Source organism: Mustela erminea, chromosome 6, assembly GCF_009829155.1.
Source record: "Mustela erminea isolate mMusErm1 chromosome 6, mMusErm1.Pri, whole genome shotgun sequence".
NCBI lineage: Eukaryota > Metazoa > Chordata > Mammalia > Carnivora > Mustelidae > Mustela > Mustela erminea.
In genome coordinates this window covers 20,404,063-20,647,855 of record NC_045619.1, presented here as the reverse complement: position 1 = coordinate 20,647,855, position 243,793 = coordinate 20,404,063, and the positions used below count along the sequence as shown (strand labels likewise).

General features: G+C 38.8%; 4 protein-coding genes across 9 annotated transcripts in view; 3 read left to right on the top strand and 1 right to left on the bottom strand.

The window, feature by feature from the left end:
• The first annotated feature begins 17,191 nt into the window (after positions 1–17,191).
• On the top strand, positions 17,192–82,062 carry NR1H4 (nuclear receptor subfamily 1 group H member 4). 3 transcript variants are annotated; one of them, XM_032346638.1, is made up of 11 exons: positions 17,192–17,415; positions 28,714–28,844; positions 29,500–29,644; positions 45,911–46,276; positions 60,953–61,105; positions 63,012–63,145; positions 64,784–64,882; positions 65,211–65,310; positions 69,025–69,171; positions 79,275–79,388; positions 81,449–82,062. In XM_032346638.1, exons 3-11 carry the CDS (start codon positions 29,578–29,580, stop codon positions 81,685–81,687), a joined length of 1,419 nt encoding a protein of 472 aa, XP_032202529.1. In that variant the 5' UTR covers positions 17,192–17,415; positions 28,714–28,844; positions 29,500–29,577; the 3' UTR covers positions 81,688–82,062. The 3 variants fall into 3 exon arrangements, with proteins under 3 accessions (XP_032202529.1, XP_032202528.1, XP_032202527.1); XM_032346637.1 differs by lacking the exons at positions 17,192–17,415; positions 28,714–28,844; positions 29,500–29,644 and adding an exon at positions 39,148–39,290 and having other exon boundaries at positions 60,953–61,093; XM_032346636.1 differs by lacking the exons at positions 17,192–17,415; positions 28,714–28,844; positions 29,500–29,644 and adding an exon at positions 39,148–39,290.
• Positions 82,063–89,240: 7,178 nt separating this feature from the next.
• GAS2L3 (growth arrest specific 2 like 3) lies at positions 89,241–127,980 on the top strand. Of its 4 annotated transcripts, none has more exons than XM_032346631.1 (10): positions 89,241–89,333; positions 89,664–89,793; positions 103,236–103,283; positions 109,700–109,868; positions 111,331–111,446; positions 113,684–113,825; positions 118,847–118,910; positions 119,579–119,717; positions 124,104–124,211; positions 125,758–127,980. In XM_032346631.1, exons 3-10 carry the CDS (start codon positions 103,260–103,262, stop codon positions 127,063–127,065), a joined length of 2,070 nt encoding a protein of 689 aa, XP_032202522.1. In that variant the 5' UTR covers positions 89,241–89,333; positions 89,664–89,793; positions 103,236–103,259; the 3' UTR covers positions 127,066–127,980. The 4 variants fall into 4 exon arrangements, with proteins under 4 accessions (XP_032202522.1, XP_032202523.1, XP_032202525.1 ...); XM_032346632.1 differs by having other exon boundaries at positions 89,307–89,394; XM_032346634.1 differs by lacking the exons at positions 89,241–89,333; positions 89,664–89,793 and adding an exon at positions 89,909–89,981.
• A 21,317-nt stretch (positions 127,981–149,297) lies between these two features.
• LOC116592957 (guanine nucleotide-binding protein G(I)/G(S)/G(O) subunit gamma-12-like) lies at positions 149,298–149,861 on the bottom strand. Its single transcript, XM_032346635.1, has one exon. The coding sequence runs from the start codon at positions 149,839–149,841 to the stop codon at positions 149,617–149,619; it is 225 nt and encodes a 74-aa protein (XP_032202526.1). The 5' UTR covers positions 149,842–149,861; the 3' UTR covers positions 149,298–149,616.
• A 62,653-nt stretch (positions 149,862–212,514) lies between these two features.
• Positions 212,515–243,793, top strand: part of ANO4 (anoctamin 4) — a 445,901-nt gene continuing 414,622 nt past the window's right edge. The window contains exons 1-3 of the mRNA XM_032346621.1: positions 212,515–212,602; positions 225,904–225,987; positions 234,375–234,626. Of these exons, the coding sequence (XP_032202512.1) occupies positions 212,581–212,602; positions 225,904–225,987; positions 234,375–234,626 (358 nt within the window). The 5' untranslated portion in view covers positions 212,515–212,580. The remainder of the gene's footprint in view (positions 212,603–225,903; positions 225,988–234,374; positions 234,627–243,793) is intronic.

The window sequence follows — 243,793 nt, the reverse complement described above, 5'->3', positions numbered from 1 at the left end:
TCCCAAGTAGGAATTATTAAACATTTACTATGTGCCAGGCAGTGCCAGATGGTTTGTATATATTATCTTATTTAATCTTTATAGGCATCTTGTGTGGGATTCTTAGTCCCATTTTATGAAACAGAGGTTCAGAAAGTGTAGTTTGTTTCAGTTTACACAGTAAGTGGGGCAGAACTGAGATTTGAACCCAGAGTCTACAAGATTATAAGCCCTGTGCTCTGAGCCACAGGATCTGTATTCCAGATCCTATAATTTATTTTTAAAAGATTTTGTTTATTTGACAGACAGAGATCACAAGTAGACAGAGAGAGGTAGCAGAGAGAAAGGGGGAAGCAGGCTCCCTGCTGAGCAGAGCCTGATGTGGGGCTTGATCCCAGCACCTTGAGATCATGACCTCAGCGGAAAGCAGAGGCTTAGCCCACTGAGCCACCCAGGTGCCCCCCATTTAGTTATCATTTACCTTTTATATTCCCCTGACTACTTCCAAAAACCCATGTAATAAAATATACTATAATAAACATAATAGCAAAGCAATTACAGTAAAGATAAAAAGGAAATCAAAAGCCCTTTGAGGCAAGGACAAATAATCACACTAAAATAATCATTTATCAGAAATGTTTGTTGAATGAACAAATGAGTGAATTAAAGTAAAATCAGAAATTTTAAGCTTATCTAACATAAGAAAACATGTAATCTTGGCAAAACTAGTTATTGTGTGGACTTTAGTAACAGGGTAAATACAAATGGTGATATCTTCAACTATAGTATTTTAGAAGAAACAGAAGTGGTCTATATATAAAAGTTATTTTTCTAATGGTATTTTTAAAAAAGATGATAAATCCTTATGAAGAATTTATGGAAGGAGCTAAGCTAATATGCTCTAGGTAGGTCTCTTTCTGGTATTCTAATGTAATGATTTGGGTTCTCAGAGGGAAAGTCCTCTTCCCAGAGAAGACGTTGCCATACAGGGGAAAGAGTGGTATTGGAAGGCTGTTGGGTTTTGGTTCAAACGCCAACACTTGGACTTTTCTGGCCATTTAGCTTTAAGCAAGCTTCTTAGCCATCTTCAGCTTCCTTAGCTATAAAGAAGGTAACAGGATCTACTTTGGAAAGTTTTTTTTAGTATCAAGGTAATTATACACAGAATGGCAGGTCAAGACATAACGAGAATGATGATTATTGTCTAGGTTTTTTTATTACTACTTGCAGCCGTGGATGCCTGAATTTGTTTCAGTTGCTTTTGTGCTTATACTTTTTTTCATGTTGTTTGTTTATATAAAGTAGATTTGGAGTTTGCTAGATAATCTATTTCGTAAAATAGGAAATGCTTCATTCTTGTGCACTGTTGTATACCTAGTGACTGGTGTAGAGCAGGGGCTCAATAAATATGTATTGAATGAATGATTGAATAAGTGAATGAATGAATGAATGAATGAATTAGGGTGAAGTGGGGAGTGCTTGTGCCCCTAACTACTACTTATCCTCATTATACCATGCATCAAGGCTTCTGATTTGGAAAACATCTTTCTAAATCACATTGTGCCTAAGGATGAGCGGTCTGAACCCTCCCTGAGATCTCAAGGGTCTGAGTGATATTCATTTGCTCCCTTTTCTACTGTTGTTGAAGATCTCTTTGATTTTCATAATCACCTTCTCTGTCCTACTTCCTTTTACATTTAGGAGGGAGAAGAAGAACTCCAGCTCTGGTTATAATTTAGATTTCATGTAATATGTCTATATGTTATAGACATATTTTGCTTATTTCATCAAGTAGATAGTAGCTTTGCTTTTTCAATATAGTGCATTCATCAATTAAGCCCAGGGAAGGAAGCCTACATTTGTGGATATTAATATTATGTTATTGCTATTAATATTCTGCTATTAATATTATGCTTTAACAAACTATCCATTATCTTCACAGAGAAGATATTACCAAAGTGATTCATAGAGACTGATGCTTAGAACTGAATTTTAAAAGTCAATTAAGAAAAAATGTTAATAAACCAGGAATTTAATACTCACAGATAGGAAATCATAAAATGAGAAAGGATGGGAGAACATCCAAGGATGGGTTTTAGAGGAAAAAAATGAAAGGAGGTGACATTGACAAAATTAAACCTAGTAATTAAAATCCAATGAGCAATTATCTATTTTTCTTTATAAAATTATGCTGGGCCTCGTTCTGATGATAATCTGATTCTCTTTGGTAAGTACAGTAGCAGAGAGGGACAAAGCTTTGAAAATGGGCTTTGTTAAAGTAACAAAGCATTCACTCTTTTCAGCTTCATCCATGATATCTGATCCCCAAATCTGATACAGACACACTCCCTTCCTCTGCCTGCAAATAGAAAAGAGGGGGATGGGCTGACAACATCTTGTGTCTGAACAATTTACCATTTTGCAATGAGATGTGTTACCTTGTCTTATATCCTCTTCATATAATAGATGATGATGTATTATTGTAGTAGGAGTAGGAGTTTATTTCTGAAATGTAAAATCCCAGAGATGGGTATAGATTTTCAGCCCAAATTTGCCTATTGCCCCAGTCCTGCTTTTAAGACACCAAACCAATAGCTTATACCTAAGGTATTAGGTCTGACTTGCTGTGCTGGACAAGGGGAGAAAATAGCCTGATCTGGTAGAAGAAGTGTTCTCAAAGGCTGTAGACTCCATAGTCTAGGAAGGAAGATTTCAGCCCCATCTGCTGAGGTGCCACCAGAGTGTCAGGTCCAGGACCTAGAAGTTTAAATTGCTGGCCAGAAACTCAAGTGTATGAAAATAACCTATTTTCCATTCTGCCATGCTGGAAAGATGTTCGATCCTGGTCATTATTGGGACTCTACTCTGGTGTGGTGTCAAGCTCTCATACACAGTAAAATTTCATCAATCATGGGACACCATCCATGATATTCACCCCTGGTGTGCCCATTGTCCTAGCCTGCAGGGGCCTTTTCTGCAGCTCCCTGGTTCCTGCACCACTCTTATGGTGCTTGAATCTTTGGAAGGTCTTGGAGCCCCTGGGCCTAGAGCCCAAATTTTCTAGAAATACACTGGAGCCATTTCCTTGGAAGTCCCCTTATTGCTCAAAGCAGAGTGGGGGTTCTTACTAACCTTCTACTTTGCAGTCTTGGGAATATCTTTCCTTTCAAGTATTAAGGGCTAGATAAACCCAAAAGTAGAATAGTCAGTTAGGGTACTTGCAATGCAGGACTTGAACACACACACACACTTTTAAAATAATTGATACTACAAAAGATCATTTTATTGATCAAAAGAAATCTAAAATCAAGTATATTTCTTCTTTAGGGAGGTTATGGGTTAGTATTGTTTCTATTTTGATATATGTTTGGAGGATGGTAATGTTGGCATTCCTTTCAGTCAGGATTTCTAAAATTTTTAATCTTGCCCCCAAACCACTTTTCTGTCTCTCTCCTCTCAGGTTACCATTAAAATCTCTTTGAAGAAGTCCTTCAGGCATATTTTTCTTTCTTGTCAGTTGGATGTGTGGGGTGCTTGGGAGAGTATAGGCAAAGAAAAGGAAATACATGGGATCTATTTCCCTTAGTAGAATGGTGGCTTTTCTGGAGGGACTGGAGAATAGAGCGACAACACATGCAAATGATCATTCCATTAATATCCTGCTTCACTGGTCATGGTAAGAAGTTATAATCATGATAGAAGCAAAATTTGACAACTGTTTATATTTAGTTCTTTTGGGGTCGAGGCAAAGAATTATAACTGCCAGGTTAAAGGGGGTTATGTTTAGAGGTGAAGTGTGCATCTCTTCTTCCTGCAAATTAATTTCAAATGACATTGATATTTCTTCCATTTGTCTTAGCTGAAGGAGGAGATATTTTCATTAATTTTTCAGCACCCAAGATGTACTCTTTAAGAAACAATATGTTTAGTTATTTTTTGTATTTTTGCCACTTGGAACAGAATTTTTTTTTTCCTAAAGTGTATTCTGCTCTACCCTGCCTTTTAAATGAAAGAAGAGGACATAACATACCTCTCTTTGCAGCTCTTGCACACTCGTTCTCAGAGTCCATTCATGTTTTGGGGAATGCTTCAGTTTCTTGCATTGTGGCCACCTCTCACCTCTCACCTCTCACCTTGCTCTTCTGTTCTCTTCAGGTTTGCTGATGAACATTTGTTATTGGAAGGGAAACCAAGCACCTCGACTGGATACCTACCAAGTAAGAGCATATGGGCTCTGGGCCAGACCCTTTGCCCAACTTTAACACAGGAACTTCAGGATGACCATTTTAATGGCATAGTCAACTTTAATTGAGGAGGGCTATTAAATAAATGTTAGGCCCAGTGTTACTTAGTGTTCTAAATTAAACTTTATAAATTAAACTAAATTAAAACTTTATAAGACACCAAGATACTGATAATTTAATCCCCTTTTTCTAGTAGACCCTAGAACAGGTCAGAAACTTGCCCAATGGTCTTAGACTTAACATAAGTTTTTCAAACTACCTGTCACAATCCATGGATGGGTCATGAAAACAATCTAGTTGGTCAAGGTCAGTGTTTTAAAAATCAGAATAAAATTAAATAGAAAATATCAGAACAGATACACATAGAAAGCCTAAGCATTTTTTTTTTTTTTTGCAAACTTCCATTTCAGTTACACATGCGTGAATGTGTGTGTGTACATTTGTGTACTGTATTGTGGTATGAAATTTATTTGTTATCATGGGTCACAATCCAAAATATTTCAAAAGCTCTTGTCCATACTCCCCCATAGAATAAGGTTGTTAGAAATGTGCCTTCTGGGAATGGCTGACATCGGAACTCCTGACAACCAAAGCAGATGAGAAGAATAGTCTACTCGTTATTCCAGAAAGGGTAGAGTTTCCTTATAAAGCTGTGGACATGAAACTATTGATGAAGCACTTGGGATATTTGGTTGAATTAAAAAGGCCATCCAGGGGGTGCCTGCATGGCTCAGTGGGTTAAGCCGCTGCCTTTGGCTCAGGTCATGATCTCAGGGTCCTGGGATCGAGTCCCGCATCGGGCTCTCTGCTCAGCAGGGAGACTGCTTCCCTTCCTCTCTCTCTGCCTGCCTCTCCATCTACTTGTGATTTCTCTCTGTCAAATAAATAAATAAAATCTTAAAAAAAAAATTTGTTAAAAAGGCCATCCGGGACCATCCCAAGGAATCATCGAAATCACTGAACACCTTCACTATTAGTAGACACTGTCTATCTTACCATAAAGGACAACAGCTGTTATTGTCCAGAATTTACTGTAGAGTAGACCCTGTTTTAAATGCTTTACATACAGGCTCTCTTTTCACCTTTATAGCAACTTTTATGAGGTTGGTGTTACTGCCTACCGCTTAAGGTGAAGACCCTGGGATACACAAAGGGTGACTAAGTTGGATGCAGCTTGGTGTCTACACCACCACGTCTAATTTAGAGGGAGGGAAATTGATACCCTATCTTCCCTCAGAGTCTGTTCCCTCAGTGTTTAACAACTTCGTATTTTTCCTGATGAAAAGATTTTCTCTGAATGTAATTCAGATTGCTCATGCGGCAGTTGAAGCCCTTTTCCTCTTTGTCTCCTTTGTGGCGGCAGAGAACAGCTGGTCACCATCCCACTGACAATGATATGCCGTCAAGTAGGGGACAGTCATTGTCCTCCTTCCGAACCAACAATATCAGCTCCTTGAACCATTTTTCCTCAGCCCCATTTTCCACCAAACCTTCAATTACTTCTTTGTTTCTTTCAGTTCTTTGAGAATGGCTCCACAGTTTAACTCCTTACCAGACCTGGATGTGAGCCAGGATAAGGTTCAGGCACTTCTAGTTCATGTTCCTCTGAATTTCCCTAAGATGGACACCACAAGCCTGATTTCTAATCTGCATTCAACCTCAGGAGCCCCTCCCAGAATGTCCACACCCAGATCTTGGCTTCCTATGCAGGCACTCACAACCGTAGAGGACACAGAGATCTTCATTGACCTTCACTTCATTGTGTGCTAAAGCTTATCATGGTGTCCTTAGTTGTGCCCCCTTCCCTGGGGGTGCCCTCTCCTGCTTTCCAAATAGCCTCACAACTCTCCCTTTCTTTAAAGGCTCTGCTCTGCCTGATGACCAGGAGAGTGGACTCTCACTCACCTCTGACAAGATGCACACATTTTCTGTTTCCCTGTAAGCTCTTTTGACTTTCTGCCTCAGAATCTTTGTGTATATGTCATTCATTTAAAACACTAATTTGCAGTTTAATTTTTAAAACAGACAGTATGTGCACATAGTATCCAATTCAAAAGGTACAAAGAAGTACACACTGCAAACATTTTTCCCTAATATCTTGTACCCCAGAGGTAGGCAACCAGAGTTACCAATTTCTTATATATCATTCCAGATACATCCTATGTATCCCATTTGTAATTTTATGTGTGTGTGTATGCATACATATACATATATATACATATACAAACATGTATGTGTATGTATATAATTACATGTGCAAATGTGTGTGGATCCACAAATTGGATAACTACTACAAACATTTTTCTGTACCTTCTTTTCAATGAGTAGTTTAGCTTGGATTCTGTTCCATTATGAGTTCATAAAGAGCGTCCCCATCTTCTTTATAGCTGTATAAGTTTCTATTCCATGGATAGATCCTAATTAATGTCAGTCTCTACTGAGGCACATTTTGTTCTAAGAGCGTAGGCTTCAGATCAGACTACCTTGACAGAGTTCTGGCTCATCACTAATTAGCTATATGGTGTTGGGTAACTTCTTTGTGCCTCAGTTTTCTTCTCTGTAAAATGGGAATTGCAATAGTACTTCCTCCCTAGGGCTGTTGTGGGGATTAAATATGATAATCAGTGTAAAGTGCTTAGAACAGTGTGTGTCAAATAGTCAGCTCTCCAGTAAATATTAGCTTTTGATTAGGTTGTTTCCCAAGTTTTGCTATTGGATTCTATGCTGCAGTGAACAGCCTTGAATATAAGAGTGAGATCAAGTATCTAATAGCCCTCCCAGCACAAGCAGAGGTCAATCAGAATGAGGCTGGGCACGGGGCTGACGCATGGTCCTGAGGTATCAGGCATGACCTCTTGAGTTGCCCTGTTGCAGCAAGGTCTGGAGGTTTGAGAGGAGGAGCTGAATGACAGGGCAGAAGTGGGGTGCTGGGTGGGCTCAGGGCAGCTGTGTTTACCAATATATCAGGAAGAATTTCAGTATTTTAACAATCAGTGCAGCACATCTGGAGCATACCAGGTGAATTTAGCTCTATGTTTAAGTATCATTTCACACATGATCATATGAGTATTTTTAGGATAGATTCCTGGAAATGGGATTACTGGGTAAAGGGTTATGCACCCTTGCAATCTGTCCTTAGAGATTGTACCAATTGACATTCCTACCAGCTATAGATGGGAGTGCTTGTTTCTTTATCCTCACTGGTACAGTATGTTAGCAGACTTCTTTTTATCTGTGCCCATCTGATGGGTGAGAAATGATATCTCGGGGTAACTTGCATTTCTCTTATTACAACTGAGTGTAGATGTCTTTTTATGTGTTACTGGCCATTTATTTGTCATTTTTTGTCTTTTATTAGGATTCTTATTATGATTGAGTCTTGATGTCATTTTATATGTGTAATGTTCATGTGTATATCTTTTCTATGTATCCTATTTGCATGTGGTTTTACCCATTTTTCTTTCGTGTTGTTGAACTTTTTTTTTATGGATTTGTAGGAGCTCTTCATATATCATATGTCATTCATTTGCTTACTTACCATGGACATTTTTTTTTTAAAGATTTTATTTATTTATTTGACAGGCAGAGATTACAAGTAGGCAGAGAGAGAAGGAAGCAGGCTCCCTGCTGAGCAGAGAACCCGATGCGGAGCTCGATCCCAGGACCCTGGGATCATGACCTGAGCCGAAGGCAGAGGCTTAAACCCACTGAGCCACCCAGGCGCCCCACCATGGACATTTTTTGAGCACCTATAGTAGGCTTGGTTCTGTGCTAGGACTGGAGAGAGATTAAAAAAAACCCAAACACCTCAGGACTTGCCTTCAAGGAGCTTACAAACTAGTGAGGGACATACATAAGGAAGTAAACAGTTGCAATAATGAATAAAAAATATGTTGAGAGGGGTGAACATGGGGTGCTTTGAGGGTACAGAGAAGAGATAACATTCATATGAACTATGCTGATTAGGGAACTCTGCAAAGGGTAAACAAAACCTTTGAATAGCAGATGTTTAATAAAAGATTGTTCTATGTGTAAAGACTGATGTTTTAAGTACCTGGTTGGCTCCTGTGTTTCAGAATCATTTCTAAGGAGACCAGCATCATGATTTTCATCATATCCAATTCTGCTCCATAGTTATGGCCTATATTCAGCCTCTGAAACACAATAGGAATAGTGTAAATACAGTATCACCACCACTGTAGAGCTCTGAAAATATGCCTTCTTGATGATAAGTAGCCTTGTCCGCACTGAAGAAAGATAGCTTACCATTGAGCCATCAGCTGAATTACTCCAACAGATGGGGGCCTTTTCAAAATAAAATGGGCCATGTCCCCAAATGTGTTCTTTGTTCCACCTATTAATAATCTTTAGCAACCTTTGGGTTTAAAATGCAGGTTGGGCATAATACAACACTCAGGCCCAACACTGACTTTCATCTTTCTATTATATCTTTTATTGAGAACCTGCTGCGAATATTTCACATCCAATTAACCCATATAGCAGCACATGGCATTAAATGGGTCATCCTATTCTAAGACTTTTTTTTGGTAAGAGTTGAATGCAGTTTGGACAATCCACTCCAGCTGGGGCTAGAACAATTGAATGCGAGCCTCGGGCAGAACAAAAGTTCTAAACAGCTTCCCTTATGTGTTGTTCCTAGTGCACAGCAGACTTTTGAAACAGTGTAGGTCATAAACCTTCTAAGCAGCTTGTAATTTATCCACCAAGGGTGAAAGAATGCCATGTTCCTATTAGGAAGACTTCATGTCTGCATTAATAGACTGGACCAGTTACATAATTTGTGGGGCTCCATGGAAAATGAAAATATGAGACCTTTTGCTAAACAATTATTAGGAATTTTTAAAACAATAACAATACAGCATTCAAACACACAGGGCCTTCTAAGTGAGGGACCCCTTGTAACTGCAAAAGTTACATTTTCATAAACAGCCCTGTTAATGAACTTCAAGAATCTGCAATGGGTTAGCACAGACCCCTGGAGCCACAGATGTGGAAGGGACCTTGGCTGTCATCTGGTTGAACATCCTCATTTGGTAGGTGGGGAAATTGGGGTTTAGAGAGATTAGATGAGTTGCCCCCAAAATACCAGTAGGGAAAAGCAGTGGCAGATCTGTAACTATAGACCTATAGACATGATATGCCTAAAATATGTGAAGAAGAGAGGTACAGATTACTTGTCACACCCTGAAATTTATAATTTCACCTACTATAAAACCATGACTTATGTTATACTTTTTAAAAGTAGCTAATTTTGTGTACCTTTGAAAGTTCTATCACGTTTCTGTCCATTGCATTTTCCTACCAGGGAATACAAACGGGATATGTGTCCCTTCTCTGTTCCCCGGGCTTCCTTCCCCACCAAACTATGCCCTGAATCTAAGCCTCATTAGCCCAGATTCTATGATCTTTTGACTAAGTAGTGCTCAGTCTAGATCTAACCAGTGTTGAGTTAGATTTACTCTGTGATCTTACAACCGTGTGTGTGTGTGTGTGTGTGTGTGTGTGTATGTGAGTGTGTGTGTATAGTATATATTACATATATAGGCCTCATCAACACACACATATGTAAGTAAAATAAAAGCTCCGTTAATTGGTACATACCTTTCTACTTACAATGGAAATATTTGCTATGCTATTTTTTTTTAAAGATTTTATTTATTTATTTGAGAGAGAAACAGTGAGAGAGAGCATGAGCGAGGAGAAGGTCAGAGAGCAAAGCAGACTCCCCATGGAGCTGGGAGCCCGATGCGGGACTCGATCCCGGGACTCCGGGATCATGACCCGAGCCGAAGGCAGTCGTCCAACCAACTGAGCCACCCAGGCGTCCCTGCTATGCTATTTTAAAACATATGCTATTTCATTGAAAACAAGCAAATGCTGGTCATCATCCACTAATTTGATTTTATGAACCACTAATGGGTCATGTCACACAGTTCAAAAGGCACTGCTTGAATGTCCATGTTGCTTCTGTACTGGGAGGGGTAAGTGAGGACTGAAGACATCTCAAAGGACATTTCCTCTGAAAAAAGAAGCACCCACAAGGCCCCCAAGTGTTGAAGAAGGACAAGAACTAGACATATTGAGATCCTATTGGGAGAATATAAATTAGCATGATGTTTCTGAAAGCAGTTTGCTAAGTTTATTGTAGAATCTTAAAAATGTGTTCACTCTGAACAATTAACTCTAGAAAAACAGGCTAAGGAAATAATCTTAGATGTAGCCAAGGATTTAGCTACAAAGGATGATCATTGCAATATTATTTATAATGGAGGAAAATTGGGAAAAAAGTCAAAGTTTCAATAGTAGGCAATTGATCAATGAGGGCTTTATATCTATGAAATGAATGTTATATTGCCATTAAATTATGTTATATATGTAATGAAAGATTCAGTGATATTAAAGTATTTCTGATACAATAAGAGGAAAGCATATTCAGAACAGTATATAGCATGTGGTATTTTTTTTATGAAAAGAGAAGATGTGATATATGATATATCTATTTGCATTAAAAATTAAGAAGAATATAATATCAGTGTTAATAGATTATTCTATGATCCTATGGATTGTAAGAATATAAGTAAATTTTATTTCTTTCTTTATGATTATCTGTATTTTCTGTTTTTACACTGACAGTTTCTACTTATCAGTTAAAAACAACAATAATAAAGGACCTCTCCAAAAAAATGGGGCAGGGAAGATATAGAATGCAAAGTGCATTTGATCTAGGATGAGTGGAGAAACTAGCTTCTAAAGTACAATATAGTAATGTTCTATCTTATGGGTTAAAACGGGTTGTGAATATATATTTTTTTATTTGAAGAACCAATATTGTTTCTTTTTAAAAGTTTTTAATTTAGGGGTGCTGGGTGGCTCAGTTGGTTAAGCGACTGCCTTCAGCTCAGGTCATGATCCTGGAGTCCGCGGATCGAATCCCACATCTGGCTCCCTGCTTGGTAGGGAGTCTGCTTCTCCCTCTGACCCTCCCCCTTCTCATGCTCAATCTCTGTCTATCATTCTCTCTCTCTCTCAAATAAATAAATAAAAATCTTAAAAAAAATTTTTTTAATTTAAATTTATTTTAGTTAATACATAGTATATTATTAGTTTCAGAGGTAGAATTTAGTGATTCATAAGTTTTAAATAACACCCAGTGCTCATTCCATCAAGTGCTCTCCTTCATGCCCGTCACCTAATTACCCCATACCCTCACCCACCTCCCCCTCAGTAACCGTCAGTTTGTTTCCTATAGTTAAGAGTCTCTTATGGTTTGCCTCCCTCTCTGTCTTTAATCTTATTTTTCCTTCCCTTCCCTGATGTTCATCTGTTTTGCTTTTTAAATTCCACATATGAGTGAAATCATATGGTATATGTCTTTTTCTGACTGACTAATGTCATTTAGCATAACATCCTCTGGTTCTAGCCACCCTGTTGCAAATGGCAAGATTTCATTCTTTTTGATGGCTGAGTAATATTATGAATATTTTATTTTTAAAATGCTCTGATCATTAAGACTGGCTGTCCAGGTTTGGATGAGTGTCCTGCTGTGTATTTCACCATCTATAGGATGGCTATCCCTGCAATGTGAACCTAGTGAATTAGTGAGTCATTTATTTTATTTTATTTTTTTAAAGATTTTATTTATTTATTTGACAGAGAGAGACCACAAGCAGGCAGAGAGGCAGGCAGAGAGAGAGAGGAGGAAGCAGGCTCCCCGCTGAGCAGAGAGCCCGATGCGGGACTCGATCCCAGGACCCTGAGATCATGACCTGAGCCGAAGGCAGCGGTTCAACCCACTGAGCCACCCAGGCGCCCTAGTGAGTCATTTAAAAGTTGATTGCAGAGAGATGGGTCAGACTCCCATGGTTTCTAGTTTCCAGAAGATTTCACATTTTATAGTGGGGGGCTTGCTAGTGCTTCTCTTTGCTGTTTTCATGCCATGCATTTTCATGTGATATTTCATGTTGATTTTTACAGTAACCCTAAGAGTCGGGCATTGTTTTCCATTATATTATTTTGGGGGAGGAAACTAAGACCCCAAAATTGACTTGCTTAAGGTCATGTGACAAGACCAGAGTCAGGACTCATACTCAGGTCCCTGACTCCAATACCCACACTTCTGGCACTGTGGCCCCTACCATGTTGTCTTCGGTCTTACAAATTTTCTCTGGTTTTGAGAGCACAGCCTCTTTGGGGCTATAGTGCCTAACCAGAGAAAAGAAGTTACTTAAGGCAGTAGTAAAAGGACTGCTGCAGACTAACTTCTTAAAGACTCGGTTTTGGGACAAAGATTCACTAATAGCCAGGCCTGAGCCAATGGAGAAAGAGCCCAACTCAACTCTCCAGGCTTTCTTTCCTTCCCTCCCTTTCTATTTTACTGTTCTCTTTGTGGTCATTCCCTGTGAAGCTGCGTGCCCTGTCTCTGTTCTCTGACTGTGGTGGTCACCCATGTCTCCTGCTCCTAGGTTAGGTCAGACCTTTGCTATTTTAACATTCAAAGTTTACCTGTTCTGCTTCACATTTGCTTCAGGATCTTTGGTGCTTTTGATCTATGAGGAACTCATTCATTAGGGTGGGTTGGGGAATTTTCAATTAAAAAAGGAATCTTTGAGAAGATAAAGAAGCCAAAGCATTAATTAAAAAAATGGGAATTTCTAGGAATAGAGATTTTTTTTTTCAGAGTGGCTTTTATGTTATACATCTAATATTATACCAGAGTTGATCACTAACAATATGTTAATGACTTCCCTCATCTCTCTCTTATTCAGCAATTAATTAAAATATCCCAATACTGATAAGCATTTCATAAATATTTTGATCTTACTTTGCCAGCCGTAATAATGTAATAAAGTAAAGGAGGACTATATTAGCTTTGGAGAAAACAAGTCCAAGTTTTGCATTGGTGGTTCAGTGGTAGAATTCTCGCCTGCCAAGTTTAAGGTCCCAGCTTTGTTGCTTTTGACAAGTCACTGATCACTAGGTCTTGCTTTCCTCATCTGTAAAATGGAGATAACACTTTCTATTTTCTAACTTACAAGGACTAGATGGAAGAGGCTCTCGTGCCCTTGGTGGACTGCTGAGTTGGCTTTCTCTGGCTCACAAGAGCCATTTGTTAAATTTTCAGGAACTTCTGAGTGGGTTGGTAAACATAGCCACATTAAAAAATTAAAGTATATAGGGGCGCCTGGGTGGCTCAGTGGATTAAAGTCTCTGCCTTGGGCTCAGGTCATGATCCTAGGGTCCTGGGATCGAGCCCCGCATTGGGCTCTCTGCTCAGCAGGGAGCCTGCTTCCTCCTCTCTCTCTCTGCCTGCCTCTCTGCCTACTTGTGATCTCTGTCAAATAAATAAATAAAATATTTTTAAAAATTTAGAGTATATAAACTTACAATTAAATACATTGTTTTAATATTTTATTTATTTATTTATTTGACACAGAGAGAGAGAGAGAACAGAAGCAGGCAGAATGGCAGGCAGAAAGTGAAAGAGAAGCAGACTCCCTGCTGAGCAGAGAGCCCAGGACCCTGGGATCAGGACCTGAGCCAAAGGCAGACACTTAACTGCTGAGCCACCCACCCGCCCCTAAATATATTTTTTAAAAAGATATGATAAATGTTTAAAACTCCTCACTTGCTGGTTATTGTGCTGTATTTTGCAATTATATATGCTCCTCTGGTTATTCACATCTACTGTACCCATAAGGTGGAAATACTAAGTAATGGTGTACCAATGAACCTGTTTCCCAACCTTGTGTTACCATCTGGTTGACAGTTTGACCATGATGAGAACATTTACATGACAGAAATGAGCAAAAAATCCATGAATTTGATTTGATTTGATTTGATTCATTGTTTTGTCTGAGGCAAGCAGGGCTGGCAGACAGAATTTGGTCCATTGATATTTTGGAACAACCTGCAAACTAAGAAGAGGTTTTCTATTTTTAAAAGATTGTAAACTATGACAGAGACCAGATGTGGCTGCAAAACCTAAAATATTTATTTTCTGGCCCTTGCAAGAAAAGTTTGCCATCTCTGGGCTAGGTGGAATAAAGATTAGAAATGTGTCCTTAGAACTTAGGAGTGTGTCCTGATTATAGCTTTACATTGTGAGGAGCACATACACAAAAATGAAGGCATGTCTTTCAAGGTCTGAAAACTATTATCTGATTCAGCCAAGAAGCTGCTCATGTTACTGATTAATGAAAGAGTTTCCAACATATATATTGGAACTGAAAGAGGGTGTGATTTAATGGATGTAATTTGTGTGAGGGTAACAGTTCAACAATATATCACACATGTGATTTCATGACAGCAAATGCATTGGGAAAAACATTCGTGGAACAGAATGCAGTTCCGTTGATCAAATCATGGTTGAAAATCGGTGAGCAATACAAGAGTTCGGCGAAGCTAAGTGAAAGCATTCTGTGAGGGTCGGTGGACTTCATGGAATTTACAATATACAAAAACTTTGTGTTATGTTATTATTTGTGAAATATGTTACACATGTCTAATATCTAAAAAGTAACATGAGCGTGTGTGTGTGTGTGTGTGTGTGTGTGTGTGTGTGTTGTCTGTCTTTGAGAGAGCGTTCCTGGCACACCTACCTCCCCATCCATATTTCTTCACAACTCCTCTGTGTTCTTAGTTGAAAAACACGGGCCTTCCCTCCTTCATGGGATTCTGCAAGCTACTCCAGGCTCAGAGCTTTTGCTGTTGCCTTTTTCTTACCCTGAAATTTTCTCCTTCTCAATACCTTTCATTCCCAATGCCAGAGATCCTTCAGATCTAGTTCTGGTTAGGCAGATATGATAGCATCAAATGCCCAAGGGAAAAGAGTAGTAACTAATGCTTAGTTGGCAAGTCTATGTATCAGACACTCTTTATGAACAGCACTTTGCACATATTAATTGATTTAATCTTTACAATAACCCTGTGAAATAGGTAGTAATTATATGTCCATTTTACAGATGAGGAGACATAGAGATGTTAAGTAAAATCCTAAGGTCTAGCAAGTAATAACAGTAATAACAGATCCTAGCAAGTAATAACAGATCCAACTTCAAATCTCAGCTCACAGGCAGCAGAGCTGAGATTTGAACCCTAGTGATAAGTTCCTGAGTCTGTGTCCTCAACCATCAGCCTCCATGGCTGCTAGGGGGAATGAAATCACAATACAGGCTCTTGCCATCCAAGAAGAATTGGTCTGGGAATCATGCAGGAGTCCTTCGGTTATCCCAGAGCTGCAGAGCAAGGTGTGTGTCGACACAGACTCTTCAAATGGGACAGGAGGATTTATGGGGCTGGGTTCCCCCTCTTCCTGTGATGGTGTGTCCGGGGGCATGCTTCAGTACATAGGGGGTCCATGGGTTTAGGGAGTGTGAGCCTGTAGGACCCACAGAGGCTACTTAATAAGAGAAGTAAACTGTAGCACTCCTAAGGGGTTTGAATGTAGACCTTCCACTAACTTTACAACGGGGAACATTGGTGGATGCGCATATACGGACACTCACACACACACACACACACACCACACACACCCATGTGTGCACATGCTGCCTTGGAAAGTTCTTCTTTTCCCAGTCACTCATTGATTTTTGCTAACAAATAATTATGCAGTAGTTTTCCATGAGAGCACTATGAGAAGACCAGGGATGGATACAAAGGCAAGTTGACTACCATGCTTTTCCTCCAGAAATTTTGTTCTTTTAAAGGGATATGTGGGTAACTATTATATACAAGATCAGAGGAATTAAGGGACAATGAGAGAACTACAAATAAAGGATGAGAAGGGTTTGGTGGGCAGAGTAGGGGAAGATGAGGCATGGGGATGGCTTCAGGTAGAACACAGCACTTGTGGTGAACCTGCCAGACCTGAGGATATGAAAGGAAGGTGATTTAGGTAAAAGGAGGAACTTGAGCAAAGGCAAAGAGCCAGGAGAGGTTGGCATAGGTGGGTAAGAGGTTAAGGTCTCTTGAAGAGACAGGATGTAAGAAAATGCTAGAAAGATGGATTAGAGCTAGACTGTCAGATGATGAAAGGAGTTCTAAATGTCAGACCAAAGCATTTAAAATTGATTTTTATGGCAGTGGGAACCCACTGGGGGATTTTGATTAGCAGAACACCTAGGAAGTTGCTTGCTGGGTACATAGTATGCAGATGACCATTTAATATCAGTTCAATTGATAAAACAATTAGTTCAATTGATAAAACAAAATTGAAACTTATTGGGTGCTTGCTGTAGGTCAGGCACCTTTCAAACATTTTGCACGTTTTTAACAATGCATGTAATTCTCACCACAGCCCATGAGATACTGTATCTCTACCTTATAGAGGAAGAAACTAAGACTCAGAGAGGCTATATGTCTTTCCCAGGGTTGTGACAAACAAGTAGGCATCTGACTGGAGCCCATGCTTTATATCGCCATGCAACTTGAGAAACGGAGGGGAAAAAAAATAAAGAGAAAAGAGGTATGAGGCCGATGCTGTTCTTCAGAAAGGAGGCCGTGGTAGGCCCAAATTAGCAGAGGAACAGGGTGGGTTGGAAATAAGAGACAGTCCAAAGATAGAATCCACATGGATCTGTTATTACTTGCTATAGGAGGCCCAGGAGAGGGAAGGGTCAAGAAGGCTCAGTTGCTAACCTCAGTCCCTGGGAGGTGGTGGAGCTATTAAAAGAAATTAGGGGGGAGGGGAAAGGACAGTTCAGTTTCAGACCAGCCTGCAGAAACCTGGGGACTCAGAACCCTACCAAGGAGCCTGAGGAGATTCGCTTTAAAAGCTGAGCTTCAGGGTTTCTTGGACAGGTCCCATTCTTTTCTTTGGGGCTGTGGGAGTTTGTCCTGGGAATCTCGAGGCCCTCCCAAGGTTCCTTTCTATGTTTATATCATTTATCGGGGAAAGGATTGTTAATGACTAATCTGTGTTCATGAGGCACAGAGCCAAGGAAGAGATGTTGCTGCTGAGCCGGAAGGCCGTCTGTGATCATCCACAGCTTTTACTAGAACTCCCTCCTCTTTCTCCTCCTCCTCCTCCTCACCCTGCTGTCTCCTGGAATCACCCCAATGCAAACCCAGGTTCTGAGCATTTGCAGCAAAAGTGCTGTGATTTGAAGAAGAAGATTGGCCTCAGAATCCTCCGAGGGCCTTGAAAGTTCATCTCCAACCTGAGACAATCCAAGTGAGTACCTAATTCCTCTGGGGCCAGGTATCCATCTGAAGGCAGCAGAGGGGAAGTGATAACTTTCATTTAAAATTTCTCTTTAATATCAGGAAGTTTGATCGATGGATGAATTCTAAGTTACTAGAGTCTAATGCAAAATCCTGAAAACGAGAAGGGAAAGAAAAGGAAAGAAACTCTAAAAACAAACAAGAGGAAGCAGGAGTTCATGGGTCTCACAGTTGCTTACCTTATTGACAAATTATTTAGGAATATCTTTTAAACATTGTGGTTATCCAAGAGAATCACAGAGACAGTGAATTTTGGATATTTCTCTGTTCTGATTCCATAGACAATTTGACCTGAATAGTATGCTTTATTTTGGTGATTTATCAAATCTTGCTGTGAGTTTGGGAATACTGCTAATCTCAAATGACTTGAGATCTAGGGACAGGACGATGTTTAAGCCATGCATAACTGAAATAAAATTTTTCCTAGAAGAAGAGTAGGTTTAAAAAGCTTTCTCTTTTGATTTTGGTTGTAAACTTGGTTTCCACTTACAGTATTAATATTGGATGGAAACACTAAAAAAGATGGAAAATGTTAGGAAGAACTTTGAGATTAAAATTGTCCAAGGTCTGAATCTACAGATAAAACATTGGCTTGTCCACTTACTGCCATAGTGAATTGGGCAACTAATTATAAGGTGATTCTGGATTGTTTCTCTTTATTGAGTTTTTATTTCGAGGGGGGGAGGGGATACTCACGACTCACTTTGGATTCTGTCCTTGGGAAACTCACCTGAGTTTTAAAGAAATCTGATATTGCCTCTGGGGCTGCCTTAGATAAAGGGACCTCAGAGTATCGACAAGAGAAGTAGAGCGAGCCATCACTGGGTTTCTAGCTGTGATTTTATGAAATGATAAACACTTCATCTTTGAGTCACCCCCTCCTCCAAATGATGGACCTATGCCATTTGCACCGTGGACTCTTCTGTTTTGCTGAGAATGTTGCAATGTGGCTGATGCAACTTGGAGGTAGCTGATAATTACCACTTAGGGACAGCACACACTTGTTCTGAGACCCTCCCTCAGTATCTGCAACTGTGTTTTCCTCCAGACTCCTCTGCCCTCTTTCCAGAGTCCGAGAGGGAAAGGAATGTACTCTGGTCTTCCCACACCTTCCATGCCTCCCAAATCTGGTCAGATTGTGATGCAACACCTGGTAGTACTTTGTAAGGAATGGAAAAGAAATATGTGTGTCCATGAGTGTGTAGTGGAGTTTGCTGATTTTGAGTGTCTACTAATATGTCACAGGCTTTCCCTCAACTGCTTGTTTCTTTCTCACAATGAGCCTGCTTGGGAGTTTTTCTTATATTCATTTTACAGATGAGCAAACAGAGGCTCAAAGTGGACAGCTCATTTTTTTGTTTGTTTATTTTTTGAGTAAATTCTACCTACAACGTGGAGCTAGGACTCACGACCCTGAGATCAAAAGTCACATGTTCTACCACTGAGCCAGGCAGGCGCCCCCTCAGAGGACAAATAACCTATTCACGATCACACAGTTAGGAAGTCGCAGGTACTGAACATGAGGGCAGGTCTTTCTGACTCCAAAGTCCTTTCCTTGCTACCCTGACTTTGTCAGAAACCGGGAAACGTTGACATCAGGACTAATGGGAGAGCAGGCAAAGCAGCCTATAAACATTTTAGTGGGAAGGAGTGACGTGTTAAGCCCTAGCACAGCTGTGAGAAGTCCTAAAGCCTTGTAGAGTGTTTTCTAGTAGCTGCGCCATTAGCAGGGGTAACTGGAAACTTCCAACTGTATTTGCTTTAACCCAGAGATTAGTCTAGGAGCACTGGTTGGAGACTTCAGTCATCAGCATTTTAATTAAAGACTCCATGAGCCCACCATGGTGCTATGATTAGGGATGTCCGAGAAGAGCTTAGCACTGCTGTGGTTCGCAGAGTCTGAAGGTTATGAAAGCCAGGAGAATACACATCACCATGTGACAGATTCGAACAGACTCATGCTGTCCATAGGTGGGTGGATGAAGGAAACCATGAAGGAATATGTTCTTTTCTTTTCTTTCTTTCTTTCTTTTTTTTTTTTTTTTAAATATATTTATTTATTTATTTATTTGACAGATCACAAGTCTCTGAGTTAAAGCAAATACGGTTGGAAGTTTGCCCCTTTCCAATTTTGGTAATAAAGCAGTGTCTGCTCTTCTTCCTCTCTCCCCTTTCTTTAAGTTTCTGTCAATACAATGCTAATTGAACACAACTTGATTGTGAAGTAAAACACTGCATAGAAAAAGCAATACTTTTTGTTGTTGTTAGGTCTAAGTATCACAACAGAGTTCTGACTGAAATGAATATATAGGAATATAATTTTTGATTAATTTTTATTTTTCAAGATAAAATCCTAATAAAACTTTGAGATTTTTACTTCCTGCTCTAAATAGAATCAATGCTGTGTGAACATACTGTGCACTTGTGCCAAGGTTTATCCAGGAATGATATTTAAGAGTTAGAATTGCATTTTACTTTAATACATACTGCTCAAGGGCCCTCCAAAAAGATGAAAATCTATGCCCCCACTAGTAGTCTCTGAGAATACGTATTATCATGCAAAAAACTTTCAATAATCTGATAGGTGGAAATGGTATCTAGTTATATTAATTTGCATTTTTCTGATTATTAATCAGTTTCAGATGTTTTATATGTTTATTGGCCACTTTTATTTTCCTTTTGGTGAATTTTCCCTTTTATATCCTTTGCCAATTTCTTTCCTGGATTGTTTATCTTTTCTGTTTTTATTTATAGGAGTTATTTATGTATTGTTTGTACCCGTTTTTGGTTACTATTTATGTTGTAAATATTTTCTCCAAGTTTGTTTCATATATTTAGCTCTGTTTATGGTGTCTTGATTTCTTTTTGAGTTTAAAAAGTCAACTTTATTCTTTTCCTATTTATTTCTTGTCTTAAAAGTTCTTCTTAACCCTTTTATTCACAAAGATCATGAATGTGTGTTCCTATATTTTTCCCAATAATTTTATAATTTTTAAAATCTTTAATCCACCTCAGACTTATTTTGAAGAATGATACAAGATAAACATCTTTAATTTTTTTCCCCCTAAAGGAATAGTCAGTTTTCCGGACACTAATTCTTGAATAGGTCATCCTTCCCCCTCTGGTTCCTGCTGAATCCACCAATTACGGCAGAGAAAACAGATGGCTGCTTGGAACATAGCATGTGATTTCCTTTCCTATAGCCATCCCCACTGCATGCCCTCTGCCTAGTCTAATGCCTGCTTAAGATTAAATTCAAGAGGCAGCCCTCCACCCTCAGAAAGGTTTCCTAGTCACGTGAACACTTGACACTCACCAATGATTCCCATTTAGAATAGAATCAAAACTCTTTAGCACAGTCAACAGGACCATATGAAAGCTGTCTTGTCTCAGGCCTCATGTCTTATACTGTCCCTTTGTCACCCATCTCCAGCCTCATTGGGCTTTTGCTGTTCCTGCCATGTTCCAAGCTCAGGCTCTTAGCACTTGCCGACTCTCTGCCTTTGGTTTTAATTGCCTCTTGCACGGCTTACTCCTTAACCTCCACTTCTTATCTCAAATGTCCACTCTTCACAGAGTTCTTCTCGGTTAACTCTGTCCAAAATAGTGTCCAATGGCATCACACTATCCCTTGTCCCCTTTATTTTCTTATTATCACCAGTGGAAATCTCACTTTTTGTTTATTTGCAAATTAACCATCTCTTCCCCTATGTTGAATGAATTGATGAATATCCTTGCTTATGCTCCTGAAGGGACTTGTGCTTACCTCCGTCATAACAACTCCCAGACTATTTTAATGGGGTTTTCCTTGCTGGACATTTCCACTGAACTTCTTGAAGGATCATGATTTTTTTTTGTCTTTATATACCTGGTGCATATATGCCTGGTGACTCTGTGACTGACACAGAGTCAATAAATGTATATTGACTGAATAAATAAGTGCATAAATGAATTCACTTAGCATTGACATTGGAAATTGACATTGAGATGCCATTTTAAAAAGAGTTAAACAAGCTACTTTAAAGAAAATACTTTTTTTAGATGCCAGTGAAACAATAGCCAACATATCATATTATTCATTTGGGAGATTATAATCAACTAATATTATGTAACAAGCTACCCCAGAACTTAATGGCCGAAAAAGATAATGATTTATCACTTCTTTTTTTAAAAAAAAAGATTTTATATATTTATTTGTCAGATTGAAAGAGAGAGAGCATAAGCCAGTGGAGTGGTAGGCAGAGGTAGGGGAAGAAGCAGGTTCCCTGCTGAGCAAGAAGCCCAATGTGAGATTCGATCCCGGGGCCCTGGGATCATAAAAGCGAAAGGCAGACTCTTAACTGACTGAACCACTCTGATTTATCATTTCTTATAATTCAATGGGTTGGCTAGTTGGTGCTGCTTTTTCCTGGGCTCAATCATGCAACTGATTTCAACTAGAGTATCAACTAGGTCTTACTTCCACGACTGGGTCCTTGATGTTGCTGTTGGTTGGGATGCTTGCAATGGCTAAGTCTCTTTTGCCTGGAGTATTTCATTACCGGTCTCTTTATGGTTTGATGGTCTCAGGACATCATTCCAAGAGGGTGAAAACAGAAGCCACAGGTCTCTTGAGCCTTAGCCTTGGAATAGAACAATTCTGTTGGTCAAAGCAAATCACAATAATAACAACTCATTAAAGGGGTGGAGAAATAGACTTCACTGCATAGTGGGAAAAACTGCAAAGTCAGTTTTTGGTTCAAGATTACACTGGTATCACTACAGCAATTTGCGTAACATTTTCTGGATCTTTTATGAGCCTTTTAAGGACTTACTCTGTGCCTGAAAACAACTTCTTGACCATTCTGAATATAGCAGATTGTAGGGAAAAGGAGACAGCTTTCCTGACTATGAAGAGTAAACATTAAGAAGACAAAACACTATTTCTGGTAATTCTCAGGAAAGAGAAATTAACAAAAGGAGATTTGGGAGGGTTATTAAAACTATTTCCCAGGGTGTTCAATTCCATGTATAAAATGGATAAGAGGTTTTCAACAGGAATGGATACAGTTCACTAATTAGGGATCCATTGTGGGAAAACAGCCTCAGTTATCAGGTTTTGTATGTGATTTAAAAAATCCTTCTTCAGGGGCACCTGGGTGGCTTAGAGGTTTAAGCCTCTGTCTTCAGCTCAGGTCATGATCCCAGGGTCCTGGGATCAAGCCCCATGTCGGGCTATCTGCTCAGCAGGGAGCCTGCTTCCCCCTCTCTCTCTCTGCCTGCCTCTCTGCCTTCTTGTGATCTCTGTCAAATAAATAAATAAAATCTTTTTTAAAAAATCCTTCTTTAGTTTTTATGTGTGTTCTTGGACATTTCAATTCACTAATGATCCAGTGGCCCAAACAAGACTGATTCTAAAGGTGGTTGGTTATCTGTGAAGGTATACTATTCAGTTTCCATTTGTGCATTCAGTTAGTTTATTCATCCATCTTCTGATGCATTCAATCAACAATATTTCTTGCATTTCTACTATGTGTCTGGCAGTCTGCTAGGCACTGGAGATCCTGGGTGAGCTTTCCTAGAACTGATGGTACAGTGGGGAAAACAGACAATCAATCACCACAAATGAAAAGATAGAATTAAAACTATGACAAGAAGAAGTACTCAGTGGTATGAAAACCTCCTGAAGGGTAATGCTAGTCAAGAGAAGCTGGACTGGGGCTTGAGCAAGACAAGCAAGAGACAAGTACAGAATAGAAGGAATACTTACTGTCAGGTTCATGGCCCTAGGGGACTCAACTTTTTTATCCAGTTGGAGATAAAGCTCAGCCACTCTTTAAGCCCCATTGTATAACTCCCATGCACAGAAACTCAAAGGGCTGTAGAGGCTGTAGGTATTTTTGGTTCACAATACCTGAAGGTAATATACTTTTAAATGGAGACTTGAGAAACACAAAAGAAGAATTAATATACTATAATATAAATATAAATATAAATATAACAGGCAAATCCTTTACAGGCTTAATTAATTTGTACATATGAACACGTTGACTGTCTTAGGCAGAAGTGACTTTGCAGAACTGCCGATTCACCTCACTAGGGATTAGTAAGTGGTTAGTTACAGTCTCGGTGGGAGAGCTGCATGAGTGAGCATGAATTTAGAGTTAGATGTGGGTTTACATCCCTGTTCTGCTTACGACTAGGTGAGAAGGTCAATGTGTCAGAGTGACCTTGAGAAGCATGACCTTGTGAAGTTTGCTGAATCTCTTTGAATCTCAGTTTTCTCATCTATAAAGTTTGTATGTTAATACTTACTTGACTAATTATAGATTAAATGAGATAACATAGTATGGATGCTGACACATAGTAAGTACTCATAAAATGGTAGATATTAGTTGTCTATCTCCCCCCAGATATGTACAGTAATAAATACCGTTTTGTTCCTAGAGGGCACCACTTTCAGGGTAATGTGATCACAATGACCACACTGGCTCAAGGTCATCCTTCCTGACCTCTGGTTGGTACTGGCCAAACATTGTCTTATACATCTCTCTGGACTTTGGGAAGGATCAATGTACCTTAAATTGTATTTTTGCCCTGAAAAGAATTACTTCAGTTTGAGTGCTTCTGGGAAGACCAGATTTTCTTTTTTTTTAAGAGTTCCTTTCTCTTTTCTCTTAAGAACATTCTTCCAAATTTTAGCTGAATCCAGAGCTTCCCCTGGGCATGAAATAATGACAGCTAGAAAAAGCCTACTTGGGACGCCTGGGTGGCTCAGTTGGTTGGACGACAGCCTTCGGCTCAGGTCATGATCCTGGAGTCCCGGGATCGAGTCCCGCATCGGGCTCCCAGCTCCATGGGGAGTCTGCTTCTCTCTCTGACCTTCTCCTCGTTCATGCTCTCTCTCACTGTCTCTCTCTCAAGTAAATAAATAAAATCTTAAAAAAAAAAAAAAAGAAAAAAGAAAAAGCCTACTTTTTTTTTACTGTTCTTTAAGAATGCTTTACATATTTAACTTTGCCCTCAACAACTGAGAAAAGCGTCACCAAGGATGGTGTCCTTGGGTGTGAACAATTTATAGAGGACCAGCACATGTAACTGGTTTTTATCTTTATCTTCTGAGAACTAAGATTCTTCTAAATCAGAGTCAAAGCTGTTTAATTGGAACAGGGTTTCTCCAAGGTCTCTGTTTGCAAATGGTTTATGCTGCATCAGAGGAGATCGACACCATGAACTTCCAGTGACACAAAGTATCTAAACAAGTAAAAATTGATAACCAGAAATTTGGAGTCTAAGTTACCAGTCACTATGTGTCTTATCACATTAAAAACAAACAGTGTGAATGATTTCTGAAACTGTTCTTGGGTCCTTAAGTTAAGACTTCACGTACAGCATCATACAAATAAACATGAAGTAAAATAAACATTTTGTTCCTGTTTCTACTGATACCCAGGGCTTAAGCTTTGAATCATCAGGCTTTCTTCTCCCTGCCCCCTCTTTATGTTTGCTGTATTCAAGGCCCCTATTTTCCATTTCCCAAGACCCCATAAAGTGAAGCACGTGATCCTCTCACTTCAGCCACAGATGTCTGCCTTTTCACTGCTTACCCTCCTCATCCTACCATCTCGCTAGAGTACTCTTAAATATAGATCTCATTGTGCCATTCAGTGCTTCCAGTAGTGCCTCACTGGCCACAGTTAGAGTCCCCAAACATTCAGTGGAAAGGAATACTTTTGGGGCACTTGGGTGGCTCAGTCAGTTAAGCGTCTGCCTTCAGCTCTGGTCGTGATCCCAGAGTCCTGGGTTTGAGCCCCACACGAAGCTCCCTGCTCAGTGAGGAGCTTAGTTTCTCCCTCTCCCTCTACACCCCTCCCCAACTCATCCTCTCTCTGTCTCTTTATCAAATAAATAAATAAATAAATAATTTTTTTAAAAGAAAGGAATACTCTCTCCTCAGAGCCTTGAGAATGTGTAAGGAGGACAGAATCATGTATGAACTTGCATAACTTCACAGATGAGGAAGATTTTTACATATATAATTTCATTCAATCTTTTTCATCATGAAATATTTCCCACATGCAAAAACATTGAGTAATATCATCAACCCCCTTGTATTTACCCTCCAGCTTAAGAAGGAGAGTATTACAGACGCTATGGAAATTTCCTATGTACCCACCCAAGCCTTCTACAACACTAATCTGACTATGGATTCAACACTTCCATACATGTCTCTGTAGATTAGAGTGGGGATCACAAGAGTTTTCTATAAAGACCAGATAGTGACTATTTTAGGCTTTGCGGACCATGTGGACTATGTTGAAACTTTCTAACTCACCTATTGTGTGAACGCAACCATAGGTATATAAGCAAAGGGGCAAGCTTTAAGTGTACTGTTTGATTTTCCTACCATGTGCTTGTGTTACCACTTTGAAAATTAGAGTTTCCTTTTCTTTAAGCCCCTTCAGGAATCATAACTCCATCCAACCTGGTTTGAGCAGACTCTGCCATGGATTCTGGATCTGGAGGGCTTTCTTGTTAGCTAATCAGGGGGAACCTACATAATGGATCTCCAGCCAGGGGTAATAACCGAATTGCTATAGAATTAGAGTAACTGGGCTTTCATTTGGGTAAGAGATTGATAAATTACGTCCTTTGTGCTAATAAGGATAATCATATCCTTATCTTTTGCCGCTTCCAGGAAGAACATGACAAATGACAGGGAACTGGGCAGAACAAAGTAGGAGAAACAGTTAATACAGGTTATTTAATTGAGCTAACATTTCTTGAGGGCCTATTATGTGCCAGGCACTTGAAGGTACCAAGTTATATGAACATATACAGGAAAATATAGGAATCCAACATGAAGATGAGTATACCTGGAAAACACTACAGAGTTATCATATGGTACAGAGGGAGCTTGATGAACATGACTAAAGATTAAAAAAGACAAGTGTGAGAAAAAGCAAAGAAGGAAACCCAAAGGAAGAGACAAAGAACCAAAATCTCCTATTTTTTTTTTTTTTTTTAAGATTAGAGTATATGGGTCTTAAATTACAGGGCATACGTTTGGATTGAATATTAGGAAAATAAGAGTCTCTGTATATTGTGGGTTCCTGGAAATTATTATTTTGGGAAACTGTGGGATTTTCTATTCCAGAAGAGGAGCTCTATCTAGAATAATAGTTGTCTGAATTTTGGGGAGGTTTTCAATCCATTTATTATACCATATGCAGACATGCACACACAATTATTACACATAATTAGTTGATATATTAATATATACACAGTGAATACACACCTATATAATTTATATACACATATTAAACGTTGATTCTCCCTAATCTGCAACTAGCTTGTGAGTCTGAATGAGGTCTCATTAACAGTAACACCTCAACTTTCACTGGTTTATTCCTTAGGACCTTTAGCTTTCTGTCAAAGTCCAAGTATTTCAGAAATGCCTTAGGGTCTCCTGTTTGTTCATGATCAGGTTTGTTCTGGCTGCTGCTTCCATTATTTCTTGTATCCATGAGTGAAAACAGTGGCCAACCAGTAGTCACGATTTCTCTGCTTTTCTATGGATTATGGTGAGGCCTAGCATGCTGCTCCTATTACACAATTTCCCCAGAAAGGCCCTGGTCCTCTTGGGGTCAAAGTTCCACTGTGATATGTGGCAGAGTGGTGTGAGAGCAAGGGTGGCTCTGAAACAACTACTCTCTCCTACTTGTTGGAAGAATTCTGTTGGAAGGGTCTACCTCTACTTTACACATCAATGTTTCTAGGTTTCATTTTTATTTATAGCTTTTCTTTTCAGCTTATAGTGGTAGGAAGGAGTTTTGAATCCAGTATGAATTGGCCAAACACTGTGCTACAGTGAGAATTACACATTTCTCAAATGACTAAGGTTTGCTTTAGGGTGAAGGTCATGGTTCTTGGCTCCGCCTGCCTTTAGAATGGGTTTTCTCCCAGCAGGCTCCTTGGCTTCCTGGAGAATAGATTCTGGTAGGGTATGCCATTGGTTCACTAGATGGGCCCAGATCTGTCTGCATTCCCATAGTGGGTATGGTTTGTGTCCTGTAGCAAGAGGTTTTCTTTCTTTCTTGTGTCTTCAACCACCCCCTCTCTAGTGTCTTCTCATCAACTCAGATGTACCCTAGTCTTGACCGTCTTTAGAAACTGCCCTTAAGGGGCGCCTGGGTGGCTCAGTGGGTTAAGCCGCTGCCTTCGGCTCAGGTCATGATCTCAGGGTCCTGGGATCGAGTCCCACATCGGGCTCTCTGCTCAGCAGGGAGCCTGCTTCCCTCTCTCTCTCTCTCTGCCTGCCTCTCCATCTACTTGTGATTTCTCTCTGTCAAATAAATAAATAAAATCTTTAAAAAAAAAAAAAAAAAAAAGAAACTGCCCTTAAAACCATATCCTTCATCAGCATTTTCCATATCTTGACTCCTTTTCACACTAAAACCTCTCTATTAGGGCCTTAATCTTGGGGTTATTGTAATGACAATCTGTAATCATCTGTGTATACATGTGATTTTTAAAAAAATTTTTTAAAAGATTTAATTTATTTATTTGACAGACAGATCATAAGTAGGCAGAGAGGCAGGCAGAGAGAGAGAGGGGGAAGCAGGCTCCCTGCTGAGCAGATAGCTTGACATGGGGCTCCATCCCAGCACCCTGGGATCATGATCCAAGCCAAAGGCAGAGGCCTTCACCCACTGAGACACCCAGCCATCCCCGTGTGATAATTTTTAATGTCTCTTTTCTTTATTAAGTTGATGTCATCAGTCATAGACATTTCTTTTTCCTTTCACTGTTTTATCTCCAAAGATCCAGCCCAGAATTTAGTACTGAATAAGTTCTCACTTGATCTTAGCCAAAAGGCCGAGAAGCAATGTGAATAAGTTCTCAATAAATGTTTTTTGAAAGCATGAATAATGGAATGAAGGCAGCAGCATAGTCTCGTAGACTGCCTTACCAGTAGCCCAGTGTATCTGAATCTCACTTCTGCTTGAACTGGAACATTCTGATGAATGAAAGAAAAATAAATAAAGACATAAATAGCAGGGACAGTCTAAAGAAATAAATATTTGCTCTACAGAAACCCTATATTATCTTCCTGAATAGCAAATATAGTTACTTATTTGTAAACAAAATGATTTCTTGGTGGAGACAAGATCAAGAGGTTTGAATATCATCCTTGGAAAACAGCCTTGGAAAAGAGATTCTGATAACGCAAGTTTTCATTATTTGACCTTTTAAATTACTTCTGCAGGAAAGTGGGAGAAATATTGGAAGGCAGGAGGAAAAGAAGACCTAAAAATATAACTAAAAGTAAACATTGCTTCTCTTGGGCTCTTGGATTCATTCTGGACATTTCCTCATGATGAAACTTCAGACACTTTGGTGAGATCTAACATTATTTTTCTTTTTACCATAACTTTTTTTTAGCTCACATAAATATAAACCATGGGAGACCCCGGGAGTGAAAATGCAAGCCTCTGAAATTTTCTGACAAAAGCAAAAGTTAAGATTCTGAGACAACACTTTCTGAATTTTTGATTTGCCAACATAGTGCCTACTCAAGAAGATTCCAGCAGGAAGTGGTCTTAAATCACTTTTGTGTCTTTGTAAATACCTGCTTAACTTTGGAATAAGGTTTACGATAATAAGTCATTGATTTATCACATTTTTGTCCATGACTTTCTATTTCTTTCTATTTTTTCTATTTGTAAAAGAAATAAAGAGATAACCAAAATGTCATCAAATCTTGCCCAAATTTCTCAAGTGCTGAAACTTAAATGAAAACATATGGTGTTTTCCCAGACATTAGAGTCTCTCTTTTGAAGGCACATATCCTGGGCATTTGTGAGTCCAAATGAGGTGTAAAAATGATAAATATTGAAAGCAGATATGTACTGAAAGGCTATGGCAAAATGTCTACAAAGGTATCTATTTGCTATTTTGTGTGTAAGTTTTTGTTCCCTCCTTCTCTCTCACTCTCAACTATCTACACTGCCAATCCTTCCTCAAACTCTCTACTTATTGCTTTGTCTTTCAGAGTTTTTTGGGGTTTTTTTGAAGACCACCATAACGAAGGGGCGTTCTCTCCAATAGAACAATTTGGTTGGGATCAAAAATGAATCTCATCGAACACTCCCACTTACCTGTCACAGAAGAATTTTCTCTTTCTGACAATTTATTTGGTAAGTTGTCAAGTTCCCTTGAATTTAAATAAAAAACAAAGGCAACCTGGAAATATAGGGGGGAAAATGTCTAGATGATGAATCCAGCAGAGACTGGCAAATGTTTTTGTTCCTCCCAAGTACTCAGTAAACATTAGGTACTATGCCAGATTAGAGTTGGATCAGACCTTGGATTTATTGAACCTAATGGTCTTCTTTTTTATAGATGAGGACTGCAAGACTGAGAGCTTTGTGACTAGCCCAAGGCCATGAGGCTAGATAATTAACAGACGTGAGAGTAGAAATGAATTCCTGTTACAGGTTAATTCTGATATTATTATAGCATGTACTAAAGTATGAAATCATGCTTCTTATGGTTTAATATTATACCTATGAAAAGCTGAGATTACTTAGATTACAGTTTCCACTATTCATCTCATGCTGGGGGATATATGGCATAGTGTCATGATTAGTCATTTAAATTGGATTGAGGACAAACTGTTCTAGGTTGTTTTCAGTAGATCTGTAACTAGATGACACCATAAAATGATATATTGCTTCACTTTATGCATTTATGAAAAAACTGTCATTATAAAGAGTTTTAATTGGGAACACCAGCAAACTCAACAGCAGCAATATTTGGGATGGGGTAGGGAAGCCGCCTGCCACTTATAAAATACTTCCCTTTTGTACAATAGCCCTGCTGGGAGACTTAGATGCTCCCAGTTTTCTACTCTCCTACTCTCCATCAATGCATGGAACATGGTAGACTATGATAGTGAAAATGCAAACATTTGAAATTCCACAAAATTCAGTGTTTGAAGGGATGATCCCCTATTTGGTTGCAGACATCCTTGAAAGAGATTAATTAATAGCTTATGCTATTATTTACTACTCATTAGTATCTTAGTGTACAGTGATTTAGAGGGTCAGTTCCAAGGAGAGTTCTTTTATTTGTATTACCTATTTACATATCTACCTGCCTCATGCAGTATAAGAGCATTTAAAGGCAATGACCATATTTTATTAACCTTAGTTTACATTTGTTAATAAGAACCAAGTAATAAATAATAAAAGGGAAGGAGAAAAGAAGTTTAGAGAAAAAAAAGAGATATTTATGAATAACGCTCAGAGAGACCTAAGGCAGTAGTATCTTTTATGAAATGCCAGTTGTCAGACATACTTGTCTTATTTCTTCCATGTACATGGATTCAAGGCCAATGAGCCCTACCTCTATGGCCGGCTACCTGATTATTTGTTTCTGGTCTACCCTTCTATTAGTTCTTAAAATAAATAGTGCATGGACATCTTCATAATTCTTGTCTACTAATCAGAACTCAGGATAATTAGAACTATAAGTGCATATCATAAACTAAGGAAAATTTCACATAAGATTATTTTTTTACCTCACTGAAATTTTATGACTACGTGGTAAGACCCCCAAGCAAGCATGTTAGATTGAAGGCTAACCTCATCAGCCATGAAGTGAAAAAGATGTGAGCAGAGAGAGCAAAATTGTGGGGGTGCTGTCAAGTTAGAAGCATCTGGGAATGATTGCTTAAGGAAGCACTGTGACTCATGCCTCCAGTGTTGCTTTTCCTTTAGCTCTCCTTTGCTAGACCATATTCTCATCTTGTTTCCTAACACTGTCATTGAAGATTCCCGAGAGCACAGGCTGTGCATGCTATAAGCACAGCTGTTATTCCTGGCTGGAGCAGTTTTCTCAAATATTCATCTGGTCTCCTCTCCTGGTACGCTAGTATCTGGTGTGGCCATGGGGGCACTTTTTCCTTTTCTGCATTAAGTTCTAGAGCTAGCGCTAAGCATTATTATTACATCTATTTCCTCCCAGGCCCTTGATCTCACTCTGCTTAACTAACCTGAGCTAAACGTATGCCAAAGGGGTGGATAAAGACTTGCGTTTTAATTTCTTTATTCCTCCTCCTCATCTTTTGTGTCCTGATGACACTGATGGATTCTTTGGACTTCCCACCCTGAGCTTAGGATGCAGAGCTCTAGGGAAAACATTGTGGCCCATGGGTGAGTAACTGGCAATGCCGATCTCACCACTCCTGGATCTTGAGATACACCAGAGATTCGCAAGTGTTAACCCATGGGCCCAACTAGCTGGAGAGTGGAATTCTTTTCTAATGGTCTGTGTAATGAATAACAGCTATCATGTCGTTACAACAAAGGAAAGTGAGGCTGATGGTAGAGAATATGTATAGCCATCCTTTCTTCCGCCCAAAAGTTGAGTACCAGCTATATACTAGGCATTGGAAGAAAGCAGGGAGTAAGACAGGCAAAATCCTAGTGGAGGGTAGACTCACAATAAACATGCAAATAAATAAATAAATAAATAAATAAATAAATAAATAAATAAGCAAACTAACATCAGGTAGTGGTGAGTGCTATAAAAACAACAAGACAGGGTGATATCAGAGTAACTGGAAGGATGGGGTTGCTCTAACTTCTGTGGTTGGGAAATGCCTCTGAGGAGTTGACAACTGAGCTCAGACTGACAGGCAAGAAGCCAAGGAGAACATTCTAGGTGGAGGAACTAGTAAATGAAAAAGCTCAAAGTCTGGAATGGACTTCCTTGTCTTTTCATTTTTATTTAGGGCAGTTGAAATGGTCTAGAGAATGGGCTCTGGACCTTGTATTCTCATTGGACCCTTGTATTCCCAACTAGTATGGGTAATGGGAGATTATTAGACTACATATTCTGGAACCTCTGTATAGTTTTAACATTTGAGTCCACAAATTGCTACAGTTGTGTCAGAAAGTGGCAACTTGGATTCATTGGTACTCCTCTGACCCACGATGTGACTCTTAAGGTGGCCTTGGGTATGGCTGTCCTCCCTGCAGGTGATTAAAAGAGCCATAATGAAATCCCCGTGTTGGGACATTAGGAAGGTGATATGAAGATTATTCTGCAAATACTGATGAGCACTCACTAATGGGCACCGGAGACAGTGATGACCTCTGGAGTGAGGACTTTCAGTGTCTTCCACAGATGGCTATGAACCCCTCACTCACTGAAGGCTTTGCTTAAGGTGAAGGGGAAGCAGCTCCACATGTATAAATGGTAACCCTGAAGAGAAGAGCCCAACGCAGGGACTTGTATGCAGGTAATCCATGTGAGAGGTGATCGTGGATAGTGGAAGCAAAAGAGTGGGGTCATGAGACAGGGAGAGAGGAAAACCAAGACAAGATGAATTATGAGGGTCACTGCTGTGGATGAGGGAACCTGACACCCCTGGGGGTAGCACAGAGAATTGTCTTCGAGGGACCAAGGGCTGGGGCAGTTAGTAACAGGTTGAAGATCACCCCTGAAGACATAAGGTCTCCAGCACTTCTGGGTTGTGCTTCTATTACTCCTAGTGGAATCAGGCCAAGTGGTCTCTTGTGATGTTGGAGAAGTTCTGGGCAGAAAGCAAAAAGATGTGTGGCATGCTCCTGAAATGACAGACCGAATATGAGGTGAGTCTGAACTCAGGTGTGATCATTTGCTGTGGCTACAGCTGACATGAGGAGTGGGCTGCCACTGCCACCAGAGGGGTTTGCCACACACTATAAATGGGATTTTGCCCCAAATCAGTTTAAGTATTCAAAGGAAGGCTAAGATTTTGAGGGGGGATGGTACAGATTTGCTCTATAGTTCTGTTTCTTAGGCTGCTGTTTGCAGGAAAAAAAGGAAAGAAGCCTAGACAGAATAGAGTTGTAGAGAAGAGGCTGGAATGACCTTGTGAGGTCCTTTAATTTATTCTGCTGTCACACGTCCCTGACAAAGTCAGATGGGAATCTAGCTCATTGGTAACTCAATCCACACACAGAACTCGGCATGGAAGGACATGGTGACCCAAAAGAGATAAGTCTCTTTTCCTTTGGGACATCCTGCAAGCCAGGAAGCTTGGTCAAAGATTAATTTAGTGAATTGAGAACGAGTTCCCTGATGATTGAAGAAGGCAGGGCCTTGATGCAATTAGTGCATAATAAAAGGTAATGATGGCAAAGTCCATAGCTTCCTGTGGTTTGGTATGGCGAATAGGGTAGGAGATGGTATGTTAAATACAACCCATGTATTCTTTTAGCGAATTGTGCTTTAAGAACTCAAAAAAATCACAGAATTTCAGACTAATGGGAAAGCATTCTAACAATAGCACAGAATAAGCAATAGAAGGTACTGTCTTATGCTCCCGTATCTATCGTTCCCAGTACAATGAGTCCTGGTTCTTTTAGCTCAGTGATATTGGGAAAAGTTCCCTGAATGTGAGTGGAAATAAGCAATGAAATTGAAAGAAATAGTCTTGGAGGCCATGGAGACACTCTGAAGTTTAGTTTTGTCCTTTGTAAACAAGGATAATGACGACATGTCACAGCTTGTTGGGAGAACTGAATGACTGTCTGGGAAGGTGTTCTGAAGGCATCACATAACACAATTAATCTAGAGGTAATTAATCTAGCAACAGCGTAGTTGTTGCTACTTAAATCGTTGAAATGACAAACACCACTCTACCCATTAAGGGAAGGAAGTTCTATTTATTTTAACATTGTTGAATGCAAAGAATCTTCATGGAGCCAACAAACCCCGACAGCATGGAAATAAATGTGTGGATGCCCTAAGAAAGGAAACACATACTCTATCTCATCTTGGTGTTATGGCATTGCTAACAATAGCTGTGGAATCCATAGTTTTATATTATTTTTTATTAGAGTATCTAATACTCTTTCCAAAGACCCATTCTGAATGAAGCCCAGCAAGTGGTAGGAGGCCTATCTCCCATAATCCCTTTCCTTTAGCTATTTTTGCATTACTTTGTGCTTCTCTCAGCTACTGATGCCTGTTTTCTCTGGGTAAAGCTTTATTTTTATTAGAAGATACTCACTTTGGAATCTGATTCTTGTTTATGTATTTTGCTTAAATTGAAAGAATCTTTCAGATGTTACAAAACAGCTAGATGTTTTAAAATACAACTAAAGAGGGGCGCCTGGGTGGCTCAGTGGGTTAAGCTTCTGCCTTCAGCTCAGGTCATGATCTCAAGGTCCTGGGATGGAGTCTCGCATCAGGCTCTCGGCTCGGCAGAGAGCCTGCTTCCACTTCTCTCTCTCTGCTTACCTCTCTGCCTACTTGTGATCTCATTCTGTCAAATAAATAAATAAATAAATCTTTAAAAAAATAAAATAAAATACAACTAAAGGTCTTTAGATGCAGTTTTGTGGAATATTTCTGAATTTGACTTCAGGTATCTGAAGTCACTGGGTTTATCTCACTGGGTTCAACTCAAGTGAATGTAGTTCTGTTCTAATGGGTAAATCATAAACAGAAGTTTCCAGAAGATGGAAGGATACCGTTGGCTCACATAGCTCCCACAAAATGGGAGCTATGTTTTAGCATAATTTAAATATTGTTTCTTACCCACATCTTTTCCGCAGATTTATGCAATATATAAGATTCTTATTAATTCACTCTGGGTTGGTTTTTGTTCTTCCAGGAATCTCAGATCTGATAACTCTTGTTAGTGGAGTTAAGAAATGGAAGAAGTTGGGACGCCTGGGTGGCTCAGTTGGTTGGGCAGCTGCCTTCGGCTCAGGTCATGATCCCAGTGTCCTGGGATCGAGTCCCACATCGGGCTCCTTGCTCCGCAGGGAGCCTGCTTCTCCCTCTGACTCTGCCTTCCACTCTGTCTGCCTATGCTCGCTCTCGCTCGCTCTCTCTCTGACAAATAAATAAATAAAATCTTAAAAAAAAAAAAAAAAGAAATGGAAGAAGGGGCGGGGCGGGGGGATGGGTGGGGGGGTGTAAAAAAAAAAAAAAGAAATGGAAGAAGGTAAAGAACTATGGACAGAGACTTGACTTATGACAAAATGGACTACTGCTTCTTTTGATAAGGCATGAATAGTTTGGAAAAGGCTGGAGAGAGATAAAGAATTTTAGACAAGTGGCCAGCTGGTGGATAATACCATCCAGGTCCTTGCTCTCAACCTTGCAGACTAAGAAACAGATCTCAATGGAGAGTTCTAAATTCCAAAAGCTTTAAAAACTAAACATTTTAACCAAGCTGAGAAAGGTTGACTATGAAATCAGATTGCAAATGTATACATCTACAGGGATTAAAAAAAAAATTGTGACAATGGTAACAACTACTGTTTCTTGAGTGCTTTTAAGAAATAGTCAGATACCATGCTTAAGCACATTTTAGACCTGTTAGCAGATTTCCTGCATTCAAGTCCATCTCTGTCATTTACTGGTACATGGTCTTGGGCAAATTCCTCAACTTTACACGAGTGACTTGCTTTATTTAATCAAGTTCTCAGAAGAATGCCTGGCACATCATAAGTGTGCTATAACTATCTGCCATTGACATTAATTCTCGCAACACTCCTATGAGCTACATACCATTATTATTCCCCTTCTACTGGTGAGAAAGTGGAAAGTTAACAATGTTTAATAATTTGCTTAAGGTTCTATAGGTATAAGTGGCATCCAAAATATAATTAAGACAAGCAATTAGAATTAGATGGTTAAGGATCTAGGCAAACAGAACACTCTTCTTAGCCTTCTCTGTGGAAAAAGGCTTTCCAATGAGATTACATTACTCAAAGTCTTTGGCCAACTTCTCAAGGATAGTTTTCAGAAAAGCATTGCCAATATTTGCTCTGGGACTTCCCTTTTTTCATGACTTCATAGCTGATGCTCCCACTTACCACGAATGATGCATCATTCATATTGCTCCCAAGTACCGTAGGCATAGGACCAACAGAACTTTCCATGATGATGGAATATTCTAGATCTACTTTGTCCAAAATGCCATAGCCACTATCCACATGTGGCTATCAAACAGCATGAGGCTGTTGGGCATCACTGAGAGAGAAGCAAAGGTGTCCAGTCCATCTTATGAGAATATCCTGTGTGAATTTTACTAAGGAACAACAGTTTCCTTGATCAGCTAAATTGTCCTACTCGTTTCCTTGTTAGTATAGCAATTTCTGAGGACAAGAGGTCCATTTGTTTGACCATTGAGGAAGTCAGTAGAGAATTCCTTTAAAACAAACAAAAAAAAGGATTTATAAGGATGATTGGGTAGCTCAGTTGGTTAAGTGTCTGCCTTCAGCTCAGGTCATGATCCCAGGGTCCTGGGATTGAGCCACACACTGGGCCCATTGCTCAGTGGGGAACCTGCTTCTCTCTCTTCCTCTCCCTGCTGCTCACCCTGCTTGTGGTCTCTCTCTCTCCATCAAATAGATAAATAAAATCTTTAAAAAATAAAATGAAAAACTCATAGATAGTTTATCCTGGTTTACATTCTCTGGGTAGCTCTCTCACTCATAATCCTCTCAAGGCAAGGATAGTTCTGGGGTTGTGAGGAGAAGATCATGAGGTCAGAAGTAGAGTGAGGATTGAGAATAGCTTTGCAAATGGTAAGCCTTGATTTGACAATCCAAACTAAAAAGTAACCATAGACCATCACTCTTTTACTCTTTCTTGGCAATGAGGGCAAGTGTGCCTTAGTGTTTCAACCACGGGGTTTGAGTCAGAAGACCTGGGTTAAAGTCCTAACTTAATGCCTCACTAACTGCGTGACTTTAGACAAATAACTTAGTATCACTGAGTTGCCTTGTGGAGTCTGTAAAATATGGTAGAAGATAGAGGGCATCATAAATAATACCTTCCTCAGAGGGTACAAGTAAGATCAAATGATGTAATGCATATGGAACCACTTGTAAAAGTGTGAAGGCTATAGAAATGTCTTGGCAAGGATGATTGCATTTATACAGATCACTTTTGCCTTTCAAATTGCTCTCATATTTATTGTATTTTTATCTTCACAACACATCTATGAGGGGAAATAGGGCAGGAACTATTATCTATGTTTTACCATCTGTTGATGTAGACAAATGAGGCCCACAGAACCTGAGACTGGCCTAAGGTTATACAGGGTGTCTGGCTGCATTAAGTGTGAGCTTAACCCTGGGCCTACTGAATCCTATTTTAAAACCCTTTCTTCCAAAAAATAACCAACAGTCACAAGCTTGATAGCCACAGATTATGCTGCAGAATTATTCCTACTCAGTAAGTAAGCCACCCTACAACCTGAGTCCAAAGCCAAATAATCATAACATTAATGTGGTGATGGTGTGTAGCCATTTACTGTGCTAAGCATTTTATAAATATTATCTTATTTAATGCTCATTGTAACTCTGTGAGGTTGTATGGTTATCAGCCCCATTTTACGGTGAGAAAATGGAGAAATAAAATGGTTCAGGAATTTGTCCATGTCCACAGCTAATGAGTACCAAGGGAGTCTGGAAGTATTAGTTTGTTAAAGAGGCTGTAATGAGGGGCACCTGGGTGGCTCAGTGGGTTAAGCCGCTGCCTTCGGCTCAGGTCATGATCTCGGGGTCCCGGGATCGAGTCCTGCATCGGGCTCTCTACTCAGCAGGGAGTCTGATTCCTCTTCTCTCTCTCTCTGCCTGCCTCTCTGCCTACTTGTGATCTCTGTCAAATAAATAAAATCTTAAAAAAAAAAAAAATCTTAAAAAAAAAAAAAAAAGAGGCTGTAATGAAGGACCAGACTGTGTGGCTTAAAGAACAGGAAAGGATTGGGTGCCTGGGTGGCTCAGTGGTTTAAAGCATTTGCCTTCAGCTTGGGCCAGAGTCCTGGGATCCAGCCCCACATCAGGCTCTCTGCTCAGCAGGGAGCCTGCTTCCCTTCTTCTCTCTCTGCCTGCCTCTCTCCTACTTGTGATCTCAGTCTGTCAAATTAATAATAAATAAAATCCAAAAAAAAAAAAAAAAAAGGATTGTTTCACTGTTCTTGAGGCTAGAAAGAAGTCCAAAACCAAAGGGTTAGCATGTTGATTCCTTCTGAAGGCTGTGGGGTAAGGGTCTATTCCTGGTCTTGAGGTCTATTCTTGGCTTATAGATGACTGCCTTTTTCCTTTATCTCTTCATAGTGTCTTCTCTTGATGTCTGCCTGTCTCAGTGTCTACATTCCCATTTGTATAAGGAGACCAATTATATGGGATTAGGGATCATCTTCATGAATATTTTAACTTGATTACCTCTATAAAAACCCTCTCTCCAAATAATGTCACATGCTGAGGTCTGGGGGTTAGAACTTCAACATACCAGTTTGGGGGGGTGGGGATCACAATTCCACTAACATTGAATATAAACCCAGATCATTTGGTCTTGTACTGTTAAGCATTATGCTTCGGTGCTTTCTGACATAACAAAATTATATTATTCTGTACACTTTTGATAGGAACAAATGTCAAGACACAGAGTATGGCACTTGACCCCAAATCCACTTTTAGAGCCACTGAACAGAAATCTACTCTACCTATTAAGTTCTAAAACTCGAAAGTGCTCCCCCAAAATATTTAGCTAAAAGACTGGTTTCCAGCTACTAGGCAACTTGGCATCGAGGTCTTTTCTCATAAACATTTACAAATATTCTGCTCTGTAATGAAGTTAATCAGTAAGCCACACAACCTCTGGCCTCTATCGCTGCTTACCTGGTCTCATTTTCAGTTGCTGTGAGTAAGCTAAGAATGGTAATGCAGTTTCAGGGGTTAGAAAATCCAATTCAAAGTAGTCCTCGCCATAGACACGCATCGTCAGGATTTATTATGGAAATGATGAACATGAAGTCTGATAAAGGTAAGACACTGTTCACAGGTGCTCTTGACCAAACTTCTGCAACTGGACTGAGGAAGTGGAGGGCTTTTGTTTGAGATTTTAGCAAGGGGTGTCTCACCCCAGAAGGCTGGGGTGAGAAGTTGGGGCGGGGTGATTTTTGAGGATTTAGGGAGGTGAGTATCTCATTGAGATAAAATCTAAGTATGTTTCCTCTAAAATTGTTCATTAAATATTATGTAAAATTAGCAGGCTTTTCTCAAGTTAAACACTAGGCAGTTCTAATTAATGCCTGTAGACACATGAAAAAGTACTTTGAAGTACGTACTTAATGCAGTGTTTTAAAAATGGCACGTCTCAGATCCCAGTGGGTTACAGTCTATTTGTCGCTATGACCACCATTAAAAAGTTAGAATAGTTTAGAATAGAATAGAATAAGAGTAGAGTAGCATAGAATGTCAGAGTGCACTTCAAGAAGTAAGGATAAGTGTTATTTTGTGAAAATCTTGTTTCAGTTACTTCTACATATGTTTAAGTGTATACAGGAGTTATGATATAAGATGTATTTCTTCTCTTTTTTTTTAAGATTTTATTTATTTATTTGACAGACAGAGATCACAAGTAGGCAGAGAGAGAGGAGGAAGCAGGCTCCCTGCCGAGCAGAGAGCCTGATGTGGGGCTTGATCCCAGGACCCTGGGATCATGACCTGAGCTGAAGGCAGAGGCTTTAACACACTGAGCCACTCAGGTGCCCCAATATAAGATGTATTTCAAACTATGGGTTGTGATGAGAAAAATAAAGAGAGATTGAGAAACACTGATTTACTGAATTAGCAGTAAATCAGTGCAGATTTATTTATTTATTTATTTATTTCATAGCAGATTTATTTATTTCATAGCAGATTTCTCCCAAATTGATGGAAAATCAGATAAGTAAAGAGTTCAGTTTTAGGCTTACACTATTTGTTTTCTCTGAAGTAAAACATAGATTATAATGAAAACATAGACCATAATATGTAATATTGTCTATTTTAATATTTTTTCAAAACAGAATCTTACCTCTTAAATTTTCAGTTAAAAGAGGAACTCTAATCATTTTTACAATAATTATAATTTTAAATATATGATTGTAGAGTTAGCAGCATACTATTTTATTTAAATATGTTTAAAAGTGATTGACACTGTATTTACAAAATCAGTTAGAAGGCAGGAAGAGCAAATCTTTGTATCATTTCCATTTAATAGGCATTTATTAAGAACACCGTATCAGGCTTTGTGTAAGGCACCAGGAATGAAATAAAAAAGGGGGGGGGATATAACCTAATATATTCCCCAAAGAGTTCACAGACTAACCACAACAATAAAAACACATCACAAACTCCTTGGAGATGTACTATCTAATATAATAGTCACTAGCCACAAGTGGCTAAGTAATTTTTAATTTTAATTATTTAAAATTAAATAAAACTGGGTACCTGGCTGGCTCAGTTGATAAGCGTCTGCCCTTGGCTCGGGTCATGATCCCAGTGTCCTGGGATTGAGCCCTACATCAGGCTTCCTGCAGAGCAGGGAGCCTGCTTCTCCCTCTCCCATTCCCTCTGCTTGTATTCCCTCTCTCGCTGTGTCTCTCTCTGTCAAATAAATAAATAAAATCTTTAAAAAATTAAATAAAACTTAAAACTCAGTTTCTCAATATCACTAACAACATTTCAAGTATTTCATATTCTCATACAGTTAGTGGCTACCATATTGATGGTATAGAATATTTCCATCACCTCAGGAAGTTCCCTTAGATAGTACCCCTTTAGAGAAACTACTGACTGCTAGAGACTCTACCCAGAAGAATTTTGCTTTCCTTTGCATGGGGTCTCAGACTTCCCATGTGTCTATGCATTCATGTGTTCCCATTTAAAAGCTCTTCCTTGGAGCGCATGAGTGGATCATTGGTTAAGTGTCTAACTCTTGATTTTGGCTCAGGTTATGATATCAAGGTCGTGAGATTGAGCTCTGCATTGGGCTCTGTGCTCAGTGGGAGTCTGCTTGAGATTCTCTTCCTCTCCCTCTACCTGTGCCCCTTCCCTGCTCACATACTCTCTCTCTAAATATAAATACATAAATACATAAATCTTAAAAAAAAAAAAAAACACTCTTCCTAAACGCTCAGGGAGCATTCCCCATCATAAGGGAATCTAAATCCCCCCTCCCCCACTTTGGGATAGACTGATTCTGGAAAAGCACTGATAAATCCAAATTTATAGATATATATTAATATATTATTATTTACTTTAAATTGTAGTAAAGTAAAAATAAATTTACTTTTATAGAAATCATGTTTTAAAGTTGACCCATCTCTGCTCTTTCACATCTGTGCTTTATCAGAAAGTTCTGGTATTTGTTTGCTTGTTTTTATCCCAGCCCTTGATATCTCTATACATACACACACACACACACACGCGCGTGCGCACACACACACACACGCACACACACACGCGCACACACACACACACACACATACACACGCACATGCCTGCATGTGTAGGGAATGACTGGGGCCCTTTTTATCTGTATTCCCTTTGTCTTGTTCAGTGTTTGTATCCTCAGAGCCTAACACATTTTCTAGAAAATAGCAAGTATCAATACAATATTTATAAATGAAAGGAGTATCCTATAACTTACGTTATCAAAACAGACTAAGATAATTACTAATTAACTATCAGTTAACTATTAAAATCGGGATTTTGCTAGGTTTGCTAGGAACAAACATGTCTTTTCATGACATTCAACTTATCAAAATGTTTCCTCAACTACTTTATTTTATACTCAGAACTACCTTATAAGATAGCAGGGCTGGCTGTTAATAGTTCCATTTTATAGAAGGAATGAAAACAAAAAATGTTAGGCAGTTGTTCAAAGTCTTACAGTCAATTCACGATGGAAGTTGTTCAATTCCCACTATTTTGGGTGCTGTTGACCATGCTGGGCTTCTTATTATAAGTTGCATGCATACTGTGGAAATTTGGTGGGGACACTGAAATACTACATGTGGATGTGCTTTGAGGATAGAAGCATTATTTAATAATATTATGTGCTATTCTCATATTCTTACCATGTTTTCTTGCTTTCATATAATATTGTCAATGTCTTTGTGAAAGCTTTCCATTTTGCTTGAAATGATTCCAAAGGACCAATAAGATTTTGATGTCACGATCTGACTTTAGTCAGGACTACATGCTATCTATTGATTATAAGAATACTAGCTTACTTGAAACAATGATTTGAGATCTTGGAATTGTCACGTGAGGAGGAAAAATTACACATTTCCCTGGATTTTGTAAAATCCAGTGTCTGTCATTAATTGTTTGACCCCAGGCAAGTTGCTTTAACTTGCTGGATCTGCAGGGGTCGGGGGTGAAGACCAGTAATTGACAGTATAAGATCGGTTGGGGGATAAAATCCAGCAATAAGTATAAGTGAAAGTAATGCTTTTAATGCTTTTCAGTTCTTTTCAAACCCATTCACTCCACAAATATTAGTCATATTTGGTTATAAAATAGATCAGAATTTTGTTTATATTTTATCTCTTCTTTTTGTTGTAATCATATTCTATTTCATATTCTTCTATTTTGTGGTAATAAGACAAAGCACCATTGCCAAAACTTGGTCTTTCAGATATAATCACTTAATGTTGGTTTTATATGGAGAAGTCAGGCATAGAAGACAGGAAGTTAATTTTTTCCCAGATAGTATATACTTTGTGCTTCGACAATCTTTTTCTGGATCAATGAAGAAAGCATTCTCTTTTCAACAAACTTTTGGTACGCATATATTCTACTTTGCCATTGTAGAAAAGCCTTGAGTTCTCACGACCATAGTCTTTTAGTTATTCACTTATGGAGATTTTAGATATAAAGAAGAACTGTAAAGTTATCCAGCATGAAGTCTTTTCTTTAGAGATAAGCAAAGGGCAGCCCACAGAGGATAGGTAAGTACCATGTAACTAAACTCAGAACACCCTGGGACCTAGAGTCAGGGAAGACTTCCCCAAAGAAGCTATCCTTACAAAGAAATTTAGAGATAGATTAAGTGTAGAATAGTGAGATGAAGCTCTGTGAGCAAATGGCTGTATTGTAGAAAGTTCCAGGCTCGGGAAGCAGTGGAGCTAGGGGCAGGGAAGGGAGGTTCTGAGTCTGGAACTTGCACTGCAGATTTAAGGATTAGGTAACTCAAAACATGAGAAACGGCTGGAAGAGAAAAGGTAGGATCATGTGGCACCTTGCACACCTGATTGCAGCTTACCTGCAAGCAGAGGTATTGAAGGGACTCACCAGCTGAGGTATAGAGGGACGAAGAGAAAACCGTGTACTCTCATGCTTTAAAGCATCACACATCTGAAATTATCCCAGAGAGGAGTGATTCAGCACATGGTTCGGAAGTCAGACTATCAAAGCTCAAATCTCAGCTATTTAGGAATGTAGGAGTAAAGTTGCCTTCCTTTTCTGTGCCGCAAGCTACTCATTTGTAAATGAGGATACTCATGTCACCCACCTCGTCGGATTTTTGTGAGAAGAATTGCAAATATACAAGCGCCTGGCACTAGGATGGAGTTTCTCAGAGTTTTCTGACAGTAGTAGTAGCAATAATAACAACCACAGCAATTTTGGGGGGCACTGCAAATGTATAGATGCGTAGATCTACAGTCCCTAATGGACAGTTCTAAATTCCAAAAGCTTTAAAAAGGAAACATTTTAACCAAAGTTTTGACACAAATTTCTCTGGTAGCAAAAACCTGACCCGAATGGATGGGAGGATATTAATGGCCTTTATTTATTTACTTATTCTGCATCATATGAATATTTACACATTTCACCGTGGAAGATTGCTGTGTTTGATTCCGAGTTCTGTCCCAGACCACACAGGGAGAAAGAACACTGTGTTCTGTTCTAAAACACAGTCAATCAGTTCTGAATTCCAAAACACATGTGACCCCAAGACTTTCATAAAGAACTTATGGAATAAGTGGAATAATCTGTATTACCTCATTCAATCCTCAACATAACTCTGGATAGATATTTTCATCCCGAGCTTGCTGACATTAAAACTCGGCTCGTCAGTAGTTCAGCAACTTGCCCAAAGTTCCACTGTTTAACGGAAGTGGAGTTGGAATTTTGGTCTAGGGTTGCCTGACCATGCTTTGAAGAATCAGACACATTTGTACACTCTCCTATATTTTATTTATGTTCGTTAAAATTTTTAACGTTTTGCATAGCTTAAATATTTTTTTTTCTAAAGAGTCATTGTTTGTGTTTCTAGGAAATAGAAGCACTTTCACAACCTGATAGTTTTCTAACATCTGGAGGTTTTATAGATAAAAAGCTCATTTTGTAATAACGGCAGTAGGAATAATGATTATTACTACTACTTTAATGGCAACTCTAATTTATCTGGCACTCTTTGTGTGCCAGACATTTAGCAAAGTGTTTGGCATACATGATCTTGTTTAATTCTTACGTCAACCTAATGAGGTAGCTATTATTCTCTGTTTTATGAAGAGAAATTTGATCCCTAAAGACATTAAATAAATTCCTAAGATGCACACAGAAAATAAGTAACAGGACTAGAATTTGAACCATACTCACAATTCCAGGCACTGCATTCTTTTTTTTTTTTTTTAAAGCTCCTTCTTTGTTTTATCATGATTAAAATACTAATCTACATGGCAAAGTTACAAACAACATAAACACCATGCAACCTCCTACCCCAGAAAACAATGGAACAATCTGACTTTCCAGTCACCATCATCCAGTTTCTTTTGTATCGTGCAGAAACTTGCCTTGTACACATGCGTGTGCACACACACATTGTTCTTTTAATACCCACATAAATATATATATTATTCTATAAGTTAATATTTTCAAATGTCATCATATCATAGAAACCTTTCTTTATCAACACCTATAGATCTAAATTCACATCTACATAATATTTCAGTGCATGGACATAATGCAATTTTATAAGACTCCTATTGGTGGATATTTAAATTGGTTCCTGATTTATAGTTTTTACAGATTTTCCTACACATGGATATCTTTATAGAAGCCTTTCACACAAATATGGGCCTGTTTCTATAATAAATTTCCTTGCAGTCTAATGACTGCGTTAAAAGAGTATTTGAGTTTCAAATGCTGAAAGATACTGAATAATTGTCCTCTAAGAATGTTTGCTTTTCTAAGAGTGTTCTATTGAGCATTTTTAACCTTTACTTATTTGAGGATGAACATGGTCATATTTTATATTGCAATTTAAATTTAAATTTAATTGTTGATGAAGGTGAGTGCATTTTTTTATGTTTATAAAATACTTTGTGTTTGTATTTCTAAAAACTGTCCTTTCATATCCTTTATCTCCCATGAGGTTGTTGAATTTTTCTTATTGGTTTGCAAGTGCTCTTTCCCTGTTAGTGATATGAGTCTTTGGTCTATCTTTTATGTTGTAGATATTTTTCTGAGTTTGTAATTTGTCATTAAATCCTTTTTATAGTTTTTTTGTTTTTGTTTTTGTTTAATGTAAAGAAGTTGTCAATTTTTATATAGTTAAATTTTGGTCTTTTCTTAGACATTAATTCCAATTTTGTTACTCTTGTCCAGGTGTACTAACAGAGCAAGCAGCAGGACCTTTGGGACAGAATCTAGAAGTAGAGCCATACTCACAATACAACAATGTTCCGTTTCCGCAAGTTCAGCCACAGATTTCCTCGTCATCCTATTATTCCAACCTGGGTTTCTATCCCCAGCAGCCCGAGGAGTGGTATTCTCCTGGAATATATGAACTCAGGCGAATGCCAGCTGAGACTCTCTACCAAGGAGAGATTGAGGTAGCAGAGATTCCTGTAACAAAAAAGGCCCGAATGAGTGCATCAGCAGGGAGAATAAAAGGGGATGAATTATGTGTTGTTTGCGGAGACAGAGCATCTGGTTACCATTATAATGCACTGACCTGTGAGGGCTGCAAAGGTAAGCACCTCTGGTTGGCCATGCTCTCCTTGAGGTTTTACTCCCTCAGAGGTTTGAAATCCCTCAGACTGAATACTTCCCATTTTCTCTTCCTACATGCCTACCTGTTATAAATCTCTAGGAAAAGCCTTTTAGTGTATTTAGCTTATATATAAGTAAAATATTTTCTAGTTACAACCTCACATATGGTTAAAGAAATTAAATAGATTATGGGGTTTTTGTTTGTTTTTGAGAGAGAGAGAAAGCAAGCAGAGGAAACAATAGAGAGAGAGAGGTAGAGAGAGAATCCCAAGCAGGCTCCATGCCCAGCAGAGAGTCTGACGTGGGGCTCAGTCCCACAACCCTGGGATCACGACCTGAGTTGAAATCAAGAGTCGGACACCACCCACGCTCACCTGTTGTTTTTTTAAAAGAAAGAGAAACGAATGCATCTCTTTTAAAACTGAGATCAAAGAGAATAAGACTCTATTAGTTGATGTGTTTATTAAACCTCAATAGTAAACTTACTAGTTCTAATACTTCATTCCCATTTTATAGATGAGAAAAGTGGGTTACTTCCTCAAGGCTTCACAGCTAATTAGGGGTGGAGCTTCCAATCCATAACTGATAGGCCTAACTCCAGAGCCTTTGCTCTGGAGTTAACCACTAGCCTATCCTGTCTTTTGATCCTTGCCTACTGAGTGGTCATTCTAGTCTTTGAGCTAGTTGCTCAGGACAAATATTGACTAAATCAATGGATAAACTATTGGTATTATCTGGGCCAGATAATAAACCTCTGAAGTCAGTAATCTGAGTCAGGTCACCTCCTTACTGGTGAACACTTTGTGAAACTTGGTCCTCCTGAGAAGACTCTGGGGCATTCAGTGTGAATGGAGTGAAATCAGTGTGCCTAAGACAACTCCCCCAAAACACTGACTTTAAAAGTGGGCAGGGGAGGGGTGCCTGGGTGGCTCAGTCATTAAGCGGCTGCCTTCAGCTCAGCACATGATCCCAGGGTCCTGGGAATGAGTCCCTCTCTCTCTGCCTGACTCTTCCCCTGCTTGTGCTGTCTCTCTCTTTCTCTGGGTCAAATAAATAAATAAAATCTCTTAAAAAAATAAAATAAAAGCAGGCAAGGGAAGAGTTGCCCCTAAAAGATATCCAAGGAAGCTAGAAATGGGAGGGGACCAGGAAAGTACAGGATCACAGAGCACAAGGGGACAGAGAAGGAAGGACTCAGGAGAGAACCCATCCTTGGGGAGATTCAGGAAGGAAAAGCTGGATCTGGATGCGGATATGATTTTTAAGAGCAGAGAAAGGTTGAGCTTTTTCATTGATTCTGACTTAAGACTTTGCCCCCATCATGGGAGCAAAGGGACCAGAGTGTGGGGAGAAGATGAGATGGAGTGAGGAAGAGCCTGTGTTCTACATCAGAGCTTGGCAATGTTTTTTTCCCTGTACAGAGCGAGTAAATATTTCAGGCTTTGCACCATCGCGGTTTCAGTTGTGATTACTCAACTTTGCAAACACACCCACATAAAGAAGGGGCATAACTGTGGCTTTATTTAACCTACAAAAATAGGCAAGGAAATTAAAAAAAAAAAAGCAAACGGACAGTAGGTTGAATTTGGCCCATAGGCCTGGCTGTATTTTGCTGACCCTGTTCTAGACCAATGGCTATGGAGGTTGAGTGCGAGAAGTAACTAGAAGCTGAGTAGCGAGAGAGTACAACTCTCAGGGCATGGATACAGGACACGTAAACTCATTTTGTATGGCTGGATTGAATGGTATAGCTGGATTGAAATCATGGAAACTATATTTCATTGAATTCAGGATTATTCTACTCATCCCCCCTCCCCCCCGCAAAAAAACCCTACCTCTCTCTGGGGTTTTGTCTAAATTCTATGATTACGCAGTGTCCTGCAAGGATTGAGCACTGCAGGGGAGGCTCTGGTTTTCACCGTTGTTCATGCGGTGCAGCATCTGCTGGGTGTTATTCTAGCTGGTCTTCAGTCACCAGTCGGAAGGGTTTCTGAGGCTCCATTCTGGGGTCTTGAGCACACTTCTCCTTCCTGTCTGCTCTGCCTGCTGTTCCGCAGCTCAGCTGGGTGGGTTCCTGATGCTCCTCCCGTGTGGTGCTGACATGCCTGGCTGCCCAGAGAGACCATTTCACCTGTTCCTATGCCGCTCTGAGTACCAGCAGACCCGGATGCCTCTCTAGGCTGTCTCCAGGAAAGGGCATAAGAATTCTTTTGTTCTAGGACTCCTGAATGACATGGAGTTGCTATATTCTTTCAATACACACATCCCAGGGTACAGTCTGGGCTTGAAGGTGGGAGGGACAGAAGTCAGGGCCTTCTCATGAACTTAACATGACTTGGCTTTTTTTGATTTCTCTTTATTTGTCTATCTGTCCCAACTTGGGGAAATTTAGTGTCTGGGATCTTGATGCTTAGGCTTTTGTGACTGAAAAGCCAATAATGAGCTCCTTTGTGCTTTGTATATGTTCTCTTGAGGAAACAAATGAAAATTATCCTAGCTTAGAGAATAGGAAGGAGGCTCACAACATAGGGTAGACTACAAGGGAGGTAGTCTACTTGGCCAACTTGGCCCCCCACTCCACACTCCTTGGATATCTGTGCTTACCAAATACAGAATGAGTCTTACTCCACAGCTTTCCATCAAAGGAAGGGTGTGGATTTTGGGATTTCCTAGACTGTCATTCTTGGCTGAGTAAGCATGTTACTTAATATATTGGTCAGAGTTCAGTGAAATAAAACAAAAACTTCAAGCAGTAAGGAATTAACACAGGAGAAGTTGGAAGGGTAGAGGAGCAGGTTCTGTGCTGAGTCTCCAAGAGGATGCTCAGGGTCACCCTACAGAACTGCCCTGCCAAGGACTTGCTATGGTCAAGAAGATGGGAAAACGGGAAGCTAACACAGAGCTGCTGGCTCCAGAAAGACACCACCATAGCTGCCATCCAAGGATCAGAAAGATGCCTCCCCCATAATTACTGACTCCAGAGCAATGGCTTGCCAGCTAAACTTAATATACCCATGACGAATACCCTGTGCCTTGCCTTTCAGTGCCCTCGAAGTTAGCAATGGGAAACCAAGATGCTGCTATAGCACAATTCCACAGCCCTGCTTGCCCGCAGAAACAAGTCTTACAAGGGCGTCTGTCCTGCAGAGCTTAAATCATATCCACAATGTTAGCTGCAAGGGATTTTGGGAAAGATGGTGTCCAGTTTTCCTGCCTTTACAATAGAGAATGTACCCTAGAGTAGAAGTGGGTGCCACGGATATCCGGCCAGCCAATTCTTACTTTGTGGAATACTTGGCTTCTCTGAGCCTTCACTCTGCACAGGGTCTATTTCACAGGGTCTGTTTCACAGGGTCTGTGTAGAATTAACTTAATTTTATATGTAAAGATCCTGGCAGCTCTCTTTCTTTAGGACTTCACTGCACGTCTGTGAGATCTGTGATACTTACACATACATACACACAGGAGAAAGTTTTTAAAAACTTAAAACAAAGATCATGGTTAAACATCCTGATTTCATTAGTCTCATATCTATTTCTTTTTTTTTTTTTAAGATTTTATTTATTTGACAGAGATCACAAGTAGGCAGAGAGGCAGGTAGAGAGAGAGAGGGAAGCAGGCTCCCTGCTGAGCAGAGAGCCCGATTTGGGGCTTGATCCCAGGACCCTGGGACTATGACATGAGCTGAAGGCAGAGGCTCTAACCCAGTGAGCCACACAGGAGCCCCTCATATCTGTTTCTAATTATTTTATTGTCAACACTTATGGCATCAATGAGAGAAATCCTAATACATTTTTAAAGAGCAATGATTCTAAGAGCACAAGCATAACGCACTGACAATGTCTGCCATTTGCTCAGCATCAGATTACATCAAGAGCTTTCTTTTCTCCCTCTTATCAGTGGGGCATATGAAAATGTGCTCACATGTGGGTGAATTTTGATTCAAACTTCAAACCTCAGCTAACAAAACTGATCTGCATCTGACTGGAAGTTTCAAATGGCTGCATTTCCAAATAGGTCAATGTCAGTCACATCCATCTCCAGGCTGGGAGAGTCTACACTTGTCAGTGAGAGAATGGTAGAATTCTTAAAGGGCATTTTAATGAGTAAATGGGTGACCTATGGTCCTTTTGAACATATTCTTAGTTCTGAAGTTCTAGAAAAGACTCCATAGTTGTTGAGTCTATTCTGGTGTGTGGAATAGATGCAGAGTGTTTCAAATGGGCCCTTTGTTTATGTGTCAGGGCTGAGACGCCCTGACTCACACATGAACTTCCTGAAATCCTACTTGATTTTGAGGTCTGAGTTTATAAAATTTGGTCATGATCCTACTGAACTCGATAGGTCCAACTGTCTTGGAGAGGGATGCAAGGGGGTGGGGCTTAAACTATTTCACCACATTGGAAGCCTTTTGTAGTTAAGTGTTATAAAAGTGGCAAGAGGAGTCATATTCTGATGGCAGACAACCCAGATTTCAACACCCTCTTCCCGTGCTGCTGATTCTCTTCTCAGATGTTCCAAGTTACTGAATGTGTCTGGACTTCAGACTTCTCTCCTGTCAAGTGAGGATAATAATAAAGATGAGGAGGGGGAGGTGGAGGTTGAGATGAGGATGATGGTGATGCTGGTGAGAAACAGATAAGGTATATCAAATGATTATCATGCACAGGTTTTATCTGGGGCTTTACCTGTACTAGCTCATTTAGTCCTCAGGACCATGCTTTGAGGTAGGCACCTAGGGGTTGGTGAGAGGATTAAAGAAGATAATATGTTTAAAGCAATTAACATAGTACTTGCTTCTGGTACTCAATAAATGTCCTCCAATAAATGTCCATTATTGGTTTCACTTATTTGTGGAGCATAAGAAATAACATGGAGGACATGGGGAGATGGAGAGGAGAAGGGAGTTGAGGGAAATTGGAAGGGGAGATGAACCATGAGAGACTGTGGGCTCTAAGAAACAATCTGAGGTTTTGAAGGGGCGTGGGGGGGGTGGAGGTTGGGGGAGCCTGGTGGTGGGTATTATGGAGGGCACGGATTGCATGGAGCACTGCATGTGGTGCATAAACAATGAATTCTGTTACACTAAAATTAAATTAAATTAAAATAATAATTAAGAAAATAAATGTCCATTATTATTACTATTATCATTAAGTTACTGTGAAGAAAAAAAATGAGACATCGTTTTTGAAACATCTAGCTCTATGCCTGGCATACTTGAATGCTCAGTAAGCATTAGTTTTTGCTCCTTTGTTGGTGAATTCTTATTATTTTATTGTTGTTATTCTTCTGTTCATCCAGACTCTCAAACTTTGATCATACACAGTCTTCGAAACTCTCTCTCTTCCTATTAGTTAATTAAGTAAGCCTCCAGCTCCTGAGAGTTTGAATTCATTAATTCAGTTCTTTATTCAGCAACTATTATTAGGTACCAACCATATGCCAGGTTCTATTCTAAGCATAGGAGATGCAGTGAACAAAACAGACAAAATTCCAGCTCTCTTAGTCACCATTTTAAAGCAAAGCAGGGAAACAGTTTATATAACTGAGCTAAAATAGACAAAAAGAGAAAACAGCAAGACAAAAAAATAAAAGATTAAAAAATATAAAAACAATGAAATAGTGTCAAAAAGAACAGACAGAAAAATTAAATGGTAAAAGAATGATTTCCAGTGGATAAAAATTGAAATTTCGAATAAATATATAGTTAATGTGCAAGAGAAATAGAGACTATAAAAATTACATTTAAACAAGAAGGCATGTTTAAACTAAATACATAAGCAATATGTAAATATGAAAGTAGTGACTAAAAAAACCTCTAGTTTGCTTAAGCCTCCAGCTCCTGGGAGTTTGCCCACCTGGGAGTCTGAATGGCTCTTAAAGAGATGCAAAATCAAGCTCACACAGAGCGTTATTACCCCTCCCCTCATTTTCACAATCTAAAAGCATTGACCTCCACCTCCATCATCTTTGAGATGATCCAGTGTAACCCTTTCAATGAGGGGTTGAAAACAAAAGCCCAATGCTAGAGTTATCTTTTTTTAGAGGTAGATGACTTTAGCTTTTGTTTTATCAAGTGAACATGGAAAAATGGCTACCCTCTTGGGATGGGAAGGAAAAGTAAAAAAAGGCAGCGGTGGGGAGAAAAGGTTAACCCCCCAAATAGGAAAAAGAACAAACAACAAAACATCCACGAATCACTCAATAAATTATTCTTTCATATTAGCATTGCTAAAATTATTGAAAAACACGTAAATGGATGCAAATTATTGGGGAAGGTAGTGAGTCTCTGTTATGGGCTGGTCAATTCCCAGCACAGACTGTTTATTTCATTTACCTTATAATGGTTCCAGTAGATGGTATTATCATCTCCTTTTTTGCAAATAAAGATACCAATACTCAAAAACTTGTCCAGGCCTCATGGCTATGAAAGAATGGAGTAGAATTGATCATCAGATCATTAGGACTCCTGAGCTATATTTTATCTCTGTGCTGTCTTTTTTTGGATCCTTCTGTCAATGACTTTCCAAAGACAGCACGAAAGCATATGCAAGGAAAATGAGTGTTTTAAAAGTTGGTTCTGTGTTTAGAGAAAGAACACACCAACAAAGAGAAAAACAAACAAAGTCTAGGTGATGGTGAATCCAAACCCATTGGTTATTTGACAGAATGATCTCCTGGCACAGGAGCAGGCACAACCATAAATTATTGGACAATATTCATTTGTGTACAAAATAGACCATCTTCTTAATAACTAAGTAGGGTCGTCAGCCACTTTCACACATAGAAATGACAACCACTGGTCATATCACTTTTAAAAATAAAGAATGAGGCATCTAAGTATCTTCATTTCTAATTGTGATATATATGAGCATTAGAATATATAAGTTAAGAATTGCCTTTGTGGGAGTTTACCTTGCACTGTCTTATACTTTGACCCTGCACCTTGTATTAATAGGTTATGGTGAAAGTAGGAATAGACCAAGAGCTGCCTCCCAGGCAAACCCCCACAAAGGTGATCCTCAAATGATTTTAGGAAAGAGAGTGGTTTCTTTAAGTAGCCTCTGAGATTCCCTGTTCACTCCTCTGAGATGCTGTTTGTGTTTGTGCAGCCTGCTTTTAGCAGTCTGGAGGGAGGTCAAGACGTCTGGCTGGATAGAATGTTTTGGTCCTTATCTTCTAGGCACAAAGACTCCCCATTCCTTCTGGGCATTGCCCTGCACTGTGGTTTATATTCATTGCTTGAGACTACAGGCAAATACACTGTTCTCGGGGCGCCTGGGTGGCTCGGTGGGTTAAGCCGCTGCCTTCGGCTCGGGTCATGATCTCAGGGTCCGGGATCAAGTCCCGCAACTGGCTCTCTGCTCAGCAGGGAGCCTGCTTCCCTCTCTCTCTCTCTCTCTCTCTGCCTGCCTCTTTGCCTACTTGTGATCGATCTCTGTCAAATAAATAAATAAAATCTTTAAAAAAAAAATACACTGTTCTCCATGGCTTAGATGGATGGTGAACTTTCGTAAAGGGCCAGATAGTTAATATTTTAGGCTTTGTAGGTATTAAGGTCTCTGGCACAACTACTTGGCTGCCATTGTAGTGTGAAAGCGGACATGCATGTAAATGAATAAGCTTTATAGTCGAATAAAGCTTTATTTACGGACACTAAAATTTGAATGTCATACAACTTTTACATACCACAAAATAACTTCGAGGTTTTTTTTTTCCACTCACTAAACATGTAAAAACCATTCTTAAGTTGCAGATCATGCAGAAATAAGCAGAAATGGAACTTGCCCTGCATTTCGTAGTTAGCCAACTCCTGGCTTAGCACAGTGTTCCCGCTGAATGCTTACAGGCCATCAGCATCTTGTATCTGAACTCAGTTTCCTCCATTGCTCCTAATCCTGCATTCTCTGCACCTATTTTGGGCATGTTTTTCACAAATTTACTCTGTTCCCTGGCTTTCAGAGATTAATCAGCTTTTTTGATACACTGAGGTATTTGTATTCTAACTCTTAGAGATTATGCTGTTTCCATGAACTTTTCTCTTATTTTGTGGTATTTTTTTTTTTGACAGAAGGGAGTATAGAAGTTTGGTGAATGCCCTTTGACTACTAAGTTGTTTGTAGATTTATCTGCTCTGAAAGGAGGTTAGCCAACTTCTCAAAATAATTCAAAGTCAGTCTTTTTAAAATGTATTTAAGAAAAAAAATCAATACGGATTATAGTTGATAGAAGTTAAGTGTTAGAGAAGTCAGGTGAATTTTTTTTTTTTGTCTGTCTGTGGCTCTCCAATAGGTTAAAGGGTGAAAACCTCAAAGTTATCAGCAGGTACTAAATAGCCGATAATGATTTTCATCACAAGTAACAGCTGGTACTGGTGAGAGTGTGGAGAAAACAGGACCCTCTTGCCGTGTTGGTGGAAATGCAAACTGGGGCCGCCACTGTGGAAAACACTATGAATGTCCCTAAAAAAGTTGAAAATAGGGGCACCTGCGTGGCTCAGTGGGTTAAGTTGCTGCCTTCAGCTCAGGTCATGATCTCAGGGTCCTGGGATCAAGCCCTGCATCAGGCCCTCTGCTCAGTGGGGAGCCTGCTTACCCCTCTCTGCCTCTGCCTGCTTGTGATCTCTGTCTCTCTCTCTGTCAAAAAAAAAAAAAAAAAAAAAAAAAGTTGAAAATAGAACTATCGGGTGATTCAGTAATTGCACTACTGGGTATTTACCTAACGAATACTAAACACTAATTCAAAGGGATACATACACCCCTGTTTATAGCAGTATTATTTACAATAGCCAAGATATGCAAGCAGCCCAAGTGTCCATCGGTAGATGAATGGATAAAGAAGATGTGGAATATTATTCAGCTATAAAAAGAATGAAATCTTGCCATTTGCATGGCATGGGGGGAACTAGAGAGTATTATGCTAAGCGAAATAGGTCAGTCAGAGAATAACAAATACCGTAGCATTTCACTCGTTTGAAATTTAAGAAATAAAACAAATGATCAAAGGGAAAAGAGAGAGAGGGAGAGATAGATGGATCAAGAAACCAAGAAACAGATGTAAAATTATAGAGAACAAACCAATGGTTACCAGAGGGGAAGGGTTGAGGGGAAGAGTGAAATAGGTGATGGGGAGTAAGGATTGCCCGTATTATGATGAATGCCTGCTGATGTTTGGAAGTGTTGGAATCACTCACCATATTGTACACCTGAAACAAATAGAACAGTGTGTTGACTAACTTGCATTAAAATGAAAGCTTAAAAAATAGTAAATTTCAGGGCGCCTGGGTGGCTCAGTGGGTTAAGCCGCTGCCTTCGGCTCAGGTCATGATCTCAAGGTCCTGGGATCGAGTCCCGCATCGGGTTCTCTGCTCAGCAGGGAGCCTGCTTCCCTCTCTCTCTGCCTGCCTTTCCGTCTACTTGTGATTTCTCTCTGTCAAATAAATAAATAAAATCTTTAAAAAAAAATAGTAAATTTCATCAACTTCATCTCAGAAGTTTGAGGGATGCTTTTTCAAAAATAATAGTCTGAAACCCCTTTTGTGCGGTGATCAGGAGTCTATAAACAAATTCTAAAACGATTAATGTCTAAAGACAGTTTTTAGCAATGTAAGCTCCTTACTAAAAGGGTAGCCTAAAGCACTAATTAAAGGCATAGAGTTTGCCAGTGAGCATATCAGAGTTCAAATCTAAGCTCTACTGTTTACTATCTATAGGATTTGGGACAAAGTGCTTCATCTCTGTGATAGTCTCCTTAGATGCAAGAAGGAAATAATAATAGAATCTACTTCATAGGGGCGCCTGGGTGGCTCAGTGGGTTAAAGCCTCTGCCTTCGACTCAGGTCGTGATCCCAGGATCCTGGAATCGAGCCCCACATTGGGCTCTCTGTTTGGCGGGGAACCTGCTTCCTCCTCTCTCTCTCTCTCCCTCCGCCTGTCTCTCTGCCTACTTGTGATCTGTCTGTCCAAAAAAAAAAAAGAATCTACTTCATAGGATTGATATGAATATTAAATGAATCACCATATGCATATGTTTAGAACAGTGCCTGATACAAAGTAAGTTCTAAGTAAGTGAGTGATGGAGTCCTTTTTATTTGACAATGTGCTTAGATAGACCTGAAGACTGATTCTATTTAGGCTATATTGGATGTAAAAATCACTAGTTATTCAGCTATGTGCATTTGTTGCTGTTTAAAAAGTGTGGAGACCCTGAAATGTTTTTTTAGGATTTATTTATTTATTTATTTATTTGAAAGAGAGAGAGAAAGCAAGTAGGAGAGGGGCAGAAGGAGAGAATCTCAAGCAGACTTTATGCAGAGCAAGGGGCCTGACATGGAGCCTGATCTTACAACCCTGCGATCATTACCTGAGCGGAAACCAAGAGTCAGATGCTTAACCCACAGAGCCACCCAGGCACCTTGAGACCCTGAAAATGTTAAACAACCAATATTTTACTGATTTCAAACAGTCGTTACTGTCAGTCACTGGAGTCTGATGTGTGCATGTGCATGTGTGCTTGTGTGTGCACATATATGTATATATGCATAGGAAATAGGGTATAGTCTATGAGTTATGTCTATATAAAGAAGCAGAGAAACAGGATATGCAATATTTTGCACACTTGAGGGATCCATTTTCCTATCCTATAGACATTCTCCTGCCATCACAGGAATTCCCCTAGTGCTACACCTTCCTCAGATGACAGTGCCAACCCTGTCTACTCATCTTTCATTATCAGGGAGTCTCTGTTCCTCAGTGAATTTCCTTTCCATTCATCTTCAAATTACTTTTCTGGGCATTGTTGAATATGCTCACGATAGAGTCAGAGGTACGTGTATGGATAAATTTGCATAAGTATAAATATAGTATATGCACCCATATTTAAGTGATATAATGATAATATTGTGTTGCCATCTCAGAATGAAAGCTAATTAATTCAGCTAGCTATTGAGATGATAATGATTTCTTTCTCAGTTAATACCAAAGTTCAAGAAAAAAAACAAACCTGCAGAATTGTCCTAGCACTGTTCCTTTGATCCATCTTGGAATAAGGAGGTTTATTTCTGTTAACTATTGTGCTATCGGTATCTACAATTTTTTTTAACATTTTATTTATTTATTTGACATATCACAAGTAGGCAGAGATTCAGACAGAAAGAGAGGGGGAAGCAGGCTCCCCACCTAGCAGGGAGCCTGACGTGGAGCTTGATCCCAGGATCCTGGGATCATGACCTAAGCCAAAGGCAGAGGCTCTAACCCCCTGAACCACCCAAGTACCCCTGGTTTTTTTTGTGGGTTTTTTTTTGTTTTGTGTTGTGCTGTGTTTTTTGTTTTTTAAGATTTTACTTGTTTATTTGACGGAGAGAGACACAGCGAGAGAGGGAACACAAGCTGGGGGAGTGGGAGAGGGAGAAGCAGGCTTCCCTCTGAGCAGGGAGCCTGATGTGGGGCTCAAATCAAGGACCCTGAGATCATGATCGGAGCCAAAGGCAGATGCTCAAGGAATGAGCCACTCAGGCCCCACACCCCATGATAGTTTTTTAAATGGAATCTTTCCTGGGAGAGGCTAAATATTCATGTAAAGATTGACTCAGGTTGACTAAGGAACATCATTGAGCTCACTGATTTGGTACAAGGAAGAAAACTAACTTCCTAACTTCTTAACTTCCTTCCTTCCTTCCTTCCTTCCTTCCTTCCTTTCTTTTTCTTTCTTCCCCCCTTCCTATTCCTTCCTTCCTTCTTTCCTTTTTTTGCTTAGAGGCTCTTTTAAAATGCATGCTTTGGTATTTGCACTTCCTGTATCAATGTTGATCTGAAGCACAAAGTCTTTTTTTAGACTTGGTGTGGTTGGATTTGACATTTAGGAAAATGGTAAGATCTTTCCTACTGAAAGTTATACCAGCTGACAGATTCACAAGCAAGTCTATGGCTTTTTTAAACCTTGCTATCTCTAACTTTTTCTTCAGGCTCTGTTTTTACGTGGAGTTAGTTTAACAAGTCCTGAGTTCCCCTGTTTCTTCTTCCCAGTTCTCACCATCTAGTTCAGGCACCAATCACCTCTCAGCTGTTTCACATTTTTCACCTTGCCCCAAGGATCCTTCCCAAGATGCAGGCTACCCTCTTCTGCCAAAACCCTCTAATGGCTTCTCTCTTTCTGCATGGTAAAAACCCAGCAGTTTTGCCTTGTGTTGAAGGGCATTTAACCATATTCTGTCCCACTAATGCTCTTACCCACCTTCCACTAATTCTCCCTATACTCTACCCTCCCACCAAAACAGATCATCTACCCCTCCTTGGTATTTCCATAACTTTCTCATTTTCCAGAATGCCCTTCCTCCCTCACAGTCCATGTTTCAAAACCCTGCTTATTTCCTAATGCCTGCCTAAATTCTACTTCTTTAATGAAGTGCTCTCTGATTTCCCCTCAAAATTAATCAGGGCCATGCCTAGCCATATAATGCCTTTTCCTCAAGACACTCAATTTCTAGCTATTGGGATATTGTCATATTATACTTATTTTACCAGAACAATTTTTATGGCCTTCTGCTGGAAAAAAAATTGCCATAACTAATGTGCAAATCTCCATGTCTGTGATGAAATTCCTGCCTGAGTTTGAATCCTCCTAATCCCCTTATTAACCATGTGATCATGGCCAAGATGCTTAATCTCTCTGCCTCTCTTCCACTTCTATAACATGGGAATATATAACATTATCTTCATCATAAAATTGTTATGAAGGTTAAATAACTCAATGCAGGTGAAGTGGTTAGAACAACAGCCAGTGAGTGCTTGATAAATGTTAGCTATTATTCCAACAGGCTGTTAAAATAAGAAGGACTCTTGCTGTCTCAGTTTCAGCATTCTTGAAGATTAGTTGCTATATCCGAAGTGAGCTCATCTTGCAGTGGGTAGTTAAGAAATAGTTAAAGCCTCACCTACTTTGAGGGTATGAAGTGGTCAGGAGTTGGAAATTCTAGAGTAGTCTTTAAAGATTTTGGAGCATGTGACTAGTGCACCATAAATCCCATATCCCCAATGCAGAGGGGGAAGGTTGTGGGATGCAGGTATCTGTCTTGGGGACCACCACTGAAAGTATGGTACTTTTGTGAGGATTAGGAAAATGTGTCCCCCCTTCTCCAGGTGAAATCTATACACTAAGGAGGCCCTGCTGCCCCATGCCCAATGAAAGGGTCTTCAACAGGATCACATGAGGAGATTGATAAGTATCCCCTACAGCTGAGGAACACGGGAGACTGGCACCTGACTTTCACCTGAGAAGGGCCAGAGGTATGGCGACTGCTTATGAATAAGTAGAAGAGATTCCGTGACCTCCTCCCCAGTTTGGGGCACCAGAGAAAGCTGGCACAGGGTTATCTTAAGCTCATGACAAGAAGGCCACATGGAGGGACTTCAGAGTAGAGGATGGTGGTAAATTGCTAAATTCCTAGATGCAGAAGAAAGGGATACAAGTCATGGGCTAGAATAGAGATGTATTTGCCCCCATTGAGGAATTGCAAAGGAACATGTCCCAGTGGTGGGCATCCTCTAAAGAACCCAACCCAAGGGAGAAGGAGTCAATTTCAGAAACTTGCTGGGCACAAGCCAACTTCTAGCAGTACAGGCAACAAATCACTTTCCTATTACTTCTTCCCCTTGCCTCCCACAATCCTTTCCTTATTCACTACTTCACCTTGACTCTGGAAGTGTCAGAAATTACAGTTAGCCAGGTGGAGGAGAAAGAGTAGAAGTGGCAAGTGGGGAAAGAGAGAAAGGCCTTCCTGCCTGTAGCTTAACTGTGGTAGGCTGCACTGCGGCCATATACATATTTGCTTTTAAAGCAAGGTTGGCATCTGTATTATTACACTAGGCTGGGCATCTTAAATACTGAATGGAAGCCTTCAATGTGACCTCTCCCAGGATGCTTGGTAAATAGCAACTTGTTTTGCAAGGCTTAGCTCAACACTTACTTCCGAGTCTAATCTCTTCACCCAGAACTGACCATTCTCTTTGCTTCCTCAGCCCAGCCAAGCCCAGGAACACTTAATTTCACTTGTTTGGTTGTTTGCATGGGTTTGCCCTCAACCAGGCTATAAACTCTAAGAGGGTAGGGATGACTTCTTCATCGTTGTACCACCAGCACCTTGAGCTCACTGGCACACAGTTGTCTCCCAATAAAGATATAAGGAAAGTAAACTGCCTTAAAAAAAAATTAAGGGGCACCTGGGTGGTGCAGTGGGTTAAATGATGGACTCTTGGCTTCAGTTCAGGTCATGATCTCAGGGTCCTAAGACTGAGCCCTGTGTCAGGAAGTCTGCTTGAGATTCTCTCTCTCCTTCTCCCTCTGTCATTCCCACTTCCCTCTCTCTCTCTCTCTGAAACAAATAAATAAATCTCTAACTACCCCTCACAAATTAAGATTTTTCTTAAGAGAGGCTATGATTCAAACATGTCTTTATCTTTGAGACAAACGTTAACAATAGTTGTCTTCTGGACGATGAAGTGAGGTTGAAGGTACCTTTGTCACCTGTACTCTCAAGGATGGCTTGGGTGCTCTCCAGGGGTTCTTGAGAAAATGCTCTAGCATCCCTTATTCCTAATGTGTTTTTCTGAATAGGAGTTGTTATGAGTCCTTTTACTCCTTTCTATGTTTCCTCCACAGGTTTCTTCAGGAGAAGCATTACCAAAAATGCCGTGTACAAGTGTAAAAATGGGGGCAACTGTGTGATGGACATGTACATGCGAAGAAAGTGCCAAGAATGTCGACTAAGGAAATGCAAAGAGATGGGAATGTTGGCTGAATGTATGTATACAGGTATTCACATCAAGCAATTAAATTCCACTTAAAATCTCTTAAGGAGGCAGATGCAGGTAACTCGTCTGATTAGAATGGTACTTCACATACTAAAGAAGGGATGAACTAAACTGTGGAAGTTCTGGAAAAGGGTAAGGAACGCCTGAAATTGACCAAAGTATCAGTGAAAAAGGATTTTATTCCTCTGAAAGAAGCAGCTTTTTGCTGTTCGTTGTTGCAAGGAATCATATACGGAGTAAAATGGCATTAATCTGCAGTGAAAATAGCATGTTGTAGAAGCTACCAGGAATAAAAACAGCCAAAAATTTTCTCCAAATTTGATTTAGTATCTTTCTTATTGTTTAATTAGCATAAAAATTCACAGTTGTGGGAAATTAAGAATGTTTTATAAGATATAACTGCCTCTGAATTGTCTAAATAGAGTTTTAAACCAAGTCATTTTATTAGAAGTCCTTCTTCTCTTAGTGCAGCTTTGAACCAATTTGTATAGGTTTACACAGGAAATTAACTACTGTGAGTTTTAATATAATTTGGCCCTTTGATCTGATAAAGAGACACTGTATTAACTGCTGGTTTTGTGAGGAACCATAATCTTCATCAATTTGGAATGCATGCTCGTATATAACATATTAATTTTTCATTCTGCAAATTCTACAGACCACTCAGATTTTGAGATATGGCCTATTCCTCCTCAAAACACAAATGACAAACAAATGTCACCAAGGGGATGATAACATTCAGGGAGGGAATGCCACATGGAAGAAAAGCCTTTGGAAGGTGACTCCAATTCTATTGTTTCCACACTGTACAGGCGACTGGGATGGACCCAGAGAAATAATGTGTGCGAGAGGGGGAAAAATAGGCCAGTGTAAATAATCCAGCTCTGGGTAGATGAAAGTTTTATAGTGGATGATCACTATCTCCTTTTAGCATATGAAACAAGAGACTGCAGTAGGAACGTCTGCTGGAATCCAATCTTGCAATGGAAATGCTTACTTTGATAGTGGGGGGTTCATGTTGCTCATCACTTATATATGAACTCGTTCCAATGGGAGCACTGAGGACATTTTTCATGATTCCGCCTATCAGAGTCTATACTATTATTAATGCAAACTTGCCCCATAACAGATGCAGAGTTTTATGTGATCTTACAAAATAAATTCCTGGACAAAAAAGTTCCCAGAGCTTAGTTTCATTAACATTGAGAGGATAAGGACGTTAAATGGGAATAATGAAGATTGTTCTGCATTATTTTTTATAGCTCTGTTTTAGTGTAAATTAATGATGATGTTATAAGATTCTTCAAAAGGAAATTTCAAAGTCCCTTTGAGTTATTTTCATCTCTGTGTTCTCAATAATGTACACAGTTCTGAAAAATGACGAGATTTAAAATTTTCCCTAAAGGATGTTGGCATTTGTTTTGCTCAGCATGTGTTTACTTATGTGTGCTTAATGTGACATGGAATATACTTTTTAAGATACAGTTACATAAACATGGATGAAAAATAATATTAACATTATGTTATGCAACGCTAGCTCTCAGGGTCCCCTAGACCAAGAATGGGGACAGTGTCCTTCACTTTTTTATTGACTGAATACCATGCATTTGTACAATGCTTTCGTGTTACAAACTCTTTACATAAAATACAACTTTTTTTAAAAGACCCAATTATGCTTAATCTATACAAAACTCTTTGAGGTAGATATTTTTCCTATTTTATCAATGAAGAAACCGAGATTCACAGGGGGAAAAATTTCTTGTTCAAGGCCAAGTCTCAAAATTCAGAAGGATTAGGATTAGTGCTGTGCCAAATTGCAGAGATGTGAGCCAACTACACATCAGCTGCCTCATGACCACAGGCCCAATAGGACTCTCGGCTGAAATCTCTGTGTTTTATTTTTTCAGGCTTGTTAACTGAAATTCAGTGTAAATCTAAACGACTAAGGAAAAATGTGAAGCAGCATGCAGATCAGACCATTAATGAAGACAGCGAAGGTCGGGATTTGCGACAAGTGACCTCGACAACCAAGTCATGCAGGGTAATAACGTGCAATGGTGCCCGCTGAAGCCCACAGCAGCTGAGCTTCTAGGCCTGTAGTGACCTGGCTGAGAGGCTTTAAAATTAGAGCCACCGTAAGCAGAATTTCATTCCAGTTGTGCATTAAATGGGTTTCTTCTTTTTAGTGGAGAAAGTAAAATCTGCTCTGGTATAGAAATTCAAATACTAGCAGTAAATAAAGCAAAATGAATGCTCTCTGTTCCCCTGGCTCCATTCCACACTTACTACCAAGAGGTTCCCAGTAGAAATGGTTCAGTGTAGAAAATGGATTTTTCAGGTTGAGGTTTTTTTTTTTTTTTTTTTTTTTTAAAGATTTTATGTATTTGATAGAGCCCGCGTGCACAAGCAGGGAAAGGGAGAAGCAGGCTCTCAGGGAGCCTGATGTGGGATGTGGGCCTGGATCCCAGGACCCTGGGATCATGATCTGAGCCAAAGGCAGACACTTAACCTACTGAGCCACCCAGGCACCCCTCAGGTTGAGTTCTGATGACAATTTTCTTTTTTCTTTCATTAAGAAGGGAAACTTAAAAGTGGGAAGGATGTGTATTCAGTAGAGGTTTGTGGGTTAGTCCCTATCAATGGGTAAAATTCAGTTGATACACATCTGTGGAACAATAGAGAAAAGCCTTTCCCATAGATCTCACGGATTATGCAAGAAATCCTTTGAGCAATCTGAGACAAAATAGAGGAACAAAACAGCATTTTGGATGATTGGTTAAACACATGGTGATAATCCACAGAGTATATGGGGAACTTTAATTTGCCAAAAGCTGAGAAAACAAAAATCCATGATTGTTTAAATCACACTCTTCTTAATGCTTATGATACTACTGACAAGGAAAACTTCATCCACAATTAGTTTTCCAAGTATAGTATTTCACATTCACTTCAGAAAAAAATACTTTCATATTATCTTGCCGTAGGACATTCACACTTTGATATAAGGAAGCAAAGAGTTGACAAATTAACCATACTCTTCAAAAGATGCTAGTAGGGAGAAAGGGTTGTTCAGGGTCTGAACTGTCCAGATTGATGACTCTACTTCAAGGTTAGGCAAACACTTTTTTCTATAAAGAGTCAGATATTTTAGGCTTTGGCCATAGGTCTCCATGACAACTACTCAAGCCTGCCATTTTCGTGCAGAAGCAACACAGATAACACATAAACAAGTGAGTGTGGTTTGTTCCAATAGTCACAAAACCAGGTGGATTTGGTAGGTGGGCCACAGTTTGCTCAGAATGCTCTTAAGTGTGGGACATTTTCCTTAGTGAATAAACCTTGAACTTTCACTGAACTTCCCTATGAATGGGCTTGATAGACTTCATATCCAGACTATCCTATATTCCCAAGAAGTACATGAAATGGATATTTTGTTACCCCTTTTTACAGATAAAAAAATCAACAACTTGGGAGACATTTAGTGTAAGGGTATATGGCTTGCCCAAGGACCCAGAGTAAGCGATTACAGCACACATTATATCAGAATGCATAGTTCCTGCCAAATTTAAGGCTTTTTATCAACAATTTCTGAAATTAGTTTATTCCAGATGGATGCACATATATGAAAGATGCCTTATAACCACCTTCCCTAACACCTTTTATTTTTTTGCCAGTGTAGGAGAAAACTGAACTCACCCCAGATCAACAGAATCTTCTGCATTATATTATGGATTCATATAGCAAACAGAGGATGCCTCAGGAAATAACAAATAAAATTGTATGTACAAACACCTGAAAATAGTTTAAAGTTAATGTTTTCTGGAGCTTTTAGTATTTTGGAGATAGAATTTATATATGAATTTGTTATTTCTAAATGATTATAGCTGAGAATTTAGTTTATATGTTTAAACTTTTAGCAGCATTGAACAAAGAATAAGAGGTCTCATATCTGTCTACGTGATAGTAATTGTTCTCTGGCAATCTGAAAAATATGAACTGAAATTTAAATTGTATTATCTAAATCTCATTCTTTAGTCTAATGATTTTGTGTTATTTATCCTTTTATCTACTTATTAATCATTTGATTTTTTTTCCTTAAAATTTAGTTGAAAGAAGAATTCAGTGCAGAAGAAAACTTTCTCATTTTAACTGAAATGGCAACTAGTCATGTACAGATTCTTGTAGAATTCACAAAAAAACTGCCAGGTATTTTTATATGTAGATACTTTTTTGTTATACTGTGCAATATTCTTGTGACATTGAGAGAATCAGTTCTGTTTATTGTAAAGTAGGGATTATTTTACATCCGATTTAAATTAATGTGTCTAGCAATTATAGACATGAAATGTTAGAACATTTCATGTTCTATTTCATGTGTTAGAACATAAGATATGTGAAATCATATATAATAATTCTTCTGAATTGATAAACTAAGAAATTGAGACTTTACAGATTAGTCATTCGTCCATTTACTCATTTAAAAAACATTTGTTGATACCTATTTCATGCTAAGTACCTAGCTATTACTTTCAAGGGGGTGTCTAAAGAAAGGCTATAATAAAAACAATTATATACAAAGTGCTGTTTGAACAGAGAGGAAGTGGTTGTTAATTGTATCTGAGAAAGATAGGGAGACTTCAAAGAAAACAATATTTTAATTGGGTCTAAAAGATAAAGCATTGGGGAGGGTATGGGATATAGTGAGTGCTGTGAAATGTGTAGGCCGGATGATTCACAGACCTGTCCCCCTCAGGCAAATAATATATGTTAATAAAAATAATTAATAAAAAATTTTTAAAAAGATAAAGCAGTTTTTTTGGTGGCACAGAAGAGAAGGAAACTTCCAAGTTGAAAAACCTGCTTGTGAAAATATAAAATATAAGGCATAAACAAAAATAGGATTTTTAGAGATGAAAGAGGAAAATTTAATGGGATTACAGCATAATGTGGTGGGTTCCTTGGTTAGACATAATGTGGTTGGTACCAGACTGATAAGGGCCTAACTAAGGAATTTAATCATCATTCCCTGGATTGTAGAGAGCTTTTGGTGCCTCTTTGTTGTTGTTGTTTGTGTTGACAGGAAAGTTATGGATTTATGTTATATAGATATGACTTGATCAGTTTTATATAAGATGGATTTGAATAGGGAGGGATCAAGGAGGAGGGGTCATTTAGGATGCTACTGCAGAGGTCAAGGCAGAGGGCTTGAAATAAAACAACAGCAGTGGGAGACTGAAGAGAAAACAAAATGAAGAGAGATGCAAAAATTGACAGTACTTAATGAAAAATTTTATTTGTGAAATGTGGGAGAGGAACTTATTCATAGTCATTGGGATGGTGCCAATACAGAAACTGGAATTCAAGATTCTTGTCTCCCAGCTTCCCAATTCTTCCAACAATACTACCAATGCTATCTAAGCCAATACATTTAAGTTGTTTCAGTGTTTTAAAAATATATTAGTACAATAGAATTCCATGATCTAGGAGAGTATAATTAATACCTTGTACAAGAGCATAACCTTGTAATATTAAATTACAGAAGGTAACTTCTGATGTAAGATTTTAATTAGGCTAATTTGTCTTCTTTTGCTGACATTATGCAGTTATTTTATTAAAGTGTCATGGATAGATATAAGCCTACATAAAACTCATAAAATGTGAGGAGAAAGTGTTCATTATCATTTTAACATTAATATTCTCTCATTTCTTTATTAACAACAAAAGAAGGACTTAATTTGTTATATGCTAATTAGGGCAGGCTTGATCAAAAGCAAGTGTATACTGGAGTGGAAAGTGTGGGAGGAGGAATTGGGAGAAAAGGAAAAATATAATGTTTTTGGCTGTTTGTGAAAAGAGAGTTTTTCAGTTCAAATTGTCTGTTGGTCTTGAACCACAAAATAATTGAAGAAAAAATTCTTCTTCATAGAATGTAGCTTATCTGAAGGCAACAGCAATAACTGACACATCTTTTTATTCCCCATGCTTAGACTAGTTCCTGAGGGGAGGAAAGAGTACAGTTAATGTATGTTTAATGGGTAAAGCAAGGGCACCTGGCTGGCTCAGTGGAGAGAGCATGTGACTCTTGATTTGGGGGTTTTGAGTTTGAGCCCCAAATTTGGGGTAGAGATGACTTAAGAATAAACTTCTAAAAAATGAAAAATATTTAAAAACTTTTTAAAAAGGAAAAAAATAAAATACAGAAGGAAATAAAAAACACAAAACTCTTGAGAAAAATTTTAGCAATAGTAACAATATAGTTAAAATTAATATTTTAACAAAAATAATGGAAATGGCATTATTATAAATAGTAATAATAGTGCTGTAACTCCAAAAATGAAAGGGTTTTTGTGAAAGATAGATGAATTGTTTCATCTGTAGTTCATTAAGCATAAGCTGTGCCAGGCACTGTCCAGGGTGCTGGAGACCCTGCAGGCTTGGCTCCGGTCCTCAAAAGGAGCTTTTCAATTCACCAAGATAGTGATTCTTAATCCTTCATATTACTCTCTTTTCTAAACGTCCACTGTTATTTAATACTTTTCTAAGCCATTTGGACCCTGATGATGTTAGTTTATTTTTATATGTGTTGTGTGTGTGTGTGTGTGTGTGTGTGTGTGTATACATGTGTATAGGAGCTTGTGTTGTTTTCCCATTTATTAAGTTATCTAATTATTCAACAAGTAATTCTTGGCTGTCAATTATGTGCCAGGCACTGGGAATACAAAAATGAAGAGAACGGCAAAGTCTCTGACCCCAAGAAGTTTATACTCTATTAGATGTGGCAGACAATTAGCAAATATGAATAATTTTATTATGTGAGGTAGTGGTAAACTCTATGAATAGAAAATAAAGCAGGTAGGAACCAGCAAATTCTGGGGAATATTATTTTAGTAGGATTACCTTGAAGCAGAGATCTGCATACAGTACATGTCTGTATACAGTGAGACATGGGGATAGCTGGGGAAGGGCATTTACCCTTGAGGCAAAACAACATACATGCTCATAGTAGAGCCCAGGGTCATGTGACTAGAGTGCAGTCAGTGAGGGGAAGGAGGAGGAAGAAGTGATGTCAGAGAGGTAGCTGGGGACTATGGCATATAAGCTACGATATGGACATGTTCCTTCAGGTTATCAACTCATTCCCATATTTCTCTAATTTTTTTCTACCCTGTATGATAGATAGAGTGCTGAGCTCAGAGCAGATATCTTAACATGATCTTGATTGTTTTATTAATTTTTTTTGAAAATTCCCCCATTCTCCAGATTGACTAATGAGCCAGACAAATAACCCCTTAAATGTCTGGATATATGTGAAAATTTTTTCTTTTTTTTCCTTTTTAATTTATTTATTTGGCAGCGAGAGAGATCATAAGTAGGCAGAGAGAGAGAGAGGAGGGAAGCAGGCTCCCTGCCAAGCAGAGAGCCTCACATGGGACTGATGTGGGGCTCGATCTCAGGACCCAGGGATCATGACCCGAGCCAAAGGTAGAGGCTTTAACCCACTGAGCTACCCCAGGGCCCCTGAAGATTTTTTTCTGTTTTGTGGATGCTTCCATTCTGCAGAGTTAACTCCAAGACACCAGATGCGACTAATATAATGGCTCAAAGAGTATCTGTTTGCTTCTAATTTCTGAGGGTTGCTTCATCTGGATCTCTGCTCTGCCATAATATGTATTTTTGGTGTGGGTCTGACATCTTTTTTTACCCAATTTTTTCAACAAATTCTGCTCAATAAAGATAAAAGTCAACATCTGTTTGGGAGAGAACAAATAAGCACTTAATGACTCAAACTACCCACCCTTAAAACAATTATAAAATCACTTTATGGAAATGTTTTATCAATGGGAATGATAACGATGATGAAATACTGTTATATAGAATTCACAATTCCCTCACACTGATTTGATTATCATCTTCATCCAGGATTTCAGACTTTGGACCATGAAGATCAAATTGCTTTGCTGAAGGGGTCTGCAGTTGAAGCTATGTTCCTGCGTTCAGCTGAGATTTTTAATAAGAAACTTCCAGCTGGACATGCTGACCTATTAGAAGAAAGAATTCGGAAGAGTGGTAAGTGATTTGGCTAATGGTAAAGAGTTTGTTCCTGCGAGTAAGAATTTGTACATCCCACAAGATAGGCGTCTTGGAAAGTTATGTGCCCATTGTGATTAGTATGGAGAATGGCTCTAAAAAGATACGTGTTAAATAGATGAGGCCTTTAGAGGGTTGGTTCAAAAATCCTTGTATTAGCAAAATACTAAAAATACTCTTTGCTCTATATTAAGATTAAAGGTCGAAGGAAAAAATTTTTTTAAAGTTTAGAAAACTAGTCTGATAAAAACAGCATACAGGAGCTGAGGTTATTCAGTCCAAAAAAGATTCATTTGTTCAAAACCTTCACGTATGAATGACCATGGATCAAACTATTATCTATCTCTATTCAAAGTAAAATAAAAGGAACTATTAATAGCAACATTTATACACCATTTACTAGGTTTTAGACACTGTTCTAAATACTTTACATATATGATTTCATCAAATCCTTGCAAAGTCCTCTGAATAAGTACTATTATTATTCAAATTTAGTAGATAAGGAAACTGACACAGAGAGTGCCTAATAACTTTTCCATCGACAGACAGGAAGTCTGACTTTAGAAGCCCTGTGTCTAAACTACTATGTTACACTGTCTCTCAAGAGACAAAATGAAATAATAGTATGAGTTGAACTTATTACAGAGGAATACTGGGACAGAAAGCACTAAGAGATATTGGAATGAATTTCCAGGAATTCTGTGCTATTTATCTTAGAATCTGAGTCTTAAAATAGTATAACTTTTCATTTACCTGAGAGACTTTATATATGGATTGGAAAGGGATGAATGAGATGAAATGATGGCTCGAGATCCTTTCTTCCCAAAGTATTATCTTTTTATGAATTACTAGAACAAGTTTAAATATTTATAAAATTAGTGATTTAGAGTAGAGATTGGAAGGAAAGTTTTTAGGAACTTCTGCATTTGCAATATAAGGAAAATAATTGAAAATAATTTTTTAAAAAAACAGCCATCCCATAATTGTTGTGTTTTCTTCTTTAAACACTGAAAGCATAATTATCATCATTGTTAGATTTAAAGGATACACCTTTTACAAAGATGCATTCATTATTCAAATAAATCCACTAATTTATTAGTTTAACATATATTTAAGGGCAAGACACTGTGGAGGTAGTGAGAGGAATCAGGCATCTTTCTTCTCTTAGGAAGCTTATAGTCTAGTAGGGAGATGTGATCTGTACATTGATAGTTACAATAAAATGTGGAAGAGAAATGAGATGGGGTGACGTCTTGTTGGTAAGGCTCTGGAAAGATTTCATTGGCAAGCTGGGCCTTAAATGATATTTTATGTGACTATTCAGAGTGGAGGTACAAGAGAGAAGGACCAGCAGAAACAAAGGACTGAGGCAGGGGAGTTCAGGTTATACACACAAAGAAGAATGAATATTTGAGTTTGATTAGATTAAAGGTTACGTCAAAGGGAAATGGAATTTTTTAGAAGTCAGAATCAAATGGTTGAGGACCTTGAATGCTAGGCTAAAAGATTTATCCTTCATTTTCTAAGAAACAGGGAGACATTAAAGATTTTTGAGCAGGAGAGGAAAAATGCCAGTCATGCTTTACAAATCTGCCAGCAATGTTAGGATAAACCAGGATGGGAGACGCCTCTCAGGAGGCAAGAGGTTTTAAGAATGTGCTCCCAGAAGAAATGAAGAGAAGGGAAAGAGTCTGAGAAATACATTGTCGGAGATTTCCGCCCTTTAAAAGACAGTATATTAGTAAGAAATATGGGTTCTGGTTCTGGACAGATTTTATTTTACATTTTCTGGAATGTAGTGGTGTGTGTGTGTGTGTGTGTGTGTGTGTGTGTGTGTTCACTCATCTGTGCATCTGTCCAGGCAGCTGGGGGTAAGGGAGAAGGGTTGAATCAGGTAACCTCCACAGTACCATCCAGTTCTAATTAGTTCTTAACCAATCAGTTTTTCTGATTGTTGGGTTAACCAGTCACTTGGGCAGCTACTGAAGTATCTTGATTTTTTTTATTGTGATAAGAACACTTAACATGAGATCTACACTATTAGCAAAAGTTTAAGTGTACCATACACCATTGTTGCCTATAGGTATAATGTTGTAGAGCAGATATTCATCTCACTTAACTGAAGATTTATGCCCATTGAGTAGGAGGGGGAAATGAGTTACTAATTAGTAGGCATAATAAAGGAGATCTTTCTATTCAACAAGTATACATTGAATACTTGATTTGTGCCAAGCACTGCACAATTATTGAGGTATGGAGGTGAGGAATTATGATCTCTGTCCCCTGGGAGCTTACAAACTAATGGGGAAGATGTATAAGTTAAGAATTCCTAAACAATGTGCAGTGTAATAGGGACTATGAGGGATGGATATGCAAAATGAAATTGAAGCAGAAAGATGTGCTTGGCTTCCCTGAGTCTACATGGTGAGTCAGAAAAGGCTTACAAAGTTGACAAGTGAACCATGGAGGATTGTTGTGAACTCATCATGCCACAAAAGTCTGAGAAGGGTACTCCAACAGCTATAGCCATTAAATAGTAATACAGAAATATAAAGTGCAAAAATGTGGAGGTGTGAGAGCATCCATGTGTTGGATCCACAAATACTGTGACATTGCTGAAAAACAGTATTTCTGAAGGTGAAATGTAATAATGCTAGATTTTTAAGGACCTTGAACACCACAAAAATAGATTAGTGTAGTTCCTGTATAATGAGGAGTCTTGTAATGGTCTGAGCACATATGACATGACCATAGAAGTACTGTAGAAAGGTCTTTCAAGCAGTGATATGAAGGAACTTTTACAGGGATTGAGACAAGTCTATAAGGAAATCAATGCAATAACTAGGTGAGAAATGGTGAGGATCTTGCAGGTTAAAAACAGGTAAAAAATAGGAAAAAAACTTGCTTGATTAATGTAGGTTTCAGAACTTGTGATTTTGCAAGTTTCAGAAAAGTTCCAGAATGAAGTTTTCTAGAATGCAAACTATATAAATAACTACGTGTGTCTCTGGTTCATAAATAGATTACTTTACCCAAACATCAACCACATATTGTGACAATAAAAACCATCGAAACTCACATTCTGCTTCATATTTTATTATCTATAATGATGCTTCCATTTATTAATATTTATGAATTTGCTTCTCCCAGTGGATTTTCAGAGCATTGCCTCTTCCACACACCACATAAAAACCTGATCTTGCAAGATGACCTTTCAGAATAACTTTTTATTCTTATGCAAATATAACACATTCTCCTATTGTACATTTAATTCTAGAGAAACATAGCGTCTCAAAGTTGCCCTGACTATGCCTACAGAACTCTTTAAAGAATATAATGTGAAATTTAATTTCTTGTTCTTCAAATTTGTACTCTTTTGTTTGCTATTATTAAATCCCAATTACATACACAAAAGTACTGTCTCCTGAGATACATTTACTTAATGAGAGCTATAGTGCTTATTTATATTAATTGAAGCTTCAGAATATTATATCTGACATAACTTGTGGTTGGGTTATTTCTATATAATTCTAGTGCCTCAATTATATTATTTCTAATGTACTATTATGCAAACTAGGTTTTAAAGCTGAAATATTTGTTAAAACTAGAAATAATCATATGATACCATAAAATATGACAGCACTGAAATTGCTAACATTGAATGAGTTTACATTTTAACATTAAGGAAATTAGCAATAACTTTCCACAGACCATGAAACTTGTTCTGTTAACTTCAAATATAACCTCTGAAACATATTTTTTTGGCTTTTTTTTTATTCCCATAACAGACATAAATGAAATATTCAATCCCTAAGTGTTTATCAGGATGACAGTATATCTTAGGATTTTGCAGTTGTTCACTTATATACACATCATCTTACGTATATTCTCAATGGTCCCCAAAGGTGGGTTTTACACTCCTGTTTTATAGATGAGGAAACAGTCTTAGAGAAGCTAATTGACCTGCACAGTGTTGCATAGCTAATCAGCAGATTGCCAGGAGATGAATGCAGTTGATCTAACTCAAAACCCAGTGCTCTTTCTATATGTTGCACCTGTCACTCACCATGGTGTAATATTTGCTATACTATCCGCTAGTAGGGAATGCAAAGACCTAGTAAAACACAGTTCCTGCCCTTTGGTTGAGAGGGAACATATAAGGAGCAGCTAGCTATTTGAAATTGGCTTTAGGTAAATGCTAAAGTGAATAGAATCAGGGAGATCAGAGAAATGAGAGATCCTTATCAGCATGATGGAGTTGTAGCTGGTTTATGGTAGCATGGTCAAGTGTACTCTATACCTTACTTATTTTTCTGCTTTTTAACTACACATAATTTCATTGCCTTAGCTTTGGCTACAAATGGAAACAATTCTAAGAACTAACTTTTCTAAAGAGGATGATGTAAGCTGATTGTCAGTTGAGATACTGACTTTGAAGAAAGGGCTGGAAATGTTAACAACAAATAACAGAATATTTATAAGAAAAGTAAAATGCATAAATCAAAATTTGGAGCCCTTAACACCACATTTTGCTTTTCAAATTGATTATGTAATTTTGGCATAGACAAATGGGGGTTCAATCTGTAGGAAAAAGGCATTTTCAAAATAAAAGAAAGTATTAAATTAATATAGGAGTCAGCATTTTCATTGGCTCTCAGCTGTATTCAATAAGCCTTTTATACTTGTCCAGTATTGGACAATATGTATTTATTTATGTATCTGTTTCTTCCATTAATCTGTTGACTGCTAGAAGGTTATTCCCAGCATTATCACAGTGCCTGGGGCACTGCTGTTGTACAAAAATTGGTGAATTTTGTTGAGATGATTTGGAAGCTGACGATCCAAACCCTGGCAACTCCTAAGCACCAGTGAAATATAATTTAGCCACATAACCTTTAGCCACTAGGACTAATGGGAAGCACGTTATTTATTAAATATTTCAAATATATTTTATTTTGAAAGTAGTTATTTTTTTGAATTGCTAATTTGATGGCAACTTTTAACTTAAGGCCAACAGCATGGCACAAATGACTGACAGGGTAGAATTTGGCAGTTGAAATAGAGGTTAGGGTCCAAGCTTTTAACATCTGAGAATGTTTCCATGTCCTAAGGGCATCCCTTGCCCCCATGATGTCTCACAACTATGTCACCTTTGTCACAAGGAACTAACAAAACAGAATATTGCCCAATTTAACAAACATTTGTTCATCGTTATCATGTCTCCAGCAGGATGCTGATTACTGAGTAGAGCACCTTTAAGTAGTCAGGCAGTGTGTCAGGCACAGGGAGTACAATGTTGGTTCCTATTCTCATAGTTTTTTTTTCTGGTATTTCACACTCCATTGGGAAGGAGAGATATGAATTGTGATACATGCATAGAAATGAACGTAGAGAAGAAAACAACTAATTTTGCTTCACTGTGACAGGGAAAGCTCCACGGAGGAAGCAAAATTTGAGTGTTGTCTTGAAACCTGAGTGGTGTGTCCTAGCCTAATAGGGATCCTGCCTTATATTTCAAGCAAAAAAGCATGAAGACTAAAAATGTATCTTATTTGTTTGAGGAACTATCTGTTAGGATGCCCTTGGCTGATGATTATAGAAAATCCAGTTCAATATAGCTTAAAAAGTAAGGACATTAGCTCCAGTTCAATATAGCTTAAAAAGTAAGGACATTAGCTCAAATGAGAAACCCCGAGGAAGGGTGGCAGCAGAATTGGTTAATGAAGGAGCTCAGCAGGTTATCAGAAAGACAGGTCTTTTTCAAAACTTCTGCTCTGCTATCCTTGGTGTATTAGCTTTACCCTCAGGCTGATTCTCTTCCTGGCCACAGCATTTCCAGGCATCACATCCAGGGGCAACAGTGCCCAAAGGAAAAAGAAACTTAAGAAAGGAAATTAATGACCCCTTCCTGAATATAGAAATCTTTCTTGAGACCTCCCAAGTAGACTCCCCTTTGCCTCAGTAGCCAGAATTGTACTGTTGCTGACTATACCAACAGTGGCTGGACCTTGGGCTGAGGCTTCCATCTTTTCCTCTGCAATAGCACATTGGCCATGGCACTGGAGGGGAGGAGAGGTAGAGAAGTGTAGACTGATGTAATTCGGCTCCAGGAACCAAGAGTTTCTGTCATTACCTCATAGGGAAACTACTGGGATGGAGAGAATTTTGTAAGGAAAGTGGAAGGCAAACATTGTTTGTGGGGCACGTCAGAGACTTATACCTTAACTTCTATGCTGTGGGGTGGTGCCCTTTCTAGGAAAATGTCAAATTACATGGTTTTGAGCAAAAAGCATCATTTTTAGTAAGATTCTTGGTCTATCTTGATCCCATCATTTATAATAAATCAGATAGAGGTGTTTAAAATACCAGGAATGTTGTCTTATATACTATCTTGTATCACATACACACATCCCTCTGCTTTATTATTTTTTTTTTAAGATTTTAAAAATTTATTTGACAGACAGAGATCACAACTAGGCAGAGAGGCAGGCAGAGAGAGAGAGAGGAGGAAGGAGGCTCCCTGCAGAACAGAGAGTCCAACGTGGGGCTTGATCCCAGGACCCTGAGATCATGACCTGAGCCGAAGGCAGAGGCTTTAACCCGCTCTCTACTTTATTTTTTGCCCCAGGCACCCCCTCTGCTTTATTTTTTGTCCCCAGTTAAAATTTGGAAGTTTAATTAGGAAATAAAAGACATTTACAATTCAAAATAACTTAAAATAGCATAGAGTTGATTCTATCAAGTAGTTTTTCTCTGACTGTTTCTGATTATTGAACAATTAATTGTTCAGTTACATACCTCTTTCTCTAGAAAGGTAAAACAAGAAACAGAGAAGCAGAGACACACTTTTTTTTTTTTTTTAACAACTATGCCCTTTTCCATAGTAGTCTTTGTTGTTAAATTAGAAAATAGCCCCACCTTGTGGCCAAAAATCAGCTAATTGGGTATAGAAACAAAAAATGAAACAGACTTAAATCTCCAGAAAGGAGGAGGCAGGAAAACAAGAAAAGATTGCCCCTTCGGAATGATATTATTATTACATTTCCTAAGTTAGAAATTGCTGGTTCATAAAACTTAAAGTACCCCTTTGTTGATGGTGCTCCAGTTAATTCTGATTATTAACTTCAATTCTAAAAGCAGATTTATATTTGATCTATGCTATAAGAAATTATTTTTAATTCTACTATTTTCTATATTTTCACTATATTCACTGTTAGCTTGTACAATATATACAATATAAACAATCATAACAAATATCTTTACCTCTTTTTTCCTCAAAAGTATTAGCTATAGTTAGATAACTAATGGACGTAACATTTTTGTAAGGTTAATGTATTTAGGTATTTAGAGGTATTTAGAAAGACAAAATAGGAAATTAGGTAGTCAAATATGTTTTCTAAAAATTAAATATTTTCAAATCAACCACCTTTAATATTATCATCAATCTTTGTATGCTATTTTAAAATATAGCATGAGTTATTATTTCAGGTAGCCACAAATGATGGGTGTAGTCCCTGAATGCTGAGGAAAGCCTAAAGACTGCCATTTTTCTTTTTTAAAGTAAAAAAGAACATCCTTACCAGGAAAATATAGATCTTAGTTTAGCTTTAACAAGTTTTCAGTGTTTTAGAAAAACACTGAAGCAGATCACTGATCAGCCAATTTATATTAATCTCTAGGGAGGTCCAGAATGTAAAAATAAAACAAAAACATAGCTCTGTAAACACAAAAGTAAATGAGCTGTCTAACTAAAATTGAGATAAACTGAGATAAAAATGAATTAATGAACTAACATTGATCTAATTTCTTAAATAACAATAATAGTATTTGTGCTAACATTCATTGAGGGTTTGCTATCAACCAGGCATTATGCTAAGCACTCCACATATATTATCTCATATAATGCTATTGTTATAATTCACATTTCACAGATGAAGACACTGAGGCTTATAGAATTTAAGTATTGTGACCAACATGGAGTCATAGATCAGATTTCAAACTGAGCTGGCTCACTAACTCTTAACCTCCTCACTAATTCTTAACCAGGACTGATATTCCCAGGCTCGCAATCTTCAACCTTCTGGATTTTAAGTTGTGTCTAGTTTGGTTGTGGGTATTCAGCTCAATCTGTAAAAGCTGGAATCTCACACATGATGCAATACCCAAGTTGCTTAACAAAGACACTACTGTTAAGAGAGCCCCCTGGGGTCGATTAAAGAATCAAAAGTCAAGGGGAAAGAAGAGTGTGGCATTTGGACTAAAAAGAGAGAAAGGCCAGGGATTCAGTTCCGGAAGACTCTTTAGATTATTCTAAAGGCAAGGATTTGGACTTTCTGATTCTGTGAAGCGTAATATTATATGAAAATTGTTCTCTTTAGGGTCTGGAATCCAGCTGCATTCTGGTTTGGTTTGGCCAAAGCTGTATGGCTCCAGGTCTGGTTGGAGATGGAATAGAGCAGTCCATTTTTGTGTGGACCAACTCTGGGAAATTCATCCTCATCTTAATTCATCCATAAATCACATCACAGTCTCTCTCTCTCTCTCTTTTTTAATTCCCATGGTCTTTTTCTTTTTCTTCTTCTCCTTCTCCTCCCCTTCTCTTCCTCCTGTTCCTTGTCCTCTTCCTCCTTCTTTTTTTCTCTGTAATTCCTTAGTCACAGCTCTTCTGGAGTGGAGCCATGCACAGAACAGACCCAGAATTAATACTCGTTGAAAGACTGTAGGAAGTGACACAAAGGAGTCCTAAGTTATGAAGAAGTGCCAGCTAGATAAAGGAGAAGGAGACTATTCCAAGTAGAGAGAATGTGAAAACTGGGCAATGTGAGTTATTTAGAAAGTTCTGAGTAGCTAAACATGGATGGAGTAAAGGCTGTGTGATAGAAAGGTCAGGCAGCTTAGTGACCGCTAAGAGCCAGGACTCTGGAGCCTGCTAGTTTCGAATCCCGCTTCCACCTCTCACCAACTGTGTGTCTTTGGGCGAATTATCTAACTTCTTGGTGACTAGATCTCATAGGGTATTAGGAAGACTGAATTGGGGAGACAAAATGTGATTTAAATGTTAAGATTCTGGGACTACACTGAAGACAGGAAGACCAATGAGGAGGCAGGTGTAGTAATCCAAATGAAAAGAAAGAAGGACTTAAACAAAATCAATTCCAGAAAGAAGAGAGAGCACCCAGGGAGAGGTAGCAGGTCAAATCATAGGACTCACACCTGCCAGAGTTAAGAGGGAGGACTGAGTCTCAGTTGTCAGGCAGGGGCAGCTGGGTGGGTGAAGGTATCAGTAATTGAGAATGGGAATTGAGGAAGGGGATGGATTTGGAGGAAGATGGGGAGTTTAGTTCTGTACATGATATTTTTGATTTTGGATGTATTGACTTTGAAGAGAACAGCTAAGTACCCATGCCCTAGTAGGCAATGCAACTCTGAGAAGAACCCTAGCTGATGTATTAAATGAAGATGTTTATACCTCTGGACTTAGGAACAACAATTTTTTGTTCCTTGTTTAAGATGCTGCCTATACCTTGATTATAGATATTAATATTGAAAAGATTAAACCATATCTAGAAAATGGTTGGGAGATTCTTTGGGCAATTTGAGAATATTGTCATTTACTGGCGAATAGTTGTGACTGAAACAAAGGCTCTGCTGAGGGCAACTGGGTGGCTCAGTCAGTTAAGTGTCCGTCTTTTGCTCAGGTCATGATCCCAGAGTCCTGGGATCGAGCCCCACATTGCTCCTTGTTCAGAGCGGAGCCTGCTTCTCCTGCTCCCTTTGCCTGCCACTCCTCTTGCTCATGCTCTCTCTCTCTCTCTCTCTCTCAAGTAAATGGAAAAAAAAAAAAAAGGCACTGCTGAAATTAGGAACACATAAATCACTGATTAGGTGATATTTTGAGGATTTTGTTAATTGACCTTCTTTGCAATGACCTGCCTTTGACTGGAGCCATAATATACAGTCATTATTTATACATTTGTGCATAAATATTAACGTGTGTGTGTATACAAGGTGTCTATAGTTCTACACTTTTTTCATTTAAAAATTTTGTTATGCCTCTGCAATTTTTCATCTTTCCACCATAGGTATCTCTGATGAATACATAACACCTATGTTTAGTTTTTATAAAAGTGTTGCAGAATTGAAAATGACTCAAGAAGAGTATGCTCTGCTTACGGCAATTGTTATCCTCTCTCCAGGTAATTTTGTTGCTACATTTTTATTTATTTATTTATTTATTTTTTAAAAGATTTTATTTGTTTATTTGACAACAGAAATCACAAGTAGGCAGAGAGGCAGACAGAGAGGGAAGCAAGTGCTCTGTTGAGCAGAGAGCCCCGTGTGGGGCTCCATCCCAGGACCCTGGGATCATGACCTGAGCTGAAGGCAGAGGTTTTAACCCACTGAGCCACCCAGGTGCCTGCTACATTTTTATTTTTATGCCATTTGTTTGTTCTACTCCCTCTCCAATGTAATAGTAATAATGTTTCTTTAAAGAAAATCTGGAAGACACAGCAGTGCAAAGAAAAAGTAAAATGGCCTGTAATCCCACCACTCAAATGAAATCATTGTTAATATTTCAGTGTAGTTCTTCTCAACCTTTATTCTAAACATAGTACTCGTTCATTGAATAATTGCATTTTGAGCACATACCATGCATTAAACATGGTTCCAAACACGGGGGGGGGGGGGGTACAACAGTAAAGAAACAGGCAGGAGACAGCTGCATGGAGCTTGCATTCCAATAGGGTGAGAAAGATAACGAATGAGGAGACAAAAATAATTTTCAGGAGGTGGTAATGTTAAATATATATATAATATAGATTATAAATTTTATAATTTAATTTATATATCATATTATAATTATATATGTATTTTCATATAATTTTTGTTTTATATAATATATAAAATATGTAAGTATATATTTTATATAATACATACTTATATATAATTTAATTTATATATTAAGTTATAATTATATAGTATAAAATTTATAAATAATATTTATATAAAATATATAAAGATATATGTTTTATATATCTTTATTATATATTTATATTATATATTAATATTTTATATTATATATATTTATATATATGTAAAGGTGAGGATATAAGGAAAGAAAGTGGCAGCAGGATGTTGCTATAGGATTTGATATTTGAACAGGAACCTAAACGGAATTACATACTTTTTAACACAATAGAGCACATATTGTCTTTTTTTTAAGTTTATTTTCCCATGTCATTAAAAATTATACTAGCAATGGGATGCCTGGGTGGCTCAGCTGGTTAAGCATCTGACTCTTGATTGTAGCTCAGGTCATGATCTCAGCGTTGTGAGATCCAGCCCCTGTTAGGCTCTGTGCTAGGCGTGGAGCCTCCTTAGATTCTTTCTCTGCCTCTCCCCCTACCTCCTGTGTGCACACGCATGTGTTCTCTCTTTCTCTCTCTCTCAAAAAAAAAAAAAATTTATATATATATATATATATATCAGTAAAATTTGTTGTAATATATGTCTCCATCATATTGATATACAATCATTTACTGGTTAACATTGTTGGGTCCCCCAATAATGGGTCCATGGTCAAAGGAGCGAGACTGATACAGAGCGAAGGTCAAGCAAAGCTTTATTTTGTGCCAAGCATCAAGAATCAAACCAACCATCAAACAGACCTTACAGATAGGGCGACCCCTCCCTGCCTCACAGACTAACTTTTATAGAGAAAAGGCTATGTGGTTGGGCCTGGCCACACACAGATGGCGAGTGAGATTGTAACACACAGAGAAAGCTGCACAGTCATGCTAGGTCACACATATGTGACCAATTGAATTACAATTTACCCTATAGTAGACATTTGAACTAGCCTATCACCTTGGTGAGAATTGGCGCCCAAAAGGTGGGGCCCGACTCCTTGGTAGCTAGGGAGACCTTATGCACGCTTTACTGATTGGATGTCTCTACCTGACCTGACTCATCCCTGCATTCGGGCTGTTATCTCCACCTGACCTGACCCACCCTTGTATTTGGGTTTTGTTACCTGGGACTGGTTTCTTGGACTTGCTTTTAAGTAAGGGGGGGGCAGGGTCAGTTTAAGTTTTACTGCATAAACAACAAAATGGCTGTTTAACCTGGGTGGGGCCACTCTGGATAAATAGGCCCTTACATTTACATTGCAAGCAAGTTACTGTTGCTACAGTTACGCCAAATTAATACTTCCCCACTCTTTAATTTTGTCTTTTTATCTTAAACCTCAAAACAGACAGACAATACATAAAGGACAGAGAAGCAGTAGAGAAGCTCCAGGAACCACTGCTTGATGTGCTCCAGAAGTTGTGTAAGATTTATCAGCCCGAAAATCCTCAACATTTTGCCTGTCTCCTGGGTCGCTTGACTGAGCTGCGGACATTTAATCATCACCACGCAGAGATGCTGATGTCCTGGAGAGTAAATGACCACAAGTTTACCCCACTTCTTTGCGAAATCTGGGATGTGCAGTGATGAACACTGCAGGGGCAACAGCATCTAGCTCTTGATTTTCCTCATAATATAAATTTGATGTACAACTTTCTTTTATTTCATTTGTACCTGGTCTCACACAAGAATATTGACAAATATTTATGCAGTAATTCCATAACTTCCACAGTTGTAAATATAGAGCTAGATAGAATGAGTTTCTTTACATTGTATTTTATAAGGCTTCAGGGAATCTTTCGTTTAACCGGCATGCCCTGTTTGCCTAACTAAATGGATCACTCTTTACCTCTATCTGTTAAAATAGGGAAGATTTCATTTTGCTCTTTATCTTACCTTATTTGCATACATTTTATCAAAGAGCTGGTTTCAATTTTGGCAATAAACTGAACATAATGGCAACAGGCTTTTCTTCTGGAACAAAATTTGAAAAATATACAAACTCATTTCTTTAAATGGTGAATCACATCCTAAGGGGCCCAGTGTGTATCTGGGAGGTGGGGTGGGGGGGTGGGTGGGTGAAGGGTAATTTACAAAAAGATAAACTCTCACAACACAGAGGGTGTTTTTCTCATCCCTGGAGAAGTCCTGGAGAATATTCATTTATTTGTAATAGCCCTTGGATTGGTTCATTTTCTTTGAAGTTCAAGGAGATAATATACAGAAAAGTTAATGATTCTCACATAAAGCATTTCCTCAAGCAAACCCTTTCACAGGCAGAGTCTTGAAGTAGCATTTTCAAATGCGGAAGACTCCCTTGACGGGATATTCCCTTTTCTCTCTTAAAAGTATTCGCTATTGGCTTCAGTGTTTATAATTAATCTCTCTCTCTCTCTCTCTCTCTCTCTTTTTTTTTTTTTTTTTGGTTTGTTTTGTTTTTGGAAAACAAACCTACAGCTGGGTGCACAGCTGTTGTATACTTCCCCCAAAGCAGGAATTAGTTCATTTCCTTCATTCATTGTTATACTGTTGCATTCTTCTCCCCATTAGTCTTTGGTGAATACAATAAAATACCCTCTGTATGTAATGGGCTTGTATGTTCCCTTCTCCTGGAATCAGAGAAAATGGAGCTAGCTAAGCATGCAAAAAGATTTTTTGTATTAAAATATTAGAGCAACCTCAAAGTCCTAAATATAGTAAAAGAGGGAATAAGGTAGAGCTAGCTTTCATTGTATTCCATTTGATAGGAGAGGAAGACTTGAGTCCTTGCTAATTACAAGATGCCTACAGGGACACGGTAACTGCCTGGAGGGGTTTACAAAGATGTGCAGCGGCAAGTTCTATGGGGTCACTGGGCAAGTCTCATGGAGGAGGTGACCTTTCCCTTGGGCTTGGAAGGGTATTCAAGACTTGGATCAGGGTGAGAGGAAAGGGGATTCAAGGTGAAAGGGGCAGCAGGAGCAAAAGCAGAGGCTGCTGAGTTGTGCAGCTGTTGACAAAGAACAAGTAATCTGGAGAGGGATCACCCTTAGCACAATCCTTTCTGACCCTTAGTTTCACCAGGGTGAGATGAAGATACCAGCAACTACCATCTCTAGGGATTGAGCTAATGATGAAAAGTGGGAAGCTGCAGGCCCACCAAGGGAGAGGGGTGGTAAAGAAAGGACACTTCAGACGGAGAAATCAATTTCTGAATGCCTGAAGGAGGAGATCTAGTTTGAGGACCTGAATGTGGGTCGGTGTTGCCCAAATTATAAGGCATCTGCAGGGAAAGTGATGGGAATTGAGTTGGAACTGAGGGGGCTCTGTAGACACAGCTAAGAGTTTATAGTGTAGCTATGGATTTATTCACATAGTGAAGACCTTATAATAGTAAATAATATGCTTCTCGTGTGGAAAACTAATTGTGATAAAATTACAAATATATATATATATATATATGTATATATATATATATATATATATATATATAGGCTCTTTGTCCCCAGTTCCTGACACAGAGGTTCTAAAACCTTTGGAATTTTGTGATAGGGGTGAAAGGAACATCTTTTGTTATTCATAACAGCTCCTTTCAAAGGGCCCGAGTTTACTAACAAGTGATGGGGGTGGGACTATGAAGCTTCAGCATGGGGGGTGATTGCTAGAGTACTCAACCCTGTGATTAGAGAGCTCCATCTTTCAGCCCCATTCCCAGAATCTGAGGAAAAAAAGATGATCCCAGAGATTGAGGTCAGTCACCAGTGGCCAAGTATTTAATCAAATAATGCCTATGTAATGGATCTTCCATAAAAACACCTAAATGATGGGTTTGGAGAACTTCTGGGTTGATGAACGCATTGAGGTGCTGGGAGGGCAGTGTGCTGGAGAGAGCATGGAAGCTCATGTCCTCTCCCCCACCCCCATACCTTACACCATGCCTCTTCCATTTGGCTATTATTGAGTTGTGCCCTTTATAATAAACCAGTAACAGTAAGTAAACCATTTTCTTGAGTTCTATGAACCATACTAGCAAATTATCAAAATTGAGGAGGGGGTCATTTGTAAAGACCTTATTTCCAAATAAGGTCACATTCTGTGGTTCCAGATGGACATGAATTTTGGGGAGGGGAGACAGTATTCAATTCACTACATACATATAATACTTTACTATTAATTAGAACTGTTGTTATAAAGTTTTATAATATTGACTTACTTATATTAATATAAATCTGCAAGATTTCTTTAAGATAAGCTTAATATTGTTTTTAATGTAGTTGGTTCTCAATAAATTATCAGGTGAATGAGTAGTTTAGTTATGAATTACTCAAGCCCTCTGTTGCCCCCAAATTTTATCCAAAACTTCATACAAGGTATAATCCATAGACTGACACTCAGTAATGTCAAGGCATTAAATGCAACAGCAGCGGCAGCCACAAAATGCAGAACAAAACAACTAAAAAAACCATCAAAAGCAAAAAAAATCAATCAATCAATCAATCAAGAACTATTTCTTTTTTTTAATTCCAGTATACTTAACTTACAGTGTTATATTAGTTTCAGGGGTGCAATATAATGATTCAACAATTCTACATATTAGTCAGTGCTCCTCCTCAAGAATAGTATACTCTTTGGGGCACCTGGGTGGCTCAGTGGGTTAAAGCCTCTGCCTTCGGTCTGGTCATGGTCCCAGGGTCCTGGGATTGAGCCCTGCATCGGGCTCTCTGCTCAGCGGGGAGCCTGCTTCCCCGCCTCTCTCTCTCTGCCTGCCTCTCTGCTTATTTGTGATCTCTCTCTGTCAAATAAATTAAAAAAAAAAAAAAAGAATAGTATACTCTTAAACCCCTTCACCTATTTTACCCAACCCCGCACCCTCCTGTCTTCTGGTAACCATCAGTTTGTTCTCCACAGTTAAAGAATCTATTTTTTGGTTTGTCTCTTTTTACTTTGTTCATTTGTTTTCTTAAATTCGACATATGAGTGAAATCATCTGATAGTTGTTTTTTCTCTGACTTATTTTATTTAGCGTTATACTGTCTAGATGCATCCCTGTTGTTCCAAATGGCAAGATTTCATTCTTTCTTATGGATGAGTAATATTCCACTGTGTGTGTGTGTGTGTGTGTATGCATATCTATATATATAAATATATATGTATATTTATATATATATAGTCTACCTACCTATCTATTTCTCTATCATCTATCATCTATCACATTCTTCTTTATTCATTCATCTATTGAAGGAAACTGGGCAGCTTCCATAAATTGGCTATTATAAATAATGCAGCAATAAACATAGGGGTGCATATATCTTTTCAAATTAGTGTTTTTGTATTCTTTGAGTAAATCCCCAGGAGTGTAATTACTGTATCATATGGTAGTTATATTTTTAGAACCTCCATACTGTTCCCACAGGGGCTTCACCAGTTTGCATTCCCACTAACAGTGCATGAGAATTCCTTTTTCTCCACACCTTTGCCAACACTTTTTGCTTCTTGTATTTCTTGTGGTTCTTTGCTTTTTTTACTTTAACCATTTTTTTAAAGAGAGGGGGCTTTGGGGGAGGAGGTAGGGGAGAGGGAGAAAGAATTTTAAGCAGGCTCCATACCCAGCATGGAGCCTGATGCATGATCTCAACCCCTGAGATCATGACCTGAGCCAAAATCAAGAGTTGGATACTTAACCAACCAGGCATCACAGCTTCAGCCATTCTGATAGGTGTGAGGTGATATCTCACTGCGGTCTTGCATTTCCCTGATGATGAGTGATGTTGAACACCTTTTCATTGTCTTTTGGCCACCTGTATGTCTACTTGGAGAAATGTCTGTTCATGTCTTCTCCCCATTTTTAATTGGATTATTTTTTTGGTGTTGAGTTGTATAAGTTCTTTATATAGTTCAGATACTAACCCTTTATCAGATATGTCATTTGCAAATATCTTCTCCCAGTTCGTGTGTTGCCTTTTAGTTTTATTGTTTCCTTCACTGTGCAGAAGTTTTTTATTTTGATGTAGTCCCAATAGTTTATTTTTGTTTTCCTTGCCTCAGGAGATAAATCTAGGAAAATGTTGCTATGGCCAATGTAAGAAAAATTACTGTCTGTTCTCTCTTCTAGAAGTCTTATGGTTTCAGGTCTTCCATTTATTTTATTTATTTATTATTATTATTTTTTAAAGATTTTATTTATTTATTTGACAGAGAGAAAGATCACAAATAGGCAGAGAGACAGACAGAGAGAGAGATGAGGAGAAGCAGGCTCCCTGCTGAGCAGAGAGCCCAATGCGGGACTCGATCCCAGGCCCCTGGGATCATGACCTGAGCCGAAGGCAGAGGCTTAACCCACTGAGCCACCCAGGCGCCCTTCAGGTCTTCCATTTAAATCCTTAATACATTTTGGGTTTATTTTTGTAACTACAGTATGTTTTAAAGCAATAGAGCATTCTTTCAGGGCTGTGAAAAAGCCAAATCATATCTCTACATCGAAGGGGTATATGATTTTGAGAGGCTCTTCTGTCTGATTAGTCAGATAAGTGATTATTCCTAATGTAATAACTTAATATTTAGATTTCCAGGCATGGTGCTTTCTTAAAATGGGGCACATCTTCACAATTCTGGCAAAGCCATAACTGATAGACTTTATCATCTGATGAAAACAGGCCGGTGAAACTTGCTCTGCATGTTGCAACCATGGCAATTTCAAGTAAAGTAAGAACCTCTAAAATATAGCTATTAACCTAACCACCAATTAGAAAACCTACACATGAAAGTAGATTTCACCTCATTAGGTGGAACTCTCAATTACTAATTGTAGTGTTAAAATCAAGATAGGTAAGATGGTGAGTTCACTTAAGGAGTGGGGTACTAACCAGGAACTAATGTAAAAATGAGGTTAAGAAAGCATAAGAGAACTTTCTTATTTATAATACAGAAGGGAAAATCAACAAGAATCAAAGAATTTAGAAGGAACTCCTCACCCAATGTACACATTTAACCAGTGAGGGATATTGACTTAAATAAAAGTGATTTGCTTGGACTTTTTGGTTGCAGATTCATTTTCCTCCTGTTTTGTATGTTTATAAGGTACAGAAGTTACCAAGACAAACTACACAGACAATGAGAATAAAATGAAAGCAAGCATAAAATGCCTTTCAGTCAAAGTTTCAGTAAATAGTTCAGAAATATTAGGTGGGGTGTGTGTGCGTGTGTGTGTGTGTGTGAGAGAGAGAGAGAGAGAGTTTATATACGTATATAAGTATAGCATCTTTCAATTTTTAATAAGTGGTATTCAAATGTTTAGGCACACAGTATGCATGTAAGAAAATATAGTTAACTAATGACTCATCAAACAACTCTTAAATTTCTGTAGAGAAGTGTACAGATTTTGATATTAGGTAAAGCCCAATTTAAAGCTACAACTCCACCTTGAAATTTGTCTATATGAAGTAATATGATAAATTGTCCTTAGTTTTAAACAGAAACACTATAAAACATATATTTATTTGAACAATAGGTAAAAATTGATTTATTGTACCCAGGGGCACCAAAGGCTTCTGGGATCAACTGCAGTAAAAAAGGAAGGCCCACTATAGGGCTTTAGGTTCAATTACCTGAATATGTCCAGTTTTGGATGACCCTCTTATCTACCCCAGAATGTCAACTCTGTGAGAACAGGACCCTGTGCTAGGATAGAGTCTGGTGTGGGGCACGTACTCAGTAATATTTGTTGAATTAACTTCTCAAATCTGTATCTCCTGCACCAACCAATTAAACCCCTCTGAGCCCCTCTACCTGCATGTTCCTCTCGCACTTCAACCTGAATACACCCCAAACCAAAGTGCGGTTTTCTTTTCCGATGGTTGTTTTCCTTGTGTTCCTTAGATTGGCACAATTATCACATGATTACTAAGTCCAGATAAGTCAGCTTCTCAGGGTATCTCCAGAGACCTCGTCCTCTCCATCCATTTTGAATTTAGTTTAGATAATTCTTAACTTCTAGTTTTTGGAATTGTTGCCAATCTCACTCTATTCTTCAAAAATCCTTGAAAAAAATTTTTTTTCTAAAACACACCATCATATCATTCCCTTTTGATAACCAATCCCAAATAACTGCAAGAAAAATTCTGAACTCCTCAGCACCTACCAGACCTTTCATCTGTGCCTACTCTTTCAGCTTGATCTACCTCCCAATCTCCAGTCTTCAGTCTTTCAAGAACTACTATTCCCAGGACATTCCAGGTGCTCTCACATCTCTGGAACCATGTGTTCTTTGCCTGGAAGGCGCTCCTTATTCCCAATTATCCTTGCTTTTGCAAGATTCCTAACCATCCTTCAAAAACTCAGCACCTTTCAAACCTCTGACCATCACCTTCCAAGACTGTCAGGTGTTCCCTTCTTTGCAGACCTCCATTAAACCTTTACCAAGGTACTGAGCACTTTAAAGGGCGGCATTGTCTTCTTCATTTTAGTCTCCTCAGCAATGCAGCAGCAGAGTCTCATTTTTTTTTTAAGATTTTATTTATTTGATAGAACAAGCACAAGTAGGGGGAACAACAGGCAGAGGAAGAGGGAGAAGGAGTCTCCCCACTGAACAGGGACCCCGTCACGTGGCTTGATCCCAGGACCTGGGGATCACGACCTGAGTCAAAGGCAGACGCTTAAGGACTGAGCCACTCAGGCTCCCCATTCTCATTGATTTTGATGAGTGAAGGAAAGAAGAAATTCTAGAGAGAGAGAACATCATTCTACATCAACGCTCTCATTTTACAGATGGGAAACTGAGGGCCAGAGAAGTGACATGATCTGACCAAATCGAACTAGAAGGGAAGGGTCTGGGCCTCCAGGCTTTTGACTACTGACCCCTCCCCCCCACCCAACTATTAACAAGTCACATTACAGTTGCAGTTATCGGACCTTTTTATTGCTACACTGAAGTCCAGTCTCTGCTCGATTTCAACCCTCCGAGCTAGTAAGCATCCCTCATTGTGATGAGGTGAATTTTTTTACCGCCCCCCCCCCCCGCCCCCGTCTCTTGGGTTTCCTGAAGTAAGAGCCAACATCCTGTTTGCTTCCAGTTGTGGCCGGGAGCTCTCCATCTTTCAACACCGAACCTCACAGGGGGAGGGACCTCTCTCTCGGGAAGATTTCTGCTTCGGACTCCTATTCCTATGGGTGACAGTTTGTCTCCGGAAACCGTGGCGCCCGCACTGCAGCCGGATCTCCAGCGGCTTACAGCTGGGAGGGGCTCTTAAGAGATCTGGGTACGACCCGGCAGCACCCTTGTACTCTACCCGGCAGCTCTCCAGGATGTTTACAAGCGAGGTTGATTCACCTCTTCTGCCCATCGGGACAAATTTCGGGGCTGTTGATGTCGACGGGGTGCCAGATGGGGGGGACCTGCTTCGAGACCAAGCCACTTCCCTTTTCCATGAAAAGCGGGGTTGGCCACAGACTTGGAAGGCTCCAAGGGGTGGAAGGCGGGGCGCCCCGGCTGACTGAGGCGCGCGCGCGGGTCGCGTGCTCCCTGCGGCCTGGGGCGGGGCCTCCAGCCACGCCCTCCCTCCGCCTTCTGATTGGTCCTTTCGAAACAGGCGGCGAACCGCGGCGAGACCGGAGACCCAGGCGGAGGCGGCGGCGGTTGGTCAGGGGCGTGCCGGCTTCGCACAGATTGAACCGAGATGTCACCCCGCAGGGAGAAGTGACCGTTCCGCGCCTGGGCGCGTGAGTACTTCCCTGTTTGCTTTCTCTTTTCCTCGCGAGCCTTTCCTCCTCTTATTGGGGCTGTCGCGCCTCAGTCTGCGGGCTCGAGGACCCCCGGCGCTCCGCCGAGTCGGAGCGGAATCCAAGACGCTCTGCGATTGGCCCGGCGCGGAAGCCGCGTCCTCTGATTGGTCCCTGGGGCTGTCAAGGTGACGTTTTGCCTGCCCCGTCTTGCCCACCTTGGTGCGGCGCGAGGGGCAACAGGTGTGCAGGGGCGGGGAGGGGGGGGCAGCAGGTGCGGACGTAGTAGGCTGGGGAAGAGGTGTCAAGCCGTTATTGGTCTGCTTTAGAAAACGAGAGGGAGATCAGAACCTGAAGCTAGTTGAAGGTCTCCAGGGGCACCCTTCTCCGCAAGCGCCCGGCGCATATAGGGTCACTTGATTCCTCAACACCACCTTTTGGAAGAATTAATAAATTCATAGACCTTGGAAAGAGAACGACACAGACGTTCATTTTCTCCTCTGGCAAAGTTTACAGCCTCTTCCCTATTTGTTCTCTCCAGTCCGGGCAGGGCTTTGCTTTCCCAGCTGCATCCCTTAGTTTGGAGGACTGCCTTGTGGGGTAAAAGGAAGGGAAGGCTTGTAGATTGCCCTGGAAATCTGGGGAAGCTCTTGGAAGGTGTCCTTCCTGATGCAGTCACTCCTGGTTCCTACCTAATCTTTTCAAGTTGAATTTTACGGATTTAAGAGTGCTGTGGTATGCATGGCGGAGTTGCTGATCCAGTCCTTAAGTGAAGAGATGGTTTTTTGCAGGCATAGTCCAAGTCACACTTTGGGTTTTGTTTTGCTCGCGTGAAGAGCGCTGACAACTACTTTATCAGAAGATAAGCAGTTGGTGAGCTGCTATGTGATCACATTTCTTGGAATTTAAATTATTAGGAATTGGAATTCTAGCCACCTCAGATTTTCTTTGGGAGGGGATTGGGTTGGATTTGAATGAAAAAGTGGAAACTGATGAGAATCTTCTAGCATATATTCTGATACAAGTTGTCTGATTCATCTGTTTCAAAAATTCCTTAACAGCTTTGGATAGTAGGTGTCTGCTATTTTGACATTATTGAATTAAAAGTAATATTTCTTTTTAACATAGCAAAGTTGCTAAGCATGCAGGTTCTGAAATCAGGTTTACCAGGGGTATGGCCTTAGGCAAATTGTTTAATCTTTCTAAGCCTAAATTTCCTAATCTGTAAAAAAAAGTTAACAATAGTTCCTGCCTTATTGATGGGAGGATTGTCATGAGGATTAAATGAAATAAGTAATCCACGTAAATGATTTAGTACAGTGCCTGAGATATAGCTATTATTATTTCTTGCTGTTTAATTTGGATTAAGTTTCAAGCTACACCCAAAGGACTGAGAGGCACAGCAGGTAAAGGTAGTGGTAAAGATAGTGATGAGTTCTTATTCATTGACTAATTTAATACCTGTAAGCACTAAAAATAGTAATTGTTGCTATATATCAAACACATTATTACCTAGATGGTGCAGGTACGTGTTTTAGGTGCTTTACTTATATTAATGTTAAATGTTAGTATATGTATATAATGTATAAATGTTAGTAATCCTGTAATGTAGTTGGTGTAATCTGCACGTTATAGGTGAGGAAACTTAAGCTCAGAGAAAGTAAATAACCTACTGAGTCCACTCAGTATTCAGTCCACCCCGTTTTTTGTGTGTGTCACACTGCCCTTCATTTATATTCCTAGTGTTACATAACTTATCTGCACAGAGTTGTTTGTATAGCACAGGTTCATTTCTGCCATGTATAGTTTTATTTTTGAATACTTCATAATAAAAAAAATAGTAAGAAATAATTTGTGATGGTAGATCAAAGTGTGTGATAAGAGAAGAATGTCAGCAACATACATGCTATTACTAAAAACTAAATGAGTCTAATGGTGTTTGGAGAATTCACCAGTTCAGAAGTAATGTTTCCTAATTTGTATTTAGCTTTGGTGTATTCACTGTATTTTTACTATGCAGCACTCTTCTATTATCCTCTCCCCAACCCCCTGTAAATCTCAAGTTTGGAGTTAAGAAAGTTCAGTTATTTCAATAATTTTTCTCAAGCCAACTATTGAGGAGGGTAGTAAAGGATTAAGGTTAATATGTATTGTTATAGTTTACTTTCAGTAACATGTCCGTGTATATCTGTGTTTATGTGTTTTATTTCCTTATTACCTATTGCCTTCTATACTTTGATATCAGATACACCTTTACATACCTAAAGAATCATGTCATGTACATAGAATTTGAGAGAATAGGAAATTTGAGTCTGTCAGTAAGTTTATCTCACTTCCAGTTTCACAATTTTTAATCAAAATTTAACTGCCATAAAGAAATGGCTCCGAAGGCATGTTTACACAATAAGGCAGTCATTGCATTTGTATTTCTTTAGTGTTTCTCCTTCTAAAAATACAAATGTTATTACATTGTTATGTACTAGGTTGTTTTAACAGAAAGTTGCCATTTATCTTATCAATAAATTACTAATTTCTAAAGAGCTAGGATGTAATAAAATGTAGCATATGCACTAAACATTAGTTTCATCTTTGATGTTGAAAGCATCTTAGGAATTTATAGTACTATGACCATTAGTCATATGGTAGATATTGCTGAAGTGCTGACTGATGGAAATTTCTGCCCACTATCACACAACATATACTTTTCTGTAACAGTATACAGTTAACTATGGTTGAAGAGCTCACTTTATGTAGTTTCAAACATAACGACTTTTTTTCCCCTCTGATGGGTGACATGTTACAATTTTGGATCCTAAAAATAAAATTGGCTGTTGAAAAACTTGTTTGACTGTGTTCAGAAGTTTTTTTTTTTTAATACCCTCCCTCCACCAATTTAGAAAACATTGTGATCCCAATAACATAATTATACATGCTGTTCTGCAGGTTGCTTTTGGTCACATAACATCTTTTCATATCAGTAGATATAGCTATTATTTTTTCAAGTGGCTGAATAAATCCACTGAATGAAAGTATGACGACTTATTTGAGCAGTTTCTTGTTAATAGATACTTTATATTGTTTTTATATTTCTTTATATTAGTGTTTGTGTATGGGTATGTTTTCCGTAGAGTCTTTTAGTTTATCATATGTAAAGGCAAAATGTTTTAAGTTCTTTAAAAGTTTTTTGATAAATGAATAGTTCTATTGAACATAAAATTAAGTTATTTAGGTTGAATCTCTATGAAATATTGCAAAAGGAAAATTTCAAATAGAAAAGCAAAGACTCCCCACAAATGAATAGTCTTTATAATTTTGCAAATAACATGTGGTGTTTTTATGAAGCTGTAAGAATCTTATTTCTTTCTCTTGAAAATATCTTTATCTGCTTTGGAAGCTGCATTTTCCTTTAATGAGTATACCACAGATTTACTTCATTATTGTTTCATATTCTCTTTAGTGATAAATGTAACATTTACTGTATTTAGGAGTAATTCTGGTACTAATTTTAGCACTAATTTCTACACAGTAGTAGAAGAAGTAGAGAATGTTAAGGGTCTTATTTTAGAAAGTATAGAGTAAAATAAAAGCATATATTGCTGTGTAACCTAAATTAGGGAGGAGTTTGGGAGGTTTTTTTTTTTTTTTAAATTTTTTAAATAGATGAATTGAATCTGAAATAGGTAGGAATGAGTCTGGAAGAAAGGAGGAGGAAGATTGTTGCATGTAGATAGATCATCACGCAAAGTCCCAGAGATGAGGAAGCATGCTTGAAGGGTCTAAAAGAAGTTCAATATGGCTGGAGTGTGAGGGTCTAGAGATGAGGCTAGAGGGGATTTATCAGGCTTTGCTAGCTTTGTTGAGGAGTTGGGGCTTTACCCTGAAGGCATTGGAGGGTCATTAAGTGCTTTAAGTAGGGAAGGAGAAAGGTATCCTCAGATAAGGGTTTCTGAAGGATCAATCTGGCTGCAGCACATGAAGAACAGGTTGGAGGCTTGCAAAGCTGGGAGAGGGTGACTGTTTGGAAGCTGTTTCAGTAAACCTAGAGAGAGGGGTGATGATGACTTGAACTAGAGGCGTGGCCATAGATACTGAAGAGGAAATTTAGAGGTAGAAGCAACAAAGATGTGGTCACTATTTTAACTGACAAATGCAAGGACACAGTAAAGGTGTGGGAGAGGAAGGAATCATGGATGATCTATTTAACTTGGTGACTGTTGGTGCTATTCCCTGAAATAGTAAACATAGGAAGCCTTTGTGAATATGTAAATGAGGAAATGAATAAATAATCTCAGTTATACAAAGGCAGGGCCATTTGATGATAGTGATGATGATGATGATGATCATCATCATCATGAGATGATGCTAGAGAGCACATAGCACAATGGGTTTTACCTATAAATTTTGCATTTTTGTTTGTTTGTTTGTTTGGTTTTATTTATCTTTTAGCATACTATACAGACTGGTGTCATTTTTCTCACTGCTTCAGTATGTTGGATCACTGTATCTTCCAGTCACGTTCTGGGTGCATATTGCTTTCTTGGGGCCAAATATCTTGACCCTCTGGGCATAGCTTCCTTTCTCTACTAGTACTTTCCTATTATTGCTGGAATAAATTACCACAACTGTAGTGGTTGCAAACAACACAAATTTGTTATCTTATGGTTTGGGAGGTCACAAATCTGAAATGAGCTAAAAAAAAAAAAAAGATGTTATTAGGGCTTTCTTTCTGGAGGCTCCAGGGGGAAGTCCCATTTCTTTCCCCTCTCCAGCTGTGGAGGGCACCTGTGTTCCTTGTCTCCACCTTCCATCTCAAATCTGTTTCTCTGCTTCTTTGACTTTTCTTCATCCCTCTTTTTAAAAAATTTATTTTTATTGAGATACAGTTGACATGTCACATATTAGTTTCAGATGTACAACATACATGCTTGATATTTGTATATATTGTAAAATGATCACCATGAAAGATCTAGCTAGCATCCATCCCCATACATAGTCATAATTTTTTTTCTTGTGTTGGGGACCTTTAAGATCTACTCTCTTAGCAGCTTTCAAATGTGTAATACAGTATTATAAACTATAGTCACCATGTTATACATCACATCCCCATGATTTATAAACTGTAGGTTTTTACCCTTTGAACCCCTTCACCCATTTTGCCCACCCCCTTAATTCCTACCTCTGGCAACCACCAATCTGTTCTCTTTATCTATCAGCTTGGTTGGTTTGTTTGTTTAGATCCCACATATAAGTGAGATCATATGGTATTTGTCTTTCCCTATCTGACTTACTTCACTTAGCGTAATGCCCTTAAGTCCTTCTATATTGTCACAAATGGCAAGATTTCATTCGTTTTTATGGCTGAGTAATATTCCATTGTATCCATACACCACCTCTTTCTCCATTTATCTGTCATTGGACAGTTAGGTTGTTTCTGTATCTTGGCTATTGTAAACAGTGCTGTAGTGAACTTGTGGATGCATATAGCTTTTCAAATCAGTGTTTTCATTTTCTTTGAATAAATACCCAGAAGTGGAATTGTTGGATCACATAGTAGTTCTTGTTTTCATTTTTTGAGGAACCTTCATACTGTTTTTCATAGTGGCTGCATAAATTTGCATTCCACTAAGAGTGCAGGAGGTTTCCCTTTTCTCTACATCCTCACCAACACTTGTTATTTCTTGGCTTTTTGGTAAGTCATTCTGACAGGTGTAAGGTGATACCTCATTGTAGCTTTGATTTGCATTCCTTGATGATTAATGATTTTGAGTGTCTTTCCATGTGTCTGTGGCCATCTGTATGTCTACTATGGACAAATATCTATTCAGGTCCTCTGTCCATTTTTTTAATTAACACATAATGTATTCTTTGCTTCGAGGGTACAGATCTGTGAATCATCAGTCTTACACAATTCACAGCACTCACCATAGCACATATCCTCCCCAATGTCCATAACCCACCCACCCTATCCTTCCCACCCCACAGGCCTCAGCAACCCTCAGTTCTCTGTCCAGTTTTAGACAGATTGTTTTGCTACTGAGTTGAGCTGGATATTAACTCCTTATCACATAAGATATGCAAATATTTTCTCCCATTCGGTTGGTTCCTTTTCATTTGTTGATGGTTTACTTTCTTGTGCATCAGCTTTTTAGTTTGTGTAGTCCCACTTATTTATTTTGGCTTTTGTTGCCTTTGCCTTGGGAGTTTGATCCAAAAAATCATCTCTAAGACTGATATCAAGGAGCTTATCACCTATGTTTTCTTCTAAGAGTTTTATGGTTTCAGGTCTCACATTCAAATTTAAGTCTTTAATCCATTTTGAGTTAATTTTTGTGTGTGGTATAAGATGATGGTCCAGTTTCATTCTTTTGCACGTGGTTGTCCAGTTTTCCCATTGCATTTATTGAAGAGACTGTCTATTTGCTATAACATATTTTAGGCTCCTTTGTTATACATTGATCATAAATGTGTGGGTTTATTTCTGGATTCTCTTAATTTTTTCCATTGATTTATATATTTTCATGCCAGTACCATGCTGTGTGTTTTTTAAAGATTTTATTTATTTTTTGAGAGAGAGAGAGAGACAGAGACAGAGAATGAGCAAGCATATAAATTTTAGGATTGTTCTGCTCTGTTTCTGTGAAAAATGCCATTGGAATCTTGAGAGAGATTGCATTGAATATGTAGATTGCTTTGGGTAATATGGACATTTTAATTGATTCTTCCAGTTGAAGAGCATGGAATATCTTTTCATATTTTGCATCTTTTTCAGTTTCTTTCATCAATGTCTTACAATTTTCAGTTTGTACAGGTCTTTTACCTTCTTGGTTAAATTTATTCCCGGGTATTTTATTCTTTTTGATGTAACTCTAAATGGGATTATTTTCTTAATATCTTTTTCTGATAATTTGTTATTAATGTATAGAAGCAACAGATTTCTATGTATTGATTTTTAAATCCTGTGGCTTTACTGAATTCATTTGTTAGTTCTAAGATTTTTTGATAGTCTTTAGCATGTTTTATACATAATATCATGTAATGTGTAAATAATGACAGTTTTACTTCTTCCTTTCCAATTTGGATACTTTTCTTTTTCTTTTCTAATTGTTTGACCATGACTGCCAAATACTATGTTGCATAAAAGTAGTGAGAGTCGGCATCCATTTCTTGTTCTTGATCTTAGAGGAAAGCTATTCAGCTTTTGACCACATGATATTAGCTGAGAGGTTGTCATATATGGCCCTTATTATGTTAAATTATGTTCCATCTATAACAGCTCTGTTGAGAATCTGTCTCATAAATTGGTGTTGAATTTTGTTAAATCTTATTTCTATATCTATTGAGCTGATCATTTGTTTTTTATTTTGTTAACATGGTATATCATGTTGAATGCTTTGTGGTTTGAACCATCCTTGCATTCCTGAATAAATCCCATTTGATCATGGTATATGATCTCTTTAATGTGTTCTTGAATTCAGTTTGCTAATATTTTGTTGAGCATTTTTGCATCTATGATCATCAGGAATTTTGGCCATGGCATTCCCCTTACATAGACTCTTGTGATTTTGTTTGACCTACCAAGATAATCACTCATCTCAAAGTCTTTAATTTACTCAATCTGCAGTGCCCATTTTGCCCACAAAGTAGTGTATTCACAGGTTCTGGGGATTAGGATGTAAACATTTTGGGGAACCATTATTCTGTCTACCACAAATGGAGTTCATTAAAGATGGGATAAAAGTGTACTTGTTCACTGAGGCACACAAGTTCCTGAGTAGCTCATTGCTTCCAGAATCCATGCCCCTTGTCACAGCTATTCTATGCTTTTCACTTGGACCCTCTGCCTATACACCATTCTTTTTTTTTTTTTTTTTTTTTTTCTTAGTGATTCCTTTGGTTATCAGGCATCTCATTTGACCTGCTGGTACTTTGACTAGTAACCATTGTACATATTCCACCTTGGAAATGCTGGCTGAGAGGCAAAATAATTTATCAGTTCATGTCACATGAAAATAATAAAGAATACCAAAAATTTAAAAAAAAAAAAAAAGGTCTCCCAGTAGATACTTGTCTATGATTTAGCTGGTTCCAAGCTGCTGTCACATTTTGTTCCATAGCAGAAACACTATGGAGAAGAGAGACAACCCAATTTTCCCTAGAGATTTACCAAAAATGTTTCCTAAACTTTCGGCTTGAATACTCTTTCAATACTGCTTCTAGCAGCAGTCCAGGAACTTACAATATAGTCGGCAAAGCAATGCACAGAAATAACACAAAATGATATGAAGCAGAGTAAAGGCAAGATATTGGGGAAATGCTGTGTAAATTCAAGAGCTAAAGATAGAATCAGAAGTAATTCAGGCCAGTCAGGAAGGTCTACTGGGAGGAGGTTAATCAAACAAATTATAAGCCTGGGTTAGTTAAGATGATGAAGAATCTTTTCAACTATTCTTTCTCTATCTCCCATGCTAACTCCTTCTCAGGACTAATATTGGATTTTCTGTTTTTTCTCTTGTTCTTAGGCCCTTATTACTGCTTTCTTCATTTCTTTCTCAAGACAGAAGAATTATCTCATTCTTCTTAATAGCTTTACCTCCCAAGTATTTTCCGACAATTTCTACCTTCTCTTAAACTTTCTTCTCGGCTCTAGATTAGTATTACCATCTGCCAGACAAACACTTCCACTAGAATGTCTTTAAAGTCTTCTCAAATTAAACATGATCAAAACACAGTGCTTTTGACCTGTCTGTATTGTGTTCCCTGCCTCGATTTGTTCACACTCTTATCATCCTCACCTCAATAAAAGCTCCCACTATGTATTTGCTCAATTGCTTAAGCCAGAAACCTGGGAGTCACTTTTGACCTTTCACTCTGCCCTTCCACCCCTCGTCTCTAACCATTATCAGGTCTTGGTTCTGACTAAAGTGGATATCAACTCCATCCGCTTCTCGAAAGTGGAGATAATGTTGCTGTTCTAGCTCACTCACTCTTTGTCACCGAACTACTGCAGTCCTGCAGATTTTCTAACTCTTCCTCTGCCAGGCTCCTCTCCATCTCTTTACCTGTGTGCTCCCATTTCCTATATGGTCTCACTGTTTCTACCCTCTCCATGTCTCCTTCTTTCATTGTTTCCCCTGGTTCTTTTCCCCCATCTCTAGCCACTCCCCTTTCTGTTTCTTTTCCCCTTTCTCTGTTAAACCCATCACTATTTCACTGCTGTCTTCCACTCTCCCCCTCAAAGAGCTCTTTTGAAACTCGGAATTAGATTGTCTCTCCCTTGGTTAAAGCTCTCCCATAGCTTCTGACTGCGCCTAGAATAAAATCTAGTATCTTCAGGAGGCCTAGTGGGATGGGGCTGCTGCCTAACTTTTCAGTCCCCTTCCACGCCACACATTGTTCTTGCTGCAGCCATGCCTGCTTCTTTCGATTCTAGGAATATGCCACGTTCTCTCCTCAGTCTTCGCAAAAATTATTCTCTTCCTCTCATTCCCTAACTCCTACCGTTCTTCAAATTCATGTTTTCCCCTCAGCTAAACCATTTCTAAGCATTCGATCTAAGTCTCAGGTAGGCCCTGCTGTTTCCTTCCCCGTTCTTTCCTTCAGAGTAAAATGGTCAAGATTTAACTCTGTGTATTCATTTGTGTGGTTGCTTTTTAAAAATTTCCCAACTGGTGTATTAGTTCCATAAGAGCAGTCACATGTCTGTTACGTTCATTACTGTGTCTCTTGGTTGTGGTCCTAGTTCATTAAAGAGGAAGAGTAAATGCTTGTTGAATCAGTGCATGAGTGTTCACCCCATGGAAAAGCATCCAGACTGAACAGTGATGTAGCCACAGAAGTGAACAAAACTGAGGGAGGACAACGAGCAGACAGACTGAATGGAGCAAAGGGTTGATGTTAGATAAGTTCCTGAAGACTTGTATTCTAGCAAAGAGAACTGTGAGTCACGGATTCATATCTGAGTATCCTCCCCATGATGACCTGGCTATTTTAAAGCTTTTGCTTTCACTTATAACTATATTTATTTATTAGTAAAAGAAGCTTCCCATATTATGTTTAATGATTTCTAGGTATTACTGGCCTTATCTCTTTTTAATTTGATAAGTTATATTAAATGAACTATAATCATGTCTCGTCAAAATATTAATCATATCAACTCATTTGTTAAGTGGTAGTTATGTGTCAGGTACTTCATGTGTGTCATCTCATTTAATTATTATAATAACCATGTGGAGGCGGTGGTGGTATCCCATTTTACAGATGAGAACACTGAGAATCAGAAAATTTAAGCACCCCAAGGTCATATAGCTAATGTGCTGGACCTGGAATTCAAACCAGTTGTGTCTGCTACTTTCTACTACCAGAGCTGGTGCTTTTATGATGTGTTATTTTAGTGCATATTTTAAAAAATGAAATATCTTTGGTATGACTGTAGCATTTCTATTTTCCCTATTAGGCAATTAGGAAATATTCAGCCCAAACTTTAAAGCTAAGAAAGTCCCCCATCCCCCGACCCTGAAAAAAATCCAGATATCTTCTGCAGTTATTTTTCTAAATGAAGCATTAAAAAATGATGAAATGGTTTTTTACATACAGAAAGGCATACAGACTAGTATAATAACACCTGTGTTCTCACCATTTATCTTGAAATAAAATCTTACCAGTGCATTTGAAAAGCTTCTGGGCATTTCTTCCCAGTCTCATCTTTCTCCCACTCCTCAACAGTAAGCATTATCCCACTATCCCAATTTTGGCATTTATCGTATCCCTAAAGTTTATGTATTTTGGCAATAATCTGGTGTCTGAGTGCTAAATGTGGTATGATGGCAGTTAATGTCATTTTTTTCCTGAAAAAACTTACCTTGTTTCTTTGCTTTTTTGTCATTTTTTCCCCAAACTCCCCCCTCCCCCATTTGTACCGGGAATGTACTATTCCACCTTATCACCTCCCGTCATATCTTACAATGTGGGTGGGGGATAAAAATGTACTCAGTTTCAAAGCCTACAGCTGTGGGAAGAAGGATCTGTTCAACAGGTTGGCATTTTCTGCCATCATGATTTTAAGTTAAATTGGTATGAAGAGGCTAACCATAAATGATCTTGAGGACCTCATGACTGAACCTGTTTCTAAGATGAGTGGGTTAGGCCCAAATTCTGTTCAGGTTTCAGGTGGATGAGTGAGTGCCTTTTGCGTTTCTGATTTCCTCTGACTGTAAAAGTTTAGTTCTCTTCCTTTAAGATCTCTAATCCTGGTCTTGTGAATGATTCCCAGCAGGATTACAGTATAGTTTGGTCAAATCAGAGATCTTCTTGCCCAAATCTAAAGGAAAAGACTTCCTCAAGTTGTCAAAGAATTGAAATAGGCTCCTCCCAAAAGAGAGAAAGACAAAAACAAAACAAAATAAAGGCAATAATTTGCTGATTAAACTGCAGCTCCAAAAATGAAGTGTTGCTGATTCATCATATTTGGTTTATGTGAGAAAAATAGAGACTGAGACTTTTAGGGAAAGATAGAAGGGTAGGTAGTAACAAAATGAATGGGAGGTAAGAATTGTGATTGTGATGCAGACTCAGGATAGGGGTAACTGTAGAATAGATGCTACTGTTGGGATTAAATAACTGAGGACACAAAAATGGTTTAGAAAAAGAATAGTAAATGACTAGAAAATATCAATAACTGGCTCTCAGGATCTGGAACATGATGAGTACTCATTAATTAATTGATTCACTGGTACAATCTCATCAGTTTATAGTTTTCCAATAAAAGCATGTATTTGTATATGTGATAGTTTTTCATATATGAAGTTACATTATTGCCTATTTGAGTACAATTTATTAGAAAATTTCTTTTTAAAGGTAATACAGGTGGTTATATTTTTATCATCCTAAGAGTAGTTCTTTGTATTACACAAGTAGAATGCTTTGAAAAATATGTATAAAAAAGACTTTTCTGCTAAAGCTCAAGTGACTGAAGGTTGTGCACAAATTCTTTATTTCTTTCGTAAAACCAGTTTTGTTGGATTTTCCATAAAAAGTGCAACTACGAAACATTTTTGTGATAGCTTCTTTGTGAATGTGTCACTGTTCTTGATTTGCAGACGCCTTATAATTTAGGCCTTCTTTTGTTTTGGGTTGGCAGTTCCAACTGTTAAAGCTCTTGTCTGATTATGTGGGACTCCTTATTTTAATGGGAGCAGCTTCTTTGCTGCATTTTTAAAAAATAGTCTCGGAAGCTTCTTACTGTGGATCTTTGTTGAGGACAAAGAATTATTTATGCCAAAGGAAAATGTATTCTCCACTGAATTAGCTCGTGGGAAGCATAACAAGCTCATTAGTAATGCTCAATTGTACTTTGGCCTTTTGCTATGGTAGAGAGAAGGAAAAATGACATCAAAAAGGACATTCTGCTGTCCTTTGCTTTCCCGCAAAGAAAACGTGATGTAATATTAGACTTTTCAGTTAGATTTAGCTCAAGTTCAACTTTGGTACCAGAAGAAATGTTCCTGAAAGGAAAGTCGTATGTGTAGTTGATACTGTGCATGAGGTATGTTTGGCAAAACTTAGAGGAGAAAATAACTTTTTCTTGGAAATTGACAGCATTATAGACCATTTTAATTTTTTTATAATGTTTTAATGGTAGTTTATAATAAAAAATAGACTAGTATATTATGCTGCCATAAGCAATAAAAAATCCTAGGTTTTATATAGTCTCTTTTATTCTGAGTGTTTTTAAGCTCTTCACCTTTTTTCCCTCTAAAATTACAATAAATAATTATACTAACCTAATTAATTAAAATTGTATTTTTTTTTCAATAGATTCCAAAAGTAGTACTTTGGAGTTAAAATTGCTGTTTCTTTTTTTTTTTTTGTCTTTAGTATTTTATGTAGAAAACAGCTTATGAAAATTTATTATGGGAAGGCATTGAGTATTGTTTTATAGTTAAAGTTGATATCTGTCTTTACTACCTTGTTGTCTGGCAGAAGAGGCTAATGGCTAAGCTTGTGAATTTCTGCAGAGTCCAGATGAATTTATATGATCTCTTTATAAAAATCAGATGAGAGATACTTGACTTCCGTATCAGTTGTTGTGCTGTTGGTGTTTGCATTATAGTTTACATTATGTTTACAGGGGAAATTTTGGGGAGACTTTTATATATGCTAAGTTTTATTGTCAGTTTTATTTTTCTAGCCAGATGCTTCCAGAACTACCTTGATATTAGGCCAGAAACTGTTTCAGGTTTTCCTCTTTTAAATGAGGAGTACTTTCATAAGTGAGAAGCTAGGAGTGATTATTGATTTCTTCTACAGTCACACTGTTCTAAATAGAAGAAAAAGTTTGAAGTTTTCAGTCAATTAGGAGACTAAAGCAAATTCCTTAAAATTTGGGGGTTGGGGAGTAGGAAAACTACCATTATTTGCATATTAATGTTTTGTTCTATTTTCAGAAAAGCAGTTTCATTTCAATATAGATGATCATGCAACCTGCAACTCAAGTAAGTGTTTTTCTTGGGAAAATATGTATTTAAATTATAAGATAATAATTATGTGAGGTTATATAAAATTATAATAATTAGAATACTAAAATTATCCCCAAATGCTTTTACTGTACTAGTTGTTTTAAGCATGAAATTTTAATAACAGAAATGACTATATTTTAACTTTCTAGTTCTGAAAAGATTTTAAGCTTTCACTTATACAAATTATTTGTAAAGAGTCAAAAATTCCTTAATCTCAGGAAACAAACTGAGGGTTGCTGGGGAGTGTGGGGGTAGGTATAGGGTGGCTGGGTTATGGACATTGGGGAGGATATGTGCTATGGTGAGTGCTGTGAATTGTGTAAGACTGATGATTCACAGACCTGTACCCCTGAAGGAAATAATACATTATATGTTAATAAAATTTTTTAAAAAGTCAAAAATTGCTTAGAATTGGTGTGTCAGCCCTGCTACCCTGGGAAGGGAATTGGAACATTTTATAATTTTCCTTTCCTTACAATTTAGTATGTATTTGTAATTAAAAGAGTTCTCAATGAAAACAATTATAAATTATTTTAGATAATTATGCCTGTGCCCTGTAATGCCTATAAATGACCAGACATTAAAACTTAAAATTTAAAGTGGTTTTTTTTTGCTTGTTTATTTGTTTTGGGTGAAGGGAAACAAGATGGAGATAATTAGACAAACCAGAATAATCTTACATTTGAATGATTTCCAGAATTGGTATTTGCTATATTACTCTTATATTCTTTTAAAAGTTTTCTTTTGATATAATTAGAATATGCTTGAATCTTAATTTAAAGATAAAAATCACATTGAAATTCTACCTATAAAGATGCAAGCAGCTGATAATAAAATTTGCTTTGTGAAGTGAGAACTTCAGAATCAATCATTTCTGGTTCTGGTTCTGCCAACTCTGTAAGATTCTGAAAGTTTATTTTACCTCTGCATCTTCACCTCCAAGATGAGGTTGTTGTTCAGGAAATCAATGGAATCGATGAGAGAACATGAGCAAAGTGCCTACTAGAATGTATGCTGCATAGTAGACACTTCAGCAGTTTGATTGTATCATTGGTATTACCAAACTCTCCACATATAAAACTGGAGATTATACCTATGTCATGAAACTCTTCCTTCCTTCCTTCCTTCCTTTCTTTTTCTTTCAAAAGAATGCTTATCACGATGACAGTGGTGAATACTAAAGATGATTGATTTGTCAAATGTTAACAACAATTCTGAATATGATCCTGCTTATACTCCCTCCTATGTGTGCTATGCAGCTGTATTAATAAAGAGTTCTATTATACTCTTTCCCTTTTGGGACTTGGGAGTCCATGGCAGTCTCCCAAAAGGTCTTATGCTTGCTCTTTGGGGCCTCTCAAATCCCCATTGAGTATGCTCAAAACTCCTTTATTACTCAAAACTATTTTTTTATCCAGTTATTTCAATTTGTTCTCTTTTGATCTAAGTCTCAGAAGTGTCATCAGTTTCATGTTAATTATATTTTCTTGATTCTTTATTGGGTGCTTTTTATAATTGCTGCATTGACTGTGTTTTTCTCATTCTACTCTAATGCCATTAATATTTTCTTAGCTTGGTGATTTTTCTTTAGAGTTTTGTTTTATAGTTCCATGAAACCTTCTCTGATCTAGAGTCTATAGATCCATCTTTATTAATTCTTTTCTAAGAGTACTCTTGACATGGATGTTTCTGCTTCTCTCTCTGATGAGTGTGAAAACTTTGTAGGATTTTCACCTCTTTCTCTGTTAATTTTATTAGACCATTGTGTAGTTATTCATAAGTGCCTCATAGAGAGGAGACATTCAGTAGGTAGCTTATCAGCTGATTTCTTGTTAATTTAATACATTAAGATCTTCCTTGCTCCTTTTTTTTTTTATATCATTCATTCTGATTAGTAAATAAACATACGGTCTAAAAAAAATCAATGAACAATTGTTCCTGATCTCTTTTGGGTCATACATAGTCCCCTTTGAGAATCTGACAAAAAGCTATGAACTGAGAAAAGGCCCATTTGTGTATAGGCATAAAAGTTTGCCTAATTGTAAGTTAAGTTTTTGTATGTACTCAAGCTCATCTATAGATTGCCTGTGGATTAACAATCTTTGCAATATGACAGGTTTGACATGTTTGAGGACATTTATATGTACAGTTTTTGCTGTTAACATCTAAATTTTAACAACATGAATTATGGTACTGACTAGCCCAAGTTATTGTAGTCTTTTTTGGGCAAGAATAGGAGAATCCAAATACTCTTTTCCCTAATGTGGCAAGAAATTAGAATGGCTTCTGTTAATGTTAGCCTCTTCATTTTCACAAACAATTTTTTTCAAAACCACCCTTCTAACTGTATCACATCCTTCCTTGACAAACATTTGCAACTGCTCTGCCTTTTTTCAGCTCAGCCAAATTGTTAAAAGATAAATAACATTCTATTTGCTATAAAATATCTTCAACTGTAAGATACATCTTGATTTTGATGGTGCAAAGAGTCATTTGCTAATGTCTTCAGTTATTTAACAAATATTTAACTGACTACCATGTGCTAACAGAAATAAGACATACTTATGAAAGGAAGATTTAAATAGTCAATCTTTGCTATACTCCCTTTGAAATAATTTTAAGAGAATTCAGAGGAAATAAATAAAAAAGACATCTTGATTTTTCCTATAACTTTTAATATCTTTATATATTTAGGATTTCATTCCCTAATCTCTACTCTTGGTTCCTAAAATAATGGCCCTCTAATGAGTTATTTATTTATTTTTAATCTTTTAATATTTTTTTGAGTTTCGCTACTTCTGCTTCCCCCTTGTGGTATGTAATCAGGTCCCCCCCCCCCTTGCTTTGGGATTTTTTTCAATGATTTGCTTCTCATCATAGGAACTTGGAAACAACTGTTTTTTTTTTTTTCTCCAAAGTTTGGATTAACAATGGTGTTATGGATTTTTATTTTGTGTAGTAAGACGTGCCTTAAATACACTTCAATAAGTTTAATATATTTTATTTTTGGGGGGGGGATTTTTTTTTTAATTTTTTTATTTTTTATAAACATATATTTTTATCCCCAGGGGTACAGGTCTGTGAATCGCCAGGTTTACACACGTCACAGCACTCACCAAAGCACATACCCTCCCAATGTCCGTAACCCCAACCCCCTTCTCCCCACCCCCCTCCCCCCAGCAACCCTCAGTTTGTTTTGTGAGATTAAGAGTCACTTATGGTTTGTCTCCCTCCCAATCCCATCTTGTTTCATTTATTCTTCTCCTACCCACTTAAGCCCCCATGTTGCATCACCACTTCCTCATATCAGGGAGATCATATGATAGGTGTCTTTCTCTGCTTGACTTATTTCGCTAAGCATGATACGCTCTAGTTCCATCCACGTTGTCGCAAATGGCAAGATTTCATTTCTTTTGATGGCTGCATAGTATTCCATTGTATATATATATACCACATCTTCTTTATCCATTCATCTGTTGAATGGACGTCTAGGTTCCTTCCATAGTTTGGCTATTGTGGACATTGCTGCTATAAACATTCGGGTGCACATGTCCCTTTGGATCACTACGTTTGTATCTTTAGGGTAAATACCCAGTAGTGCAATTGCTGGGTCATAGGGAAGTTCTATTTTCAACGTTTTGAGGAACCTCCATGCTGTTTTCCAGAGTGGTTGCACCAGCTTGCATTCCCACCAGCAGTGTAGGAGGGTTCCCCTTTCTCCGCATCCTCGCCAGCATCTGTCATTTCCTGACTTGATGATTTTAGCCATTCTGACTGGTGTGAGGTGATATCTCATTGTGGTTTTGATTTGTATTTCCCTGATGCCAAGTGATATGGAGCACTTTTTCATGTGTCTGTTGGCCATCTGGATGTCTTCTTTGCAGAAATGTCTGTTCATGTCCTCTGCCCATTTCTTGATTGGATTATTTGTTCTTTGGGTGTTGAGTTTGCTAAGTTCTTTATAGATTTTGGACACTAGTCCTTTATCTGATATGTCGTTTGCAAATATCTTCTCCCATTCTGTCAGTTGTCTTTTGGTTTTGTTAACTGTTTCCTTTGCTGTGCAAAAGCTTTTGATCTTGATAAAATCCCAATAGTTCATTTTTGCCTTCGCTTCCTTTGCCTTTGGCGATGTTCCTAGGAAGATGTTGCTGCGGCTGAGGTCGAAGAGTTTAATATATTTTAGAAGGAAAAATGATCTACATTTAAAAATCAAGAAGGGAATAGATGCACTTGGTATTAACTATACTCATACCTCCTTTTTAAAATTAAAAAACCTTTATTTTAAGGTAATCACAAACCTACAAAGTAGCTGTTAAGTGTAGAACAGAGATATTTGTTTGCTAAACCATTTGAGAGTAAGTTGCCAGTCTAATGCCCCATTACCTCTCAGTAGTTTAGTGTGTATTTCTCACAAATAAGGACATCATCCTACACAACAGCAATGAAATAACTGGAACCAGGATATTAACATTGGTACAGTATTGCCACCTAATGTCATGTCCCTTAATCTGTCTAGAACAGTATCTTTGCTTTCTTTAATGACCTTGACAATTTTGAAGATTAGAGACCATTTATTTTGTTGGATGTCTCTCAGTTTGGATTTGTCTGTTGTATTCTCATGATTAGACTCAGGTTATGCATATTTGGCAGGAATATCACAGAGGGATACTGTGTTTTCTCACTGCAACCTTTCGGGTAGAATGTGATTTCTATTTGTCCCATTATTGATTGTGTTTACCTTTGTCACTTGCTTAAGTTGCCAACTGTCAGGTTTCTCTACTGTAAAATTACTTTCTTCTCTTTGTGAAAGTATTTTGTGGGGAAATACTTTGAAACCATATAAAAATCTCATTCCTCGGGGCGCCTGGGTGGCTCAGTGGGTTAAGCCCCTGCCTTCGGCTCAGGTCATGATCCCAGGGTCCTGGGATCGAGCCCCGCATCGGGCTCTCTGCTCGGCGGGGAGCCTGCTTCTTCCTCTCTCTCTGCCTGCCTCTCTGCCTACTTGTGATCTCTGTCTTTCAAATAAACAAATAAAATCTTAAAAGAAAAAAACAAACTCATTCCTCATCAAAATCCCAGTTTGTTCATATATTTATATCTATATGAACTGATAGTTTTCTATTTTATTCAATGTCTAATGCTCAAGGTGCTCTTGATTTATCCAGTAGAAGTCCCTTCTTGCTGACCTATTATTCTTTGAGCCTTCTTTGCTTTCTGGTAAGATATTCCAGTCACCACAGGATTCATTCTAGTTTTCTCTTATTCTGAAAGAGTTGACCTCTTACGGCTTGTGAGAAACTTGGCTTCAATTTGATAAATCCCTGTGAATATAACAATCTCCCATTGTTGCTACCACCTACTCCCTGAGTTGATGTTTTTCTCAGCTCACTTGTGCTCTCACACCCTGCACTGGGATGTTCCCCATCTTCCCCTGGGGACGCCCTCCTCATCCTACTCAGGTTCTGATACTGTGCACAAGGCTGTCCCCATGTGTGGATACACTCTAATCTCACTCAAGTTCTGGTCCTCCATTTCAAGCTTCCCTCCAGTGAGGATCCCTAATCAGTTCACTTGGGCTCAAATACCCCTTCCTGAATCGAGAAACTAAAGTCTTTTCTCTAAATAATCTTACACTAAAGCACTTCTAATTGTATTTCAAAATTTTGCAAGTGTTGGTTTGGTATTATGTTTAGGTCAATTTTTATTCTTAACATTGGGATTGGCCAGGTAGTAAATATTCTTGGCTTTGTGAGTAAGTAGGCAAAATTGAGGCTATTACATAGGTACATAGATAACAACATTGGTATGTTGTTATCTATGTAAAAACATATGGTAAAAACCATTCTTAGATTGTGGGCCTTGCAAAAATCAGGTGACATACCAGATTATTTAGAATTTTTTAAAGATAACACTGTTATTATGATCAGAAGTTATAAAATGCCATTTATACATTTATTCATTCATTTATCCATTGTATAACAAATGTTGTTAGCCCCAGTGCTAGATGCTACAAAGATGTATCTTGTAAGGCAGATACCATTGACTGATTCTATAGCTGAGAGGCTGAAGCTGTGGTTCAAGTAATTTATTAAACTTAGTTAGCTAACAAGTGAAGGAAAAATATTATTTGTTGACTTTAATCCTGTAGTTCAATAGTAGAATCCATTCATTGATTAAGGATTCATTTATATTTACCACAGTATTGAATATTGAAAATGTCTCGAGTTTCTGGATTAATAGTTTGCTTCTAGTTTATAACCTTTCTGTGGACTGCCACAGTTTTATACATGTGCATATTATGTATGGTCTATAATTCATCATATAAATATAAGTGTGGGTTTCACTAACTTTTAAAAAGGTCACATCCATTTGGTTGGTATTTTCTTCAGGTATGGTTTGGAGAAGACCTGCCTCTAAGTCCACGGAGTCCTCTGACCCCCAGACATGGGCCAGGTTTGGCTGATGTTTGTCAGTATGATGAGTGGATAGCTGTGAGGCATGAAGCCACCCTGTTGCCCATGCAAGAAGATCTGTCGATCTGGCTATCTGGTTTATTAGGTAAGGCTTAAAGAGATACTCAAAATTGTAGTTTTTTATTTACTAAATATTTATTGAGAATCTTACTCTTTGTTAAGGAGTGATTGTTCCAGAGGCTGAGGATACTCTAGTGAATGGAATATTTGATATGCTTATTCTTGCAAGCTTACATTCCTATTGGGGAGATATTTCAATTCACCCCGAACCTTAGGGCTTGGATAGTAAGAAAGGTTGAGGCTTAATAGAAAAGGTATATAGTAATCTTTGAATAATCAACATTTTCACTGTTAATGTTAAAACCTTTTTTTTTGTAAATATATAGGTCTGATTTGGTGTCTCTATTAATGATGTGCTCCCCCCATCTCATATAAGCATGAGATTCTGAGGGAATATATATTGTAATTAAAATGATTACTACTTCTGAGGGATTGAGGGGCAAAGAAAGGCATGTGAAACCTAGGAGGAAGTGTCAGCTTGGAGAATATCTGGCTTCATATTTCTTTATCAGTTAGACTAGGAGTGCTCTGAACTATCTCCCAGAAAAACACTTTTTTTAAATTTAGATTTTTAGCGTGCCTGGGTGGCTCAGTTGGTTGAGCAACTGCCTTTGGCTCAGGTCATGATCCCGGACTTCCGGGATCGAGTCCCGCATCAAGCTCCCAGCTCCTTGGGGAGTCTGCTTCTCCCTCTGACCTTCTCCTCTCTCATGCTCTCTCTCACTCATTCTCCCTCAAATAAATAAATAAAATCTTTAAAAAAAAATTTAGATTTTTATTTATATATATGCACAGAGAGAGAGAGATCAGAAGTAGGCAGAGAGGCAGGCAGAGAGAGAAGGGGAAGCAGGCTACCTCCTGAGCAGAGAGCCCAATGCAGGGCTTGATCCCAGAACCCTGAGATCATGACCTGAGCCGAAGGCAGAGGCTTAACTCGCTGAGCCACCCAGGCGCCTCTCTTTTAAATACAGAATTTCATCTGTGGCCTTCCCAAGATAATTAAATACACTCTATACTCTAATTATCTCCTATCAGTTTGATGATTTGGATAGTTTTTTAAAAGCTTATTATGTAATAATAATCATCCTAAAGAAGGGATTTTAGAGGCAAAAAGTCTGGTATTCTCTAGGCGTTTGTTATACTATTATCTTTAATTTTAAAATCACAACAAAGGCCATGTTATTTTTGGAGAATCTTTTTCTTGTGCAAGCAGTAGTAATGTGCAGTAAATATTCTGGTTTTTAAGAAATGAAATAAAATGTCATTTTATTTTTTCTTCTCCATCACAGATATTTTTGTTTCTCTTGTCTTTCACATAATTTCACATTATCTATTTTAACTATAACTTCTAAGAATGAATACTTGGAGTCCGATCTAATATTTGTCTTGTGTTTCAGCTATAATCTAATTACATTTAATTAAATTTTAACCATATTGTTTGAATTTACTGTTTCTAGTAGAATCTTGACTTTGAAATACGTTTTTAGGTATTGAAGTTAAGGCAGAAAGATTATTGGAAGAACTTGATAATGGAGTACTACTATGCCAACTGATTGATGTTCTTCAAAGCATGGTGAAAACTTTTGAGTCTGGAGAACCCAGGGTAAGAACATGTTTGACAGGAGGTGATTTTATCTATCTGTCTGTCATCTATCTATCTATCTATCTATTCATCTGAGAGAGCAAGCAGGAGGAGGGGCAGAGGGAGAGAGAGAGTATCTGAAGCAGACTCAACACTGAGCCAGGAGCCCAACGTGGGGCTCCATCTCATGACCACAAGCAAGATCATGACCTGAGCTCAAACCAATAGACAGACACTTAATCAATGGTGCTACCCAGGTGCCCTGACAATCAGTGATTTTATACTTTGGTACATATTAATTTGTTTTTGTACATTTCTTATCATATCTGAAAAGTTGCAAACTTCTACCCAACTATGTATAAGACCTTAGATAATTTACCTAATCTTGAAAAATGGGAGAGTTAATATTTATGTTGTCAGATTTATTTGCAAAGATTTAGTGAAATTAAATGAAGTAATGTATAAATGGTATTTAGGTTAGTGCCTAGTGTAAGTAAATATCCAGTAAGTAGTTATATCTCCTTGAGAACAATCCTCATATTCTCACTTGTTTTGAGAGTTAAATGAGAAAAGAGCTTGTGATGGTTCCTGGGACACAGTTATTATTTTTACTACTATTATTATTACCATTATCATCACCATCTTTATATTCCCCATATTTTGTCGTGGTGGTAAATTCTATAATTTGATTGAATGAATAATAATTTCTTTTAGGTAGTGTTCCTCCACTGACCCTGAAATGATTTGAAATATTCAAATATTCAAATATTCAAATGATTTTAACTAGATAAGGTTTCCTTTCTTTTTATTGAATGTGGGTCACCTATGAGATCTGGAGTCTGTGAGGGTGCCATCTGGATACACACGTAGGGTTAGTAGAAATATAAATTGCTATCATCTTTCTGGGGGGTAGTGGGTGATATATATCACATTGAAAGTAAAGTATATCTTTTGATATATAACATAATTCTCCCAGGGATTTATTCTAAGAAAATAACTACAAATTCACAAACGTGATTGTGCAGAAAAATTAAAGAACAACATAAATGCTCATCAATAAAGAAGTTGTTAAAAATTAATTATGAGGGGCACCTGGGTGGCTCAGTGGGTTAAAGCCTCTGCCTTTAGCTCAGGTCATGATCCCAGGGTCCTGGGATCAAGCCCCACATCAGGCTCTCTGCTCTGTGGGGAGCCTGCTTCCTCCTCTCTCTCTGGCTGCCTCTGCCTACTTGTGATCTCTGTCTGTGAAATAAATAAATAAAATCTTAAAAAAAAATTAATTATGATGCCTAAACTGAGTAGAATGCTTATCTATTCATTAGAAATTACTATTTTAATCTGTTATTTTTCACCCCAAAAGATGCCTGCAGCCTTTAAGTGTGTATGCACACATACACATATAGATCAGATTGCAGACTAGCGTGTTTGTATGGCATTCTGTATGTACAAATATGTGTCCCCTTGTGTGTAGAGATGCTCACTAACATGTAAGTGAGAAGATTTCAGTTCACAATTAGAAGAACTCACAAGGCCATTTTAATTCTGGAAAATATAACAGGAAGGCTATATAAAGAACTGGTATTAGTGGTTATCTCTAGGAAGAGAGAGGAACTGAGTGGTAGAGGTGGGAGACAGACTTGTGCTCCATTCTGCCTACTGCAAAAAAAACTTAGCATAAATTGCTTTTTCAAGTAAAAATTTAAAACAGAACTAAAACCCCTGTCTCAGCAGGATTATCTAACTATTCTTGGTCCAGATAGTTAAAAACTTAGGTTTCTATGTAACTGTTAATTTTCAAAGACTTGAATTAAGAATGGGCTACTACTTCCTTATTTGACAGTCTCCTCAAGAAACTCAGAACCATATTTATGAACCCGCAAATAAGGAAGTAAGCAAAAATGAGTGTTCCATTAACCTTTAACATGGCAGTAATTTTGTGTTGTATTGAACTGTGTATGGAAAGACATTTAGAGATGTGCTTTGGAATTATTAGACTGTCATTTTTTGTTTTAATTAAGACTCTTGTGTCATTTTAAGAAAACGAGGTTAGAGATGCTTGATCTTACTGCTAATTTTGACTTCCTATGAGTCATTTTCTGGAATATACTTAAAGTAATTTTTGAAGATACATTTCCTCCTAACGTGTACTTTTTAGTCAGATTCAATACACTGAACATTTATTTCGTAATATTAAAATGGATATCTAATGAAAATATCCTTGATATGAGTTTTTGAAATTAGTCTTTCATCTTTTTCAGGATTTTCCAATGGGAAAAGTGCCTTGTAAGAAAGATGCTGCCTCAGGTTCATTCTTTGCTAGAGATAATACTGCGAACTTCCTTTACTGGTGCAGGCACGTTGGGGTTGATGAGACTTACCTCTTTGAATCCGAAGGTCTAGGTAAGTGTTGGTGTGATCATTGTGTTTAATGTTTATTAGGGTATTTTTGTATGTCTCACGCCTAATTTTTTTTTTTTCCAAATAAAGACTTTTTTCCAAATAAGGCCGTGTCTCATTTTCCTAGAAAAACTTATATTTCAAATATGTGTAAAACAATCGGAGAATCAGATTCTAAACAATATAGATTAAGCTTTTCATTTATAGTTAAATATCTTATATATTTAGAATGCCCTAGAAATATTTTACTTCCTAAATGAGTTGGCCAAGGAAAGGTTCTGGACTAATGCTTTGCTAATTAATGTTTTCATCAAGAATGACTCTACCAAAGTCTAAATTACTAGTAATTTCTTTTTGACTGGATAATTATAGAAATAACAAAAGGTCAAATGATGTATACTCACAGAATATAGATTTACCTTGTACACAGCAGTTGCCAAGTTGATCATCTAAACCGATTCATGTTTTTGACAATTCATTTTAAAAGTCATACTTTGCCAAAGAATTATTGACATATTATCTCATTTTCTTTAAGTCAATAGAATCATCTTTGCAGTGACTAATTTGAAAGCTACCTAAGTTTTAGACTACTATATATATATTTCCTTAGAGCATTTATACACATATATGCATAGAATTTGTAACATTTTGAAAAGAACAGTAGTATACCAAGTGTGGGCGGAAATCATGGGAGTTGTAGCATACCGTGGTAGAGAGAATTATGTTATCACTGATGTTGTTTAGAATTGCTGGTTCATGGTGATAATAAAAAACAAATTTTTAGGTGGTATTATTATAGTTTGAAAATTCTCTGGGCTAAAGAAAAAGGAATAACCAGTTCACTGCCTTAAGCAAAGACTCAGGTTATTAGGTAACCATGTGTTCATAGTTCCCTACCAAACATAAATGAACAAAATGAACGAAAAACAGAACAAAATAAAATGAAATTTTCTGACTGTGCACACTGTTGTTGCCTGTGTGTGGGGTCGGCTGCTCCCACTACTACGCATTTGATATGCCTCTGGATATTCCTATCCAGTATACAATAAAAAAAAAATGTAATGGATTGCTATTTTACTTCCCATTTTGCACCCTGCTTTAATCCAGGTGTGCTGATTTTTATTGACAATGAGGTTGATTTAATGGCATATATAAGTTGTAGAGATCAAAGGAAAGAGGAAATGCTTTGAATTCTCTAGTTTCCAGCTTACTCTTTCTGAAAGGATATAAAATTGTATATTTCCAATAGTTAGTAGAAATTAGACAGTCATCTTCTGACTGTCCTGAAGGTCAGCATAGGACTAAATAAAGCACTGCTGATAACAGTAACTGCTTTCTAGGCATTGAACTGATGAGCTAATATTTTTACTTACTAAAGGTTTTCAGAGGTAAAGCTCTAAATTTTTACATTTTGCTAGGAAATCAAAGCAAATAAAAAACCCCAAGTATGCTGTGGTTAAAGTATGCTTTAAAGCTACTTTTTAAAAAACAAGTTTAATAAAAATTTCAAGACAGATTCCTTTTGGTATGAATTTAAGATTCAAATATAGGCCTTCTTATTACATTGGAAGGGCATACTTTGTGTTTTGGGTATATAATAGATAATATTCATAAATCAAAGGAGAACTGCCATTTTCATTGGGGGAGTCAGTGTGCATGTTATGTTATTCATCATACATGCCATTATTCTGTTAAGTTTCAGAAGTTTTCTAGAGCATTTAACTCAAGAACAGGAACAGAAAGGTAGATGAGCCACATCTGTAGATGGCATCTATGGGTTTGCATATTGTGGACACTTTGAATAAATAGAATCATACTATATGTGGCTTTTTGTGTCTGGCTTTTTTCATTTAGCATGTTTCATTTACGTCATTGCATTCAACGGTACTTGATTCCTTTATAGGGCTGAATGATTCAATGTATGGAGATACTGTATTTTTATTTTAAGATTTTATTTGCCTATTTAACAGACATCACAAGTAGGCAGAGAGGCAGGCAGAGAGAGAGGAAGGGAAGCTGGCTCCCTGCTGAGAAGAAAGCCCGATGCGGGGTTCGATCTCAGGACCCTGAGATCATGACCTGCGCCAAAGGCAGAGGCTTAACCCACTGAGCCACCCAGGCGCCCCATGGATATACTACATTTTTAAAAAACATTATCACCTGATGGACATTTTGATTGTATTTTCTTTTTGGTCAATATGAATAATGCTGCTGTCTACTACATTTGTTTACAGGTTTTTGAGTGAACATGTTTTTAATTCTCTCAGGGATATACCTAGAAGTGGAATTGTTGAATCGTATGGTAATTCTATGTTTATCTTTTTGAGGAACTACCATTCTTTTCACAGTGGCTACACAATTTTATATTCCCACTGGCAGTGCACAACTTCACATCTCTGCCAACACTTGGTTTTTGTTTTTTCTTTTTTTCTGATGACTGTCCTAGTGGATATGTGAAGTGGTGGCTCATTGTGATTTTGATTTGCATTTCCTTAATGACAAATGATGTTGAGCATTTTCATGGCTTATTGGCCACTTGGTGTGTCTTCTTTGGAGAAATGTGTCTTCAAATCTTTTGCTCATTTTTAGGGGCTTATTTGTCTTTTTTTGGTTGACTTGTTTTATTTATTCTGAATACTAGGCCCTTATCAGATATATGATTTGCAAATACTTTCTTTCTTTTTTTTTTTTAATTTTAAAGATTTTTATTTATTTATTTGAGACAGAGAGAGAAAGCATGAGCAGGAGGGAAGGGTAGAGGGAGGAGCAGGCTCCCCGCTGAGCAGGGGATCATGACCTGAGCTGAAGGCAGATGCTTAACTGACTGAGCCACCCAGGTGCCCTTGCAAGTATTTTCATCCAGTGTTTGGGTTACCTTTTCACTTTCTTGATAGTGTCCTTTGATGCATGAAAATTTTTAATTTTGATGAAGTTCAATTTATTTTATTTTATTTTTTAAAGATTTTATTTATTTATTTGAAAGAGAGAGAGAGAGAGATCCCAAGTAGGCAGAGAGGCAGGCAGAGAGAGAGGGAGACACAGCCTCTCCGCTGAGCAGAGAGCCCAATGCGGGAGGCTCCATCTCAGGACCCTGAGGTCATGACCTGAACTGAAGGCAGAGGCTTCAACCCATTGAGCCACCCAGGTGCCCCTGAAGTTCAGTTTATCTTTTCTTTGACTGCTGTGCTTTTGGTGTCATATGTAAAATACTATGGCCTAATCCGAGGTCACACAGATGTTCACCTCTTTTTCCTCCTAAGAGTTTTAGAGTGTTAGCTTTTAAGTTTAGGTCTTTAATCCATTGGAGTTATTTTTTGTATATGTTGTGAATTAAGGATCTAAATTCATTCTTTTGTATACAGATATTCAGTTCTAGCACCATCTGTTGAAAAAGACTGCTGTTTCCTTACTGAGTTGTCTTGCCACTCTTTTTGAAAATCACCTGAACACAAATGTCTAGGTTTATTTCTGGACTCTTGGTCCAGTCACTTGTCTATATGGCTGTCCTTATGCCAATAACACACTGTCTTGGTTACTGTAGCTTTGTTGTATGTTTTGATATGGGGAAGTGTGAGTCTTCCAACTTTGTTCTTGTTTTGGCTATTCTGTCTTTTATAATTCTGTATGAATTTCTGTAAAAAAGACTGTTGGAATTTTGATAGGGCTTGCACTGAATCTGTAGGTCAGTTTGAAGAGTTTTGTCATCTTAACAATATTATGTCTCCCAATCCATGAACACAGGATGTCTTTCCATTTATTTGTATCTTACTTAATTTCTTTCAACGATATTTTGTAATTTTCCATAAACAAGTCATAAAATTCTTTGGTGAAGTTTGTTCTTAAGTACTTTATTCTTCTTGAAACATTGTAAATTGAATTGTTTTTTAAATTACATTTTCAGATTGTTTATTGCTGGTGTATAAGGTGAAGTGATTTTTGTATATTGATCTGGTATCCTTCAACTTTGTTGAAACTAAGATTGTTCTAATACTTTTCTTTTGTAGATTCCATAGGGGATTTTTATACAAAGGACAGTGTTACCTGAATGGAGTTAGTTTTCCTTCCTCCTTTCCAATCTGGATGTCTTTTATTTGTTTTTCTTGCCTAAATGCCCTGCCTAGAACCTCCCGTACAATTCTGAATAGAAGAGGTGAGAGTTGACATCCTTGTCTTCTCCCTAGTCTTAGGAGGAAGAGTCTCAGTCTTTCACCTTTAAGAATGATGTTAACTATGGGTTTTTCATAGATATCCATTTTCAGATTTCCTTCCATTCCTATAAAGTTTCCTTCTATTCTAATTCGTTGAGGCTGCTTTTTTTTTTTAATTGTGAAAGGAAGATTTGATTTTTGTCAAATGCTTTTTCTGTGTCTACTGAGATAATTGCACATTTCTTTTCCTTTATTCTGATAATATAGTGGATTATATTGATTGATTTCATATGTTGAACCGACCTTGCATTCCTGGGATAAATCTCACTTGCTACTGGATTCAGTTTGCCAGTAATAAACTGAAGATTTTTACATCTATATTCATAAAAGATATTAGTCTTTAGTTTTCTTGTGATGTATTTGTTTGGCTTTGGTATCAGGATAATACTGACCTCAGAGAATGAGTTAGGAAGTACTCCTTCTTTTCTGATTTTGAAAAAGTTTGAGAAAGCCATTAACACATAGTCTTAAGCTAAAGATAGTTTAGAATAAAATTGAGGTGGTATATCTCTTCAAATAATAGCTCCTGTTGAGAGATCTGAAATATAAATAATTTAATGTTATTAAGCCCTTAGTCTTTTAGACTTAAAATGCTACCAGTTAGGGTACATGCTAAATTTTCATCCTCTTCTTATTAGCCAGTTTTTAAAAAAATTTATGGATGATGATGATAATATGTAGAGAAAATGTCTTTTCTAAGTCTCCAAACAAGTAAACCTACTGTCTTCGTTATTCTTTTTTTTACTTCTCCTATGCCAGAAATTTATTTCTCTATTTAATTTGCCCTTTAAAATATGTGGTCTTATTTTTTTACAGTTTTGCACAAAGATCCAAGACAGGTGTATCTTTGTCTTCTTGAAATTGGTCGAATTGTGTCGAGGTATGTATTCCACATTATTTCAGAATTTCAGTGTCACTAATTTTATAAAAGCTACTTTATTTTAGATAGAGCACTATTTTTTATAAATAAAAGAAAATAATTTTGATTGAAATAAAACAACTTAATTTCCTTTTCTTTCTTCCTTTCTAACTTTGTTCTGTTTGCATGAGCTGTGTCGTGTGTCAGCATCTGCTCACCCATTTAACTTGTTGTCATTTAGTATTAAACTATAAAAGTCATTGCTTAAATTTTTTAAACTAAGAGTAAGGTAAGAGCATGTAAAACTCTCGTAGCAGTTGAAGGCAAGGCAAATCTTCTGGACACAAAGAGGATCTGATAAGAAGGCTTAGGCTTAGTGTCCTCCATACCTGACTCAGCCCCATCTTTACTTTCAAGCTAGCTTTAAAGGTGGCTGACTTTCAGGATCCCTAGTTGAATACTGGAGCATCCAGTAATCCCAATATATGCTATAATGTGAAGATTATATGTTGAATTTTTGATGGTCTGTGGGATATTAAAAAGCATTTCCAAATGTCCCAGTGAAACAATTGGTAGAAGAGAATCAAATAGACTTCACTTTAAAAATAAGACATAACCTATTGTGATATGCAGGGAAGTGAATGAGTCAAACTTTCCTTGAATTATGAGATCTCCTAACTGGTTTTCAGATATGGGGTTGAGCCACCAGTATTAGTAAAACTTGAGAAAGAAATCGAACTAGAAGAGACCTTACTTAATACTTCTGGGCCCGAAGATTCCATTAGCATTCCGAAATCGTGCTGTCAGCATGAGGAGCTACATGAGGCTGTAAGTAATCACTGTATTTTCTCAGTTGTGATGTGTCAGAGTCTCAGTTTGCTGCAGGTGATGCTGTGTTTAAAAGAGAATGTTTCTTAATCAGAACATACACCAGTATTAACTACCACTCCCTGGCGAGTTTAGGGCACTGTATATTAAAGGTGATGCATTGTTCGTGTATGATGAGGAATGGATGTGTATGTAGTTGAGGAATGGGGAGGTAAATAGGCTGGAATCCATCATGAAGGGAACTGGAGGCCACAAGAATTCATTGATTGTTTTTTTAATCATGGTAGTGGTATAATCTGATTTGCACATTGTAAGGATTACTCTCATGGTCATGTAGAGGTCATATTGGTTTTGTTGTAATAATCCAGGCATACAATGATGAGAGCCTGAACTTGAACAGCAGTAGTGAAGGTGAAGTCAAAGGGACAATAACAGGACATATTTAAGAGGTAGAATTGGAGAATCCTAATTCTGATAGGGAGGGAGAAAATCTAGGATGATTTTTGAGGTTTCTAAGTAAATAGTACACTGATACGTGGAGAATATAGGAGGAGAAAAAGTTCTGAGAGCGAATTGATGGGGTTTGGGGAATATTCCCCTGACAGTGTATGCAGACTTTTAGATGATGGGTTTCAGCTGGAAAGTCTTTGAGCTTTACCTGGTCGTTGTTATGTAGAGGTCACTAGAGCTGCAGTTGTCCTTGGCTGAATCTTCTGTAGTGACTCTAGTCTCGTAAGTGATGGAGGTGAACTGAGTAGCAAACTTTTTTTTTTTTTTGCTTACACTGTTGTTTAGAATTATGGTCTTTTTCAGACTGTTGTATTTTATGAAAGTGCTTAATGTACAAAATTATTTAAGAAATAATGAGCAAGTCAGTACTGATAAACATTTGGAAAGTGTTGCTTTGATTGTTTTGTTTAATGTAATGAAAGTCTATAGTAAAAGATTTGGATATCCTTGCAAGACAGTTTAAGAAAATGTCAGCCTGAATATTCTTTACCAGGCCAAAATATACTTACTTATATTATGTTAATGATTTATATGATGACTGTCAATGTCCATATGTGACACAGTGATAATGCAATAGGTTAAAAAATAAAACTTACTTTAAATCTTGTATAAACTAAAATATTGATAATTAAATAAAAAAGAAAACATTGGCAAAATATTTTTTTACAGAATTGGAAAGACTATATACAGTTTGATGAGAAAAGCATTTCCAGGGGCACCTGGGTGGCTCAGTGGGTTAAGGCCTCTGCATTCGGCTCAGGTCATGACCCCAGGGTCCTGGAATCGAGCCCCGCATTGGGCTCTCTGCTCAGCAGGGAGCTTGCTTCCTCCTCACTCTCTCTGCCTGCCTCTCTGCTTACTTGTGATCTCTGTCAAATAAATAAATAAAATCTTTAAAAAAAAAAAAAAAAGAAAAGAAAAGCATTTCCAGAAGGTAAATGGGCAAGGACTGTTGTTCACACAAGAGGAAAATATAGTGTTGAGTCTTGCTGAGAATGAAGGAATTAAGATACACAACTTGCCTCATTAGTAAAATTTCTTAAAATTATAAAACCTGGTGCTGGTAAATTTTGTAAAACTATACTTAGGGATTGCTACTGGTGGTGGAAAATGATGTAAACTTTGAAAAACAGCTGACAAATGGTTATCAAGTACCACAAAAATGTTCCTCTTTAATTTTTTTACAATTGAAGGGGAATTAAAAAGTAGAATAAATGTAAGTTTTTTTTGTGCTATATATAATGGTGAAAATTAAAAGCAGTATGAATACTCTCAGAGCAATGTCTAGGTGAATTAGGATTCATTATCTTAACAGAATAATCATTATATGTGATCATTATGAAGACTATGTAGCAACAAGAAAAATATTTTGTGAAAAGTATGTATATATGGACAAACTGTAAGAAAAAGAAGGAAAATAATCGATAGTAGATTAGTGCCTTTATAGATTATTTTAATTTATGTTTCCTTTAGTGTTTTTTTTTTTTTTAAGATTTTATTTATTTATTTGACAGACAGAGATCACAAGTAGGCAGAGAGGCAGGCAGAGAGAGAGAGGAGGAAGCAGGCTCCCTGCCGAGCAGAGAGCCCAACATGGGGCTAGATCCCAGGACCCTGGGATCATGACCCGAGCCAAAGGCAGAGACTCTAACCCACTGAGCGACCCAGGCACCCCCCTTTAGTGTTTTCGTATTAATTATACAGTAGATAAAACCAGAAGAGAACATTTTTTAGCCATAGCTCTCACTTCTTTTAGGCTTACTCCTTTCTTTAGATTGTGGGTTAATGCTAATTTTTACTGCTGAATGTAAGTGGTATTTGGATATTTTAAACAAATAAAGCAAGTGACTTTTCATGTCTACATTCTTGTTGTGAACACTAAAAAAGAACACATTTCTTTAATATGCGTATGGTATTTGAATACATTCAGTGTCTACCTCTACATCCATGATCTACAGATTTTGCAATTGTGTTTAATGTAAGGAGTAATTATCATCTGATTCATTATTTAGAGTGCTGTATTCAGCTATATTTCTGATGCTTATGAAACTTTTATTGATAGAAAGTAGTGACTGAAAAAATACCTCCTTTCAGATTACTTTGGTTAACATGTGTAAATAGTTCTAATAATTGTGAATTCTGTACCCATGTTCAGTTTACGTTTAGGCATTTTATTTATGCCTGTGCTGTGTGAGAGCATGAATGTGTGTGTACACATGTATATATACTAGGCTATGAACAAGAGAAACATAATTGAATGGCTTATGATAGTTCTATTTATGATCATATTATTTGTTAAATGAATGATGTGGAAAGATAAATTCTGGGACCTTGTGATCATGTCCTGGTGAATCCACCTGTGGCTGTTCATTTTGGGTAGATAATGAAGACAGTCATGGATTTCTATCAGTGCTTAGCTAAATTAGGTGTATCTGAAGAGACTTTGGTTTAATATCATATGCAAATTCAATTAATGAGTTTGTGTAGATATAGTCTGTGTGACAATTGAGAAAAATATTCATGGCCTTGCTTTTTCCAAAAATGTAATTTTTAGGAAAACAAAATATTTTCCATGGTGACTGATAGCAACGTTTTTTTCAAACATCTCAACAGATGTTTTTATTTTTATTTTTTTCAAAGATTTTTATTTATTTATTTATTTGACAGAGATCACAAGTAGGCAGAGAGGCAGGCAGAGAGAGGAGGAAGCAAGCTCCCTGCTGAGCAGAGAGCCCAATGCGAGGCTCGATCCCAGGATCCTGGGATCATGACCTGAGCTGAAGGCAGAGGCTTAACCCACTGAGCCATCCAGGCACCCCAGATGTTTTTATTTTTTAATCAGTTTATAATAATTTCCTTATTTTAAGTATAGAACTCCTAAACTTCTTTTTATATTCATTTTTATAATTTTTTAGATGTTTACTGCAGTTAAAAATTCTGTAAGCTCCTTGAGGGATAGAAGTAGGGACTTGTCTCCAGTTCTCATCTACTTAGCAGACTATTGAAGCAAAGTGGGCACTTTTAGAAAAATGCCTCTTGAATTGAATTGTTTAGAATTTCATCCAGTCTTGGGTGAATAGCTATAAATTTGCCTCTGGTTATTTTAACAGTAACTTTGGAACAATCTAGATACCCCCTCCAAATGTTTAGCATAGTGTTAAGGGACAAGTGCGAATTCCTACTTTAAGTTTATCTGACTGGCCTGTCTTTGACTTGACACAGATATATTAATCCAGGGCATAAAACAATTCAAGTTCAATAATAAACTCTTGTGTTTCCTATGACTTAATGAATGTGCTTTGAATTGACCTTCCTGTTGTTCAGATTCACAGACCTCCAGTGCTCAGTGAATCCACTAGGATCCCGATTAGACTTGGGCAGAGAGAGGGAGAGAGAGGGAGAGAGGTGGGGTAGGGAGGGAGAAAGGGAGCCTCAGACTTCATCCCCAGGGTTCCTGGCTGGCTCAGTCAGTAGAGCATGCGACTCTTGATCTCAGGGTCCTGAGTTTGAGCCCTACTTTGGGTGTGGAGCCTACTTTGAAAGCTGAGAGGAAAAAGGCTGTCACTGTCAGCTTTTATTAGATTAGTTAACGTCTAACCTCAGTATCTGTCCAGGAGCCTGGCTGGCTCAGTCTGTGGAGTATGTGACTCTTGATCCTTAGGGTCATGAGTTCAAGCCCCATGTTGGGTGTAGAGATTATTTTCTAAAAAATCCTAATCTCAGTATTTGTCAACAAGTAAAGGAGAGGTAATAATAAATGGTTCAACTGTCTTTAAATTTTTATCTTTTGATTTCCCATCTATCAAATAAACCTTGCATCTTAATGTTAAATATTTTTTGTCATAAGCACTAAATTTTGTTTGTTTTTAATCTTAGGTTAAACATATTGCTGAAGACCCCCCCTGTAGTTGTTCCCATCGATTCTCTATTGAGTACTTATCTGAAGGACGGTACCGACTTGGGGATAAAATACTCTTTATAAGAGTGAGTCCACCATTTATATCCTATTTCCATAGAGGTCTTATTTTGAAATTGGATTTATTGTTTAACCAAATTCCTTTTGCTTGCCTTTTACTTTTTAAAAAAATGCAATAGGGAGTGTTATTAATGGAAGAATTTTACTGTACAGGAAAAATATGGAATACTTGCTTTCACGAGTACATATGAGTTTTGGTAGACAACTTTAACACAATAAACTACTAAGGATAGCTAAGACTATTCAGACATTTAAAATAATTGTGGGGAAAAAAATCTTTATGTACCCAAGCTATTTTATTCCATGTTTCAAATTTTCTAAAAAGGCATGATTTCCTATAATAAGAAGAAAAAACTAAAACAGTACATGTAATAAGATTAAATATCAGTAATAAGAAAAGGAAGTTGAAATGTTGCAGTTTAAAATAATGTATAGATTGGGTCTTAAGTATAAAACCTTTTCTCTTTGACACAGCATCAGTGTATTTCCCAATATCCTGAAGTGCATATTCATTTCCTTCCTTTGTCCCACCTGTGATCTGCAGTTGATTAACTGTCCCCTTTATTGGTAAAGAGATTGAAGTTTCACCTGTTTGGCATTCTGTCCACTTTTATTTCCAATCTAGGAATATAATATAAAAATATTTAAAAATATTTCACCATCCATATTTAAAAATTTCATATGTTATCATTACCTCCTCACACCCTGCCCAACTTGCTTAGAAACATTTCCAAGACTTTTTGTTTTTAAATTAGCTTTCTTTTTTTAAGGCAGTCTGATATAATGATGGGAGCATGGGATTTGGAGTTAATGTTTGCAGGGCAATCTCCTACAATGGTGAAGAATTGCTTGCCGAGTGGATAGGGACCTGAAAATCAGCTGGGACTATGCTGGCCTACCCAGGATGCATCTTGGCTGCACAAAAGCGCCATTTGAGTTGTGCAGCCTGGTATGTTTGAGGCCAGGCTCAAGCTGTGTGATTTGAGACAATTTCTTCAACTTTGCAGAGCCATAATTTTCTTGTCTGCAAAGAAGGACTAAATTGTAAATTATATTAAGTTTTTTGAAAGGTTAAATTGCTAAATTATATATATGAAAGTAATTTATTAATTTGCAAAGTACAAGTTTTAGTTGTTTTTATCTTTCCTCCGTAATTTTTTTCTTTATTATGAGGCATATTTTCTGTAAGTCCTCATTTCTCCTTCTCTTCCTCTCCTTCTGCCTTTCCTTTCTCTTTTCTTCCTCTTTATTGAACAATATTGCCCTTGCAATTTTGTATATTTGCAATTTGGATTTTTAGGATGCAAGTTGTGTGCAAAAATTTTTCTTACAAATTAGAGGACCTATTTTAATTGCACAATTCAGTATGAATTAAATTGATAATTTTAGTAATGTAAGAAATAGACTATCAATTTATATTGAAGCTGCTGGCAAATACTCTGAATTTCATAGATCATAAACATCACAGATTGTGACTGCTAATGAATTGGAACTGTGAACCTTATGGGCTTTTTGTTTATTTGTTTGTTTTTTTACTTTCTTTTGGGGGAAAAGATGCTTCATGGAAAACATGTCATGGTCCGTGTTGGTGGAGGCTGGGATACTCTTCAAGGATTTTTGCTTAAATATGATCCCTGTCGAATATTACAATTTGCTACACTAGAACAAAAAATTCTAGCCTTTCAAAAAGGAGTTTCCAATGAAAATGTACCTGATTCGTCTGCCAGAACACCTCAGCCTCCTGAAATGAATCCTTTGTCAGCTGTTAACATGTTTCAGAAACAAAAATCAAAACCTGGCACGCCAGTTGGTATTCCAAGAAGCAAAGAAAAGCAGGTACGTCCACTGGATGGGTTGCTGCCAGCATCTTCCCTGAAAGAAGGGAATCTGGGCTCTGTGTCAGTCCGTTCCAAATTGCCAGATTCTCCAGCATCATCTTCTCATCTTAAGCTCAAATCTTCAAAAGGCATCACAAAGAAACCACAGGCCCCTTCAATCAAAGCAGTAGGTAAAAGCACTTCTTCACCAGCTTCATCCAGAACCACACCTTGTGAATCTCAGTCATTGAGAAAACTTATCCCATCACACGATACTCCTCAGGCCAATCTTGTTATGGCCCAGAAGCCCAGAGATGTGCCTGAGTCTGCACTTGTGCCAAATAAGCCTTCTGGAAAAACTGAACCAAAGCATTTGAAACACACTCTGAAATCTTCCAGGGATAATGCAGAGTCTCCTTCAGCGGCACATTCAGATTCATCGTCAAAGCGTCCAAAGCCACCTATGGCAAATATACATGTAAGGCCTAAACCTTCCCCCTCTCTCCATTCCCCTGCAAAAATAACAAAATCCAGTTCCAAAACTATACCCACAAGTCTAGGAACGCGGTCTCAGCCCTCTGATAGAGCCCCACAAGCTGGGGCAATGCCAGCACACAAGCTTAAATCAGCCTTAAATTTAAACCAGCCACTGCCCGTATCCTCAGTTGTACCTACAAAAACTGCACAGGAATCAAAAGATAAGAATATGGTTTCAGTTGCCAAAAAGCAGCCTCAGAATAAAAGTCCATCCCAGAAGATAGGACCCAGCTCCTTGAAGTCCCCTGGCCGTACCCCACTGTCTCTCATGAGTCTTCCCCAGTCCTCTGTCAAGACACAACCTGTATCAAAGTCAGCACAGATGGCCACTAAGAGCCAGTATTCAGCAAAAGGGCCTCCAAAAAGTGGCAAAGCCCCAGCTGCAACCAGGAAACCACCCTCATCTGGTAAGGAAGCAGTTAGTGGAGATAAAAAACCTACCGCAAAGAAAAAGGAAGACGATGACCATTATTTTGTTATGACTGGAAGTAAGAAACCTAGAAAATAAATACAAATGTATCCTTTAAGAAAACAGGAAAAGAAGAGAGTGAAATATGTTAGCATCACATCTTAAAAGTTTCCTCCTGTGGGTGTTTGTCCAAATAGGTTCAGATATTAGGCACAGGAAGGTGAGGGTTGGAGGTTGGGGATGGGTAGAGTGTGCATCAGAATTCACATTTCTGAATTCGCCAGAGGTACCCTTTTGAGGTAGACAGTTGTAAAATCATCAAAATGTTCTTATTAATAATAGATATTGATATGATTTTTAATACATAGCATCTTTGTTAATGTCTGCCCTTTAAGGGAAATGTAGAGCTAAATAACACTACTAGAGTTATAACTATAGTTGTTGAATTTTTGAATATGTATTAAATATGGAGGTTTTATACTGGCTAATAGCAACAGTGGTGCTCTTAATCTTAATATTAGTTATCGCATTTTGATAAAATAGCAACGGTTTGGCACTTGTCTTACAAAAGGCACCTAATTTAATTTTTTGATCAGGATTACCTGATTGAACAATACTAAGTACCAATGGCTGCTGCTGATTAGCTTGACATTACTCTAGGGTTGGTAGAATTCTATTACTTAACATTTTAAGCTTTCCAAATCAGAAGGAATGGTTTTTAACTGGCTTATATTAAAGTTGTTAATATTTTATTATATTTTTGGTAAAAAAATTTGTAATATTTTTGGTAAAAAAAAAACCATTAGATATTGACATATAAACTGAAATTTGGTAAAAAAACAAAAAGAAACCCAAGACTTTTTATATGTTATTTATAAGAATCTACACCTTATATTTTAGATGGATGCTGTGCAATGTGAAAGGGGAAACTGAGTTAGTAACTTTTAGCATATTAAAAATATTTTTACTATAGTTTCCTCTGAGTACAGATATGAATTTTTACATTAAAATAATGTTTTAATATCAGAATTATGTGTTAACAATCCTAAAATTAAGGTGTTACTAAAGCATCTTATGGTGGTGCTATATAAAAATTCTATCATGTGATTATTATTTTTCTTTAGAGAGCACAATGCCAGTTTTAATTAGACCCTTCCAATTATATTAATTTTCTTTCATAAAATCATGCTGCTTTCAGTTTTTCAATGGCAAGTGGACAGTATAAATGCAGTGTTTTCTGCTCTGTAGGTAGACGCTCCAAGGAACATATCCACATCATGTAATGACTGCATAGGTTCCACTGCTCTAAGATATTTGTAAATAATTTGTTTTTTAAGGGATTATGGCTATTTAAAAAAATCATTAGTGTACTTTCAGAAGTTTTGGGGTGTGTTTAATAACTTTATAGTATTATCAGTTATCATAGGTTATTATATTCAATATTGAGGTTTGTGTTTCCCTATTAAGCTAAAATGTGTTTTCTAAAGAAAAACAATGGTTTACACAAATGTGCAATTATAAGATAATCATCTTAAGCTCACTAACATTCTGTAGATTATAAAGCAAGAAAACTTTGTATAAAACGAAGTGATCTTTTGTCTGAGGAATACAGTTAAAATCAGAGATATACGCAAGCTAGTTTTTGGAATAATTGATACTTCTCTTCTTAAAAGAGACAGTCACCAAATACTTGGTTGAGTTCTGTTGCTCTGGGCATTTAGAGAATATTTACATTTTTGGAAAGTGAAATCAGTGTTCAAGAAGTGCTAGAAGCTTTACGTTTTTAGTAATCAGAAATGTTTAATGCATCTTTCAAAGAGAAAGAATTTAATGTTCAAGAAGTTTATTCCCTCATAAGATCAAATAATATTTTGGTATTGGTAACTTCTAGAACTTAAAAAATAATGCTATTCCAACCAACCTATGAAATAAAGTAGATTTTACAGTATTAAACAGTAACTTTTGTATTGAGAATAATCAGGAATAAAAGTATCCCATAGGCATCTGGCATAAATTCCAAGAATTTTTTTTTAGAAAATTGGAAGTTAATTTATAAATGACCCTATTTTTCATCAGTAGGGAATTTCTCCAATTATATTGATGTTGCATGATCCCTTTCAAGATAGCTTTGAAGCTTATCCTTCCAAGATAAAGATTTTTAAAAATAAACAACAGTTGAAAAATACTTTCTTCAAATATATTTTGAAGTGCACTTAAAGACCTTCAAATATATTGTTTTTGATCATTTTCACAATTATTAAAATACAGTGTTGAAGTTGGAAAGAAGTTTTCACTTCTTCTAACTAAGAGTGCAAGATTTTATAAGATTTTTCATGTTTCATATTTAACAAAATGAATTAAACTTAAATTACTAAAGCAGCTGGTGGAAGAAGTAACATGTATTTTCAAAAAACAATGGAACGAGTTTTTATTTTTCTTTGCCAAAATTTGTGAACATGACTGGTATATCAATTTGATCTTTGGAGGAAAATGAAATGCTGGTTATTTTTAGATTGTTTGGGTTTACAGTGGGCATTTATGTCTTACGTCTTCAAAATATCTTGATGCATTATGTGACCTCTAACTTTCCATGTCACACAGAGTTTACAATTCTTAGTGGACAAGGGAAATTTTTTGAGAAACAGTTACTGTTCCTTCTGCGATCTTTTAATCCTTACCTGATTTAAAAATCTCTTACTTCCTTTAAGGCCTTCAATAACAGGTTGTTTTGATACATTTGTACATCCAGGTTCACATACTGACGCTATTGATATTCAAATGTGTATATATTCTTTTCTTGTGCAGCAGTGTTTGTATCAGATTTTAACTTCTGTTTTCTCAAGTATTAAAACTTAAACATATGCACTAAGTTTTCAGTGTGCTTTTTTGTGTGTTGGAAATGCATTCTGATCACTCGGTTCATGTGAGAAATTGCGTATATCAAGCACTCATAATTTGAGAATAGTTTTGATTTTGCTACCTAAACTGCCCTTTTCATAATTTTGGAATTCACTTCACTGCTTCGAGGAAATTGTACGATTCTGCCATTAAATAGCAGAATTTGTTCCCTAAGTTGCTGTATCTGTTAGAAGTTTGTCTCAATAAGGCTCATACTTAATAATTACCAAGATAATAGAAATAATTATTAGAGTACAGTTATTAGAGTACAGTTCAGTAGATTACACCAGTCTTATGTTCATGGAAGGCTCCTGACAGTAGGAATTTCCAGTGCCTTTGTCTTGATTTCACACTCAGACACAAGTGAAAAGAGTCTTGAAATACTCATGTTTGTATATTCACGATCAGAGCAATTATAAAAAGCAGTTCAATATGTGTTCATTAAGTATTTCCTGTGATATTTCAAAAAAGAAAACAGGAAAACACCACTTGGGCAAAATTCTTATTATATTTTTCTAGCTATTTGTGTGTGTAAAATTTTAAACTTAAATTCATGAGTTTATGAAATTTGGGGGAATATTATGAAAACATTAAAAAACAATTGCCAGTAAATATGAAAATATAAAGAAATATTTTATTAAATTTAAGCTGCTTTCCTATAAATATACTGATTTTTTTTCTTATAGAAAAACACAAGACTTGACCTTGAAGAAATAATACATGCAAAGATTTAGCAGTAAGTTTGTTAACTATAGCACATAGTAATATTGGTATAACCATAAAACAGAATACAAAATAGCCACTAAAAATGATGTGGACATTAACTTGTCTTTTTTTTTTTTTTTAAGATTTTATTTATTTATTTGTCAGAAAGAGAGAGAGAGAGAGAGCACAAACAGAGGGAGCAGCAGGCAGATTAAGAAGCAGACTCCTTGCTGGGCAAGGAAGGAGCCAGATGCAGGATTTCATCCCAGGACCCTGGGATCATGACCTGAGCCAAAGGCAGATGCTTAACTGATTGAGCCATCCAGGCGTCCCTACCATGATTTATCTTAAAAGAAGTATGTATGGTGGTGAAGTGGTTTGTTTTTGCAGGACTGCTGTGATAAAACATTAATTCAGAATATTTTCTTTATTTTGGGTGTTCAGTCAGGTTAGCACAAATCTTATTTCATGGGATGTGATATCTAGGTTAATATAATTAATCTCTTGTGGAGAGTCCCTTAGAGTTTCATATAATACATTTTATTTAATGTAACCAACTTTCTTAAGTTGCTTTCGGTAAATTATACTGGAATGAATGAATATAATACACTAATGTTGGGTATGACTGCGGAGGACCTCTAGTGGTCAAATGTGATAGTATTGGGTACTTGTATCTACTCAGATCATCATTTAGTAAAACCTACTGAATGGTGGAGATAGAATGAAGAAAAAAGTGGTTCTCACATTCAGGAGCCTTGGGTTTACAAAGCACTTTGCAACTCACAGAACGCTTGATTATATTAATAGCCAATCTTCCAAGCATTCCCATATTAGTATTATTATCTTCATGAGACTGTTAACACCATACAGACAGGAATTGTGTCTGTTTTGTTTACCACTGTGTTCCCAAAGCATAAGCCAGTATCTAGCACATAGTAGGCATTCGGTACAGGTTTGTTAATAAATTTAGGAGTGAACTCTCTTTTTATAGATGAGGAAACTAAGGCTCAAGAAAACTGACAGTAAATATAAAAATACCTACTAGGAGTGATGGATTGAGCTTAAAGGATAAATTTATTTTTACCTATTTACCCTTCTCTACACATTTGATTTGTTATCTATGTTGATATGATAAGGAAATCAGGACTTAGGTGGCATCTTTTTAAAAAATCCATGGAAATACAACATCCTGCTTTATTTCTTCTGAGAAAAGTTTTCTTGATTTAATTGTTTTTGGACTTTTCTATAAGTATTCTAAACTTGAATAGATTTAGAGATTAGTATATTTTTATGTCTTTAGTTTATAAAGCTCTTAACTATGTTCAAAGCATTGGATGTAGGACAAAGTGATGAAGTAGAGGTGCTCTATAAATGTTTGCTGGGTGAAGGAATGAAAGAAAATTAAATTTAGTACAAAATAGTAAAATTAGCAATTAAAATCAATTTCCTGGCAGTGCAATGGAAGTAGATATTGGTAAAAGATACCACATTGTAGATGGCCCTAGGGGCTCCATTAAAAACAAAACAAAACAAAAAACTTTTGAAAATAAGTGACTGTCCTCTGAATGAACAGGTTTCATATGCTTCTTCCAGAATGAATAAATAGATCTCTCTCATGCAGCCCTGCAAGTGTGCTACAAAGTCACGCCATGCAGATCTCTCCAATAATTCATTGTCCTGTGCTGGGTGCTCTGGGACTCAATAAGTAGCTGTGGAAGAATAGGCCAACCTGTGGTGTTTATTGGAAGAGGAGGGGAACGTGACATTTTAAATTTTAATTCCAAGCACTGAGGTAAAATGAAGGCAAGTGCCTTTATTTATTTACTTTTAATTCTAGTGTAGTTAACACACAGTGATATATAGCTTCAGGTGTACAATATGGCAATTCAACAATTCTACACATTACTCAGTACTCATCGAGGTAAGTATACTCTTAATCCCCTTCACCTGTTCCTCACCCCCCTTTATTCACCTCCCCTCTGGTAACCATCTGTTTATTCCTTATAGTTAAGAGTCTGATTTTTGGTTTGTGTCTTTTTTTTCCCTTTGTTTGTTCTTACATCCTATATATGAGTGAAATCATATGGTATTGTCTTTCTCTAGCTGACTTACTTCACTTAGCATTATACTCTCTAGATCTATCCACTTCATTGCAATGGCAAGATTTCATTCCTTTTTATGACTGAATAGTATTCTGTGGTGTATATACCACGTCTTCTATATCCATTCATCTATCAATGGACACTGGCTTACATAATTTGGCTACTGTAAATAATGCTGGAGTAAACGCGAGAATGCATGTATCCCTTTGAATTTGTGTTTTTGTATTCTTTGGGTAAACACTCCATAGCATGATTACTGGATAATAGGATAGTTGTATTTTTAATTTTTTGAGGCCTCCATGTTGTTTTCCACAGTGGCTGTACCAGTTCACATTCCCACCAACAGCGCACCAAGGTTCCTATTTCTCCGCATCCTTGGAAGGCAAGTGCCCTTAAACAGCAATATGCAGTAGTTTCCATTTACCTTAGGCATCAGCAAAAATGTTTTTGATGTCCATGAAGTCCCAGGTCTCCTTAGAGGTTAAAAAAAGTCAATACTGAAAATTATAGCCTTTGAGATCAGCAAAGCTCAGAGAACAAGTTAAGCAGAGAGCGTAGTTCGGTGTCTTCAGAGAGGGGAGATGCTATTCCCTTGACTACCCACACCTTCCCTCACTCCAGCCCCTCACCTGGCTCACAGTTAACCTTCATGTCACAGGACAAGCATCACTCACTCAGAAACCCAGACCTTCCAAGCCTGGGTTGGATGTCTCCAGCGTACTTTCTCCCCAACTCACATTTCATATCATTACATTGCACCAAACACCAATCTCCTGCTTACTTGCCTAAATCCCTGACCAAACCTAGAACAGGAACCCCATATCTCACTTGTTCATAGTTGCATCTCCTGCAATTAGTGCCTGCATTTAGTGCCTAAATGCTGATGGAAGGAGGGAAGGAAATACCCTTGTACTGAGGGAAATAAGCATCAGTGTGCATAAAGGGAACCTCTAGCTTAATGTTGTGGACCCACCTACTGTGAAAGGAGTGTTTTCCAGAGAAAATACCAGGGTAGAGTTTGAAGTCTGCAGACATGACCCGCTCATTTTGGAAGAAGAGAGGGAAAGAGGACAGTAATAAGAGGGGCCTTAAACTTACTGATTTCTTTCATTACATTAACCACAGACTGCTACAGTTTCACAGAAGAAAATGTTAGAAACTTCCCTACTTACTAGCCAGGTTTTTGTTTAAAAATATGTATTTTCAAAAAAAAAAATATGTTCAGGGATGTGAGAGAACACTCAGAGTGAACAGAGATTACTGAGAGTCCTGCAGCTAACTACTTCAGTCCTCACACTAACAGATGGGGAAACTCAGGTCGGGGAGTTTGTTGTTGGTAGAGCCCATTAGCTGCACAATTAAGCCAATCCTTTAAGCAGCAGAGTGAAGTCAAATGGCATAGGTAGTTGTCCCTTGGGTGTATGAATTATCCCAGTTCAATGGCCCTTTCAGTGGGTCCTAAATGCATTGGGTCCAGCCCAGCAGATTCTTTGTATTACCTATAATTGTGATTGCTTTCTAAAGCAATCTATGCAGCCACAATGCAGCAAAATATTTATTCATTTGTCCAGCTAGCAAACAGTTTTTCTGAGTGCCTACTCTGTGCCGGACACTAAGTTGTATGCTGGGGACACAGTGACAAGACCAGCCACTGTTCTCCAGGAGATGACAGTCTTCATTCAGGTCACTTTAAAAAAAAGTGCGATTTTTAAAAAAAAATTTATTTTATTATTATTATTTTTTTACTATAGTCCACTTGATTCTTTCCTTGTGATTTATTTCACCCATGGGATAAAATACCTTGATGAGAACATCTTATCTTCTCCTATTGCTTCAGACCAGGAGCCTATAAAAGAAAATGGAAATTTGGTATTTATACCTGAGCCTTGAGGACAAGGGTCATTTGCCATGAATTGTTACTTGGAAAATAGAGCAGTAAGAATCAAGTCTAGGGGCGCCTGGGTGGCTCAGTGGGTTAAGCCGCTGCCTTCAGCTCAGGTCATGATCTTCGGGTCCTGGGATCGAGTTCCGCATCGGGCTATCTGCTCAGCAGGGAGCCTGCTTCCCTATCTCTCTCTCTCTCTCTGCCTGCCTCTCCATCTACTTGTAATTTCTCTCTGTCAAATTAATAAAATCTTAAAAAAAAAAAAAAAAGAATCAAGTCTGAACAAGGGATTGGAAACAGAAAGAGACCTGAGCTTTTGTTGGGTAAGCCATTACTTAAAATCAAGAAACATACATCTTTAACACAAGGCTGCTTCTCTTCTATAGTATTTCCTTCCTACCCTTTCCACTAACCTCCACCTCAAGTCTTAAGTGTACCACAGAACAGAGATGAGCTCTCCACATGGCTGCATGGAGAAGAAGGCTGGTCACCCTCCAGGTACCTCTGTCATGTCTAGAGAGTGCAGTTTCGAGATGCTTCCTGGGATTGGACTTCTCAGTGCCTTGCCCTACCTGATGACAGAAGAAACATGCTCTTGCTGTATATTGCAGAACAACACCTTCTGGGCCTTTGCTGCATCTTGTCTGCTGACCTATAGCTCCACAGAACCCAGAGGCATCCTGTAAAGACCTGGTGTATTGGCCACATATCCAGCAAGTCTTGTCTGTGGTATGCTGGTGTGCACAGGAATAACACAACATTTCACCCTCTCCCAGAACCAAGACCAACAACTATACCCTCTCTTACATCTTCAGTTTCTTTTGCCAGTTTTCCCCCTATTCCTACAAACATGCTATGGTCTCGGATTATGCTTTTTCTCCTCACGCCCTCATCCCCAAGTGGCAACCATGAGTTGGTCAGGGTGAGCCAGGCTTTGCTGCAGAAACAAGAAAACACTCGTCTTGGCTTTTAGCAACAAAGGTAATTTTCACTCATGCTAGATGTCCTTCGGGTCATTTGGGGCTCTGCTCACTGTAGTGGTTCAGGGACCCAGGCTGATGGCTTATTTTATTTTATTTTATTTTCAGAAAGGGAGTGAGAAAGAGAAGGGGGAGGGGCAGAGGGAGAGGGAAAGAAAGAATCTCAAGCAGACTCCAAGCCCAATGAGTAGCCGGACATGGGGCTTGATATCACAACACTGAAATCATGATATGAACCCAAATCAAGAGTTGGATGCTTCACTGACTGGCCCTCCCATGTGCCCCTTGACAAATACTCCAGCAATTACTGTTGAGGGAGAAGGGGGTATGGGAATGGCCAGCCCCTCCTTTCTGAAACTCCTCCTTGGTCCTCCTGACATGATCCTGAATTTTCTCACAATTCTTTGATTCCTCCCGCATCAGTCCCATTTTCAGACTCATGTGCCCTCTCTGCACTTTCCATGTAGCTAATCCCTAAGGAACATTCTTTGGCCCTCTTCTAACACATATTTTCTCTCTTTCCAATTTCTTTCAAACTGTACTTTCCAGTACCATCTCTGTGTGAATGATTTCCAGATCTGTATTCTCAGCCTTATTTCCCTAAGCCCCAGTTCCATTGTCAGCAGCCACCAGCCTCCTCCCATTACTGCCTTAAAATCTCTTGTCTGAAAAGGAACTTTCTATCTCCACCAAAGCTACTCTTCCTCCAAACTGCCCTCTTTTTGTTGACACCTCTTCCTTTCCCCACACTGAAACTTTCAAATTATTTTACAGTGTGTCTTAGATCTGCTGCCTTCCATTACAGCCCAAATTCCTGGCACTTCTCTCCCAGAGGGCAGAAGCTCTTTGGCCATGTTTTCAGCTTTTCTCCATTGCTCAAGGCTGTACATGGTGCAACTCCAGGGAGCACCATTCCAGGTGAATGGCATGCCCTAGAGTTGTGCAATGCAGTGGCTCTGCAGGCCACACTGTGTCCATAGTAATCTGCCTACAGCTCAGCTTAATCATGACATACCACTGTTCAAAAACCTTCCTTGGCTTCCTAGTTCAACCTGAATGCCTTGGCTCTACCCCCACAGGTCATGATGGAAGTCACTCTTCCTCTTCTGAATTGACATCTTTCCTATAACAAATAATATTTTCTATCCTGCAATATAGTGATTTAAGAATAGTTTTTCCTCTTATATGCTTGCTAAGTGAGAAATTACTTCTTACTTGAGGTATTAATAAGTCAAAATGGTGAAAAAAGTCAAAATGGCTTACGTTTTAAAAGAGAATGCATTGGCTCACATACATGGGAATGGCAGAGGTTACACCTATTGTTTCAGGCATAGCTGAATGCAGGGCTCAAGTGAGATTCTTGGGATTCCTTCCCTCTTTCCATCCAGGAAGCTGAAATTACAGCAGGCCTGTCTGGCGGCAGCTGGAGCCAAGGGGGAGATGGGGCTACTGCTAGAGATGCTGCCCAAGGCAGATAGGGAGAAGAAACATTACAGCTTCTTCCTTTTCCTGTTCTCTGGTCTGACCCGAGTCCAGGAACTGTAGGGCTCAGATGAGATCAGGGGAAGACAAAGGGGGGGGGGGTGTCTCAGAACAAACAGGCAGACCACCAGCACAGGTAACTCACTCAAAGCTAGACAACAGTAGGTGGTGGAGCCTATCTTGAACCGTAGCAGAAGCTCTGAGTCCTGCTCCCCTATGCTGCAGCCAGCATGAAAGGGCATTCCAGTTGGAGCATCTGTGTGAGCAAAGGCACAGGGGGAAATTCTAGAACACGTATGGAAATAGCAGGGATTTCCCTTGAGCTGCAATATGGGGTGCTCTCAGAGGAACAGTGGAGGAATAGGATGCCCACTATAAAGCCTTAAGTCTGGCTCAAGAATTTGGCCTTTGTTTGGAAGCAAAGGGTTAGTTTTTGAGGGAAAAGAAAGAGTTAAGATAATTTATTTACAGCTATAAAAGCTTCAGAAACAAAGGAAATGCTGGGACTCTCTTCAAACAAAAGCAAGTACAAAGTGAAATAATCTTCAAGAATAAAGATTACAAATGTGGTAGGGTTGCTTTTTCCCTAATTTTTGTATGGTTGCCATCTTTGATACTTATAAGAAAAATTGGGAAGGAGCCCTCATTCATTCAAGTTGAGGACCTGCTGTGAGCTGGGCCTTGCACTGGGATTTTAGAGTAGGCCAACCGGAGTCATTTGTTGGGTTATTCTCATATTTCTCTTCTGAAGTTGCAGGAGCTCAGTCCATTTGGTCTGAAAAGAGATCTGTGGTGTCCAGAAAGTACATAAAGATGGTTGTTCACTTTGTACTTGTTTGTGGTTTTTAAATCTCAAGGTCATAGGCTCTGGCTGGCTTTGAAGTTAAATGGCTTGAGCTCATTTGCAATGATATTGGCAGACTGTGAATAAATACAGTGTGGACAGGAAAGGAAAATGCCTCTTGGGGAGAAGGAGACTGCATTTTTGTGGGGTGAGATTAAGTTAGTTATTAAGCCCCTTGACATTTCCATTTCTTTAACCACAAACTGAAGACACTCGCTATTTAATAAGTTTATCGTCACCATCTTCAACAACACAGATGCAACAGCTAAATGCCTGATTGTGAGCTGTACAACATAAGGCACATCACCAAGGGGGACATCTTATCATAAAAACTGAGTTTCTACAGAAAGCTAGCTTTGCAATTTTTAATCAACAGACAGTACATAAAAAAGTATGAATCCCTAGGTGTTTGGAAAATTAAGTTCAATTCCCCTCCCATGACCTAAAACTTGCAATTCATTCATTCAGTGTTTATTAAGTACTTTCTATCTTCCATGAATCCAGCAAAGATTGATTGTTTATATGTATTCGTCCTTGGATAATGGTGAACAAAATAGTTATGGGTGGACCCTTTGTGGAGCTTGCAGCTAATGGAAGTACAATGTCCTACAGAATAAAAATCTGGTGAATATATACATTTTAATATACTTAAAAAATAGTAGGGAACAATCTAGAATTTTTTTTAAAAAAGAAAACAAAACAATCAATCAATCAATCAATCAGTCAAACTAGAATCTTAGATCTCTTAGATTTCAACATTTTCAAAATCGGATAATAGTAAACTTTGGTAAAGACAGGCAGCAACATCAGCCCTCAAACATGGTTAGTGGGGAGGAAGATTAGAGCACTTGCTTTGGAGAGCAAGTTTCTGCTTATTAGTAAAGGTGAAGATGTGCATGCAAGACAGGCTAGCAGTTCTACCTCTATGTGGAAAAACTCAGACATGTGCATAGAGATACAATAATGCCACTTGCAGCATGGTTTGAAATGAACAGCCAGAAACAACCAAGATGTCCCATCAAAAGCAGAATGGATAAATAAATTGTGGTGTATCCAAGCAGTGGAATCTTCTGGAGCTGTAAAAATGAATGAACTTGAGCTATAATTATGCACATGACTCAGTCTCACAAATATTATATTTAGCTTTTAAGAAGGCAAGTTGTAGAGTGATAAGGCAACATGATTCCATTTACATAAAGCTTAAACATGAAATATACATGATTTGTGAATTGTTACATATGTAGAAAAAGTATAAAATATGTTTGATAGGGTGACCAACCATCCTGGTTTGCCTGTAATTTTTACTGTTTTATTACTGAAAGTTTCATATTTTGGGACCCCCCACTGGCCCCCAGTTCCAAGCAAATCAAGACAATTGGTTACATCACTTGAAAAAAGGGAAACATCAAGCTTAGAATGGTGGATTATTTCTTTTTTTTATTTTATTTATTTTTATTTTTTAATTTTTTTAAATTTTTTATAAACATATAATATATTTTTATCCCCAGGGGTACAGGTCTGTGAATCGCCAGGTTTACACACGTCACAGCACTCACCATAGCACATACCCTCCCCAATGTCCATAACCCCAACCCCCTTCTCCCAACCCCCCTCCCCCCAGCAACCCTCAGTTTGTTTTGTGAGATTAAGAGTCACTTATGGTTTGTCTCCCTCCCAATCCCATCTTGTTTCATTTATTCTTCTCCTACCCCCTTAATCCCCCATGTTGCATCTCCACTTCCTCATATCAGGGAGATCATATGATAGTTGTCTTTCTCCACTTGACTTACTTCGCTAAGCATGATACCCTTTAGTTCCATCCACATCATCGCAAATGGCAAGATTTCATTTTTTGATGGCTGCATAGTATTCCATTGTGTATATATACCACATCTTCTTGATCCATTCATCTGTTGATGGACATCTAGGTTCTTTCCATAGTTTGGCTATTGTGGACATTGCTGCTATAAACATTTGGGTGCACGTGCCCTTTCGGATCACTACATTTGTATCTTTAGGGTAAATACCCAGTAGTGCAATTGCTGAGTTACAGGGTAGTTCTATTTTCAACATTTTGAGGAACCACCATGCTGTTTTCCAGAGTGGTTGCATCAGCTTGCATTCCCACCAACAGTGTAGGAGGGTTCCCCTTTCTCCGCATCCTCGCCAGCATCTGTCATTTCCTGACTTGTTAATTTTAGCCATTCTGACTGGTGTGAGGTGATATCTCATTGTGGTTTTGACTTGTATTTCCCTGATGCTGAGTGATGTGGAGCATTTTTTCATGTGTCTGTTGGCTATCTGGATGTCTTCTTTGCAGAAATGTCTGTTCATGTCCTCTGCCCATTTCTTTTCTTTTTTTTTTTAATTTTTATTTATTTATTTGACAGAGAGAGATCACAAGTAGGCAGAGAGGCAGGCAGAGAGAGAGAGGGAAGCAGGCTCCCTGCTGAGCAGAGAGCCCGATGCGGGGCTTGATCCCAGGACCCTGAGATCATGACCTGAGCCGAAGGCAGCGGCTTAACCCACTGAGCCACCCAGGCGCCCTCTGCCCATTTCTTGATTGGATTATTTGTTCTTTGGGTGTTGAGTTTGCTAAGTTCTTTATAGATTTTGGACACTAGCCCTTTATCTGATATGTCGTTTGTAAATATCTTCTCCCATTCTGTCAGTTGTCTTTTGGTTTTGTTAACTGTTTCCTTTGCTGTGCAAAAGCTTTTGATCTTGATGAAATCCCAATAGTTCATTTTTGCCCTTGCTTCCCTTGCCTTTGGCGATGTTCCTAGGAAGATGTTGCTGTGGCTGAGGTTGCTGCCTGTGTTCTCCTCAAGGATTTGATGGATTCCTTTCTCACATTGAGGTCCTTCATCCTAGAATGGTGGATTATTTCTTTTTTTTTTAAAGATTTATTTATTTATTTGACAGGCAGAGATCACAAGTAGGCAGAGAGGCAGGCAGAGAGAGAGGAGGAAGCAGGCTCCCTGCTGAGCAGAGAGCCCGATGTGGGGCTCGATCCCAGGACCCTGGGATCATGACCTGAGCCGAAAGCAGAGGCTTTAACCCACTGAGCCACCCAGGCGCCCTGGTGGATTATTTCTTGATGGAGGAAGGAAATGGGATTGGATAAAACTACACTGGGTATAATTCAGCTGAATTTGTAATCTCTTTTTTTAAAAATCAGATTATGGGTATGCAAGTGTTTGTTATATTATTCTCCATTTGTATATCTGAAGTATTTCATATTTAAGAAAACCCAAAAAATCTATTGTGGATGCTTTGGTGTGCCACCCAGATTCACCCCTGCCTTTTGGGGCTGGAGCCCTCACTCTTCCGGCTGCCCAGAGTGCTGGCATGTTTACCATCTGACTCCCAGTTGAGGTTTGAAGTTTCCCAAATCCCAATTGCCTTTGTTTGTCTAGACCACTTCACTTACGGGGGCAGTCTGCAGTCAATGACTGACTAACACTTTGGCATAAGGGTTTATCCCTCTTTCCTTAATTTGGGACCCTTCTGAAAGACAATCCAGGCCCCAGTGCTCCCTGTGGGATCAACTGAGATGTCAATAGTGACATCATCACAGTCCAACTACTACTTCCACCCACTGGTGCTTCCTTCCTTGCCCTTCCCTTCCAGGTGCTGATCAGGGAGCATTCCCCAATAAACAATGATGCATGCAAATCTCCACCTCAGAGTCAATTTCCCTGGGTCGCTTGACCTGCATTAGTGTCCTTCCAGAAAGGGATAGATAGAAAAAGAAAGAGAGACTAAGATCACCATTAAAGTGTAAATATAAAGCCCCTGCCTCTGTTTTTTTCTTTAACACCTCCCCACCCCTCCTTGTATCCTATTTTATTTTAAAATCTCAAGCTGACATGCTACACAGAATTTGAGGTGTGGCTGAACAGAGTCTGGCTATAAAAAAGGCCCTCAATAAATTGATTAATTTTCAATGAACAATAATAAAATGATAGAATTTTTTCTTTTCATAGAGGGATTTTGTGTTAGAGAACATTCTGGCACAGTTTTTAAATTTTTTAATTGTTGTTCTTGTTGTTTTGTTTTTGTTTTTGGCACATGATTTTGTTGTTCCCGCCAAATGAATCATTCGAGGAGGGCAGGTGATTTTTCCATCTGAGCAGAGTTTGTCACTCTGCAAATAAAATAAAGCAGTCTAAAACAATATATAATGAATCACCAAAAAAAAATTCACTAACTTGTGTAATGTAGATAATAAATACTCTTAGGATAGAGAGGAGAAGAAAATCAGAGATAATGAATGTGGTCAGGCTTAGAACACAGACATGGAATAAAAGTAAATGGGAAAAAGAATGAGCATCTCAGTGCGGTCCTCTCTCTATAAGCTAAACAGATCTTAAAGAAAGGTCAATTGCTTGATCTTGGACCACAACCTAAAAACTGCCAAGAGCACTGGCTGCCTCATCTGTCACCACCATCCCCTCCTAGTCCTGGCTCCTGTAACCTTGCACACTCCAGAACGACACACACACAAACATATACACTCCCTACAGTGGTTCCTAAACTACCTGATTCTATCTCAAGTGTTCCTAGCCAAGTTCCCTGGGGGCAGACACGGTTTGGTACTGCTCTCTAAATTCTGCTGTCAGGAAAAGCCCCTGGAAGCTAGATTTAAATCACAGCACAACCAATTACTGGCTGTGTGAACTTGTTCAGGCACCACACCTTAATTTCCTCAATTATAAAATGAGAATATGGGGTGCCTAGGTGGCTAAGTCGGTTAAGCATCGGCCTTTGGCTCAGGTCATGGTCCCAGGGTCCTGGGATTGAAACCGACATCCAGCTCCCTGTTCAGCTGGGAGTCTGCTTCTCCCTCTGGGCTGCCTTTGCCTCAGCTTGTACTCATTCTCTCTCTCTCAAATAAATAAGTAAAATCTTTAAAAAAAATAAAACGAGGATTAAGCCAGAAAATGTTTCCAAATCATTGAGTGCAATGCTTGGAAAACATGTATAGGGTTTAATAAATGGTCGATAAGTTGAATTTTAAAAAATTAAAAAATAACAACTCTAAAAAGGTGTAGGAATGAAATACATATTTCAATACTATGCAACTTATTTTAAACTGACTGTGATGTAGGATTAAAATAAATCTAGTGAGGAAAGAAGGGAGAAACAAACCTCACATTCTTCCCAACCCATCTGTAGAAATGTTAAAATTAGAGCATTCTTGTGACAGAGAATTGTCATGATAGTTGAACTAAATTGTGTGTGGAGGGGGGAATGGTCAGGTTCTGTTTAATGTAACAATTCCTATGAGAGTAATTAAAATCTGAAGTTCTGTTTCTTTTTTTAGAAGTGATGTCGGCTTGAAATGAGCTCTAATTGTCCCTATTTACACACTGACTGCTGAACGCCCATCTTGCTGCAGACATCTCTGTAATTAGCTCCATTCAGGAACAAAGCAGTGACCATCTTTCAGCTGCTTTCTGGCTTTTGAGCTTAGGAGGCAAAGGAGAGTTTTTGGCAGACTTGCAAAATGGAATTTAAATCTACCACAAAGCAGTCAGTTGCAAGGGTGATAATTGCACAGTTCGTTACAATTGATTTATACAGGCTCCAGGAAAGAATGATCTTCCGGCTAAAATTATCCAATGGATAACAGGAATATGTGAAATTTTCCCTCCGTGGAATTCAAATGGCTGTATTTAGAATAACGCGGTAATGTTGACCTATTTCTGATACAGTGACTAAGCCAGCTGATACTTGGGGGTGTCTCTTAATCATTCTCATAGATAACACCTTTTTGAATATTCACTTTGATCCGCTTCCCATTCAGTATTTTGCACTTTTCAGAGAAGCTTTCAAGGAAAAAGAATGTAACTACCTGAATTACACCTTGTAAAAAAATATAGGCAAAAGTTAACATCGGGCTACTGGGCCCACTAAATGTTGAAGTGCCACCAAAATCTTTTACAAAGAGCCTATAGACTGAATTAGCATCCTCTCTCTGCCCGCAACACACACACACGGCACAGACATACACATATACACTCAGAGGAAATGGAAAGTGTGTCACACGGTCACACGTAGATATCTTATTTTGTTTGTTCCAGTCAACCGAGGAGTTTCTTTATCATGTGAATTTCATCCATCTACATTATTGTGATTGCTGATATATTTGGACTATCTCAGGTATTTTACCCCGAGTTTCTATTTTCAAACTTTTTCTTTTTCTTTTTTCTCCTTTCCTGCCTTCTGCTCTCTTTACCCCTTTTGCTTTGTACCAGGTTGTGAACATTCTGGTTTTATTCTTTTAATGGTTACATTAAACATTTGAACACATGAGCAAAAATACAACTCTCAAAGGAAACAAGGAATTAGCTATGTTTATTTTCCCTCCTAGCCCCACCCATTGTTATTTTTCATGCTACTAACTAGAATTTTAGGTACCATCTTGTCTCCAAATAAGAAAAAAATAATTATTATTTCTATCTTTCCTGCCAATAACTATTTCTATTTTATAGGCAATAATTGTGCTCCTCACCTTACTTGTGGATTTATTATTTGGGATTTTTCTTCTGTTTTGTTGTTGTTTGGTTGGTTTTTGTAATTTTGTCAGGGAAGATCTTTAGATAATAAACTAGTCTTTGCTTGAGAATATCTATTTTTTTTTCTCTTTAAATTTTTTTTTAATTATACTTACTTTTGGGAATAAGGAATACTTACTTTCACATGACACAAACTTCAAGTGAGCCAAATGTTTTAATTGGGTATAGAATTCTGGATTGAGTATTGCTTTTCCTTGGCACTTTGCAGACAGACTTCCATTTATTCTCTCATGTTTCTGCTGATTAGAAGTTTTTCATTAGTCTGATTGTCATTCTTTGTAGATTTTCTATGGTGGCTTTTAAGAATTTTCTCTTTTTTGATGTTCTGCTGTTATGCTTCTACAAGGTATTTAAGAGTAGAAGTTTTTTTAAAAGTTGTCCTGCTTGGAAAGGATGAATACCCAACTTTTGTAGCAACATGGACGGGACTGGAAAAGATTATGCTGAGTGAAATAAGTCAAGCAGAGAGAGTCAATTATCATATGGTTTCACTTATTTGTGGAGCATAACAAATAGCATGGAGGACATGGGGACTTAGAGTGGAGAAGGGAGTTGGGGGAAATTGGAAGGGGAGGTGAACCATGAGAGACTATGGACTCTGAAAAACAATCTGAGGGTTTTGAAGGGACGGGGGGTGGGAGGTTGGGGTACCAGGTGGTGGGTATTATAGAGGGCACGGATTGCATGGAGCACGGGGTGTTGTGCAAAAATAATGAATACTGTTATGCTGGAAATTTAAAAAAAAAAAAAAAAGTTGTCCTGCTTGATATGCCTTGATATACAGTTTTATATACCTTTCATAGACCTTCTTAGTCTGCAGACTTATGTTAGAGCCTTATAGTTTGTCAGGTCTCTTTATTTCACTTTTAATTTCCTGTCACTTCATCTCTCTGTGTTGTATTTTGAATGATGTCCTCACTTTTAATCACTGCTTTTTTAACTGAATCCAGTAAACTGTTTTACTTACTTAGGTCAATGACTACTTTTTTATTTTCCAGAATTTTTTTAATTGGTAGTTTTTCATAATTCCTTGCCCTTGATTATAACCCCCATCCTTTATCTCTTTCAAGATTTTAAATGTAATTAAAAGTCGCTTCTGTATATTTATTTCTTTGAGTATATACTTTCTTATTTGTTTGGTTTGTTGGCTGTCTTTCATGGGTTTGGATCCTTGTTTCATTTGTAAGCTTATAGTCTCAGTTCTCACTCATTACTGTGGATGACTCTGTTCCACAGAAACTTTATTTTTAATTGTGACTATATTTTTAAGCTTAAAAATATATATAATTTTAATATTTTGGGGTTAGAAAGGAAAGATTCCATATACTCTTACTTCTCTATGTGACTGGAAATCAATTAATTTGAAATCAATTAATTTTTAATTAAAAATCAAAGAGTATAAGAAAAGATAAAGCTGAAAAATGTATGAAATGCATTTGGATAGAGTTAAATAGGACACAATGAAAAAAACTATAGACAAATTATAACTATAAGACATTTCTATATAAACCTGAGGTTCTGTCTGTGTTGGGTATGTGTATTTAATTGCAATATTTCTCCAAAGATAGATAATTAAGAATTATGAAGTCATTTATTTATATTTTGAATTCAACAATTATTGAATTCCTTGGCCCAGAAGTGTAGTAAGTGTAGTTATACAGAGGCCAGTAAGTCTTAGTTTTGCATCTGTAAATGGGATCATAGTATATACCATGCAAAGCAGTTATAAAGAGTGGAGATGAAGATGATAAAGTTCCTAGGGGAGTATCTGGTAACATGGTAGGCAACTAATAAATTGGAGCTTTCCATACTGCTATTATCATCGACGGACACTGTCATCATGGAGATCATGTTGATTTGGGAAAACAAACAGGTAAAGAAATACTTAAATACACAAAGTCTTATGAAACGTAAAGAAGGGACCAATCAACTGTGCGTAGGATGGCTAGGAGACCTGTGAGGAGAAGACACATGAACTGGGTCTTGAAGATTGTGCAGGTGTTTGCCAGGGAGAAATATTGGAAAAAGTGGCAAACCATGCAAACTTGAAACAACCCATTATATTCTGGGAACTGAAAACACTCGATACAAGTGGAGGACACAGGTGAGCAGAGCTAGAGGAGATACATTTGAAGAGGTGGGCAGAGGCCAACAAGAGAGGGAAGGGCATCTCAGTTACAAGCTGTAACGATTGGAAAAGAGATGACCCCAGTTTAACAAAGACGGTAGGAGGGAAGAGATGGGAACAGATTTTGAAAAATAGGAGAACACACGTGCAGGACTTGGCAACTGATAGAATGTGGAAATTCAAATGCTAGGAAGACCACTTGCCAGCTGTGGGACCTGCATAAGCTATTTTACCCCTCTGGGCCTTAACTTCCTCACCTGTGAAATGGGGAGAAAAGTTAGGGCCTATTTCATGAGACTGTCCTGAGCATTAAAAGACACAAGACACATAAAGCATTTAAAAGAGCACCTAATTCATAGAGAGTATCAATACAGGATAACTTTTATTTTCATATGGGAAGTAGAGGGTGCTGGAGGAGCCACAGTGAAGCCCAGATTTTTCTGGCTTAGCAACTGCAGAGTTGCGGCTGCTACTTTCAGAGCCTGTGACAATGGGGGAGGAACAGATTTGCCTTGGATTTCCTGCTCATCAATGAAGAAGAGCCAAGCTATTGTGAAGGATCAGCTATAACAGGTCTCCGAGGAGTGGGTTGTTTCCTTCATTAGAGAACCAGGGCAGAGCTTACTCCTATACCCTGTGGGAAAGCAGAGTGCGAACACAGTGCAAGGAGTGAGCTGGGGGCCCTGAGTCAGAAATGTCCTGCAGGTCCCTGGGGAATCTCTTGCCACCAAGAAATGCACAGGAGGTAGGGGAAGGAACTTGGGAGCATTTTAAGAAACAAGTCCACAAATAGTTGCATGGCGCTTAAAAACAGAGAGAAAGAGACCATCCACTAAGAGATCAAACTCTTGATCCTGTGATTTTCAGTTAGGAGCTTGTGCAAGTTTTTCTCTGCTAATATCATACTGTCGTGCTGAGAGTCTCTTATGTTACATTACTTTATGTCATCTCATAAACACCTTGAAGGATAAGAAGAGCAGTTGTTATTTTACTTTCCAGGTGAACAAACAGGCTCAGGGAGATGCTATTTGCTCGGGTCTCCATGCCTGAACAACAGGCAAAATCCAGACTAATACCAAATATTTTGACTTCTAGTCTCTCTTACTGCTTCTCAATAGGCATCGTTTTAGTGGGGACCTCTTTTTTCTCATCTCCTGTTGTTTCTTTCCCATAAAAGCCAGTCATTTAACCCGGGCTCTCCCTTTCCCCACACCATGCTAGGGAAGTAGCAATTTACCTGATTGGTAAACTGAGGAAGAATTCTCCCTTCATTCGTCTTGGGAGGGAGTCTGCCACCCAGAGCAAATTTCTATGCTGCACTGCAATGCAGGAGCTATGGGAGGCAGGGTGAGAGTTTTTTCTGGTTCATTCCTGCCTGGAATTTGGGCTTGAAATCATCTAATCCAGGCCTCAGGCCCACTTGGTTAATACCATAAATGTTACCCACCCATTGAGCTTCTATTATGAATAAGGTCAATACAATATTTTGGTTTCTATCTTTTTTTTTTTTTTAAAGACTTTATTTATTTATTTATGAGAGAGAGAGAGAGAGAGCGCACACAAGCAAGCAGAGTGGCAGGCAGCAGAGGCTGAGAAAGAAGCAGGCTCCCTGCCGAGCAAGGAGCCCAATGCGGGACTCAATCCATCCCAGGACCCCAGGACTGTGGGATCATGACCTGAGCCAAAGGTAGCAGATTAACTGACTGAGCCACCCAGGCATCCCTTTGGTTTCTATCTTTACTCATTGTTTTATTTCCCAACTTTCTCAGAGCCTGAACAAAGAATAAGGTTACTATTTACTGGGAACCTGCTACATATCTGCAACAGTCTTGAGAGTCTGGAAATAAGAATGAAACCCTATGACCAAGCATAAAATAGCCACAGGAATATTGCGTGACTCAGAAAATGCACTGGACATCTACAGAAGTTAGCTTGGAGAATCTGCTGATGGTACAAGTAGCAAGTAATAGATGGAAATGCTGAAAATGAAACCCATTCTCTTAGGACAAAAATCAATGGATCAGATAACAAATTAACCTCTATTCACTGTTTAAGTCTCTAGGAGCAAAAATAAAATCAATATGTACCAAGTATGCAGTGGTTCTAAAAAAAAAACAGCATCAGAAATGAAAACTAAGGTGAAGCATGAGGCTTTCGGGGAAAAAACAATTTGTATAAAATAGGCTTATATGTGACCTTCTTTACTTAAAAATTAACTGAAGTTCCACTTCTTCAGTGCAGCTTGCCTAGAATAACCATACACAACTTTTTTTTTCTTTAGTGCTAACTATATGCTAGATAACTCCTGACACATAAAAATGTACACAAATACTCAGGTAAAGGGCAGAATGGGGTTCCTTACTGAAGAAAGTAGTTTAGCAAACTTCTCAGTTGGGAATGAAGAATTTACAACTTTGGACCAGGGCTGGCTAGACCTTGAATGTGTGTTTGCAGATCCCTGTTCTTGTAGATTCAAATGTTAGAACCCAAGCACATTCCTGCTCAGGCCAGAATAGATACCCCATAGCAAATTCCAGAAGAAGCAACTTGGTGTGTCTCTGGATCTTTCCTACTTTCCCGCTTCTCTGTTGGAACCGTCGAGAGTGTTAGGTCAATGCCTCATTGACCTAACTAAAAAAAGCCTAAAAAAAAAAAAAAAGGGGGCCTTTTTTTTTTTTTTAAAGAACCGAAGTCATTCTTGGCATTTTAATATAGACAGCTACTTAGGTAGCTGAGGTCTGGATATAGCTGGCTTTTTCATATATTTAAAAGTATATAATCGTCTTTTTTTCAAAGGCCCAAACCAGTATGACACCATCATTATCAAATGGGAAAGAGGATTGTTATTCTGAATGAAATCAGTAAAAGGTGTTTTAGAGAAAGGGCAATTTGGAAAATAAAGACGTCAGAGTCGATTATTCCAAGTTAGAGTATTTTAGTTATTAGCAGTGGTTACCAAATAAGCTGCAAGTAAATTTCTTCCAAGGAGCTGCTCAACATTTGCTTTGCTGAGAAGAGGCGAGGAGCCATTTCAGCGTTCCTCTAGAAGATGATGCAAGTTTTTTTTTTTTTATCCTTGAAAGGGTTTTCTGAGGTCGGTATCCCTATCAGCAAAGGGTCGCTCCTGGCGTGCTCCGCACAGTAGGACATGAGGTCCGCGGACGCCTTTGAAACCTTTATTCTCTCAACGGAGGCTTCCATTCTCAACTGTTGCACTGTCCTCCTGGCCTGGGCAATGTTGTTGGTGCTTGCTGGTTTGCGGGACATCGTCAACTATTGTTTCTACCTGAAACCAGTAAGACTTCCTGGGGCCCACCATTTTCAGGTTGTTAACTGGCAGAGTTCTGTATAATGAATTAATTGGGTTTGATTGGTCCTTTCTGAATGGATTCAGGGTCAGGTAGTCTGAAGAGTCTCTTCTGTTTACATAGAGTTCGAACTATTCATACAAACAGACATTCAAGGAACATTCACTGAGCTCACTACAGCTGAGCCTCCGAGAAGAATGTTCACCTCAGGATGCTTATTTACAAAGACTCTCTCCTGAGTTTCTGTTGCATTTTCATTTACTAAGGAAATAATACAAGACCAGTACTCTATCATGATAGAAACTTGCTTTGAAAATGGTGTGATGAGCATGTACAACAGATATTTTAAAATAGAAGTGTTACATTTGGTACTTTTAATAGTGATTGCTTCTTTTCTACTTTGAATTTTTGCTTGGCTGTTCCTAAAAATGACTTACACACTCTTCTACTAGGCTCTAAACTTCCTGGGGGGCACGGATTGGGTCATATTAATCTATGTAGCCCTCCTAGTGGTGTGTGTATAGATCGTGCTCAATAAATATTTGCTAGATGAAAGCCCAGCCACATTACAAGAGAAGAAAGAACTCTAAGCCACCCTGAGGTTTAGTTGTTACTTTAACTTCCCATCAGGCTTACAATACTTCTGAGAATGCATTCATATGGAGAATAAAGATGTCTTGCCGTGGGCCACAGAAGTAATGGCAGCAGGAATTTTTTTCTAGATACCTAAAAAGTTTGCACATCTGCTTTAAAGTATATACTAGTGGCTGCAAACAAATGAGGACTTCTTTAATGCAACTAATCTTAAAAGATTTTCCTTGTCAGAAATACCTTAATTTTATTAGGATTACTGGTCAATAGTAAATAAAATGTTTTTATACTTCTTGATAAATATCACCAACTGTTTTTGAAATAAGTTTTCTTGGTTTCTAACACCATCAGAGGGATAAGAACATATCTTTCACAGTAATCTTTCCCTTCCTCAACTCTGGGTAGTCATCTTTTTTCCCTTAAAGTTTTACTCACTTAATAAATTAAAATGCAATGTTTGTTGTTCTTTTCATTTGCATTTCTTTTGAGGCTGAGCAATTTTTCCTATTTTTTAAAAAAAGATTTTTAAGGGGCGCCTGGGTGGCTCAGTGGGTTAAAGCCTCTGACTTCGTCTCGGGTTATGATCTCAGGGTCCTGGGATTGAGCCCCGCATCGGGCTCTCTGCTCAGCAGGGAGCCTGCTTTCTCCTCTCTCTCTCTCTCTCTGCCTGCCTCTCTGCCTACTTGTGATCGCTGTCAAATACATAAATAAAATCTTAAAAAAAAATCTTTTATTTATGTATTTGACAGCCAGAGATCACAAGTAGGCAGAGAGAGAGAGAGAGAGAGAGAGGAGGAAATGAGAAGCTTAGGGAATAAAATCATGACCATTACCGGTATTTCTGCTTCTGTACCTTCGCTTGCTAACCCATGAGGAGATGGAAAAATACCAGCAGACTTTCTATAGACACTCTGTAACCACACATCCCCAGCCCAGAATTGAACCTGACAGAATGGCCGCTCCCAGACCCCCCCACCCGGCTCTGGGCCGAGAAATAACAGCCATCTGGTGCCAGAGAAACCCCCACCCAGAATTGGACATGACAGAATGACTGCTCCCAGACTTCTCCACCCAGCTCTGGGTGCAAGAGATAATAACCATCTGGCACCCCGCGGCTTGACAGGGAGACCCCGGCCAATCCTGAGGTGACACATACCCTAGTGGCGCCAACCAAGCAGTTTGAAGAATGACAGCCCTTTGACCTAACCAATAATCTGTTCCCAGCCTTTTCCCGCTCTGTAGCGCGCCAGTTATATTATAGAGTTGCTTTATGATTTTCCCGCGGTACGTGGCGATTTGTTACAAGATACTATGATGTATGCTAAGTCCCTACCTCCCCAAAAATAGTGTATAAAAGGTGTTGTGATCCCAAGCACGGGACCTCTTAGCGTCACCGATAACAGGTGCGCGGAGGTCCGGGTTTGAACTCGTAAAAAATGACCCTTGCTGTTTGGCTTTGACTCTGGACTCTGGTGGTCGTCTTTGGGGGGGTCTCGGAATTTGGGCATTTCAGAAGCAGGGTCCCTGCTGAGCAGAGAGCCCGATGCGGGGCTAGATCCCAGGACTCTGGGATCATGACCTGAACTGAAAGCAGAGGCTTTAACCCACTGAGCCACCCAGGTGCCCCTCCCCAAAAAATTTTTTTTAAATTTATTTTGAGAGAGAGAATGAGAGAGCACACATGCTCATGAGCTGGGGATAAGGCAGAGGGAGAGGGAGAGAAGCCTAAGCAGAGTTCCCCTGAGCAGGAAGCTTGATATGGGGCTTGATCTCACCACCCTGAGATCATGACCTGAGTTGAAATCAAGAACCAGATGCTTAACTGACTGAGCCACCCAAGTGTTCCAGGAATTTCTCCTATTAATGTCCTCTGCTCGTTTTTATCCTTAGCAGTCTTAGTGGCCTTCTTGCTAATTTGCTTAAATTTTATTACATAAAGTTGAAAAATATTAACCCCTGCCTTTGTGCTTGTTGTATATATAGTTTTTCCAGTCTATTTGTCTTTCGTCTTTTTTTTTTTTTTTTAATGTGAGGAAGTTTTAAATTGTGTGCAGTGAAATCTCTCACTCTTGTGATTCATTCAGTCACTCCCAAGTTTGGACTGCCCCTCAGAAGTTTGATAAATATTTGTTTTATTTTCTTCTGCTTTTTGAAAAATGGCCTGAGTTTTATATATAAAGACTAAATCTGTTTGAAATGTATTGGGATGTGTGTGTGAGATAAAGGTCTAAATAATTTTTCTACCAAATTGCTAACTATTTCAATATCATTAATTAAATTATTGTTCTCTTCTGTATTATTTGGTGATGTCTTTGTGAAAGATCACATATTAAATTCTTATATGTAATAGGGTTTACATCATCTTTTATAGTCCAATGATCTGTCTGATTTTGAAAGAGTACCATACTATTTAAATACTGCTTTAGAATCTTCTACTATGCAGGACTCTTCTCTCTATCCCACCAGTGTTACTACTGCTTTTTTGGAAGTTATTTTATATTTTCACCTTTGTCTATTGTTTCACATGAACTTGAAAATATTTTTGTCTTCTTCCCCTAAAAATAGTCCTGTTGGATTTTTGTCACTGATCTATAAACTAATTTGTGAAGAATTGACATCTTATGCTATTTACTTTTTCAATACGGTGTACCTTTCCATTAATCAAATATTTAAAACTCTCCTTAAATTTTTGGAATTTCTTTGTAGAGGTCATATACATTTCTCATAAAAATTAATCCCAAATACTTTTTCTTTTTTCTCTTTTTTTTTTGCTACTGCATCTGGAATTTATTTCTCATTATATTTCCTAATAGCTTCTCAGTGATATATAGAAATGCTATTGATTTCACAAAACACATTTAGCTCTTACCCTGCCTTTTAAATCCATGGTTTCTATCTTTTGTAGAGGGATCTTAGGGGAAGCATTTATGAGAAGAACATTTCTGTGTCATTTGCAAAATCCAGAGTCACCATGTGACTCAGTGCCCCTCAGAGGAAAGATGCACCTAGATTTCTTTTGGGGCAAAGAGATATAGTTATGTCTTTTGCATCTCTGGTCCTCAAAACCCTGCTTTCCTTCTCACCCCATGGCCTCCCCTGGAATTCCAGCTGTGACCAACAGTTGTTACGCAGGAATGCTCTTTTGTCTCCTGGGTTTCTCTTTGGGGTCACTAGGCATGGTTTGCCCAGTCGGAATGCTTTTGTGACTTGCAGAGTGTGGCCTCTCATCCACGTCCTTATGAGGCCACTCTTCTTGTTTTGAGGTCTCCAGCTGCCGTCACTGAGTGACCCTTTGTCTCCATTTATCCTGCTCACCTGGGAGTCCTTCCAGTCAGACTATACCTTGGTGAGACTCCAGGGGCAATGGTCCATCTTGTTTCTTTTTGTTGCCCAAGAAACCCAAAGTTAAACTTGTGACTGTTTAACTTACCTCTTGCAAATCTCTCCTCTTGATAGTTTTTTCAATCTCATAATTTTTTTACTGTCTTGCTTTATATAGGATTCAGTATCATAAACCACATCAAATCTTTTTAAGAAAATAGGAAAGATATAAATCATTAACAACTAGAACTATTAAATAAATTGCACCATGTACACTATTTGTACTAACAACATTAAAAAAAAAGAGGAAGTAGTGGGGATATGGCACATAAAAGTGTCACTACGTGGCTAATTTTCCATTTGAAAAACAAGGTAGAATACCTTCTGTGTGTGTGTGTGTGTGTGTGTGTGTGTGTGTGTGACTGTACCATATATATGCATGTGTACAGGTTGGTATTCAAGCATGCATGTGTGCACAGGTGATGAAAACATTTTAAATGAAAATGAAAAATATTTTAAGCCAATATGGTCATTGACACCTGGAACTGGATTATTCTGTTGAATTCCCTTAAAAAGTTTTTTAAAAGAGGGGCGCCTGGGTGGCTCAATGGGTTAAAGCCTCTGCCTTCAGCTCAGGTCATGATCCCAGACTTCTGGGATGGAGCCCCGCACAGGCTCTCTGCTCAGTAGGGAGCCTGCTTCCTCCTCTCTCTCTCCGCCTGCCTCTCTGCGTACTTGTGATCTCTGTCAAATAAATAAATAAAATCTTACAAAAAAAAAAGTTTTTAAAAGATTCCAGCAACTCTATTTTAACAACATAATTTTTGTTCTAGAATGAAAATCACTAACCAATGCATCAAACTCTTCTTCCAAATACTTCCCTATTGAACTGAGGGACATTAGGTTCCTGAACCCCAGGACTCTGTGCAGACAGCTGCTGAGACCGCTGTCCCAGGAGGCAGCCCCTGGATGCCAGTGCTCCCCATGTGGACTCGACCCAGACTACCTTCACCTCAACCTGCAATTCTGCTTGGGAAGTAGGAAAAAGAAGAACGGGTCACCTTGCCCCAGATCCCGGGCCAAACCCCCTAAATCGGATCAAGGAAATGAGGTCTACTACCTGGAGCTTCCTGGAATCACTACGGAGAGGACCCAGAACACCACCATCCTTATTCAAGCTGAAGCAGACAATTACCGCCAGGTGGCGCCAACCGCGGCGTTCCGGACTTGGATAGGTTTGGATCTTGCTGCTCTGTCAAAACTGTTAAATCTCGCCGTATTTAATTAGCCTGGCAATAATGACCCATTATTTACATGACTCGAGGGTTTTTATTTTATTTACTTCTCATTCTGTATTATGGATGGGAGAATTGAATTTTAGGTTATTATGAGACTGTACCTTAATTTTTTCCCCTTTCCATCAATATTTTATTTGGCAGCATTTGAAACCTAGAGAAAAATTATAAGAACAGTACAATATGTAATAAATACCCATATACCTTCCACCTAGATTCACTAATTCTTAATATTTGGCCTCATTTTCTCTCTCACCAGATCTATGTGTACATTTTTTTTTCCTGAACTATTTGAAAATTAGTTTCATCGTCTTGACCTTTCATCAACTAAATATTTTAGCAAATTGTCTCTTAAGAACGAGGACATTTTTCTGCACAATGGACACACTCAGAAAATGTGACGTTGGTACAATACTATTATTAATATATAGATCTTAGTATTGAATTTCCTAACTTGCCCTGGTAATGCCACTTAGAATTTTTTTTAGTCCAGGATCTAATCAAAGATCACACTCTATATTTCGTTGTCATAACTCCTGTCCTTAATCTGATCAGGCATGGCTCCTCAGCCTTCTTTTTTGGGGAGGAGGGTGTCTTTTATGAAATTGACATTTTTAGAAAGTCCAAGCCATTTGTGCCCCCCCCCTTTTTTGGCAGTTGTCTGATTCTTTATTTTTTTCTTGAATAATTTTAGGCTAAACATTTTTGGCAAAACACTGCAAGGTGATGATTCATTGTCTTAAAAAATAGTTTTTAAAAGGGTCCAGCAACTTTATTTTAACAACAAACTTTGTTCCAGAAGGAAAACCGTAATTATTGGCGCTTGCTTTTTAAACACACAGAAACCTTATTGGTACTTCCAAGTTTGTCATTGCATCCCACTTCCATAAGTAGATAACATTACAGAGAGCATGTAAAACAAGAGGAGATTAACATTGAAAATTGGTAGACCCAAGTTCATTAGGAATTACCTGTAAATTAAGTCCCAACTAGTTCTATTAAATTCTGTTTCTGATGGATACCTGCCTTGTTTGACCAACAAGATTCCTTTCAAAGAGCTACCACTTCCCTCTCTGCATGGCCCTGGATGGCTGTCAGTCATGGGATTCAACCTCCCTCCTGTGGTGATTGGTTCAACGATAAGTGGGATTCAACCTGAGCAGAGCCAGTGTCTTCCCTGAGAAATTATGGATTCTGGAAAAGAAAGTCTCTTCTTCTCCCAGGATTATGAAACGAAATATAACACTGGCTAGACCCATTTGTGGTCATCTTTCTGATCTCAAGGGGCAGAGTCTACAGAAAAAGAGAATAAAATCCACACACACAAAATGAAACAGTGGCAAGCTGCTGGGATAAACAGATCAACGGAGAGGTAGATTTAGTCCGTGTAACTTTTTTTTTAGTCCATGCATCTAGCCATGTCTGACAGTAGTTAGATCATCTAAAAGTTCCTCTCTCTTACCCACAAGCTATTTGAGTTGGGTTTCTATCTGTCACAACTGAGTTTTGACTAATGCACTCATGATTAAAAGACTTGGTCAGAACATCAGGGGTATTTTCTTTGTGATTGTGAAAGCCACGTCAAGTCACTGAGGAGCCCCAGGTTTCTGGGCTATACGTAGGGATGATAATACCCACATCAGGACTGGGAGGAATAAGGAAGGAACTAAGTCAGTCCTTCACAGTGCCTGCCTCATATTAGGGACTCGGTGAGCTCCAGACATGTGTACAAAAGTGTAGAGCATCTGCCAGCCTTCTGCCATTTGCTCTGTGCCCTTGAATTTTCTCTCTGTCCGCCCAGACTAAGTCAAACTTTGCTGAGAACACTGCTTGGTCAGGTAATATTAATTGCTCACTGTCATCATCTTGGTCCTATTCTCTCCATTTGTCCTATAAATGCAGCAACACGAACAGAGCGTTGAATATGTCTGGAGGGTATTCAGCATTTGTTAGGTTATTATTGTTCCAGGTGAGGGAGAAGCCGTGGGTGAGGCTAAGTGGAACTTAACTGCATTGACATTTTTGGCCCCAGGCACTTCCGGCATAAGCTAAACCCGTGGCTGGGGTGAGGGGTGGTGGAATGGAAGGGGAGGGGCAGTGAGAAAAAAATGTTGGGGTTGGTTTTTGTTTTTGTTTTTTTGTTTTGTTACCATTTGTGTTTGTTTTGATCTCATTTGTTCTCTTCTGCAACAGTTTCCAGAAGGAAGATTCTTCTGTCAGCCACAATAGCTTGGGTTTGTTGCTGTCAAAGGGATCAGTGTCTAATAGGCTTTCAGAAAATAAAGGTCCCAGAGAAGAAATCATGAAGTTTCTGTAAGCACCTTCCTGACTCAGGCATATCATAGGGATTCAAGAATTGCAAAGACCCTCACAATTGCTACATTTTTCTTGGCTCTTGCTCTAAGTACCTTGGCAACTGCTAAGAAGGGACCACCCCAGACAGGAACAAACAGATGTTCTGGTTGACGTTAGACCTGGATGATGAGAGGAGGCGACACAGAATTGCTGGCTGGGGCAGACTGTCCCATGGCATGGATTTCCACCCATCCTATGGTGTGCCTGGAGTAGGGCGCAAGGGTACAGCAGGGTCCACTCATGCCTGAATAATCAACCTCATGTGGAGAAAATCTGCTGGTTGTGATTTGTCGAAGTCAACCAATTCAGTTTGCTAGCAACTTCCTGTATGTTTTGGGGTTGAGTGATGGTAAACTTAGGGTTGGAAGTAGATGATTTGACTATATCAGTTTCAAGGGTCCTGATTGAAGAGTAATCCTTTTTTTTTTTTTTTTAATTTGATTGCATGGAAGAAGGACCATGGCATGAGCCTGGCAGAAACTCTTTGCTGGAGGGGCTGTTAGATCCTGCTGGGAAGGAGTTGGTGCTAAGGACAGGTGCAGCACACAAATTCTGCCCAAGAACAATGTCTCGATGGTCTGAGGCAGGAGTGGTTTGAGTATAGAGCAGTTTACCTTCCAGGTGCTCCCAAGAGAGTCCTAGAGGAGAAGCTACAAGTAAAAACCCAAGAGCTTCTCTTACACATCTCTATGAGTGTCTGGAACACTAGTCAGCAGAGTTTCGGGCCATGCTTGAGGAAGGACCCAAATACACAGAAAGGGCATTTCCTCTTTCTAGCAGAGTAGCTATAGACATCACAGTGAGACTTCAAGGATCAATGCAGGGAGCATGAAGGATGGTGGCAACATTGGTGGTCACCTAGAGGGACCTGAGTGCAGCTTTTGTGGGTCCCAATACCTCCATGAGCCAAGGCAATTCATGGTGTGATGGAGACAGCACTCCACATTGGTGCCAGAGAGAATAGTGCACTGGCCTTGGTGGTTGAGACCTGGACAAAGACCTCTGTGAGGGGGGGCGAGATGATGGGGGACAGGAGGAAGCACAGAATTCTGTATTGATGAGCTCAGGAGTGCTCTTGCCCAACACTTCCCAGTAATAATGGGGACAGGAGAGTGGGACAGATGCAGAGAAATATGGTTTGTTAAATGTAACCCCATTGTTACCCCTTTTCTCCCAGGAAGTGGCCTGGGATGAGGGGAGAGGGGTACGTGGGTTCCATCTGTAATTTCAAGTTGACTTTCTCTGATGATAAACAACTCGTGCTACAGAAGAGGAGAAATGATGCAGGGTTGTTGTACTGAAAGACCCGCGGATCCCCTTACCCAAGAATCCAACACTGCCACTGGATGCAAACAGCAAGAGGTTTATTGGGACGCAGGTACCGGCGGGTGGTCGGCAGCTCCAGCTAACCGAGCACACCGACTGAGGGGAAAGCGGGGTTTTTATAGACAGGTACAAACAAGTTTTGGGTGGGGACGGCGCTGATTGATTGATCCTTTGAACAGGCATACTTGGCGTCAGTGGATTGAGTCAGGGGACCCCCGCGCGAAAAGCAGACAAAGCAATCTTACAGAAGCAGAACTGGCCGGTTAGCCCACGCATGCGAAAAAAGCACAACCAGGATATTGAAGGCCTGGTTACTTATCAAGTAAAGACAATTGGGAGTCTCCTGGTGGAATGTCACACTCCTGCCATAAATCTCAAGGACATTTGCAAACCAAGTTAACTATTTATCGTTTTATGGCAGTCAGGAGTGCCTGTGGAATGCTACACATATGGAGGGGAGCAGATGAAAAGGGGGGGGGGTGCAAGGCGCCAGCTTTTGCTTTGTCTTCAGCCAGCCTCTTGCTCCCTCATCATTCCCCCCTGAACAATTTTGAGCCTTTAAATCTTTAAGGTGGTTGAAGGTGGAAGGTCTCATCTTCTGTAACTTCTTCGTGCTGAATAGGGGCGTAGAGCTGTCCCTACCTACTCAGGTCAACATTGATCAGGGTAGGAATGTATAAGGGAGTTACGAAAGGTGGAGGCAGCTGAATCCAGCGCTGACAGTGAAGAGGCGTCCTCGCGTGCGATAAGGATCGTCTGTCGTGGTGTAGTCATTGTAGCAATGGAGTCTCGGCACCAAGTAGAGAAACATGGAACAAAGCAACATATTAAGGTTAATAAGGCGATAAGAATGAGAAGCCCAAAAAGGAGATTTGGCCATAGCCCTCCTCCAAGCCAGGAACTTAACCATTCACTGAGAGAGAGAGAAGGATCTTGTAGGGCCTTAATTTGGGCATTCATATCCTTTATTAGTCCTGTGATAGTCTGGGATGTACACACAACATTCTGTCTTGATAATTGCACATGTGCCACCCTGGGCTGCTGTCAGGACATCTAAAGCCATCCTATTTATCTCTTAAGGTAGGGGACTCTCCAGGGCAGGGGTCTTTCAGTACTTAATTGGCTGGGAAGTAGAATTTGGAGGAAGCCTGAACTGCTCTTGGGAAGATCAACTTGTGGCTTTCCCTTAATTCCCCCTGAGGACCCAGAGTCTAAAGGTAGATTTAGAAACGTCCGGGGATTTGTAAGCAAATCTTCTTAGGAGAAGATTTGAGCCCAAGAACTAATAAGAGGAACGATCACATCTAAATCAACGTCATATTTTGGGGCAGCATTTAGTGGCCAGTCTCAGTAAAGGAACTATTACATAACTGACGATAAAGTGAAGGAAAGAGAAGAGAACAATACTCAGATGGCTCCACTACAGGCTCTTCAGAAATACCATTTGCAAAAACAGTGACTGTCTTGGATTGCCTGTATATCATCTATTATTCTCCAGTGAGACTACTTTGTGCACAGAATTGTATATCCAGACCATGATTGCTGAAGCCATCAAACCTAGTTTTCTGATTTTTTTTTTTTTTCCTGATTTAGTGCTTGGGAAATTCAGTGTGGCAGAATACAAGGACATTTACATTTTAATCATAACCTGGTTTGCTCTACTTTTACCAGCTTGTGTGCCCTTGGGATCACGTGACACCGCTCAGCTTCAGTTCTGTAGGACAGGGAAATGCAGGTAATAACATTTGCTGAGTTCCTGTTAGCGTGTCAGAAACACACAATTCTAAGTTTCAGCAGGAGTTATTAATACAGTATAACATTTATTGCGGTCTGATTCTAACAAAGGGTGTAAAGCAAAAAAAATAGCTCTAATAAGCACACGTTGCAGACTGAGCCGGTCATGGAAATGAGAATGACAGGGGCTGACATCCAGAGACCCAGGTTAGGCCTGAGCTGCTTGCTCTTGCTTTTCTATTGATTGTAGCTCTGGGGGATGCTGAAGACGAAGCCCAGCAACTCCAATTTGAATCACAGCAGTCATGGTTTTAAATCATTTAAACCTTGGTTTACCTACTGAGGTAAGATGGTTCAACGTTTTAGAAAAAGGCCACTCCAGTACTTGGATTGAGGATTGTGATTATGCCACAGCAAGCATCCAGAAAACACCAAACCTGATGGGGAAATGGACTCGAGCTCTAGTTGCGCTGTTTCATTCCAGTTTCTACCCTTGATCACACATAAGGTCATCTCCTCCATGACTGCACTTTGTGGCTGAGGCCCCACAAAATCTGGGTCCACTCTTGAGTGGGATATTCAGAGCATCATGAGGAGGAGGAAAAATTTGCAAATGAGGCTTAAAGGTTGAGGAGGGGGCAGCTCCACGAAACGGGTAGAGCAGAGCAATATTCCAGACAAAGGGAAGTGTCCGTGTGAGCAAATGGATGGATGGATAGAGAGAAGGAGGAAGGGATACATGCCCTTTGATAGAAATAAAGTTACCTCCAACATATGGCTGGAGCTTATGCTGCATAATAGCTACTACGGACTCTTCTCCCACTGGAAGTATCATGGCTAAAGTCACATCTATTGTATGATTGGCAAGACCCCTATCTGAATCGTGCCCTTGCTGGTTACATGTTACCTGTGTGGTCTAGAGTTTGATATTTCCTGCAATCTCCTGGGCCTCAAGTGTCTCAATTAAAAGAATGAAGACATTAATATCACTTCAAAGATATGTTCTAAGAATTAAATGAAAATTTGTAAGGCTGTTAGTGCAGTTCTTGGCCTGTATTAAGTATTGGATAAATGTTAGTTTTAATTATCATCATCATCATCATCATTATCATCATCAACAGGTAATTTCCATCCAAGAAAAAGCAGTGACTGATTATAAAGCCACCTGAACCACATTTAACAAACACCAGACTGAGCTAAATCATCTCAAAACCAGAGATTTCCAGGGGCACCTGGGTGGCTCAGGTCATGCCTTCGGCTCAGGTCATGATGTCAGGGTCCTGGGAATCGAGCCCCTCATCGGGCTCTCTGCTCAGCGGGGAGCCTGCTTCCCCTTCTCTCTCTGCCTGCCTCTCTGCCTACTTGTGATCTCTGTCTGTCAAATAAATAAATAAATCTTTAAAACAACCACCACCACCTCCCCACCCCCCCGAGATTTCCAGAAGAAATGCACAGGGTTGTTATCTGAACATCTTCACTTGCCCAAATATATGACCTAGCCTGAGAGATCAGAGCCTGGTTTGGGATGCTGGTTACTGAATGAGGCACAGTGAATCAGACACCATGCACGGTGTAATCAAAGCTGGGTTCTGTCTGGGCAGTACAAACAGAATGGATCATCTGGAAGAAGGTTCTAGGGATTGTGGTCCTTTGTTAAGAGCTGTGACTCTGGACTAATTTTTGCCCTCCACAGAGAGTAGCAGCATGTTCAAAACAGACGAGTTGAAATACAGATTCCTGAGATTACTGGCTCTGTAACCTTTTGTACTATTTCTTGTGTTTCTTCATCTTTAAAATGGTGATGCTTTACTTAACTTCCAAGGTTGCTCTGCTCATTGGATAAATGACCGAAAGCAATGGATACAGAGGTTCTATGATTAGCGCTGGTGGGATTGTGACCCAAAGGTTTCCAATGTTCTTAGACAACGTGCTTTTCTCAGAGAGCAGAAATGCCACCTGCCCATAATAAATATTTCAGGGAAGCTGAATTATTTATTTATTATATACTTGGGTTTACAAGGAAGGAAATTGGTTTCTTTAAAACAATAACATTGATTGGCTTAAATGGCAGAAACAGCACTCTCCCATCCTTATTTACAGACCCTGGACTGAGTTCAAGCATGCAGTGGCACATTATGGATGTACCTTCTGACCTGAGACCAATATGAGGGTCAAAAGATCAATTAAGTAATCTTAACTCGTGAGTGGAGGGGAAAATATTTTGGCTAAAACATTGATCTTGGTTCTGAAATGAAAGACAGCGGAGCTAAAGAAGTTCATGTATTCACAGGCAGTGGCATCACTTTCTGGCTCATATCCCGGCCTTGGGGATATATGACTGATGGAAGGCAAAGAGAACCCAAGGTTGGGAAAAGGGGGTAAATGGATATTTACTTAGCACCTATTCTGGCCAGGCACCCCTCCTGGCTGTTTCATGCAGGCAGCTCACCTAATGTCTTTTAATCTCTGGGTAGTTAATTTCCTTATTTCTCATTTTTAGGTAATACAACTGGCCAGTGGCCGATGTTGCAAAAACCAGGACCTGACTCAAAGACCAGTCAGTGTTCTTTGTCACACCCAGACTGACTATTCATTTAATCAGTCAACAAGCATCCATTGGGCTGCTTCTATGTCCTGGGCATTCAGGAAGCAAAGACACACCAGGTAAGGTCTCTGCCCCCAAAGAGCTTATAGTCTAAGAGAGACAGACAATTAAATCTGTAATTACCATGCAGGGTAGAAAGGATGGGGTCAGAGGGAGATTTATTCTGAATCTTAATCTTGAAGGCTGCTCATTTTTATGTGTCCCTTCTAAATAAGTAATCCACTTGTATGCCTACATCTGTATTTGTAATTTTTTAAATTGTTTTCCTTAAAGAGGTTCCCTCAAATTGTAAAAGCTTCAGAACCCACTAAGCCTGGGTTCAGCCCTTGGCAGGATAGAGTGAGCACCATGGACATGAAGATAAAACATGTAATCAGCCAGGAAGGGTCCTAAGAGCTGGCACATGAAATGAGACTTGAGTGAGAAAGGCATTTTTAGCTACAAGAAGTGGAGGTCAGGTGTGGGGTGGGCAAAGAGAACAACTGAGAGTGCGTTAACTTTTTCAGGAAGCCATGAGCTGGGTGGTCGTCGAGAAAGTTGTGTTGGTTGTGGGGTGGCCAGCAGGGGATGGGGTATTGGTGAGGAAGGGCCAGGTGAGATACTGGGCCAGTGTAGAAAAGAACTTATATTCTGAATTCTCCAGAATTTTAACTCTTATCCTTCAAGCTGGAAGGAACTATTGAAGGATTTTTAGGACTCCTTTTTTAGGTTTATATTTTGCAAGCATCCCCCTGGCAGTAGCATGTAGGATGACCTGGAATTAAGGTGACCAACAGTTACTCAGGACTCTACTGGTTTTAGAACTGACAGTTCTGCATCCTGGAAAACTCCTGAGTCCCAGGGAAACCAGGACCGTTGGTCATCCTACCTGGAGGAAGGTGGACCCAAAGCAAGAGAAGGTGCTTTTAGTGATCTCTGCTGAACTTCCGAGTTGTCATGCGTGTAGCTACCCACTTGGATGTCTAGTTGGCATCTCAAAATCAGTGTGTTTAAAACATTATGGCCTTTGACCTTGCTATTTCGTCTGCCAGAAATGCTGTTCCCAGATACCTCATGGTTCACCCTTTCAACTCCTTCAGGCCCTTACTCAATCTTACTCTCCCAGTGAGGCCTTCCCTGAACTCCTACACTTGCTGTTTCCTATCCTTACTTTGAATGTCACTCTTTGAGAGAGCATGGAAACTCTACACCCTCTTGCCCATATCTGGCTGTTTCTGAGTTACATCCTCTGATAAACCGGCGATCTAGTAAGATGTTTCCCTGAGTTCTGTGAGCAGATTAACTGAACCTGAAGAGGCGGTTGTGGAAACCTCCGATTCACAGCCACTTGATCAGATGCACAGGGGACAACCTGGACTTGGCTGTTGGCATCTGAAGTAGAGGAGGGGGTGGTCCTGTGGGACTGGGCCCTTAACCTGTGGATTCTGACGCTATCTCCTGGTAGACAGTGCCAGAATTGAACTGAATTGTAGGACACCCAGTTGGGTGGGTTAAATAAATGTTGAATGAAGCATCTGCACAAGAAATGATGAAAATCTGAAGTAGAGAGGGAGAAGATGTAACACCTACTAAGGAGATATGAACTATAGGACTTATTGGAAAGAAAAAAAAAAAGAGACTCCAGACCCATTACAAATAAAATAATAAAAATAGATTAATTTAAAATTAATAAAAGAGCTTTCATTTCATTTTTAAAAAATAGTGCTAACACCTTTATGAACCAATTTTTTTTCCCTCTTAGAAAAGGCAGGAACTTTGGTTTGCTTGTCATATTGAAAGAACTAATTACCCTCCTCACTGGTAAAGACAGTGAGTAAGCTAGAAGCATTATTTCAGAAAAAATTTTCAGGAAAAATGATCCTTTCTCTTCTCCCCTCTTTCTTGCCAGTGTATTTATAAACCTCCAGGCAAGGAAGGGTTTTGCTGTTCAGACCTTCTTGTTGACTCTCAAGAAGCAAATCTCTCTCTCTTTTATAAAGATTTTATTTATTTATTTATTTATTTTTTTTGAGAGAGAGAAAGCAGGAGGAGGAACAGAAGGAGAGGGGCAAGCAGACTCTACACTGAGTGCAGAGCCCAATGTGGGGCTTGATCCTAAGACCTGAGATTATGACCAGAGCCAAAGTCCAGTGTCAGCCCCTTAACTGACTGAGCCACCCAGGCACCCCAAGAAGCAAGTCTCCTGAAGGTCTTTGCAGAAAGCCCTGTTTGCTCTTGAACGTGCTGAAGAATATTGCTTCTTTCACAAGGTCTGTTTTGTGTCTTCAATTGATAGATGTTACTTTTTTCCATTTACCATTCCTTACTCCTTCCTCTTGGGGTTCCCATGTCCTTCCCTCTTCCCTCTCACAATGCTCATATCTACTGAACTTGCCGTGTTCTCCATGTGTGATGCAGGGCACATGCGTCGTCTCTAATTTCTCAGCTGCTCTGTGAGGTGCTATTATGATTCCCATTGTACACATGGGGAAAGGTAATGCTTACAGAGCCAAGCAGTGCAGCAGGTGCTATCAGTACCCTCTCCCATGTTCCTCAGGTCTTCACCATCTTGGCAGATATTGGCTGACTTCCCACGGCAAGGGTCTGCATCTGTTTCCCTGGCCACCACAGTAGCCCAGAAGTGCTAGAGAATTATGCTCATTTCCCCATCCTAACACCCGCTTCGCCACCACCACTAGTCTTTAACCAATGATTGATGAGAATGGCTGTATAAATACCTCAGCTCCGGGCCCCTGAGGTGGCCCAGATGGGGAAGCGTCTGCCTTTGGCTCAGGTCATGACCCCGGGGTTCTGGCATTGAATACCACATCAGGCTCTCTGCTTGGCAGGGAGCCTGCTTATCCCTGTGCCTCTGCCTTTCTCTCTCTGTGTCTCTCATTAAAACAACCACCACCACCACCACCACCAGCACCCGCCCCCCGCCCCCCAGGTCCCTGGCTCTTTAAGTGGGATAGAACTGAACAGCATTTCTTCATGCTGCCTCCCAGGGACTTCCAGTAAGATTATGCTCCAGTGCCCTAGAGGTAACTGTTTTGGTAATGTACTTTTTTTTTTTTTTAAGTTCTTTATGTAAGTTCCAGTTAGTTAATATACAATGTAATATTAGTTTCAGGTGTACAATATAGTGATTCAACAATTCCATACATCACCCAGTACTCATTTACTAGTGCACTCCTTAATGCCCTTCATCTATTTAACACCCCCACAACCTCCCCTCTTGGTAACCATCAATTTGTTCTCCATAATTAAGAGTCTTTTTTGGTTTGCCTCTCTCTCTATTTTCCTTTGCTTGCTTGTTTTGTTTCTTAAATTCCACATATGAGTGAAATCATAGAGTATTTGTCTTTCTCTGACTGACTTATTTTATTAGCATAATACTTTCCAGCTCTATCCACATCATTCCAAATGAAAAAAATGGCAAGATTTTGTTCTTTTTTTATAGTGTAATAATATTCCATGATATATGTAATTCATAAAATCCATCTAGAGCTCACATCTTTACTCACTCATCAATCAAAGGATACTTGGGCTGTTTCCATAATCTGGCTATTGTAAATAATGGTGCTATAAACATCAAGGTGCATTGAATTAGAATTTTTGTATTCTTTGGGAAAATACTTAGTAGGGCAATTGCTGGATTGTAGGATAGTTCTATTTTTAACTTTTTGAGGAAACTCCATACTGTTTTCCGCAGTAACTGCACCAGTTTGCATTCCCATAATACAAGAGAATTCCCTTTCCTCCACATCCTTGCCAACACCTGGTACTTCTTGTGTTGTTGATTTCAGAAATTCTTACAGGTGTGAGGTGATATCTCATTGTAGTTTTGATTTGTATTTCCCCTGATATTAAGTGATATTGAGCATCTTTTCGTGTGTCTGTTGGCCACCTGTATATCTTCTTTGCAAAAATGTCTATTCATTTCTTTAGTGCATTTTAAATCAGATTATTCATTTATTTTTAGTTGTTGAGTTGTGTAAGTTCTTTATATATTTTGGATCCTACCCCTTTATCAGATATGTCATTTGCAAGTATCTTCTCCCATTCTATAAGGTTGCCTTTTAGTTTCGTTGACTGTTTCCTTTGCTGTACAGAAATGTTTTTATCTTTTGTTTTTAGGTAGTGTCAATGATTTATTTTTGCTTTGTTTCTCTTGGTTCAGGAGACCTGTCTAGAAAAGAGCTGCTATGGCTGATGTCAGAGAAATTATTGCCTATGCTTTCTTCAAGGACTTTTATGGTGTCAGGTCTCACATTGAGGTCTTTAATCCATTTTGAGTTTGTTTTTGCATATGGTGAATTAGAATGGTACAGTTTCATTCATTTGGATATTCCTGTCCAGTTTTCCTAGTACCATTTGTTGAAGAGATATTTTTCTCACTACATATTCTCTCTTGCTTTGTCAAAGATTAATTGGGCATACAATCATGTGTTCATTTCTGGGTTTTCTATTCTGTTCTCTCTCTCTCTCTCTCTCTCTCTCTCTCTGTGTGTGTGTGTGTGTGTGTATATATATATATATATATATATATATATATATATATATGTATATGTATATATATTTGTGCCAGCACCATACTGTTTGATCACTATAGCTTAGCAATATAACTTCAATATAACTTAGCATCACAACTGGAGTTGTGATGTCTCCAGCTTTGCTTTTTTCTTTATCTTTTTTTTTCTCCAAGATTGCTTTAGCTATTTGGGTTTTTTTTTGTGGTTTCATACAAATTTTAGGATTGTTTGTTCTAGTTCTGTGAAGACTGCTATTGGTATTTTGATAAGGTTTGCATTAAATGTATAGATTTCTTTGGGTATTGTAAATATTTTAACAAAATTCATTTTTCTAATCCATGGGCATGGAATGTCTTTTCATTTCTTTGTGCCATCTTTGATTTCTTTCATCAGTGTTTTATAGTTTTCAGAGTACAGCTCTTTCATCTCTTCTGGTAGGTTTATTCTTAGGCATCTTATTATTTGGTGCAATTGTAAATGGGATTGATTCCTTAATTTCTGTTACTTCATTATTGGTGTATAGAAGTGCAGCAGATTTTTGCACATTGATTCTTTATCCTACAATTTTACTGAATTTGTTTATTAGTTCTAGAAGTTTGTTGGTGGAATCTTCTGGGTTTTCTACATATAGTGTCATGTCATCTGCAAATAGTGAAAATTTTACTTCTTTCTTGCTGATTTGGATGATTTTATTTCTCTTTGTTGTTTGATTGCTGTGACAAGGACTCCCGGGATTATTTTGAATAAAAGTAGTGAGAGTGGACATCCCTGTCATGTTCCTAACCATACAGGAAAAGCTCTCAGGCTTTCCCCATTGAGGATGATGTTAGCTGTGGGCTTTTCATATATGACCTTTATTATGTTGAGGTATGTTCCCTCTAAACCCACTTGTTGAGGGTTTTTATTATGAATAGATGTTGTGCTTTGTCAAATGCTTTTTTGGTGTATATTGAAATGCATAGGATCTTCTTATTCTGCTGCCTTCTTTCTTAGGAAAACTATTTTGGTACTTTCTTTTTTTTTTTTTTTTTTTTTTTTTTTTAAAGATTTTATTTTTATTTATTTGACAGAAAGAAATCACAAGTAGATGGAGAGGCAGGCAGAGAGAGAGAGAGAGGGAAGCAGGCTCCCTGCCGAGCAGAGAGCCCGATGCGGGACTCGATCCCAGGACCCTGAGATCATGACCCGAGCCGAAGGCAGCGGCTTAATCCACTGAGCCACCCAGGCGCCCCTATTTTGGTACTTTCAATTGGATACCTCCATATCCCTCTCTCACTTCCCCCACTGGTGTTTCCTGGGATCACTTCCTAAAATTTCTCACAGTGGTATCCTCATCTTAGGGTCTGTTTCTAGGGGAACCAAAGATAAGTCCTTGCTTAAAGTTGAGTAGCTACCAGAGGGCAGAGCTGAGCTGCATACTCAAACTGTGTGATGCCAGAGCCTGTGTGCTTAATCACAGTGTTTTAAACCTTGCCTTCGCTTTATTATTTTTTCTCTTTATTCTATCTCTTGTAGAGATAACTTTTTCCTAATGTGTCAAATCATAAGAAACAATGCTTTTTTTTTTTTTTAACTATCCTGATAAACCATCTGGAATATGGTAGCATTTTGTTCAGATTGAAATTTTAGTTTATAGTGACAAATTTATTTTAGGTATGAAAGGACCAGTTTCTGAAAGTCCACAACCTAGCATTAATGGGAACACCATATGATATGAGTCATGACAGGAACATGAGATAGGGTAGACTCATGATGAGTTAGGGTTTCTTGTTAAGTTAAAACTGAACTTGCTGGGATGTCTTGGTCAGATTATGGAATTGAGAGAAAAGCTTCACAGTCAAGTGTCATAAAGGACAGAAAAATAGGGGTAGGTTTGGGGAACCAGAAAATACTGGATAATCTTTTTGGTATTATGGTCAGGTTGATGAAGCTTCAGCCATTCTCCATCTCAGGGAAGAAGCTAATTCCTGGGAAAGAGGTGTGATTGGCTGAGCTGATAGATATATTACTGATTCATACAGCACTTTGATTAACACAAGCAATGGGGGAAATGCCATTTTCCCTGCAAAGAAATCACCTTGCTGCTTTAGAAAAGGAGTGGGATTCTGGGCAGTCGAAATGGCAAATGCTCTTCAGGAAGAAAAGGGAAAATGACTGTTATGTAAAGAAAAGAGAAGAGGGAAAATGACAGCACACAGAAGAGACAAATAAGGCACGGTATAACAAAAAGCAGTGTGGATATTCCCTGCTGTCTACAAAGACCATGCAGTGTGTCAGTTTCCTTCTGGTGTAATCTCCTGCTATTCCCCCTTTTGTTTGTTCTGCTCCAGACACACTGGTTTTCTGGTGTTCTAGCATACCAGATACACTTCTGCCTCAGTCCATTTGTGCTTGCTCTTCCTGTTCTGGAACAGTGTTCCCTCAACTATCAGCATGGCTGTTCCTTTATCTCCTTCAGACCTTTGTTCGTATTTCACCTTCCAAGAGATACTGTTTCTGTTCACCATGTCCCCAGACCCCCTCCTCTGCCTCATTTATCTCCATTTAAACTGGGTGTTATCTACTACCATGACATGTTTATTTAGTTTATATATGTATTCTTTCATGAGAATAAAAACTCCATGAGGGCAGAGATTCTGTAACCTCAGTTTTCTAGAGCACTCCTGACACATCATTAGTGCTTGATAAATATTCATCAAATGAATGATGAATGGTCTCTCCCCTTTCCCTTCATTAAGTCTATCAACTGTGAATATCAGGTTTTAAAATGACTCAGAGAGACAAGGTCAAAATGAGGTACTAGGGCAGGCAAATGGGGGACAGAGGCTGTCTAGTACAGGCCCCTGTGGGCCAGAGAATTCTCTACTCCTCCAACCCCTGAACACACAGGGAAGCCACAGGCAGATGCCATTATTCTCTCAGTGTTTTAATTGATTCCTGTTAAAGTTCGGTTTTATAACCTGTGGCAATAACAATATTAATTTATTTAATGATATATAAAAATAACAGTAACCCTAAGAGGAATGTTTGGATGATTATCTGTTATTTTATGGATGATTATCTGTTATTTTATATATTTGTAGGGGCTCTGGGAAAGGAGGAAGGATAGGCTAGCCAATATATGAAATTAATTCGTGAGAAACTCATTAAAGTGTGAACTGACCTCAATCTTACTCAAATAAAAAGTAATCCTTACCAATCTTGAAGACCCATTTTCTATGAGGTTTTGCCATTTCTTTCATCTCAGAGTCTCCAAATATAAACAGCTGAGTTGTATTTCTTATTTTGCAAGTCACCAGACAACAGCATTAAAGCTTTTATTTTGTTTTGTTTTTTTTTTTTGTGTGTGTGTGTGGAGGGGGTGAGTGGGAGAGGCTAATTTGGGTATAAGTCTGCAAAATAATATTTCTAAGTTAAACACATATCAATGTCTTGCTCCAAGTTTTCTGAGAATTAAGTAACAACAGATTAGTTAAAGTCCGGAATGATGAAAAATAAGTATAGGTCATCAAAAATTGGTTTAATGACCACAAAGACATTTATCGAGCACTTAAAATATACCAAGGCACTATGTTATGTGTGTATGGTTGACAGAAATCAGCTCATTTAGCTCAAAAGACTTTTCAATTTCAGATCTATAAACATTAAAAGGCTCTTGTGCCAGGCAGTGAATATACAAAAATAAACTACAATTTCTGTCTTCAATTTTTTGTGTGTGTTAGATTAATTTCTTTTATGTTAATGACATAGTGTGGAAAAATATCCATAGATTTGAAGACACATGAAGATCACGTGGGCACACAAAGACCTTCATTCTGAATTCATGCTTGTTTATCTTCCCTGCCTCATTGTCTGTTTTCTCCACAAATTATATCTAAATCCTACTCATTTATCTAAATAAGCCATATGATTTCACATCCTTAGGAATTTATACATGTTCTTCTCTTTGCTTTGAATTCTCTGATCTGTCCACTGAATGCTTGTTTGAACCCTTCAAAACTTGTTTCCCATGTCAACTCCTCCATGAGATTTTCCTTGAAATCCTGTCCCCATGCCTTGCCCTCTAGAGCTGAATATAGTTGTGGATGTTTTGCCTTTCCCATATCTAGTCTATCTTCATTTGGCAATAGCACCTATTTTTCCTGATGAAGCCACTCCTCCTACTTTCTGTCCATAAGGTTTAGGTGAGACTGATCCCACCTCCAGCTCTCCAGAGAGGGTAATTGAGTTTAAACTCCCAGTCCAGGGTCCCTGTGAGTGGCTCAGGGATGGGCACATGACTTGCCCAGACCACTGAGAACCAGCATCAGCACTTTTGTTAGAACTGTTGAGAAAGAAGCTCCCGACTTCAGCTGAGGGTGCCCAACTACCAGACAAACCTGGTGGCGGTCTTGAGCCTATGCAAGGAGAGCCTGAAAATAAATCCAACACAGAAGAAAGCAGAGCTTAGGAGTAGACTGAGAGAGAGATTTCTAGAGATGAAGATCCACTTTTAAAATGCTTGCAAATTTTAACTGTAGATATTTCAGCATTTTCTTGTTGAATAAATGAAGGAATGAACCTATAAATTCTCCCTTTCTTGAAAGTTGAAACCCAACTAGTCTGCGTTGGGTTTCAGTAATTTGCAACAGCAAGTATTCTGTTAAATATTCCCTTTCTCACTCTTATATGATAGATAGGTAGATAGACAATGTTATAGAAAACAACAAAACAACATTGTTTTCAGTATCCTGGATACCTGTTCTCCCACAAAACTGTGAGGTTCTTGGGGTGCCTGGGTTAAAGCCTCTGCCTTCAGTTTGGATCATGATCCCAGGGTCCTGGGATCGAGCCACAGGTCAGGCTCTCTGCTCTGTGGGGAGCCTGCTTCCTCCCCTCTCTGCCTGCCTCTCTGTCTACTTGTGATCTCTGTCAAATAAATAAAAAATAAAATCTTAAAAAAAAAACAACAACTGTGAGGTTCTTAAGGAAAGAGCATGTCTTGTGCCTCAGTGTATCTTTAATAGTAGCATAGTTTTTGTTGAATAAAAAAAGGAATTAATTTTTTTTTCTCTATACCAGCATAGTAGAATGCTACAGAACTTAAAATGGACATAGGAAATCCCAGGCACCTTCTGAATCATACTTAATGCATTTATGTTATGTCAATGATGACTTGTATAGGTATAACCCTCATAATCTCTGAGAGAAAGTATTACAATGATCACATCTATCATTTTCATAGGCTTTTGATGAGATAAAAAAAAAAATCCCTGCCTTTAGAAAGTTATAGTAGCATGTGATATGGGTCAAAATTAAGTATAATAATAACAATAACAACATTTATATGGTACTTACTATATACCAGGCTCTGTTTCAAGAGCTCACAACTTTATAAGGTAGATACTATAATTGTCTCCATTTACATCTGGGGAAACAGAGGCATAAAGGGGTTTACAACTTACCCAGGCCCACACAAAGAACACATGGCAGGCCCTGCCTGCAGAAAAGGATCAGTTGAAGCTGATAGATTGTGAGTCAAGAAAGGCACCCAGAAAATGTCTTAACTGAATAGAAGGAGAAGAATATGAGGAAAAGGCTTACTTTTACAGGAAAAAAAACCCCAAAAGACTCAGATTCTGTTTCATTAAAAATTCAGGGCCAACTTTTTGCAAAGTAAGTAATTAAAAGATGTTTGTAATTTGCACCTATGCACCTCCTGTTCCAGTGTCCAACCAGGTACCCTCATGGCTCCATCACATTCCAGTGTCCTCTATCTATATAAACTTGGACAGTGTCTGGGCCGAACCTATGACTCTAGTCTCACCTATGTCTCACTTCTTTCCCTGGTTCCCAGGATGCCTCATACACACAAGATCAATGAATGCTAATATATTAGTCATTTCTCCCTTTTATTGGTTGCCCCTTCTAAAGGATGTTTGGATTTTAAACAGAGGACTCAAGAAAATAGGAATTTCTTAAGCTAAAGGAATATTTTGGCTTCTAATTTCCATGTAATTATAGGCATAGAGATACAAAATAACTTGGGTGGTTTTTTTTAATCTTTAATTTTTAATTTTTTATAAACATATAATATATTTTTATCTCCAGGGGTACAGGTCTGTGAATCGCCAGGTTTACACACTTCACAGCACTCACCAAAGCACATACCCTCCCCAATGTCCATAACCCCACCCCCCTTCTCCCAACCCCCCTCCCCCCAGCAACCCTCAGTTTGTTTTGTGAGATTAAGAGTCACTTATGGTTTGTCTCCCTCCCAATCCCATCTTGTTTCATTTATTCTTCTCTTACCCACTTAAGCCTCCATGTTGCATCACCAATTCCTCATATCGGGGAGATCATATGATAGTTGTCTTTCTCCGCTTGACTTATTTCACTAAGCATGATACGCTCTAGTTCCATCCACGTTGCCGCAAATGGCAAGATTTCATTTTTTGATGGCTGCATAGTATTCCATTGTGTATATATACCACATCTTCTTGATTCATTCATCTGTTGATGGACATCTAGGTTCTTTCCATAGTTTGGCTATTGTGGACATTGCTGCTATAAACATTCGGGTGCACGTGCCCCTTCGGATCACTACGTTTGTATCTTTAGGGTAAATACCCAGTAGTGCAATTGCTGGGTCATAGGGAAGTTCTATTTTCAACATTTTGAGGAACCTCCATGCTGTTTTCCAGAGTGGTTGCACCAGCTTGCATTCCCACCAACAGTGTAGGAGGGTTCCCCTTTCTCCGCATCCTCGCCAACATCTGTCATTTCCTGACTTGTTGATTTTAGCCATTCTGACTGGTGTGAGGTGATATCTCATTGTGGTTTTGATTTGTATTTCCCTGATGCCGAGTGATATGGAGCACTTTTTCATGTGTCTGTTGGCCATCTGGATGTCTTCTTTGCAGAAATGTCTGTTCATGTCCTCTGCCCATTTCTTGATTGGATTATTTGTTCTTTGGGTGTTGAGTTTGCTAAGTTCTTTATAGATTTTGGACACTAGTCCTTTATCTGATATGTCATTGCAAATATCTTCTCCCATTCTGTCAGTTGTCTTTTGGTTTTGTTAACTGTTTCCTTTGCTGTGCAAAAGCTTTTGATCTTGATAAAATCCCAATAGTTCATTTTTGCCATCGCTTCCCTTGCCTTTGGCGATGTTCCTAGGAAGATGTTGCTGCGGCTGAGGTCGAAGAGGTTGCTGCCTGTGTTCCCCTCAAGGATTTTGATGGAGTCCTTTCTCACATTGAGGTCCTTCATCCATTTTGAGTCTATTTTTGTGTGTGGTGTAAGGAAATGGTCCAATTTCATTTTTCTGCATGTGGCTTTCCAATTTTCCCAACACCATTTATTGAAGAGGCTGTCTTTTTTCCATTGGAAATTCTTTCCTGCTTTTCTAAGATTAGTTGACCATAGAGTTGAGGGTCTATTTCTGGGCTTTCTATTCTGTTCCATTGATCTATGTGTCTGTTTTTGTGCCAGTACCCTGCACATCATCTTGATTATGACAGCTTTGTAATAGAGCTTGAAGTCTGGAATTGTGATGCCACCAACTTTGGCTTTCTTTTTCAATATTCCTTTGGCTATTCGAGGTCTTTTCTGGTTCAAAATAAATTTCAGGATAATTTGTTCCATTTCTTTGAAAAAGATCGATGGTATTTTGATAGGGATTGCATTAAATGTGTAGATTGCTTTAGGTAGCATAGACATTTTCACAATATTTATTCTTCCAATCCAGGAGCATGGAACATTTTTCCATTTCTTTGTGTCTTCCTCAATTTTTTTCATGAGTACTTTATAGTTTTCTGAGTATAGATTCTGTGCCTCTTTGGTTAGGTTTATTCCTAGGTATCTTATGGTTTGGGGTGCAATTGTAAATGGGATTGGCTCCTTAATTTCTCTTTCTTCTGTCTTGTTGTTGGTATAGAGAAATGCAACTGATTTCTGTGCATTGATTTTATATCCTGACACGTCACTGAATTCCTGTACAAGTTCTAGCTGTTTTGGAGTGGAGTCTTTTGGGTTTTCCACACATAGTATCATATCATCTGTGAAGAGTGATAGTTTGACTTCTTCTTTGCCGATTTGGATGCCTTTAATTTCCTTTTGTTGTCTGATTGCTGAGGCTAGAACTTCTAGTACTATGTTGAATAGCAGTGGTGATAATGGACATCCCTGCCGTGTTCCTGACCTTAGCGGAAAAGCTTTCAGTTTTTCTCCATTGAGAATGATATCTGTGGTGGGGTTTTTCATAGATGGCTTTGATAATATTGAGATATGTGCCCTCTATCCCTACACTTTGAAGAGTTTTGATCAGGAAGGGATGCTGTACTTTGTCAAATGCTTTTTCAGCATCTATTGAGAGTATCATATGGTTCTTGTTCTTTCTTTTATTGATGTGTTGTATCACATTGATTGATTTGCGGATGTTGAACCAACCTTGCAGCCCTGGGATAAACCCCACTTGGTCGTGGTGAATAAACCTTTTGATGTACTGTTGAATCCTATTGGCTAGTATTTTGGTGAGAATTTTTGCATCTGTGTTCATCAAGGATATTGGTCTATAGCTCTCTTTTTTGATGGGATCCTTGTCTGGTTTTGGGATCAAGGTGATGCTGGCCTCATAAAATGAGTTTGGAAGTTTTCCTTCCATTTCTATTTTTTGGAACAGTTTCAGGAGAATAGGAATTAGTTCTTCTTTAAATGTTTGGTAGATTTCCCTCTGGAAGCTGTCTGGCCCTGGGCTTTTGTTTGTTTGGAGATTTTTAATGACTGTTTCAATCTCCTTACTGGTCATGGGTCTGTTCAGGCTTTCTATTTCTTCCTGGTTCAGTTGTGGTAGTTTATATGTTTCTAGGAATGCATCCATTTCTTCCAGATTGTCAAATTTATTGGCGTAGAGTTGCTCATAGTATGTTCTTATAATAGTTTGTATTTCTTTGGTGTTAGTTGTGATCTCTCCTCTTTCATTCATGATTTTATCTATTTGGGTCCTTTCTCTTTTCTTTTTGATAAGTCTGGCCAGGGGTTTATCAATTTTATTAATTATTTCAAAGAACCAGCTCCTAGTTTCGTTGATTTGTTCTATTGTTTTTTTGGTTTCTATTTCATTGATTTCTGCTCTGATCTTTATGATTTCTCTTCTCCTGCTGGATTTAGGGTTTCTTTCTTGTTCTTTCTCCAGCTCCTTTAGGTGTAGGGTTAGGTTGTGTACCTGAGACCTTTCTTGTTTCTTGAGAAAAGCTTGTACCGCTATATATTTTCCTATCAGGACTGCCTTTGTTGTGTCCCACAGATTTTGAACCATTGTATTTTCATTATCATTTGTTTCTATGATTTTTTTCAATTCTTCTTTAATTTCCCAGTTGACCCATTCATTCTTTAGAAGGATGCTGTTTAGTCTCCATGTATTTGGGTTCTTTCCAAACTTCCTCTTGTGGTTGAGTTCTAGCTTCCGAGCATTGTGGTCTGAAAATATGCAGGGAATGATCCCAATCTTTTGATACCGGTTGAGTCCTGATTTAGGACCGAGGATGTGATCTATTCTGGAGAATGTTCCATGTGCACTAGAGAAGAATGTGTATTCTGTTGCTTTGGGATGAAATGTTCTGAATATATCTGTGATGTCCATCTGGTCCAGTGTATCATTTAAGGCCTTTATTTCCTTGTTGATCTTTTGCTTGGATGATCTGTCCATTTCAGTGAGGGGAGTGTTAAAGTCCCCTACCATTATTGTATTATTGTTGATGTGTTTCTTTGATTTTGTTATTAATTGGTTTATATAGTTGGCTGCTCCCATGTTGGGGGCATAGATATTTAAAATTGTTAGGTCTTCTTGTTGGACAGACCCTTTGAGTATGATATAGTGTCCTTCCTCATCTCTTATTATAGTCTTTGGCTTAAAATCTAATTGATATAAGGATTGCTACTCCTGCTTTCTTCTGATGTCCATTAGCATGGTAAATTCTTTTCCACCCTCTCACTTTAAATCTGGAGGTGTCTTTGGGCTTAAAATGAGTTTCTTGTAGGCAACATATAGATGGGTTTTGTTTTTTTATCCATTCTGATACCCTGTGTCTTTTGATTGGGGCATTTAGCCCATTAACATTCAGGGTAACTATTGAGAGATATGAATTTAGTGCCATTGTATTGCCTGTAAGGTGACTGTTACTGTATATTGTCTCTGGTTCTTTCTGATCTACCACTTGTAGGCTCTCTCTTTGCTTAGAGGACCCCTTTCAATATTTCATGTAGAGTTGGTTTGGTGTTTGCAAATTCTTTCAGTTTTTGTTTGTCCTGGAAACTTTTAATCTCTCCTTCTATTTTCAATGATAGCCTAGCTGGATATAGTATTCTTGGCTGTATGTTTTTCTCGTTTAGTGCTCTGAATATATCATGCCAGCTCTTTCTGGCCTACCAGGTCTCTGTGGATAAGTCTGCTGCCAATCTAATATTTTTACCATTGTATGTTTCAGACTTCTTTTCCCGGGCTGCTTTCAGGATTTTCTCTTTGTCACTAAGACTTGTATATTTTACTATTAGCTGAGGGGGTGTGGGCCTATTCTTATTGATTTTGAGGGGTGTTCTCTGAACCTCCTGAATTTTGATGTTTGTTCCCTTTGCCATATTGGGGAAATTCTCCCCAATAATTCTCTCCAATATACCTTCTGCTACCCTCTCTCTTTCTTCTTCTTCTGGAATCCCAATTATTCTAATGTTGTTTCATCTTATGGTGTCACTTATCTCTCGAATTCTCCCCTCGTGGTTCAGTAGCTGTTTGTCCCTCTTTTGCTCAGCTTCTTTATTCTCTGTCATTTGGTCTTCTATATCGCTAATTCTTTCTTCTGCCTCATTTATCCTAGCAGTGAGAGTCTCCATTTTTTTTTAAGATTTTATTTATTTATTTGACAGAGAGAGATCACAAGTAGGCAGAGAGGCAGGCAGAGAGAGAGAGAAGAGGAAGCAGGCTCCCCGCTGAGCAGAGAGCCCGATGCGGGACTCGATCCCAGGACCCTGAGATCATGACCCGAGCCGAAGGCAGCGGCTTAACCCACGGAGCCACCCAGGTGCCCCGAGATTCTCCATTTTTGAATGCATCTCATTAATAGCTTTTTTTAATTTCAACTTGGTTAGATTTTAGTTCTTTTATTTCTCCAGAAAGGGCTTTTATATCTCCCGAGAGGGTTTCTCTAATATCTTCCATGCCTTTTTTGAGCCCAGCTAGAACCTTGAGAATTGTCATTCTGAACTCTAGATCTGACATATTACCAATGTCTATATTGATTAGGTCCCTAGCCTTCGGTACTGCCTCTTGTTCTTTTTTTTATGGTGAATTTTTCTGCCTTGTCATTTTGTCCAGATAAGAATATATGAAGGAGCAAGTAAAATACGAAAATGGTGGCAACAACCCCAGGAAAATATGCTTTAACCAAATCAGAAGAGATCCCAAATCATGAGGGGGAAGAAGGGGGATAAAAAGAGGTTCAGAAAGAAAGAAAGAAAAAAAAAAAAGAAAAAAGAAAAGAATTAAAAAAAGAAAACGAATAAAGAAAAGTATAAAAAAGAAAAAAATGTATATATTAGATAAACTAGTTAAAAAACGTTAAAAAAAGAGAAGGGTAAAAGTTGAAAAAATTTTAGCAGAAGAAAAGAAAAAAAAATGAAAAAGAAAAAAAAGTTAAATTAACTGCAAGACTAAAGAATCACAGGGAGAAAGCCTTGAGTTCTGTGCTTTGCTTTCTCCTCCTCTGGAATTCTGCTGCTCTCCTTGGTATTGAAACTGCACTCCTTGATAGGTGAACTTGGTCTTGGCTGGATTTCTTGTCGATCTTCTGGGGGAGGGGCCTGTTGTAGTGATTCTCACGTGTCTTTGCCCCAGGCGGAATTGCACCGCCCTTACCAGGGGCTGGGCTGAGTAATCTGCTTGGGTTTGCTTTCAGGAGCTTTTGTTCCCTGAGCGCTTTCCGTAGAGTTCCGGAGGACGGGAATACAAATGGCGGCCTCCTGGTCTCTGGCCTGGAGGAGCCGAGAGCCCAGGGCCCCCCTCCTCAGTGCACCCTCAGAGAACAGCGCCCAGTAACTCCTGTCTGCCTGACCTCTAGCCATGCTCCGAGCTCACCGAGCCCTCGACCAGTTCAAGGTAACCCCGAGCTGTGAGCTTACTGTTGGCTCTGTCTCTGTAGCCAGCTTCCCTGTTCCAGTACCCGCAAGCTCTGCGACACTCAGACACCCCCGATCCTTCTGTGACCCTGCGGGACCTGAGGCCACGCTGACCCCGCGTGGGCTTCTCCCCAGTTTAGCCTCTGGAGCGATGTCCCTCAGCGGAACAGACTTTTAAAAGTCCTGACTTTGTGCTCCGTTGCTCCGCCACTTGCCGCCACCCCCCCTCCCCCGGGTCTATCTTCCTGTTGCTTTGGATTCACTTCTCCGCCAGTCCTACCTTTCAGAAAGTGGTTGTTTTTCTGTTTCTAGAATTGCTGTTCTTCTCTTTGAGCTGCCAATGGATTTGCAGGTGTTTGCAATCTTTAGATAAGCTATCTAGCTGATCTCCTGCTAGCTGAAGTAGTCTCAGCCTGCTACTTCTCCGCCATCTTGACTCCTCTCAACTTGGGTGTTTTTGATAGAGAAAAGACCTATGGGGGAAAAAAAGACCTATGGGTAATATTCACTAAATGTTTACTGTGAGCAAGTTGTGCCTAATGTTTATATTCTGTGGCAGAGACCATTAATTTTCTCCCAATATGTTATTTATTTCTTACATATTAAAAGGAATCTGGTTTTTAGCTAGACATTTGGCTGGCTGGAATAAAAAAAAAATTCCCAGCTTCCCTTGCAGTTGGAAGTGTCATACAATTACATTCTGGCCGACAGGATGTTAATACATGTTAATGTGGTGTTTGAGAAGTATCCTTACAGGAAGGAGGCATGCCTTTCTGTGTGCCCGCCTCTTTCCTGCTGGCTATATTGTGTATCTGATAGGGATACTGGATATTGTGATATATAATAAGAAATATATATTTGGTCTTTGTTATCGCTTCTGGCACAAAGCTCCTAAAACCTTTGGAATTTCCTAAGTGATGAGAGTGCTAACAGTGTCTTTTGTTATGTTAATAAGTGATTTTTAGAGCACCTAAGATTGGGGCCCGGTTGTCTGGAGAACCCTCCTTGTGTTTAGAGGGTTGGAACTTTCAGTCCCTCCCTCCTGACCTCCAAGGAGGGAGGAGAGGCTGGACGTTGTGAGGAGATGGTTGTGAAAACCTCTGATTCATAGCCAACTGACCAGAAGCACAGGTGACATCCTGGGCTTGGCTGTTGGCATCTGAATGGAGGAGGGGTTGATTTTGTGGGAATGGACCCTTAACCTGTGGATTCTGACGCTATCTCCTGGTAGATAATGTCAGAATTGAACTGGATTGTAGGACACCCAGCTGGTGTCCAAGAATTGCTTGGTTGTATGGGGACTGCCCACCCCTGCCTTGCACATCCACCCAGCTGGTGTCTAAGAATTGCTTGGTTATATGGGTACTGCTCACCCCTGCCCCATACCCCCACCCAGCTGGATCTGGGTGCAGAACCTTTAAATGCTCAAGCAACTATCTTGGCCAGTGATGTTTGATGCCATATGCTAGGATGGCAGAGTCACACACGATGAGCTTCTCCTCCTAAATTCATCAATCACCTACATTACTCCTCCTTCCGTGGGGATCAGAGAAAAGCCAGGAATGTGAGCCTAATGGAAGTTTTCCAAATGGGAACATGAGCAATGGGAAATTGGTGTTACATGACACAGTACTTTTTTAAATCTTAATTTTATTTAGTGAAACTAAAGTAATACAATAAGTATAAACCTAGGACTCTGGTACAGTTCAGCCTGACTCTAAAACCTATATCCTTAACCACTACAGAGACTGCATAGGTTACCATTACTAATAGTAGCATGCTGGTAAACAGTTAACAACCAGCTGCAGGTAGTGCAGGTACACCAGTTCCTTGGTGTACATATTCCCATCAAGTCAGTTTTAAGCTACAAATGGTTCAACAGTTCACTTGCAAAATTCCTAAAAATTTAACAATCTGGGCCTTTATGAGCCAGCCCTGGAACCCATCTAAAGGGTTACTTTAGTAACCTGAAGTATACTTACCTGAGCCTAAGAGGAATAGCTACAGGCAAAGAGCAAGATGTTTCCAGCTGTCCATCCTAAAATCCAGATTTTATGGTTCTGGGTCTAATTAAGATAATGGCATTCCAGAGCAAGTAGAACACCTCGTGGGCCCTCATGATGTTGGATAGGAAGTGATTAAAGCGCAATAGCTTGGCTTATGGCCTCTGAGGAACTACGTAACAGTGTCCTGGCTTACCTATTTCTTTTTGATGGGCAATCCATTTTCAGAGAGATAACATGTACCAAGTGACTCTTCTGGTCAAAAAGAGTTTCAAGTATTCCTCCTGTTGACAAAATGCTAAGAATGGCATCCTTTAAGAATGCACTGCTGGACTGAGGAATTGTAGTTCTGCAGAGAAAAGCAGGACCAGAGAGCGCTTGGGTGAGAGAGAGAGAGAGAGTGCTCTGTTGTCACAAATCCATAGTTGATATCTTGCAGGGCATGTTGGAGGGATGCAGTTCTTCCTCCAGTCATCAATGGAGGGCTGTAGCTCAATGAGGTCTGTAATTTGAGCAAGTGCTGAGAGGAAAGACTAAGACTCTTTAATAAGTTGTCTGTGGTGACAAGGGCAAAGCAGGGCATGCAGATGAGGATTTGGACAAAACTTACCCGAGAAAGTTCCCTTACTTACCACATCCTTAGGAGAAAGGCTGGAAACTGTTATTGGAACCCACGGTACATCCTCTGTAGTATGTGGATGGGGAGTTTATGCCACAGCTATAAATAGTTCTCCTAACAGAGTGGGCTCAATCACACTCAATAAATCATTTTGTTAACTACATAAATTCCTGAGTTGAAGAGGCTCTTCAGCTTCACTGGATACAGATTCCAGACCTGGAGGCCCCTACTCAAGGATGAGAGGCTCTGCATGTGAATAAATCAAGGCCATCAGCCCCTCCCAGGATTCTAGCCCAACTGAGGCCTAATCCTGTCTGTCTTCCTATGTTACATAAGCAGGATGTTTTGACCTGACTGTTCCCCTTCGCATCCCTCTGCTCCCTAAGAGAATCTGTTCCAAGGCCCCAGTGTTTTTGATCCACATCACTTGTTTTGAATCTGTTTTATTACTCCCAAGGTTGAATTGCAAATTTCAGTTTTCTAGTGGTGACGTAGTGGTTGTTCAGTAACAGGATTGTAGACTTCTTACATGGAGGTATTAGACAGTGAGGGTCTTGTCCTTTGGTCCCAACATGTCCCTACTCATGAGGCAATAATGCTCACGTATTAGTCCACGAACAAGCCTCAGAAGGACCATGAACTTCTAATTTGCATGGGTCATGTCTCTAAGTCTGTTTTTTGGGGGTAGTGGGCCTATCAGATTCTAAAAGTATTTTGTGACCCTTCCACTCCAAATTAAGATCTGCTGAAATTGTCCCTACCTTTTGAAAAATGTATTTGACTTTGAATTATGTCTTTTTGATCCTCTCCCCATTGACATTTTCTTTAAACTTAAAAATGTGAGTTGTCGTCTTCTGCATTCTGTCTACATGATCTTCCTATCCCTATCCTCCTCCTCCTCATCATTTTATTTTAGGGCTTTTCAGTGAAGGCTCTTGAAAAGTAAGTAACAGATAAATGGATGATGTTGACATTAGTATTCCTGATCTGAGTCACAGGGTATGTCATGTAAAAATATTTAGGTGTTAATGAGAAATCTCATTGTACTCTGTAAATCAGAGCAGGTGTCTGTGAGTGGTGACTATGTGCTGGTTTTATGCTAACACTTGATGTGGATTATCTCATCAGTCTGGTAGTCCTTTGAGGTGGGTACTGTCACTAACCTTATTTTATAGTTGAGGGAAGTGAAGCTTACAGTTAGAGTAAGTCTAACTGTATAAGTCTGCATAGGTCTCCAGCCTGGGTCTGTCTGGCTCCAAAGACTAAGCATTTAACTACTGCCCTGATTAGAGCTTTTTCTGCATCTAACAAGAATCCCCTTTCTTTTTCTAACTTTAAGCTATGAGAGCGTGGATCACAAAAAGGAGCCTTGAAACTATCAGGTAGGATTTTTTTTCCTTGCCAACTTTTTATTTTAAAATATTTCAGACTATGGAAATGTTGTGAGAATCATACAGTGAACATCCACATATTCTTTATGTCAACTCACAAGTTGTCAGCATTTTCACATTGTGCTCTTTCTCTCTACGGAGAGATCTTTTCTTAACCATATGAAAATATGTAGCAGGTGTTATGACATCTTGATGTGGATTATCTCATCAGTCAAGTGACATCTCATTCCAAAGTTCTTTAACATGCCTTTCCTAAGAAAAGGTCGTTCTACTTTTATAGTGCCATGATCACGTATAAGAAAATGAACAATTCTCTGTGATCCAATATTCAGTCTGTATTTAAATTTCCATAGTTTTTCTTTAGACATCTTTAATGCCTGTTTTTATTCCTTTTTTTGATCCAGGATCCAATCAAGTTTCATGACTTACATTTTCTTGTGATAAGTCTCTAGCCTGTTTAAATCAGAACAGAACTTCTGCTTCCCTGGTTACGCTATGACATTGACATTTTAAGAGTCTGAGCCAATTGTGTTGTGGTCTGTCACACATGGTGCATTTGTTTTGTTCTTTCTTTGCGATTAGATATTGGTTAAACATTTTTAACTGGAAAGTGTTATTGGTGGTGTTTTACTGTATCAGATCAGTAGGTACCTCATGCCAGGTTGTCCCACTATTGGTTTTACAAAGTTTGACCACTTAGGTAGTGTGATGGTCACAGACCTTTCATTGTTAAGATTACTTTCCCAATGTAATTAATAACTTGTGATCATTTGAGAATTTGTGAATGTTCTCCTTCCCAACTATCTCTCATCCAATGGTTTTAGTTTTTATTAATGACTTGCCTTAAACAATTAATATATGGAAAGTGACAAAACTGTGATTTTTTCCCTATTATTTCTTATACTTTCTTTTTTTCCTTTTATTTGGTGATATTATTCTTAAAAAAAGAAACAAAACAAAACCAAAAACCTTCCCCCTCCTCCTTTTTTGAGTATCACTATAGAATCATAATTTCTTAAAACTAGTTCATTGCTTCTTTGTCCTTTTGACATAGCCCCATTAATCTTTGAGTACTTCCTTGACATCTGGCCCAAGATGTCTTGGTATCACCTTTTATGTTTCCTGCCCTGGGCCTGGAGCCATGCCCATAAGAAACCCTGGTTTCCTTGAATGGGAAACGGCATTACAAACAAAAAACTCAGTGTGAGGTATACTCATTACTCCTGGAGTATTACTGTTTCTGGTTTTATAGAAAAAGCTAGAAAAAATATTAAATGATGAACCATAATGATTCCTCAACTGAAATAGAAACCAATCCAAAACCTTAATCCCACACAATATATATGTATTTTCCTTATCCCATAGTGAAAACCTTGGTTTTCAACATTAACATATTTACATGTTTATACTATCACAAACACAATAACACAATAAACACAATATGGTTTCAGAAACACAACAACCAATAACCCTGTCAATTATGAACCTATTAAGCTCAAGATGTCTTTGCAATTATTTTGATCTTAAAATATATCCTATTAAAAATGCACAATCTTGGGCACCTGGGTGGCTCAGTGGGTTGAGCCGCTGCCTTCGGCTCAGGTCATGATCTCGGGGTCCTGGGATCGAGTCCCGCATTGGGCTCTCTGCTCGGCAGGGAGCCTGCTTCCCTCTCTCTCTCTCTCTGTCTGCCTCTCCGTCTGCTTGTGATTTCTCTCTGTCGAATAAATAGATAAAATCTTTTTTTTTTTTAACTTTTCTTTCTTTCTTTCTTTTTATTTATTTATTTATTTATTTATTTGACAGAGAGAGATCACAAGTAGGCAGAGAGGCAGGCAGAGAGAGAGAGAGGAGGAAGCAGGCCCCCCGCTGAGCAAAGAGCCCGATGCGGGACTCGATCCCAGGACCCTGAGATCATGACCTGAGCCGAAGGCAGCGGCCCAACCCGCTGAGCCACCCAGGCGCCCCAAATAGATAAAATCTTTTAAAAAAAATGCACAATCTTAGTATTATATTTAAAAGTTACTTGAATTAATTTATTATCCTATTTGGTGATCTTATTATAGATTCATTTCTTTCTGTAGTCAGTGTTAAGGTTTCTTTTTTATTAAATTTTATGATTTGACTACATAAAGTATTTACACATTAAACTTAAGACTAGTAAAATGTTCTAATCAGAAGTCTTGCTGTCACCCTTATTCCTTATACCCCACCAGCTGCCCCCTATGGGCTCTTTTTAATTTACCCTCCCTGACTTTCTTTTTGCAAAAATAAGGAAATATATACATATACGTTTTAAGTTCCTCTTTCTTATACAAAAGGGCATACTATGAACACACTTGTACTTTGCTTTTTATCAGTCGCCAGTATTTTCTGCAAACTACTCTGTATCAGTTCATAGAGATCCTCCTCATTGTTTTGGATGGCTGTGTAATATTGTGTGGATTTACCATAATTTATTTATTATGCCCTGTAGATGGGTATGTGGACTATCCTTAATGTTTTGTTATTACAAATAATGCAATAATAATGAACTTGCATATATATTTTGCTTTGTGAAGGTATGTTTTTCAAGGTAAAGTTCTAGCAGTGAGATTGATGGGTCAAAGGGTTAATGTATATATAATTTTGCTAGTAGATGCCAAAATCCACCTCCTTTTGGGATGTACCATTTTTCTCTCTCACCATCAATATACAAAAGTTCTCTTTCTTCCCCATAGTCTTGCCCTAAGTATATTATCCAGTCTTGAGTTTTTTACCAACCAGAATAGTTGAGAAATGGCATCTCAGTGTAATGTTAATTTGTATCTCTTTTATTATGGGTAAAATTGAATATTAATATATATTTAAAGGCCAGTTGTGTATCTTTTTCCATGAGGGGCCTGCTCATATCTTTTAGTATCCACTAGATTTTTAATGGATATCTTAGCAATCATCAAATTCTATTTATAATGTTGGAGTTTACAAAAGACTTTCACAAGTCATCCTATTTGGTTCTAAAAGATTTTGAAAACCTCAGAAAGAACAAGGACAGCACTGGTGAAATAGAACAGTCTTGTTAATCTGGAAAATATGGGAGTCCCTGCAATTACATATGAACTATCTTGTCTGATGCTGATAGAGCCCTTGAGCAAAATGTTTCATGTAGAAGATTATTAATGCTGCCCAAGGGAAGCTTGTAACATCTGTATAATCATTTAATGATCATCCTAAAACATCCAGAGTGGTCACACAAAGCTCCAGTTGTTTTCTGGTTACAGTATGCCTGAAAGGAACAGTGGGATGGAAAAGTGGGTCAGCAGAGCAGCAGCTACACCTGTGAAACACTACAGTCTTGTGTCTCTGGTCACTTGGCTGATTTTATGGTTGGTTTTTGGAATTTTTGCTTTTATTCTCCCTTTTATTCAGAAAGTAACTTGAATTCTCCTCAATATCTATACTTGGTAATCTCCAGCAATTTTCCTTAAGAGGTTCCCTGCTGAAAACTTTCCGTTTAGCAAAATGAACCACTAAATGCTATTGTTTGGCCAATATAGAATGAACCACCCTGCCATACTGTGACCCAGAGAAAGGTTTTTGGAAAATAAAGATCATTTTCCTCCGTTGGAATAAAACTGCTCTGCAAGGAATCAAATTGGTCCTCTTGTCAGCATGATCTTCTTAAGTAAAGAGAAAGATGAATGTGTTCTGTCCACAATTGAAGTTGGCCAGGCAAGTTGGGGGGTGGAGTGGGTGTGGAAAAAGCCTTACTAGCTTCCCGATTGATCTGAAAATCACCTTCTCGAAGAAGTAAGGTGAGAGAGAGAGCACACATCTCTACTTTACAAACCACTTTCACTCATGGGCAGGAAGAAAGATACAATATAGTGTCTCCATTAAGCTTACACTATCCTCAGAAATCATGCCAAAAATGAACACAGTGTTGGAAATGGAGGGAAATGGATGACTCAGGGTTTCTCATGAAGGATGCAAAACAGCTACTCTCAGACTCTGTCCCTTGACGAAGGCAGAGGTCAGAAATTACTAAACAGAGCACCTGGGTGGCTCAGTTGGTTAAGTGTCTACCTTCGGCAGAGGTCACGATCCCAGGGTCCTGGAATCAAGTTCTGCATTGGGCTCCCTGATCCACAGGGAGTCTGCTTCTCCCTCTGCACCTCCTCTCACTTGTTCTCTCAACCTCTCTCTCCCTCTTTCTCTCTCATATAAATATAAATAAAATATTTTTAAAAAAGAGAGAGAAAGGACTAAACACAGTTTCCATCTGAAGTTATGCACCACAGACAATGACGTACTTGAGGCTTCTATATTTCTATAGGGTAGGTTGTTACAAGGTTAAACACCAGGCCCAATAATAAATATGAGAGACAAGATAGTGCACGTAGATCACAGGAGATTAAGAGGTGGGTGCAGGAGAGTTCATATACTTTTAAACTAACTTGACTAAAGTATCATTCATAAATAATAAAATGCATACATTTGAAGTGTAGTTTCAAGAGTTTTAACAAATGTATATACTCATAACACCACCACTGTCAAGATCTAGGATGTTTCCATCATCCCAATGATCCCAGTGATCCCTTGGGTCATTCCTGGACCCAAGCAACCACTGACCTGCCTTCTGTTCTATAGATTAAATTGAAATTTTCTGTGAGTTTCATGGAAATGGAATCCTGTAGTATTTATACTTTTGTGTCATGCTTTTCACTCAGCTTAACATTTTGAGATCCATCCATGTTGAATTTTGTGCCAGCACTTAGTTCCTTTTTATTTATCCATTGTTTGGGTGTATGGCACTTTGTTTATCCATTCACACATTGATTGACATTTGACCTGTTTACAGTTTGGGACTATTATAAATAGTTTGGAACTATTATAAATAAAGTTGCTGTGACCATTCACATACAAGTCTTCGTGTGGGCTTTTGTTTTCATTTTTCTTGGATAAATACTAGAAGTAGAATTTCTGTGTCATGTGGTAAGCATATGTTTAACTTTGTAAGAAACCACCAGACTGTTTTTGAAGTGTCTATAGCAGTCTACATTCCCACAAGCAATAAATAAGAGTTTAGTTACTCCACATCCTCACCAACACTTGGTATTGTTACTCTTTTAATTTTAGACATTCTAATGGTGTCTTGACTTGCATTTCTCTGTTAACTAATTATTTTAACATCTTTTTATGTGTTACTGGTGGTTTATCTATGCCCTTCACATATTTTTTTGCCCATTTAAGAAATGTGGGGGGGGGAGGTATTTGCCTTATTGTGGTTGTTAAGAGGTCTTTAGAGATATTTTTGATTTCTTGGTACAAATTTTTTTTTTCATCTACTTGTATTGCTAATATTTTCTCCTAGCCTGTGTCTTGCATGGAGTGCTATTGGTGGACCAAAACAAAAAAAAAAACAAAACAAAACAAACCAGCACCCAAACCAGAGACAAGAAGAAACACTTACTGTAGGAGGAGGTGACTTTTGAATTCAGACTTGAAAGAGGAGTTAGTGGGTGGTTGAAGCCACTGTAGTGGAGGTTTCTCAAAGGCATCAAAAAATGACCGAACCTAACATTGTTCTTTCCTTTCTCATAGATAAGGCTCCAGTCTGGGCTGAATCATTAAAGTAGTTGATACTAATACTTGAGTCACTATTAAGGATATTCCTACAAAGAGGTAAATACTAAAAATAACAATCTTCTTGCCAAGTTACTTTCAGTCTACTCTTTTTTATAAATCTGAAACTGATGGAATTATAGTGGGGAATTTTGGAGAAGGGTGACTTCTGGCTTTGTCTGTAAATGTTTGTCAATAAGTGTCTATCAGTAAACTGAAGAATATGCCAAGGCAACACTTAAACCATTTGTTTCAATTTCCTTTGTCCTATAAGTGGCAAAGTAACCATCCTTTGTAAATTGTCATTGTCAAAGTATTAAAGCAATCTATGAGTCACCTGGCCAGGTTATGGCCTTGATGGACAGTTGCTTCATTCCCTTTTCTGTAGTAACAGCTAGAAATACTATGAGGTGAAGAAACACAGTAGTTCCTGGTCACAGAAACTGAGAGATAATAGTGACTGTTTCCCTGGGATAATTGTTTTCTGTTGGTGTTTCCAGGGATTGAACTGGCCCTTTCCTTCAAAATGATGGAGATTCCTGAGATAGATAATGGGTATATAGGCGAATGGGTGGATAGAAGAATAGATAGAGAATAACTGGGCAGCCAGAGGGAATTTTACCTGTCTATCTGTGAGGATGATAGATGAAGCAGGAGTAGAGTGTGCATTGAATGGGAAGGAGTGAAAGGAGGAATCAAGAGATAATAGATCTCTGTGGTGCTACTCAGGAAAAGCAGAAATAAAAGCAAACAGAAATGGGGTGCCTGGGTGGCGAAGTGGGTTAAAGCCTCTACCTTCAGCTCAGGTCATGATCTCAGGGTCCTGGGATTGAGCCCCACATTGGGCTCCCTGCTCAGAGGGAAGCCTGTTTCTTCCTCTCTCTCTGCCTGCCTCTCTGTCTACTTGTGATCTCTCTCTCTCTGTCAAATAAATAAATAACCTTAAAATAAAACAAACAGAAGAAGCTAACTGTAAGCAGAGGACCACTTGCACCTTAAAATACTCATAACTGGGTGCCTGGGTGGCTCAGTCATTGAGCATCTGCCTTCAGCTCAGGTCATGATCCCAGAGTCCTGGGACTGAGCCCCGCATCTAGCCCTGCATTGGGCTCGCTGCTCAGTGTGGAACCTACTTCTCCCTCTCCCTGTGCCTGCTGCTCTGCCAACTTCTGATATCTCTCTCTCTCTCTGTCAAATAAATAAATAAAATCTTTTAAAAATACATATTACTGGAGGGACTATGAAAGGGTAAGATTTTTGAGAGTTGACTCAGCAGTGACCTTGTTGTACAGCTCATCAGAGGGTGAAGTGCAAGGTTGCCAGGCAAGAGAGAGGAACACCCTTGCTGGCCCCCTTCCCTCTAAACTCCACTTGCTCATATTCCACTGTCTCCTGGTCAAATGAAAAAAAGATGAGATCTTCTTTATACTTATTACAGGGTTTTGTTTTGTTTTATTGACATATTCACATAATATGAAATCAACCCTTTTAAAGTGTAGAATTTGGTGGGTTTTAGTATAGTCAGAGACTTGTACAAACGTTATCACTATCAAATTCCAGCACATTTTCATCACCCCCAAAAGAAAACCCAAACCCATGAGTAGTCACTCCCCATTTCTTCCTCTCTCCAAGCCCTTGGCAACCACTATCTACTTAATTTTTTTTTTTTTTTAGAGCAGCCTTAAGTTTACTAAAAAAATTGACATGAAGATAAAGAGATTTCTCCTATACTTCCTGCCCCAACACATGCATGGTCTCCCATATTATCAACATCATCTACCAGAATGGATCATTTTTTACCAAGGATAAACCTACATTGATACATCATATTCGCCCAAAGTCCATAGTTTACATTAAGATTCATGCTCGGTGTTGCATATTCTATGGATTTGGACAAGTGCATAATGACATGTACCCATCATGATAATATCATATAGAATACTTTTGTTTCTTTAAAAATCCTACTCATCTTCTCCCCTTCCATTTCCTAATACACACTATCTATCTACTTCCTGTCTCTATCGCTTTGCCTACACTGGGAATTTCATATAAATGGAATCAAGCATATGGCATTTTGAATCTGCCTCCTTTCACTTAGCATAGTGTGTTTTTTCTTTTTTTAATTAATAAATTTTATTTTTCGGAGCAGTTTTACAGAAAAATTGTACAGAAAAATTAAGAGGAAATAAGGAATTCTTGTACCTTCTTTCCCCACGCCTTACACAGTTTCCCTACTGCCTTTATTAATTTTTTTAACCATCTTACTCATTTTTACATGTACAGTTCAATAAAGTTAACTATATCCCAATAGTTGTACCAGTACAGTGATTTTTTTTTTTTAAAAGTTGGGACGGGGCGCACCTGGGTGGCTCAGTGGGTCAAAGCCTCTGCCTTTGGCTCAGGTCATGATCCCACAGTTCTGGGATCGAGGACCCACATCAGGCTCTCTGCTCAGCAGGGAACCTGCTTCCTCCTCTCTCTCTGCCTGCCTCTCTGCCTGCTTAAGATCTGTGTCTGTGTATCTCCTTAAGATCTGTGTCTGTCAAATAAATAAATAAAATCTTTTTTTAAAAAAAAAGGTAGGGGGAAAGCAGTCTTTTCTTTTCTTTCTTTTTCTTTTTCTTTTCTTTCTTTCTTTCTTTTTTTTTTTTTTTAAGAGAAAGAGAATAGGGTAAGGGGAGAAGGAAAGGGAGAGCAGGCTCCATGCCAAACCAGGAGCCTGATGCAGGGTTCCATCTCACGACCCTGAGATCTTGACCTAAACTAAAATCAAGAGTCAGATGCTCAACCAACTGAACCACCCAGGAGCCCTGGAAAGTAGTCCTCTCAGTCAAGGAGAAAGAAATTGCGCTCTCCCTAGAACTGGGAGCTCCTGACCTTTATAAGACACTCTTATTATCATGTAGCACCCCAGAGGCAGCCCCATGTGGCTGGGGGTTCTCTCCCCCTTGCCAAGCCCCATTAAAGGCCTGAGGAGCAGTGGTGACTCTCCAAGTATGTGCATGTCCTTCCCTGACCTTGTAGCATTGATTTGTTCTCCTCCACTTTAGTAAATATTTTAAGGTATTGAATTGGATTTTAAGTATCAGAGGCTTATTTTTATCTTGAATAAAATTTAACTGAATTCATATCGAAAGCACTAAATGATTCAACTTTAAATACTTGTTGAGTGAGTTCTTCCTAAAGCAACTTCAACTGTTTATTTGTAATATATTTGTCTCTTGGTGCACAGAGGCCAACTGTTCTGGAATATTGATATTGATATAAGTTCTGGAAAATTGATAATATTCTTGAACATTGGAGATTTTTGCATGCATGCAAGGTAATTTAGGAATAATTCCCATAGGACTGCATTACTTTTCTATGAATATCAATGAAAGGATAAATTGGAGAAAAAGTATAAAGGCATAAAGATGCTCTCTGCATTTTTAGTTTATCTATATCCAGTAGGGAAAAAAAACCTCACTGGATTGGAAATAATAATTGTTACAATTTTTTGAAAGATTAATATGTACCAGGTACCATGTTAAGCATTTTTACATGTGTTTTCCTTTTTGAAACTCTTAAGAGTCATGAGTTAGATGTTATGAGCATTTTTTATTGAAATATATATATATATATTTTAAGATTTTATTTATTTATTTGACAGACAGAGATCACAAATAGGCAGAGAGGCAGGCAGAGAGAGGAAGGGGAAGCAGGCTTCTTGCTGAGCAGAGAGCTGGATACAGGGCTTGATCCCAGGACCCTGAGATCATGACCTGAGCCAAAGGCAGAGGCTTTAACCCACTGAGCCACCCAGGTGTCCGTATTGAAATGTATTTGACATATAACATTTATATAAGCTTAAGGTGTACAACATATTGGCTTGATACATATTTGAAATATGATTGGCATTGCAGCATTAGTCAACACCTCTATCATAAAATAACCACTACATCTTTCTGCACATCTTTTTAACAATCTTTTGCATATGCACATTCTCATGGTGGGAATAATTAAAGTTCTGGTCTCTTACAAAATTTAATGTTTATAATATAGTTTTGTTGTCTGTCACTACTGTACTGAGTATTAGATCTCCAAGACTTATCTGTGTTCTAATTGCAAGGAAGCACACTTAAACATCTCATGACTTTTGGAGGTAAATTTAACTTCAGAGTCCAAGTGTTCAAGCACTTTGTTGACATGCAAGTTAGATCAAGTAAATTCTCATCCTGATTTTGTGGCTCAGTGTAATTGGGTCTCATTTTCCTCATCTGTAAAATGGCGATATTGGCTTATATCCCTGATTCTTAATCTGTGGTTGCCTTGGAAATGTGCTGAACCATGCAGTAGGGAACATGGTTTACTAACAGTCCCCAGCTACTTCCCCTGTGAAACTAAGGCCATACTTTACCAGGCTGCTTTCAGCCAATGACTGAACATGGCAGGAGTACTAAGACTGGCCCAATCTGGGCTTCCTCTGATGGGCAGGTTTGGCTCAGGGACTCCAACAGCTGGGCAAGTGATCCTCAGAACTACACTGCAGTCTGAGTCTCTTCCTACCCAACCCTTTCTACCTTATACCTCCTTCCCTGATACTAGACCAGCATCATGATCTGCAACCTCTCCAAGCCTACTCTTGTCCACATCCCATTATCCTTCCAGAAATATCCTTCAATAAAGGATATTTTTTTGCACAGCTAATCTGGTCTTGGTATCTGCTACTCCGAAGACCAACTTCCAACCTGGATAGAAGGGTCAGGAAAATGTTTCAAAGGGTCCAGAAATTCCACACTCAATAAGCAATGTCTTTAGATTCCATGAATTCTGTGTATTACATTTTATGAACCATTGTTCTCCAAATGAATATGGATAATAAATATAATGTAGAAAATAATATAAGAAAATTATTTTATTTATAGTTATTTTTGTTACTATGCATGTTTTCAACCATGAATTTTAAAAGAAAGATAACAAGAGTCTTTTTGCTTGAAAATTTTGGGAGCTACTGGGCTCAGGCTCACTCAGGGCCTCTCAGATCTGATGTGCTTCAGTTCCCTATTTGGGCTGTACAGCACAGTGGTCACAGAGCAGGGCTGAGAGAATAGGCTTTGGCACAGGGCAGACCTGGGTTTGAATCCTTACTCTGTTTCTCACGAGCTGTATAAGCTCAGGCAAATTGCATAACTTCTCCAAATCTTTATTTCCTCAACTGTGAAATAGAGATCTTAGGATTGACTTCTGCACAGTATGGTTGTGGGGGTTAAATATGAAAAAAATGAGTGTAGAGTACTTTGCCTGGTGCAGAGTAAATGCTTTGTAAAAGTCCACTTGAGTTATTAACATTACTCATTCTTAGTTTCATTTTGTGTATTCTTCTTCGCTTCTAACCAAAAGATCATTTGTAGTGTATTTCATAGGGTTTAACTCTACTTCATGAGAAGAGGAGATAGTGTTTCTTATCTTCCTAAATTATGTGTTTCATCCTTCCAAAGAAAGTACATCTCATGTTGAATATACCCCCACTCCTTTAGGCTTAGACCTTTGTAACCAACTCTGCTTTCATTTAATCATCTGGAATAACCTGGATCTTAGTGTTTTCCCCCATGTGGTTTCCTTTCACAGCCAATTTTGTCTTTAATGCTTCGACTGAATAATAACACAGAGAACTGAGGAAATCTATCGTTCACATAACCCCATCTCAAAGAGATGACAATTTCAGGCAGATGTAAGGGTTTGAGGTTTGGAAGCAGGGCAGCTTTTGGAATAATATAAATGATTGCTTATCTGAATGCTGATTTTACATTTGACAGCAAAAAGTCATCTGGGGTGGCTCATTAGTGAAACAGGTGCACGGGCAGCTGTTCTAATTAATGTGTTTGGAATCCCCATTCTTGATTTCTATTAAGGATTAGAGAAAAGCTTTGCTATCTACCTGATTATACAAGACTGGGATGAGGTCATATAACCACTAGGAATGTTGTTAGCTAAGGGTAATAAAATACGTGACTTCAGTGGCTTAAACAAACAAAAGTTTATTTTTCCTATAAAAAACAAGGTCAAGAAGCAGATAGTTGTTTGTGCTGGTTTATCAGCTCAACAATGTTTATGCATATCTCCCTGAGATTCTTTTGGCCTTTCCTTCATTGTCTCAAAACGGTTATAGGAATTCCGGTCATCATGTTCACAGTCAAGGCAAGAAGAAGGAGGAAAGAGTGAGAATGAGGAGGTCCAGCAGATTCCCAGCAGACCATTAGTATGAGCAAACCCCATGCTTATGTCTCATTGGCCAAGACTGTACATGTGGCCATGGCCTTACCTGAAAAAAAGCTGGGAAATGAAGTTTTTAGCAGAGCGCATTGCTATCTTATACACAATCAGGATGCTATCAGTTAAGGAAAGCTGAAGCAGGTATGTTGGAAGGGTTACCAATTCAAGGAGCTCTCATAGACAAGTCTAAGAATGTTATTGATATTTATGTCTTAGATCCACCTTGTTTTCTTTGTGGGGAGAATGAGAGGACTAAGAAATGATGTAGTGAATAACGATCAAAATATATCACAACAAACCTGAAAGGAGCGTCTGCTGCATTCTATTTAAGCTTCCACTATATTGAGAAATACTTGTAAAACTTAGTCATCTTATTTTTAGTAACGAAGAAATGTTTGCGGTAACGATCTCATGTCAATAGGATTTACTGCAATCACAGATATAACAGAGATTCCTACAGAATTGCCTTGATTTCTCTGAAACAATGAGATATATTTAGGGGACAGTATATCCTGGAATGTGACAGGCAGTTGTAATTCACTGGAATTAGTTGTCCCCAAATTCACAATTTAGTTTTAAGTTATAAAAAAGATTCAAACTACATCAGGAGCTTAAGCAGAATATAAATAGATCTTAGAGTCCTGAGGTGTGCAATATAAAATAGGCCATGCCTCAGGAGTTTCTTGTGAAGATGCCTGCAACATGAACTTTTGGACCCTGATTCTGCAAAAATTACACATCTTCAGAACTAGGTAAAAGTGTGAAAGGTGGGCAAGTATCTATCTGAGCTCTTTCTCGTTTGTATGGTATTTAGCTGCCTTTGTCAGAAATTATAATGGATATATATAGTTTTCATTTCTATTTTAAATATTGCTTAAAATTAATTATATATTTGTCATGGGTAAAACCAATGTAACTACTTGACTTGTAGCATTTATTTGCATTGCTTAAATAATCCTCTTTCCTGATATCTTTATTATAGCATCTTTAAATGATCTAGGCATCAGATTTCCCTTTAAAAATTAATGATATTTGGAAATTGTTATTCACGGAAAATTTGGAAATTACACAAAAGTAAAAAAGAAAACTTCCTATTATTTAAGACACATTTAGATGTGTTTATTTGATTCACCCCAATGACCACTTGTAGCAGTGTCCAGGATATCCAAGATATACACAGATACATAGTGATGTTATATGCCTGGAATGTACCAATACCTACTTAAATCTGGACAAATAAAATCATATTCTAAGCATGTACCAATTGATGCATTTGGTGAGAGCGGTCATTTACAGGCCAATTTGAAAATGGAAATGAGGTTGAAGATGGCAGTCAAGAAGAGGCAGCTAGAAGAAGCATTTTATCATTTATCATACTATGAGTAGACCTGGTAATTCATTAATTTAAAAATATATGTACATACATATAACCAGAGAAGTTAGGTGACATAACAGGACACAGAGACAAAGAATCAGAACTAGAACCTGGGCTTTCTTATCCTTACACGAATGAGTTCTCCCACTAAAAATGGATGTTCAGATCATGCAAGTGAACTACAAACCTATTCAGCTAAAAGCTCCTCTTTTTTATATTTTCATATTTTGTATATGCTTGAAGATATGTTTAGGAACTAGAACTATTTTAAAATAATGTCTGTATTTCTTGCTTTGTTTTCCTTTCTCTTCCCTCCCTCCTTCCCTTCCTTCCTGCCAGGTGAGTGACCAAGAGATTTGCATGGTCTTGGGAATCAGACTTGGATTTGAATCTTGGGTCAGCTGCTCACTAGATATGGGATTCTATGCAGTTTGTTTAAACTTTCTATGCCTCAGTTTTCTTCACCTACAAAGCTGATGTACGTGCACTTGTCTTAAAGTATTATTTAGTGTGTAATGGTCCAATTATCCTTGATTCTACTGCAGTAACAACTCAGGTTTGTTTCTTGCTCAAGCAGTCTATTGTGGGTCTGGGTGACCCAACGGTCAACATTCCACATTGCCTCATTTTTATGGCACTGGAATATTAACAGAGTCTTGTATGATCACCACAGCAATTAAATACTTCACCCTAGAAGTGACATGTATCATTTCTGCTCACATTTCGTTTTTAACTAATAAAGAATTTCATGGAAATTCCTGACTTGAACAAGCTAAAGAAGTGCAGTGTTCCCCCTGTGCATGTAGAATGGAAAGCACCACTTGTTGGTAAGCACCACTTACATCTCCCCCAGCCTGCTTTCCTCATCAAGTTTTCAGTGTACTCTTCTCTGCACACACAATCCATTCATTCTTCCCCACGTTGACAACCCAGTAGTTCCATCTCTCTGAGTCCAGGATGAAACACACTTGAGATCCAAATTTTGCTTATCTTAATCCAGAGCCAATGATTTAGAGTTCATGAAGTGCTTCATGCCTGACACAGGGCAAATTCATTATGACTAGCAGTGGGGATAGCAGGTCGACAACAGCAGCAATTACAATATCTTTCCAATCCTGCTATGACATAGCAACCTCTTCTTCATCAGGGTATTTTTGTATTTCAAGATACCTTTTGTTTCAGCAGCTAAGTATCAAGTTCCCCTTCTTAGGGAGTTCACCTCTTTTCAGTTGAGTCCATGTGATTTAGATGGGAGTGCTCTTGCGCTCCTACCACGAGGGGTGGGCGTATGACCAAGTCCTACTAAAGAATCGATTTATTCTTGTCTTACTGGCCACTGAGATAGGTTTACTGAGATAAGTGCTCCACTCAACTTGGTTCAGGGAGTCTCAATCCTTAAACTTTTACTGGAAAGTGGGGAAAAACCCACTTTTTCTTTTAGGATGTTGAGAGGTTGAAAGTCTGTACCTGCTGAAGGTCATCTTGTGACCAAAGTGAGAGCCTTCTAGAAATGAAATAAAAAAAGAAGGAATGTCAAGGAGTCATGAGAACCAGTTCTGCTGACAGTATTTGAACCACTGGATTCATGCACTACTGATTCTCTGGTATTTTCAATGACTTGAACCAGTAATGTCTCCTTTTGGTTAACTTGGATTGTTTGGGTTGTGTTGCTGATAGGGGTAGATTACAAAAATAGCCACATATTCTTCCCCTCCTTATATTCATACCCACCTGCTGTATAACTTTCAGAGTTTTCCACATTGACTCTGGGCCTAGTTAGGTGATTTGCTTTGGACAAAAGATCCCCACAAACAGGACACAGAAGAGGTCTGAAAACCATGTATGCAACAGTTTTTCCTCTCTTGATGCTTTTTAGACCCCTCATCACTGCTGCTATGTGAATAAATGCAGACCACCTCCTTGGGGAATAATGAGAGATCATGAAACAGAGATGGCCTTAGCTGAGCCATCTCAGATTAACCAGCCCAACCAATCTACTAACTAACCACTGACACATGAAAAATACAGAAGAGATCAGCCAAGCTTTGTTCATACCAGAAAAACTTCCCAGAGGATCATGACCCAAATAAATGATTGCTTATTTTAAATTAACAAAATTGGGGGCGGGGGTTGTTAGGCAGCAAATTCTGATTGATACATTTGCCAACAAAAGTGTGCTACCTGCTATAACCACGTTATGATAGTTCCTTTATACTTGTCTTGCCTTTTTGTTTTATTTTTAAAGATTTTTATTTCTTCATTTGAGAGAGAAAGAGAGAAAGAGCATGAGCAGGGGGTTGGAGCAAAGTGAGAGGGAGAAGCAGACTCCCAACTGAGCAGGGAGCCTGATGTGGGGCTCAGTCCTAGGACCTTGGGATCATGAGCTGTGCTAAATAAAGGTAAATGCTTAACCAACTGAGCCACCCAGCTACCCCTTGTCTTGCCCCTTTTAAAGCATACCAATTTTATAATAGTTTAATGAGCATGTAAGTAAATGCTTGAAATGAATAGGGGAACTTAAGGGTCAATGTCTTGCCCACAGAATTGATTCCAATGTTGAATGTTTTAGGAAGGAAAGAACTGTGGAGGGAAGAACTGTGGGGATGCTGACTATCTTTTTATGCATTTATTGACTATTTGCAATCTTTTTTTGCAAAGTGTTCAAATAGTTTGCTCATTTTTGGGGATAGGTAAGGGAAATAGTTTATCTTATTATTGAGTTGTAAGAGTACTTTATATATCTTTGGTACAAGTCCTCTATTAGATAAAAATATTGTTAATTTTTTTCCAATCTGGGGCTTTTTGTTTTCTTAATGGTGTTTATTGGATAGCAAATTTTATAATTTTTAAGTCTAACTTATCAATATTTTATTTTATGTTTTATTTTTATTTTTTTAAAGTATTATTATCATTATTATTTTTTAAAAATATTGTTAATTTTTTTTTCCAATCTGGGGCTTTTTGTTTTTTTCTTAATGGTGCTTATTGGATAACAAATTTTATAATTTTTTAAGTCTAATTTATCAATATTTTATTTTATTTTTTATTTTTATTTTTTTAAAGTAGGCTCCACACCCAGTGTGGAGCTCAACATGGGCTTTGAGTTCATGACACTGAGATCAAGACCCAAGTTGAGATCCAGAGTTGGATGCTTGACCTACTGAGCTACCAAGGTGACCCCTAATTTATCAATATTATAAATGGTCCATTATTTTTATATCTTATTTTATAAATTTTTACTTATCTCAAGATCACAAAGATTTTCTCCTGTGCTTTTTCCTGGAAATTTTTATTGTTTTAGCTTTTTACATTTAAGGCTGTGATCCATTTCAAATTAAAATTTGTTTTGGTGTGAAATAATTTTTCATCTTTCCCTTCTGCTCCCTTCCCTCTCCTTCCTACCTTCCTTCCTTCCTTTGCATATGAATGTCCAATCATTCCAGAACCATTTGTTGACAACACTATCCTTTCCTCATTGAATTACCTTGGCATCTTTGTTGAAAATCAATTGACCCTATAAGTGTGGATCTATTTCTGGGTGCTTTATTTTGTCCCATTGATCTATATGTCCAGGTTTATGCCAATACTACACTGTCTTGATTCTGCAGCTTTAGAGTAAATCTTGAATCAGATAGTATAATCTCCCTGGACGGTTTTTCTCTTAAAATTGTTTGACTCTCCATTGTCACATAAGGTTTAGAATTATCTTATTATTATTATTGTTTAAAAGACCTGCTGGAGTTTTCACATGGATTGCATTTAATCCATTGTTCAATTTGGGGAGAATTCACATCTCAACAATATTGAGCTTCTCAATCCACAAACATAATATATCTAAACCCCTATTTAGGTCTTCTTTACTTTCAGCAATGTTTTCTGGCTTTAAGAATACAGATGTTGTACAATTTTGACAATTTTATTCTTAAGCATTTTTAATGCTATTATAAATGGAGCATTAAAAAATTATTGCTGGTATTGAAATAGAATAACTTTAGTTTTGGTAGTTTGTGTCTCTAAAGGAATTTGCCCTTTTCATTTAAGTTGTCAAATTTGTTGGCATGAAGTTATCATAATATTACTTTATTATTCTTTTTATTTTATTTTATTTTAAAGATTTCATTTATTTATTTGATAGAGATCACAAGCTAGCAGAGAGGCAGGCAGAGAGAGAGGAAGGAAAGCAGGTTCCCTGCTGAACAGAGAGCCCGATGCATAGCTCAATGCCAGGACCCTGGGATCATGACCTGAGCCGAAGGGAGGCTTAACCCACTGAGCCACCCAGGCGCCCCCATTTTATTATTCTTTTAATATCTGTAAAATCTGTAGTCACTGTCCTTTCATCTCTAATATTGATCATTTGTGTCTTTTCCCATTTTTTCTTCATCAGTTTACCTAGATGGTCTCAATTGTATTAATCTTTTCAAAGAAACAGCTTTTGGTTTTATTGACTTTCTTTATTGCTTTTATGGTTTCTATCCCTTTGGTTTCAACTGTTATCTCTATTATTTCTTCCCTTCTACTTGCTTTGGGTTTAATTTATTTTTGTTTTGTAGTATATTTAGGTGGAAACTTAGATCTTTGATTTAAGACCTTTCTTATTCTCTAATATAAGCAGTCAGAGCTATAAATTTCCCTTTAATTGCTAATTGAGTGTACACTACAAATTTTGACATGCTTTTTGCCAATTTTTATCCAGTTCAAAATATTTTCTAATTTTGCTGATATGTTCTTTGACCCATAGGTTATTTAAAAGTGTATGTTTCATTTCTAAGTATTTTGAGATTTTCCAGGTATCTATCTACTATTGATTTCTAATTTAATTCAATTGTAATTGGGGCACACACTCTATAGGATTCAATCAATTTTAAATTTGTTGAGACTTATTTGTACACAGTTGTGGTTTATTTCAGTGATTATTCCATATACAACTGAAAAGAATATGTATTCTGCTATTGTTCAATGAAATGTTTTATAAATGTCACTTAGGTAAAATTGATTCATGTTTTTCAGATCTGTAGCCTTACCTTTTTTTTTGTTCTACTTGTTTTATCTTTTACTGTGAATGTCAAAGTAGCCAACTATAATTGTGAATTTGTTAATTTATTTCTTTATTTCTATCACTGTTTTGCCTCACCTATTTTATTATTAGGTCCACAAATATTTAGGATTGCTCTGTTCTTTTGATGAATTTGTTCCCCCCCCCTTTCTTTTCAAGATTTTATTTATTTATTTATTTGAGAGAGAGAGAGAGAGAGAGATAGCAACAGTGATAGTGAGAGAGAGTGAGCAAAAGCAGGGAAGAGCAGGAGAAGCAAGCTCCTTGCCCACCAGGATGATGTAGGGCTCCATCCCAGGACCCTGAGATCATGACGTGAGCTGAAGGCAGATGCTCAACTGACTGAGCCACACTGGAGCCCTGAATTGGTCCTTTTAACAGGAAATGTGCATCTTTGTTATTGGCAACAGTCCTTGTTTTAAAGTTTACTTAATCTGATGTTAATATATCTCTTCTAGCTTCTTATTAGTAGTATTTCATGTTATATTTCTCTCACCTTTTAGTTTTAACCTATCTGTGTCTTTGTATTTAAAACACATTTCTTGTAAATAGTATATAGTTGGGTCTTTCTTTTTTGTTTCATCTAAAAATCTCCTCTCTTTAATTGGTATATATAACATTTATATTTAATGTAAATTGTTTTTATTGCTGGGTTTAATTTTACCTTCTTGCTATTTGTTTTCTATTTGCCCAATATGTTTTTTTTTTCTTCTTTGGGATTAATTGAGGTTTTGTTTTGTTTTGTTTCACTTTATCTCCACTATTGATTTATTAGCTATTATTCTTTGTTGTACTTTTTGCTTGAGAATTAGAGCAGGCTTCCTTAACTTAGCATATACCAGTATGAATTAATTAATAAAATGCCTCTGCACATATAATGGAAGAATCTTTCAATACTCTATGTTACCTTTAACACCTTTTCTATTATTATATATTTTATATCTATTTTATAAATCCTGTAATACATTACTATTGTTTTTTATCTTTTAAAGAAATTAAGAAACTATATCCTCATCCTTAAACAAATTAGCTCATGACTAGTTGAACACCATTAGTTGATTTGCTTAAGTCTGATTAACTGAATTAATCATTGTCCAAGGGAGATGGATTTATCTTTAGACCACTCAGACCTATAGAAACACTAACCTGGACACACTTTTTCTGACTAGCATAGGTTTTTAGAGAAGAAATAGAAACACGAAGAAACAAATTTTGTCTGTTTTAAAAGGAAAAGGAAGTAATTGATGTGGTCTAGGTAGCCAACAATGGCCACTGGCTCGAGTTATTTGCTTATTTTTAATGGGTGTGGCTCCAATACTTTAAGTGGCTGTCATCCACTAGAAACTCACACAAACATACTCTAAGAAAGACCAGTTCTGTATGATTTGATTGATTAGGTTTCATAGGTATCATTTAATACCATTATTGTACAACACCAATGTCAATGCATTTTATATGAGTTGCAGTTAATTTTAAGGATGGCGGGTATAATGCCTCTGTTTTGAGTAGCACTCCTGGGAATCTATGACATATAGGACGGGAATCTTACCATAAAGTTTATCAAGAAGATTGATTAACAGAAAATATTAAAATGGAATATTTGAAAATCAATTAATGTAATCTATCACATCATTAATCTAAAAAGAAAAATTACATGGTTATATTAAAAATGCAGACTATACAAAAAATTCAGTAAACAGAAATAGAGAGGGACTTCCTCAACTTAATAAAGACTATATTTACAAAAACCTCCAGTGAATATCACACTTAATGGTGAGAAACTCAAAGCTTTCCCACTAGGATCAGACACAAGGCAAGGATGTCTCTCTCACCATGACTTTTCACATCATATTGGAAGTTCTACCTAATGCAAGAAGAGGACACAAAAGGTATCTAGATTGTGAAAGAAGACTGTCCTTGTTTGCACATGACATGATCAGCTATGTAGTAAAGTCAAAAGAATTGACAGCCTACCTCCCTCCAAACAAATAAAGTTCTCCTGGCATTAATAAGTGATTATAGCAAAGTTGTAGAATATAAGGTTAATATACAAAAATCAATCACATTTCTATATACCAAGATGAACAAATATAATTTGAAATTAGAAACACACATCCCCTAAAAATGAAATGCTCAACTATAAATATGATAAATATGTGCAAGACCTATGTGAGGAAAACTATAAGGCTGGTGAACAAAATCAAAGAAGAAATAAATGAAAGCTTTTCCATGGTCATAGATAGAAATATTCAATACTGTCAAGATGGTCAGTTTTTTCCAGCAAGTTATTTTGTGGATATTGACAAAGTGTATGGAGAGGCAAAAGACCCAGAATGGTCAATACAATATTAAAGGAGAAGAACAAATTTGGAGGCTGACATTACTTGACTTTAAGACTACTGTAAAGCTACAGTAATCAAGACAGTGGTATTGATGAAAGCATAGACAAATAGATAAATGGGACAGAACAGAGAGGCCAGAAATAGACCCACATGAATATAGTCAACTCATCTCTGACAAAGGAGCAAAGACAATACAATGGAGCAAAAATAGTCTCTTCAACAGATGGTCATCTACATGTCATCACGGGAAATGCAAATTAAAACAACAATGAGAAACCACTATATACTTATTAGCATGGCCCAAATCCAGAAAACTGACTACATCAAATGCTTGAGAGGATTTATGGAGCAACAGGAACTCATTCATTTCTTCAGGGGGGTGGGGCGTGGGATGTAAAATGGTATAGCCACTTTGGAAAATAATTTGGCAGTTTCTTACAAAACTAAATATACTCTTACTATTCATCCTTCATATTTACCCAAAGCAGTTGAAAAATTATATCCACAGAAAAAAACTGCACATGGATTTTTATTGCAGCTTTATTCATAATTGGTAAAATTTGGAAACAATCAAGATGTCTTTCTGTAGGTGAATGGATAAATAAATAGAAATGTACACCTAGGCAATGAAATATTATTCAGCACTAAAAATAAATGAGCTATCAAGCCATGAATAGACATGGAGGAAACCTAAATGCATTTTACTAAGTGAAAGAAGCCAATTTGAAAGGGTTACACACTATGTAATCCCAACTATATAATATTCTGGGAAAAGCAAAACTTTGGAGACAATAAAAAGATCTGTGGTTGCCAGGAGCTGGGGCAGGGGGTGAGGGGAAGGATGAATAGGCAGATTATAGAGGATTTTTAGGGCAGGGAAAATATTCTGTATGATACCATGTTGATGTATATATGTCATTATACATTTGTCCAAACCCATTGAATGTATGCTATCAAAAGACTCTAATCTAATGTCAACTATGGACTGTGAAAGATTATGATGTGTCAATGTATGTTCACTGGTTGTAACAACTGTACCACTCTGGTGGAGAATGTTGGTAATTGGGGAGGTTATGTATGAGTCAGAGTAGGGCTATATGGGAAATCTCTATATCTTCCCCTCAATTTTGTTGTGAACATAAAGATGCTCTAAAAAAATGAAACCTTAGTGAAAAAAAAAAAAAAGGAATTCTCTTTCTTCTTTATTTCTTTCTCCTCTCTTTCTCTCTTCCTTTCCTTTCCCTTCCCGTATCTTCTTTTTCTGACGGATGTACCTAAAAACCAAAAGCAAAACAAATGAAAAATGTTCCATTCCAAAATGAGATGTTATATTTCTCATTTAAAGCTTGCAAGTGACGTGGTTACACACTGGTTTTGCAACCTTGAAAATACAGTATTGAAAATGAGAAGGGTGAACTACCAGAGTCCTGAGGGCTCAGAGACGAAGTACTAGCAGCTAGCCAGAGGAGAAGATTGCCTGTGTCCTGAGAAGTTCAGATGGATATTCCCAGAGGGGAAATCTCTGAGGAACCTACAAAATGGTCCCACCAGGTACAGAAAGATCTAACCTGACATGGAAAGGCTGTTGTCACCCAGTACTGGCTCTCTGGGCTTTGGGATGTTTCACCAAATGGAGAACCATGAGTTCAAGACAATGAATGCAGAACCAGGGAGCTCTTTGATTTAACATGTTCTTTTCACTTAAGGGCTCTCCTGCCACTGTTGTTTAAATCTTCTCTGGGTTTTGTTTACTTTTTATTTCTTAGTCTTCTTTTCTGCAGTGGAGGCAAATATTTTCCTCCCTAATGACCATATTCTTCTCACATGAAATTTATTCTCAGAAGACAGCTAGCAAAATCCGTTCAGCATTTCTCTTGGTTATTAGTTTTATTTTGAATAAGTAGATGTTATTTGAAGCCACTTTTCCTTATACATGTTGTATGAAAGAGATATTTAAAATATCATTTTAAAAGTGCTCATAAATACGGGGTTTATTTATTTACTTTTAAAAAGATTTTTTTAAAAATTTATTCGGCAGAGAGAGAACAAGCAGGAAGAGAGGCAGGCAGAGGGCAAGTGAGAAGCAGACTCTTCATTGAGCAGAGAACCGGAAATAGGGCTCTATCTCAGGACACTGGGATCATGACCTGAGCCAAAGGCAGATGCTTAACCAACTGAGCTACCCAGGTACCCCATAAATAGAGGCTTTAAATGTCTCCCCCGAATATCAGTTTGTTATGTACATTCTGATAATCCCATTATGTTTGCTTTCACTTCTCTCAATAGGGACTTAGAAACTTAAATATGCTCCAGATGAGGTCTAATTTGTTCTTCGGAGTCATTAGGGAGTTCAGTGACTTGGATGTCTAGGGTGGGCAGGTGTGAAGCAGAAAGATATGCAACAAGAACACATTGCTACCAGTCATAAAGTATTAAAATACCTCCATCCTTGGTTGGTAATAAACAGGCATTGCCCCCAAGACCACCACTGCTTGGCATCTTGGTTTCCCTAGACTTCTCCAGCAGCAAAATGGGTAAGCCAGGCAAGCTTGGGGTCCCTGTTTGACTAGTGGTGCCTGCACAGTATTGTCTGTTCAATATTATGAATGCCACCACTTGATGAAAGAAACAGAAAGGAATTACTCCTTGATTGGTATTCTTAAGGGAATCCTGAAAAACTGGACATGATAATCATAACTCATTTAAATCCTATGCTGTAACTATTATTATTATTACCTGCATTTCACAGATGAGGAACTGAGGCCCAGGATGGGTTATTCGCCCAAGGTCGCACAACTAATTAGTGGAGGAATTTAGAATTTGAACTCAGGCTGACCCCAGAACCAGTGTTTTTTGTTTTTTGTTTTTAAGTCTCCTCATGGCTCTGACCTTCTGTGAGTCTCTAAACAATAAACATTTATTGGGCTCCTGCCATGTAAAATACTGTGTAAAGCACCATGGGTGAACTAAAGAAAAATAAGACGTAATCCTATCTTTTCATAGTTTACCATCTAGCAAATTTGGTCATGCTCTTCTTCTCCTGAATGGGACAACACAAGTAGGGCATAATCCCTTTCGTGTCAAAGAGACCATGTGAAGAACAAATTTCAGAGGAAACGTTGGGTGCATAGGACTCTTGTTAAATGGCGTTCACTGAAGATCAGAAAGGTGATATTTTCAAAGGTTATTTTCTGGGACACAGGAAGTAGTTTTTTAATGTGGACATTTTGGTGTTTCACATTGAGAAGGAAATTTGTGATAATGTTTTTCATGAATATGAATTTAGAATAAGGTAGATCAAACTGCATCCAACCAAAAGGGTTTGAATATAATACATTTTCATCTATCTGCAATCATCTATCTGTACAGCTACTACAACACTCAGAATTTTAAGATGAGATACATGTGCCTGTTTTCAGAAAAATTCTGTCATTTATTTAACAACATAGAGTATATTTAAGGTAAATGTGATGGGATCCCCCCATCCAAGTACTAACCAGGCCAGACCCTGCTTATCTTCCGAGATCAGATGAGACCGGGCACGTTCAGGGTGGTATGGCCGTAGACTGTGATGGGATCCTATCTTAAATTTTCTCTGTATTAATGCAAGGGATTTGATAAAGAGGTAGTGTCCCCTTAAAGCAAGTTCTATTAGTGTGATATGTTATGAAAGGCATTCACACAAGGACAGAATGCCTGAAGCAGACTCCAAACATTTATTACTGGCAAAATTTTTCTGCTTTAAATTGAAGTGAGATCTTCATGACACTGAGAAATGGAGACAAGGAAGACAGAAATAAAATAATCTACTCTCTTCTTCGAGATAAGAACTCACTATTCAGGGGTGTCTGGGGAGCTGAGTGGGTTAAGCCCCTGCCTTTGGCTCAGGTCATGATCTCATTCATGTCCTGGGATCGAGCCCTGCATCAAGGCCCTCTGCTCAGCAGGAAGCCCGCTCCCCACCACCCTCTGTCTACTTCTCTGCCTACTTGTGATCTCTGTCAAATAAATTAAAAAAAAAAAAAAGAAGAACTCACTATTCATGTTTACTTTTGCAGGGTTATTCAACTGGCTGGCCCTGATATACTTAGGAAAACCTCATGTAGCCTCTTCTAGACCATCACACCTTCTACCTATCAGTGCAGTTTACCTATTTTTTCTTAAGGGAAAAACTATAAATAAAATGGTATTTTAAATAGATTTAGAAAACAAGACAATCAGATGCTTTATATATATTCAACAACATTTGGGAACAGGCTATCATGAGCTCTGGAATCTGGTTTCAGATCTTGGATCCATTCTTACTAACAGTTAATTAGTTACTCTGGGACTCAGTTTCCCTAACTGTCAAATGGTCAATAGTATCTATTTTGTTAGTCTTAATATTTGTTAAGACTATATATATAATATATATAAATATATAGGACTTTACATATATACTTAAATATATATTAAAATGAATATGTATACACATATGTAATTAATTATATGTAAATAATTGTACCATTAATTGTTACAAATTTGCCACATTTTATAGAATGTGTTATAAACATTGATTTAAAGTCCTAAAACATGAACTTGATGTATCTGTTTCTTTGACATCTTATGTTACTGGGTTTTTGTTTTTGTTTTGTTTCAGAAAAATAGTATGGGGATTTTACATTTCCATTTGAAAACCCCAGATTTAAACATTAAATGCTTTATATAATTTAAATTTATTTAATTTTGGAATTTTGAAAAATGAGATTGTTATTTCATTTTATCTATATGTATTTTTCAAGTATGACAAATTAAAGCATGGGTCCAAGGGGGTCAGATTGTTATAGCAAAATGATCTAATATGTAGTTATAATTCTCCATTGTTGCTATAATAAGTGATATACAAGTATATTAAGTGTTACAGGAATACAGAGGAGGTAGGGACATAAAGCTTTGATCAATCATTAGCAGTGGTATTTTAAAATGTCCAATTTGTTAAATTTTGATAATGGACCAAACTCGGAGTCAAGTTGATCATGGGAAAATGAAAACTAAATTATGCTTCATAGTTTAAAGAATGAGTATTTACAGAGTAGCTACTAAAATCCAGAATTAAAATATTATTAAAAATGTTGATCACAGAGAGTCAGTCTCTTCCACTGTCAAATGCAATATAATCATTCAGGCAGTTAATAGTGAATCGAATAGTTCTAGCTCAGGGCATGCTGAGAAGAAAACTAGTTTTCCTCAGTCTACTATCTGAAAAAAAGCATTTCCTGGAAAGATTTAGAACACAGCTTTCATCAAGGTTGTGGCAGTTCATACTTTACTCCCCAAAACATGGCAGATGAATAAAACATAAGAAAATTTGAATGACAAGCCTGTCTTTAAGAAATTTTCCTGGCAACAACACAAATTCTGAACCTCATCTTTTAAATTTCATTTCCTTGGTGAAGTCATCTGTGAATCCTGCAAAGACAGAAAGAACCACTTGCTCCTGGTGGCCAGGTTTCTTTCATAGCCTATGCTCCATGACAGTATCATAATTCTTTGTTGATATTTGTTACCCTCAAGAATGTGAGATAGGGAGACCACCCCCTCCTGCTCCAGACTGGGAGGCAGGAGGCTGCTTAAAGATGTCAATGTCACCAGACAGCACAGGATTCTTAACAAATCTAAGATGTATTTGTCCATCAATTCCTAAACAAGAGGCTTGGTATTTTCAATCTTAGTTTTATTGAGGACACTGAATATCTCAAGGACTTGGAGTGGTATTGTTTGGGCAGAGGTTCATTTGGCCTTAAGAGAGGTTAATTAATTAGACACTACATTTTAGTTCTTGCTAATTAGAAAGAGCTGCCAAGAAGAATTAAAGTGCAATTTGTAACTCATTTTGATTGTCCTTCTTCATGACCCTACCTGAGCTAAAATGTGGAGGTAAAAGGAGAGGAAAGCTGGAAGTCAGAAGACAACTTGAAAATGGCCTTGGGTCACAGCAGTGACACAGAGAAGGACCAGAGTTGGGACAGGGTGACACCTGCTCCCAGACTCAGGTGCTAAGGAGCTAGGGGGTTGGGGGATAGGGAGGCTGCTGAGGTCCTGGAGGATGAACTGGGGGAGGTCCTTGGGGTGCACTGGGGGAGGCAGACCTGCTCTGAAGTCCACCTTCCGGCTACACCGGTGTCCTCATAGAGGATCTGAGGCAGGTTTCCACATGCTCTAGACCTGGGACAGCAATTCAGTGTGGGAGCAGGTGAGCGAGAGGTTGAAGAGAACTAAGGGGAGAAGCATATGGCAGCTCTCAGGATGCAAGTTCAAGGCAGGAGCAATGTCCAAGACAGTGCCTCAGAGGCCTCAGGGATGAAACCACCTGCATTCCACCGAACCCCAGCTGTTGTCCTGTGAGATGGGCGTGGCAGTAACAATGGCTCACTTTAGGGATGGGGAAAATGAAGGCGGGAAAATGAAGGTTCAGAGCGAGTGTCTCTACTAAGCGTCAAATGCTGGTGGTTGGTTGACCTAGCCAGCATAAACTGTCAGATCTATGTGCTCTCACTCCCCAGGGCGCCCTTTCCCCGACGTAGCTCCTTATTACAAAGGCGAAGGAAGCGTGGGCACTGATATTTCATCCCTGAGCCTCCACCACCACGGGTCACCTGCTGTCACCTCGCTGCCCTCCCAGAAGAGCAGGGGAGGGGGAGGGGCATGAGGGTCGTCAGAGCAAAAAGCTGATGATAGGGTTAGACCGAGGACGCCCAGGGTCTTCAGCCGCCAGAGCAGGAATGTGCGGAAAGCTTCCTAAAGAAACGCCTAGTCTTGCGTTCCATAGATTTCTCTGCCCTCTCTGTGCCTCCATCCGAATTGGTACAACCCCAAATGCAGTTGATAGCCTTGACGTCACCGCCATTCAATTTGTTGGACGCTGGTGGATTTCAAGGCCGATTCCCTTGGTGACCAGGCCAGTGGAAAGCCCTCCCGCCCCGCGCGGGGGGAGAGGCACTCATGGGCTTGTGAATTCACTCTTGGGACTAGCGAAACTCCAGTCCTCTTGACCTCAAGCGCGTCACTGGACAGCCTCTCCCTTTTTCCTGTTCTCCCAATTTCTTACCAGTTTGTTCTTGGGAATGGCAAAGCTCCACATGCTTCTGGGTCATTGGGCGGCCTTCCCTTTTTCCCTGCTCTTCCCTGCCCCCTTACCCGGGATCCCAGGGCTTCCCACTCTCTTTCTCCTCCCGCTTGCCCCTGAGCTGATTCCAAAAGGAGAACCCACCCACGCAGTAGGATGGGTGGGCTTCCCGGTAGGGAGAGCTGGGCGGGGCTAGAGCATTCAGTCACTTAACAAATAACTGCGTTTTTGCTCTGGTTGAAGCACGGGTAATCACTGTGGAACAGGGCACCAGTCAGAGCCTCGTGGGGGAGACAAATGCACCAATGAAAGTGCCAGGATGGTGAGCTGCGACAGGTCTGGGCTGTTGGGGTCAGAAGTCTGTACTTGGTGGTGAAGGAGTTCATTAATAAAAATCCACAGGACTCATTTGCCACTCTCGCCTGGGCTTTGGCCTCAGAGGCAAACCCTTCCTGAGACTGTCCTCTAGGCTGGGAATTGCGCCCGAGAGTTATAGGCAGCCAGTGCCACCACCTGCTTCTTTAGGAAAAGAGCTGGAGGCTTGAGGTCCGAGAGGCTGTGGCGCTGTGGCGCGCTCCGGACTCCCCGACCCCACGTTTGCCCGCGTGACCCTACCGCCCCCACCTGGAGGGACACCCTGCTTGGAGTGGACCCAGTCGGGTCCCGCCCGACGTCTGCCCGTAGGGGCCGCATCCGCCGCGCGCCCGGCACCTCCCACGGCTTGCTTCGCTCCTCCTCTCTCCTGGTCGCCAGTCCTGCGCTGCGGGTTCAATCCCCGCGGACACTGGAAGTGCGGGGACCGAAGCGCGGCTGACCGTCTGCGCCCTCGCTCCCCACGCCCTTGCCACCGAGACCCGGCCGGGGGCACCTGCGAGCCGCGGGCACCTCTCCGGGGCGACCGCGGCGGGCTGACTGGGCATGCTCAGGAGCGGGGCGGCCGGGCGCCGCGGGAGTCAAGCGCATGCACTCGCGGGGCCAGGGGCCGACCGTCCAGGGGCGCGGCGTGCAGGCGGCCGCTCTGGCCGACGCCCTGGCCAGCTTGGGCAGGACGCGAGCCAGGATGGCCTCCCTCACGGCATACGGTAACGGCGGGCGGTCGCTGGCTCTCGGGGAGGCTGGAGCGGGCGGGGCCGGGAAGCCGTCCGAGCACCCCGGGGAACTTCGGGGTTCGGCTCCCGGGAGGGTCAGGACGGAAGGGAGGGGGGGGTGCAGCGCACGGGGGCGTGGGACTGGGGGGCGGGGTGGCGAGGCTTTGCGGGTTTGGAGTTGCCTGAAACCTGGGAAGGGGGTATTAGCAGAAGGAGTTGATGGAGTAAAAACGCCTGAAATGTAGGTGTCTGGGAGCTTTGGGTCTCCAGAAAAATTCCACTCGCTTCAGACCACAGAAGGGAAGGGATAGGGTGTTAAGTTCGTTTCTAGCGGTGCGAGGCTTGGAATTAGGAGGTCTTCGTTCAGTCAGGGCTTATTCTGTCCCTGACTGACCTTGGGCAAGTTATTTAAACTTTTTTTTTGTTTTGTTTTTGTGTTTCTCCATCTGTAAATTAGAAATGAGAACATCTCTGACAGATGCTATGGGGTTAAAATAATATGTACCAAAATACGTTTTTAATGCAAAAAAAAAATCAGCTTGGAAATAAAAGTTCCATGGAAATGGAAGGCATTACCCCCCCACCACCACCACCCCATTTTGGCTAAAGAAATATATATTTTTATTATTTCTTTAAAGGCATTGCAGAATTCTAAGGAAAGCAAAATCACAGTATGAAGGTTTCCAGCTCAGCTAGAAATCCCAGCGCACTGGGGAAGCCCACAAGGCTTTTTATCAATATTACTGCTTGTGGGAAAAAAGCAATTCTGTGTAGACCTTTGTCAGAGATGCTGCTGAGATTGGTTATAGGAGGCTGAAACTCAAGTAGACCTCCCCCACCCCCTTCCTGGGCTTGCGATCAGTTGCTGTGATAACATCTAGTTTTGGCGTTTTAAACGTGAAGATAATGAGAATTGTTGGAGAAGGTTTTGCGGGGACCTCTCCAAGCCTGGAGTTCGTGGGAGGGAATTTGCTGCTTTTTGGTGTGGAGACTTCATCTCCAGGCCAGTGATGTCACCTGCCATTTTCCCAAGGTTAAAGCGGTTGGTCTTTCTTGGGGGGCGGGGGTGAATGGTGGGGGAGAATCTAAACTGTTTAAAATGATCACTCAGGTGGTCCTGAGGGTTTGCAGTTGATCTTTGTGAACTGATAAAGAACTGTGAGAAGATTACAAACTGCATACCACTGGTGTGTGTGTGTGTGTGTGTGTGTGTGTGTGTGTGTGTGTGTTTTAAACTTAATGCATCTTCTGCTGGGCTGTGAATTGTTCTTACTCCTCCTGCACATTTAACACATAACATTGTTATTCTTGGGTTACCATCGAAGGATAATCCAGCATTCTGATGGTATATTCATTGGCAGATATCTGTTTTTTACACTTTTTTCTATCAGAAGTATCCATTATGTTAGATTTTGCATGGTGCCCTGTGGATACTGTCAGTGATAGTAATAATCAGTTCTTTAAATTTCTAGAAACTTCAAAAGCTTAATTGGGCACCCAGGTAGAGAAAATGAATTCAGAAAGAGTGAAATTGTTTTTTGAAAAGCAAGTGTATTTCAGTAATTAAAGATGTGACTTTTGTGGGGGGGCAACTTACACAGGTTTCTCTTTAGGACCTTAAAGGGAACTAAAGTAGATTTAAATAAGTATATCAATTAGAATTTGCACTATTTTAAATATATTCTTCACACTTGTCTTCCTTCCTCATCCCTAGAGTGGTGAATACATTTGACCACAGAGTAAACATTAATTCTTTGGTCCATAGTGAAGTGACCCAAGACATGACAAGATAAGTTAGTCCATCAGGGATTCCATCCTGGTGAATGAGTTAAGGAAAAACAAATTTGAGCACAGTCAACATATTCCTTATCCGCTGAATGCTGTTGAGATCATTATCTGATGAGAGCTTGGTCCGGCTCTGGAACATTCTACAAATCATCTCTGACAACCGAACTGCTTTAAAAAAAATGTTCCCTTTCAGTTCTGTTGGATTTGGGTTTAGCTATCATGATGGGAGATGATCTAAGTTTCTTACCCGGGATTTATAGGTTTCAATTTTTATATTCATTTGACTGATTTAATAAAGGCCTTAGTCCTATCTTTAGCACCGGGGCTGCCAGGAGAATGAACAGTTATACTGTAGACTGTGTGTTTTAGGATCCTGAGGGAGAAATTTGGCTTATGTATGCATTTCATTAGCAGCAGCCTCCAGTAAACCTCATTAGCTTCCCATCTAAATATGCATTTTTGATCCTATATTGGAACTTGTTCTTTCACATTTTAGCATGAATTTTTACTTTCAGACAATCTAGACTATCTAGACTCCTATCTTCTAGAAATGTGAAATGAAATTCAGGTAGTCAGTAGCTGTAATATGCACTCTAACAAATATATGTTCAGTGGATGATGCAGTTTTAAAAATTCTGGATTTTTAATGCCTCAACCTTTGTACTCACTGCTGATTTTTCTTTCCTTGTCCTTTAAATGGTTTGGGTTCTTAACCACTTTTAGCTTATTATATAACCATGTGCATGAGACGAAGGATGGGTGACAAGTCTCCTTTAGAGAGAAATGACTGGGACTTGATTTGTTCTTGGCCATCCAAAAGAAGGCAGAGGGGCTGTGTTCTAGTCTGAACAAGAAAATGACTTGTGGTTGGACCTGTCAGCTTCGGATCTGAAGATGCTTAATATGAGGCTTGAGGAGCTTACAGAGCATAGTGGGGCTATTTAGGGAAAGTGTCTCTGAGGAGATATTTGAACAGAAGGGACAGAAACAGAATTTGAAATGAAGGGATGGAATGAACCATTCCATTATGTAGGGAAAGACTATTCCTGGCAAAGGGAACAGTAAGAGCAAAGGCCCTGGGGTAGGAATGAGATTGTCATGTTCAGAGCTAGCTAGAAGGTCAGTGTGGCTTGAGCAGAGACAACAAGTAGAAGATCAGAAGGAAATGTAATCAGAGCCAGTATTGTTCTTAAAACTATTCTTTCCTCATTTTCCTCCTACCTCTTAAGTCGCTTCTTTGTGGAGTCCCTCTGTTTATGTTGGTGTTTTCCTGGGTTCTGTCTTTGCCTTTATAATCTCACTCTCGACCGCTTGGAGGACATTAATGAGACACCTACCAAATGCTGGACAATGACCCTAAATGCAGAGCTAGTCCCATGTTGGGAGACCTTTAAATTAGGGTGACAAAGTTTTCTGCATTTTAAAGTGGAAGTGTGGGGCATGCTGGGACATAAATAATTGATAATGGTACTCTATATGAATGGCCTTGGTGAAATTTCACAAAAACCTTTAAGAAATTGGTCCAGTGTTACCCTGTTATCCATTTGAAGAAATTGAGGTATGGATAGGTCGAGGAACTTACTTAACCTCACATAATAAATAGGGAGCCCAAATATAGATTTAGAGAGTTTGGCTCTGGAGACTTGGGCTAAGGGTAGTTAGGATGAGGAAGAAAATGAACAAATGTGTGTGTGGGTAATTCCAGACAGAAGGTGTGGCTTAAGCGAAGTTTAAAGACCACTGGTGACCAGAAGTTCAGCATTTATGATTAGAAGAAGGTATGGGAGAAGGGTATAGTAAGAGCCAAGACTAATCATACAGCTTGAGTATGAAATGAAGCAGAGAAGGGATGAGAGCATGGGACACAATTTCTCTTCCCCTGACTTTGTCTTTATTCAGGTGATTTCCCAATGGAAATCTCCAAGTCACCGACTCGGAACTTTTTTGTGTGTGTTAGCTTGTATACCTAGTTGTGGGCTAACCTTCTCTATATATGTCTCTCTAGCATCTCAGTTTAGCTCAGTGTATCCAACACAGAATTTCCCCCCTCCCCCCAACATGTTTCCCAGAGAATAACTTCAGCTCTTCAGCTGCTGAGCTCAAACTATGTTTCAGGCTCTAGCCTGGACCTTGGACGGCCTGGATGAGTGAGATTTCATTCTTTCTCTCACAGATGGCGCGATCAGCTGGAGGAGACAGACTTCTAAACTGAGGATTATAATGCATTGCTGGGGGATGGTGGGGACTGGGAGGAGTGAGGGATAGGTCAAGAACAGTTCCCTGGAGGAGACAATGTTAAGAGGCTAATTGGGAGAAGGAGGGCATCCCAGGAGGGAAAATAGTGTGAACAAAGGGGAGACATGCTAGGGGGCATAAAGGCAGGTACCAGGAACACATTTTGGTAGAGCATGACAACCTGGAGAGGTTGACAGGGGTCATTGTGTTCTCTCTAGGCACCTAGGCCAGATTTCTGGGAGCCCTCTTTGAGTCCTCTGGAACATACTAATCATAATACCTTGGGTAAAGGGATTCACCTCCTGTGTCTTATTTGTAAAATGGGGTCATTGAAGTAGTACTGTAGTTGCATATGGCTGGTACGTAGTGAGTAGTCAGGAAGCATTAACTAGTTGTCACTGTCAATGGCTCTTCCAGCCAGTATACTCTCAATCACCTAGTCCTGTTGATTCTTCTTCCTTAAACTCTTTCTACTGTATTTTCTCCTCTCTCTGCCCACTGCTCTTACATTAGTTGAGACCAACATCATTGTCATTCTGACTGTAGCAGCAGCCTCCCAGATGGTTTCTCTGCCTCTAGTCCTGTGTCTTTTGGTCCCAACGGCAAATCTCATCCTGTATTCTGCTTATAACATTTTGGTAGCTCCCCTCTGCTCATAAGTCAAAGTTTAACTTTTCTCATTTGGCCAACACGGTTCTTAAGGAGCTGACCACCCTACTCTCTTGTGGTCTCAGCATCCCACCTTTTAGGGACATGGGTTGTTTAGCATGACTAATTACATCAGGCTTTCTCAGGTGTCTGGACCTTGGCCCATGCCCTGAAACATAGCCCCCTCCTCCCTTACAAGGTTCACTTTTCTTCCCTTCCTCTTGACTTGAGATGTCTCATGGGAAGTCTTCTCCCCCCAACTTTTCATGTTGTCCTATGGATATTCCCCTCTGTGGGCTGTAATATCCCAAAGGACAAGGAACATATCTTGTATCTTTGTAATCCTGCACTGTGCCCTGCACAGTACCTGACGCATAATAGGAGATCAATCCTTGGCTGTCTGACTGACTGAATGGACTATATCAGGGGGGCAGTGCACTGCATACAAGTTTTTAAAACCTCACTTTCCTATGCAACTAACAAGCAAAAGGACTTTTACCCTTCAGAAAAGAGGAACAAGCAAAAGACCAAAAGCATCGACACCATGTGGTACAATCAGATGTATGCTAACTAACTGGAACTCATGCTTTATTTACAAAATAAATCCAAGGAGGTATTTGATGACTTCTCTTATTTTTGCCTTCTACCACCTGGCATGCTTGTTATTATGCAATGCAGAGACTCATGGTCAACATTGATTAGGATCCTTTTGATTAAGAAGCTGCAGCAAAACATGTACACATTATTCTTTGGCCTTCAGTCTCCACATTTTAAAAGTCTCTTTCTGGGGTAAGATCAAATTAAAATTTTATTTTGATGCTGTGAAGAAGCATTTTGATCTTTTCTTTCAAAACACTATGTTCTTGGGGCTCCTGGGTGGCTCTGTTAGTTAAGCGTCTGCCTTTAGCTTAGATCATGATCCTGGGGTCCTGGGATAGAGCCCTCTGTTGGGCTCTCTGCTCAGCGGGGAGCCTGCTTTTCCCTCTCCTTCTGCTGCTCCTTCTGCTTGTGCTCTCTCTCACTCTCTCTCTCTGTCAAATAAATAAATAAAATCTTAAAAAAATTAAAAAACACTATGTTCTTTGTAACAGTCATGTGAAGTCTTCTATTAGAACATAGTCCTAGACAAGTAGTTCACAGCTACTAAGGACGCTTCTAGAACAGACAATTGAAAATATGTTTTGTGAGTGCTCACTCTGTTGTAGGTTCTGGAGGTAAACAAAAACCAAAAACTACTTGTTTTCCTCAATCTTACATTTACTAATAAGAAATGGATCTTTACCTCCTGGAAAAGTGAAATAGAATGTAGGATTTTCAGCACTGAAGCAAATAGGTAAAGGGGGAAAGAAAGGAAAGGAAAGGATTTTTTCTAATTAGGCTTCAAGACAGGGCTTTTGTAGCTGTGGAGACTGTGACAGTGGAATCAAAGGGAAGCTGAGATAATGAATATCAGGCACAGTGTTTAAAATTCAGGAACAGTGATTAAAATTTTTGAAAGCTTACTAAAGGCTTTGGCAAACATTCATTGTGCCTTCTATGCATTAGGCAGAGCTGGGCACTATGGCACAAGACACTGCCGTCTAGGAGTTTGGGTCTAGCTCAGTTCCCTTGGGGGATGCAGAGGCTGCTACTACCAATATTGTTACAACTAGTGCCTGTCCTGCTTGTCTCCTAGTGCTATTGCCAAAATCACATGAAAGAGCAAATTCAGGCATTTATGAAAACTAGAAAGCCCTATAGCAATTTAATATACAGCATTATGTGTTGCTTTTATTGTAGTAATAAAGAGATCTGGTATAGGATCTGGTATAGGTTTATAGGAAGTGCTGTGTTGAGTGGAAACACACTTACTGCACTTTGACTGATTCATCAGCACCTTAGTGAGACCTCCCAAGACACCAGTTCCTGCTGGGGGCCAGCTTTGTCTACTGTATGTGGTGGGCAGTCAATACTTTTTGAATGAATGAATTTCAGTCACAGTGTAAAGGAGGAATTTAAAGCCCAGGGAAGTTAGCTGATGATATACAGGTTATATGGCTAGGAGGAAAGGCTGGGTCTTGAATATTAACTTTTCTGTAAGCCTATAAAATATATAACAAATGTGGAATAGATCACATCAATATTTCTGAGCAATAGATACATGCATATGTACATACACATATTATATATATATACACATACATATATTCTACTAGTAGGTTCTCTAGAGCCTTTTACAAACAACATAAAGTGATTCTTTAAAAATTAAGATGCAGTAGGCAGCTCATGCTATACAATGAATATGTATTTTATAAATTATTTCCAGTGCACTAGTGTGGATAGTTACAAAAGGAATTGTATAATGTTTGTTTTTGTAGAGCTTGTAGTTATGTATCATTTTTCTTTTTGGTGAATTCTTGTTTCATCTGTTCACATGTATAAGTAGATTTATGATATGATTTAAAGGGTTTGGTGAAAATATTTTCTTTCCTTTTTAAAAAATCCCCTTCCTTTTATTGTTGGCGAGATATTTCCCCAGGCTTTGTGGATTCCAGAGGGGGGCTATACCTGTCTGCAGTCCCTCTACCAGCAACGTTGGCACTAGCTGAAAGTCTTTTCAAAATACAATTGTCAATTTTATCTCAGTAAAACTTAAAGGAAGAAAAAGAAAAGAAATACCAAATTAAAGGCCCACCCAAGACCTACTAAATCAAGATCTTTATTTTTTTTAAGAGGATTTTAATAAAATGCTCAAGTGATGTGTAATCTTAAATTTTCCTTTTTAAAAGAGATTTTATTTATTTATTTGACAGAAATCACAAGTGGGCAGAGAGGCAGGCAGAGAGAGAGGGGGAATCAGGCTCCCTGGTGAGCAGAGAGCCCGATGTGGGGCTTGATTCCAGGACAGGACCCTGAGATCACGACCTGAGCTGAAGGCAGAGGCTTAATCCACTGAGCCATCCAGGTGCCCCACATTTTCCTTATTTTCACTAAATTTTTGCTTGCTCAACCAGTTATTGTGTATTGAAGTCTCTCCATATGATGGTGAATTTGTCAGTTTCTTCCTGTAGTTCTATTAATTTTTGCTTCATGTATTTTGAGGTTATTTTATTTTGGGCACACAGAGGTAATATTTTTCATACCTTCCTGAAACATTGAGCCGTGAACCTTTTATCATTATTTATTGACCCTTTGTATCCTTAACAATGATTTTTGCCTTAACGCCTTTTTTATCTAAAAATAACATAGCTACTCTGGCTTTATTTTGGTTAGTATTTGCTTGCTATTTTTAAAATTTTTTTACTTTTAACATTTCTGTGTCCTTATGGTTTAGACATTTCTTTCATAAGTAGCATTGGATTTTTTTTAAAGACATCTTTCTCACAATCTCTTAAATAGCAAATATCGACCATTTACGTGTATTGTGATTACTAATATATTTGAATGAATTCTGCCATTTTACTTTGTATTTTCTTTGTCTTGATTTTTATTCCTGTGCTTTATTCCAATTTATTTCCTTTTCCTAAGTTAACTTTTCAAGAAAAAAAAATTATTGTTAAATCCTCTCTCTCAATTTTCCCTACCATCTATCTGTCTCTCCCTCTAACACAATCACCTGGCTTGAAATGCAGTTTATTTCTGTTGTTTCAATAACTACTCTTCTACTTTCATTTAAATCATGCCTAACAAATCTTATACCTACTCATTACACATTAACTAACTCTAAATTTAATATGTTGACCTCACCCCTGAATAGTCCTTTGCCTTTGAGGGTCCAGCTTCTGGCTTGTGTACTATTATTATTTAGTATTTGATTCCTATCCTTTGTTTTTAAGTCTCCCAAATTAGACATCATAATGATCATTTTACACTGAAAGTTTTTGTTTAGGTTTGCCTACGTATTTCCTAGAATTCTGCAGTCAGTGGAAAGACATAAGTAGGTGTAGTGCTTTCTTTTCCCCCCTGTGGTTAAGATGAAGGTAAAATACAGTAAGTGTTGAAATGGGTGAGGTTTTCTTTTGTTATAAGAGGGTTCTGTTAATGAGTATGCCTAAAATAATTTGAGACAAAAAAGTGTTAATTTTGTCATAAAATTTCTGTTAAGAGAAATATATAGGATGATGTCCACCTTGTTCCCTGTAGACTCTCAGTGCTTATCACATCAGATAAATGACTCTCAAAGATATAGCACCAGATACCAGAGGAATCCTCCTAACACAGCTTGTGATATTAGCCTGTCCTCCTCCTGTCTTCCCCTCTGTTCTCAAATATTTGTCTAGTGTAAGACAAACCTGGGTTTTAATTCCAGCCTCATGACTTCTCAGAAGTATGAGTCTGTGCACATTCCCTAATTTTGTGAGCTTCTAGTTCCTCATCTGTGTAGAGGAATAATCAAAGAGTTGTTTTGGAGCTTAAGTGAAATATGGATGTAAATTAAATAATCAGTGTTTAGCGTAGTGCCTGGTAAAGAGCCAAGCTCTCAGTAACTGTTATTATCTGATTCTACCACCATCTCCTTTTCTTTTTTTCCTTAAGATTTTATTTATTTGTCAGAGAGAGAGATACAGAGAGTGCACGCACTAGTAGGGAGGGTGAAAGGCAGAAGAAAATCAGGCTCCCTGCTGAACAAGGAGCGCCATGCAGGACTCGATCCCAGGACCCTGGGATCATGACCTGAACCAAAGGCAGTTGCGTAACCCACTGAGCCACCCAGGCGCCCCACCATCTCCTTTTCTTGGATTTTTTTTTTTTTCAGAATTTTCATTACTGGTTTGCCCTGTCATGATTTCTTTTCCTCTTTGTTTCTTAAAAACAATTACTGTGAGTTATAACACATATAAAAAAGGAGGCGAGAGAAGTTTGTAGTTTAACAAATACTTACAAAATAAATATTGTGTAATCACTACCTAAATCAAAATACAGAACATTTCCAGTACTGCAGAACCTACCCCCCTCCCCATCCCCCCTCCAAAATCAAAGTAGCTTCTTGTCCACCAAAAAGAACCACCATGCTGAGTTCTGTCCTAATTATTTTGCTACTTCTCTTTATTGTATTACCATCCATGTGTGCATCCCTAAACGATATAATTTAGTTTTACTGTTGAAATTTTTCATCAGTAGGATCATGAGTTTTGGGGTGGTTTCTTTCATTCAACAGTGTTTGTGGGATCTATCCATAATATTTTGTGTAGCTTTACTTCATTTCTTTTCTTTACTATATGACATTCTGTTTTATGGATATCCTTGCTTTTTTGAAGTATAAAATAAACCATAGCTAACACTAATTGAACACTTTCTATGTGCTGCCTTACAGGGTAAGTGCCTTTATTATTCTCATCGTACATATAAGGAAACAGAGCTACATAGAGGTGAAATAATGTGCCCAAGGTTTGGAACCAGGTGTCTAACTTAGATATTGATTCCAGAACCCATAAGTTTTATTAATCTCAATTATAGCCTCACATTTTCCCACTAGTTAACCTGATTTTCTTCTTAACTACAATTATCCCTAAAGGATTAAATGATATTTAGACACTCACTTCAAAAATTTAGCATTTTAATTTTAATTCCTACACGGGAGAAGTATTTTTTTACACAGAAAGCCATAACTTGTGCCGAAACTACCAGTCTTTATACTTTTGTGCTTTGAGTCTTTTCAGACTATTGCCACCAAAATTATGCCCCAGTTTTACCATTCAGCTTTTATTCAAATTTCAGTAGCTTTACCATTAAGTTTTATTTATGGCCTCTTCCTGAGCATTCATTCCTTATTCAAGCATCCTGTTTCTTTGTTGATTGCTGATTTCTGAGTATGCTTTTCTCCTTCATTTCTTTTCTTTTCTCCCCATGCATAGCCACTTCTGGACTTACGAATTTCTCTTTATATGGACTTATTTATATATCAGCTTTGATGCTGTTGACCTTATCCCTGGCAGTTCTTGTCTCTTCCAAAAATCTTTTAAGGACAGATCATTAGCAAAGGGTTTACAAAGAAATTACGAATGACAACTTTAGAGCAGCTAGATATGTTTTAGGTCTGGATCTTGTTGATTCAGCTGATTCCACAAATGTGTACTGAATTATTTGCTAACTATGCATTTGTGTAGCCAATTTATTTTTATTAGCCATATCTTATCAACTCCCCCACCACTAGCAAAAAAAGAAGTGAGATAAGCATTATTGTCACCATTTTCAGGTAGAAACAGCTAACAGTTTGACTAAATTCTAAGAGTTCTTGTGTAGCAGGAATGGGCTTCAAACATAGGCCTATTGTCTCCCAGCCCAGTGTTCTTCCTCTAATGAAGTTACACTAACAGAAAAGGGAAATGGTCATTGGTTTATTTTTTAAAACATTTCATGCATCCTTTTCTCTTTCTTTCAACCAACAAACAGGTACTGAAGATTCCACTGATGGCAGGCACAGCACTAGATTATGGAAATCACAAACTGAATAGTGCATGGCTATGCCCTTGACAAGCCCACAGTTTAGATCTGTGTAAATCAGTGCAATTTCTCCTGCTCAGTGCTGGCGTGGGGGCGAGGGGTGTCTGAGGATATGGGAGTACCCAGACATGCTCAGGAAGTACCCTAGAGAGTGCAGATGGTTTGAGAATGTTTCTTGGAGGAGGAGTTGGCCACATGAACTTGCTGAAATTATGTCTCCCACATTAAAAATAGTTCAAAACATTTTCTAGCATCGTGTTTGTGGATGTACTGTGGCCTTGACATAGTTTCTGAGGGCCACCACCATTTCTCTGCCCTCTGGATCACCATCTGCTTTTGTTAATATTTCCCAACTGCTTTCCAACCACAGGTATATAGGGATACCCCTGCAGGGGCCTCTCATTTCCTTCCTTCTGTCCACGTACCCGCTGTTCTTTCCTCCCAAGAGTGTTCACGTACCATACCATCTTCTCTACTGGTCTGCATCGTGGTCTCATTAAAATCTGATTCTCAGAATGTATCTTTGAGTGCAATTGACTTATTCTTTTTTTTTAAGATTTTATTTCTTTAATTGACAGAGATCACAAGTAGGCAGAGAGGCAGGCGGCGGGAGGGGCGGGAAGCAGGCTCCCCGCTGAGCAGAGAGCCCGATGCAGAGCTCAGTCCCAGGACCCTGAGATCATGAGCTGAGCCGAAGGTAGAGGCTTAACCCACTGAGCCACCCAGGCACCCTGCAATTGACTTATTCTTAATAATTATGTCCCCTAACCCCATAATTTTCACCATTTATAGATCAGAGTTTCAAAGTTTTCCTAATATTATATAACTTAATATTCCAATAGTTCCTTTATATCGGTTTGGTAACCATTAGTATGGTTTGTCTCTAAACTATAGAGTTTCATATTAGAAAATATATATTTACTTTGATATTTTAAAATCGCATATTTATGCCCTGCTGTGTTTCCTAAACAGTTTGAAGTAGTTCTGATCTCCATGTGGGCTCTGTTCTGCTTCATGCTGTGGTGTGGCCCTGGGGGCCAGAGCCATCTCAGCCTTCCCATCAGAGACTGGGGTTGGGGTGGGCAGGGTTGACGCCTGCTTGTTCTACCTCATGCGTGATGCGATGTGGGTGAAAATGCTGGGATGCTATGTCAGTGGAGCCTTTGGGTTTCTTTTGTCCCGAATGCCTGGAGCATTTTCTGTTCACAGTCATGAAGAATTTAGTGTGGTGTGTTGTACTTTTAGCCTCAAAGGGAATTGTTTCTATGTCTCTCGTCCCCACTGACCTTCTCCCATGGCTCAGTCACCCTCACTTCCGGTCAGGATGATTGCAGCAGCCCCAGAAAGAAGTCTCTTTGCCTGTTATCTTGCTTCTTCCAGTATATTCTCCATAAGGTCACAGAGTGATCTTTCCAAAGTGAAAATGGGATCCTTGTCTCTAGGCAAGATCCACACTGGTTAATGTGGTTTATAAGACCTGTCATAGACTAGCTGCTGTTTATCTCTCCTCTTCCTGTGCTCAGCTGCCAACTCAGGAGGCTGCCTATGGCCTCAGCCTCCATTCATGAGGAAGCCTCTCTGTTTGGATCTTTTCCCTCAGTTCCTCCCCCTTTGGCCTAGTCAGGCAGTACTCACCTTTAGGTTTTAGTTTATTTTTTTTTAAAGATTTTATTTATTTATTTGCCAGAGATAGAATGAGAGCGAGAGAGAGAGAGTGAGTGCACAAGCAGAGGGAGGGGCAGAGGGAGAGGGAGAAGCAGATTCCCAGCTAAGCAGGGAACCCCCAATGCAGGAACTTATCCCAGGACCCCAGGATCATGACCTGAGCCCAGGGCAGATGCTTAAAGGCATCCCTAGGTTTTAGTTTAGATGTCACTTCCCTGAAGCCTTACCTGCTACCCTCACTAGATCAGAGGTTCTCTCACCTGTCCCTGCACCTTTGCCAGAATCCCTTTTCACCCCCATCATAGTAACAGTGGCACCCCACTGAAATCGCCTGTGTGGGGCAGTCTAGGTTGTTTGCTGAATGTTCCAAGTGCCTGGCGCTGAGCACTAGCTAAGCATCAGTGAATTGAACGAATGAAGGAGCAGGAGACTGCCCAGAACTGGGGGCTGGCTCATCTACCAACAGTCACATATTCACACTGTGTTCATGGTGTCTACCAGGATATAACCAACCTTCTCTTTTATTTTCTTAACAGACAGAGATGTGAGCAGTGGGAGTTATAACCTTTCCTCTGCAACGACAGGCAGCTACTACAGTTGTGTCAGCCAGATCACCATAGGTGAGCAATTTTGACATTTTGTTTTATAAAAACTATTATTGCTTGGAAGTGCGTGGGGTGGAGGTGCTGAGGAAGAAGTAAGTAGAAAATCTAAAGGCGCCTGTATTTTCAGAATCAGAGCAGGTGCTCCTGGTTCACCTTGCTGGAGCACCCTCTTGTGGATTCTTACTGGTTTTGCATAGGTATTTTTGGAGGAAATGTGGTCCAGAGAGCCAGAAAAACAAAACAAAAAAAAAAAAAAACAAAGAAACCTCCATGTTTTCCAAGCATTTCATCATTTGCTTTAACTTTTTAATTTGTATATCACCTGTTTTATTATGTATACTTGATATTAAAATTGACTTCCTTTTTAAGGTTTATATTTATCTACTGCTTCTGTTGGCCATTAACATGCATTATTTTGCTTCATCAGGACTCTATGAGGAGGACACTGTTACTTTCCCATCTCACAGATGAGGAAATCTGATCTTTTCCACCTAGGCAATAATGAATGTATCCATGATTTCAATCCAGATTTGTTTGACACTGAAGTTCATGCTCTTAAACACTATATAATGGTTTCTCAAACCTCCGTAATGTGGACTCCAGTGAAAAGAAATAATAACGATGAACCCCTAAAATTGATTTAAATTATTTTTATTATAATGATACTTAAGTATGTTCAAACATAAAACTAAGTATAAACACCTTATTCATACAAATATCTATGTAAATCAAATTGAGTTTTAAGTTTTATTTAAATAAATAATTATTTGTTTATTATATTTATTATTTATAATAATTAATTATTTATTTAAATAAAACTTAAAACACTGTCAAGCAAAAAATTACAAATCTATCACATTAATTTACTATGATAAATATTGGTATCTTGCTGACGTACAATTACTTCTTGTAATGCATTGTGGTATTGGCTGCAGCAGTGTGGGATCTTTGAGTTTAGTACAGCTTTACAGCTAATTCATGATATCTCTGCTCTGCCATTTGCTTTCTCTGCGCAGCCCACTATGAAATCTTTGCTGCTGAGGTTATTGGATCTTCCTTTGGCATGAATGCTCCTTGACATATCCATCTCTCTTCTTTTCTCATTGAGTGTAGCAGTTAGTGCCAACTTGCTGGAAACAGAGAAGAAAATCTAGGCCCTAAAATTAGATGGTGGAACTGGGTCCACAATATGCATCTATTAATTTTTAACTGGCTAAATTAACTTTAAAATGAAAAACAAAAACAATTAAAAAATTCTTGTGGAGACTTCATGGACTCTGGTTTGAAAATACTAAATAACCTACAATGACATTCCTAAAGACATTTGTTAATTAGTGGCAGGTTCAGAGGAGAAGGGTGACAAGATGAATGCATGGATGAGAGAAGGGATTCTGTTGATGGATTTCATGTGTGTGTGTGTTGGGGTCTGGTGTTATAACAGAGTAAGTGGCTGTGACTTTATCCTTGACATGAGACAGTAATGAACTTGATAGGTGGGATAAAGAGCAGGTCTGGAGGGACAGATGTGGGAGAGCTGGCAGGACTAGTCATTGACTGGATAGGTGGAAAGACAGGTGTGTTTGAGTCAGGTGATAGGGGGTCTGAGCCATGCCTAGAAATACAGCAATCAGGAAGAGGACTTGATGGCTATAGGTTAGATACATTGGGCTTGAGGTGCCTGTGAGACTCCCACCTCAGAATGACCCACAGGAGAGAATGGGCAGGGGATGAAGATACTGGAATTCTCTGCATAGAGAAGTCAGTTGAATTTTTGCAAGAGGGTTAGATCATAAGAGTCAGTACATGGAGTGAGTAGAGGGCCAACAGCCAGCCTTTAGGAGAAACATAATTGGTAGAAATAATGACAGAGGTAGGAAGACCTAGTGAGCTCATTTTTTGGAAAGCTCAGGGAATTTCTAAGATAGGATGAAGAGGTTAGATTTCAAGGGCTGTCCTGGTGATTTCCCCAAGAGCCATGGCAGTAAGTGGTAGGAGGGAAGCCAGGTGGCAAAGCTTGGCACGAGGATTGAAGAGCTGCAAACAGACACTTATCTCTTAAGACATTTGTTCATGAAAGTAGAGAGGTAAATAGTGAGGACCACATGGGAGCTTTCTTAGTTCCAAGAACTGTTCTAGGTCCTTTTACTGTATTTACTCATTTAATCTTCACAAAAACCTTGCAAATTAGATACTGTTATTTTCCCCACTTTTTAGATGAGGAAACTAAATTCTAGAGAGGTTAAAAAGTAATTGAAATTACATGGATAGTGACAGAGGGGATTTCAACCTAGGTAATCTAGCTCTCACTGGATGACACTCTTGCTATTTGCTACAGGCCTAGTGCCCTTTCTTGATCCTTTTTGGGTTCCTAGACCCAAGTCCAGTGTGTGTGGAGGTTCTCCCCGGCCCCCCGGTACTAAGAAAATTTCAGACACCAACAGAGTGTCTGAGATTTCAGTTCAGTTCTGACACCAAAGCCACCTTTGTTAATAACAAGACACCCATGTCACATTTATGGCTCTGAAACATTTTCAGCAACTGTAGATGAAGACCAAATAGACCTGGAAAATATGGTCTCAATGGCCAAATATATATTTCTTGTATGTCATTTTATTGCACATAACCAGCTTCAGCCACTATGTTAAGGTATTATGGGTTGAATTGTGTCCCCTGAAAAGTTATGTTGAAGTCCTAACCTCCGGATGTGACCTTATTTGGAAATGAGATCTTGGTAGATATAATCAAGTTAAGAAGAGACTCCATTAGGGTGGACTTCTAATCCAGTATGGCTGGTGTCCTTACAAGTAGGGAAGAAGAGGCACAGACACACACAGGGAAACATTACGTGATGGTGGAGGCAGAGATCAGAGAGATGTGTATAAGCCAAGGAACACCAAGGATGGCTAATAACGTCAGAAGCTACGAGAAAAGCATAGAACAGGTTCTCCCCTAGAGACTTCAGAGAGAGCATGGCCCTGCTGATATCTTTCAGACTTCTAGCTCCAAAGCTGTGAGAGAATAATTTTTTTTTTTATGCCACCCTGTTTGTGGTACTTCATTAACAACCCAGGGAAACTAATAACAGTAAGTCTGTACTATTCAGTTGCCTCGGAAGGGGCGGTGGGTATGACAGACAGTTTTCTCAGAAGATGACAGCATAACTGCAAGCCTCTTTAGTGTTTCTTCAGTTCCCTAACTCAAAGTGGCTGAAATCACAAGGAAATTTATTTCACATAACAAGAAGACCAGAGGCAGGTCCGTCCTCAGGACGGGTTGATTAAGCTGCTCAATGATGTTGTGAAAGACCTTCCCCTCTTTGCCTTCTGGGAGAATTTATCTTAGTGTGGCAGCCAGATGGCTGCCATGGTTCCAGGAATTACATCCAGACATGATCAGAGGGAAAAGAGCTTTAGTGGCTTCCTCAGCCTTTCATTTGAGGAGCTGACACTTTCTCCTGAAGCCCTCAGACATTGCTCCTATCTCATTGGGCAGGATTGGGTCACATGACTCCCCCTTAAACCAGTCATTGGCAGGGAAGATGAGACACGTCAGGGTGGTTGGGGGGAGGGATGGGGATGATGTCAGGTTGCCCTCATTGCTTTGGCTGAGTGGGGGTACGCTGAATTCCCAAAGTAGAACTCTGTTGGGAGGAAGGAGAGGGATGGATTCTGTGCAGGCAACAGGCAATGTCCACTATCCACAGTTTTTTAAAAAAGATTTTATTTATTTATTTATTTGACAGAGAGAGAGAGAGAGCGAGCGCGTGTGAGTGCGCACGGGCAGATGGAGCAGCAGGCAGAGGGAAAGGGAGAAGCAAGGAGAGAGAAGCAGACTCCCCACCCAGCAGGGAGCCCCACATGGGGCTAGATCTCAGGACACTGGGATCATGACCTGAGCCAAAGGCACATGCTTAACCATCTGAGTCACCCAGGGGCCCCTCACCACCCACAGTCTTTCTAGTACAAAGCACATGGGCAATATTTATAGTAAAACCAGAAAATAAATAATTAATAGCCTTATACTCAAATTACTAGAGGGAGGACAGGTCTGTGGATCACCAAGCAGTTCTTTTTTTAAAAGCTCTTTTTGGTCTCTCTCATCTCCTATATTTCAGTCCTTCTCTTATGGAGTACTTACTCATCCGTTCATTGTAAGAAATAGCATGCCAGTGGACTTCCTGTTAATAGTTCCTTATAGGAACCTATGTCCTACCAAAAGAAGAATTGCTAAACCAAACAACAATAACAAAACAATTAAGAACCAACAACAATAACAAAAACAACTAAGGAACAGAATAAAAAGACTCCTGAAATCTTTCTCTATATCCATGAGACTCCCGGATAACTCCTTATTTTCTGATAGTAAACTCCCACTCTACCTAAATATGAGAGATTTAAACATGTCATAGTTAATTAACATTTTCAGTTTACATTAACATTAACATTAACATTTCAAAACAGCTTACATTTTGAGTGTCCCTTACATGCCTCTTCTCATGATTTTGGGTAATACTTTGACATAGAACTCCAAGGGAACTGAGACCCCTGTTCCTACCCCACTCCTCATCAGGGGACAGGATGGTAGGTAAGGGAGGATGGGTCGGCTACTAATGTGACATTTCTGTTACTTGCTTCTTGGACATTTGGATGCCAGCTGTTCCCCTGGATGGTTGGTTATCCTCTCAAAATACTTTGACCTCATTGCAAATTTAGGCTGGTCCATTTATATTCCATTATAATCACACAGATATGATTATAGTTAATTTGAATCAATAGCATGGATTAAAATATTTGCTAATGAACTCCATTTCTGGAGTAAATGATGTGGTAATTTTTGAAACTAAAAAAAAAAAGGGCTTGCTAGCTATGTGAATGATGTTTCAAAAATTAACTGTAGGGGCAACTGGGTGGCTCAGTGGGTTAAGCCTCTGCCTTCGGCTCAGGTCGTGATCTCAGGGTCCTGGGATCGAGCCCCGCATCAGGCTCTCTGCTCAGTGGCGAGCCTGCTTCCCTCTCTCTCTCTGCCTCTCTGCCTACTTATGATCTTTGTCAAGTAAATAAATAAAATCTTTTAAAAAAATTAACTGTAACTGTAAGTCAGTTCTTTTATAAAAGAAATGGTAAAATCTGAAGTTGTGGAGAATTCAGATTTCATTGGGACTTTAAAACATAACACTCTTGTTCTGTGCTTTATTCTGTACAATGGCTCCAGAGAAGCTTGGGAATGTGGAAAGAAAAGAGGGGTTTAAGTAAGGTTCTGAATGAAGTGACAGGCAAGGGAAAACAATTAAATAATAAAATAACAAATAATATATAGAATATATATATAGAATATTATTATTAATTAATAAACTATATTCTTGTAAAAGGATTGTCCAGAAGGTACTACATCTTCAAGTTTTTTAACAAATCATAATGGAATGTCAAGTTAAATGGAGAAATCAGGAATTTCATGTCTATGGTCCAGTGAGCTGTGGGAGAGTGTTGGTCATACAATCAACAAATTTGTGTCAGAAATTTAGTCCAGGGCACCTGGACTACGTTTAAAAAAACGTAGTCTAACAAACATGATCAGGGCAGGCCTGGGGTCTGTAGCATTCAGTTCAGTCCTCTACAGCTCTGGCTCCACTGCAGTTCTAAACACTGAGAATTCGTGTTCCCTTTGATTATCTTCAGTGGCTCCAAAGCCCTCACTCCCGAGAGATGCACTCACCTTCATCATTACATTCTGCATAGTAGAACTCACCTTTTAGGAAGGTGACCTACCAAGAAGAGTCCAAACCATCCAGTAGCCAAGTTCTCATGTTTGTAACCACTTCCTTTCCACGATCATTCTGTCCATTGGGATTTGTCTAAAGTTGTTGAGGAAGGAATAAAGAATCTAAGAGTGATTTGTGGGGCTGGGATTGGAGGGGATAGGCCCCATTTCAAGGCCCCAGAATCCCTCTTGCCACTTCCTCTCTTAGCACCCATGTTCATCTTTAGCGAGCCTGGCCTTAAATCTTAACTGTTGCTTCTGTAGAGCTATTGACTGTGAGGAAGTTATAATGTTCGTTGGCCTCATTTTCCTTATCTGTCAAATGGGAATATTAGTAGTATCTGCCTGACAGGGTTATTGTGAGGTTAAATGAGGTGGTGCTGGTAGGTCCCTTAGCGCAATGCCAGTAAAAATTAGTTAGTGAATTTATTATTTTATTACAATGATGTTACTTTTTCCTAGGCCTCACCTATGATTTCTATGTGGGTAACTACTAAATTATATGGCTCTGGTCTCAGTTCTCTTGATCCCACTTCCATTTTTCTCCTAGCTACCTGCCAGATGTTTCCACATGGATATTTCCATGAAGGCTCAAACTCCTCATGTCTAAAAACACACTCAACCTTCCTCAGCCCTTGCAAGGCCAGTCCTTCTGATTGCCACAGTTAGGATGAGGAAGTCTATGTTTTCGTTTGTCACAAGTCTTCTCTGATATCTTGCCAGGGAGGGACTGAACTACCCCAAGCTCTTTCTTTGGTCAATATCATGTATCTCTCTGGACTTCTTTTCCTTTCCTGCTGCCAACACTTAAATGTGGTCCCTTAGTAATACTCCCCTAGCCTCTCCCTCACAGCTTTTTGCATTATCTCCTTGCTGCTGGCATCGAGGAACTCAGTGAACAGTGGGTATCCATTGAGTGCCATTCCTAAGTCTAGTTTTGTGCTAGGGACTGGTAGAAGAGGAAAGAGGGAAAGAGCCAAATAGACATTGGAAGGGAGTTTCAAAGATGACTAAAACATCCTTGAACCTTGAGGAAGGCTCAGTTCATGAGGGACCCATGTATGGAAAGAATAAAATGCTTGGGTGTAAAGTGTAGGCATTGATTATTTGACACATACCCTGTTCAAGATGGCCCCAGACACCATGGTTGGGCTGTAGAATCTACATAGATGTCCTCCCTTGTTACCTCCTCTGGGCTTTCTTTTATTTTCCTTCTTTTTAAAGATTTTATTTATTTATTTGACAGAGAGAGAGAGAGATCACAAGTAGGCAGAGAGGCAGGCAGAGAGAGGAGGAATCAGGCTTCCCGCTGAGCAGAGAGCCCAATGCAGGGCTGGAACCCAGGACCCCAAGGTCATGACCTGAACCGAAGGCAGAGGCTTAACTCACTGAGCCACCCAGATGCCCCATCCTCTGGGCTTTCTTGATTCTTCAACCTGCCCTCCCCAGTTTGGACTTTCTCTTCCAATACCTCCAGTACCCACACACCAGCACTCTGTAGTGGGCTATCCTTCACAAATGGTTTAAAAAGCTTGGGGGTGTCAGCAGAGGCCTCCCAGAAGAGACAACCACCACAGCAAGAAGGGACAGGGTCTGGCTACCTTTGTTTTCGTTAATTTGATTATGCTAGTCCTCACTTCATAGACTTTCAGGAATATTGTTTTGCTTGCCAAAAAATTAAGTTTTTTTACATTGGCATTTAAGACCCTCAACTGTCTTGTATCAGCTTACCTTGCCATTCTTCTTTTTCCCCTGGATTATACTTATATTCCTAAATTCTATATCCAGGTTGCAAATGTAAAATCCTGGAGAAGTTAAGAATGTAAGACAAAGGAGTAAAACAGGCTGGGAGTAAGGTATTAGGGAGTGGTGGGGACTGTGGCAGACTGGAATTCCCTCACTCCACCTGAAGAAAATAGCTCCTGGAATTTCTCCAGCTGACACTTGCCATGTGGTAATGTCATCCAGTTTCACTTGATCTTGAGGAGAAGATCAAGAGATTTTTCAAGAGAAACTAGAAAGCTGGATTCTCTTGAGAACTCTCTAGATTTTTATTGTTGTTAATTTGAATTTGACTTTTACTTCACCTTAAGAAAAGAGTGGGCCAGATAAGACACATCTGCAGAACCGATCTGTCCCTCTATTTCCTCTGGCCTCTAGGTTGAGGCCAAGTTTATACCACCTTCTTCATGATCTCGTCCCTTCACCAAGAAGAACTTTCTCCCTTGAGATCCTGAGGGGGTACATTTCTGTCCTACTTTAAACTATCTCTTTCACTTTATTTTGTACTGTAGTCCATTGTGGTTTAGAGGAAAGAACACAGATTTTGGAGTCAGACAGATCTGGGCTTAAATTCTGCCTCTGGCACTTCCTGGCTGCTTAACCTAGGGTGAGTTGAGATCCAGTTTCCTCATCTACAGAACTGAAATAGTAACAGTCTCCTTGTACAGTGGCTTCCTAAATATATGTTGAAAGGTGAACATGACCCATGAAGTGTGAAGATTCCTGCCTCTTTGTTAGTAAGATGCATCCTTATCTCAAGTGGTACTGGGTTTGATTCACAGCTAAGACTCTGAGAAATATGAAAGCGGATATGGTAAGAGGCGTTTCTTGCTGCTTCTAACCTAATGTGTTTGTTTCGCCAGGTTATGATGTTGCTGGGCCTGTTGCAATTGGGCTCACCCACTGGAAAAATCCATATGCACAAGGCAGACCCACCCTTCCATCAGATCTGCCTCTCTTTGTCTCCAAAGATGCGGGCCTCCCTGTGTACCACCGGTCCCTCACCCGCAAGACTGAGCTGGCTACACCTTTGTCTTGTCCAGCCTCACTGTCCATCACTCCAGTGCCTTCTTACAGCAGCAGCAGCCAGGAAACCCTCAGTCAAGACACGACAGGTAATGGTGTTGGTTCCCTGTTGGAGATTCAGGACTCAGTGTATTTAAGGTTCATTCACCTGTTTGTTTACCTACTGAACAAATTGCATCTGCATTCCTGATTATATGGTGCTGTGGACTCCCAACAATTCCCCTGTATTCACTGGTCTTTAATAGCTTGGCTGTACCTGAAGGAAAGATGTGTTTAGAAATATTTGATCTAAGTGTTAGTTCTATCATCTGGAAATCAACTCTGAATCAGAATTCCAAGTTTTGTCATACGAATTTTTGTTTAATGTCTTTAATCTTATGTTTAGTGGCAAGCCATCTTTCTTGGGCTAAACTTTTATATTCAGAAAAGTTATCAATAAGTCATTTATGAATACCTTAGCTACTACCAATTCATGTTGCTCCAAAACTGATCTTTGTCACGGGTCTGCAGACTGCTGCCAATGGGCCAAATCTGAGCCATCCACCCATTTTTGTGCAGCTCAAGAACTGGGAATAGTTTTTACTTTTTAAAAATGATTAGTGTCTTCGTTCATTCATTATGTCTAATTTCGTCTTAGTTAGAGTGGCTGTAACAATACCTAGGCCAGGTAGTTTATAAAGAACAGAAATTTATTTCTCATAGTCATGGAGGCTAGAGGTTTGAGATCAGGGTGCCAGCATGGTCAGGTGAGGGCCCTTTGTCAGGTCTCAGACTTCTAATAGTATCCTCATATGGTGGAAGGGACAAGGGATCTCTGTGGTGTCTCTTCTTTGAGAACGCTAATCTCATTCTTGGTGGTTCCACTATCATGACCTAAACATCTCTCAAAGACCTCATCTCCTAATACCATCACTTCAGGTATTAGGATCTTAATGTATGAATTTGGAGGTGGAGGGGGCAAACAGTCAAACCATACAGTTAGAAAAAATTAAAATAATAATAATATTTTGATACATGTGAAAGTTACATGAAATTCACCTTTCTCTGTTCCACATTTCAAAGTTTTATTGGGACATAGCTACACTCATTAATTTATGTATTGTCTCTGGCTGTTTCCCTGTGATAGTGGCAGAATTGAGTAATTATGACAGAGGCTGTATGGACCGCGAAGCCTAAAATACTTACGATCTGGCCCTTTGCAGAAAATGCTTGCCAGCTGCTGATCTATGTGATCTTTGGGAGTCATGACTTAACCATTCAGGGCAAGAAAAATGCTCACAACACATTGCCTTAAAATTTATCACTTACATTTCACTTTAAATGTTACAGGAAGCTTTATGCAAGAATAACCAGTTAATTGTTTTTATTTCTAAAGTCTAAGTTGGAACTTTAAATTATGAAAAGATCTATCCTGCCACATTTTTCTTCCATAGATATAGCACTTAGGAGTAATGGCTTAGTTGGACAAATCCAATGTGTAATTCCTGTTCTGGAAATAAATCTTTGAAGTTGACAGACACTCAACAGTCGCAACAACATGTAACAGTTCACAGATGCTGCCACCTAGAGGTGAGATGCTGATGTTGCAGAAGTTCCAGATCAAAAGCAAACTGAAGCAGTAGATTGCTGACGTAGCATGAAGTGTGCAGGCTCACCATTGAACTTGTTAAAAATGAAGATTCCTGGGCTCCTCCAGAGGATGCTGTGTCCATGACACAAAGTAAGCTTCAGCAGTCTGTATTCGGCAGACTACTCTCTCCTGGGATTTTGGTTTCTGAGGTTCACCCCTCCAGATGTCTGTGGTTAAGTGGCTAGATAGTACTACTCACCATTGAGCGTGGAGGGACATTTGCATACCGTTAGCCCAGCCGTGGCAAAAACAAACTATCTTTCTACGATCAACTTGATAGTAGAAAAATTACAATCTGGGCTGAACTTTGAAATCCTCTAGGATTTGAAATTATCATGAATGAAAATGGATTCTGTTTGCTTTAAAATTTTAATACAATCTGAAGTTAAAAAATGAAGTGCTGCCTTTGGCTGGGGTAGCTGCAGGGTTCTGGTATTTCTTGGCAAAGAAGAGTGTGAAATGGCAGCTGCCAGATTAACATTTTATCACGTTTCTCTGTGAGTTGACTTCTTTCTTTCCATAGAGTGCCATACTCAGAAGCAATCCAATTTCTAGAGGAGGTTTCTATTTTTAAAATGCAGATTTTCAAAAACAAATTAAGAGCCCATAGTTTTCTTCATTCCTGGGAATTTTCCATTAGCAATAAAATACTGTATTTTTTCCAAGCAACTGTTTATTATTTTTATTTGTATACTATAAATATTTTTATTTGTAGCCTCATCATTTAAAGATATATTAAACAAGGATGTAGTATTTTTTAGTTAACATATAATGTATTATTTGCCCCAGAGGTACAGGTCTGTGGATCATCAGGCTTTCACATTTCACAGCACTCACCATAGCACATACCCTCCCCAATGTCCATAACACAGCCACCCTATCCCTACCTCCCTAACCCTCAGTAACCCTCAGTTTGTTTAATGAGATTAAGTCTCTTATGGTTTTTCTCCCTCCTGATCCCATCCTGTTTCATTTTTTCCTTCCCTACCCGTGAGACCCCACCTCCGCCTCTCAAATTCCTCCTATCAGAGAAATCACATGATAATTGTCTTTCTCTGATTGACTTATTTCACTCAGCATAATACCCTCTAGTTCCATCCACGGCTATTGTAAATGGCAAGATTTCATTTATTTTGATGGCTGCATAGTATTCCATTGTGTGTGTGTGTGTGTGTGTGTGTGTGTGTGTGTGTGTATCACATCTTCTTTATCCAATCATCTCTTGATGGGCATCTAGGTTCTTTACATAGTTTGGCTATTGTGGATATTATTGCTATAAACATTCGGGTGCACGTGCCCCTTCGGATCACTACATTTGTATCTTTAGGGTATATACCCAGTAGTGTGATTGCTGGGTCATAGGGTAGCTCTGTTTTCAACTTTTTGAGGAACCTCCATGCTGTTTTCCAGAGTGGCTGCACCAGCTTGCATTTCCAACAACAGTGTAGGAGGGTTCCCCTTTCTCTGCATCCTTGCCAACATCTGTCGTTTCCTGACTTATTAATTTTAGCCATTCTGACTGGTATGACGTAGTATCTCACTGTGGTTTTGATTTGTATTTCCCTAATGCCAAGTGATATTGAGCACTTTTTCATGTTTCTGTTGGCCATTTGGATGTTTTCTTTGCAGAAACCTCTGTTCATATCTTCTGCCCATTTCTTGACTGAATTATTTGTTCTTTGGGTGTTGAGTTTGTTAAGTTCATAACAGATTTTAGATACTAGCCCTTTATCTGATATGTCATTTGCAAATATCTTCTCCCATTCTGTCAGTTGATTTTTGGTTTTGTTGACTTTTTCCTTTGCTGTGCAAAAGCTTTTGATCTTGAGGAAGCCCCAATAGTTCATTTTTACCATTGCTTCCTTTGCCTTTGGTGATGTTTCTAGGAAGCAGTTGCTGTGGCTGAGGTTGAAGAGGTTGCTGCCTGTGTTCGCCTCAAGGATTTTGTTAGATTCCTATCTCACATTGAGGTCTTTCATCAATGTGGAGTCTATTTTTGTGTGTGGTGTAAGGCAATGGTCCAGTTTCATTCTTCTGCATGTGGCTAAGCATGTAGTGTTTTATTATAGAAAATTGAAGATGCTGGGGTGCCTGGGTGGCTCAGTGGGTTAAGGCCTCTGCTTTCGGCTCGGGTCATGATCCCGGGTTCCTGGGATTGAGCTCCACATCGGGCTCTCTGCTCAGCAGGGAGCCTGCTTTCCTTCCTCTCTCTCTGCCTGCCTCTCTGCCTACTTGTGATCTCTGTCTGTCAAACAAATTAAAAAAAAAAAAAGAAAATTGAAGATGCTGGTATAGCTTCTATAAATCTCAATTATGATTTTATATAGGTTAATTAATATATTTATTTGATTTTGTACAGTAATTTATTGATTTTATTATGTATTTTCTGTGTGAAAGCATCCAGTTTCCTTTCTCCTTCCTTTTTTTTTTTTTTAAGTAGAGTTAATGTCATTATTTTCTTATATTTTATTTTTTGCTTCTCTTGCTAGTTTGAAGAAACCTGTGGGGGTGAGATAAGTCAGTTCTGCTACACCAGGATTTCTTAAGCGTTCCAGATTTTGCCAGACATCCCTTCACATTTCTAAGTCATCTTTCTTCTGCACAAACTGTCTAATGGGAGGTCTAATGGGAGGAGCTGACAAGGTTTAGTCACAAAATCACTCTACACTTATTTATTGATTGTTGGGATTTTCTTATGTTTAAGAATTTCTCCAAACATACTTAAAAATAATATTTCCATTTTATAAACCCCACCACTCTACAATTCTAGATGCAACTAAAAAGACACACAATGCCTAGAACTTACCTGGGATTGTCATTTTATTGAGCTGTTTTTACTCTTGTCACTGCCTTATGCTACCTTATGCTATCATCCTTTCCCTTCATTGTGTGACTAACCTGTACAATAGCTTCTCTTGATTTGACTTTACTTAAACCTGTTTGCCACCTTGCACAGTGAACAACCTGTGAAACTCTGCATGGTGGCCCTGGACATGGCACTCCTTCCTCATGGTGGAGAATGTTTTAATCGGTAAATCAAGTGTAGCAGGTTAAGTTGGAAAAGCAGTCTCCATTGTTCGGCTGGCTCCATCCATTCATCCTTCCAGCCATCCATTCCTCTGATACATACTAAGTTCCCACTCTGTGCCATGTACTGTGATAAGTCCTTGGAATAGAAAGCTGAGTAAGGAGCTCAGAGTCTACAGGAGGGGGCATATAAGTAAATCAAGTATTTTAATTCAGCGTACTAAGTGCTAAGATAGAAGATTTCACAAAAGTGAATAACAAGTGAATAACAAAGGAAATAACAAATAAAAATAACAATACACTTTTTTGTTATTGAATTATTTCATTAATATACTATTAAAATACAAATGAGGTATTAAAATATGCTGTTATGAAAATGTAACATTAAAATATATTTATCAAAATATATTGAGTACAAAAGCTGTTATTGAATTATTTCATCAATCAAAAGAAGGTAAATTTGAGAGAACCAAAGGAAGGAAGTCTGAAACTGGCTCTCAGATATTCTGTGTAGGTTTGATACTCAGTTTTTGATGATCAGGCTTTGTAACTTGCTTCGCTACCTGCACATGGCTTGCATTTTTGGTCACTCTGCCCCCAGCTAATTCTCAGTCACTTTCTCCTATTGTATTCAGTGCCTCGCTGCAAGCTCATGACTCTTAAGTGCTATTACCATGTCTGGTTTCCCTGCCAAGCTTTAAAGATGTATTTACAACTGCCTTCCAGAACATTCAGCCTGGATATATCCCAGACATCTCAAAACTATGTGCCACAAAAAGAACTTGCTTCTGGTACCTCTCAGAGTTGAATTTCCTACTCTGTTTAATGGTGTCACAGTCTGTCCAGACTCCTAAGCCAGAAAGTCAGTGTCCTCACGCTCAACTCTCTGCTGCCCATCAGCCTACACAGCCAGCTGGCTGACACATGCATTATGTTCGCCTTAGAAATATCTCTAATTAAGAGCATTCTCATCATCCCTGCTGACACTATCTCCGCTCCATTTCTTATCATCTCTACCTGCACTAGTATAGCAGTCTTCTTAATTCCTAATTGATTATTTAAAAAATTCTTAATTCTTCCATATCCACAGGTGTCACTTTTCCAAATTCATCTGTCTGTGTTTCTCTCTTTCCCTGCTCTATCACTGCCCTCTCCTCTCACTTGGGAAAACTCCTCCCATTGTCGATTTCATGTATGGTACCTGAGGACTTTTCTAACTAGCTTACCAGACCCCCTAACACCTCTCACTACTCTCTTCAGATGTATCCACACCGTGGTTACATGTGATTCTTTACTGAAACTCAGAGATTCATGGTTTTACGCATGCCGAGCCATCTGCGTGGAGACCCTTCTTTACACTCTCCTCCTGGAAAATTTTCTCTTCAAGCCTACCTACAAGGTGGCCTTCTCTGTGAATTCTTTTCCTTTTCTCCTCAGCGTATTTAATCATTTTTTTTCTGTTTCTAGCAGTTTCTGTTGACACTTTGAATTCTGTTCTTGTTAGATTGTAAAATAGGTTTTTTTTTTTTTTTTCCCATGTTGGCTGGCTTAGTAGATGTAAAGATCTTGAGTTCAGGATTAGTGTCTTAATCATGTATTTGTTTGGTCAATGGGGATCCTGGTATATGGGAAGTATATTTTCTATGACCATTTCAACTGCAGATTAGACGCATTTGAAGAGAGAACTAGGCCTGAAAGATAGAGCTGAAGGAATTACCCTAAATACAAAATAGAGGGGATGTAGTAAAACAAGGAGGAGGAGATTGAAATATAGAAGACAGAATGAGAAAGTCCAACATACAATTAATAGAAATCCTATTCTGGAGTAAGAGACTAGGAAGAGTGGAGAGACATAGAATATTAAAAAAAAAAAAAAAAGACAATGAGAATTTTCCAGAATTGATGAGAGACACAAATATTTTGATTCCTGGAACAGTGAATACCAAGCAGAATAAGTAAAATAAGTAAAATCCACTATTATTATAAAATAAGTAAATCCACTATTATAAACATATCGTGGTGAGTCAGCAAAACACAAAGATAAAATATTAGAATTCTGAGGGGGGAACAACAGATTTCTTGCAAATGAGAAAAAAGTGAGGAAAGCCTTTCCAGTAATAATGATAAAGGCCAGAAGACAGTGGATTAGTATCTTAGAAGTGCTGAAGAAATAACAGTCAATTCAGAATTCTATATCCAGCAAAATGATTATTGAAGAGGGAGGTCAGTATAAGAACATTTTTGGAAAAAGACTGGGAAAGTGTACCCAACACTAACCTAGTGAAAGAATGACTGAAAAGCCCATTATTGAAAAGAAGGAAATTGAACCTAGAAGAAAGATGAAAGAAATAATGAGGGGGGAATATATATATATTTTTAATTCAGGAAGGTCCCTCTAGAAGAATGACTTTCAACCAAAAATAATTTGGTTTCATGGTGGATATTTGGCAATGTCAGGAGATATTTTTGGTTGACACATGTGGGCAGGAGGTATTACAGGGTTTGAGGCCAGGAATGCTGTGACACATTCTGCATGTGACCTGGTCCTTAACTTATTGTTCCATTAATTCTTTTTTAAAAAAACTTTGTTTATTTATTTGACTAAGAGGGAACACAAGCAGGGGGAGTGGGAGAGAGTGAAGCAGGCTTCCCGCCAGCAGGGAGCCCAATGTGAGGCATGATCCCAGCATCCTGGGATCTTGACCTGAGCCAAAGGCAGATGCTTAATGACTGAGCCACCCAGGCTCCCCTCATCACTAATTCTTAATGCTATTTCCTCCCTTTGAGTTTCTCTTTCTGTGTGTTATACCATGACATTGCAATGGGCCCTGCCTTTGTGGCATTTCCAGGACTCTTCGTGCTGTTCTATCTGCGGCCGTTCTTAATAAAATACGTCTTTGGCACTTTTGATTTTCCCTTTTCCATACTTCTTCCTGTCCTCTAACTCTTCCTAAATTTTATTTCACGCTGCCTCTAGGTCTTTTCTCTTCTTGTTCACTTACATCAGTTTCTCAACCTTGGTATTACTGACATTTTGAGCAGAGTAATTCTTTGCTGTGGGAGCTGTCTTGGGCACTGTAGCTGTTTAACAGCATCTCCGGTCTCTATCCAACTGGGTGCTAGGTGGGACAACCAAAAATCATCACCAAACGTTGCCAAGTATCCCTGGGTGGGAGGTGCAAAATTGTCCCCAGTTAAGAACCACTGATTTACACCAATTAAATCTGGTCCTATTCTTTGGAGTTCTGCTTAGTGGGAGTAATCTGGTAACATAATTGTTTAGAATGTGTCTGTGGGTTGTAATGGATTTTACCTTATATTTAATAAGAGCCTTTGCAAATCGTATCCTAGTTGAAAGCAAGGAGGGACTTCCTTTCTGAAGATGGAGATTCCCACCCCCAAGTTTAAAGTGTCACCTTCAAAAAAATTTCTATTTATTTATTTTTTTAAGAGTTATTTATTTATTTATTTTTAAATTTCTTTTCAGTGTAACAGAATTCATTGTTTTTTGCACCATACCCAGTGCTCCATGCAATACATGCCCTCCTTAATACCCCCACCTGGCTCCCCCAACCTCCCACCCCCCCTGCCCCACCCCTTCAAACCCTTCAGATTGTTTTTCAGATTTATTTCTTTATTGAGAAAGAGAGAGAACATGAACTGTAGGAGGGCCAGAGAGATAGGAAGAGAGAGATTCTCAAACAGAGTCCACGCTGAGCGCAGAGCCTGATGTGGGGCTTGATCTCACAATCTGGGATCATGACCTGAGCTGAAACCAAGAGTTGGATGGTTAACTGACTGAGCAGATTTTCATTTGTGACAGGAAAGGAAGATGTGAAATGACTATTGTGTTTCAAATTGGTAATCATTTCCCAAGAGTCGAGCTTTTACCTGTGTGCCTGCAGTCTAAGCAAAACACTGTGTCTCACCATGGGATGGAAGATGTTCACTTATGTTTCCTAGCGACCTCGTAAGCTTACCAGTGCTTCTGTGTGCGGACTCTGACATCTAGAGTTATGCCAGACTCGTGATGCCATGAATTTGTCTGAGATAGAGAGTACCTTAGAAGAGGTATCTGTTTGTGTGATTTAATTTCTTTCAACAAATTGTGACCAGATACATTCAAAAGTGATGCTGAAGAAAACAGGGGAGTTTTAAATTTCAGAGGTAAGGTGCCACAAAAAAGTGACCCTGCAACTTGAGCTCCTGATGTGACCGCGAGCGTAATCTGACCCAATTGGGAGCTCAGTGGTCTCCTTTTAGAGATGCCTAGAGATGCTCATTGGCCTGCCCCTGCTTGTGCACTGTGTGCCCAGTCAGGCAAAACCCAGAATTCTGCTTGAGTGTCAGCCCAGCTCAATTCATGATACAGAGTAATGGAAGGATAACTATAAAAAACAGGACCATATAAATTAGACATAGTTTTTCTAAGCCATTATATTTTTTAAATATGAAAAAGTTTAAAAGGTAGAAATGAAAGGAAAGAAAGAAGAGAAAAAAGAAGGAAAGAAAAGATTTCTTACAGACAACATAGAGTTGGGTCTTGTGTTTTTATCCACTCTGACAATTTGTCCTTTAAGTGATGTATTAGACATTTAA

Coding starts and splice junctions, on each gene's coding strand:
- NR1H4 (XM_032346636.1), top strand. CDS start 39,182: ATGGTAATGCAGTTTCAGGGGTTAGAAAATCCAATTCAAAGTAGTCCT. Junction 69,172..79,274: donor AGAAAGAATTCGGAAGAGTG/GTAAGTGATTTG, acceptor TTTCCACCATAG/GTATCTCTGATGAATACATA. Junction 79,389..81,448: donor AATTGTTATCCTCTCTCCAG/GTAATTTTGTTG, acceptor ACCTCAAAACAG/ACAGACAATACATAAAGGAC.
- GAS2L3 (XM_032346631.1), top strand. CDS start 103,260: ATGATCATGCAACCTGCAACTCAA. Junction 103,284..109,699: donor TCATGCAACCTGCAACTCAA/GTAAGTGTTTTT, acceptor TATTTTCTTCAG/GTATGGTTTGGAGAAGACCT. Junction 109,869..111,330: donor CTGGCTATCTGGTTTATTAG/GTAAGGCTTAAA, acceptor ATACGTTTTTAG/GTATTGAAGTTAAGGCAGAA.
- LOC116592957 (XM_032346635.1), bottom strand. CDS start 149,841: ATGTCCCGCAAACCAGCAAGCACCAACAACATTGCCCAGGCCAGGAGG.